The following is a 288358-nucleotide window of genomic DNA, read 5'->3' on the forward strand; positions in this document are numbered from 1 at the left end:
TAAAAATGTTAAGGTTTTGCTTTTATTTGGGCTTGCAATTTGCCTGAAATTTATGTGTGTGTGTGGTGAGATAGAGATCCAATTTGTCATTTTATTTAGATAACCAACTGTTCCAACCATTCTTTCTCTAATCATTTATGATGTTACATCTGCTACTTATTAAGTTCTCATAAGTCTGAGTCTATTTTGGAGTTCTGTGTTCTGTATGTATTGTTTATTTTTCTATTATTAAGTTCAACATTGTTTAAAATAGTATGCTTTTATAATGTCTTGATAGTTTTTAGGGTAAAACTCCACTTTATCCTCAGTCTACAAAATTGTCTTGACTATTTTTGGCACTTAGCTCACTCATATAAACTCAAATTCTTCATTTCTAAGCAAGAATGTTGTTCCTAAATCATGTAATTTTCCATTTTTGTTAGTATATAGAAATGCAATTGAGTTTTGAAATTGACCTTGTATCCTGAGACCTTGACAAATCATTCTTAGTTCTAGTAGTTGTTTTGTAGATTCCTCAGGATTTTTTGTGCAAACGATATGTCATCTGAAAATACAGTTATACTTTTTCCTTTCAGATATTTATTTTTTGTTTTTTCTTAATACACTAGCTAGGACTGCCAATACCATGCTGAATGGAATGAGTAAGGGACTAAGAGGGGACCATCCATTACTTGTTCCTGATCTTAGGAAGAAAGCATTTAATATTTCACCATTATGTTGGGTGTAGGTTTTTAATGGATGACCATTATCAGATTGAGAAAGTTATTTTATATTTCTTGTTTGCTGAGAGTTTTACATTATGAATGGGTATTATTATATCTTGTTAAATGCTTTTTCTGGGTCTATTGAAATGCTTATATTTTATTTCCTTTACTACGCTAATATGAATTATATTGATTATCAAATGTTAAACCAGCCTCTCAATTCTAGTATAAACCACATTTAATTATGATGACTTATTCTTTTTATATATTGGTTAATAGTGTTGAAGACCTTTGCATTCATGTTATCGAGGGATATTGGTTTGTGATTTTCTTGTAATGTCTCCATTAGGTCTTGGTATCAGGCTAATGCTGACCTTACAAAATGAACTGGGAAGTTCTGCCTCCTCCTTCATTTTTTGAAGAGTTTGCATGTAAAATGTTTTATTTCTTCCTTAATTTTGGGTAGAATTCAATATAGAAACCATCTGGATCTTTAGTTTTCTGTGAATCACAGCTATTTTAAAGTTTGTTTCTGATAAAACAGTTGTACTGTCAACTTGGACAAGCTGCAACTACATTTCAAAGAATCTCATTCCCTGTTTAGTTCTGGATTAGTTGGTCAAAATCAAAATACGCATGAGATTTGGAAGGTAGAGTGAAGTAGTAGCTAATATACTCTGATGGCCTTTGTGGTGAGAAGTAGTGAGATACAACTGCAGAGGTGCTGGTGGGTTCCAGTCTGTCCTTGTTCTTACCTGCTCCATGTCCAACTTTTATTTCTAACTGCAGAACCTGTTGACCAATTATGACCCAAGACTCACTACCAAATGAAGTGACAATATCTTTAAACAACTTATCCAGCTTTCTTTTGAAGGCCCACTTCAGCAACTGGATATACCTGGCTTCTCAATTTCCCTGACAACCTCCAATTTGGCCAACTATACCTGCGCTTCAGAAGGGCTGGTTCATGATTTCTCTCTTACCCACCAACTCACCCTTTCAGTTCCTTACTTCTTCAGTTTCTTCCACAATTGTGTCAAATCTTGTTGCTATAAATTCCTTATTTCATAATACTCACACTGGTTCTGCTTCCCTGATTAAGCTTTAATAAAGATAACTTAAAAATTATAAATTTCTATGGGTCTGTTTTAATTATCCTTTTTCCTTTCTGTTTTTACAGTCAGTTGGTTTTATCTCCTGGAATGCCTTGTAATTTTTTGATTGAATGCTGGACACTGTGTATCAAATTATAATAATTTTAGGCTCTGGATGATGTTATCTTCTTCCAAAATGATGGACTTTAACATCTGGCAGTGAGTTAGGGTAAGAACAGATCATCTTAATCTTGTTCAGGATTGAGCAATTTCAGACTTTGTGATGGCTTACTTATTTTGGGTTTATGCTTTTCTTTTAGGGAATAGCCCTTCAAGGACCCCCACTTAAAAAAAAAAAAAAGCTGGTATTTCATGCAGTTCCTCCCCTTTGGCAGGCCATAAACTGTTTTGAATCCCCTACCCTGTGTGAGTGATAATATAGCTGCTCAGTTTTTCAGTCTCTTGGCCACTAGTTATAAATTGTCTTTGGGGAAAAGTGGTGCTGAATGTGTGGTTCACTTTTTTTGTGCTCCTCTTTTTTTAGGATCCTGGTCCCGCAAGGCCTTGCTGCAAAACATTGGAAAAAATTATCTATATTAAACTCAATTATTTCCCTCTCATTCTCATCTAAACAGGATTTCACCACCACCACTGTAGTTAAACTGCTCATATTGCTATATCCAGTTGACAGTTCTTATACCAGTCCTTATCTGGTAACAGCAGTCATTGCTTCCTAGAAACATTTTCTTCACTCTCTAGAGCATCAGTCTCCTTATTTTATTCCTATTTCATTGGCCAACCTTCATTATTTTTTGTTGGGTTCCTATCTTCCTGATCTCTTAACACTGGACAACCTAGGCCCCAATCCTGGGACCTCTACTTTTTTTTTTTTTTTTGAGATGGGGTCTCACTTCGTCGCCAGGCTGGAGTGCAGTGGCATGATCTTGGCTCACTGCAACCTCCGCCTCCCAGGTTCAAGCGATTCTCCTGCCTCAGCCTCCTGAGTAGCTGGGACTACAAGTGCACACCACCATGCCCAGCTAATTTTTGTATTTTTAGTAGAGATAGGGTTTCACCATGTTGGCCAGGATGGTCTCGATCTCTTGACCCCATGATCCACCCACCTTGGCCTCCCAAAGTGCTGGAATTACAGGAGTGAACCACCATGGCCAGCCCTTTACTCTCACTCAGTCTCATAAATTTCCCTGTCATGCATATGCTCAGGCTCCCAGATTTCTATCTCTGGCTTCTCACTTCTGAACTCAACATCTTGATTTGGATGGTTAACAAATATGCACACTGATAAGCATCTCAAACTTAACATGTCCAAAACATAATTTCATACTTTCTACCACAAACTTGTTCTACTGTCTTCTAAGTTAATTGCAATTCCATCCTTCTAGTTACTAGGGCTATAATCCTGAACTCCTCTCCTACTTCAAATCCAATTGTGTGGGCTCTGCCTTCAAAATAGATTTAGAATCCTACCACTTCTCAGCACCTTCACTGTTATCTCCCTGGGCCAAGACACTATTATCTCCTATATGGATTACAGTAATAGTCTCCTAAGTAGTCTAAGGGAGATTCCTTAAAAACCTAAGTCAGATTATATTATTCTCTTAAATCCTTCAAATGGCTTCCAGTCTCAGATTAAAAACTTCAAGTACTTACGATGGTTTATAAGACCATATATAATCTTGCCTCCAAATATTCCTCTGGCCTCATCTCTCATACACTTGTCCTTGTTCACTTGGCTTCAGCCACATTGGCTTTCTTGCTATTTTTAAAAAATGCTTCTGCCCCATGCCTTTGGGTGTGCTGTTCCAAATAGACATACTTGGAATGCTTTTTCCCAGAAATCTTGATGGATCACACTATCATTTCCTTCAGTCACATCAGTGATGCTTTCCTTAACCTATTTAAAACCAAAATCCTCCTCCCTAATATGCTCTTCCCCAACATTCCTTAGGCTTTTTCTTATCCCTACTTTTTCTCCAAGGACTTGTAATTCTCCCTGTAATTATTTTGTTTTTCTGCCTACATCCAATAGCACATAAGCTTTATTATGGTGGAGTTTTGTCAATTTTGTTCACTGCTTTATCCCTCGCACCTAGAATAGCAACTGACACACAGTAGCACTCAATATTTGAATAACTCATCAATTTTCAATGGATTCTGATTAAATTTACAAGTCAATTCTGAACAAGTGGTGACATTTCAAGGTTTAAACTTCAGTGATCAGGTTCTTGTTTTTTTTTTGTTTTTTTTTTTTTTTTTTTTTTTTTGTTTTTTTTTTGTTTTTTTTTATTTTTTTTTTTTTTTTTTTTTTTTTTTTTTTTTTTTTTATTTGTTTTGTTTATTTTTTTTATTTTTTTTCTCTTAGGTGATATTCCTGTCATTGATTTTTTGCTTGCTTTTTGTCCTTCTTCTGGTTATAGCCCCTTCTTTTTTGGGGGGATTGTACATCCTTTATATCTTCCGGCAATGCTGCTAACCATAAAACTTTACTTCACCCTTGCCCAGAGTGGTAAATAGAGACTGAGGACTGATCAATTAAGTACTCCATCTCCATGGAAAAACAGATTAGTTCAAGGGATGAAAAAGGCTCATTTTCTGGGATTTCATATATTAGGTGCTGGGGTAAGAAATTACTTCTTTCCTCTGTGGTTGTTACTCATTCATAGTCATAAGTTTTCTCCATTTTAGTAGGACAGATGAGGTCAATGCACAGAAAAGGAAAGAGGTGACACCCAATGGATTCTGTCTTGTCTAAGGACAGCTAAACTTCTGAACTTCCCAGTAATTTGAGCCAATATATTTTATCTATCTTCCCAACCCTAACCTTCTAGGCAATTTGAGTTTCTTCACTTGTAACTTCACAAGCACTGAATAATATACTGCTCATTTTAATAGTATAACCTTATCTCCCCCTAAACAAAAATCTCTTGCTTGGTTCCTTCTGTGGGGATTCCCTAAAAAAGATTTTTGAAGTGAATCTCCTCAACTTAAAATGAATTCATCTGATGAGGAACTTCTCCAATCCAGTTTCTGAGATTAAGGTCTTCCCTAGCATTTTTCAGATGGTGGGAGTGGTATCAGCAGTACATTCCAATATAGCCAGAGATTTCTCACCCCACTGATAATTCTTTTCACTTCTCACTAAAAGCCTTGAGAATTCTTTTTTTTTTTTTCAACCCGTAGTTCTACTTCAGCCCAGGTGATCTAGGTTTGAAACCTATAGGCCAGTAGTTCTCAAACTTTAGCTTGCCTTGGCGAGGCTGCTGAAAAAGACTGTTGGGGCCAGGTATAGAGGCTTATGCCTGTAATCCCAGCACTTTGGGAGGCTGAGGCAAGAGGACTGCTTGAGCCCAGGAGTTCGAGACCAGTCTAGGTAACATAGGGATACCCTGTCTCTATGAAAAATAAAAAATTAGCTTCCAGTCTCAGATTAAAAACTTCAAGTACTTACGATGGTTTATAGCTAGGACTATGCCTGGTAGTCCCAGCTACTCGGGAGGTTGAGACCTGGGTGGAGGAGGGTGGAGGATCCCTTGAGCCCAGGAGGCCAAGGCTGCAGTGAGCCATGTTCACATCACTGCGCACTACTTCGGCCTGGTAGAGGAAGACTCCGTCTCAAAAACAAACAAACAAAAAACCAAAAAACAGTTGTGCTTCATCCTCAGTTTCTGATTCTGTAGGTTTGGGATGTTGTCTGATAATTTGTATTTCTAACAAATTCTCAGATCATGCTAATACTATTGGTCCCAAGATGCCATTTTGAGAATTACTGATAGATTCATATATTAATAATAGAAAGTGGTTAAGTATATTTTCCTTTAATCCAAGTACTCAAGTAACTGGCAGTCCTGGCATATCTAGCTGCATAAGTCATGCAGCAAATGGATGCATATTTTAGAAGCAGTAGAGTCCCTACCTACATCATGCTGTACCATGGTAATGATGCACTTTATAGAATCCAGAAAGCTTGGGCCTCAAAGATAAGCAGCAGTTGTGTTGGCTTTCCTAAGAATTTAAGCTTGCAAGAGATCTAGATTGTAGGACATTTGCCTCCCTACTTGGAATTTTTGGCTTTCTCTCCCTCTCTCTAGCAAGGGAAGAGAGAAGAGATGTAGGAGATTGGCTACTCTTTTCCTGATCAAATGTAAGGGACTGTCATCCAGCTGCTTGTCTCATATGAAAAAATCTTTTTCCAATTTGATTTCCTGATAAACTAGATTAGGTTTGTCTGGAGGTGTATTTTTCCTCTGCCAGGGAATATGTAGTATGATTGAACAAATGATCTTTTATTTTTTAAGTATTACTCGTGTTACCCAAGGTTTGATATCTATATGACCTCTTTTTTAACTACTAACATAGAATACCTACATTTTAAGTTCTCACAAGTGATTTTACTAATGAACTCTATTTCCATTCAGAAAAAAGACAATTGATAGTGTAAGTTTCTAAATACAGTTTCTGGACCAACAATATCAACATCATCAGAGAACTTGATGGAAATGCAAATTCATGGGACCCACTCCAGACACTCAATACTGACTTAGAAACAGGAGCAACCAAAATTGTGTCCGAACAAGCTTGCCAGGTGATTCAAGTTGAAAACCACTGTTGTAGAGGAATAATTAAGCTAAACACTCCTAGGACAAGAAAGAGGGTGAATATTACACACTGGGATGATATTACTATGATCCCTGTTGGAACGATAGCACAATATTTATGGAAGCGCACCTCAGTATTCTAGCTGAGACAATGAAGAGACAAATGAGGACAATGTACGTTAAGTGTACAGACCAATAGTAAAATCCATGAGAAAAATTATGTTCTGAGAACTGCTCTAAAAATGTTTATTTTGCCCAATGAACTGATATGATTTTTTAATATAACAATGACATTTATAATGATCAATTTTCCTGTTCCTAGCTTGGTTGCTTGGATACTTTGAAAATGTTTTATATTTAAATGAATGTTTCCTCTAGGTGATTTAGCTTAGTTTTCTAGTATAATTATCCTCCTTATTCACAACTTATATAATTATTTTATTAAAAAATATTTATAGTTATACAGTATTTGTGGGTTTTATTAAGAAGTTACAAATTCTTCTTGGGAAAAGGATATATAGATAAGGTTTTTGAGGGAGCAAGTCTAGCATATGGTCAATAAATATCTAAATGAAGTCCTGAATTTAGCTCTCCTGTTGCCTCTCTGACCTTCTTTCCTATTACTCTACTTCTTGCTCACTCCAATATAACCAAATTAACCTTACTGTTTCTCCAACATATGAGAACATCTGCACCTCAAGGCCTTTGCTTTTGTTCCTCTGCATGGAAATGCTGGTCTCCCAGACATCGGCATAATTTTTGCCCAACCTTTCTTGCAATTTTGGCTCAGATATTACATTCTCAGTGAGGCTTTCTCTAATTAATTCTCCCTTCGCTCCTGAATTCTTATCCTGGCCTAGTTTTGGCGCTATCTAGGCTCACTGCAACCTCTGCCTCCCAGGCTCAAGCGATTCTCCTGCCTCAGCCTCTCGAGTAGCTGGGACTACAGGCACGTACCATCACGCCCAGCTAATTTGTGTATTTTTAGTAGAGACGGGGCTTCACCATGTTGGCCATGCTAGTCTCGATCTCTTGATCTTGTGATCTGCTTGCCTCGGCCTCCCAAAGTGTTGGGATTACAGGCGTGAGCCACCGCGCCCAGCCCTAGTTTTTCCCTAGTTGTCTACTATCTTGTAAAGTAACATGTAATGGATTATTTTCAATCTTTCCGCTATTTGAATGTAGTCTCCACAAGGCAGAGATTTTATTTTTGCCTGTTTTTCTTTTGGATGTATGACCATCACCTATAGCAGTGCTTGGCATTTAAGTGCTAACAGGAGCTTGTGAATGAGGAGACAAAGTATGCAAGAATCTGAATGTTTATATTTAATAGCTTTAAAAAGCTTTCTTAAAAATCTAGATGCTAGTCTAGATTTTTTCTTCCACAACACGTACCACAACTATTCAGATTTACGCTTTCCTTCAAAACATTTAATAAACACCTACTACAGGCCAGGCACTGTGCTAAGTGCCGAGAACAAAGATGAATGATATTCTGATGTTTCCAGGAGCTCATAGTAAAATAAAGGAAACGACTTTTTAAAAAAACCACAAATACAAGGTAAGCGTAGGTGTTTGTTCACAGAAAATACTAAAATTTAGGTCCTTTCCCCTCTGGTTTTTCTGCTACTAGTCTCAGTAAAGCAAATACTAGACACTAGAGGGACAGTAAAGCCGAAAGAAAGAATGAAATAGGCAGGCTAAAGCTTCAGACAAAAGAAGAAATCACAGATTATAACACTCTAATGCAGAAGAGCATTATGTAACAAGGTTAGTCTGTGACCTGAAGGCTGACAAATGGCCCACATGACCTCAGGATATTTTGAGAAGGATTATGTAAACTTTAAGCATCCACAATTAGTGATAATCCTGACATTCCAACAAATAAAATTATAATTATGCTCTTAACAATTATTAGCTATTATCAAGTATTGATTAAAACATTTTCTAGCCCACACCACCTTTCTATGGCAAATACATTTTGTATATGACACCTATAAACACCCTGCCACTTTTCCCTATCTTTCCTTCTTTGGTAAGAGCAACTAGGGTTCATAAACAAAGCAGACTCACATGAGTAGCAGGTCAGTGTTCCTGGAGTCCTTTAGGACAGATGTGGCGGCATAGTTAGAGGTTTACTTTGTTCTTTCCAATGATACAAGGAAGTCTTCTGAAATCCACTTCTCAAACCTTTCTCCCTTACTGGACTGAGTAAAAAATTAGGTGTTTATGGTAACCAAATAAATTATTTCAAAATTTTGCTTTAAGGTATTTTAAAAAGAAACAGTAACATTATGTTTTAAAACAAGATGCTTTGGATATATGTAATTGACTTTTATCAAATGAAGCTGAGATTTATTATCTACATGTAATTGAATCCAAAGGCCCATGTCAAAGGTTTACAGATCAGTGTCCCCGTAGGGTCTGCAAAGGTATTTGATGGATTTCACCAAATTTAAATTCAAATTTTGCTAAAATGCTTTAATTTTTAGAAATTGTAAAAATAATGTTTAGATATAGGCAAAATTTGGACAATACTGAGTACTAAAGCACTAACTTGTACTGCGAGGTTATCTCTGTGTGGCGCTTCTCCTACTCTGTGCCTGTATTTTTCACTGTTGAGGAAAGTAATAGCACACTCACATAAACTGGTATACTACTAGAGCATGTGTACAGTATATATTATAAAAGTTTAGGTCAGCTGCATTTGCTTAGCAATGCTGTGGTCACAACCTAAGAATTGTGCAGTAACAAGTGAAGGAGTCAAGCTGCTGTCATAAAACTGCCTTATAGAGGCCCATTTTGGCTACTTTTTCTGGGGGTGGGGAAGTTCTTATCTACGAGTTTATATACATACAATTGTTATGTTTTACATATTTGGTATTCCACACATTTTTCATTGGGAGAAAAGTCTGTTAAAACTGTAGCACTAATAATGTTGCTTATCTTACTAGGGAATAAAAAAGGGAATTAAGCTCTGAGCATTAATTTTTTAAAAATCTATTTTTGAAGAATGCAAAGGAAATTTTTCATGCAGGTATGTTAAATCTTTTATAAACTTATAATGGACTACTGGCTATCATTAGAATTTGCACCAGAGAATCAACTAACTGCTTGAGCATGACTGCATTCCTCTATCTAAAACAAAAACAAAAACAAATTATAGGGCAAAGTGGTATTAAGAAAGAAGCCCTACGAAAGGAAAAATTTAGCAGGTGTGGGGGTGAGGATGTGAGATTAGAGAATGAGGTGGAAAAAAAAAATCAAGAGGCCAGGCGAGGTGGCTGATGCCTGTAATCCCAGCACTTGGGAGGCCGAGGCAGGTGGATCACAAGGTCAGGAGATCGAAACTATCCTGGCTAACATGGTGAAAACCGTCTTTACTAAAAGCACAAAAAATTAGCCGGGCGTGGTGGCGGGTGCCTGTAGTCCCAGCTACTCGGGAGGCTGAGGCAGGAGAATGGTGTGAACCCAGAAGGCAGAGCTTGCAGTGAGCTGGGATCACGCCACTGCACTCCAGCCTGGGGACAGAGCCAGACTCCGTCTCAAAAAAAAAAAAAACCAAAAAAACAAAAAAACAAAAAACAGCCAAGAAATGCCATCTTCAAAGATACTCAAACATTTTAAGCCTAAGTATATAGACTCAAGAAACTTATGCAGTTACATGCAAATAAACTATGCAACTAACTGGTATATGAAAAAAAGTCCTGGATTCAGAGTTGGGAAAAATCACCACCACAGTTTTGGTTAAGAGTTTTGTGTTGTACCAGGCTTTGGATGCTGAACCAATAAAGAATCTGTAAACCTCAGCTTTTTCACCTGTAAATGGAGCACTTTAAGGATCAAATGAGATACGCTATTGAAACAGACCTGTAAGAAAAACTGAGAGTGAGAAAAAGGGGAGAAAGCAAATCTCTTCTTTTCCACTATCACTCTTCCAGACCTACAACCACCAAGTACGTGTTCTATTAGTTATATATTGTTGAGGACAGAATCTACTAATACCCTTCATTTCTTCAAACTTTTCCCCTTTTCCTTCAGCTTTTTAAAAATAAAAATGCAGTTGGTTTATGAGACCCAGACACTTACTGGAATTTAAGGAGGGGCGTGTTGGGATAGCTTGGCTCAAAAGATCTTACTTCTAATAACCTTTAGACAACTTTTAATAATAAAACTTTGAAGTTACAGTAATAAGGTAGAATCCATTATTTATGTTACCTTATTATAGAAATAAATCTCATACCTCTGACTCCTGTATTTTTATTTTAAATTTAGTACTTCTGTAATCTGGTTATTTTATAGGCAAGGAAGAGTAATATAATACTCTCCACATCACTTACCTAAGAGAAAGAGCACTCATCTGTATGGCCATTAATGCCAGAGAACCTTTCCAAAATCAAAGTCAAGAAATGGATTTAGTTATAGAGAGATGAATAAAATATGAAAACAATATTTCACTCTAAACCCAATGCTTTTTGGAGAGTTCTCATATGTACATTCCTGCTGCACATATTCAGATACAGAGACCATGCACATACAGTGTAAACATGGAACATCAAAGACTGCATCAGCCAGCTTTCATCTTTGCAAACAAAGGTTATCATTAGCAAGACAGAGCTAATAAATAGTTAATAATTTTTAGTGGAGTTTGCTGTGTATTCTGCTTATAATGTCAAAGTGAAAGATAATCTACAAAGCTATTTATTATGTCCTATGGGAAATATGTTGGGATTGGAAGTCATGACTGTCTCAGTTTAACCAAGGAAGACTAAGTAGCAATATACTTTTAAGCAAAAGAATAAAGTTAGCCTAATGGATTAGAAAATATCTACCTTACTCTTTTATACGAATACTCTTGTAGGACACATAACAGTAAAACCTACCATTCTAAGCATGAATAGGTAAAATACTGGAAATAGAAACAATAGAATTCAATCCTTGTTGTATTAATTTAGGCTTACTACCAGTCCTCTATCCAAGTTCCAAAATCAAAAGTGCCTCTTTTTTTTTTTCTTTTTTTGGAGACGGAGTCTCACTCAGTTGCCCAGGCTAAAGTGCAGTGGCATGATCTCGGCTCACTGCAACCTCAGTGAATTGCCTGGTTCAAGCAATTCTCCTCTCAGCCTCCTGAGCAGTTGGGATTACAGGCGCGTGTCATCATACCTGGCTAATTTTTTATTTTTAGTAGAAACGGGGTTTCGTCCTGTTGGCCAGGGTGGTCTCAAACTCCTGTCCTCAGGTAATCCTCCCGCCTGGGCCTCCCATCCACACCTGGCTAAAAGTGCCTCTTAGTTATAGATGGGTTAGCAGGTTGAACCTTGGACAAATCTAAACTGGAAAATGATCTAATATTAAAGTAAATTGTATGTTTCAATGGAATATTACCTTTATATGTATCACTAAGCCTATGTTTGCAGATAAGAAAAAGCACAGGTTTATTTTTAAAAAAACAGAATGTTTATGGAAGCGAAATCTGCTACAAAGCAACTACCCTGAAACTCACTGTTATTATTTTTACCCACTTATTATCATAAAAAAACTAGTTCTCAGATTCTGCATACAGACAGCTTTATGTAAAATATATAAACATTTGTCCAAATTGGTACACAGATTGCATAAATATGGCAATTAAGATTGCATTTACAGATGTGCATGTACAACGCTGTGCAAATTATCACAATATTACAGTTTCAGAAATTATTCAAATTGGTATCCAAGTAAAGCAACCAGTGAAAAAATACCCATGCAGAATTTAAATATCTCAGAACAAAATTTAAAATGTCTTCATTAAAAGTTCACACATTTAAAATAGTTTTATTCATTTTATTTGTATATGTCAAAATACATTTTTATTTCCAAAATAGTGGGTTTTGCAACTAGTTTCATGCAGAAACAAGGTCTGCTCAATACTACCAATAAAATCAATATAGCACAGTAGCTGTTCAGTTTTAGATACAAAGAATAAATAACCTAAATACAAAACACTAAAATATTAGAAACATGTATTTAATCATTCTTCACAGGCATCCAAACTTCACAAATATAAACCATAGCATGCCTAACTGTTGTGCAACCAGAACATGTTGCGGTCACTCAAACTGATCAGTTATCTGTATATTTTACCTCCACATAAGACCATGGAAATTCTCAATATTCAGACCCACCATTCATACAGTTCAAATATAACCAAAAATAAAACTCCCACAAGTATCCTTGTACCTTTAAAATCAAGAATCCTGAGCTTGGTAGTAAGAGCATAACCTTATATCTTCATAAAACCAATCAAGAGAGAGAGGACTTAAAATCCTGCTTACCAAAACACCCTTCCCCAACCCCAAAGTAATCTAAAATAGGCAGTAGAACACAATGACCTTTTAAAATGAAGGGGTACAAATTCACATTTAATATAGTATACAATACAATCAATAATACAATCAGCTACTATAAGCTTTACAATGTACAATTTATTCAAATGGCTGAACTGTTCAGTGGTTAAGGAGACAGTTATGTGCCAGAAAGATGTAGTATTTTTTGCATGGTTTAATGAAAATATAAAAGCTATTTGTCCAAATAAAAGCCATCTTCACTATGTACTTGGTTTTGCGCTTTTTTTTTCCTTAAAAAAAAGGCCACTGAAATGTATAAAATGGTCTGAACATGATGGTGGTATCAAAGTCGATGCCTCTTCACATGGCAATAACAGTGCATTTAACATTAACTCACGGGTTAATTCTGCAAATGATTTCATAGCATTACTTTGGCTAGCACAACAGTTTTAGACAGCACTCAGATAAATATAGGTATGTGAAATGTAAAGCAATTATCTTATGCAAGTTTAATTATGGTTGAGTACTATCAAATGAAAACTGAAAATAAAAGCATTTTACAGTAGGAAACTTTTGTAAAGATAGGGCTCCACATAATGTGTAACTTTTAAAGTCTTTATATCACATTGTTAGCAAATTTTGTTTTTTAACACTATCATGGAGTAGCCTACTCTGCATTAGCAGACATTTGAAATAAGAAATAGTCAAGCATGCCATGTGGTGGTCTAAAAATCAAAACAATACACTTATTTGTATATACAGCATCACTCAGTACCTGCTAAAATGAATGTGAAGATTACAGAATCTAACATCTTATACTACAATAAAAACAAAAAAGTGACCAATGAAGCAGAAAATAGGAATTAAAAGATCTAATCTCAAATGACTTTAAAGCATTCATGTAAGAAATAAATGCATATTGCACAAACAGTGAAAGCATATGTTCCACCAAGCAATTCAGTTCCAGGTGGGAGACAACACAGCATTAGCCTAATACATGACAATAATCACAGAAGAGCAAGTGTTCTTATCTGTAAATGAAAAAGCTGTGAAAACATAGAAGACTCTGCCACATGAAGAGTTTAGAAGGAAAAAATACAAACCCAAACTTAGATGAAAAGCCAAAAAAATTTAAATATCGAAAAACTGGAAACTGTGGCACATCAAAAAATGTTGAGTAACTGTCTTCTGTGAGAGCTGAAGGTTTTTGTTGACACAAAAGTATTTATGTACAACTAAGGCTTACTGGTTAAATATCTGAGGCATATCTGGCCTTGAACACTTTCCTTATATGCTGGAGCTGTAAACAAGTTTTCTCAGTCATTAAAAAAAATTCTTCTCAGCAGCTGCATTAACATGAAACAATGGTCTTGATTAAAAAAAAAAAACAAAAACAAAAAAACAACCAACAACAACAAAAACACCCCAGAAAATTAAACAAAATGAAATAAAAATTCTAGATAAGAGGGCATTTGGCAGGATATCCGAAAATGACAGTCTCCAAGGATTCTTCCCAGGCTTCCAGTGACTGCCAATTATGGTCCACTGGGTTACTAATATGTGCAATTCCATTACTTGCTGCTTTTTTTTTTCTTTTTTTATTTGGAAAGTTTGCTTATAACTCTGATCAAGGCCCCATTTTCATCCTTTAGCCTCTGGTTGTCTGCTTTTAGGTCTGGTAACATCTGTAAAGAGAAAAATTGAAGATTTACCTTCAATAAATAGATAAAACATTATTTTTAATAAATGTTATATTTTCACCACAAAACACATGATCAAGCTTTGTCAGTTATATATATTTCTAGTATCTAAAACATGTATCAGGAAGAAGGAAAAAAAAAAAACACACCTGGATTTGTAAAGCTAATTAGTTTCATAAATGCTGGAATGAAAGGTTTATTCTCTCCAAATTTTCCATTGCAATTTACTAAATCACTTGATTTTATGACTCACAAGCACACCACATTCGAGCAGCCAAGACAATGAAGCCGGTTTTTGTTAGGATAGGCTCTTAAAAGAGGTTCCTGTCAGCACCCAAACCAAAGACTTTTGCTTTATATATGTCAGACCTAAAATCATAATACTTAACATTGTTCCACAAGAAAGCCAAACTACCTAGGAAAATATTGAAGAAGTTAGACTTGTTCTAAATTATTAAAATTCCTTAAAGGATTCACCTATTGTACCTCAGTTTAAGACGCCTAATACAATGTCCGATCCCGAACAGATGCTTATTAAATGGTAACAAGTAATTACTATTATTAGAATAGTATATCATGTGTAAGCTAAAGTAGTAAGTCTGCATCTATGATCCAACCATTACAACAATAACCAATTTTGAAGCAAATAGCCTCATATCTTCAAACAATGCATCTCAATTTTCTGCTGTTTTACAGACAAACTGATGAAGGGGATGAAAATATTACAAGTTAACTGAATAGTCTACTAAGGACAATTAAAATTGTATGTTCTTTGCCAGTTTCACTAAGAAATGAAATAGCTCATATTTTTGGTCCTTAAACCATACTTTCCAAAATAGTTCTCTTTCCTTAGTTTTCAAAATGTATTAGATTATCTAACTAGATAAAAGTAGAACTTCTATTTGCAAAACTACCTTAAGCAAAATCTTTAGGAAGATTTAATTTTATGTGGAACTAACGCATTCTTATCTGTGTTCAGAATCTTTAGATATAAAATATAGTAATCTTGAGTTTATTCATTTTAATATTTATAATAGAAAACTGAATGACTATAAACTAATGTGGTTCTGACATCAAATGACATTATTTTGAAAAACAGGTAATGCATGCTTAATCTTCAGCTTCAAAATATATTATATGTAAAATGTTATATACTGTTTATGTTTTCTCTCTAGTAAAGAACTGTAAATAACATATTTTAAGTCCTAAAATATCTGTACAGCTAAAAAATGTGCAAAAGCTTTACAAAAGTACAAATAAGTCTTCAACTTAAATTCCAAAATCATCCCTAATTTTAGTGTAGTTCATCAACTGCAATATATAATTAGTGACAATTTGTAACATTCTAAGCAGCCATGCATAATTAGTTATATGATATGCTCCAGACACAATGGCATTAATTTGTAAAAGTGAGCTCTTACAAAACACGCCTACTAATATAAAAACACCTGCCTGGCTCTACCAAGAAGAAATGATGAAACTAAAAATTATAGGTTCACAGACTGCAGTTGCCTATAGAACCCTGAGCGCTTGGCTACCACTCTTGTCAAGGCCCTATTCTCAGTCAGCAGTCGCTCATTTAACTCTCTCAGAGATTGAATTTGCTTTATTTGGTGCAGGTTCTGCAGGAATCAGAATATAAAGAAATAGGAATAAAAAATAAGAAAATGGAAAAGCGTATAGTAAGAATATAATCACAGGTAATAATTTTTTAAAAATAATACGTCTTAAAAGAATAAGAGATTCAGAAAGGTAAACAATGTATTCCTAAAATTCTATTTCAAACTAAATAATATATAAGCAAACAAAATACAAAAGATTTGTCTCCAATCTTCAAAGCCATTGAATAATAATGGTCTAATAATGAACCAAACAATTTAATACTGAAACATCTAAATCCTGAACTACTAATTCTGTGGGTATAATATACTATGCATTGGTTCATTAATTCACAATGTGATAAAGATATTTTATGAAAGACAATATGGTAAGAGGTAATCAATTAACTATGCTACTTTTCTTGTGAAGACATTCAAAACATAATTATTTCTACAGATAATATGGAGTTTGACAAAATACAGCTCTGACTGTTCACTCCCCTAATGTCCTTTACTTTCAAAGGAGAACATTTTATAGTATCCCCCTCCACTACTTACTCACCAAGAAACATAAAAGTATACAGAAACATGAATAAATAATACATCCTATATCCTATTATTATTATTAAGTTTTTCTATACATGAACAGCAAAAGTGTGACACAAATTGATTATCAAAATAATTTGGGTTTTATTTTTTATTTTATTTTTCTCCTTTTTTCACAGGTGTTAAGATTTGGATTTTAGACTCTCTTCTCGCTCACTAGAACCTGGATTCAGGAAGAAAGAGAAGCACCAGATATAGACAGTTCACAAATTGGGTAATCAGCTTTGAGAACAATTAATGTAAACCCTATCTTTAATAGTATTTTAAACATTAATACATAAACAGCACTATCTCTCATAAATAACATAGTTTACTTACTTTGAGCTCTTCTTCCATTTCAGATATTCTTCTTTCTAGAGCTCTTCGTTCCTAGATCAATTTAAGGTATCAATGTTAGTTATATAATTATTATATTCTTAAGTCTTCTTCTATACTGTGAAATAGTGATACTTCAGAATTAAAGGTCCAATCAGGAGCAGTGTAGAAAAGATGTGATGCCAGTGATATGTAAAGAGCTTTCCAAAATTTGAGAAAAATAAATATGAAGATCTTTTTCCTTAGTGCAAGCTCTTAATTCAAAGCTTTGACTTTCTGGGAGGATGCTATATAACATGTTCAAACTACTTTTTTAGTTCATGTAAAACTTAGAGTGAATCAATACTCAAGACTGAAGACCGTACAGAAAAGAAAAACAAAACTCACACAAAGATGCAATCATATTACAGTGATAGAAGCAGAAAAGCAAGAAGCAAACATGCCTAAAATATGTGTATTTTGCAATTTCAGAGGAATGTAAGAAAAGCTCGTTTCCACCACCCACAACGTGTACTAGCTATTATTTATCCAACTGACTTTATAGCTTTATATTTAGGTTGACATTATGTGTAGCATTAATGCGGTGAATCTAATAGAGAAGCAACTGCAGCATTTATTTTAAACTTCTTTCAAAGAGTGACAGGCAAAGCCAACACACAACACATTACTGCAGTGTACTGTTTTATTCTCCCTTAAATGATAAGCATTCTGGGGTGTTATGCAAAAAGCAAGCAGCAGTAATTGATGAGCTGTAAAACTGGTTAGGTCATACCGCCCAGAAGATACTGACTCTTGCCGGTCACCTTTCAGATACAAACCATTTAAATTTAGTTTAATCACACTGAAACTATTTCCAAGACATTCTTTCCCAGATTAATAACAAATGCTGATATTTAGTCAAGCAGTACATTTACTGTAAATGTTAATGTTTTTAGGGTATGGGATTTTAAAAGTAGATAGAATCCTACTCATCATCTTTTAAGTACCATGCTATTCTAACATCAGCATGCCTAAACATTATATAGACAAAAACATTATTTTCAATACATAGATCTTTCTTCTAGTAAATTAATACAGTCATGACAAATTCATAGAAATCATCACACTTCTCAAAATACTAGCACATAAAGTGTCATATTTGATCTTTACCACTTCGCAAAATATCAGAAATAGAATATTTCTTCTGAGAGGTAATCTCCCTATGAGCCTCAATTTTATTAGGTGTCTTCAAGATTTTAACTTAGTGGTAAAGTAAGACAAGAAAACTACACCCGACTGCCTGATTCTATTAGCTCAATGAAATTGACAACTGTAAATGGTACGAAATTTCTTATATTTGACAAATGTATTAACATTAAAAAATATAATTGGCCAGGCACAATGGCTCAAGCCTGTAATCCCAGCACTTTGGGAGGCCTAGGTGGAAGGATAGCATAAAGCCACGAGTTCAAGACCAGCCTGGGCAAAAAAGTGAGACCTTGTCTCCAAAAAGAAATTAAAAAAATAGCTGGGTGTGGAGGCAGGCACCTGTAGTGCCAGCTATTCTGGAAGCTGATGTGGGAGGATTGCTTGAACCCAGGAATTGGAGGATGCAGTGAGCCATGACTGTGCCACTGTACTCCAGCCTGGGTGACAGAGCTGAACCCAGGAATTGGAGGATGCAGTGAGTCGTGATTGTACCACTGTACTCCAGCCTGGGTGACAGAACAATATCCTATCTCTTTAAAAAACAAACAAACAAAACCACAAGGAAAAAAAAAATATGGTTGAGAGAAAATGCATGTAAACTGTTCAATTTTGTGCCTGCTCGATATAGGGAATGCTGAATAAATGTTAGCAGTTTACTATTAATACCATGATTATAGAGAGTGGATTAGCTACTTTGTAATTTATCTGCATTTGACAAGCAGAAAAAGGAGGTCAGGTGAACCTGTCAGAATATGAATGTGTCTGCATCACGTATATGTTAGAAAAAAAAAAAAAAAAGTATCAAAATATCAGCTATCTCTGCATGACAGATTACGGATAATTTAATATTTTCTTCTTTTGCTAAAGTTTCTGCAATAAACATATTACTTTCATAAGAAAAATTAAATATTTGAAATTGTGATTGTATTTGAAAAACAAATATTACTTTAAGTACAGTTTGTTACTATGCCTTTCATCTCAACCGTTAGTATAACAAAGAACTGATTTTATTATTTCTGCTTATCCTGGAGATAAAATTCAGTAACAGTTAAATATTCTAACAGGAAATAATAATCAATATTAAATTTATTAAAACACTATTTTAGCAATTATTAGTTATGTCCATTTTGAAAACATGGCTCAGAACACTAATTTTTAAAACTTGCAGAAATCATAATAAAATGGTAGCTACTGCAAGGTACAACTAGCAAATGACACAGACATTAAAAGACTATTTTTATATTCTTTATTTTTTTTAACCATTTCTCTTTTTTTTGGGTGAAAAAGGCAAATTGGTTATTTTTAAAACAGAATGGAAGAAAAATGTTTTTATATCAATAGCTCCTGAGAATTTACTCTTTGATCATAGCTACCAGCCTGCCATTTCTTCTGTGGTCGAAACCCTACCAAGTCTAGCTACTGCTCAGCTACACTACAAACAATCTTTGGGCACTTTAACTTTTGGATCATTTATACATTCTCAACTGATCAGGCTAAACTTGTAAATTTATTCCTATGACTACTCCTAGACCTTTGAGCAACAATAACTGAAGAGAAATACAAGTGAATGTATTACAGTCAATAAAAAATTGCAGAAAGACATCAAGTGGCATAAGGATTTTCTTGTAATCAATTTTTTTGTTTAAAATATCCTAAGTTAAATATTTCAACTCGAAATTTAAAAAAATTATTAAATTTACCTTAAAAAGAATTTGAAAATTTGATGTTCCAGATTTAAAAACTTTATTTCAAAAACAGAAGTATTTTAGGTTTATAAATAATTAAAATAAATGTATTTATGATTAAAACATTTTAGGTACATACCATAAGAGATAAACAGCATTTCAAGAATATCAAATTCACTATCAAAATGTGTATAGTACATTTCAGAATCAAGGCAAGATAGTTTTTTTTAATTCATTAAAATAATTATGTGGTAAATTAAATTTTATTTAACAAGGTCATTTCATACCTAGAGACCCTATAGAATTCTATAAAGAAGCTAAGTTGCTGTAAAATACATTAACTCAATAAATATTAATTTAAACTAATTAAAACTGTCACCCATAATAACAAAACAAAAACAAAAAACCTACCATTGTTTACCTAAAACAAGAAAAAAATAATTATTTAATAAGCGGGACACTTACCCTTTTTTCCATTTCCAACAGTGACCTATCAGCAAATCTTTCTTGTCTCTGCAACGAAGTAAGAAATTATGAAAGAGGTAAGTGCAAAAAAGATTGAGGGGTGACCACAGTAATTCTCTGTTAATGGGTATTAAATCACAATATTCAAGTGGAGTAAAACACAGGTTCATGAGTAAAGCAAAGAGAAAACAGGATTTGTATTAAAATAATAAAGAGTGAAACGAATGTTTAGAAATAGAATGGTAACCAGACCTCTCATTTTATGTTCTCTATCACTTTTCCCCAGGAACTTTCATAGTTTAGTTGGGCGTGAGGGTAAGTGAGTGAGTACTGTGGAAGAAAAACAAAAACAAAAAAACTGTAGCTTTCTTTCTGAAGCCGAAATTCTTTCTTTTCCTACACCATCAGGAGTGGCTAATCACAATGGTCAGATTCCAGGACCTTGATTGAAATATATTCATTACCAGGTTGAGTGACTCTGTATCCATGCAGCCAGACCAGTAAACTGGCCTTTTTATCTTCTCCCACAGCTATCTTGGTCTTGGCTCACATTCTAGAGGTTTCTTTTCCAATCATCCATGCTCCACAATTGGTTCACATCCACTTTCACTCACAAGAAATTCTAGCTGTACAGCTTTCTTCTGCTGGTGAGCTCAGGCCTTTCATTTTTTCCACTTCCTGTACTATGTGACCAGCTCAAAGTTGATAAAATCCTGATATTTAAGCTTGGCTTTAAGGGATGGAAAAGCACCTTGGGTTTTAGCCACATGTTGTATCCTGTACTAGAGATTAGAGAGCTCTGGACATTGACCACAGGCCCAGTTTAACAACAACAACAACAACAAAAAAAAAAGTGGCATCTTAGATCTTATTTACATTGATATCTATACAAACATCTCCCTTGGAATTCCTGGTCAATTTGCTGAAAATGAATTCCTCAAAAGCCAACTTGCTGAATAACCTATTTTACTAATTTACCAAAAATAATTTTTGACCACTTTAACAAGAATGCTTTATGAGTGCTAACCATAAAATATGCTTTAAAAACATATTGATTAAACATAATTTCACTGTTCAATGTGGTAATTTAAAAAATATTTCTTTACATAATTTTCTTTAATGCCAACCCTTTCAGTATTCATGTTTTAGTATCTCTAGGACTTGTAACCAAGTCACTTTTTGATTCCTCTTTCACAATTTTAATGGTTATGGTGTGTAACATTTAAAGAACTAGTCATGGCCAGGTTTTCTTACTCTTTCTCTTATTTTAAATGGCTTCAAGCTTTTGTGCGTACTCTTTCTGGAAACATGAAAGTCAATATTCCAATTGCTTCTTGTAAGAAATTCAGTTCAGAATTTCAAATATGAGGCTGGGTATAGTGGCTCACACCTGTAATTCTAACACTTTGTGAAGCTGAGGTGGGCGGATCACTTGAGCCCAGGAGTTCAAGACCAGCCAGGGCAACACAGTGAAACCCTGTTTCCACAAAAAAAAAAAAATAAATAAATAAAGAAATAAAAATTGAAAAATTAAACAGATGTGGTGGCATTGCCTGTAGTCCCAAATACCTGGGAGGATAAGGTGGGATGATTGCTTGAGCCAGGGATATTGAGGCTGCAGAGAGCCCTGATTGTGCTACTGCACTCCAGCTTGAGTGACAAAGCGAGACGCTGTATCCATTAAAAAAAAAAAAAAATTAAATATGAATGAGACTGTTCAGTTAATTCTCATTTATTTTTGGTTCTGAATTTAAACATTTAATTGCTAGAAATATAAAACAAAGGCTGATAACGCCACTTGAGGATTTAAAAATAAATCATAGAAACTCTTTACAAAACCGAAAAATCTTTAAATAATATTCAAAAGCACCTGAAAAAAATCAAATAGCCAAAATAATAACATCACACGTAAATTAACAAAACATGGAAAAATAGCATTTCATTGGAGATTTTTTCATATGGGAACATTTTAGCAATTATATGTGGTTTGCCAATTTCATTGATTAGAAAACATCAACATCAGTTTAGATAGTATTTTTTACTTAGTTAACTTTCTTGTTAAACATTCCAGTTAAAGCTGTTAAAATCACAATGAGTAAATCTGGTGAACTGGTCATTTGGCAAAGTGGTATTCAGCAGACTGGTTCTGGTAGGCTGGCATATTTTTTCCCTTCCTTGGAGATGATACGGGAAGGAGAGTACCTGAGCTAGGGCAAGAGTCAAGGATTCCAGAGTCTCTTGGCTAAATACTATCAAATAGACCTAAACTTCAAGATTAATTTCATGCAACTATCAAAACTGCCACTGCTATTTGTGGCAAATATCTGATGCAAATATTTGTATATTTGTGAAAAGTTACAAAGTCAATCAATGCCAAAAAACAAACAAACAAAAAAAAGGTGGAAAAGTTCACAGTAGATTCAGGATAAATGCCTGAAAGTTGAACCCCAAAAGTTTACTTTAATGCTTATCAGTTTTACTTTTATGAATTATACTGCTCATTATTAACTCAGTATACTGGACATGATACTCAGAGTACCTGCCAAGGCAGAAGCTGTCATACTTTTTAATCCTGCTTCTCTTGCCAGGTAGCAGAAATTGATACCCGATCCACAGGCAACTTTCTGTCCATTGACCTATGAAATGGTCACTAACAAAACAGGCTACTCCATACTGGGTAGTAAGTGGCTAATTCTATCAATTCCCCTCTCTTGCAGGGTTTGACTGAGAGAGAGACAGAATAATTACATGACAATGAAGTAGGCAGCAAAGCAGAACACAGAGAAGGCATTAAGTAGTGGAGACACAGATGAGCTGAGTCACCATGACAGAACACTATAGTAGGAAGCAGTGCATTTATTTAATAAATTTATTTATTTATTTATTTATTTGAGATGGAATCTCACTCTGTCACCCAGGCTGGAGTGCAGTGGCACGATCTTGGCTCACTGCAACCTCCACCTCCCGGGCTCAAGCAATTCTCCTGCTTCAGCTCCCGAGTAGCTGGGACTACAGGCGCCCACCACCACACTCAGCTACTTTTTTTGTACTTTTAGTAGAGATGAGGTTTCACTATGCTGGCCAGACTGGTCTCGAACTCCTGACCTCAGGCGATCCACCTGCCTTGGACTCCCAAAGTGCTGGAATTACAGGCATGAGTCACCGCGCCCGGCTGCAGTGGACATCGTTACTTAGAACTAACATTGTAATGAAATCCCTAGAGCTGAAGCTATGCTCAGAGAGCTCATTATATTTTTATGTATACAGGCTCACTAAGATACTAATGCAACCTGAAGGATGATGACAAGTTCACTGATTAAAAAACACCAACATCAGTTTAGATATTTTTACTTAGTTAACTTTTCTGCTAAACATTACAGCTTACCATGAAGCCTAAATATAAGTCAGTAGTTTTAATGTGTATGACACTGTAAGTTTTTATGACATCTCACTATGAAACGTATTCTTGTTCTGTTTTACTTTTCTGTTTATCTTTACAAAAACCTCCATCAACATGAAGGAATCTGAGGAGTCTTCACAACCTTGTGAGGTTAGCCTGGCCCCTGGAAGTTTAGCACAGTATCTACTGTCCTCAGACAATTGCTTTACAACACAACAATGGTTAAAAGAAGGATCTGGTAACAAGTTTAAGTTCAACAAATAGAATGAACTTTGTTGGTTTTTGTTTTGGTGTTGTTTTATTATAATTAATTTTTAAAAATTAAGAAAAAGATGAGTGTAAAGACTGATCAAAAAGAGTATGTAGTCCCATTCACAGATCTGGACGTGCTGTTTTTAGATCCATGCTTTCAGCGGGATTCTAAGAGTTGTGCTGCAGAAGTACGTTTATGCTAGAAAGTCCCAGGTTAAAATTGAACACGTTTGTTTTCTTAAAAATTACAGGATGCCTTAGAGCCTTTAGCAAATAAATAGACCCTGTAAAGTCTCTAACATGTAAAATATGTAATATTTCCCTAGTTTCTTTGATCACAAAGTTTTTTTTGTTTTCTGAAAGGAGGGAAACGAGGAGAAGATGTACCTATTCCTATTTCCCAGAACTAATGTTCCATGGAAATGTAAAAGTGGCTTGGGAAACAATTGCCAGATCATATGTACAAGGTTGTGAGTTTTGCTTGGCTATCCCAATTTTATTGTTCAAATTTATCTTCTCTAGGCTGCTGCATAGAAGGAACTTACAAAAGGAGTTATGATTAAAATTACCTTCTTCCAGCACTACAATATAAAATAATCTTTACTTGAACAAACAGAAAATATTTGTAGTAAATAAAAATTTTTATAAAAATTTTTATATGGCTATAAGATGATTCTGTATAGATGCTTTTAATGTTTTAATGCCTTGCTACATTTGGTATTCTGGAAATAAACATTTAAAACCTTGACATACCACAACATTGGTATTAAAAAGCTTTTTATATGTTGACTTTTGACTGTAAGACTATTTTTTAAATTTACTTCAGAAAAAGTAAATAATCCAAAAACAGCATTATCTTCTATTATCAATTATCAAACTTCTATTTAGAGTATTAGAAAAAATTTTAATATCATTTTTAGATGGAATAAATCACAACCATTACCTTGAGAGTAACAAAAAGAAAAGGATACAAACCTGGGTGGCCTTTTCCAACTGTAATTTAAGATCTGTTAGTTCCATATTTGTATCATGTAGCTGTGCCTTCAGCTTTTCATTTTCAGCTAGAATTTGTTCATAAAGCTATAAAAATTAGGGTAAAAGAACAAATTACTTTTCTGCTCTCCTATTACTTTAAAATTTCTCATTGATTACTTTGCAATATTAAAACAGCTTAATGTACCATATGAGCTATAAAAGATACATTTAAAAAATCCTTCATGGTTGCAAAGTACAGACTGTTGGTTATGTAAGTGTGTCTGTCCCATATAAAGTCTTAAAATTAGTTCCAGCATTCAAAAATCAAGACTTGACAGAAAAATCGGACTTTTCAGGTTATCTTAAAAAAGATTCAGTCATCTGATAAAGAGGGACCACATACCTGCACAGCAACTGCAGCTAGGGCTAAGGAGTCACTGTGATCTTTATTTGGAGTCCGTGAGATTTTCTGCCCATCACTCTCTCTTGAATTCCCAGAAATGAGATGGAGTACCAGCTGTATTTATCATTATACTTCTATATTGCTTATAGTAAAGTTAAAAGGCAAATGACGTATTTCCTGAAATATTTCAAATCCGGGATAAGATCCAAGACCTTCCCCTTTTCTAATGCTTTTTGTCTTTCTTAACACTGCTTCTTCCTTACCCCTGCTTTACTACTTCCACCATAATTCTGGCTATGATCATCTCTTATCTAAACTATTCTAATTCCCTGATCGCTCTCTAATCTGTTTTGTATATAGGAGCTAAAATTAACTTTTCAAAATGAAAATCTCGTCATTTTCATAGGCCAACCATTCCATTTCCACCCACAAATTAAAAACTCTTGAATGGCTTCCCGATGTTCTTAGCATACACAAAATCTTACAGTGGCCTATAAGGCACTGCATTATCCGGTCTCAGCCTACACAACTGCTGCCTCAAATAAATATTTCTTCCCCCTACTAGCCATAATAAAAATTTAATTATTCCAATGCATCATGTATTCTCCCCCCACCAGGTCTATGTGCGTGTAGTTCCACTCCATTTGGAATAATTTTCTCTCCCATTTTTGCCAGTTAACTATTAGTAATCCTTCCATGTTTGGCTGAAACCACACTTCCTTTGGAAATCAATTTTTTGTTTTTTGAGATAGAGTTTCCCTCTTGTTGCCCAGGCTGGAGTGCAATGGTGTGATCTCAGCTCAATGCAACCTCTGCCTCCTGGGTTCAAGTGATTCTCCTGCCTCAGCCTCCTGAGTAGCTGGGATTATAGACATGCGCCACCACACCCGGGGTAATTTTGTATTTTTAGTAGAGAGGGGGTTTCTCCATGTTGGTCTGGCTGGTCTCGAACTCCCGACTTCAGGTGATCTGCCTGCCTCGCCTCCCAAAGTGCTGGGATTACAGGCATGAGCCACTGTGCCCAGCCAAGGAAATCAATCTACTTTCTTTTGTTATATACTTTTATAAAATTGCTTTTCTACTTCAGGTTAACTGTCTCCGTTATTTATTATACATTCATTAGTATGACTATATAATAAGGTCTCTCTCCCCCACTACATGGAAGATGCCCACGAGAGCAAGATAACATCTTCATCTCCATTTGCCCATTAGTAGAATCTCTCTACTTAGCACAGTTCAATTCTTTATTGAATAAATGATGAATCTTATTCATAATGTAAAATGATTCTCTCCCTCACCCATTCCCCTAACTTGGCTTTTAAAAAAGTATGTAATTCAAACAGCTGCCAGATAACTGGGGACATGTACAAATGCCATAAGCTTTCTCCTTCTCCAACAGACTTTCTGTTTACTATGAAGCACAAAATATGAATATATAAATGAATCCCAGATTATTGAGTTTCTGGGATTTATTTCTTAATTACTTCAATCCTTAATGGCACTTGAGCTGCCCCAAGTTTTTCAGTTACCTATGAAAAACTATCAATATATTCTCTTAGGAAAAGCCATCTTCTGTTTGGCTGCTTCCTAGTAACAAACAAAGAAACAAAGTGTGCATACACTTGTGTGCACCTGTTTACTGAATGCTCCTTTCCAGCTCAATCATAGCAATGACTTGAGACACTTAAATGTAAAATCATCTTGGATGATTTTCTCTTCCCTTTAATAAACAAACAGCTATTTACATTCTACTTACCATCACTTGCCGAAAACTGAAAATGAAAATAAGTTATTTTACTCATTTCATTATGAGTTTTTAAAATAACATTTGAATATGAGTATCTCAACATAAAAGATAACTTATTTTTTATTAAATATAACTAAATAACCCAAGTACCTTTTTAAAGTCAGTTGAGTCATCCTTTTCTAGCCTGCTGCTGTAAGGTTTTCTTTCTTCTAAGTAACTGTATGATCCAGAGCGACCCAGCAAGGAATCATATCGATCACCAGCTGATGTAGAACTGGTTTCATATCTTCAAAAGATTTAAATAAAAAACCTTGTTATAGGCTTTTACAACTTATATTAACATACATCCTAGTACACATATAACTTGACAGTTCAAAAGTGTAGGTCACAGTCTCCCTCTGTTATCTGATTAATTTTTGTGATATATAATAAGTGGGAAGTTATTTTATTTTTTGAGATAGGGTCTCACTCTGCTGCCAGGCTGGAGTGCAGTAGCATGATCTCAGCTCACTGCACTTGACTTCTCGGGCTCAAGTGATTCTTCTACCTCAGCCCCCTGGGTTGCTGGGACTACAGGCACATGCCACCATGCCTAATTCTGTACTTTTGGTACAGATAGGGTTTCAACATGTTGCCCAGGCTGGTCTTGAACTCCTGGGCTCAAGCAATTCACATGCCTCAGCCTCCCAAAGTGTTGGGAGACTACAGGAATGAGCCACTGCACCCAGCTATTTTTTAATACTACTAATTTCCATTAATTGAGGAAGAGAGTCAACATTTCCATGTTTAAAAGCCAAAACTGGTTTCATATGATTAATATTCTAAATTGTACGTTTCCTCCCACATTTTAATATTTTCAAAACCAGAAAATGGCTTACAATTGACGATGCATTCTAGTTTAATTGGTAGCACCTTTCCTTTTTTTAGTAGTAGGTAACACAATGGTGTTCTAAAAATGAGTAATGTCTTAGATTTGATGAAATAAAGTATATCCAAAGTGACAGGTAATGGCTTTGTCCTAAACAGGAAAAACAAAGCTTATTGGTAAAGGAGGATTCTCTTATTATCTGGTTCTGAAATTCAGATTACCTTTTCTGACAGATGCCATTGGCTCTGCATTTCAATTCAATAGAATCATCAGCAGACAGAAATTTATTATTGGTCTTACAGGGCTGTGGTTAACAACGATAAGAGAAATGAAATGGAGATCAAAATCAAGGATAGAGTGGAGGTTCTCTGAAAAAATTGATAATTTTGAATTAGGTGACACTTTTTTTTTGTTTCGTTTTGTTTTTTTAAAGACACAGCGTCTCACTATGTCCAGTGAGGAGTACAGGCTGGAGTGCACTGGCACAATCATAGCTCACTATAACCTTGAACTCCTGGGGGCTCAAGTGATACTTCTGACTCAGCCTCCCCAGTAGTTAGGAATAGAGGAGCATATAGTCATGCCTGGATAATTAAGACAAAAATTTTTTTTTTTTTTTTTTTTTTTTGGTAGAGATGGAGTCTTGATGTTGTCCACTCTGGTCTTCAACTCCTGGACTCAAGCGATGCTCCTGCCTCAGCCTCCCCAAGTGCTAGGATTACAGGCTTGAGCTAGATGACATTTTTTAAAGTGTCTTCATTGGTTCTCTTTTGTCTAAAGCAGGGCTACATAAGAGAAGATTCTGAATACTTAATCAAATATATTTCTGGCCAAGTGTGGGTTTTATCAGTCCCTGATGTTAATAATGAGATAGTTGAACTAACCTAAGAAACTTTGGAATACCTCTGTTGTAGAGATTTGGGAAAAAATCTCACTTGCTTTGACTAGTGATCTAGAAGTAAAGCCTTTAACAAAGAAAGCTAGTAACAATGATAAGGCCATCAAAATTTCTGTAATTTTTTTATCATCAAATAATTCTATAAACTTACAAAATCCATAGATTCCTAGCAAAACATTTTTAACAAAGATAAAAATAAGAAAAAAGTCAATTAAAAAATAAATAAAACATACCTAGAAATGGAATCCGTCTAGAAAGAAAGAGAAAAACATAGGCATACTAAATTTTTATGTTTTCATTAAACTATTAACCTCTGATTAAGTAAATTTAATGTAGTATCAATAGCATTTTCAAACTATTAAAGTAACATCTGTTTTCTACATGTGTTTTAATTTTACTGAGGTTGTTTTAGAAAGAGGTTCTAGAATACAGAGTCACTGTATATTTTCAAAGGCATATCCATCATGCAATTACATGTGGCAATTTATGGGTATCTCCTGTGACTTCCTACAATGACCACTTACAATATTTTTTAATTAAAATAAAAAAAGGGACTAAGAAAGATATCTATTACATATACCCACTGAGCAGGAGGAAGTAATATATTTACATTAAGAAATGTTGAGTTTACTATGATATCTCAAAGCAGTTTACTCATTTTTGTTTCTGAGGCAATGAGAAGCAAACAAATGAACACCTAAGGTACTTTATACATAACAGTATATACATATTTTGTTTAAAATTTACTTTCTGGAAATCTAGCTATATACCTTTAAGGTTAGCAGTTAGGTGATAGGAAATTTAATTTTCTCAAGCAAGTGGTATGCTACACTCAAGTTCCAGAAAGTCTTATTTAAATGGTGAAAAGATTAATAGGGTAAAACACTCTTACTGGGGACCAAAGTAGTCTTTTTCAGTAGTCAAATTTAGCCTTTTCTTCTTCTATTGAAATACTCACTAATTCTATAATTTAACTATACAGAATGGTTTGTTAAACTTCTTAAATATTAGTGATTTCCCATTATATTTATCTTTGGAGATACTGTAAAATTACTAGGTTACTTTTGGAATTGTTAAGCCTATTTTGGACTAAAAATGTTTTACTAAAGTCTATGTAAATTTCCTCTGCAAAACCAATTTCAACTTTGCTCCTTCCATTGTTTTTTAAAGTAATGTTTTATTTTGATTTACTCTTTGGTTTTACAACAACTAACAATTTTAAAGAATAAATTTCAATTTTCAACATATTCCAATTCAGTAAAATGGCTATTCATGAACTAAAATGTCTACATATCAAACAAAAATAATACATCTCACCTTATAGTTTGCACTTACATTCACTGATTTAAATTTTAAAAATAGAAAGTCTAGTCACAGAAATCACTCACATTCCGTTTGTCTTTAAAAATCATGGTGTTATCACTGATTATTATTACTGTTTTTGACATGAGGTGTCACTTTGTTTCCTAGGCTGGAGTGCAGTGATATGATCACAGCTCACTACAGCCTCGACTTCCTGGCCCAAGTGATCCTTCTGCCTCAGCCTCCCAGTTAGCTGGGATTACACGCATGCAACACCACATCTGACTAATTTCTTAAATTTACTGTTGAGATAGGGTCTCCTATGTTGCCCAAGTTGGTCTTCAACTCCTGGGCTCAAGCAACCCTCCCACCTCAGCCTCTCAGAGTGTTGGGATTATAGGCGTGAGCCACCATGCCCGGCCTATCATTTAAAAACTTTTAAGAATTGTGGTAAAAACCACATATTGTAAAATTTACTATGTAAACTGTTTTTTAGAGTATATAGTTCAGTATTTTTAATTATATTCATATTGTTGTGCAAAAGATCTCTAGAATTTTTTCATCTTGTAAAAATAAAACTCTATATCCATAGAACAATTTCCTTTGTCCTCTTCCTAGCTCTCGCAACAATGGTTCTACTTTCTGTTTCTATGATACCCAAATAAAATAAGTGGAATCACATAGTTCTTGTCTTTTTGTAACTTGCTTATTTCATTTTGCATAATGCCCTTGTTCCCCAAATTTTAAGATTAATTTTCCAAAGTAAAAATATGCTTTTAAAGATAAAAAATATTAAAACATATAGAATGATATTGAGAAATATCTTTCTGACTATGGTATTGTAAGTTCATATAATGGTATACAAAGTTCCTGTGTAATTTCTCATCCCTCCATTCTCTAGATAACCACTGTTACCTAACTAACCTTTTCTGGACACATAACATCTATGTGAATATAGAAAATATTGATCTACACACATACATTGCATCTTATTTATTTATCTACATCCATTCTTCCTTTTTCTGATGGTGTAGCAGTTACTAGGTTTAGGTGAGATGACATGTAGCCCATGTTGGTAGCAAAATGGCTGCAACAGTTCAGTGATAGGCCCTGTCTATCCTAAGCCAACTATAATCTCATCCCTATGAGATAAATCAGCCTGAGGATGAAGCTGACACAAAGGACTGCAGAATATAACTGGAGTACATTTTCTTTGTTTAATCCAGTTTGACTTAGGTTTCATATTGTTATTTATATTTGTTATATTTATTTATATGTTATTCGTTACTTATAACTAAAAGAACTCCAACCTATTTGGAGTTACAACAAATAGATTGTTCTATTAAATAGGTTGGAGTTCTTTTAGTTATAAGTAACGAATAACATATAAATATAGATCTATTTAAAGTAAACAAAAAACAAATTGAAAATAAAAAAACTTTTCTTTTTAGAAACAATGTTCCTCTTCATTTTAACGTATCTCACATATAATTTTAACAGTAAAACTAAATACAATATACATCAATATGCTTCAAAATTACAACTTTAAAAGCTAGATAATCTCCCTTCCACTCCAGCTTGGTGGGGGTTGGAGTCCGCATGATAAGGCAATGAGAGGTGTCAGACAGGGAAGGTTTACTAATTTCCTCCCCTCTTGTTTACCTGTCCATTGTTTTTCATGGAAAGATGAGAATTTACAGGGTACTACTGGGAAAGGAAGATGATGGGTAAGTTGATAGAATATAATAAAGAAGGGACATAGGTAAATTGGGGAGTTCTGATAACTGACAAGCAAATAGTTTAGGTAACAGTTAAAGCTTTAGGTCTGCAAATAATGTAACCTCAGAACCAATTCACTCCTCAATGTCTGGCCACCTAAAGATAAAATAAAATTTTGGGGTGGAAATAGGCAAACTTGGCCCTAAAATAATGTTCACAGTTACCTAGCAAAGGCAACCTACTTTTGTTCACTTCCTGTTACTGTAGATCCTTGCTGAGTAAAAAGAAATGTGTTTGCTCTATTAAGGAACTTCAACTCAAAATGAGTAAAATAATATTAATATGACCAGAATGCTATTTCAGGCTAAACAATGCCAGGTTTAGAACTAACTCGTGTTGTTCAGCTCTATCCTCATACGAATAGAAATATTTTAAATATTTTTTAGCTTTCTGCACAGCCAAACAATCAGGAAGCGGGTGGGGGAACTTTCAACCCTTGCTGGCTATGCAGCCTTGTCATTCAAACTTGCTTTAGGTCCTTCATCAGTACTGAGAGGAAAAAAATGTCTTTTAGATTCTAAACATAAAAATCTGTTGGAGACTCTAAATTTCTAAATATATGTAAAAGAAAGTTAAAAGATGCCTATCTTCTCCAGAACATAATTTTGAAATAAAATCTGAGCCTACTACTTTCGGATTTCCACTACTTCTGAGTAGCCTTTAGATATTTTCCTTTGGCCAAGGGTACTATTTCTTTTTTTGCTTTTTCTTTTAACGCCGAAGGTTAAATGACATACAATAAATTACATGCACTTAGAGTGTACAATTTGGTGAGTTTTAGCAGTTCTGTATATCCACAAAACCACCACTAGGATCAAGACCCAGAACATTTTCATCACCTCCAAAACATTATTTTGTGACCCTTCCCAGTCCTTTTAATCCTGATCCCCAGGCAAACACTGATATTGCATACCCGGCATGTAGGTAGAGTATGCAATAACTGTTTTGCATGAATAAATATAATAAAACACAATTTAAAAGGATTATTAAAAAATATGAATACTTCTCAATACAAAAAGTAATGGTATTTACCTGAGTTTCTTTCTTATTGGATCCCTCTTCTGTGTCTGATTGTTGTTCTTGTTCATTTTCATCACTCTAAAAATAGATTGCCAATTTATTGTAGGAAATTTTACTAATAATTTCAAAAATTATTTTTTAAAATAATTTTTGGGAGTCCTCTCTCAGAATATACATTGAGACATTTGTAGATAAAATGAGATGTTTAGGATTTTCTTCTAAATAATATGGGAGTTGGGGGATAGGGTGGGAATTTAACTGAAAAAATGAATACTTGGGGTAGGGCTCCTCACACTATTCTGTTACTTCTATAAAGTATATGTTTAACTTTTCTATATTAAAAATCAAAAGAAAAATAGAAAACTATTTTTTGATTTCCCCATCTGTTCTTCCTTTGTCATTTATGTATGATTTTCCTTCTCTTTTTAAACTTTTTAAAATAGACATATGCACTCTTGATTCATCAAGTTGAATATATATTTTGTCCACAGCATGGACAATGCAGAGATATTAAAACTCTTGAACTCCATTTAATACTTTCCCATATCTTTGTGCTATTGTTTTCATATGCCTTAGCTCTTTATATATTTTAAGCTGCATATGACAATGTTATTTGCGGTACATTTAATTAATTAATTAGTAATTAAGTAAAATGAAAATGGACTAAAACACTGTAATTAAAAAAATGTTCAGAAAAAAGTTGACCTAAATATGTTGTTTATTAAAAAAACACAAATAAATTGAAAATAACGGAAAATATATATTATACAAAGATAATCAAAGAAAGCTTTTCAAAAAAGCAGAATTTAAGGTAAGATATAATATTAAGAGATAAAGAGGAACATACAGTGAGAGATGGGTCAGTTTAACAGGAAGACAGCTGATTCCATGTTTTCAGTGAAAGAATGGATAGAAATTTTCTTTAAAAAGTATTTTTATAACAATAGAAGTAAATGTACTGCTACATACAATAGCACAGATATATCTTATAAACATAACACTGAGTTATAAAATTTATAGTTCTAGTCATATGCTCTTCAAAAACAGGCATAGTTAACTACGGTGTTAGAAATCAAGATACTAGCTAACTTTGAAAATGAGGATAATAGGGATTGAGAGGGAGAACATGGGGGCAATCTACACTGCTGCTTTTATTCATCATTCTGAGTGATGATTACATAGATATGCTCCCATTGTGCTAATTCATTAAGCTATACATGTATGAGTTGTATTTCTGAACATGCCATACTTCAATAAAAGGTTTATTTTTTAGAAAATGGACACAAAATCAATGAATAGCAGTGTCAGGCCTACATTCAAGGATCAGGAAAAAAACACTAATTTTTACAAGACTGTTGTAATTTGATAAACAAAGCACTGTTTCTATTTAGCATGCCTTGAGATGGAAGTAATCTGTAATGTAGATCTTATAATGATATTTATGAAAATGAAATTTAAATAGACTCCTTAGATATTCTTAAAAGATGTTTTTACAAGTAAAGGAGCAGTTTAGCTATTATAAAATAATCAATACACACACTCTGACCTTCAGACATTATTATTTCTATTACATAATTAGGTCAGAACTACTCCTTTTAAGTAGTACCAACAATCTAAGTAGTTAACTATCCTTAAAAATAATTTTTCTCATTTAACAACTCAACTCAGAAAACACTGTGATGATTTAAGGAATATATAATCTAAGGCATATAAGAAATTATTAGTATGTACTTTTGGACACATTAAGAATACCACTGCTGGGTGCGGTGGCTCACGCCTGTAATCCCAGCACTTTGGGAGGCCGAGGTGGGCAGATCACAAGGTCAGGAGATCGAGACCATCCTGGCTAACACAGTGAAATCCCGCCTCTACTAAAAAATACAAAAAATTAGCCAGGTGTGGTGGGGTGCACCTGTAGTCCCAGCTACTTGGGAGGCTGAGGCAGGAGAATGGCGTGAATCCGGGAGGCAGAGCTTGCAGTGAGCCAAGATCGTGCAACTGCACGCCGGCCGGGGTGACAGAGAAAGACTCCGTATCAAAAAAAAAAAAAACAACAAAAACAAAACAAAACAAAACAAAAAAAAACCAGAATACTATCAAAAAATGTATTTTAATAGATTCTCACATCTTGTGTCCAAAATGAAACTCCTGTAGATCTTCTTTTCTCTCTTGGTCGCCGTCGTTCTCTAATTGATTTAGATTGTGATTTATCTTCTCCTTCTTTTTCCTCTTCTCTTTTTTCTCCTTCTGTTAAGGATTGCAATAAACCACAATATAGCAATATATCTTGACAATATTTTGCAAGGTAATTGTAAAAACAATGGGTAAAATGGGCCAGGGGACTATCCAGGGGAAAGGAAGATGATAGGCAGCTGCTACTGCTTAGCTCCAGCCAATTGTTGAGAATACAGATCCAGTGTTGCCAGATCTGTCAACTTTTCAAGAAATGACAAAAATCTTAAGTTTGAAGTGAGTATCTCTAATATTAAATGTTGGTTCAACATTTTTACAAACACGATGCAGGCCTCACATATAGCAGTTTAAAGAACTGAAATATCTCAATGATCAATATAAGAAAATATATAGCTGGAAATTGGGAATAAACTTTATTTTCTGGTGTTTATTCTACATTATTACTGATATTATCATGACTAATACTGTAAGATTTAGGCTTTAAAATATAAAATGCCTATAATTAAAAGTAATTTTATTTAGTACTTATCTCTGGTTTAAAGTAGGAATTACTCAGAATTTAAATAGAAAGTTTATATAAAATAATAGGAAATGGTAATAATGAGTATCAATATGCCAATATATAGTTGAGAGAAATGTATTTTTCAAGAAATAAGCATAAAAAATGTGTTTTAGTGAGATCATTACATGTATTTAGTAATTTCAGTTTACAACAATTTCACAAAAACTATTTAAATGATATGATCTACACAGTAGGCAAGAAATAGCTTGAAGCATCTGAAAAGTACTACAGTAATAAATTGCTTCTAGAAATAGTCACCCACCAGTTCTATATTAACTTTTCTTTGCAGGTGGACATGAAGATTTTTGTGAAATATTAGGTTATAAAAATATTAATATCGGCTGGGCGCGGTGGCTCAAGCCTGTAATCCCAGCACTTTGGGAGGCCGAGACGGGCGGATCACGAGGTCAGGAGATCGAGACCATCCTGGCTAACACGGTGAAACCCCGTCTCTACTAAAAAAATACAAAAAACTAGCCGGGCGAGGTGGCGGGCACCTGTAGTCCCAGCTACTCGGGAGGCTGAGGCAGGAGAATGGCGTAAACCCGGGAGGCGGAGCTTGCAGTGAGCCGAGATCGCGCCACTGCACTACAGCCTGGGTGACAGAGCCAGACTCCGTCTCAAAAAAAAAAAAAAAAAATTAGTATCAACTGCAGGCCATATTATTTTCTATTTCTGTTTTCTACTTTTCTTATTCTCAACCTTCATATTCTTTCTGTTTAGGTTCAATGAATCACAAGTTAGGATGCTGTTCCTTTTCTGTTGAATTACTGTTTAGGAAACCATAATCCAAGGGATTATATGAAGAAAGCAAAGTGTTTTCAAAATTTGCTATTCTTACCTCTTTCATTTTCTTTTGTTATTCCTCTGGAGTAAGAAGTTATGCCTACAAGACTATTTGGCCTGTTTAGTTGACTTGAAGCATAGAGTGAACTGCTCATAGTAGAAAGTGAAGAGGATGGAGTGGCTGAACTTGAAGTTGATACTGGCCTATAACGCTGGTAAGTCTGTGAAACATTAAGATCAAAACCATTTGAAACACTAAACACAATTAAAAACATATAAAATACTTAAAACTTCATTTCAAAGAAAAAGTAGTGTTCTAATCATGCCAAAGTAATTCAAATTTCCAGCTAAAATCCTTTACAGTATTTTGTATATGGTTTGTTGGTATATAAATCTCTTGTATGTTGAGGATCATAAGGACTATTCATACCATTTGACTTAAATGTGTTTTTGATATACTGTTACCTCATCATACGTTCTGGAGTATTTTTGTTTATATTCGTCTTCTCTAGATGTTTCTGACTCCTTCTTTTCTTCTTGTTTCTCTTTATCTTGTTTTTCTTTTTCCTCTTTTTCTTTTTCTTCATTTTCTTGTTCTCTGGTTCGGGTAGAACGACTTCTTCCTATGGTTTTCTCAGCTTCTTGAAGATCAGTTAATGTCACTCCCTGCACACACAAAAAGATCAATATAATTATGAGATGCATTAAAGCTTGTTCAAAGGGATATTTTAGAAATACATATATCACATACAAATGCATTAAAAGTCAAATATGCATGTTTAGAATTGGTTTGCAAATGGAAACAGCAAGTTACATTCATTCTATGAAGAATCACCATTAGCAAGCACAATGATAGGTACTGGATAGTCTATGCATATAAATGTTCCCCACAAGCTCAAAGTAGGGAAGAATAGCCAATATATATACTGTTTGCATATTATATTATAAATATTTATGTTTGTATATGTCTCTCTGTGTGTGTATATATATGTGTATATATATCTATATATACATGCACGACAATTGCTAAGGCTTAAAAGAGATTTCAATAAATTTTTCAAGATTTGACCTTGAAGAACAGGTTAGATTTCAAGAAGTGAAAAGTATAGGCAGAAAAAGTATATTAAGGCCCTAGCAAATAGTTCAGCTTGAAAGCTAAGTAATGGTAAGGACAGACAGCTGAATCTGGACTGTGGACCTTCCTAACTGTGGAAAAGTAGAAAGACACAAAAGTATGCATCATATATAGCATAATTAGAATGGCAAAATGGAGGTAAGGAGATCACCAGCCTGAATGACATTTTTTTAATACTTGCACATTAGCTGTTTAATACACCTAATATAAGACCCTATTCTCTGCCCACAACTTCCAAATATTCATAGAACTTTTAAATAGTTATTAGACATCATATATGATTATTCTAACCAAATACTCTGTGCCACACACTGTATTAGGAATAAGGATAAAATACTCAAAAAGACACAATGGCATACGCTAATTAGATGAAATATAATAGTAACAGTGTAACCATACAAAAGGCTATGAGTAACCTTTACCTTTTGAGGATTTACTCACACTATATACTGACATCAATATTTTCACAACAAAGTGAAAAAGAGAAAGGTAACTTGTTTTACGTGTGTGTCTGTATATATGTTTTATATGCTACTTATGTAGTTTTATATATTAATTACATTAACTATACCTGTGTTGATCTTCTAGATTGTCTTGCTTGTCTAGATCTTGCTTTTCTTTGGGATTCAGACTCTTCATCCCTAACAGGAGTGAGGTATGATCTACAGTAATAGATTAAAAAAACCATTAGTTGTAAATGCAATAACTGTGAATGTAAATATCTATCAATGTATATGAATAAAACATACAGGTTTAGTATTTTAATAAGTTTTACGGAAAAGTCTTCAGAAAATGGTCTTTGAAATTCAATAATGCAATCCGATAATTTCTTTTTAGATTGGAACTAGTTATAGTTTAATAATAATAATTATTATTATTTTTTTTGAGACAGAGTCTCGCTCTGTCGCCCAGGCTGGAGTGCAGTGGCCAGATCTCAGCTCACTGCAAGCTCCGCCTCCCGGGTTTACGCCATTCTCCTGCCTCAGCCTCCCGAGTAGCTGGGACTACAGGCGCCCGCCACCTCGCCCGGCTAGTTTTTTGTATTTTTTAGTAGAGACGGGGTTTCATGGGGTTAGCCAGGATGGTCTCGATCTCCTGACCTCGTGATCCGCCCATCTCGGCCTCCCAAAGTGCTGGGATTACAGGCTTGAGCCACCGCGCCTGGCCAATAATTATATTTTAATATCACATTTTAACTTCCTAACTACATTTAAAAAAAAATGTAATTTAATTTTAAGATGAAACTACATTTTTAAAAAGGATTTAGAGAACTGAAGATTAAAAATTTTAGCTCTACTGAAAGAAATAGAAAGATTTCATTTAGCCCAATTAACCAGAATGGATAAGGAGTAAATTTTTTGTCTGTTTTTAACCGAGGAAGATCCTCTTCTCCAGCCCTGAAAACATCCCCCAAAAGTGGTAATCTAAGCATCTTATTTAATGACCTACTAAAAGGGGCTTTAATTTCTTCTCTACCTACAGTATTTTCAAACATTGGAAGACAGGTATCAAATTCCTTTCTAAATCTTTTTTTTTTTTTTTTTGAGACAAAAGTTTCAGTCTGTCGCCCAGGCTGGAGTGCAGAGGCGTTCAAGTGATTCTCTCACCTCACCCTCCCCAGTAGCTGGGACGACCTGCGCATACCACCACGCCTGACTAATTTTTTTATTTTTAGTGAAGACGGGGTTTCAACCATGTTGGCCAGGTTGGTCTCGAACTCCTGACCTCAAGTGATCTGCCTGCCTTGGCCTCCCAGAGTGTTGGGCTTAAAGGCGTGAGCCACCGCACCCAGTCTCCCTGCATTCTTGTCAGTGTGCTTTTACTAATGACACTTACGTCAGACAACATGTTATTGTTCATACTTTGCTCTAAAAAATTCAAGTGTTTTTTATATATAAACAGCTTTTAAATCAGCATGTTACTCTTGAGTAACTGATTTTCTGATATAAAGAACAGGTCTTGGCATTTATCGCCACTAAATTTCTTCTAATAAATTTAAGCCTATGTTTCCTCTTGTCTCCTATGTTTCCTCTTGTCACGGGGTATGCACCTTTTCAAAAGCATGTAATCTGTGTCAAAAGTTAAACAAGGCTGGGTGTCATGGGTCATGCCTGTAATCCTAGCACATTGGAAGGCTGAAGAAGGCTGATTGCTTGAGCCCACGAATTGGAGCCCGGCCTGGGAAACATGAGGAAACCTGTCGCTACAAAAAAATAGAAAAATTAGCCAGGCATGTGGCACATGTCAGTACTCCCAGTTACTCTGGATGCTGAGATGAAAGGATCACCTGATCCTGGAGATCAAGGTTGCAGTCAGCTGAGATTGCACCACCACACAGCCTGGGTGACAGAGTTGAGACTCCATCTCAAAAAAAAAAAAAGTTAAATAATTAAAGTCAAACAAGCAAGGATATGACAGAGCCCTGCAACACAACATAAAGCCTTTCCTCTGATAATCAATATTTCTTGGGAAGTCCAATCATTAACGCTTCATCCAATTACACCACCTAGCTCACACTTCTCAGAGAACACTTACAGAAGTAGAGTACAGTTGACTGCTGAACGCCACAGGTTTGAACTGTGCAGGTACACTTATATGAAAGTTACACCAAGTGTGCCTGTCTCTTCTGCCTCCTCCTACCCCCTCCACCACCTCTGAGACAGCAAGACTAATCCCTCCTCTTCCTCCTCAATGTGAGGATGAAGAGAATTCTGACCTTTGTGATGATCCACTTCCACTTAATTAGTAAATACATTTTTCTTCCTTATGAGTATCTTAATAACATTCTTTTCTCTAGCTTACTTTATAGTAAGAATAGAATATATATGTAACAAACAATATATGTGCTAATCAACCGCTTATGCTATTGGTAAGGCTTGCAGTCAATGGTAGGCTATTAATTTAGATTTGGGGGATTCAAAAGTTACATGCAAATTTTTGACTGCACAGGGAGTCAGCACTCCTAACTCTTACAATGTTCAAGGGTCAACTGCATCTCTATCTTCTATGCTGTTTAAATTTATGAAGTTTATTCCACGTATTCCCCTCTTAAAACCCCAGGCAATGATCTACTGAGTTTTCTTTATTCAAATGCTGCCCTTTTTTTTTTTTTTTTTGAGAGGGAGTCTCACTCTGTGGCCCAGGCTGGAGTGCTGGGGCATGATATCGGCTCACTGCAAGCTCCGCCTTCCAGGTTCACGCCATTCTCCTGCCGCAGCCTCCCGGGTAGCTGGGACTACAGGCGCCCGCCACCACGCCCAGCTAATTTTTTTTGTATTTTCAGTAGAGAAGGGGTTTCACCCTGTTAGCCAGGATGGTGTCGATCTCCTGACCTTGTGATCCGCCCACCTCGGCCTCCCAAAGTGCTGGGATTACAGGCGTGAGTCACCGCGCCAGCTCAAATGCTACTTTTAAAAAAGGCTCTTTCTTGGCCGGGCTCGGTGGCTCACGCCTGTAATTCCAGTACTTTGGGAGGCCGAGGCAGGCAGATCACCTGAGGTCAGGAGTTCGAGACCAGCCTGACCAACATGGAGAAACCCCATCTCTACTAAAAATACAAAAGTAGCCGGGCTTGGTGGTGCATGCCTGTAATCCCAGCTACTCAGGAGGCTGAGGCAGGAGGACTGCTTGAACCCGGGAGGTGGAGGTTGTGGTAAGCTGAGATTGTGCCATTGCATTCCAGCCTGGGCAACTAGAGAAAAACTGTGTCTCAAAAAAAGATTCTTTCTTTTGTTAGCTTTAGCATTCTTCTCAATGTGTAATTCATGTTTTTTAGCCTAACACTATTCATACAATCATAATAATAAACCTCTGAATTTACTGTGGGTTTTATGCCTTTTCTCTGTGTCCTTTAAAGCTCTCAGTTCAGCAAGTATAGCACATCTTCAAACATCCTTAGAATCATCTACCATTTTTTCAAAACTCTTTTGAGAACCCTCATTCCTTTTATATATATAAGGAAATCATATTTCTTTCTACAACCCTGAAATTTTTGGAAACTGCTTCTCTAAAACTAGAATATATGATATTATTCTTAGCATTCACCTCCTTAGATAATTAACCCTAAGATGACCAGGTAATTTCTCACGCAAGATCTTAGTTGCCTCAATTTCATCAATTAACTCTTACTTATTGCTTAAAATTAGTTCCAAGAACTGGTTCTTCTTGCTGTTTCTACATAATTACATTTGTAGCTAAGTCAAGAAATTCACAAGATGGAGTTTTACTTGAATGGGACATCCAATAAACTTATATTAAGATGAAAATTCCATCACTATTATACTTTGACTTTAATTTTATTTAGATATGCGATACTATGTTTTTATAACTATTATAGTGAGTTTCCTGGGACAAGTAATTCAAAAGGAGTAAGAGAATAACTAATAATCTTGTTATTAAAATTTAAGAACATTAATTCTGGGATATAAGAGGGGCTTGGGCTTGTTACAAAAAACGGTTGTATAAATTAGGGAAATGCTACATATTCTAACCTTCTCTAAGAAAACCACAATAACATATTAAAAGGTCTGTGATATAATGAGAAATGTAACCTGTATTAACTTGGCTTAACTCAGTATTTCCCAAGACCATTTAAATAGAGAATCCTCCACCCCGACCCATTTTGTGGCATATCCAGTAAATATAAAAAAGTGCTCCTAAGAACATCAGCCTGGAAAATGTCCAATGGCTATTTTTTCCATTCATGCATTTAATTTAAGTATGTACCTACTGGCCCTATGCAATTTATTACTTTTCAGACTTCTACCAAATGAAGAGAAGAAAAAAGGAGATTAAACTTAAATGTGATAGTTAATCTGGTTAAACAAAGTTTATAGCAGACTGTGTATAGTAGCTCATGCCTGTATTCCAGCACATTAGGAGGTCAAGGTGGGAAGACTGCTTGAGGCCAGGAGTTTGAGACCAACCTAGGTAACACAGTGAGACTCCATCTCTACAAAAATTTAAAAAATTAGCTGGGTGTGATGGCACACCTGTAGTCCCAGCTACTCAGGAGGCTGAGGTGAGAGGATCCCTTGAACCCAGGAGGTCATGGCTGCAGAAACTATCATCACACAACCACACACAGCCTGGGTGACCGAGATCCTGTCTTGGAAAAAAAAAAAAAGTTCACAGCAAGACAGATAGGGTGCATGTTATCACTTTAGTATTTCATGAGCTGCTCTAAAACTAAACATGAACGTGAACTACTGTCAGATTTGATTACAGTCAAATGTTTCATATTTAGTTTATAACAGAGAAATTTGCATTGATACTTGGCTCTTTTTTATTACCGTGGCAAATAGTACTATCAACCATTACACTCTCTCCCAATGAACCTGGATTCCTCTTCAATAGTTTCAAATTGCCACAAAAGTCAATAAATCTATCATACCTGGTTTCACATATGAAGGTTAGGGGGATTAAAGTTACTAATTGAAAGACTTATAAAATCTGCACCTGCAGATAATTTTAATTTTCCATGTGACATTCATCCCAAATTAGCATAAAAATATAGCTTATCAATTTGTAATATAAACACATTTCCTTTATTTGATAATTACCATCTAATATTCAGTTCCTTTCTCCTCCTTTGGGGTACCTATCTAGAGCAGACCTCTAAGAATACGACATAGAGAAGAAAAATAATTTATATATTTTCTGTACTTTTAATTGCAAAGAGCTGATCATTAAAAGATGGTAGAATATACCCACCAAACCCCACTGTTGCCTTTATCATTGCTATATCACACTGACCTTACCTACTGCATCTCTTTCTTAGAACTATACAGGGTATATAATTTTATTCCTTAGATGCTTACCATTTTCTGAGCAACCCAAATAGTATACCTGTGTTGACTTTTTTGTTGTTGTTTTAGCCACAGTATATTCTCAAATTATCATATATACATTTTTAAGGCAAATTTTAAATCATATACATTTCAGAACCATTGATGAAATTTAAATAAAAGACAAACAGAAGAGGCCAACAATGTATTCAAGATTGCAAACAATTATTTCACATGGAACAAAACACAAACACTGATATCACTGCAAACATCACTGAAACAAGGTAAGACAAAAAATCTCTATAATATAGACCACAAAAAATGTCACCAGACACATTTTTTTCTTACGCAATTAGAGTATGTTGTTTAAAAATATATCCAAGTGTTTAATTTTCAATCTTCAATGTCTTCCATTAAAACTAATTAGGACTAATTCTAAAAGTCAAAACTCAATTCTCTTCAGCAGAATAAACAATCTGTGGGTTAAGAATCATAATTTGTTCTGAAACAACTGATTCTGGGGAGACATTTATTAGGTTTTGTCACTGGAGACATTTTCAAAAGCACTGAATGCTAGAGACAGAAAAGATTCTAGAAGTTAAAAATATAAATCAAACACCTCATTTAACAGAAGAGATTCTGACTCAAAGATAATTCTAACCTTAAGAATCAAGGCAGAGTAAGGAGTTAAGAAACCAAGAACTTCTGATCCTTCTTCCTTTCAACAACCCCTCCCAACCCCACCAACAAAAAAAGTAAACCCCTCAAACTTAAATGATGGATACTAATTTCTGTTGGCTCTTTGGTCTTACTGAGAGCACTACAACAACCTAAAACTGACTTAAGTTTATAGGAAAAAAGGGAAGAATAATTAAAATATAATATGTGACCTATACTGGTACTCAAATCACAAACCACCATTTGCAGTGGCATTATAAAAGTACCACTAAATTTCATCATAGAAGTACAAACAAAACCTAAATATAGACAAAAACTAAACATGCAATGATAGAAGAAAAAGTTAACACTAACTTACTACTTTTCACATATTCAAACACAAATATTACTGTGAGGCCATTACTACTACAGGCCAGGCACTTCACTTGGCAACAGAGAAAAAAAAACTCTGTATGTAACTACTACGTGACAGAAATAAATCAAAGTTTATCTGGTCAGCATTTTAGTAAAAAAAAATTAGTTACATAATTTAATTTTGCAAGAATAAAATATAAAAATAAGGCTGACATTTGGTTTCCTAAGGTTTTCTTTTTTTTTTTTTCCAAGAGGAAAAAACAGCTAGGGACTATGCATAATATAGCAGAAAGAACTGAACTACTTTTTCTGCAATCTTGGGGCAAGCCTCAGCCCTCACACCAATAAACCATACAAAAGTAAAATAGTCACATATTATCTCTGGGTCTGTTTCCTTCGGTAAAGCAAGGAAATCCCAAAAGATAGTTAGTAAGCTCCTTTGTACATCTATGATTCCATGCCAATAGGCGGCAACAGAAAGAAGTGAGCAATGTTTTAAAAATATTTAAGCACACAAAATAAATTCAAACACTTTGAAAAAAATCTAAATAATAAGTGCTTTCTATGTATCAGAGACAAAACTAAATGAATGTATTCAACACACTTAAAATTATCTGGCTTACATTTATGCACAGAAGTCTTTCCTTACCAAGAGAATCTTCATATAAAATTCTCAAAATCAACAGGAACTAAACAGTTCAACATTCTTCAAATTTCTTAATGGAGGAAACAATGAAAAGAATGATAAAACCTGTTTTTGTCATGTTGCATTTAATTTTCCGTGTGTTGTGTGTTCAGTTCATCAAAAAATTTTTTTGAAATAAAACCACCTTAGAAACTAAAATGTTTAGGTAGGAAAACAACTGTCTTGTTCACTGACTTTAAACAAAAAAATATTACTTCTGTCAGAGATGGATCACAAAGCCTAAATACAAATAATTGCTAGCTGTATTTAGTTCTGAGCTGACAGGGTATTTCATTTATTACTCTACTGGAGAGATGGTCGTCAACCTCACAAGATCTTTTTCAAAACAAAAAAACAACTTTGATCACTGGGCAAGATATATCAGCAGTACTGTTATGACCTTTACACACCTGCGTCTCTCCCTGACCTCTGTTGTGGAGGAGACAGTGCCAGCAGTAGTTGTAGTCAGGGTTGTGGTAGAAGCTGCAGCATTTACAACAGTTGGAGCAACAGGAATGGTCACTGCCGTAGGAACACTGTCCTTTTCTTTTTCAGTACTATCCTCAGCCCACAAACGATTTGAGGTACTATAGCATCATAAGCAGCAACACAAAAAAGAGAAAAGGAAAACAGCTAAACAACGAAAGCACTTTCTAGCAGCTGAAAACACATGACTATAGGGATGGATTTTTTTAAAAACATAAGGTAAGACATCCTTAAATTATGAACCAAAAAGCTCTCCCAGAGTTGTCAAAGAGAGAAATTTACATTTTAAGCAGTCTAATTCAAGGAAAGTTCATTGTTCAGGAACTTAAATTTTCCCCCAGACATGCATAATTGCCTCATGTTGAACCAATTTTTGTTTGCGAATAAATTTAACAAGATAAATGAGAAAATCCAGAGCCCCACAATCTTCTAAACAAAAACGCATGCACATACATAAGCACACAGTAGACCTGAGCACAAAATGTATCTGTGACTTACCTGCTTTGTGTGCCTGCTGAGGAAGAACCCGTTGTAATCTTTGTAGTAGTGCTTGTGCTGGAAAGCAGGCTTTTCTGAAGCCCAGCTGCAGAGGTAACTGTTGGTGTTGATGTGGTGCTTGGAACACTAGAACTAATCAAATCATCTTGTCTTCTACCAAAGGAGCAACTAAACAAAAGAGTCATATCTATATAGGATGTGTTTGTATGTGTATTCTAGAGTTAATGTCTATACATTATACAAATTACAAGGCTAGAAAAAAATTTAAAACTGTGTTCCTAAATACACCACCAGCTCCAGCACCAAGAGTTGCATCTACGACTTGCTAGAGTTTAGACAACTTCACTAATTTGGTAGTGTATCATTTTAGTGCCTCCTCCCAACTTTCTCAGCAAGACAATGATCTGCTATTTCACATTTTTGAAACTATTCCACACCATATGGTCATGCCAGGCTGAGCCTGAAAAACACACTTTGGTTTTGTACTACCCACGGAAAACAAGACGTTGACATTTTTTGAAGAAAATTATTTCAGCAATGGGTCAGATACCTCGGAAGTAACCAATGCCTACATGAAACTTGTTCACATCTTACTCTTCTTTTTGGTTGCTTTTAGTAAAGAAATTGTTTATAGGGCTTTTTTTCCTCTTCAACATGATACTACCAACATTCCAATTGAAAGCATTTCTATAGCTCTGAGTTCTAGGGCAAGGCAAATCTTTCCAGATCAACAATGACAACCAGATCAATTAAGACACTGGCCTGTTTAAATTGTTCTAGTCAAGGAGTTCCTTCTAAAGGAGTTCCTTTTAAATATGTAACAATCTAAAAAACATTTCATAATATTTGAAGCTTAATTATATACTAGAAAGGCATAAGAACAAATTATCACCCATCTTTAAATATATATCCTGTGTTTAGAGTAAGTTTTAAACAACAAAAACTCATAATATTTAATAAAAACACGTATTTGTTTAAAATGATGTTAAACTGAGGGCTCCAAACAAATTGCCTCATATTTTTATAAATGAATACATAAAAACCACTTAAGAATAATATTATTACCTTTTATGATAAGTTGATCCTTCATTAATTGAGCTATTTTTTTTAAGATCATCTTCCCATTTTCTCCTTGTATATGAACTACTTGTTCGCAAACTTGAAGAATCTCTGTTAAAAGAACACCCTTCAGATTCTGGTAGATAATTTTAAAATGGGATTAAAAAGGCTGTACACCAGTAAATATTAATATAAGCTGAAACTAGCAAAAACCTTTGGGAGGACACTTGGGAATATTTATCAAGAAGATAAAATAATTTCAGTACTAAGATTATACCCTAAGGTATAATTTTTCCCCTAAGTATAGGGGGAAAATTCAGATATTTACAGAAATATACTTTTTGATCACAAAATATAAAGTAGGGGAGATGCTTACTTTAACCGCAGAAGATCTACTTTATAGTATACTACGTGCCAATAAAAAACAATGCTTATTAAAAATATATATTAACATACAAGACTGCTTATGAGATCTTAGGGGAAAAAAATCAAAAGCTGGATATGATAACATGATTACAAGTATATTAAAAAGTTCTTGGCCAGTCACGGTGGCTCACGCCTGTAACCCAGCACTTTGAGAGGCCGAGGTGGGTGGATCACGAGGTCAGGAGTTCAAGACCAGCCTGGCCAAGATGGTGAAACCCCGTCTCTACGAAAAATACAAAAATTAGCCGGTCGTTGTGGCAGGTGCCTGTAACCCCAGCTACTCGAGAGACTGAGGCAGAGAACTGCTTGAATCCGAGAGGTGGAGGTTGCAGTGAACCGAGATTGCGCCACTGCACTCCAGCATGAGTGAGAGTGAGACTCTGTCCCCCCCCAAAAAAAAAAAATTCAAATTCTATAAGCTGAAAAATAGGAAGAAACAAACTAAAATATTTAAATAAAAATATTTAAAACAAACTAAAATGATTAAGTCAGGGCTTTCCTTCCCTTCTTCTTTCCCCTTTCCTAAATGTTCCAAATATTTCGAGAACTTAGTTTGCGACCTATCTCCTCCCACTTTCCCCTCACTCTGTTCCAGCCACAACTTCTTTGCTATTTCATGAACATACTAAGTCTGCACCTCCTCAGGACTATGTAGTTGGTATTTTCTCCTTCAGGAATACCCTCCATCTCTTCCCACAATACATATCCACATATAATTACAATGCTCATGTATTAACTCTCATGCTAGATAATAAAGATTTTATAGTGAATGCATAAAGCAAATAAAAATGAACTCACCTGTTTTCTTTCTCTTCAATGTCAGATGTACTGGCTAGTCGTCTTGGTATTGTAGGTGCAACATATGCAAGCCTAGTTCCTTTACTATCTTTCTCCTACACAACAGAGAAACAAGTAAAAATTAATTTGTGTACTGACTAGAGACAATGCTAAAAGTATTAAGAAAAGGTTATTCAATAATGTATAATTACATACCTATCATAGTTTACAGTATTTCAACAATTCCTAAACTCTAAAATTAATGTCAATCAGTAATTAGTCTGTTCAAAGTAGTTTTCTTTCTCTTTCAGTCTAGAATCAGATAACATTTTAACTAAGAAAGGAAAAAAATTCCTCCACATTTTAATGACTTTTTCTAAAACTTCTATAGCAGATTAAAGTAATACTGTGTCATAAGCTGAAATTCTTCCACAGAAATAAAGTTTCAAATATGGTTCACTGAGAGGCCTCAAGCATTTATATTATACAAGCTATTCAGAACCTTGATAATCAGTGCTCTCAAATACATCAAAATAGTCAAAACAAATACTATTTACATTATATTTATCCAAATATGGCTAAGAGTGTGTAGTGACAATGACACTCTGATACATTCCTAGTAAGCTGGCATAAAATACCTGGAAACCAATTGCACAACAAATTGATAAAAAGCAAAAATATTAGAATTACTTGAGGAGCAATTTCATCTGAATTTCTGATACAAGGAAACACTTTTAAGTAGAGAAAGAAAACTGTATGGGCAAAAAATAGTCCAAGCGCTGACTATGCTGTAGAAATAAACACTAGTATTGAATAAACTGTGGTACACCCTAAATAATGCAATATTAATACCGCCTCTCAAAATAGAGTTATTAAATTTACTCACTAAGACAAAGTTGCTTGTAATATGGTAGATGAAAAATCTGGGTTTTTTTTTCAGATACTGAATGTAACTTATGAGTATACTAACATTCTAGAATAAATGTATTCCTATGTTTTTTAAATTTCAGAAAGCTTCTTGAATCATAATAAACAAAATAAGCCTGCTCCTTAACACAGTTCTATTATAAATTCTCAAGTAAGATAATAGATTCCTTTAACTGAGTATAGTCCCATAATTTATGTTTTAGGCAAATACATCTGATCTTTCCAGTACTTATAATTCTGTATAAATTACATTTGTCTTATGTAATTCATTAAGGTTAATTAACTTGATACCTAGATCTAAAGATAACTAGCAGACAATCTACCAGATTTAATGTTCCTGGAAAAGAAATCATGAGTTTTCACATAAACCAGACTGTGAAATAGATTACCTTTTCTTTATTATCCAAAGAGGAGGAAAGTCTTGGACTTGAAGCTGAACGTGTAACACCTGCAGTATCTTTTTCTTTCTGACCCTCTTTAGATGCTGTGATTTCAGCAAGTGCACCATAGCTGCCCGTCTTTCTAAGTCCTAACCTCCAAGTTGCAGGAGACTCATCTTTTCTCTCTTCTTCTTTGGGAGAAATTTTTGTAGCTGTGGTTGGAAACTGTGTTTATTTTATTTTTTAAGGAAAAGAAAAAAGAATTTTTAAAGTTGATCAGTCCTTAAATTGGAAACAATAAGTTTACAGATAATATATTTAAAATTATGGTTTACAGTTTCAGGATAAAACACTTTCACTAAATAGGTTAATGTCTTAGTAAAAAATGTAAATATCTAAAAATTTTAAAGAAATAGACTACCTTTCCAGGGGTTAGACTTAAGAAAACACACTACACACTTTATATCACACAGAAAAATTATGATGCAAATACAGAAAACAGAAATGAGCACACCGTAAGGACTTAAAACCATGCATCTTTGGAACCAATTTATATTAAACTTGTTATGTTGTAACCTAATATAAATTCTTGCACATAGAAATGCCTCACCATAGATTTTTCACCCTTATTGGGCACAAGAACAATGCCAGTTTTGCGCAAGCCCTGCCTCCATGATGCAGGATCTACTGATTCCACCACAGGCATGATAGGAGCAATGAAATCATACTAAAGCCAATTAAAATAAGACAGGTAAAGAGATAAAGATTGAAAGCATGAAAACAGAAAAGGGAAGTTACGAGCAAAAAGTATTTTCTTCATTTTAATAGTTTTATAATAAATTAAACCCCAATAATTGGGTAATGATCCAATCTTTAAAAGTTACTGGGAACAAGTTCTAGCTTTAGCATGAGATAATCTGAAAAAATCTAATAAACTTCTAAAGCAATTAAAGACATATAGAATAGATAATATAGCATGTGAGTGAACAAACTACTGCACATGAATTTTGTTTTTAATCCATGTATACACTCTGGTTAAAAAATTTTATGTCCAACACAATCAACAAAAACTAGTAACTGATATTTTCTAATTATAATACTCTGTTTAACATCACAGCCTTAAATTTACTGATTTCCCCACCAAACATTAAATATTTCAACTATAGTAAAAACTAATTTTATGTACAAATATTTATGTTATTTTTAGGGCTTTCCAACAACTCTAAAAATGCAACCTCTGTTATCTTTAGATCACTTTATCAACTTCACTTCTAGAATTTCTATACTCAACCACAGTTAACTATACAGATTGGTGAATACAGCAACTAACTAGTTGCCACAAGCATAGGGTATTAATAGTTTTTAAAAAATCCTTTCTTTCATATCTATTGTCAACATTTGCTATAATCAGCAGGTTAATAGAGCTTGTTAAAGCTCCCATGATGATGCTTGAGGGCCACTTCATGGACAAAACTGTTATAAAGATATACCTCTGGTACTTCCAGTAACGAACTGCTATCAACAGGGCCTAAGCATTCCTCAGTTCCTAAAATGTGCACCGAAGTGCTCCAGGGTGTCACAACGAAGTCACGGGGGCTCTGTAGAATATTTTAAAGTTTTGAGAGAAGCAGTGACATCTCATAGACACTGCACAACCTGCCATTTTGATCACATTTGCATCGAACTACCTAATGAGACAAAACAGGTAATTCCTTTTGCCAGTGGCACTGCGAAAAAAGCCTACCAAACACTAGGGGCTCCAATGACGAAGAAAGTTTGTGAACTCTAATATTCTGTGCAATATGATAGGTACTGAGACAGCTACTTATTGACTGGTGAGTTTATAGGGCTAGACTGTAAATGCCAAGCTTTGTGGATCACAGATAATATTAATACACAAAGGAATGAGTGTGGCTGTACCCAATAAAACTTTAGGGACAGTGAAATTTTTCTGATATTTTTCTCCAACCAGTTTGCTATACAAAAACAGGTAGTGGGCTAGGTTTGGCCCACCGGCCAGTTTGCCAACACCCACAGTAGGTCTCCCACCTCCTCAAAAAACAGAAACAAAAACAAACAAACAAAAAACCTGGAAACAAACTTTTTCCCCCATGATAAAACAGCCAGAGATCAGATAACATTTATTGTTATAACTGAAGCTAACATTTAACAAATATTTACTAGTGCGTGACCCTCAGCTAAGTGTTTCACTTGGGTTATCCTGTTTCAACCTTATAATTACCCAATGAAATACTACCATTACTGTTATTCTAGAGTTGAGAAAAATGAGGCAGTACTATCTATCAATTTTGAAATCAGCATTTGTTACACATTAATCATTGATATACCTCCACTCTGCCCAACATGAATTTGGATTTAAGTACCGCTTTATATGTCTAAAGGCACCTTTTGATTTTACTTGGTATATAAATAAACCCTTCCTGAAATACTTAACTATTCCTCCTCCTCCATGAAACTCTCTTCTTTAGCTTTTTTAACTGGATGCTATCTTGACCTTCTTTTCTTTTGACTCTGACCATTCTTTTCTTGACTGACTGACTGTGTGTGTGTGTGTGTGTGTATGTGTATACAACACTCCTTATACAGGCTGTGTGTGTGTGTGTGTGTACAACTTTCCTTGTGCTAGCCCTTCCAGAGTCTGCTCTTGGATCTCTCATATTCTGTTTCTACTTTCTTCTCCTGGGGGATTGGAGGAGGGTCTTTACTTCCTCAGGCTAAATATTAATTGTAGTCAGCTTATTCTCAAATGTATTATTCTCCAGTCCAGTCTCCTAAATTTCCAGTCCTAATTTTACCTGTAGAGTGGATGATCTAGAACTGTAACTGAAAACTTGAAACTCAATATGACTAAAATAAAACACCTTTACTTCCAAACCATCTCTTCTTCAGTTCCCTAATTCTGTTACTGGCACTAAGGTTAGCTCTTCGATCTCCTATGTTTCAAACTTCACAATTATGTTAGACCTTCTCTGTCATTTTCCTCCATCCATAAATTAGAGGTCAAGTCTCTAAATCTCCTCTCCTTTATAAGCCCAGAGCCACTTCCCTAGTTCATATTCTTATCATTGTGGGCAACTTCAATGACCTTCTAATAAACCTTTTCTCAATCAGTCTCTCATCTTCAAATCTGTACACTGCTGTCAGAATAATATTCTATAAAGAATAATTCTCTCAAGGCATTGTTCAAACATCTTCCATGACTCTCTACTACTTATCAAATAAATTATAAAAGTGTTATCCTAGAAGAGAAGACATCCTGCAACATGGCTCTACTTTTCCTGTTTACTTTGTATATATGCACCCTATAAATTAATCAAATGGAACAATTCATTTTTCCTGCCAAATTATTCCACATTATCCCCACTTGTCCATATTGTTTTTCTTCCCTCCCTTTCAACAAGTTATGCAAGCCCTTCTTCTCTCAGGTGGAGTACTACCTACTTTAAGATTTATCTAAAATGTCCTGATTCTATTATCTTAAGTCAAATATAATTTCTTCTCCTTTTAAATCATGCTACATCTGTACATTTTGATTGGAATACTTTATGTACCCACAGCACATAGCAGTCTTTTGTTAAATTATTAGCTATTACATTGAATTCAATTAACTAGAACACTTAATTCCATAAAAATTCTGAATTTTTAACATCAAGTAAAGAAAACGCCATTTATATTTTATTGGAACGTACACCCATATAGAAGAATAGATAATCTGCTTTAGAGATCCCAACAATATTTATTTTGACTAGAAAGGCTTATACAGACTTATTGTTAGTTAACAATTTTAAGCACAAAATCAAACTGATGGTTTTATAGATAACATCTCCACAAATCATCAGCTTGATATTGCTACAGAAACAGTTCTTTAATTTCAGCTGAAGGGTTAAGGAATTAAGGAAAGATCATTTAAAGTAAACACCTCTATCTTTCACCATAGTTACCCCAAGTTATTAAAATAAGTGAAATGTAAAACTGTTTTGTGTGCTTCCATTTTTGTGATCTATCTTGCTGTGAACACGTGCACACGCACATAGTTTATGTACCAGGGAAGGAAGCTGGAGAACTTAATATAACTTTGTCTAAATATCAGAAGTGGAGTCATGACTGGGAACCTAAAAACAGATAACTGCAAAACCTTTTAAGATGCAATTAGAAATTAACAATCTGTTTAAGGAAATTTGTATGTTAGGTCACTAAAGTTACAGATAAACCTGAAAAAATTTTAAAAAACACTAATATGCTAAATTAAAGTAGATACAGGAGTATAAGAATCACTGAATATAACAGGTTTTAAAAGTCATACAATATTGATAAGAAGACTCCCTCTTCATCAAAAAAAATATTTCAGGCCAGGCGTGGTGGCTCATACCTGTAATCCTACCACTTTGGGAGGCCAAGGCGGGTGGATCACTTGAGGTCAGGAGTTTGAGACCAACCTGGCCAACATGATGAAACCCCGTCTCTTACTAAAAATACAAAACTTGGCTGGGTGTGGTGGCAAGTGTCTGTAATTCAGCTACTCGGGAGGCTGAGGCAGAAGAATTGCTTGAATCTGGGAGGTGCAGGTTGCAGTGAACCAAGATTGCACTCCAGCCTGGGTGACAAGAGCAAAATTCTGTCTCCAAAAAAAAAAAAAAATCAAAATTTTTACACATGATTGTTTTGAATAAAATTTGGTCACAAAATTTTAAGAACAAAGAAGCAATATAATCTTCAAAGTAAGTTATTGTGCTTGAAACTGAGAATAAAATAGTTTCTAAATACGCAAATTTAGAAGCAGATGTTATTACATTAATTACAGAACCAAGAGTGATTTTGAATAAGAACTTTTACAGCAAAGAGATTACTGGCCCACTATACTAACAGAGGTTATAAAGTATTTCTTTTCAGTTAGGCCATTAGGTATAAACTGAGAACTAAATTGCCATAAATATTGGCTATATGTGAGAACAAGAAAATTGAACACAGGAAGTTTACTGTAATCATTTGACTGTAGTAGGAAAGGGATTACTTAGCCAAATACCCAAAAGATAGAGAGCCAGTGCTGGGTGCAGTGGCTCATGCCTATAATCCCAGCACTTCGGGAGGCTGAGGTGGGCGGATCACAAGGTCAGGAGTTCGAGACTAGCCTGGCCAACATGGTTAAAACCCATCTCTACTAAAAATTTAACTAGCCAGGCATGGTGGAGGCACCTGTAATCCCTGCTACTCAGTAGGCTGAGGCAGGAGAATCACTTGAACCCGGGAGGCAGATGTTGCAATGAGCCAAGATTGTGCCACTGCACTCCAGCCTGGGTGACAGAGCAAGACTCCGTCTCAAAAAAAAAAAAAAAAAAAAAGGAAAGAAAGATAGCTAGTTTCTTGCCTAGGCATTCCAGGGAGATGGAACTTCTGGGAACTTCTGATAACCTTATAGTCGAAACAGATCAAAAGATGCAGGCATGAATTTAGTATTCACTGAAGAAGAATATGGGGGCTCTAGAAGTAAAATAAACTTTAATTAAAGCAGTTTATAGTGACGCTAGTTACAGCATGATTAACAGTCTTCAAAATTTTGCAAACTGCTTTTAGATAATTTCTTATTAAAGCATACATAATTATGATCATATGAACATGAGTTCTAACTGAATTCAAGAAGCACTCAGTTTTGAAATATATAAGGTAAGATAACTCCTTCAGTTTCTCGATATTCAAACTACATATCAATGAAACCAACACATTTCTACCACTCATTATTTACATTACTGCCCTCCTTGGGAAGGATTTTAGAGAAGGATTATTACTTACAGTAGGGATTTTTTTTTTTTATTCTGTAGTTTATGATTTCAAAAAGACCTTGACCACCTAAAGCCAAATCCCAATACTGACAACACAACAGAAATGCTGTGAGGATTTAAAAAACAATCAGTCCTTAAACTCATGCAAATAATGTCAAATGAGCAACAAAATAAGAAGTTCAAAGGCAAGTAAACACAATGTACAATCCAAGTGGAGCCCTGATTTTAAAAAACAAACAGAAAGACTCAAAGGACAATTGGGAAAATCTGGGTATGTATATTAGTTATTAACAACATAAATAATATTATACCAAAGTTAAATTTCCTAAGTGTGATTATTTTGAGAATGAAGAATATTAGTCTTGTATTTAGGAGATACATACTGACATATTTAGGCATGAAGTGTTATGATGACTGCAATCAATTTTTCAAGGGTTTGGTTAAAAAAAAGGTGTGTGTGGATAAAGAGGGAAATGAGTATGCTCATTAAAGATAAAAAAGGACTGGTGAAGAGAAATCTTTGAAGAGAGACTAGTAAGTCAAACATAAACAAAAACTCTGAATCGTTAATTTGGGTTAAAAGAAGGATAGGTTCCAGAGAAGCAGGAAAAGGTAAAGTCTTAAAAAGATCAACACACTAACTGGAAAACACTGCTTTGGTGGAGAGAAGAGACGAGAGAGATGGAGAACAGACAAAGAGAACAGAAAGAGAGAAGAGAAATAAATGAAACTAACATTTTGAAAACACACTGAGTTTACTGGCCAGGCTGTCTCAACCAATCCTTACAATATTAACTGTATTTCTCTTCATTTTGTTTTGTTATACAAAAGGAAGATAGTAAGTAACTTGCTCAAGGTCATAACAACTAATAAGGTAGAGTCAGGAGCTCATCTCTGGTTTATCCGACCTCAGGGATCATGCTCCCACTGGCATACCAGTTGCCTGCCTAGTGCTTTGTACTATGAGTTTAAAAAATTTAGATTCTCGTTCTCTCATTGACTTGTGGTAATAGTTTTTGTAACTTACTTACCCATGTGTGAAATTATCAACATGCACACCTCTACTTAACAGAGATAAAGGATATAAAACCTGAGCTTCTCAAAATAAAAGTTCAATAGAAAAAAAAAAACTAATACAATCATTGATTTTAATATTACAAAAATTTTTAACTTTCTGCCATTTATTAACTATCAACTGTATGTAATATTTGTTAACTACCAACTGTAATATCAACAGTAATATCAATTGCAAAAATGATAAAAAAAATCATTCAGAAGAAATCTCATTCAACTTAGAAACATAAATACATATTTACATTCTGAAATCTTACATATTTTTGGAAGAAACTATAAAAATTCAGAATTACTTTAATGAGTTAGTCCAAGTGGTACATAAATAGAATACATGTATTTTCAGCAAATACAATTTTGGCTTACCTTTTTAATAGGTGATGTAGGTGTTGCTTGACCTGATGACACAGTAGGTGTTGTAACAGCTACAGGAGCTGCTTGTGTAGTAGAAGTGTTGGCATTAGTTACAGAAGCCAGGGGTTTTGTCTTATCTATTAAAGACAAACAATTAAGAGTCAAGATTCCATAGAAATTTGGTCTCAATGGTTGGGAAAAAATCATTTTATATTCCATTTTTGTTTAAGGTTTTGTTAACTAAAAGTCTTTCCCCACTGTGATTCCTTTTTGCAAGTCAGTTTTTCAGGGAGCTTCTAGCATTGTCTCAATATATATGCTGAAATAAATAGTTAAGATAATATGAAAGATATACAACAAAGCTTCTGACAATAAAAAGCACAAATAGAATCTGACTTCTATGCTTTTAAAATGAAGAAAATAAAAACAAATTTAATTAAGATTTAAAAATTTGAATGCATGAATGCAATTAAAAACTTAACAATAACTATGCAATTTTCTAATGGATAAACAACTACTATTACTGATCTAAAACTGATGGTTCCTCTTTAATCAAGGAAATCTAAAAGTGCTTTTGTCAATAATTACCTTACATTCCTGTCAAACACTATGATTAAATGTCCCAAAGAGCATGTCTTCCCACTCCTAAAAAGTCTAAAGTTAAATGGGCACAGTATCATCTTGGAAAATAATCCACCTAACTGTGTAGAGAATCAATCAACAAATAATAAGTGTCCCCATTCTTCAAGTAGTGTCCTAGGTACTAGGGATATATCAGCCAATGAAAAGACAAAATACCTTCACTTACAGTCTAGTAGGAGATATAAATAATAAATAAGATAAAACCCATGTACCACCATCCAAGTTATTTATTTACTTTGAGACAGGGTCTTGCTCTATTGCCCAGGTTGGGGTGCAGTGGTGTGATCTCGGCTCACTGAAGCCTGTTACTCAGGCTCAAACGATCTTCCCACCACAGTCTCTTGAGTAGCTGGGACTACAGGTATGCGCTACCACACCTACTAATTTTTGTATTTTTTGTAGAGACAGGGCTTCCCCATGTTGCCCAGGCTGGTCTTGAACTCGTGAGCTTAAGCAATCCTCCAGACCTGGACTCCCAAACTGCTGAGATTACTAGCATGAGCTACAGCACCCAGCCCCACCATCCAACTTATTTTGTAAATGTTATTAATATCGTTGTAGTCTTTCTATCCATTTGATTTCAACAAAGAATGACAAAGTCCTAGAAGAAAGAACCCTAAAAGCAAAAAATGTACTTCTCTTTCTCATTTTCTCAACTACCTTTCACAACATTTGTAAATTGTTTGAAAGGTATAACTAAAACTTAGGTTGCACTCTCATTTTTATCTGTTTTATGAGAAGAGAAAGAACACTGAAGAAAAATTGTTTGGGTAAATAATTTATTTTACAAAATTCAGCAAAATAGTTATTTTATGTCAAATAGTTTCCCAAGGAAATAACCTTACAAAAAGTAAAAAAAAAGAAATGGTTTACAAATTGTCAAATTAAGCTGTAGCTCTACAGGGAAATGGCTGCTTTCTCAAGCTTTCCAAATAAAGCATGATAAAGCCTAGTTGATATTAAAAGAGCGAGAGGAAAGGAACCACACAGCGTTTACGTGGATTAATTCTTGAGACAGAGTCAAATTTTCCTGGCACCACTGACCACTAGCAACAGGAAGAACAAAATTATCATAGTACAATGCTTCAGAGGAACATTTAAAGTTAGCTCAGTGGGAAACTGAGTAGAGAGCAACTAGTACATTTCAATTCTAAACCGAGAACAAATACAATGCAATTTGATGGTAATTAGTTATATTTAATAGAATACTAGAGTTTTAAGAACCATCCAGGTCTTATAGCCTGATTTTTCTCATTTTATAAACAAGGATATTCAACCAAAAGATAGCAGAAGATTTGCTGGTTACTGGTAAAACTGGCCTAAGGTCTCTTGTTTTAAATAGTCCCTTAGTGTCTAATATTGAACAGTGACTTGTATACAAACAAGGGCTAATGAAGAAAAAATTTAGTGAACAAAAACCTAGAAATCTTTGAAAGAGATGCCTGGACTTCTATTTTTTGAATTACACTACATCAGTAGTAAAAGGCTTAAAATATAAGTTAGGAGGTCTGGGTGCAAGTCTTGGCTCTCTTGTGTACATAGTTTAATTTGTAATGATATACTTGACTACAGACTGAGAGCTAAGTAATGTCTCCCAGGGAGGAGATTAACTGCATAAAAATAACTTTAGGCTATAGGTTGAGCGCCGTGGCTTATGCCTGTAATCCCAGCACTTTGGGAGGCTAAGGTGGGAGAACTGCTTGAGGACAGGAGTTCAAGACTAGCCTCAGCAAAATAGTTAACCCTACAAAAAATAAAAATAAAATTAGGTGTGTGGTAACATGTGCCTGTGGTCCCAGCTACTGGAGAAGCTGAGGAAGGAGGATCACTTGAACCCAGGAGTTTGAGAATAAGGTAAATGTTCATCATAATGGAAACAGATATATTTAATAGAATACTATACAATAGCTAAAAAAAAAAAATGCAGATAAAGCTATAGAAATAGATTTATGAACAAATATAAAAAAATGTAACTTTTGGTGAAAAAACCCAAGAAGTATAACAATTCCTACCATATGAAAAAAACACAAAACAATATTACAATTGTTATATATTACATATGAATGCACATATGTAAGAATATAAAAATGAACTAGAAGATTACAGAACAAAACTCATGATAGTGATTGCCTTTGGGAAGGAAGGAAAGGGAAGCAGACTACGGTGGGTGACTAAAAAAGACATCTATAATGTTTTAACTTTATTTAAAAAATTGAAGTAAATATGATTAAATGTCACAGTAGTTAAAGTCTTAAGTCTAGGTTGTTGGAATATGAATGTTTATTATATTATACTTTTCTGTATCTTTAAAATTTCTCAAAACAAAGCAAATTCCCCCACATCCTCACAGCAAAGAGTTTTTACTCCATTCCTACTTTACTATTTCTTAGGGAAAATTTGGGATGCTGTTGGGACTGGCATCCTGGACGTTTGGACCTCAGAAGTAACAGGAGCATTTTTGAATTGCTGAGAACCCACATTCACAACCTATCTGTGCCTAAGGGACTCTTAGAAGCCTCTCCAACTTCTTTAAATATAGGTCGGCAAAACACAGAGGTGAACAACAGCCTCCAGATAATTAAAGAATAATAAATTCACAACTATATGTAGGTTCCTAGCATTCACTGAAAGATAATTTAGTAGCTTGCCAGGTATCTAAACAAGTAGCAAATCAGTCTGAAAAATTTAAAAATTAAGTCTGATCTTGTCTTATTTTACACTGCCACAAAATTCAACGAAAATGCATTTATCTTTTAATTTTACCTGTTTCAGCTTCTGATTCCGAGTCATCTTCCTCATCTTCTTCACTAGAGCAGCTAGACTCATCTTTCTTTCCTTCTTCTTCTTCATCAACCTTTTCTTGTTCCAGAGATTCAATACGGGATGCATTTTTCTCTGGTTCAATAATCAATGTCTCTTTGCTGTTAAACAGTGTTCAAATGATTAGAAACAAAAAAGGTTAAAATACATTCATTCTTCCCAGATCCACAATAAACATGCCTGTGGCCATTATGCCATCTCATTCACAAAAGTAACAAACGTACTTGAACATTTTACTCACTTTTTAAAGGTCTTCTGTGACTGATTATTGTCCATATTTGCTGTTGATTCAATTAACGGAGATTTCTTGTCCCGTTTTTCACTATGGAGCTTTGTACAAAGTTATGCAAAGGAAAATAAGAAAACTATTAAAATAATATTACTAAGATGCAGAGTTTAAAATAATAACAAAGTAGTTTTTCAGACATTAAATAAGACAAAACAAAGAAATAAATAAATTAAGTTTTACCTGAAAAGGAAAGAGCTTGAATAAAAAATGAAATAGACTAGACAATTTAAAAGTTCCATACAGGGCTAAGGTGGATTTTTTAAATCCCTCCAACTTTACTGAAAAAGTTCAGATCCACTAACCACTCAGGCTGGCTGAGGATATTTTACTCAAAACCCTGTTTCTGGCTGGGCGCAGTGGCTCACGCCTGTAATCCTAGCACTTTGGGAGGCCAAGGTGGGTGGATTGCCTGAGCTCAGGAGTTCAAGACCAGCCTGGGCAACACGGTGAAGCCCCATCTCTATTAAAACACAAAAAATTAGCCGGGCATGCTGGCGTACTATGTAGTCTGAGCTACTCAGGAAGCTGAGGCAGGAGGATTGCTTGAACCCAGGAGGCAGACATTCTAGTGAGTTGAGATCACGCCACTGCACTCTAGCCTGGGACAGAGCGAGACTCCATCTCCAAAACAAAAAAAACAAAACTGTTTCAGGTGACATAACTCCTTGCTATTGGACCTGCTATTGGATATATGAGATTTTATAGACTCCATCTTTTAAGTAAAACCCTCTAATGAAATTGTAAAAACATGTTATTCTTGAGGACATATATAAGTATTCCTTTTGAGAAGGGGAGGAAATAGAAATGGGGATAAGCAACATAAAAAGTTAAATATCACTACCATTTATTCTCTTTCACTATCATTTAGTGAAACTTAAGGATATCTTAAAACCAAAAAGTACAAAACATCACATGAAAACTTTTGTAATTGTCTCAAATTCAAAGTTACTAAGATAATTATGTAATACAGACAATTATTAGACAGTCATCAAACATACCAGATTTTGTTTCTTTTGCAACTCTTCTAAATATCCTAAAATGTCTTCATCTGCTACATCAAAGGCTGTCTGGCCCTAGGTAGGAAACAAGGGGTGGGCAGTGATGGTCAAAAGTCAATAAATCATAAAATGTCTTCAGTAATTCTGTATAATTTTATATAAAGAAGTTGGATAACATTTTTTACAGTGGTTATAAATGATACAACAACTACTGTAAAAATATACAACTCTAAGGCAATGTACATGAAATTTATGTGAGACAGAAGCTGTGAATATCTCCCCTTATTTTTTTGGTAACAGCTTTATCGAGATATAATTCATATACCAAACAAATCACTCATTTAAAGTGTATGATTCAATGGTTTTATGGATATTCAGAGTTGTACAACTATCAAAATAATCAATTTCAAACATTTTTATCACCCTAAGAAGTAGGAACATACCCTTTAGTAATCACTGTCTGCATCCAGCCCAAGGCAACCACTAATCTACTTTCTCTCTCTATAGATCTGCCTATGCTAGACATTTCATGTAAGTGGAATCATACAATATATGGTTCTTTGTGACTGGCTTCTTTCACTCTACATGTTTTCAAGGTTCATCCATGTTATAGCATGTGTCACTTCTTTCTTTTGATGAATAATATTCCATTGCATGACATATACGGTCTGCTAATCTAGTCATCAGGTGGACATCTGGTTTTTTTTTTTTTTTTTTTTTTTTTGCCTATGATGAATAATGCTGCTATGAGCATTCATGTACAACTTTTTGTGTGGACATCTGTTTTCATTTTCTTCAACATCCAGTTAAGGGCGAAATTACTGGGTAATTTAACCTTTTGAGGCCTTTTTCTTTTTGATGACATCCTACAACTTAAATTCTTGGTAGAGTAATAAAATTAAAAAATACATATATTTAAGCTGTTTAACATTCAGCCAGCCACAGGTATGGCTTAATTTTAAAAATTAGTCCAGATGAACATATGTCAATCTATTTTAATTCACTGTGAAAGAGAAAATTTCAAAGAGCTGCTGACTAAACATAGTAAGAATATTTCCTGCTGCCTGCATTAGTCCTTATAATAGCCCTACTGGACAAGTTTCCAGGACGCTTACAAGTTCATTATTTAGAATACAGTCTTCTTTATGTTATCCAGTACATGATCCTTTCACAGAAAAAAAATGTTTTTAGCAACAAAAAATCTAATTCTGAAAGTTCAAATTTCTTAACAGTATTCCTATATCCACAACGACATAAGAATGGATAAGAAATAATGGCTTCTAAAATCACATTAATTTTTCCGTTTAGAAACCAACAACAACCCTTGTTTCTGTACCAACATCAGGATGTTAACATCTATTCAGAAAGGAGCTAATTTCCAAACACTATAAAACAAACTAAGTTAGCCAATATCTGAGCTAGTTTTCCCATCGTCTGTTAATAAAATAAAAAGCTATTGTCTATGAAAGGTATTTTTTTTTTTGAGATAGGATCTCGCTCTGTTGCCAAGATTGGAGGACACTGGCATGACCGTGGCTCACTGCAGCCTCAGTCTCCTGGAGCTCAGGTGATCCTCCCACTTCAGCCTCCCGAGTAGCTGGGACCACAGATGCACACCTCCATGCCTGACTAGTTTTTGTATTTTTTTGTAGAGATGTAGTTTCACCATGTTGCCCAGGCTGGTTTTGAACTCGAGGGCTCAGGCCGACATCCACTTCCCAAAGTGCTGGGATTATAGGTAAGAGCCACTGTGCTCAGCCCTATGAAGTATATCTTAAAAGTATATAAAATACTGCTTTTTCAAAATAGGTGAGTATGTATATAAATTTACAAGATTCAAAAATACTTATCATACTTGCCTTTTCTTGCTAGAAAGTCTTTCCAGTAGGAATTTAAGAGACAATCTATCCTTTCCCACTCAGTCCAAGATAAAAAGTTTTAGTTTTAATAAACTTTCCTCCCATTTCAATCTTGGGAAATAGAAGCCAAGATTTAAATTCCTGAAGAATAAATAGTTCTGAAATCAAATAACTGGCTCAAAACTTAAGGTGCCCTTTAAATTAGAAATACATGTTAATTCTAGTTTTGCTATATCATATGCTTTATATAATCAGTTCTAAAATGTTAATAATGCTATACATTTAATGTAAACCGTGTTTAAGATTATGTTATGTGGAAATAATTCACTGACTTATTTTTAAATATCATATTAAGCGTTACCAACCCTTCTCATGAATGAACTATCCCACCTTGAAATGTCTGAACTGTAATTAAATTTTTGTAGCAGTTAAATGCAATGGGGTCACTTTAATAACCAAGGAACTCTCCTCTTTAAGAGTAAGAAATTGGATCACGCTACTAACCTTTATTTTCACTCTCTCCCTTGATAAATGAGTCTACTTTGCAAACAGCAGCTGATACAGAATAAAAACTAGAGTAAAACGTGGGCTATAAGAATTTCTACTTTCAAAAAAAGCACCCTCATCAACTTAACTCAGCAACTTAAACATGCTCTTTAAACAATCTGTAGCACAGTTATAAAGCTAACACTCGTGAAGTTATAAACATTATTTGGTTCTTAACTACTATAAGGCTGTGCTTCACTGATAGAGTATAAACACATTATAGTATATAAGCAGTGCCACTCAAAGCAACCAGGCAACAAATGAGGACACAATGCTGAGCTATGAGAACGTAAGAACTCTATCAAGAGAACTATCTTAAAAATAACTGCTTAAAAAAAATGAGTCCAATACATCTATTAAGAGTCACAAACACACTGGAGACATTGTAAGTCTAACTTCACAGTTTCTTCATTTTTCTTTACTCACTTATTCTAACCAAATTGTTTTTTTAGGTACAACCTCTTCATCTTCACAACAATGAATAATGTAGCTGGGACAAGTATTAGAATGATTCTCACTGTACAGATGAAGAAACTCAGTCTGAGTGCATGGTATTTGCCCAAGGTCATACAGATCATTAAGAGAAAGTGGGAATACAATTTAGGTCTCTACTACTCTAGTGTGTCATTTTGCCTTTATCAAAAATAAAAATAAATGCAGATGGAATTAGGGTAAAAACATCCTTGTGTCCATTAATAGCAGAAATAGCTTTGTCATTCATTTAAATCTTTATAATGACAGTTATATTAATCTAAAAACTTGTTTGCTAGCCATTGTATTCAGTAAGAGAATTCCAACCAGAAAAGCATTCTAGTCAATAAAGAACAATATTTAGATACATTCTAGTAAAGCAATTATTTTAATAAACTAAGAAAGCAAATAACCTTTATATTTAAGGTCTGTATCACATAATCTATAATAATGAATTAAAATGACAGTAAATATGTATTACAGTTTGCAAATAATTTAAAGAAATGAGACTGAAATCTCTAAATATTTTTAGGAAGGGTTTCAGATTTTCTATATGATTTGCTACACTTACTATATTATACATCATTTTCCCAAATAGTGTTTTCTATTACTGAAGAATTCATCTAAACTCTGGTAGTACCTTAGGTGCACATCTTTAATATCATTTTTTAAAACAATTTAGTAATAACCTTCAATCTGTAAGTACTAAGGAAGGTATCAAATGACAATATAAATTCATATAGGCAGGCTTACATAATTAAGACAAAGTAATTTATTTTGATTGAACATGATGTATGACATTTTAAAATGTAGACAATAAAAACAGTCTAATTCATACATGCAAAGTTATGATTAAACTTTTAAAAATCAAAGTCGTAAAATAGAACTTCTCAAATGAAAAAAAAAAGCCTTGTGTTTGGATATATTTATGGCACAAACTCCTTTAGAATGCCATAGACATTATGTAGCTCCTCATTATAAAAAGCAGTCTTTAAAGTCTTGACTTTTAAAAGAAAAATAATATTTTTATTAAAATTTATATTTTTACAGCTTAATAGTATCTTGAAAAATAAAAGATGAGGAAACTAAAACGAAAAGAAGTTATAGAGGAGCTTAGCAGAATAAAAAGAAAAAACAATTATCAGGGCTTTAGGAAAATTACTTGACTTTTCTGATCATGTTCCTGAATCCAAAAAACCCTTAATTTCACAGGGTTGTTAAAAGAATTGCATATGTGTAAAAAAGGCTGAAAATCTTTAAATTTTATGTAAATATGAGGCACAATTGTGTCTTTGTTTGTTTGTTTTTTTTTTAGCAGGGTCTCCTTCTGTTGCCCACTGCTGTGCAGTGGCACAATTATGGACTCACTGCAGCCCTGAACTTCTGTACTCAAGCGATCCTTCTACCTCAGCCTCCCACATAGCTGGGATTACAGGCGCACACCACAAGGCCTGGCTCACAATTCTTTTAAGATCACATAAAGATCTACTGAAATATCAAATGACAGATGAGAGTAAATAAAATTTAGAGTGACAGAGGAGCTGCTATTAATTTTTTTAAAAAGGATACAAGGCACAATAATTTTATATGCACTCCTTCTCTGATAGCAAAATTATGATCTGTATGGCACAGGAAATAGATAATTGTTGGCCAGATGCAAATAAAATAATTTTTCTCATACATACTCTATATTGTCTATGTTTCACTAGAATACTGATTCAGTAGGGGAAACACACCATGTTTAAACTTGTAAGTGAAATGATCCTTTTTGGAAACCATTTCAATTAATAAGCTTCTCTCATCTAGTTCTTATCCGGAGGCTACTGTTACTAAATGAACCAATTATCAGCACTCCCCATATGAATGGACATGTGGTAAAAAGTCACTGTTTGGGAGAGAAGAATGCAGACCAGAGTTCAGAGGCTAACAGGTATCCGCTAATCTTTTCAGAAAAAAATTCTGAAGGGGAATTTCTACATGAAAAGAGAGGTAACATGACTTGCAAAGCTAAAATTAGCTGGCCTTTTACTTAAATAGTATCAATATTTATTTGTCTTCTAATGCTGATTACAAAACAATAGAGAAAGTAAACTATTGAAAGTTTTAACTAAAAATTCAACCCAAAGATTTTTGTATTTGTATATAAGTATAAACCAATCATTCTCCCAAATTTTTTTACTTTCCTTAAGACTTCTACCAATTCCTATGATTTTCATGCCTGCACATTTCTTATATAAAATATATATTTAAATCAGTTAATGAAAGTAAGTTATTTAGAACTCTACTCCAAAAACAGCAAAAGAATTAGATGGTCCTATTTTGAATAAAGATGAGATCATTTTATGACTCTCTGCTACATAACCTATGATATTTTCCTACGAAATGCAATATATAAGGAACATTCTATGGAAAGGTAATTAAACTCACTAGAGGAGACATGTTTTGAGTTCTCCATGATACTTATTATCTACCAACACAGAGTGGGAAGTGACTAGCAGGAATACTGGTGACTAGTTATTGACTGATAGTATCTACAAAGGAGTGGAGAAGTCTAGTTTAACAAGAAACTTGATAACCTGAATCTTTTCATGATTTCGTGAAAAACACTTGTATGACATTATCTCCCTCCCTCCTTCTACCTAATTGTGGTATTAAGTATATAATTTACCTCACTCAACAGAACTACTTTCTCATCTACAAAACTAGAAGACTAGATGATGTTGCATCTCAATGATCCCCTTCAGCATAAAACTTTATAGTGTTTACTGTCATTACCTGCTGTAAGACCTCATTATTCATGTCACTTAGAGAACTCTATAAGCAAGCTAAAAGACCATCAGCTAAAGAATTAGAACCACACTTCTACATGTGTTCCAACTCAAAGGGGAGGCAGAAAACATTCACATAAGAATGCAACATTTTCTAAGCTTCTGAACTCCTAAGAACATAGTATCAATGCAAGTATCCAAATCTACTCTACATGTATGGCAATCTGACTACTGAAAGAGTAATACTTCTTTCTTTGCAGCACAAGGCCAGAACTACCTCATATGGTAGCTGAAAAGACTTAAACCATTAATTAGTAAGTCAGTTGGCTAAAAAAAGTTTTATGCAGTTGATAAAAATATAATTATATAAGGTAATCCTTATAACCTTTTGAGATTATATTTCTAAATATAGTTTATAAAACTGTATTTCTAAAAGTTAAAATATTAAAATACTTTTAAAAGGCCTACCACTTTGTTGACCATCTCCATATCACATAGATTGTCCACTAAAATTCGACATGCTTCTTCTTTACCCCAATGAGCTGCAGCATGAAGAGGTGTCCAGCCATCATAGTCTTTAATATTAACATCATAGCCTGCCTGTATTAAAAGTCTAAAGAAATTACAGTGAATTAGACAATCATTAAAATCTAGAAATAAATGATCATGATCAAAAGCTTTCTACCATACAATTTAACTACAATTTTCAATTAATTTCTTTTCAGAATTCACATCCTTCCCCCTCAATGAATTAACTATGGCAAATACAAAGTATTTCTCAGAAAAAACTCGGAAAAAGAGGATCTTGAGTCATTGCCATAATAATGCAGTTTTAATTAATTCCTAATGACTCTAAGTCTTATGGTTTGGTGTGACACTGATTAATTCTTGTTAATATGACTTGTAAGTTAAATTTTCACAGAAAAGCCCATAATTTTTCAATGTAAAATCAAAAACTGATTAATCACTTTGTATGTAAAACTGATTTATTGTGGGAACTATCATCTTCAGGTTTCCAAATAATGTATAATCTCGGGCTAAATGTGTTCTAAGAATATACTGGAATCAAAGAAACTTGTTTTGTAATGTTTCTGTTGCCTTGAAATTCAGGAGCTGAAAATTTTCAAAGGAAAATGACAATCTTTTAAGAACAAAACAAAGCAAAAAACATATTCCAAGGAGTTGGATCTATTATTCTGAGCAGTAGAAAGCAGATACTCCAATCATCAACAAGCTAAAACAGAAACACATTTTAATACAATGCAAAGAGTTGCATAAATTATGTTAGTATGCCCTTCTAACTACATATTGACAGCAACCTTTATTTTATTTAGACATTAAGCTCACAGAGAGCAAAGATGGGTCTATAAACTGCACATAGCATAGCCCCACACAAACAGGCAAACGAACACTAAATACAATTCATGAAATCTAGTTAACCTTTACCTTACTTTCCAAGATGTTGAGCTTGAGAAGGACTTTCTTTTTACCTACAGGAGGTGGTAGTGACAGCTAATGTATAATCCCCTTTCATTTATTTAAGAACAAATCTGGTATTTCCTAACAATATCTAATACAGGTGTTTCTAACCCTGCTTCCATAACGGAACCATCTTAAGGGCTTGTTTTTTAAAAATAGATTCCCCAGCTCACCCCAGTACTACTCAATTAATCAGCATATGGAGAGATGGGCCCTGCTAATCTATATTCTTAATAAGTTCCCCATATGAATCTCTTATCATTGCCTGTCACTTGCCTGCAGACCAACATTTAAGAGCCATGATCTAAAGAAAAGCTGAAAGATCTAAGTCCAAAGAAATATCTCTACTGACATATATTACCAGAAACCTTATTAATAGAGGCAGAAACAATACTGGAATATAAGAGAAAAATGCTGCTCCTCATTAGGAAATATGAACTATAATAATGTTAAATATGCTAAGCAACATTTTTAAGTACTTAGAAGTCTGTGTGGCGAGAAAAAAGAGGTAGATAAATTTTTTCAACATGAAAAAAAAGACAGTATCTATATTCAAGGAGCTTTTAATGGACGCGAAACAACAACCAACTGTCATGGATAGGTTCTGTGAATAGACATGCAATGGGAGTACAAAACTGAAAAGCATCAAAATCAAATTGAAAGGAGTTGTGTGTGTTTGGGAGGGAGAGAAAATGTGAAGAAGGTCGCATTTGAAACAGATCTTTTCTACTGATTTTTATTTGGTATTTGTTTTAATTAACTTTCATAAGTAATATGTTCACAAAGTTTTAAAAAAAGAAGAATAAAAGGATACATAGGGACATCACTCTCTCACTGCTGACCTTTAGCCGACTAGTTTGCCCTTCCTCAAAATAACCATACTATTAATTTTTATTGGATCCTTACAGAATGATTTCATGCATATATAAGCAAATACAATTTTAATTTTTTTTTACAATAAATACAAATGATACATACTTGGATCCTTGATTTTGACATTTCGTAATATATCCTAGTGTTCTTTCTATAACAATATGTAAGGAGATTTCTCATTCTTGTTTTAATGCAGAATATGCCAGTGAAAGCATATACCATAATTTATTAAACCATTCTCTTATTCCTATTATAAACAATGCTGCTAGCAGATTTTCTTACTTCCTATGTGAGTGGCAATATCTGTAAAAAACAAATTCCTAGAGGTAGAATCAGGGAACTAAAGAACAACTGTTACTTTGATTGAATTTGCTCAATTGTCATTTCTACTAGTGAGAGTGCCTTTTCCTACACCCTGCCAACAGGATGTCAAATGTTTTGATCTTTGCCACTGACAGATGTGAAAGTGTAACTCACTGTAGCTTTATTTGCACTTAATTATGAATGAAGTTGATCATTTTTTTTCATATGCTTAAAGGCCTTTAACTGATTCAAAGGATTGAGCAGAATTTGCCTCCAAGTTGAAGAGATGGTGAATAAAAGCATCTAGACAGAAACAAGGGAAGGCTTTAAAGACATCATGAAAGAACTTCAATAGATATATATAACTGGCACAATTCATACTTTGGGGCAATGATGGTAGCTTAGCTTAAAAGGGAAGACGGTGGCCAGATAATGAAGAATCTACACGCTAAGTTGAGGAGTTTAAAATTTATCCTGATCCCCACTAAGAACTAATAAAGGATTTGGGGACCTTGGATAACCTAACTACAAAGATCATTTGCAAGCCGTCCAGAAACCTATTTTGCAATATAACCCAGTACTCATATATACGTCTACAGAAACAATTGCTTTAAGAAACAATTCTTACCTTTATGTAATCCTCTTTAATACTTTCTATTCTCAAAAAAAAAAAATGCTGTTGGCAACTCGAAAGTTTTCGATTACAGAGAAACAGGTGGACAAGAAAACTAATTAAAAGGCAACAATGCCATAGTATTCTTAGGAAAAAGGCCTAAATTATTGAAGTTGAATAGAGATTGAAAAGAGGAGGCTGGGCAGTGATGGCTCACGTCTGTAATCCCAACACTTTGAGAGGCTGAGGCAGGCAGATCACTTGAGCCCAGGAGTTCAAGACCAGCCTGGGCAACATGGTGGAACCTTGTCTCTACAAAAAATATGAAAACTAAGTGGGCATAGTGGCACATGCTTGTAGTCCCAGCTACGAGAGAGGCTGAGGTGGGAAAACTGCCTGAGCCTGTCACCCAAGAGGAGGAAACTTGGGAAAGGTGACTCATATATTCTTTACTGCTTTTAGTAATGAGTGGGACTAAGAAAGACTGATATTAGAAGTTCAAGTGAATTAGAATCAATATATTAATAAAAGGTGCTGTAGATTTTGCTAAGAGCTGGTCTTCCTTTCACATAAATATAAGAATAATTTCATATATTGAATAATACACTGAATAATTTTCTTCATATAGCTGCCAACATTTGTACGGCAGAAGTAAAAATATTATTGCGACATGAAGCTTTGTTCCAAGCAAATTTGCTAAACAATATACAGCCTTATAGAATCAAAGTTGCTTATGGCTTAGTATTTTATAGTGTGCTAATAGTACTAAGTTCCAGTGTTCATGTAGTAAAAAAGGAAACTGTATTTAAGATAAATTACATGTAAATAAATATTCTGCAGGAATGAAGCTTTCAAAATTGATGGCATGTTCACAGGACATTGTTCTTAGACTCATGAACCAGTTATCAATCTGGAACCTCAAAATGACTCTCTGTAGTGATTTACTAGGCCAAAAGGTAACAGATAATAGTTGAGTGATGCTTAAATTCAACTTACTGGAAAATCACAACTGATAAAAAAAATAGTAATAATCAAAACTAGAGAGTTGAAAGAATTTTAGAACAAAAGCAATCATATTCAAAGTAGTTGTTCTTTTTCTTCCTGAAAACAGGCATTAAAGAACTCTTTTATATTGCTTCAAAATAACATTTGCAGGTATTTTAAGAAAAGGACCAATGAATAAAGAAGACAAACTAAAGTAGAAAAACAACTCTGTAAAAAACAGTACTTACTTTAAAACTTCCGTATAGCCTTTAGCAGCTGCAACGTGGAGTGCTGTACCTCCAGATTTTGCATGCCGGACATCATTTATATGACCACTATTTAGCCACTGCCTGGCATCTCTAAGCATGATCCGTTCTTCTTCCTTTCGAGCTGCTTCTATATCAACCCCTGATAAAATGAAAATAATTGCTTTTATTTTTGCTTAATAAAAACTGTTCCATGTTGGGAAATAAAATTGTCCAAAACATGTCAAGTTTAAATAAAATTAAAAGTGAAAGTATATATGTATTTTTAAAATTGGCTGCTTATAACAAGTTGGTTAAACTAAAAAATGTGGGATATTGTAGACATTTTATTAACTTTCTCTACTTATTATTATTATTATTTTTTTGCTCCACAATACTATTTTGATCTATTTTTCCTTTCTGATTATTCTTGTTTTTTAAAATTTGAACATTTCCTAAGATACAAGCATCCTTTGGGCTAAAATTCTTTTTTAACAATTATAATGAATAAGTTTCAAATTTCTATCTACTGTTTTGATCTGTTCTATGAAATCTAGCCTAGCAGGTACAAATGTTTACTGAATGCTTCAACTTGGAGGTCCTGTCTTCATCTAAAATATATTGTACTTTAAAATAGATTATTTCTCTAGCAAACTCCTTTCATTTCCTTTTCCAACATAGTACATTCTTCATACCATTAAAATTATTTTCCAAATTTTAGTAAGTTATATAAATGTTCATTCATTTAAAAGCACTTACTCTAAGCACTACCCTAGGTTGAGGTGATAAAAGTGGAAAGAGGCCAGACAAGGTGGCTCACACCTATAATCCCAGCTACTTGGGAGGCTGAGGTGGAAGGATTGCTTGATCCAGGAGGTCAAGGCACAGTGAGCCATGATCATGCCACTGCACTCCAGCCTGGGTGAGAGCAACACCCTGTCTCAAAAAACAAACAAAAAAAGGGAAGAATACAAAAATGAATAGGACCCTCTAATTCCTACCTTCAAAGAGCTCAACACCTTGGAAAAAAAATTAAAGATACTCTTGAAATTCTTGAATGATTTCATGTGGTCTTATGGCTTCGACTACTTGCTATTTAATAAACAGCCCACACCACAATGCATTTACAATCTGCCTTACTCCACAAGTCTATGAGTCTTTTTATCTTTCATCCCCACTGTCTGGTAGAGTACCTGATACAAAGTAAAGGGAGATCAGAGCCAGGAGCGTTGGCTCACACTTGTAATCCCAGCACTTTGAAAGGGTGAGATGGGCAGATCATTTGAGGCCAGCAGTTCAAGACCAGCCTGGCCAACATGGTGAAATCCCGTCTCTACCAAAAATACAAAAAAAAAAAAAAAAAAAAAAAGCCCAGGAGATGGAGGAAGCAGTGAGCCAAGATCATGCCACTGTACTCCAGCCTGGGCAACAGAGTGAGACTTTGCTTGAAAGAAAAAGCAAATTAAAAAAAAAAAAAAAAAAGCAAAGTACAGGGAGATTACTAAATGTTCACTAAATGAACAATGAATGAACAAATATAAAACAAGAACACACACACACATTTCCTCAGCTAAGATTCTCCTATAATCCACATCCATGTACACAACTGTTTGGTCAAGATTTTTCATTCATCCATCCACTCATTTAATACATACTGAGCACCTACTATTTTGCCAGGTACATCATTAGATGCTACCGGTATAGACGTGAACTTATTATATGGCAGAAGATGATTCATTTGTGAAGAAAAATAAAGCCAGAAAAGGAAACAGCAACGGTAATGAGAAGGGGTGTTATTTTATATAGGTTGGTAAAAAATAGCTTCTTTGATGACTTTACAACAAGAAATAAAGTGAGTGACAGCCATATGACTGGGAGAACATTCCAGGCAGAGGGAAGTATCAGTAGGCTCTAAAGTGGGAGCCTCCTAGGAATGTTCTGTTTAGAAGGACAGGGTCTCTACAGAGTAGTAAGGACAGTGAGCGTGGTGCCATGATCTAACTTAATTTAAAAGGATCACTTAGGATGAAAAGTTGAGTAGATATTGAGATACTCACTTGGAGGCTACTGCAATAATCTAGGCAATTAATGATGTTAACTTGAACAAGGGTGGTAGTAGCGAAGATAGTAAAGTGGTTGAATTCTGGGTTTTTCAAGGCATACTAAGAGAATTTGAATTAGTTTGGATACAGAAGAAAAAGAGAGGTTGAGAATCAATCAGAGGTTTTCAGTCTGAGTAACTGAAAAAATTAAAGCTTCAATTTCAGAAATGTGAAGTTTAAGATGCCTAACAAATATCTCATCAGAGACATCAAGTAATCAGTTGGATATCTAAGCCTGTAGCATAGTGAACTAGGGAAACAATAAAATATTATGCCATGGGCATCTCAAATGCAATGCTAAAATCTTAACCTAATTTTTCTCCAACTGTTCTATTTGCTGCCTGTCTTGTTTTCCTATACTAAGTGCTCTCACTTACCTAGCAACATGAAAGTCATCTGAATTTCTCCCTTTACCTTACTCTCACCCCATCTGTGATTGTTAATTGTGTCAAGAGATGCCTAGATGGCTGGTGAAGCACTGTCTCTGGGTGCATTTGAGGGTGTTTCCAGAGAGGACTGACATGGGAGTCAGTGGCCTGGGAGAGGAAGACCCATCCTCAATGTGCACAGAAACAATCCAATCAGCTGGGAGAAATGGGCTGAAAAAGGAGGATTTGCTCTCTCTGCTTGCTCTCTTCTCTCCCTTCAGGAGGAGGATACCTTTTTCTCTCCTGCTTTTGGATATCAGACTACAGGTTCTTCAACTTTTGGACTCTGGGACTTGCACCAGTGGCTCCTTGCGGGGGTTGTCAGGCCTGACAGGGACTGCCGTGTCAGTTTCCCAGCTTCTAGGGCTTTGAACTTGGACTGAAGACACACTACTAGCTTTGAGCCAGCCACATTATCAGCTTCTCTGGTTCTTCATTTTGCAGGTGACCTATTGTGGGACTTTGCAGTGATTCTGTGTCAGTTGCTCCTAATAAATCCCCTTCCATACATCCTACAGACTTGTCTCTATGGAGGAGCCTGACTAATACACCATCCTATTAGTTACCAGATTTTGAGTTGCCACTTCTAGACTGTCTTTTAAATGGCCCCTATCACTATCCTAGTTCATAGCTTATGTCTCACACTTTGACTACTACTACTGGCCCTTAACTCATTCAGTCTTTAGTCCCTTCTAATTCATCCCCCAATCTACTGCTGAATCGGAAAAAATAAAATATGATGTCATTTCTCTATATAAAATTTGTCAGTGGCTGCTTCTGTAAGACAAAGCTCAAGCTCTTTAGTATAGAAGACAAAGCCTTTTATGACTTGGTCTCAGTGCATTTTTAACTTCATCTATAGTCTTTCTCTCTTACTATCATCTAGTGTTCTAACCATTTAGACCTCCACATAGGTCCCCAAGTACATCATGGTCCGTGTTGTCGTGACAGCTACCTCTACCTGAACTGTATCTTTATTCTGCCTGCTTATTAGCACATTACCATTTTTTTTCAAGACAACTAAATTGCTCATTACTCAACTGAAGCTCAGCTTTTAAAAAGCAGACAATAATTCAGAAATATTTTTAAAACTCCAAGATAACACAAGTATAGGAAAAGTCATCTTCAAACTAGAGATTATAATATCTCATTACTGCATTTGAAAGAAACTTGCAGTAAGATTTTCCAAACAGACCTTATGAAAACAATAAATTGTATAAACTATGTATGTAATGAACAGAACCTATTATAATTTTTATAAAAACCAAATGCCACCATTTCTATAGTAAAGCAGTTTTACATATATCAAAAATTTCCTACCAAAAGATAATCAGTCCATTTAAGATATGCCTAACGTTAATAACCTTTCTATTAAGTGATTTATCTCAGATTTACTTTTTTAATGTGTTATTCTCTTACTGGCTTTTAAAACAGGTAGCATTTTATTATTTTTATCCCTCCTTTCATTATAGTTTTAAACATCCTGATCTTTATTGTCTTTTACTATTCTGTTTCCTTTGAACTTCAAGTTAAAAAAAAAAAACTACTTCTTTTCTATTTATCTAATTTCATGCTATCTTTATCTAATGACAAAACAATTACCTTCTTTAGCTTCCAAATCATGCTCGTAACTGATTCATATATAAAAACAATCCAAGTGTAAAGTTAACGTGAAGGGCAATTCCTTATGCTTAAGAAAATTAAATTAGAAAAGAAAAACCTTTCTTTTATTCTTAAATTTTGCAATACTACTGATTAGAGTATGTAGACCCTGCTTAGCTCATCAAAAACTTGAAGAAGAAACAAAAAACAATCTAATTGTACTATGTATTAGGAGACTTGCTTTCTAATTTCAGTGCTTTGACTAACTAGCTAGTGATCCTGAGAAAGCCATAGCTTCTTTGGATATTAGTAAGATAGGTTAAGAAAACAGATACTGAACCGAGACTGGCTGGATTTGAATCTCTGATCCACCACTTACTAGCTGTACTACCTTAGGCAAGACAATCTATGCTATGCTCTGGTTTCATCTGTAAGATGAGAATGATGACAATATCTATCCCATAGGGTTGTTCTGAAAACTAAATTAATTAATACATGTAAAGTGTTTAGATCAGGAATAAGAACTAAGGTGTTAATTATCATTATCAGTTTGAAAAGTCTATGATTCTGCTTCTCTCTTCTTGATTTCTGTTTTAAAAGAAAAAAAATCTTATAATGCATTTAACCAGTCCTAACCCACCTACTATATAACTGCAACGTTTTTAAACAATGAAAACAGTATATAATAAAACTAAGTTGGGTATAACAAAGTGATCAGACTAACATTTGTCACTATGATTTAAGAGCAGTAAATATTAAATTAAAATACAGCCAAATATCTTAGATTAAAATAAATAAAAATAGATTGGAATTTAGTCAGCTAACAGATTCAAAAATTAATGTGTCCCTAGCTAAATAAAGAAAATAATTACAGCTACTGTTCAATGATTACTACTTTCAAAGGCAATTTACTTAAGCATAACTAGCTACTGACCAAATGTACTAGAATAAGAAAAGCCAAAAGAATGATTAAAAAACTTAAAAATATTGAATAACAATTTTCATCCCTGGATAATTTGAGAAATGTTACCACTACTAATGATACGGTTTGGCTGTGTTCCCACCCAAATCTCATCTCGAATTGTAGTTCCCATAAGCCCTACGTGTGGTGGGAAGGACCCAGTGGGAGGTAACTAAATAATGGGGATGGTTACCCCCATGCTAGTGGTCTTGTGATAGTGAGTGAGTTCTCACGAGATCTCATGGTTTAAGGGGCTTTTTCCTCTGTTTGGCACTTCTCTCTCCAGCCGCCTTGTGAAGAAGGACATGTTTGCTTCTCCTTCCACTATGATTGTGCTTCCCCTTTCACTATGATTGTGAGTTTCCTGAGGACCCCCAGCCATGTGCAACTGTGAGTCAGATGTCTTTCCTTTATAAATTACCCACTCTCAGGTACTTTTTCATAGCAGCATGAGAATGGACTAATACAGTAATTTGGTACTGGGTAGTGGGGCACTGTTGTAAAGATACCCAAAAAAATGTGGAAGCAATTTTGAAACTGGGTAAACAGGCAGAGGCTGGAACAGTTTAGAGGGCTCAGAGGAAGACAGGAAGATGTAGGAAAGTCTGAAACTGCCTAGAGACTTATTGAATGGCTTTGACAAAAATGCGGATAGTGATATGGACAATGAAGTCCAGGCTGAAGTGGTCTCAGATGGAGATGAGAAACTTGTTGGGAACTGAGGCAAAGGTCACTCTTGTTATGCTTTGGCATAAAGACTAGTGGCATTCTGCTTCTGCCCTAGAGATCTGTGGAACTCTGAACTTGAGGGAGGTAATTTACGGTATCTGATGAAAGAAATTTCTAAGCAGCAAAGTGTTCAAAAGGAAGCAGAGCACAAAAGCATGAAAAACTTTGCAGCCTGATAACGTGACAGAAAAGAAAACCCAATTTTCTGGGAAGAAATTCAAGTTGGCTGCAGAAATTTGCATAAGTAACAAGGAACCAAATGTTAATTGCCAAGACAAAGGGGAAAAGGTCCCCAGGGCATGTCAGAGACTTTCTCAGCAGTCCTTCCCATCACAGGCCTGGAGGCCTGGGAGGGAAAAATGGTTTCCTGGGCTGGGTCCAAGGCCCTCTTGCTATGTGCAGCCTTGGGACTTGGTGCCCTGTGTCCCAGCTACTCCAGCCCTGGCTAAAAGGGGCCAATGTACAGTTCAGGCCATTGCTTCAGAGGATGCAAGCCCCAAGCCTTTGTGGCTTCCATGTGGTATTGGGACTGTGGGTGTGCAGAAGTCAAGAATTGAGGTTTGGGAACCTCTGCCTAGATTTCAGAAGATGTATGGAAAGGCCTGGATGTCCAGGCAGAAGTCTGATGAAAAGGCGGAGCCCTCATGGAGAACTTCTGCTAAGGCAGTGTGGAAGGGAAACGTGAGGTCAGAGCCCCCACACAGAGTCCCCATGGGGGTACTGCCTAGTGCAGCTGTGAGAAGAGGGCCACCATCCTCCAGACCCCAGAATGATAGATTCACTGACAGCTTGCACTGTGTGCCTAGAAAAGCCACAGACACTCCACACTGGCCCATGAAAGGAGCCAGGAGTGGGGCTGTACCCTGCAAAGCTATAGGGGCAGAGCTGTCCAAGACTGTGGGAGCCCACCACTTGTATCAGCATGACCTGGATGTGAGACATGAAGTCAAAGGAGATTATTTTGGAACTTTAATGTTTAATAACAGCCCTATTGGATTTCGGATTTGCATGGGGCCTATAGCCCCTTTGTTTTGGCCAATTTATCCCATTTGGAACAGGTATATTTACCCAATGCCTGTACCCGCCACTGTATCTAGGAAGTAACTAACTTGCTTTTGATTTTACAGGCTCACAGGCAGAAGGGACTTGCCTTGTCCTGGATGAGACTTTGGATTGGACTTTTGGGTTAATATTGGAATGAGTTAAGACTATGGGGGACTGTTGGGAAGGCATGATTGTGTTTTGAAATGTGAGGACGTGAGATTTGGAAGGGGCCAGGAGTGGAATGATATGACTTGGCTGTGTTCCCAACTAAATCTCATCTTGAATTGTAGTTCCCACAATCCCCACAAGTCGTGGGACGGACTCCATGTGAGGTAACTGAATCATGGGGGCAGTTACCCCCAGTGCTGCTGTTCTTGTGATAGTGAGCGAGTTCCCACAAGATCTGATAGTTTTATAAGGGATTTTGCTTGGCACTTCTCTCTCCTGCCATCATGTGAAGAAGGATGTGTTTGCTTTCCCATCTGTCAAGACTGCATGATTGTAAGTTTCCTGATGTGTTTGCTTTCTCTTCTGTCATGACTGCATGATTATAAGTTTCCTGAGGCCTCCCCAGCCCTGTGGAACTATAAGTCAATTAAATCTCTTTCCTTTACAAATTATCCAGTCTTGGGTATTTCTTCATAGCATCATGAAAATGGACTAATACAACTAGAGATATATTTAGGGTGCTTTTTTATAATTATTAAAATCTGTTAAGAGATGCCCCTATACTTCTGTTTCTTTGGAATTAAGATATGCTATATAAATTTATGCATTCCCATTACATGTATCAAATGAACATCATGAAGCATTTTCTAGGAGATATTTTAAATAAAATGCAGTATGGTACAGTGGTACAGAATGTGGGCTCAAGATATCTGTCATACTGTTTAGGACAAACACTTCCTACCTGTATGATCTTGGGTAAATCACTAAGCCTCAATTTTCTCATCTGGAAATGGGGTAACAGTAGTATAAACCTCACAGAACTGCTATGAGTATGAAATGAAGAAATGCATGTGAAGCTCTTTGCTCAATGCCTGGCATATAATAAGCATTTAATAACAGTTAGCTACTCTCATTACTACTATTATTAGTGTTAGCACTTAGCTTTTCATCTCCAGGGTCATCTCATCTACTAGTTCTCAAAACTCCCCCTTCTTACGGTTCTCCTAGATTTACTTTTCATATCTTCACATATCCTAAGTTCTAACAATGCACCAACCACTGTCATCTAGATGTCCTTTGGTACTACAAACCCAATATATCCTCAGTCTGTTTCTGTCTCATCTCACACTTTCCCACGTGAACTCATCTAATCATCACTTCTTCAACTGGAAACTTCAGTGAGTTCGTCTTAATTCTTTCTTCATATCTGCATTCAATTCTTCACCAAACTGTTCTAATTTTACTTCAACATTTCTTCAAGACAGCCTTGTTCTTCATTTAAAATGTAACAGGTTTTGGCTCCTTTCATCTTTCACCTGGACTAATTTGAGAATCTTCTTCAAGGAATGCATGTCACCATATATCCTACATTCTACTTCATCCTCCAAGTTGCCATCAGTTTTATACTAAAAACCAAATCCAATCAGATTAATTTATTGCTTGGAGATCTTTGTTGCATCTACGTAATGCCTACAAAATAGATATCCTTCACTATCTGGCTCTGACCTATCTTTTCAGGCCTCATCTCCTACAAATCTCACCCTGACTTTGCATCTCAATTCCAGTCCCAATGAATGTGTCTTCCAGTCCACATATGCTATGGATGTCTCCAATTCCTGTTTTTTTTGTTTCTTGTTTTTCAAAAAACACATTGTCCAGGCTGGAGTGCAGTGATGTGATCGTAGCTCACAGTAACCTTGTACTACTGGCCTCAAGCAAGCCTCTCACCTCAGCCCCCAAAAGCAATGGAATTATAGGCATGAGTCACTATGCTTGGCCTTCTAATTCCTTTTCTTTGCACATTTTGATACCCCATCTTTTGTGTCTACCAGTTCCCTTATTGCCAAGCAAACTCCCTCTAAATATCGTAACTCTGAAACCTTTCCTCACTACAGCTTTTTCTATTCTCTCACAACATTATGTTCCTATATATTTTAATACATAGCACACTGTATTGTGAAGCTCTCTTCGTTTGACACTTCTGTTAGACTGTGAAACCCTTAAGAAGGATTGTCTTGTTTTTTTTTATTGTTAACACCCAGCACATAGAACATTTGCTGGCACATTAATCAATACTAAATGAATCACTTAAACTAAAATCAGCCCTGCTTACAGTCATGCTAACAATTTCCCTTATATAGAAGGAAACCAAATGCAAGAAATTTTCAGTACAACTCCATGCCTTTTCTAGTTCATAACAATTGCTAATATCAGATAAAAAATGGGAGCCCTTAACGTTTACTTTAAATAATTACCATTGTTTGACAGGAAACTGTTATCTGAGCTATCTAAGCACTCATCACAGCAAAATGGGCAGTAAATTCTTCTTGCTAGGTTGTGATGCTTTATACCTATTCTTTAGTTTATTCTACTCTAGAATATCCCATGACTCTAAAACACTTGTCTATCTAGAACATGGCTATTGAAAGCTCTAGTGTGTGCTTATTCAGGCTCCAGTTTATAACCACTTTTCTATTGCACTTCTTGTTTTTCTTAGGCTCTAGTTATCTTCAATCACTTTTTATAACACCTCAATTCTATTTTAGGTATTTATTTTCTCAGTTTTCGTGCTTAAGATATTTTATTTTGGCCGGGCGCGGTGGCTCAAACCTGTAATCCCAGCACTTTGGGAGGCCGAGACGGGCGGATCACGAGGTCAGGAGATCGAGACTATCCTGGCTAACACGGTGAAACCCCGTCTCTACTAAAAAATTACAAAAAAACTAGCTGGGTGAGATGGCAGGCGCCTGTAGTCCCAGCTACTTGGGAGGCTGAGGCAGGAGAATGGCGTGAACCCGGGAGGCGGAGCTTGCAGTGAACTGAGATCCGGCCACTGCACTCCAGCCTGGGCAACAGAGCGAGATTCCATCTCAAAAAAAAATTTAAAAAAAGATATATTTTTTTAAAACAAACCCACAGTTGGCTAGATGCAGTTGCTCATGCCTGTAATATCAGAACTTTGGGAGGCCAAGGAAGGTGGATTGCTTGAGTTCAGGAGTTCAAGACCAGTCTGACCAACACAGTGAAACCCTGTCTCTATTAAAAATACAAATATTAGCCAGGTGAGGTGGCATGTGCCTACAGTCCCAGCTCCTCAAGAGGCTGAGGTGGGAGGATCGCTTGGGTCTGGGAGGTTGAGGCTGTAGTGAGCCATGATTGTGTCACTGCACTCCAGTCTGTCTCAAAACAAACAAAACAAACCTGCAGTCATTAGGAGTTTTCCTAATCCCAAGGAATAAAAATCTCCTTTCATGGAATTTATTTACCTCCTATTCCTTTCAAATCCTTAGTTTCTTTTTCTGATGAAGCACATTTCAGCAGGAGTCAGCCCTCTACATCAATATTTCATACCATTCCTCTATCATTTGAGCTCAGTAAAACACAGCTCTAATAATGCCTGTTTGATCACTGCCTAAAGATAATAGAATATAACAAAAATCACATGTGGCATTTTGTGTGTGTGTGTGTGTCCTGCCCAAAGGTACTGAAGAAGTAATCACACATATACACATTAATTTTTAATTAGAGTAAAATAAACATAAAAATAATATTTACCATCTCAACCTTTTTTTTTGTTTTCAGAAAGGGTCTCACTCTGTCACCCAGGTTTAAGCACAGTGATGTGATCAGATCACTGCAGCCTCGAACTCCCGGGCTAAAGCGATCCTCCCCACTTAGCTGGGATTACAGGTCTTAACTATTTTTAAGTTTACAGTTCTTAAGTACATTCACACTGTTGTGTAACACATACACAGAGCTCTTTTCATCTTGCAAAAGAACAACTCTGCCCATTAAACAACAACTCCCTTTTCTCCCCTTCTTCCAGCTCCTGACAGCCATCATTCTATTTTCTCTATGAATCTGACTATTCTAGGTACCTCATATATGTAGAATCATTTGTTTTTCTATTTTTGTTTTGGTCACTGGCTTATGTCACTTACCATAAAGTCCTTCATGTTGTAGCGTATGTTGGATTTCCTTCCTTAAGGCTGAATAATATTTCACTGTATGTATATTCCACATTTTATTTATTCATCCATCAATGGACACAGGGTTTGCTTTCATCTTTTGGCTAATATGAATAATTTGTACACCCATGTTTGTACAAATTATTCAAAGAGTTGAGTTGTTTTAAATTGTTTTGGGTAGGCTGGGAGTGCTGGCTTATGCCTATAATCCCAGCACTTTGGGAGGCCCAGGTGGAGGATCACCTGAGGACAGGAGGTAGAGACCAGCCTGGCTAACATGGTGAAACCTCATCTCTACTAAAAATACAAAAATATTAGCCAGGCACGGTGGCAGGTGCCTGTAATCCCAGCTACTCGGGAGGCTGAGGCAAGGAGAATCGCCTGAATCCGAGAGGCAGAGGTTGCAGTGAACCCAGATTGCGCCACTGCACTCCAGCCTGGGTGACAGAGCAACACTCTGTCTCAAAAAAGAAAAAAAAAATCTTTTGGGTAAATTTCTAGAAGAGGAGTTGCTGGATCTGGATCTTTTTTTTTTTTTGTTTAGACAGAGTCTCACTCTGTCACCAAGGCTGGAGTACAGTGGTGCAATCTTGGCTCACTGCAACCTCTGCCTCCCGGTTCAAGCAATTCTCCTGCCTCAGCCTCCTGAGTAGCTGAGATTACAGGTGCACACCACCACACCCAGCTATTTTTTGTATTTTTAGTATAGACAGGGTTGCACCATCTTGGTCAGGCTGGTCTCAAACTCCTGACCTCGTGATCCGCCCGCCTCGGCCTCCCAAAGTGCTGGGATTACAGGAATGAGCCATTGCACCCGGCCTGGATCATGTTTTATATATACATACATATATATACACATACACAGCTTTATTAAGATATAATTCACAGCATCTACATAGCATTTAAAGTGTAGAATTAAATGGTTTTTTTAGTAAATGTGAGGAGTGGTGTAACCATCATGACACTCAACTTTAGAATACTCATCACTCTTAAGACTGATGAAACTCTGTGCCCACTAGCAATCACTCCTATCTATAAATGAACATCTCCCAAATTTACATATCCATTTTGTAACTCCAGACTCACATATTCAACAGTTTGGATATCTAACATGCAAAATAAATTTAACATGCCTGAAAATGAAGCCCTAATATTTCCCTATAAAACCTACTCTTCTTATAATCTTCACATCTCAAATAGGAACTTCATCCATCCATTTGTTCAAACCAAAAATCTTAGTCTTCTTTTTTTCACACCTTCTAGCTAATGACTCAATAATTCTTTTGGCCAAACCTTCAAAATATACCCATAATCCAACCTCTTCTCATCACTTCATCTACTACCAGTCAAAAATAAATCACCTTGTTTCGTCTGGATTATGGCAATTATTTCCTAACCCTTCTCCTACTTCTGTCCTTGTCTCCCTACAATCTATTTTCAACACAAGAGCCAGAGAGATCCTTTCTAAAACTCTATCAAATCATGTCAGTCCTCTGCCTCAATCCCTCCATTGGCTTCCTATTTCCCTCAGGTTAAAAGCCAAAGTCTTCCCAATGACTCACAAAGCCTTATGTGATATGACCTCCTGCTACTTCTGTGACCTCACCTCCTACCTGCCTCTTCCTCTGCTCTGCCTCTCCAGTCATGCTAGTTTACATGCTGCTTCTCTGCATATACAAGACACCCTCCCATTTGTATTCATTGCTCCCCTTGTCTGGAAGGCTCTTTGCCCAGATCAACATGACTCATTCCCTCATTGTATTCACATCTCAGCTTAAATGACCCCTTATCAGTGAGCCTTCCTGACCACACTATTTAACTTTGCAATGTGCCACTTACCCTGTGCACTTTCTATCCCCTTTGCCTGCATTATTTTGCTTCAAAACTTTTACTTCCACATAATTTTATGCCTGATCCTGTTGTTTCTGACATTTAACTTTAAAAATACTTAAAAGATAGAGTTGAGAATATTCTAGAAAACAGAATCATACTGTACTACTGTTTTGCAAGCTGAGTTCATTCTTTTCATTCAATTATGATTGTCCTTCAACGTCAATAAATATTTTTGCTGGAAAAGTACCATATTCTTTCTAAAACATTTTTTCCATTTAGGTTGCTTTTTATTTTACCTTGCCGATTAACTTCATTTTGAAGTAGCTCTTCCATTGCCTCCTCCTCCGCAATATCTAAAGGTGTGTCACCTTCACTGTTGACAGCCCCTACATGTGCTCCCTGACCAATCAAAAACCTGTAAAACCAAAGAGAAAATAGTTAAGCAAAAGATATTATCATTGAAATAAAACTAAATGCATAACCAGTGAGGAAAGTTCCTATATAAATCAGCAATAAAAGACAGTATACACATTATTTAAATTTTAAAAAACTATCAGGCCATGCGCAGTGGTTCACGCCTCTAATCTCAGCACTTTGGGAGTCCAAGACTGGCAGATCACAAGGTCAGGAGATCAAGACCATCCTAACATGGTGAAACCCTGTCACTACTAAAAATACAAAAAATTAGCTGGGCGTGGTGGTGGGCGCCTGTAGTCCCAGCTACTCAGGAGGCTGAGGCAGAAGAATGGCGAGAACCCAGGAGGTGGAGCTTGCAGTGAGCTGAGATCATGCCACTGCACTCCAGCCTGGGCAACAAAGCGAGACACTGTTTCAAAAAAAAAAAAACAACAAAAAAAAAACTAGAGCATGTTTCTTTTTTATATTTATATTTCCTAATTTTTCTATAATGTACACGTTGCTTTACCAATCCAAAAATGTTAATTTTTAATAATAATTAGGAAGTATTTCATAAAAATGTGAATTTTTAATAATAATTAGAAAGTCTCATAGGATCCACCTCCACTGAGACTTTTCATTATCTCCATATGGACTGGTTTCCTTAAATATTTTGATAAGTGCATTCCAATATAATTGGCTTCTGCGTACTCTGTATTTTATTTTAAGCATCCAAAACACAATTCTAAGAAAGTATCTATAGGCTTCATCAAACCTGACAAAGGGATTCATATACAAAAAGGTTATTAATCTCTTTAATCATGTCAACAGCACATCTCCCAGAGTTATCTACTGAATGATGTAACTAACCATCTATTACCTAAGTCAATTTATTTTATTTTATTTTTTTGAGACGGAGTCTCGCTCTGTCGCCCAGGCTGGAGTGCAGTGGCACGATCTCGGCTCACTGCAAGCTCCGTCTCCGGGGTTCACGCCATTCTCTTGCCTCAGCCTCCCGAGTAGCTGGGACTACAGGCGCCTGCCACCACGTTCGGCTAATTTTTTTTTTTTTTTGTATTTTTAGTAGACACGGAGTTTCACCGTGTTAGCCAGGATGGTCTTGATCTCCCGACCTCGTGATCTGCCCGCCTTGGCCTCCCAAAGTGCCGGGATTACAGGTGTGAGCCACCGTGCCTGGCCTACCCAAGTCAATTTCTAACTTAAAAAATTTCTGAATGGCTCTACCATGCTAGGAGAAAAGATAACGTACGGCCCTCATTGATCTGGCCTTGTCTTCTTTTTCAACCTCCTTCTTCTTCCTGCCTGTATCACAGTTTAGGTGCCAACAATAGAGAACTACTTGTAGTTCTAGATTAAACCATTTTCTTTGGGTATCCCTGGTTATATTTTTCCTTATATAAAGAATGGGTCTTTTTCTTTATGTTCCTAACCAATTTAGCTCCTTCATATTTAGACTACATAAAAATATTCTAATTATAAAAGTTTAAACAAAAAGTACATGTCCACAGAGGCAAAAAAGAACTTCTTTATACCTCTCCTACTATTATGTTCCCTCCCCCAGAGATAAACACTATCAACAGTAGGGCAAAAATCTTCCCAATACCTCTGCCATAAATTTATATGTGTGTAAACATATACACACTATCACTTTTGGGGTTCTTTTTGTAAAGCACAAATTAATGAGATTATTCTAAATGAAGTATAATGTAACTCTTCCCTTCTAACACCTGAAAAATATTCCACAGTATGTCTGGTTCATACTTTCATTTAATACTATTCTCTTAACAGATGTGCCCTTAAATAGTTGAAATTAACAATTTTTAAAAAATTTTCCCAACATCATGAAAATAAAACATTTTGTCACTGCTTTAATTTATATTTCCTGATTACACATGAGACTGAAAATATTTAGATATATTTACTGGCATTTGTATTTCCCCTTTGGTGAACTGCTTATTTACATTCTTTGCTGGTATTTCAAATGTATTCATTAATTCAACCAATATTTATGGAGTGTCTAGTATGACTCTGGCACTATGTTACATACCAGGAATATAAAGGTAAAGAAAAAGAAACACAGAACTTCCCTTCAAAAAGTTTATAGTCTAGTAAGACAGTCACATTAAATACACAAATAAATGTAAAGCTGTGGTAGGTCCTATAACAGAATTAGATGGTGTCTAGGATTAACAGGAAAGATGGATTTAGTGAAGTCAGAAAAAGGATTCTCTGATGATTATGTAGGCACTAACAAAAGAGAACAGAAGAGCAATGTGCTGTAGGTGAGAAAGAACAAAATAACGTCCTGTGATAGGAAGAATGTATAGCTGGATGGAGGCCCAGTTCATTTTCCTTAGAATAAATGAAATAATTGATCAATCTCTATATCTTTTACACACACACACACACACACCCTCCCTCTAACAGTGGTTACCTCTAAGAGATAGAAGAAGAGAGATTTGTATTGGTTGTTTTGTGTGTTAACCAAGTTTGCTGTAATAAGTTTGTTCTGGACATGTGTATCTGATCACAAAAATGGCTACTGTACCATTTTGTAGTTTCATGTTTTACATTTAAAAATATGTTGTAAAAGTTCTATGATCTTTATGGAAATTCTACAAACAGAAGTTAGACTTGAGGTATTTTTTTCTGTTTTTGTAGTTTTGAAAATGTATATAAAACTAAAAAGAGTATTTCCTCATATACTACAAATAAATAAATGAGTCTAAAGCAGAAAGGTAAGATATAGCGGAGTCTTGCTGTGCTATGCTCCGAGAGAATACGTAATTATTCTCCTAGGCAAAATTCCAAACAATTAGGAATATTTACATAAAAATACATCTATTCTGCTTGGGTATCAGAAATCATTCAAAGGATACAAAGATTGAGAATAAAAGGAGTATCTCAGAATAGCTACAGAGCTTGAAGTACAGGAAGCAGAGTTTCAAGGAAATACTAGGTCAAAGCCAAATACAGATAATACAGAATTTATATAAACAGGAAGGATGTTAAGAGAAACTAACAGAGTAAAGTACCAAAACTGCTGGCAGGAAGCAGGGTTCGAAGCAATCCTTGAGCCAAAAGATTAGGTATGTGTGTATGTACCTATGTATGTATGTATTTATGCATGCATACACACAATTCACAAACTTCTCCTGCACTCCAGAACTATTACTTGCAAATGTAAATGTTACAAAGGCACATTTGAAAAAATAATAATAAATAATAATAAACAAAACCTCACGGATTGATTAATCCTATGGTGGATTAATTCTTATCTACCATAAATAACCTCCAAAAGCAATTCAAAGGTTGGATGAGTGAAAAAAGCAGAAACTTTTATGCTCTGCAGACTTCGGATTCAGTTCCCACCTCTGCCTGTTGACACCTGTATGACATTCAAAGATATAGTTGAGAATAATACATTATAGTTATGTATTATTTAGTTATAAGTTATATATATATACCTTAAACAACTAAAATCTAATTTACAAAATTACTTTACAGGGCAATGTGAAGTTTAAATGAGTTAAAAATAAAATTAAAGTACTATCTGTTGTCATATGTAAAATTATCACATTTAGAAAGCAATGTTTCACTTTGGTAGGCCAAGGTGGGCAGATCACCTGAGGTCAGAAGTTTGAGACCAGCCTGGTCAACATAGCAAAACCCCAACTCTACTAAAAAAATACAAAAAAATTAGCTGGGCATGGTGGCGCACACCTGTAATCCCACCTACTTGGAGGCTGAGACAGGAGAATCGCTTGAACCCAGAAGGCAGAGGTTGTAGTGAGCCGAGATTGTGCCACTGCATTCCAGCCTGGGTGACAGGGCTAGACTCTGTTTCAAAGGGTGGGGGGGGGGGGGGAACAAAAAAGAAAGCAATGTTTAAGATAATGTGAAGACTAAAAAATACAAAAAAAACTAGCCGGGTGAGGTGGCGGGCGCCTGTAGTCCCAGCTACTCGGGAGGCTGAGGCAGGAGAATGGCATAAACCCGGGAGGCGGAGCTTGCAGTGAGCTGAGATCCGGCCACTGCACTCCAGCCTGGGAGACAGAGCGAAACTCCGCCTCAAAAAAAAAAAAAAAAAAAAAAAAAAAAAAAGATAATGTGAAGAAAACTACAGGTATCTGGAATATGAGAATTTCACTTTGAGAGACCCTGAAGATACTGAAAACAGACATCTAGATTTCCTTCAGAACAAAAGCTGGGGTATTAGAAGCTACTTGTGTGGCTGTTAATTAGGAAAAATATGCCATACTTATTCTAAGATTCCTTGGAAAGAAAAAAAAAACAGATTTCACATAGGTATTCCAAACTGAAAGTCAGAAGATTGAGCTACTTTTCAAATGAATAACCCTATTGAGTGCTTCAAGGTAACGAAAATCAGGCCTATATTTTCTTAACAATAGTTAATAATTTCCTTAAGCAATTCAAAGGTAGTCAACGTAAGAGATGCCACCTAGTACAGGATGAAATTCTTTTTTATCTTTATTTTTGAAGAGACAGTCTCATTCTGTTGCCCAGGCTAGAGTGCAGTAGTGCAATCATAGTTCATTGTAACCCTGAACTCTTAGGCTCAAGCCATCCTAACTGCTTCAGCCTCTCTAGTTGCTAGGAATACACAAACATACTACCACATCCAGCTAAACTAAAAAAAAAAAAAAAATTTTAGGGATGGGGTCTCCCCATGTTGCCCAGGCTGGACCCAAACTCCTGGCATTATGCAATCCTCCTACCTTGGCCTCTCAAAGTGCTGGGATTACAGGTGTGAGCCACCGGGCCCAACCATGAAATTCTTAACAAATTGTAGAAATGAAAAATGGTAATCTGACAGATTTAACGGAGATGTATAATAATCTAGAAACTCAGATTTGGTCATTTTAGATAGATAAATGAGTAAGCTTCCAAATCAAGACATGATCCAAAAGAATTTTTACAAAATTATTTATGTGCTAACTGGAAAATCTAACAAAAGGTGTAAAGTTAACAAAGCTATTGGTTGCAATGTCAATATGGTATATTAGATAAACAGGTGAGATTCTGTGTTAACTGACTTTGGAAGACAAATTTTGATAGTCTCCACTCTCTTCTGAGTTTTGTCAAAAACCAAACCACAGAAGCAAACATTTAAGAAAAGGAAATAGCTCATTTAAAAATTCTGATCTCTTAAGAAAAAATTTAAGAAAAACTTTGTCTTTAAATTAGAAGGTAATGAGAACTTAGTGAAGAGAGACAAAGAAAGCAACTTTATCAGCAAGAGCTAAATATATTTAGTGTACAAATTTAATGTGTATTTTCTTTTTTTTTTTTTTTTTTTTTTTTGAGACGGAGGCTCGCTCTGTTGCCCAGGCTGGAGTGCAGTGGCCGGATCTCAGCTCACTGCAAGCTCCGCCTCCCGGGTTCACGCCATTCTCCTGCCTCAGCCTCCCGAGTAGCTGGGACTACAGGCGCCCGCCACCTCGCTCGGCTAGTTTTTTTATGTATTTTTAGTAGAGACGGGGTTTCACCGTGTTCGCCAGGATGGTCTCGATCTCCTGACCTTGTGATCCGCCCGTCTCGGCCTCCCAAAGTGCTGGGATTACAGGCTTGAGCCACCGCACCCGGCCTTAATGTGTATTTTCTTATTCAGTTGATATGGCTTGGCTCTATGTCTCCACCCAAATCTGATACTGAATTGCAATTCTCAGTGTTGCAGGTGAGACCTGGTGGGAGGTGACTGGATCATGAGGGGTGGTTTCTAATGTTTTAGCACCATCCTCTTAGTGCTGTCTTGTGATAAGAGTTCTCACGAGATACGGCTGTTTCAAAGTGTGTAGCACCTCCCTCTTTGCTCTCTTTCTCTCTCTTGCTGGCCATATGAAGATGTGCTCACCTCCCCTTTGCCTTGTGCCATAGTTCTAAGTTTCCTGAGGCTTCCCCTGCCATGCTTCCTGTACAGCCTGTGGAACTGTGAGTCAATTATGCCTCTTTTCTTCATAAACTACCCAGTCTCAGGTAGTTCTTCATAGCAGTGTGAGACTGAACTAATACATTACTGTAGAAAAAGTAGTATCAAAAAGTTATCTTAACCAATATAGAAAGTTTTAAAAATCAGAAAGTCAGCAAAATAGCATTGTAATAGTTACGCTTCTTGAAAATCTGAATTACTCAAAGCCATTCTAGGAGAAATTATGAAAACTAAGCTATCTGAACTATTCAAAGATTAAGCAGAACATTACACTACTAACTTCAGAAATAAATGCTATTTTCATTAGCAAGTCTCTGAGCAACAAAATGCACAGTAGTAAATAATCTTATGAGTCATTAGTGGAAATGGACATTCCCATTTTCTCTTGGAAGTTCTATATCCCAGTGAAAGATACTGTGTAACATTATGAATCCAAACAAAAGTTCTGACCTCAGACCTTTGAAAGTTTTCTTAAAAATGACAGTTCTTTTCTATCAGTACTTAACAAAAGTGATATGTGGTCTCCATGATTTCTGATGAGCAATCTGCTGTCATTCAAACTGTTTAGCCCCCCTCAAGTATAGTTTCTAATTTCTTTCAAGATCTTTTAATCTTTAATTTTCAAAAGTCTGCATATGGCATGTCTTAGTATGGACTGCTTTGGTTTACCCTGTTATGAGTTTGCTAGGTTTCTTAAATCTGCAGGTTTACATCTTTTGCCAAATTTGGGAAAAGTTTTCAGTGATCATTTCTTTGAATACTTTTCCAGCCACGCCCTCTTTCTCCACTTCTTCAGAGGGATCTGATGGCACAGATGTTTGCTCTTTTGTTACAGTCCCTGAGGCTCTGTTCACTTTTAGCCTATTTTCTCTCTGCTGTTCAGATTTGGCAATTTCTATTGTTCTATCAGTTTACTGATTCATTCTTCTATTTCCTCCATTCTGCTATTGAGCCTATCATCCATTGAAGTTTTTAATTTAGTTACTGGATTTTTCAGCTCTAAAATTTCTATATGGTTCTTCATATCTTCTATTTATTTCTTTGCATACTATTTATTTGCTAAGACTTTCTATTTTTTCATTTGCTTCAGGCATGCTCATTCATAATTGCTTGTTGAAGCATTTTAAGATAGCTGGCTTTATAATCTTTGCCAGATAATTTTAGTATCTGTTATCCTGGTGTTCATCTCTATTAATTGTCTTTTTTCACTCAATTTGAGGTCTTCTGGGTTCCTGGTATGACAATTTTTTCTTTTTCTTTTTTTTTAATTTATTTTTTTTGAGACAGGGTCTCACTCTGTTGCCCAGGTTGGAGTGCAGTGGCTTAATCACAGCTCACTACAGCCATGACCTCCCCAGCTCAAGTGATCCTCCTACCTGAGCCTTCCGAGCAGCTGGCATTACAGGCATGTGCCATCAGGCCTGGTTAATTTTTTTTTTTTTTTTTTTTTGGTAGAGATGAGGTTTCGCGATGTTGCGCAGGCTGGTCTCAAACTCCTAGACTCAGGCAATCCACCCACCTTTGCCTCCCAAAGTGCAAGGATTACAGTTGTGAGCTACCACACTCAGCCAGGGAATTTTCAATTAAAATCTGCGCACTTTGGGTATTATAAGACTCTAGATCTTATTTAAATTTTCTGTATTGGTTGGCTTTGTTTGATCTTGCTCCAGCAGATGAAGGTGGGGAGGTGTCATCTCATTTCAGCAAGGTGGGGGTAGATGTTCAGGTTCCCCACTTGTCTTCCATTTACACTACAGATGGGGCAGCTTCTTGATTCCCCTGGGTTGGGTGGGAGTCCTGACTCTCCACTATACCTCCACTGACATGTCTCTGGCTGAGAAGCTACTGCTCCCATGTAGCCTCTACTAATACCCCTGGGTGCTGGAGGTGGGGGTGCGTGGGTAGAGAAAAGCCTTTTTACTGCTTAGAAGTGGTGAAAGTATTCATTCTCCAATAGGACTCCTCTGATGCCACTTAGCAGGGAAGGACAGAAGCTCCTCTTTACTCCCAAATAAAAGTAGAAGTTTTGGCTTCCCACATGGTCTCCAGTTACACTACAAGTTGGGGAAGGGCTAGTTAACCATTCTATGGGAATTAAAGTCCCAACTCTGTACCTGGCCTAATCTGACACAATTCCAGTGGAGATGTTAGGGTGCCTCATTGCAGCTTGGTGAGGATGGAAATCTAGGATCCCTACTTGGCCTTTGCTGGTATGAGTGTGACCAGTGTTTTTTTCTGTGGTGCTTGGCTGAAGTAGAATGGTTATTCTCAAAAAGTTTTCTGTCTTGCTAGGGTGTCCCTCTACCAGTATTTAAAAGATTGGACTTTTGCTGCCACTTTTTTGTCTGTGGCCATTGCACTTCTGGGTTATCAGCTTCTTCAGCTCTAATTATGGAATATATGAGGCTAAAAAAAAAGGCAGGGAACTACTGCTGTGTCATTATTTGGGTCCTGAGATCCCTAGCTCCTCTGCCTTATTCTCTCCACCTTTCAGAGTCTTCTTGTGTCTTACATATAAGATTCAGAGTTTTTAGTTGTACTCAGCATGCAGTATAATTAATTTTACCAATAACAAAGACGAGGCTAACACTTAGGAGAGAAATTAATCTATTTGTGAAATGTGGCACCTAGATTGTCATTTATAAAAGACAAATTCACAATTAGGGGAAGTGTTTACATTTTCTTCATAAAGTAACTCTTAAACATAGGAAATGCTCAAGACAGAAACTCTCTCTCATTTTTTTCCCCAGAGAATTGATTCTAAACCTCTTCAATCATACATTAACTCTTTAAAACCACGTATTTATTAAAAACACTTACATGCCTTAAACATAGGAAATGCTCAAGACAGAACCTCTCTCTCAATTTTTCCCCAGAGAATTGATTCTAAACCTCTTTAATTATATATTAACTCTTTGAAACCACATATTTGTTTATTAAAAACCCTTACGTGCCCTAGCATCTTACTTTATACTGCAACTTCCAATTCTCGGAGGCAAAAGTACTACTTACTGTTTAACAATTCTAAGATGCGCATTTCCTACACATTTTAATGTCACTGAAATCTTCTACAATCAATGAATCTTAAAATCAGTGACTCTGTATAAACTGATGTTGGCCAGATGGCAGATTTGACTGGGTTGTCATTATCATCCACATGTGGCACCAGTCACAGCTATTTATATTGTTTTCACTGCAGTTGAGTTATGTGTGTTGTTGGAACCATATTTGTTGACCTTAACTATTATATAAAATTTCTTCTGGATGTTGTCTGAAAACTTTTTGTTGACAACTTTATGGTAAGATCAAGAAAGTGCCAACATCAAAGCTTGCAGAATGCCTATCAATGACGCAGAAGAAAATCCCAAGCAAGTAATGTTATATAACAATACTCTAAGTAGCACAGAGAATGATGCTGTGTGTGGGTGGCAGAAGAGGGGGCTGGGGGAAATTATGGGATACAAATAAATACTGAACCATACTTTTATTTAATTTTTAAAATCGGTATTTATGATGTTACAATGATGGCACCTTAGATCTGATGAAATCCAGTATGAGCATTATAAATATATCCAAAATATTTCTGGCTTCCTACTGTACTTTTTCCATTGATAGCTTAAATTAGACCAATCTAAATTAACATTCTACTACACTGTCTGCCTCTTCTTCAGCTTCCCCTAATTCTGCTCTTTAGATCCCTTAATAAGTTTAATGGCATCATTTTCCCAATGACAAAGGCTAGAAAGAGAGAAAGAATAGTGTAGTGTCTGAAGTGCACATTTGAAAAGTTAAGACTGTGTAGGTTCAAACTCTAGCTCTGCCACATATTTTGTGTGACTTCTCTCTATGACTCAGTCTCTTCATCTATAATTTTTTTTTTCTTTCCTTTTTTTTTTTTAGAGACGGGGTCTCATCCTGTGGCTCAGGCTGAAGTGAACAGATGCAATCACAGTTTACTGCAGCCTCAAACTCCTGGGCTCAAACAATCCTCCCACCTCGGTCTCCCAAGAAACTAGGCCTACTGACATGCACCGCCAGGCCCAGATAATTTTTTTGTTGTTGGCAGAGATGGGGTAGCTATATTGCCGAGGCTGGTCTATAACTCTTGGCCTTAAGCAATCCTCCCACCTAGGCATCTCAAGGTGTTGGGATTATAGGTGTTGGCCATTGTGCCCAGCCAAATAACAATTATTATTTTGAGATGGAGTCTTGCACTGTTGCCCAGGATGGAGTGCAGTGGCGCCATCTCAGCTCACTGCAAGCTCCGCCTCCCGGGTTCACGCCATTCTCCTGCTTCAGCCTCCCCAGTAGCTGGGACTGTAGGCGCCTGCCACCACACCAGCTAATTTTTTGTATTTTCAGTAGAGACGGGGTTTCACCATGTTAGCAAGGATGGTCTCAATATCCTGACCTCGTGATCTGCCCGTCTCAGGCTCCCAAAGTGCTGGGATTACAGGCATGAGCCACTGCGCCTGGCCCCCAAATAACAATTATTAATACAGGTCTATTATCTCTCACCTAAACCCAAATTTCAAAATTGTTCATATTTTTTTCACCCTAAGAAGTCTGAGAAAAACAAAGAAAATTCCATGTTTTTGTTATTGTGAATAGTGCTGCGATGAACATACATGTGCATGTATCTTTATGGCAGAAATTTATTTTCCTTTGGGTATATAACCAATAATGGGATTGCTGGGTCAAATGTTAATTGTTTTAGGTTTACAGAAATCACCAAGCTGCTTTCTACAATGGCTGATCTAATTTACGTTTCCACCAGCAGAAGTAAAAATTTTTCATATTTTAGAAAGATAATATTACAGATTATATAACACTCCCACCAGGTCTGGGGCAGCACTCCATAACAAAACACAAAAATATTTCTGCAAAAAAAGCCCCACATTCACAGTAAAGTGAGATAAAGACTACAAAGAGCCTCCCATCAGTGCAGGTCATGATCTGTTGCCAAATGTGCCTACAACAAACTTAAAATTTATGTTTTCATTTTTTGCAGTTATGGTGGTTTATGCATAAGGGCCTGTAGTTAGTAGTACATTTTTTATGTGACTGTTAGGATGACTGAAATTACGTTATTTAAAGGACTTAGAACAGTAAAAAAAAAAACACACACACACACACACACACACACACACACACACACACAGTATGCACTTGGTAAATGTTAGTTATTATCATCATTAGCACCACTTTTGATTTTTCTTTCTACTTTAGTATTTAGATCCAGTAAATCACACCAAGACTTATCAATTCTATTCTCCAAATTTCTTTCAGATTTGCTCTACTTCCAATCTCACTGCCACTGCCCTAGTTTTCTTGCCCAACCTCTCTAATTTGTCAAGAATCTTCCAAAAAACCAGTCTGAAAGGTCATCACTTCCCTAAAACTGCATCACCATCAAAGGAAAAACTCAGCATGGCATACAAATCCTTTACATTGTAACCCCAGCTCACTTTCCCAGTCTTATCTGCTACCCTCTCCATATTCCACTAATGCCTTCTCTCCAAGAAATTATGGCTCCAATGAGGCCCTTTTGTTTAATGCAATCAGAACCACTATTTGCTTGGTTAACCAAAAAGGCTGATTGAAATAGGTAATCATAGAATATAACACATATGCATAAATAATGCATTTATTTAATCACAGAAGACATAAATGTATATTTATTTATCCATCCTTTAGTGAAGACTAGTCTATTTCTTTGGATGATGTCTTCATGACTATAAATCCATGCTGTCTTTCTTGCATAAATGATACCCGTAATGTGTTATCTAAGACTTCAAACTGTCTTTACAGTGCACCAAAAACTTGAAGTCAACAACAAAGCAATTTGAGTACACAATCTTTTTAGGTTTTTTGTTTGTTTTTGTTTTTTTTGAGACGGAGTCTTGCTCTGTCGCCCAGGCTGGAGTGCAGTGGCTGGATCTCAGCTCACTGCAAGCTCCGCCTCCCGGGTTTATGCCATTCTCCTGTCTCAGCCTCCCGAGTAGCTGGGACTACAGGCGCCCGCCACCTTGCCCGGCTAGTTTTTTGTATTTTTTTAGTAGAGACGGGGTTTCACCGTGTTAGCCAGGATGGTCTCGATCTCCTGACCTCGTGATCCGCCCGTCTTGGCCTCCCAAAGTGCTGGAATTACAGGCTTGAGCCACCGCGCCCGGCCGGTTTTTTCTTTCAGTCTTTCAGTTGTCTCACCCGCATCTAATTAAACAGCAACCATCATTTTAGGGCACTGCCATTGAGTCTTTGCAAAATATTCAACTTTGTTATCTCAGCAACAATATTCTGGTTTTGCATATGACAGGCATTAACAGGTAGAAAACACAAATAACTTTTGGTAAGTTTGCAATTCAACTCTTGGAAACAGAACTGTGAGCTTAGTAGAAGTGGCCTATTAGTTGCACTGTTTAGGCATATGGATATCAGTCAATAATTTTAACAAAGAAATGGTAAGTATAAATACAGTGGTAGCCAGTTAAAAGAACTTTATTGTATATTATTTCTCATTCGTGAATGACATGACTTTCCTCAGGCAGCTCCCAACTCACAGAGGCAAAAATTACACTCATCATTTAAAATAAACGACTGTTACCTCCTCTAGAATCTTTCTTTAATTGGCCTAGACAGAATTAAGCACTTCTTCCTCAGAGTTCCTTGTACACTGGTCCATTTAGTCTATCAAGTATTAGAGTTAATTCACTTCACGTGTATCTATCTATAAGCCTGAAGATGAGGATCTATGTTGCAGCCATCTTCAAATCTCACAGTGCCCAATGCTACTATCAGTTATGATATAATGGAAAAAATATCATCAGAATTTAAGTCTCAAGAATGAGAGTCCAGTTCTGATTGTGAAATAGGAATAACAGTGAACATTCCCATAAATTTCCATGAAAACCCGAATAAGAATGTATATGGGAACATCTATAGCTTTTAGCAAATGTATCTCATTATTATTACACAAGAATATAAATACCCCAAATAAAATGTTAATGTTTTCCTAAGATCTTAATTTCTCCAAGACTTCTAATCAAAATACATGATATGCTTTGTACTAATAAAGTATTCTTCACAAGAAATACATAATAAAATTGAAATTCATGGATTTGCCAACTTTCCTATGGCCCACATAACAACATACGAATGAAAATATGACAAATTACTACTTCATTCTCCTCTGCTCCTCTCTTCCTGATAAGCTTGCCCTAAAACCAAGAGACAAAATGATAGTTTCCTTTGTTAAATAATCCGGGAAACCCAAGAGCTTACCTATTTTTCACTGAAAAGTGGTAACCATAAATTACATTATAAACAATAAGAACTAATTCAGCTAATATTTACTGAATAGAAATACTTGCCACATATTGTGCCAAGTGTCTTATACCCATGATCTCATTTAATCTTCACAATAATCTTATACATTAGGTACAGGTATTAATATTTCCATTTTATGAATGAAGAAACGGAGGCTTAGGGAAGCTGGTAACTCACTCGAAGTGACAAGAATTACTTAACAGAATTAAGATTTAAACAGAGTTGCCTAACTCCCGAGCCTGAGCCTGAGCTCTTAACTCCTGTACTATAATATTTATTGCTGGGGGGACGTAAGGTCTATTTTCTTAGATTTGGTAAGAATTTCTGAAATTCTTGAAATTTCTGTTTTCAAAGCATGAAAAATAACAACATTATTGAATTCTAGACAGAGAAACCAGCATATGCAAAGGCCATGAGGCAAGATGCCTAGTCTGTTTAAAGGCTCAGCCAAGGGACCAGCATAGGTTTAGGACAGTGCCTAGAAAAGAGTGGAAAATGGAGTCAGAGAGGTGACAAGCCACCAAAGCATACCTCTGTAGGCCACCGGAACTCTGGCTTCTACCCTGAATGCAGCATAAATCCACTGATAGGCTTTCAATAAAACTGTCATGTTACCCTATGCAAAATAATTTAAAACGATCATATGGCTACTGTGAAAAAAATAGATATGGGAAAGATGACAGTTATGCCTACAAGGAGGCAACTGCAACAATTCCAGTGAAAAACAACAGCGGGAGGCCAAGGCGGGCACATCACAAGGTCAGGAGATTGAGACCATCCTGGCTAACACAATGAAATCCCGCCTCTATTAAAAATACAAAAAAAATTGGCTGGGCGTGGTGGCGCATGCCTGTCGTCCCAGCTACTCAGGAGGCGGAAGCAAGAGCATAGCATGAACCCGGGAGGTGGAGCTTGCAGTGAGCTGAGATTGCACCACTACACTTTAGCCTGGGGGACAGGGCGAGACTCTGTCTCGAAAAAAAGAAAAACAGCAGTGCCCAGGATCAATGGAGATGGAAAAAGGTGATGAGAAATAGATTAACTGGATATATTTTAAAGCTGAGCCAAGAGAAATCTTAGGATTCCGTTTAATGTTTATAAAATAAAGGCTATAACGAAGAAGAAAAGCCAAGCCACACAGTAAGTCGCCACACATATTTCTTTTTTTTTTTTTTTGAGACGGAGTCTTGCTCCTCGCCCACAGCTGGAGTGCAATGGCGTAATCTCCACTCACTGCGAGCTCTGCCTCCCGGGTTCACGCCATTCTTCTGCCTCAGCCTCCTGAGTAGCTGGGACTACAGGCGCCAGCCATCAAGTCTGGCTAATTTTTTGTATTTTTAGTAGAGACAGGGTTTCACCATGTTAGCCAGGATGGTCTCGATCTCCTGACCTCGTGATCCACCCGCCTCGGCCTCCCAAAGTGCTGGGATTACAGGCATGAGCCACCGCGCCCGGCCACACATATTTCAAAGTTATATCTTTAAATAGCTAATTCTTTAATGATCGAGTGAGAAAGCTAATGAAAGTTTTTCCATGCTGAAAATGTCACTGGGCCAGGCCGCGTGGCGGATTCCTATAACCCCAACACTTAAGGAGGCCGAAGCACAAGAATCACTTGAGGTCAGGAGTTTAAGACCAACCTGGAAAACACAGCAAGACTCTGTCTCTACAAAAATAAAAAAATAAAACTAAAAAAAGTAGCTAGGAGCGGTGGTACAAGTCTATAGTCCTAGCTACTCCTGCTGAGGCAGGAGGACTGCTTAAGCCCAGGAAGTCCAGGCTGCCATGTGTTACAATCATCACTGTACTCTAGCCTAGGCGACAGAACAAGATCCTGTCTCAAACGAGCAAAATCCTATGAGCATTTTATAATAAGATATGAAATCTTCAATAGCAGTGTCTTTAAAGTTACTCTAAACAAGAAGAAAAATGTATTAAGTGCACCAATTAATAATCTTTTCCATGTACTGTGAAGCCATATAATGCTAGGCTAATACAGGGCTAATTTCCCTCTTATATTGGAAAATTGAACACTAAAGCTATTCAGGATAAAAACATGCCTTAAATATTTGTTGTAAAAGCCTAAAAAACAAATGTGGTGACAAAACTAAGTAACAGAAAAGATTATATCCAAATAATTACACTGGCAAGCAAAATGTTAACCATTACATTTTCTTATTCATATACAAAATATTTTACAGATAAACATAAAAATTCCTAAACTTGCAAGAATACAAAAAAAGGGACAACTCTAAGACTAAAATTATAGTCATTCAATTAACCAACATTCATTGGTCAATTAAGAGGGACATGCTGAATAAATGATAAACTATAATGAATACTACACAGTGGAGTACTACAACTGAAAAGAACAATGACGAGTATCACTATACTCCACTAGATAGTGATCTCCAGAATAGACTGTTAAGTGAAAAAAGCAAAGTGGAGAAATATGTGTGTGATATTCTATCATTTATTTAAAAAGATGGGGGGTTAATATTTCAATTAAAATAATACTTTTATTAACAAACTAGAAGATAGTTTTTTAAATTTTTTTTATAGGGTATGGGAAGAAATAGGGTGGTAGAGCAGGTATTGCCATTGGAACTAGTATTTTACGTAAATTATAAAACAAAATTAAAATTAAAAAAGTAAACTCTCAAGTGAATTCAACACATAGTAACCTGATGGTATATTCCAAGTTGAATATACTAAGGACAAAAAGAAATGCCAACAAAACAAAACCCTCAAAAACAAAACTTCAAATGATTCAGTAACCATACTGGTGGTGGTGGTGGTATTATTATACTCAGTGTAATGTATGTGTCATACATGATGAAGCAAATTAGTAATTATGTTTTACTTTAATCCTGTGCTTCCCAGCAATGAATGAGAGGAAAGATGGTGACACAGGATAGAAGAGGTTAAAGAAAAAACACTTTGGTGCTGATTTCGACCTGGAAACAATGACCGACCCAACAGCAATGAGTACTCTCAGTAGCCATCCCAAGGAACAAGGTTTCTTGGAGAAATGAGGACTCTAGGCCTTGGGCAGGAATGTAAAAGATTAGTCTGAAAAATCTTGCAATACCAGAGAGTAAGGAAACTTATAAAGACCACTTTATTTGGTCATGTCCCAAGGTCTTAGGAAGCCAACTTGAAGAGCCTCTCAATGAACAAAGATGGTTCAGTTTGCCAACTGATAAGGATAATAGCTGCAATGGACTGAAACACATCAATATGTTCAAATGAGAGTCGCTTCCAAGATGTCCAAATAGAACAGTTCTGGTCTGCAGCTCCCAGCAAGATTGACGCAGAAGACGGGTGATTCCTGCATTTCCAACTGAGGTACCTGGTTCATCTCACTGGGACTGGTTAGACAGTGAGTGCAGCCTGCAGAGGGTGAGCTGAAGTAGGCCAGGGCGTTGCCTCACCCGAGAAGCACAAAGGGTTGTGGAATTTCCCTTTCCTAGCCAAGGGAAGCTGTGCGTGACTGTACCTGGAGAAGCAGTATACTCCTGCCCAAATACTGCACTTTTCCCACGGTCTTCACAACTGGCAGACCAAAAGATCCCCTCCCATGCCTGGCTTGGCATGTCTCACGCCCTTGCTCGCTGCTAGCGCAGCAGTCTGAGATCGACCCGCAATGCAGGAGCTTGGCAGGGGGACGTGCGTCCGCCATTGCTGAGGCTTGAGTAGGTGGTTCTAGGCTCATAGTGTAAACAAAATGGCAGGGAAGCTAGAACTGGGCAGAGCACAGCAAGGCCTACTGACTCTCTAGAATCCACTCTGGGGGCAGGGCATATTGGAACAAAAGGCAGCAGACAGCTTCTCCAGACTTAACTATCCCGGCCTGACAGCTCTGAAGAGAGCAGTGGTTCTCCCACCATCGCATTCAATCTCCGATAACGGACAGACTGCCTCCTCAACAGGGTCCCTGACCTCTGTGTAGCATGGCTGGGAGAAACCTCCCAGTAGACGCCAACAGACACCTCATACAGATGGGTGCCCCTCTGGGATGAAGCTTCCAGAGGAAGGATCAGGCAGCAATATGTGCTGTTCTGCAGTCTCCATTGGTGATGCCCAGGCAAACAGGGTCTGAAGTGGACCTCCAGCAAACTCCAACAGACCTGAATCTGAGGGGTCTGTCTGTTAGAAGGAAAACTAACAAACAAAGAAATAGCATCAACATCAACAAAAAGGACATCCATACCAAAACCCCATCCACAGGTCACCAACATCAAAGACCAAAGGTAGATCAAACCACAAAGATGGGGAAAAACCAGAGCAGAAAGGCTGAAAATTCCAAGAACCAGAGCACCTCTACTCCTCCAAAGGAACACAACTCCTTGCCAGCAAGGGAACAAAACTGGGCGGAGAATGAGTTTGACAAGTTGACAGAAGTCAGCTTCAGAAGGTCGGTAATAACAAACTTCTCCAAGCTAAAGGAGCACGTTCAAACCCATAGCAAGAAAGCTAAAAACCTTGAAAAAAGGTTAGACAAATGACTAGCTAGAATAACCAGTGTAGAGAAGAGCTAAATGACCTGATGAAGTACGAGAACTTCACAAAGCATACACAAGCTTCAATAGCCGATTCGATCAAGTGGAAGAAAGGGTATCAGTGATTGAAAATCAAATTAATGAAATAAACGGAGAAGAGAAGTTTAGAGAAAAAAGAGTAAAAAGAAACGAACAAAGCCCCCAAGAAACATGGGACTATGTGAAAAGACCAAACGTACATTTGATTGGTATACCTGAAAGTGACGGGGAGAATGGAAACAAGCTGGAAAACACTCTTCAGGATATTATCTAGGAGACCTTCCCCAATCTAGCAAGGCAGGACAACATTCAAATTCAGGAAGTACAGAGACCACCACCAATATACTCCTCGAGAAGAGTAACTCCAAGACACACAATTGTCAGATTCACCAAGGTTGAAATGAAGGAAAAAATGTTAAGGGCAGCCAGAGAGAAAGGTTGGGTTACACACAAAGGGAGGCCCATCAGACTAACAGCAGATCTCTTGGCAGAAACCCTACAAGCCAGAAAGGAGTGGGGGCCAATATTCAACATTCTTAAAGAAAAGAATTTTCAACCCAGAATTTCATATCCAGCCAAACTAAGCTTCATGAACAAAGGAGAAATAAAATCCTTTACAGACAAGCAAAAGCACCTGCCTTACAAGAGCTCCTGAAGGAAGCACTAAACATGGAAAGGAACAATTGGTACCAGCCACTGCAAAAACATGCCAAACTATAAAGACCATCGACACTATGAAGAAATTGCATCAATTAATGGGCAAAATTACCAGCTGGCATCATGACAGGATCAAATTCACATCTAACAATATTAACCTTAAATGTAAATGGACCAATCAGTGTGCTGTATTCAGGAGACCCATCTCACGTGAAAAGACACACAAAGGCTAAAAATAAAGGGATAGAGGAAGATCTACCAAGCAAATTGAAAGCCAAAAAAAAAAAAAAAAAGCAGGGTTTACAATCCTGGTCTCTGATAAAACAGACTTCAAAACCATCAAAGATCAAAAGAGACAAAGAAGGCCATTACATAATGGTAAAGGGATCAATTCAACAAGAGCTAACTATTCTAAATATATATGCATCCAGGAGCACTCAGATACATAAAGCAAGTTCTTAGAGACATACAGAGAGACTTCGACTCACACACAGTAATAGTGGGAGACTTTTAACACCTTGATGTCAATATTAAACGGATCAACGAGACAGAAAATTAACAAGGATATCCAGGACTTGAACTCAGCTCTGGATCAAGCACACCTAATAGACATCTACGGAACTCTCCACCGCAAATCAACAGAATATACATTCTTCTCAGCACCACAAGGCCCTTATTCTAAAACTGACCACATAATTGGAAGTAAAACACTTCTCAGCAAATGTGAAAGAACAGAAATCACAATAAACTGTCTCTCAGACCACAGTGCAATCAAATTAGAACTTGGGATTAAGAAACTCACTCAAAACCACACAACTGCATGGAAACTGAACAGCCTGCTCCTGAATGACTAAAGGGTAAATAACAAAATGAAGGTAGAAATAAAGATGTTCTTTGAAACCAATGAGACACAATGCACCCGAATCTCTGGGACACATTTAAAGCAGTATATAGAGGGAAATTTATAGCACTAAATGCCCACAAGAAAAGCAGGAGCGATCTAAAATTGACAGCCTAACATCACAATTAAAACAACTAGAGAAACAAGAGCAAACAAATTCAAAAGCTAGCAGAAGACAAGAAATAGCTAAGATCAGAGTAGAACTGAAGGAGACAGAGACAGAAAAAAAAGCCTTCAAAAAAAATCAATGGCTTTTTGAAAAGATCAACAAAATAGATAGACCACTAGCAAGACTAATAAAGAAAAGAGAGAAGCATCCAAAAGACACAATAAAAAATGATGAAGTGGTCATCATCACTGATCCCACAGAAATACAAACTACCATCAGAGAATGCAATAAACACTTCTATACAAATAAACTAGAAAATCCATAAGAAATGGATAAATTCCTGGACACATACACCCTCCCAAGATTAAACCAGGAAGAAGTTGAATCTCTGAAAAGACCAATAACAGGTTCTGAAATTGAGGCAATAATAGCCTACGAACCAAAAAAAGTCCAGGACCAGATGGATTCATAGCCAAATTCTACCAGAGGTACAAAGAGGAGCTGGTACCATTCCTTCTGAAACTATTCTGATCAACAGAAAAAGACGCAATCCTCCCTAACTCATTTTATGAGGCCAGCATCATCCTGATACCAAAGCCTGGCAGACACACAACAAAAAAAGAGAATTTTAGGCCAACATCCCTGATGAACATCGATGTGAAAACCCTCAGTGAAATACTGGCAAACCGAATCCAGCAGCACATCAAAAAGCTTATAAACCACAATCTAGTCGGCTTCATCCCTGGGATGCAAGGCTGGTTCAATATATGCAAATCAATAAATGTAATCCATCACATAAAGAGAACCAACGACAAAAACCACATGATTATCTCAATAGATGTAGAAAAGGCCTTTGATAAAATTTAACAGGCTTTCATGCTAAAAACTCTCAATAAACTAGGTATTGATGGAGCATATCTCAAAATAATAAGAGCTATTTATGACAAACCCACAGCCAATATTATATTGAATGGGCAAAAACTGGAAGCATTCCCTTTGAAAACCTGCACAAGACAAGGATGCCCTCTCTCACCACTCCTTTTCAACATAGTATTGGAAGTTCTGGCCAGGGCAATCAGGCAAGAGAAAGCAATAAAGCGTATTCAAATAGGAAGAGATGAAGTCATATTGTCTCTGTTTACAGACGACAAGATTGTATATTTAGAAAACCCCATCGTCTTAGCCCAAAATCTCCTTAAGCTGATAAGAAACTTCAGCAAAGTCTCAGGATACAAAACCAATGTGCAAAAATCACAAGCATTCCTATACACCAATAACAGACAAACAGAGAGCCAAATCATGAGTGAACTCCCATTCACAATTGCTACTAAGAGAATAAAATACCTAGGAATACAATTTATAACTTATAAGGGATGTGAAGGACCTCTTCAAGGAGAACTACCAACCACTGCTCCAGGAAATAAGAGAGAACACAAACAAATGGAAAAACATTCCATGCTCATGGATAAAAAGAATCAATATCATGAAAATGGCCTTACTACACAAAGTAATTTATAGATTCAATGCTATCCCCATCAAGCTACCACTGACTTTCTTCACAGAATTGGAAAAAACTACTTTAAACTTCATATGGAACCAAAAAAGAGCCGGCATAGCCAAGACAATCCTGGGCAAGAAGAACAAAGCTGCAGGTATCACACTACCTGACTTCAAACTTTACTGGAAGGCTACAGTAACCAAAACAGCATGATACTGGTACCAAAACAGATATACAGACCAAGGGAATAGAATGGAGGCCTCAGAAATAATACCACACATCTATCAACATCTGATCTTTGACAAACCTGACACATACAAGCAATGGATTCCCTATTTAATAAATGGTGTTGGGAAAACTGGCCAGCCATATGCAGAAAACTGAAACTGGACCCCTTCTTTACACCTTATACAAAAATCAACTCAAGATGGATCAAAGACTTAAACGTAGGACCTAAAATCATTAAAATTCTAGGAAAAAAACTGGGCAATACCATTCAGGACATAGGCATAAAGAATTCATGGGCAAAGAATTCATGTCTAAAACACCAAAAGCAATGGCAACAAAAGCCAAAATTGACAAATGGTATCTAATTAAACTAAAGATACTGTGCACAGCAAAAGAAACTATCATCAGAGTGAACAGGCAACTTACGGAACGGGAGAAAATTTTTGCAATCTATCCATCTGACAAAGGGCTAATATCCAGAATCTACAAAGAACTTAAACAAATTTACAAGAAAAAAGCAAACAACTCCATCAAAAAATGGACAAAGGATATGAACAGGCATTTCTCAAAAAAAGACATTTACGCAGCCAACAGACATATGAAAAAATGCTCATCATCACTGGTCATCAGAGAAATACAAATCAAAACCACAATGAGATACCATCTCACAACAGAATGGCGATCATTAAAAAGTCAGGAAACAACAGATGCTGGAGAGATTGTGGAAAAATAGGAATGCCTTTACACTCTTGGTGGGAGTGTAAATTAGTTCAACTACTGTGGAAGACAGTGTGGTGATTCCTCAAGGGTCTAGAACCAGAAATACCATTTGACCTAGCAATCTCATTACTGGGCATACACCCAAAGGATTATAAATCATCCTAGGATAAAGACACAGGCACACGTATGTTCACTGTAGCACTATTCAATAGAAAAGACTTGCAACCAACCCAAATGCCAATCAATGATAGACTGGATTAAGAAAATGTGGCATATATACACCATGGAATATTGTGCAGCCATAAAAAAGGATGAGTTCATGTCCCTTCAGGGACCTGGATGAAGCTGGAAACCATCATTCTCAACAAGCTATCACAAGATCAGAAAACCAAACACCACATGTTCTCACTCGTAAGTGGGAGTTGAACAATAAGAACACATGTACACAGGGATGGGAACATCACACACCAGGGCCTGCAGGGGGTGGGGGGCTAGGGGAGGGATAACATTAGGAGAAATACCTAATGTAGGTGATGGGTTGATGGATGCGGCACATCATCATGGCACATATATTTCTGTGTAACAAAATTGCACGTTCTGCACATGTAACCCAGAACTTAAAGTATCATACAAATAAAATAAAATAGAAAATGCATGAGCTCCTAATATTACTTAAACTAGAAAAAAAAAATTAGTCCCTACTGAAGGTAGATAGCAAGGAAATTCATTATTTAAAAAGCCAGTATATAAGGAGAAATAATAAAGAATATATTCTATCTCCCCTATAAAAATTGTACTGAAGTAATATGGTTTGGCTGTGTCCTCACCCAAATCTCATCTTGAATTGTAGTTTCCATAAGCCCCATGTGTTGTAGGAGGAATCCAGAGGCAGGTAAGTGAATCATAGGGGCGGTTACCCCTATGCTTCTGTTCTTGTGACAGTGAGTGAGTTCTCATGAGATGTGATGATTTTATAAGGGGCTTTTCCTCCTCTGCTTGGCATTGTCCCTTCCTGCCGCCATGTGAAGAAGAATGTGTTTGCTTCCCCTTCCACCGTGATTGTTAAGTTTCCTGAGGCTTCCCCAGCCCTGTGAAACTGTGAGTCAATTAAACCTTGTTCCTTTATAAATTACCCAGTCTTGGGCAGTTTTTTACAACAGCATGAGAATGAACTAATACAAAGGGCAACCAAATAGCAGAGATGAGAAAGTTTCTTTTACAAAAATATTCCAACTAATAAATAAAAAAGAATGACAATTAAAATGTTACCATTGTATAGTTCCTATGTTTTCATCTAATTATTTCTTCAAAGAACTTGGTTTTCAATGCTTTGCACATAGTAATTCAATTATAATTTATGCCATAGATGTATAACTAATTGATAATTCAAGATTGGAACAATAAGTTGCATACATGGGTTCTTGGGCCCTAAAATCATTTGCCTTTTCTAGTATGTCCAAAGTCATACTGTTCCATTTTATTTCTAATCCATAGCCAATGACATTAACACTCTAATTTTTAAGGAAGAGTATGCCTTGATGTGATAGTGGAAAGTTTATACTACTCATATTAGTTTGCTAGGACTACCATAATAAAATGCCACACACTGAGTGGCTTAAACAATAGAAATATTATTTTCTCACAGTTCTGGGGCCTAGAAGTCCAAGATCAATGTGTCAGCAGCTTTGGTTTCCTCACAGGCCTCTCTCCTGGCTTGAGATGGCTGCCTTCTTGTTTGTTCACATGGTTTCTTTCCTCTCTATGAGAGGGACCCTGGTGTCTCTTTTTGTGTCCAAATGTCTTCCTCTTATAAGAAAACCAGCCAGACTGGATCAGAAACAATTCCGTCGGCTTCATTTTAGCTTAATCATCCCTTTAAAGGCCCCTTCTCTAAATAGAATCACATTCTGAAGTACTGGAGGTTAGGATTTCAACTAAGAATTTTGGGTGACACTATTCCGCCCATAATACTGATGCAGCACCCCAAAGGAAAAGAATGATGTTAATGCATCCATTTTAGTATCTGACATGATATATACAGTAGGTGCTTAAATATTTACTGACTGCATAATTTTAAAAACATGTTAAAGTAATAATATTCTTAAGAATGAAAAACTCAAGACAGTATTTATTAAAACAATGCATATGCTGAACATAAAATCAGGCTCCACAAACTCACTTCATTTACTTGTCTCCATTCTACTCTGAATAAAGGGCATTATTAAATAATCTGTATTTTTAGTTTTCCCTAGGACTTCTACCTTGTTAAGAATAAGCAAAAGTTAAGGGTAATTATTTTGGTGAAAATGTGAGATAATTGAGCCACAATATGAACAGCCATCATTCATCTGGTCTATTCACTTGGTTTCAATTACGCTACAGGCCAAATGTAAAATTGTTAAATGCCTAGAAATGAAACTGTAATCTGACATTCTTTGTTCTACTATTTCCAACAGAGGTTAAAAATTTAGAACTCAATGTATCCTAATCATCCTCAAATCCTCAGAGTAAATGAATCTAGGCTTAACTGCACATATCAATAGGGATGATTTACTACTATTCTGTGCATAAATGCAGTTAGTGAAGAAGCATATAAACAAACAACTGATGTGTTAGAGATGATGATGATGAATTTGCCAAGAACATCAGACACACTTCCTGGAGGAAATGACCCTTATACAAACTGCATCTTTAGAGTTTGGTAGAAGCTGCTCAAGTAATGCAACAGCAGGCAAATAAACTATTATGAAGAAAGACACACTGAGGTAAACCAGTAGGGAATGTTGGGGAACTAAAAGTAGTCCAGTATTGACAGAGTGAAAAATGTGAAGTGGAATGCAGTATGAGAAAAAAGGCTCAGGAAGAACCTAGATCTTTCCAATTTTACAAATAATCTTAAATTATTGAGACTAAGTAGATTGGTCAAGGACACAAAGCTAGTGAATGGGAGAACTAGGATTTGCAACAAATTTAACTCCAAAATACTTCAGTTAGCACAGTGACCATATGCCCCAGTTTCCTATCCCCTGGTTTGTAACTATTGTCTACATTATTATTATTATTATAAGTGCTTTCTTTCATTCCTATAAAACATTCTGATCTGTAGACTATCTTCACCCTATCGATTAGGCCATCAGAATATTATTTTTCTATACCCAAGAAAACTAGGGTTTCAATAATTTCACTTAATCATTAGTGAAATTAACTGCTGAAAGAGGTGTTTTTAATGTATTTATTTCTTTTTTTTTTTTTTGAAACAGGGTATTACTCTTGTCACCCAGGCTTAAGTGCAATGGTGCTATTTTAACTTACTGCAACCTCTGCCTCCCAGGCTCAAGCAATTCTCCTGCCTTAGCCTCAAGAGTATTTGGGACTACAGGTGCACATCATTGTGCCTGGCTAATTTTTCTGTATGTTTTGCAGACCTGGGGTTTTGTCATGTTGCCCAGGCTGGTCTCGAACTCCTGAGCTCAAGCGAAGCCTCCCAAAGTGCTGGGATTACAGGCATGAGCCACCATGCCCAGCCTGCTAAAAGAGATTATGCCGATAAAAATAATTGAGCATTTGGAAGGATTTTGGGCTATCATCACCTTAACAAATCATCCAGTATATGCTAGAGTTAAACTGCCCTTTATAAAAAGTCATTATTGTAAAAAAGATCTCATGTGGCAGAAAGAATAAAAAGGAAAACTTATTCTTCTAATTTTAATCTGGTTCCAGGAAACTCCATAGTCTATAGCACAGTCATAAATTCAAACTAAAGTAATTAGACTAGCAACTATAGTCAACCTTGGCCCCAAAAGGTCACTTTTGTTTGTACAAGTCCTGTAAAGCATATATTCCATATCCCACTCTCCAAAAAATGAAAAGTAATAGTCACCCTACTGATAATATTAGCAACTGCAACAAACTGCTTACCCTTCTCCTCATGCTTCTTATATACTAGCAGGTAAAAGCTGAATATGCCAAGATATGTACTTTTCCTAGCTACAACATGGACAAATGACCAGGACCAGGCTAAAAGAAGTCTCATTATGGGATGTCTTCAGCAACTGGAGGGTTCCCTTGGAAAGGTTTTCCTCTTTGATGTACACAGAATATGGAGAGAATATTTTCTACTCGAAATCCATTTTTTATTTGCTTTTGGATGTGGATATGTAAAACACAATTCTAGAGTTGTTGCAATCATCTTGTAACCATGAGGGGAGAAGGCTAAGAATAAGATCCATTTTTGGGAAATGCAGAAGAAAAAACTGAAAGATCCCAGGTCCTTGCTGACATCACTGAGCTGCTTAATAAATCTAAATGTCCTTCCTCTAAATGATATTTTATCCTGTATAACAAGTGCCATTATTCTTTAGGTCATTTTAAATTGGGTATTCTATTACTTGCAGCTAAAAGCATTCCAACTTACACAATAGGTCTGTGACCTAATCAAGTCTATGCAAAGAAATTATTCAAGACAATTAACATTGTCTTTTCAAACTCAGAAACATTAATACAAAAAGGAAACATAAGAATTAAACATCTGAAGAAAGAGGTTGAGTTTTCATTTTCCCAGTGTAGATACAAAAGGTAATGGTCAAAAGTTAACATGTACTATTTCCTATGAGCCAGGTCCTATGTTTGATGAATTACTTCAGTTAATCCTCACAACAAACCTAGGAAATATTACTTTTTAGAGGAGAAAACTAAAGCCTAGAAAAATTAAACAGCTTGCCAACTCCTTGATAGTGATTCAGGAGGCATACATATTCCATATCAATTAACTCCAGAGCCTAATCATTAAGTATAAAGATAAATACATAATTAACCGGTTTATTTTTTTTTTCTATGAAGAGATTTAAGTCTATTGAACAGGAAAAGTCCAAAAAGGAAGTAAAGAACTTGAGAATCATGATTGTTAAGTGTGAACAACCACTGCTGTTTTGCAATGGGAAAAAGACTTCCTCAGTTTATATACAAAAAAATTACGGCTCAGAAAGAGGAAACAAATTATGGAAAGATGTCGTATAGTAAGTGGCAGAGTCAGTAATAAAATTCAGGTAATTCAGACCTTACCGTTCCCAGGCCCACTTTTCATTTCACCATCCAGTTTCTGCCTTGAAATTTAGATATTGTATTTCCAGTACAAACGGGGAAAAAAAGTAAAATGTATAGAGATAAAACTATGAAGGCTTATTAAGATATTTACAGAGTAGAATTCTCATGTTTAATATTTATTCATTGATAAGCTTTGATATGAGCAGAGAGACAACACAACTGTTTACTGTGTGGATAGATAGTAACAAGAAAAATAATTTAATGAAAAAATTATTTTTCAAGATATCTACACTTCCATTGTTAAATGCTTAAAACAATCAGATGTTTTTAATATGTACCCACACATTAAAGGTAGTAGAGAATACAATGACTATTTCTCACAGAATTTTCTAAAACATGTATTTTTTAAAAAAGACAATCTTCAGAAAAACTAAGTAAACAGGCTCACTGGAGAACTATGTATCATATTCTCCCTATAGCAAGTAACCCAGTTGCCAATTTTAGGATTATAAAGGAATGGGTTCGACTGCTAAGTATTAACCCTGAATCATTTGACAATGCTCCAGCCGTACTCAAAAGAAAAAAGATGGAGACAGAGAACGTGTACAATTACTAACATTAATACAAAGTACCAAAGGCCAAAGAGGGTGGGAAGACAGAAAGAAGATCTGATTCTGAGAATATATGGATTCCCAATAACCACTTATTTTCTTTCTTGGAAGAATAATTTTCATGAATTCAAGTATTATAAGAGTTCACTCATTTATCTTTATCATTTCAATAAACACTCAGGTCTCTCAAATAGTATTAGAATAAAATTAAAACACAGAACTGGCTTACTCTGCAATATCAAGATATCCACAGGAAGCTGCTGCATGTAGTGGTATCCAGCCTTCATTATCAGGTTGATTAATATTTGCTCCATTTTCTACCAGAAACTTCACCATATCAACATTGTCATCAATGCAAGCCTAAAAACAAAACAGAAAACAAGATTGGAAAAAATACGAATTAACCCTCCAAATAATATATCAATAGAATAAAATTCCTACTTTGTAGCTTTTATAATACAAATATTCTCTGTAAATAAATCTCCTGTTATTTTGACTATACTCTATCAAACACACCAATGACACTAAATTGTAAGAGTCCTTGCTTAGGTACACATACAACAGACTAGACTCTTTATGGCAACCCAATTCGGATAACAAGTACCTATTAAAATGAAGACATTATAATTAAGTATAATAATAGTCTCTACAGCAGTGGTTCCCAAAAATGTTGTCTGCTGGGGGAAGGGGGAGTAGATTCTTTTAGGAAGTTGATTCGGGCAAAACTGTTTTCAAGATAAAACTAAGATGTCATTTCCCTTTTTTACTTTGTTGACATGTACACTTGATGGTATAAAAGTACTAGCTGTAAAACTGCATGTGCTTTAGCACAAATAATGGAAGTGGCCAAAAAAAAAAACCAAAAAACAAAAAAACCCACCTCTATTAATAGTCACTGTATCGAACACTTGGTACTCATAATTAAAAAAAAAAATTGCCAAGCACAGTGGCTCATGCCTGTAATCCCATCTACTTGGGAGGCTGAGGCAGGTGGATCGCTTGAGCTTGAGTTCAAGGCTGCAATGAGCTATGATCACACCACTGCACTCCAACCTGGGCTGCAATGAGCTATGATCACACCACTGCACTCCAACCTGGGCAACAGAGACCCTGTCTCCAAAAAAAGTGGTGGTTGGGGGGCAGCAATTTTTACTCATACACGTCTTTGACAAAGCAGTACGTGTTAAACCTTGGCCCTTGTACACAGGTCTTTTTTATATTCTCTATGGGAAGTATATGTTAAAGCACCTCTTCCAAGTATGATGGTTGTCTTGATGAAAAGCACTTGTGAGATTGAGATGTAAGCTGACTTAGCCACTTTTCAATGTAACATTATGTCTACTTAAAATGACAAACTACAGTTAGTCTAACTTTGATTTTTGAGAGATCTTTTCTTGCAAATGAACAAAATGAGTCTTGTCACTTCAAGAAAAGCAATTAACAGTATATTTGTTGCCAATAATAAACTCAAACTTTCAAGAAAAAATGAATTATTTTAATTAAAAAACGTTATTTGGTAACGCGGGTAAATCGCTGTTATTTTTAAATAAATAGTGTTTTAAATCCTCAGTTTTAAACTCTAAGACTGTAAATATTAATACATACAACCAAGAAAAAATGAATTAGTTACTTTAAAAATGTCATTTGGTAACAGGGGTAAATCATTGTTATTTTTAAATGAATCCCTGGTTTTAAACTGTAAGACTGTAAATATTCACCTACAGAAACAAAAGCTCACTGGAATCTTCAATAATTCTTAAGAGTATAAAGAAGTCCTAAAATAAAAAAATTTTGAGAACTACAGTCTTAAAGTAAATAAGGGAACTTTTATCAAATGCTTGCTTTGTGCCAGGCAGTATGAGAGGTGCTTTATCTATGATTTACACACATTATTCTCACAAAAACCCACTCCAAGGTACTCATTGTTCTCCACAACTGTTTCTAAAATCACTCTGTTCCAGCCACAATAGGGACCTTACTATTCCTTGACCAGGTGGTACCTCAGAGCCTTTGTTCTTGCAGTTCTCACTGTCAGGAATGCTCTGCCCCCAGATCTAAGCATGCTGATTCCTTTTCATCAAACAAATCTCAATGCAGATGTTTCTTCTTCAGGAAGGCCCTCCTGGACATCCTTTTAAAGTAATTCCTAGTACTCTATCACATTATCAATAATATCAATAGCCACAATTTTCTTATTTATATCTGTCCTCTACCTCTACTAGAATCTAAACTCCATAATTTTCAGATTAGGGATATATCTGTATGTGAATATAAGTACTTTATACCTGTCCTATGAGATAGGTTGTATTCATAAACATACTCCATTTACCATGGGGAGGCTTTCTGGAATTGGCACTATTCATGAACATCATCCTATTGTCTCTCCTGAGATGCAATCCCCATGTATTACCAGGACTTCTGCCCAAGAATGTAAGGTCTGTGCCATGTATTTGACTTGGGGGATTAGGAAGATGGGATGAAATCCACTCAAGGAGCCTTTAACGTGAAAAGTTTTTTTCCCTCCTAATTTACACAAAGCCACTATCTGCCCAGAGGGCAAGTGGCCTTTTTTTCCCTAATTTGGTTAAAATTGAGTAAATGAACTAAATAGTTGCTATTTCCTATCTATGATAAACAACTAATACTAGGAGTATGGGGGCTGATGATTATCATCTCTGTACTCTAAAAGTATCTCTAATAAATTGATCAGTAGACAAATTAATTTACACTGTCATCTTTGGTTTATTGCCAAAAGATCTTTGCTGGAAAATTCATGTGCTACCCATTTAAATGTATAAAAAGCCCAAGTTTATTAAAAATCCGGAAGGATATTTTAAGTAGCTGTTGAAAGTAATAAAAATTGATGTGTCATTTAAAAAGTGGTTCTAACACATAGACCATTACTTTATCTACCCATCCCCTTAAAAGAGGCTTAAACACCAGCACAGTACTTAACCACCAAAGGAAGTTCCTGTTTGTTTATATTTGGGGAAAAAAACTGTTTTCTAGGACTGAAAACACATCAACAACAACAAAAAAGGATATTAATGTCAGACTGTAACTAATGGAGAAAACAAAAGAGCTTCTTAAGTGCCACTTCAACCTAAGAAAGAGCAGTTTGGGGCTGGCTGATGAGATATAATGGATCAGCATTATACACAAGCAATGAATAAATAAGATATGATTGTATCCACATTTCATAAATGAAGTCTTTGCTTGACTCTCACCTTTTTGGTACTGCCTTACTTGGACAGCACACAAAATTACAACCCCTTCCCCACCATTTTATATCCTGAGTATCTACTTTATTTTTCTCCATACCATTTATTGCAACAAACTATATATATTTTGCTTATTTATTTACCATCTGTTTACCCCACTCCCAGCATGAGAGTTTACTGAGAGCAGGAATTCTGCTGCATCCTCAATACCATGAGTTCTTGGGCTCAATAAACAAATTAATGAATGTAGGAGGAAGCTAAGAATCAAAGAGATTAAGTAGCTTGAATAAGTCACACAGACAGGAAACGATAGGGCTGGGAATCTCACAGAGATGCTCAGGTTCCAGAAACTAAGATTTTCCCACACTTAACACACTGCTTTCCACAGATGTTCCTAGTTTATCAACACATTTCTCACCTGCAACAGGATATCATGCAGTCTATGGGCTTACTAAGTATTACTTGTATAAATGAAATAAATTTTCCTTAACTACCACAGAAACAGAAGAAATGCTTCTAGCAGCATTTCCCTAAGGAAGAAAATGACAAAGTTTCTATCAAGAAAAGCACTATGCAATATACCTAAAAAGTTTTAAAGTGGGAGGCTGAGGCAGGTGGATCACGAGGTCAGGAGATCAACACCATCCTGGGAAACACGGTGAAACCCTGTCTCTGCTAAAAATACAAAAAATTAGCCAGGCATGCTGGCACACGCCTGTAGTCCCAGCTACTCGGGAGACTGAGACAGAACTGCTTGACCCTGGGAGGCAGAGGTTGCAGTGAGCCGAGATCGCATCACTGTACTCCAGCCTGGGCGACAGAGCAAGACTCCACCTCAGAAAAAAAAAAGTGTAAAAGCATTGAGAGGGAATCACAGCTTTTGGTTTTAGGTTCTAGTTCTGGCTGTGCCACAAATTTTGTGGCTGTGAACAAGTAATTTACTCTTTTTGGGCGTTGGTGTCTTCATATTTCAAGTAGAGGGAAGACGTGTGTGGGGGGGTATTTATCATAAAAATTCCCTAATATATTTAAAATTATTATGTGTCTATGATTCTTCCCTCTAGAACAAGTTATAAGCAAGCTTATGGCAGTTTTCCAAAGTGCCTAGAACATACCTTACAGATAAGAGATGATAAAATACATAGGCAACATTGATACAGATATTGCTCAAGAAAAGAACTATTTTTCATAGGGCAGTGGTTAAAAGAAAGAGGTTTGAGAATCACAGCTATTTAATGACAAAGAAACATATAAAGTATATTGTATTAGAAAGTAGTTTACAGAATGCTGAGATAAGAGAGTGACTTACTGTGACTTGCATAATCATTCACTTTCCTTGAGAAATCATACTGATTAAATTATTTCTCTTTTGAGACAGTCTTGCTCTGTCACCCAGGCTGCAGTAGCGTGATCCACCGCAACCTCCGCCTCCTGGGTTCAACCGATCCTCTTGCATCAGCTTCCCGGGCAGCTGGAACTACAGGTGTGTGCTACCATGCCCGGCTAATTCTTGTATTTTTGGTAGAAATGGGGTTTCACCATGCTGGCCTGGCTGGTCTCAAACTCCTGACCTCAAGTGATCCACCACACCCGGCTGATACTGATGAAATTCTAATCACCTTTTTTTTCTCAACCTCTTTTTAAATCCCATAGGCTCCAAAACTGTATCCTGATTTTTATCCTCAGTATAAAAATATAAAACCCTACTTGATAATTATATGTAATACAAATATGATTGTTTTTCTAAAATGAAAAATATCAACAAGCAAGTAAGAAATGATCTTTATAAAAGAATATGGGGAAATGCCCTCAATATATTAAGAGGGTTTTTTTTTTTTTTTTTTTTTTTTAAGTCTACAACACTTGGTATTTCCAATAGTCTCCCATCCAAGTACTAACCAGATCCAACCCTGCTTAGCTTCCTAGATGAGATGAGATCGGGTGTTTTCAAGGTGGTATAGCAAATATTTTTAAAAAGGATGCAAATATGGAAATAGAAAAGGATAAAAGAATATAGGAGAAAACACATGATGTATTTTTTTTAATGCCTAATGTGATTTAAAGTTTTATATTAATCCATTCTCATGCTGCTAATAAAGACATACCACAGACTGAGTAACTTATAAAGGAAAGAGGTTTGACTCACAGTTCCACATAGCTGGGGTAGCCTCAGGAAACTTACCATCATGGCGGAAGGAGAAGCAAACACCTCCTTCTTCACATGGCGGCGGCAAGGAGAAGCGCCAAGCAAAAGGGGAAAAGTCCCTTATAAAACCATCAGATCTTGTGAGAACTCACTCACTATCGTGAGAACAGCAGCATGGGGGTAACTGCCCCCATGATTCATTCAATTACCTCCCACTGGGTCCCTCCCACAGCACATGGGGATTATGGGAACTACAATTCAAGATGACATTTGGGTGGGAACACAGTCAAAACATATCAACTTTACCAAAAAAAATCATACAAGACTAAAAGAATATATTCTGAAGGTTAAAAATAATGGTTGTGAGACCCACTTTTATTTTCTTCCTTAATTTTTCCTACGTTTTCAAAATGTCTACAATGAATAGACGGTGTTTCATGAAAAAAATTCAAGAAGTTATTTCTTAAATAAAAAGTACTAAATGGTAATGTGGAAAAACAACCAAGGCTGAGTGTGGCAGCTCACGCCTATAATCCCAACACTTTGGGAGGCTGAGGCAGGTGGATCACTTGAGGTCAGGAGTTCAAGACCAGCCTGGCCAACAAGGCAGAATTCTGTCTCTACTAAAAATACAAAAATTAGCCAGGCACAGTTGCACATGCTACTTGAGAGGCTGAAGCATGAGAATCGCTTGAACCTGGGAGGCGGAGGTTGCAGTGAGCCAAGATCACGGTACTGAGCTCCAAGCCTGAGCGACAGAGCAAGACTCTGTCTCAAAAAAAAAGAAAAACGACGAAATTGCTGGTGGAAGTATGAAATTCACACAACCACTTCAGAAAACTATCTAATAGCATCTACTAAAGTTATGTGGAATGAATAAATATACAGGGTTGGGTGTATGTGTATGAAGGGAGATACTATTCACGTAACAGAATCCTATAAATTGATTTAAAAAAGAACATTGAACAAAAAGAACAAAATACTGTTATCTTCAACAACATGAAAGAAATTCATAAATACATAAATGAGTAAAGAAGGCAGGTACTGAAAGGAGCTGGGCACATTCCTCAGCCCCGGGCTCAAAACTCCCTGAGCCTAGCACAAACACATCCCATCCTCCCATCCCACCACCATATATCTCTCAAACCCCCTGAGCCCAGTACAAACACCACCTGGAAAGTCTCCGATAAGGAGACAGCCGTTCAAGGTTACTGAAAGCGCAGGAGCCAAAAGAATTTCTTTGTTCCCCTACAACTTTCGGGCTATAAAAAGCAAACGCTCGCATTGTTCGGGGCCCTCTTGTATACTGTGTAAAGGAGGGACCAAGTTCGAACTTGTAGTAAAGATCCTTGCCGCTTGGCTTTGACTCTGGACTCTGGTGGTCTTCTTTGGGGAACAAACAGTCTGGGCATAACAGTACAAAAGGATACATACTGCAGGTTTCCAGATAAAATAAGATCTGGTGATAAGACTTAGAACCAGGGTTAAATCTGTGAGAGAATGACAGGAGGGACATAAGGGGGCTTTCTGTACAGTTGGAAATGTCCCTATCTTTGTTGGGGTGATTTTTACATAGGGATATACATATGTGAAATTTCATTGAATTGTATACTTAAGAGTTGTATACTTTACCAATGTAAACTATACCTCAAGTTAAAAAGTTAAAAAAAAAAAAAACAGGCTACCATTTGAGACTACTATGTATCACTTAAAATATGTATTCCCTTAACTTCTATGCCTTGCCTCCTCAAGCTCCACATATCAAATGCAATCCTTCTTTTAACTGATAACCTCTAAATACTCTGAAAACATTTTTTTCCCTAAGAATTCTAGCATATTCTCTTTTTACGGCTAAATATCACTAATTTCCTTTAGCTACTCTTCATATTATATATACTAAAAAGTATACATGCCAAGACCATAGTAAAAGATCACATTAAAATATAGTTGGATAGTCCATAAATAACAATGATCACATAAGGGCTAAAATAGCAGTGGATAGAAAGTACCAAAATATCACTGAGGACATAAAGAGATCTTTTTGTGACTAAGAGGGTCCATATGGGTCCCTACATATTTGAGCATAGTTTTGAAGATTACATAAAAGTTCAATTACCAAATTAACTGGCAGGAACCTCACTGAGCAAAGACACTGCTGATTTTAAAAGTTATGGAATAAACAAACAGTATGTTCACTGGTGGTAGACAGTATTTGTAAGTTATAAAACAGGATAAGGCTAAGTGGTAAAAAATTTGAATACAATGCAAAGACTGTAGTTGTACTGCAGATTATTTTCAACCTCTTTTTACTTCAACACACGAACAGAATCTGCTACGTTCCCACCAGTAACAGTGGCTCAAGTAAGCAGTAGAAGAAAGTAGAAAAAAACACTTTAGAATTTCAAGATGATTCTTGAAAAAGCTATTTAGAATTTTTAATAAGGGGGTGACATGATCAGATCAGTATTTCAGAAAGATCATAGAGGCAATAAGAGGAAAGAGCCTAAACAAGCACAGATATCGGCACACCTAGTTTCACTGTGCCTCGTGGGTACTGAATTTTTTTGTTTGTTTACAATTTGAAGGTTTGTGGCAACCCGGTGTCAGCCAAGTGTATTGGTGCCACTTTTCTAAACACGTACTTACCTCATGTCCGTGTCACATTTTGGTAATTCTCACAATATTTTAAATTTTTCATTATTACTAGATCTGTTATGGTGATTTGTGATCAGTGATCTGTGATATTACTATTTCAATTGTTTTGGGGTGCCATGAACCATATTCCTAGAAGATGGTGAACTTAATTGATAAATGTTATATATATATATGCTCTGATCATTTCACAAACCGGCAGTTCCCCATCTCTCTCCCTTTCCTGAGGTCTCCCTATTCCCTTAGAAATAACAATATTAAAATTAGACCAATGAATAACCCTACAATCACCTCTAAGTACTCAAGTGACAGGAAGAGTCATGTGTCTCTCATGTTAAATCAAAAGCTGGAAATGATTGAGCTTGGTGAGAATGGTACATTGACAGCTGAGGTAGGCCAAAAGCTAGGCCTCTTGTGCCAAACAGCCAAGTTGTTAATGCAAAGGAAAAGTTCTTGAAGGAAATTAAAAGTGCTACTCCAGTGAACACACAAATGGTAAGAAAGCAAAGCAGCCTTACTGCGGACATGGAGAAAGTTTTTGTGACCTGGATAGGTCAAACTAGCTGCAACATTCCCTTAAGCCAAAGTCTAATCCAGAGTAAGGTCCCAACTCTCTTCAATTCTATGAAGCCTAAGAGAGGTGAGGAAGCTGCAGAAGAAAAAAGTCTGAAGCCAACAGAAGTCAATTCATGAGGTTTAAGGTAAGAAGCAATCTCCATATTATACAACTGCAAGGTGAAGCAGTAAGTGCTGATGGAGAAGCTGCATCTGGAAGATGCAGCTAAAATCACTGATGAAGGTGGCTACAATTAAAAAATAAGAGTTTCACTGTAGACAAAGCAGCTTCTACTGGAAGAAGATGACATGTAGCACTTTTATACCTTGAGAGGAGAAATCAATGCCTGGCTTCAAAGTTTCCACGTACAGGTTGAATCTCTTTTCAGGGGCTAATGCAGCTGGTGATCTTAAGTTTGAAGCCAGTGCTCATTACCCATTCCAAAAATCCTAGATCCCTTAAGAATTACACTAAATCTACTCTGCCAGTGCTCTATAAATGGAACAACAAAGCCTGGATGGCAGCACATCTGTTTACAGCATGTGTTTACAGCACATTGTTTACAGCATGGTTTACTAAATATTTTAACCCCACTATTAAGACCTATTACTCAGAAAAAAAAGATTCCTTTCAAAATATCACTGCTCACAACAATGAACCTGGTCATCCAACGGATCTGATGGGAGATGTACCGGATTAATGTTGTTTTCATGCCTGCTAACAAAACATCCATTCTGCAGCTCAAGGAGTAATTTCGACTTTTATGTCTTATTTAAAAAATACATTTTGTAATGCTATAGTTGCCACAGATAGTGATTCCTCTGATGGATCTGGCAAAGTAAATTGAAAGCCTTTTGGAAAGATTTCACTATTCTACATGCTATTAAGAACATTGGTGATTCATGGAAGGAGGTCAAAATATCAACATTAATGGGAGTTCGAAAGTTGATTCCCACCCTCATGGATGACTTTGAGGCATTCAAGACTTCAGTGAAGGAAGTAACTGCAGATGTGGTATAAATGGCAAGAGAACAAGAATTAGAAGTGGAGCCTGAGGATGTGACTGAATTGCTACAATCTCATGATAAAGCTTGAATAGATAAGGAGTTATTCTCTTCAACAAGCAAAGCAAGTGGTTTCTTGAGAGAGAATCTACTCCTGGTGAAGACACTGTGAACACTATTGAAATAGCAATAAAAGGTTTAGAAAATGACATAAACTTGGTTGATACAGTGGCAAGGTTTGAGAGGATCGACTCCAATTCTGAAAGAAGTTCTACTGGGGGTAAAAATGCTATCAAACAGCATCACATACTACAGAGAAATCTTTCATGAGAGGAAGAGTCAGTTGATGAGGCAAACTTACCTTATTTTATGAAACTGTCACAGCCACCCCAACCTTCAGCAACCACCACCCTGATTAATCAGCAGCCAACATCAAGTCAAGACCCTCCACCAGGCCGGGTGCAGTGGCTCACGCCTGAAATCCTAGCACTTTGGGAGGCTGAGGTGGGCAGATCACGAGATCAGGAGTTCGGGACCAGCCTGACCAACATGGTGAAACCCCGTCTCTACTAAAAATACAAAAATTAGTTGGGTGTGAAGGCGTGCGCCTGTAATCCCAGCTACTCGGGAGGTGGAGGCAGGAGAATTGCTTGAATCTGGGAGGCAAAGTTTACACTGAGCGGAGATCGTGCCACTGCACTCCAGCCTCAAGTGACAGATCAAGACTCCGTCAAAAACAAACAAAACCACCCTCCACCAGCAAAAAGACTATGACTGGCTGAAGGTTCACATAATCACCAGCTTTTTTTTTTTTTTTTTTTTTTTTTTTAGCAATAAAGCATTTTTAAATTAAGGTATGTACTACAGCATTATGATTTTGCAAGATATAATGCTACACTACATTTAATAGACTATGGTATAGCGTAAACACAACTTTCATATGTGCTGAGAAACCAAAAAAATTTGTGTGACTCACTTTTTTGTGGTAGTCTGGAACCCAACCCACAATATCTCCAAGGTATGCCTGTACTCATATGAAACTGAGGAAGCTTAGGAGAAAATGAGAAAGGTTTAATAAAATATATGAAGAGTTAAGATGCAGGAAGAAGCCATTCATGAAGACAACCATCACAGATTCAAGGAGCAGATTGGGAAAAGAAAGATGACAACTTTGTTTGTTTTGGATACACTGAATTTATAGGTGTCTGTATACGTATCTAACCATACAGATCTGGAGCTGTGAAAATAAATGTGGGAGGAAAATGTCAATTTGGGAATTATCTGCATTGAGGTAATAAAACAATGGGACTTGAAATCATTCAGGGAAAGAGTGTAGAGAAGTGATTTTGAAAACAGGAAAGGGTTAAGATTAAATTATGATTAGGATATTCTGCTTGGAAAACAGACATTTGTGATACCTTAGTCAGTAAACAGCTAAAAATAGAAAGTTCAAGACACCACTTAGTACAGAAGACAAATACAAAAATAGATGATTAAGACAATTACAGACATGTCCACTGTTTTTTATGAGAGCTGAGAAAAGAGAACTAAGAAAGAATGGTGGTTGTCAGGGAATATTTCCTAGAGGTGACTCATATACTTGAGTTTAGTGTAAGAACAAGTGAAAAACAGGTCTGGTATATACAGACGCAAAGCCAAATACTGTGAGGTAAACAAGATCCAGAAGAGGGTCTTATTTGCCATCTTTTGCATAATCCTTTGACACTGAAGATAAAAGACTTTCACGACAAATTGTGAATTTTTAAAGTTTCTCCATTTGAAGAAGGTGATTACACTGGCTCTTTGAAAGACATTAACACACAGAAATAGCTATTCTCCAATAAATGAAACACTGCTAATTTTGATTTTAAATGTATATACTTATAAGTCGACATAAGAAACACCAACAAAATACCAATACCAAAAGCAATTAATGTTAAATCTGCTTGTTCTTTTGTTTATATGATTTTGAAATATTTTAATATAAATTCAATGCTAAAAGCACTGCCACAAAATATACATCATACATCAATCTCAAGTTAGTGGTGTAAATTGTTCAAACTGTTGTCCAAAACATTTACAAAGTCCATACAAGAAACTGGCAAAGCACGCCCATAAAAATATTGTTGTCAAGAGAATCAAAAGCTAACACATGTAGCACATTAAGAAACACATGACTTGCTGACTTAAATTTCTGACTAAATTTGGTCAGTTTATTGAACCATATAAGGAAAGAAGCAGAACGGCTCAAATACACTTTCAAAATCTTATCTGACATGGTTTACCTTCAAGTTTTTCTTGAATGTACATGCAGAAGAATTAGCAATAATAAATGGCTGTATAAAGACACTTCTGTCATTTAATTCTAGGTACAGGCAGCTTTGTCAACCTGAGTTGTAAACTAATTCAAGTCCATAAAACTTTTGTTTTTATTGTTCCACACGTGTTCATAAGGAAAAAATTGAGAAGCCTGCTAACAAAGAGTTAACAAGGTGTTTATACAATGCTCAAAGCAGACAGAGTCCATGACTTAAAGACAGATCTTGAGACATGTGTAGCTTGAAAAAAACATTAAATTTCATTCCTAAAATAGATCAAGACAAGTATGTTTAAGCAAACATAATTAAATTGAGTAAACTTGCCATCACAAAACAAGTAGCATTTGAAATAAGTTCTAACATTGTTATATTCTTCTTCTTGAAAGTATTTTTGTTAAAAGTACAAACTCTAGAGCCAGACTGTCTGGAATTAATCAAGTTCTGCCATTTACTGGTTGGGTGTTCTTGGGTAAACTCCCTAACTTGTGCGTAACAGTCTCCTCCTGAAAATGAGGATAATAATAGAACCCGCTACCTCAAAAGTTTACTATGAGAAACATATGAATATATACAGCGCACAAAGTAGTACCCGTCAAAAAGTTAACCACTATTGTTTATATAAATAGTCCATGCTAATTCTTCCCCATTTCGATTATTTTCTCCTTTTTTATATTACTATTCTAGAATACATTTTCATCCCACTATAAATTATGAAACAATTAAATGGCAAAGAATTGTCAAATATTACTTTTAGTGCCACTTTTGGTAAAAGTCCCACTTGCCAAAAGTTTCTAAAAGGATAGTTAAGTTTTAAAAGATGCCCTAAGAAAATCTTAGGGATTACAAACATCCTTCAAACAAACTTTATGCAAACTCATTCATATGATTCAGAAGAGCAAAGCAAAAGAAAAGAGTTCTATAAATGTAATTACAACAATTTAGGTGAAAATGAAATTATAGTAAATTGCCCGAAATGCTTGCAAATTTGTGCCTAATCATTAGCAACAGCTAATTATTGATAGGTAATAGGCAAATTAGTTTGAATTACTTTGAATACGGAAGTTCTCTTGGTCAATTTCTTCTTCACAGAAACAATTCCCTTTTTTTGTTTGTTTTTTGTTAGAGATAGTGTCTCACTATGTTGCCCAGGCTGGTCTAGAACTCCTGGCCTCAAGCAATCCTCTTGCTTCGGCCTCCCAAAGTGCTGCCATTACAGGTGTGAGCCACCACATTCAGCCAAACAGAAACAATTCTTTATGACTCTTAGGACAAATTCAACTAGTACAAGCAGAAATCTGTGTATATACTAGAAAATGTTTCATGCCCCAAGCATTCAGGGCGACATAAATGTCAATATGTTTAAAGAGGAACTGAATTGGATACTGTCCAAGCAATGTTTTTGTTCTATTTTCTAGAAAAATGAAGCAGGACATTTCAAAGAAGGAATTATGGATGTGGTTTACATAAGAAAGACAAAGAAAAACTCCAAGCAGTACTCCTATACTAAATAATAATAATTAAAAAAACCCTGGCTCTTGCATTAAAATACTGGCAAATGAAAAATCAAGTACAATTTTAGGAGGCCATCTATATTTAGTTATGAAAACAAAGAGTCCAGCATTGCATTTAAATTGACCTTAATCTTTCTACTATCTCAGGTGTGAAAATCTAGATGTAAAAACAGAAATCTGTACACATAATAAGTTAAATATTCAAATGAGATTCAAATGACAAGATGACTGGAACAAGAAATCCAAAACATACACAATGGCTATACCATAGAGAACTCTTCATTTGGACAAACAAAAGTTGAGGCCTATGTATAGTATCCTAGAGTAATTATAAAAGAATAATGTCTGACAAGAGAGATCACAGTATATACTTGTTGACTGAATGAACTAGACATAGCAAATACAGGATATAAAAAAATCTGACAAAAACAATTCAAGACAAAAAACCCACAAAAATTTCTAAAGAAAAAGTAATTTAATTACTGTATAAACATTCATTCAACAAACACTATATATTGGAATGAGAATGCCAAAAACTAGAAACCATAAATATCCAAAGATTGAAATATGCTCTTTATCTATTCTTGTTACATAGCTCTGTTATTTCCTTTACTGATAAAAATCTATAAAGTAGTACATTGAACCTAGATTTTTAGAAGCCAACACTTTTATTTGCGGACTTAGTAAGGGAATAGCATTTCTTCTGAAGTTTAGTCATTACGGATACAAAATAAATTGAACTTCAGGGTCATTCTTTCATCAATAATTTTTACTGATTGCCTGCCACATATAACGTAATGCAGTGAGTAATTCATTTTGGTAGATACAAAGACCAACACTAGAGGGCGTATTTTCCTTGCTTCCTTTGTGCACAATGCCTAGCATACAGCAAATACATAATACATATGTAGTGAATCAAAATACTAACTTCTTAAATGAGTAGGCATTTATGACCTACTGTGTGTATGTATACATAAAACTGTATTAAGTACCGTGTAAGATATGCTGACTTTATTAGTATTTTATGTATTTCCAGTCTTCTCCTGGCTAGATTATAGTTCCTTAAGATAGAAACTGCCTTACACATTCCATAATTCCTTACAGTGCTATTTCAATAAATTTTTGTTGATGAGCTAAAATGTACAATCTTGTCCACAGGATGCCCAACTAGGAAAAAAAGATAAGCAAGTAAGTAGAAAAATGCTATGAAATTTAACAGTGATAGAGTAAAATAAAGGAAAACTCAATATGTGAATGGAAATAAGTTAAAGAAAACTTTTTGGAGAAAATAAATGTTACGCAGGTCTCATTACTGTCTGAGCTCTGGAGATAAGGTGGAAGGCAGATACAGAGAAAGGTTTCCTTGCTGAATTCTATCGTTTATCAGATGTGGTTCACAAACTGAGCTAGAGGGGTTTAATCAATAAATACACTCAATAAATATACTAATGCAAAAAATTTAGTTTCAGGGAAACAAATAAAAGCTTCTACTTACTATTTACTTAAAAAACAAGTTACAGAAGAATATTCATAATATGATACAATTCTTGCTGTTGAAATGTCTAATGAAAAGTCTGGAAGAATACATACCAAAGCATTAATTAACACTTTAATTTAACACTTTAAGCCTTAAAGTTACTGAGTTATTTCCCAAAAGCATCTCTATAGTAAGGACATAAAATTGTTGCTGTCTTCCAAAACAAAACATTAACACAGTTAATACACAGTTGTTAACTGTTTCTGGATGAATCAGTGTTCAGCAAAACAAGTGGGCCATAAAGAGAAGAGACTAATAATTCAACAATTATTTACTGAGTGTCCGCTATAGCCAGACACTATGCTGGCTGGTAGGAATACAATGGTTAAGTATACAGACCAGATATCTGAATTCATACAGCTTAGAGTCCAGTAGAAAGACACGTAACTAAACACACAACAACAAAAAAAGCTATGACAAACGCTACGAATTTAACTAAAGTACTTAACCAATATTTAGGGGAGAGGAGAAATCAAAATCTCTGAAGGTGGTGCCCAGAAATTTCCTCTTCAAAGAAGTTGCCCATCTAACTTGTAAAATACATTAGGTTGTGAACTACTGATACCCACAGTAACCAAAACTAGAGGAATAAATAACATGGCACAAGCAGCATACATAAAATGTGATCAGAGAAGCTATGTCAGAACCCAGAGGGCATGAGTATTTAACAAAGGGGAAACAACAGAGGGTTGAGAAGCAGTAGCTTGAAAAGGCAGGAGGGAAAGAAAGAAAGTAAATGTAGTTACATAGAAGCAAGGGGAAAATGGAAAATAGAATTATAAGGAGTTAAGTACTTCCTAGTAAAAATGGCAGAGTGAAGCCACATTTTACAGAATCTATCTCCTAAATAAACGCTAACCCTTACTTACATAACACTTTGATATGTGCCAGGGAACGGTTCCAGGTAGTTTACATATACTAATTCATTTAATCCTCACAACAACCCAGTATGTAAGAACTATTACGACCATTTAACAGATGATAACTGGCAAAATTCAGGTTTTAATCCAGCAGTCTGGTTTCAGCATCTGTGCCCCTAACCAATAGGCTACACACAACTAAACAGCAGCAGCAAAAGGTAAAATAACACCGCAAAACAATTTGGTCCTATCTATCAAAATTTCAAATGCACATATTCCTTGACACTGCAATTTCATTCTAGGAATTTATTCTGTAGATACAATCACACATGTGCAAAATGCCATGTACAGAATTATTTGCTAAGTTCTGGTAAGCGTAAAACTGGAAAGAATTTAAATGTCCATCAATAAAGAACTAGTTTATGGACTAACATGAAACATATTCCTGGATATTTTGCAAAGTGAAAAGAACAAATGTAAAACATGAGTCGTCTCTGATCATACTGTTGTTATATTTTGTGTGTGTATTTGTTCACATATTAAAAAGATGCAGAATAAACACTATGGCAACTGTGACAGAACATGTCCAGTTCAATCGAAGGCCCTATAAGGTAGTAGGAAATAGAGCCCTAGTAAATGAATGTCACAGCAAGGAATGGCCTACATCGTAATATGTAGAAGAGGAAGCTGATGGGCTCTCCCTTTGCTTCTTTCTCCACCAGCCTAGTGATAGAAAAGACAACAAAAGCGAGCCACAACGACCACCAACACATGAGGTAGGGAGACACTGACTAGGAAATAGTATCTCCCACATCCCTGTATCTTTATCTGGTTTACAACATTTGTACTGTTTGCTTGCTATTTTGATACAATTCTGTACTGGGTCTAAACTTTTCTTGCCAATCCTTAACTACAAATCAGCCCTCTGTAGTCTAACCTAATTCAGCAACTATGAACAACACATACTACAGGAAGAAAAAATAAAAAAGAAATGGGGGTTGGGGGTTAATGTGTCTTGGTCTGTTTGTGCTGCTATTATTTTTAAAATATCATAAACTGGGTGACTTATAAGCAGCAAACATTTATTTCATAATTTTGGAGTCAGAAGTCCAAGATCAAGGCACTGGCAGATTCCATGTCCAGTGAAGGTCTGCTTGCTGACTCATACATGTATACTCATGTGGTGGAAGGGCAAGCAGCTCCCTTGGGCTTCTTTTATAAGAGCACTAATTTCAATTTAAAAGGGTTCTGCCCTCATGACAACCATCTGCCAAAGGTCCCATCTTCTAATACCATCACCTTGGGGTAAGGATTCCAAGATATGAATTTTTAGGCATGACAGAAATATTCAGACCATAGCAGTGTATCAGCATGTAAAACTTCAGATAGAGACAGCAGTGTGAAAGAGGACATAACTTGACAAACCAAAGGAAATGCCCTACGTTTTGAGGCTGCTTAACAACACTGAAAAAATAAGAGATCATAGGTGGATGATAAATCTTATTTAACAATAAAATCCAGTCAAAAGAACAAAATAAACTCAGAATTCAAAACAGGACGGTTGAAAAACTCATACAAAGTAAATTAGACAGGATTTAAATATCATACATTCTAATAAGGTAGAAATAGTAACATGGCTAACAAAATGAGATGAAGACTAAAACGGATGAGTGCTGACTTCCTCATCTTCCCCAGTAAGCAACCAATTCAGTATGTCTAAAATTGAAATATAGTTAAAAATTATCGTACACAAAAATATCCACTGAAATGTTTTCAGACCTATCTTCTAAATCTTAAAGAAATCTTTAAGAAAATACTCTCTCTAGTTGTAAAGAAAAATTTATCTAAAATTTAATCATTACTTCAGTCTTTTAACATTTTTTAAATAAAATAAGCATATGTAATATGCATCCTTTTTAACAAAAGTATATCAAAGGATTTGTATAAAGAGATTCTGAAAAGATGCTTTCTAATTAAATTATGGTTAGTTATGGACAATCAACATTCATTGAACAACTTACTTTTTAGCATAAAGTACGGAGGCCTAGCTCAAAACTTTTTTAAAAGAGAGCCAAACCTTGCCTGCAATAAACTCATAGGCCATCAGACATAAGCCAACACATAAATTTCTAATATTAACTCTCTAATCTCAAATTCTCCTTACTCCAGTATACATGGATAACTTCGGAAACCTCAAGAATACATACATACACACACACACACACACACTCTCTCTCTCTCTCTCTCTCTCTCTCTCTCTCTCTCTCTCTCTAATTGAGAAAAAGGGGAAAGGTCTTGGAAGAGAAGGGAAATTTTTCTTGACATGCCATGACATGGAAAGAAAAAAAAAGTTGGAGGGCAGGGGGGGAACTACATTCCTGGATCCTTTTCAGAAAGGAAAGAGCAAAGATATGTCTAAGACAGACTGAGAACCTAGTAATTGTTCAGCTTTATTCAGATATGTTTTTAAAAAAATAAAAAATGAAGTTAAGAATATATAATTCTGGGTCCTGGGGATGATGAAGGATTGAAAAATGTTATTTGATTATCTTAACTAAGTAATATTTTCCACTTTAGACAACCAAGTTACTCTGCATTTCTAGGACCACTGATGAGGGGAGTTGAGGAAACAGGAGTTAATACTTCAAAGTCACAAAACAAGAGGGGCACTGAACATTTAGATGGAGGGCAGTGGGGAAAGAAGCAAAGATAAAATTGATTCAAGTATCTTGTTGAATAGTGAGAAACGGAGATAACAAGCAGCTCTTAACAAGGCATAATAGGAACCAACTGCTAAGTACATAGCAATATACACTGAAGAACGTAAAATACCACAAATACTACATTACTTTAGTTTGCTTATAGTAGGTAGCCTCTAAGGTAGCAATGATCACTAACTACTTCATGGTAGTGACACACTTGTGTAACTGCTTTCCCTAGACTGGGTGACTTGTTTCTTACAAACTTAATGAGACAGAAGTAATAAGATGTCACTTCTGAGATTAGGTTATAAAAACACCATGGCTTCCATCCTGGCATGCACCCTCCTCTCTTGCTCTCTCCTGGATCACCCACAACCTGGGATAAGCCAAATGCCGTGCTGGAAGGCAGCCGTGTTGAGGACACATGTGGCAAGGAAGCAAGGCCTGCCAATAACATAAGTGAACTTAGAAGCAGATCCCTACCCTACCCTACCCAAGCCTTCAGATGAGATGGCAGTCCCAGCCAATAGCTTGAGGAAAATCTCATGAGAAACCTTTAGTCAGAAGCACCCAGCTAAGTCATATCCATTCCTGAGCCACAGAAAGTGTGAGCTAATGTTTGGTATTTTAAGTTTGGGGGTAATTTATTACACAGTGATAACTAACGGCCACACTGTTGGATTCTGATGAATGTATATTCATACCAGTCTTCACTGCTTAAGCTTACATGTGTCGAAACATTATGTTCCCTTCTGCAACTTATAATATCTGTCTTTTCTCCTGAATTTTCACCCTTCTTAAATGTCATCAAGAGTTACCTAGACTTAGTAGACTTAGTCCTATCTCTCCACTTCCACAGATTCAAAGCTCTAATAACACTAGACTACCTTCCACTTCTTAAACATGCCCAAACAATCTGAAATTATAACTTGAGAACCAATAAATAATAATTGTCTGATGTGGCAGTACTCACGATTAACAAGTAAAAACCATACAAAACAACAGTCTAACCAGAGTTATTCTAATAAATAATAAAATTATGATTCCTTTAATATTTACTTTTGAGGAGACAGGGCAAATAGTAATAATTTTTTTTAAAAAAGAAATGTCAGCTTTAATACATTTGCATTGAGGGAAAGAATATAAATTTTCTATTGCATAATTCATTCAATCGTTTTCTTCGATGCTAGTACTTTTACATTTAAAGATAAAGTTTTAACACCCCTTCAAAGCAGATCACTATCCTGTCAAAAGGGGAAGTAATAGGGCAGAAATAAGAACACCTACATTTTCAATCTGCCTCCTGAAACAACTGTCAGTATGGAGCCCTTATGAGAGTAAAGTTATTTAAAAAAAAAATTATCACAGTATTTCCCAAACTGTTTCCATGAAACTACTGAACTGAAAATGTTAATAAATGCTCTTTGAGGTCAGGCACAATGGCTCACCTCTATAATCCCAGTACTTTGGAAGGCCAAAGTGGGCGGATCACTTGAGGTCAAGAGTTCAAGACCAGTCTGGCCAACATGGTGAAACTCCATCTCTACTACAAATACAAAAATTAGCTGGGGGTGGTGGCGAACGCCTGTAATCCCAGCTATTCAGGAGGCTGAGGCAGGAGAACTGCTTGAACCCAGGAGGTGGAGGTTGCCATGAGCTGAGATTGTGCCATTGTACTCCCAGCCTGGGCGACAAGAGCAAGACTCTGTCTCAAAAAAAAAAAAAAAAAAAAAAAAAAAGTAATTAATTGCAGTAGTTTAGGACTTTATAACTTCACTGGAGGAAGACAAAGGGTACCCTGAGTAATGGATGACACATTGTTAGACTCTACAGATTTCTCCTCAATTTAGTCTTCTTTTACACTTTAAGCCTTTAAATTTCTAATGTCTTCTCCAGCCTATGTTAATGTAGCTAAGGTTAAATAACTCCCTCCCACCATTTTCTGTGATATTATGAACATAACTGTCCTAACATACTTTAAAAATCGTATAATTATCTACTCGTATGTACTATTTTTACATTCATCCCTTTTCTCCCCCTTCTGCCTCCACTACACTATGGGCTCTCAAAAGCCAGAAAGCATCTTAGTTGTTACTATATGTACAGTATCTAGAACACACTAGACAGTAATCAAATGCTGAAGGAAAGAAACCTACAAGTATGATTGAGCTTCATTAGTAGGACTAGGAAATAGTTTGCCAATACTTTGTCGCCTGTAAATCACTGTTCAGAGAAATGTTTCTGTATCATAGCTGACTTACTACAGGAGAATAGATACATTGTAAAAACCTTTTCCAATTTTCTGTTGTTAAACGGGTAAATAACACTTTCCTTTTTCCTACATGAAAAATGTGTAACTGATACTAAAAATTTTCTACAAACCATTAAACCATCTTGGAGTTAAATGTATAAGTAAGTGATACTCATGACCACTCAGAAAAATCATATTCTTCAAGGCAAAAAGATAACTGTACTTAGAGCTAAATAAGAATATACCAGAGTAGAAATAAGTTATCCTAGCATCCCTTTGTCACTTATCGCTGCTCCTTAATGTTCGCATCATTATCACCTGTGACCTCTATTCAGGTAGCAGGAGTTCTATGGCAGGAAGATTCCAAAGAAGTAATAATTTTGCTTTCACCTTCCCTAGTATATGCCATCAATCAAACCTACACTTCCTCGTTACACCATATGAAGATCTAACCCCTTAAAGTGACATAAAATAATGAGAGACTGCTTTTAAGTTTCCTTTAAGAAATTACATAACCAATAGCATATAATGTTCTGTTAAAATAATATTAGCACTGTACCATAAAACTACTGCCACAAAAGGAATTCCTCCCTCTAGGAAGACACACTACTAATGCACAGAAGGTTCTTAGTAATTTAACTACTGTGGTAATAAAGATAGGCAAAAAGACAGAACTGAAGCCAAGAGTAAAAGCCAGCTAGTTGATTTTTTTCTTTTCTTTCTTTTTTGGAGTGGTGCCTTGCATTTCACCGGAAACCTAAAAACTAAGTCTTGACCATATAAGGCTTTGGGATTCCCATGGCTGGAAAGATCAAGGAAAAAGTCAAATCTAATAATCTTAAAATACATGCAGACAGGTATCATCCGAGGATTCATATTTTTAAATTCTAGTTTCACTTAAACATAGATCCGAAAAATGTTCCTATAAAATATGATCAAATTCACAAAAAGGAGTATATATAAATCGTTGATATTGCCTTAAAAAAAAAGTCTTTTAATGGAAATCTTTCTAAAGTCTATCACACACTCCTTTGTCATTTTAAACAAATACAAAAATATGATTTAACTTTTTTCTATTAACTCATTATTGCATCAGTTATTACACTCTCCTGTTACACAACAATGTCCTTATAGCCAATAGTTTATGTAGCTAAAATACCTAATACGCTTTCTGGGAATTATGTTTGCTTTTAACAGGTTGTCTGTCTTTCATTTTGCTTTCAGCTGTCTCCTCTTAAAACTATCTGACAACCTTTTATCTTCCATATTAATTTGCAACTCTTAATTTGCCAAAAAAAATTTTAAAGAGCCTAAAATAAGAGTACAAAAAAATCATGTGAGAACTTCTCCTTAGTAAAATAAAAGTCCTTATGCTTAACGTGTGTGGATTCCGCAACCTGTGTGTCAGTTCTATGAGTAATGATTATTTCCCAGATATTTTTAAGTCATAAAGTTTCCAATATGGGGGGGAAAGTTTATTAGAGAAATTATGCCCTGTAATATGTAGAGGGCTAGCCTATAAGCAAGTAATGTCAAAACTGACTACTGCTGAAAAAAAGAAAGCTAATATCATTGGCAATGTTTTCTTCACATGGAGATAATTAAAAAGAGCAATCACATGAAGCAACTACTGCAGATAATTTCAGGGCTCCTGGAACAAAAACAGAAAAACAAAAAAAAACAAAAAAACAGGAGCAACTCTAAGAAAATGTAGAAAGATTATATGCTAATACTTTATCTTTGCATTATTTACATTTTATTTACAACTCTGACTGCTCATGACTTCAAAATTAAAATAAACTAGGAAACCACTGTACGATGTAATTTTTAAGTACTACAGAACCAAAAAAGGGGAAGGAAATAGAAGCAGCTCAGCTTACAAAACTTAGCAATGTATAAAGCTCAATGGAATAGTTATGTCTGATCCAAATGGAACACTATTTTCTGATACAGCTATTTCATGTTAAGAGAACAGACTGTATACATAAGACATAAAGGTACACCCCAAACCTCTATTTTGTTACAGTAATAAACTTCCTCTTCCAGAAAACCACAGTTTGACTTTAATGCCCTTCACCAGAACTGCTACACTGTTCAGATTTTGTCAACAATTACTATCATCTGTAAGGTACTATATGCTGGGAATACAAAAAAATCAATCATGACTAATACAGACCCTTATATTAAATATATGATTTTAACAGACTCAATGTGAAAACAAAATAATACAGTAAATGCTGTATTTTGTAGGAGCTCAGAGATTAGCGAGTAGTCTAAGTAGGAAAAAGGTTTCTAGGAGAAACCTGATCTATGTCGTTAAGGATAAAGAAATGGTGAAGGTTAAAACAATTTTTTTTTTAAAAGAGTAGTAGTATATCAAATAGAGAGCATTTAATATTGCTGAAGGGTCATAAAGTACTAGAAAGCATTGTAGGTGATTAGAGAGAATTAAGGAGAGATAAGAAAGAGGGGTTGTGACTGGCCTTATAAACCATGCTAGGAGGACCGAAATGTATTCTGGTACAACAGAATTGTTCAAATATGAGTAACATAAGACCTTTCTAAAATGAAAAAAAATTCCCAGACATCCCTAATATTGACTAGAATTATTTTTGTTACAAAGTTATTGAAATAGCTAATAACATAAACCTAGACCTTTATATATGTTTCAGTGCACATCTAAACCAAAATAAATTTTATTTATTTATTTTTTATTTTTGAGACAGGGTCTCACTTTCGTCACTCAGGCTGGAGTGCAGTGGCTTGAACATAGCTCACTGCAGCCTCAACTTCCCGGGCTCAGGTGATTCTTCCACCTCAGCCTCCCAAGCATCTGCGACCACAGACGTGCCACCTTGCCCAGTTGAGTTTTGTATTTTTTTGTAGAGACAGGTGTTCGCCACATTGTCCAGGCTGGTCTCAAACTCCTGGACTTAAGCGATGCTCCTGTCTCAGCCCTCCAAAGTGCTGAGATTAAGGCATAAGCCACTGAGGCCAGCCCAAAATAAATTTATACATTTTCTTGCCATTTTCTCTTTAGTTCGTAAAGGGGTGAGTGATGCCATTTCACCGGGAATTGGCTCCCACTTATTGCAAAGATGATTTAAATCCATCTTGATCTTTCCTCATTTCCCTATGACAATAAACCTATTCTATTTGGCACCAACTCACAGGATAAATGCAACTGTATGCAACTGAAATTAAGAAGTAGTATATCAATTCTAAAATAGCAATTCATCTTGTTCATCTATCTAGCTATCCATGCTCATATAGTTTAGATTACCCTCATAGCAAAAATTCAAAAATTAAAACATTCTTGTTGAGGTAGAGATTAAGAAGTTTCAAGAAGGCTTCCTAAAGACTTCCCAAGAACGATCCAGCAACCCCGTTGCTGGGTCTATACCCCAAAGAAAACAAATTGTTCTATCAAAAAGACACACGTACTTGCATGCCTATTGCTGCACTATGCACAACTGCAAAGACATGGAATCAACCTAGGTACCCGTTAATGATGGACTGGGTAAAGAAAACGTGGTATTAAACATAAACACCATGGAATTCCAGAGAGCCATAAAAAAATAACGAAATCATGTCTTCTGCAGTAACATGGATGCAGGATGCTGGTGAAGGCCATTATCCTAATTGAATTAACACAGGAACAGAAAACCAAATACCGTAAGTTCTAAATTATAAGTGTGACCTAAATATTGGGTACTGTATTCATGGACATAGGATGGCAACAATAGACAGTAGGGAGTCAGGGAGGGAACAAGGGAGAGTGGGAAGAATTGAAAAACTGTTGGGTACTTTGCTCAGTAGCTGGGTAATAGATACATCACATAATATACCCAGGTAACAAACCTGCATGTGTACCCTCTAAATCTAAAATAAAAGCTGAAAAAGAGAAAAAAGAAAATCAGGTTACCAAAAAGTAAAACAAAGCAAAAGAAAAAAAAAACAAGCCTCCTAAGTTCCAGGTTTATGTGATCAAGTGGAGGATGATGCCAATACTTCCAAATGTTTCACTGTGAAGACCTCAGAACTCTGAAATTCGGCAGAGAAGAACATGGTCCCATATCCTGCATCTCCTCCACCCTTTCTAAACTGAATCTTCTTTTGTCCTCACTGTGAATTCCTGATTCTTGACTCATTCCAACTCTTCCAGTCCACCACCATTCACAGGCTTTACTTGCCTCCTCTCTACTTTAACTACAGATTCACTGCACCTCAGGATTCTTGGTAACCCTTGCCAGTCTCTAGGACTGAATAACACCATTAATTTGCTCTCTCTTCTCCCACACAGATGCTGTCAAACAATGCCAGAAGAATTTATAAAGTATGTGGATTTGGTCCTCAATGAATTCACACTAAACTCAGTGTAATACTCTACCAGCAGGTATTTTTTAAATGTCTACTGCCAGAATTCCTAACACATTCTATTTATCACCTCAAATCTCTGACAGTTGCCTTAAGATCTCATCGATATCAAATCCCACTGATCCATAATCCCACTTCTAATAAATATCCAATAGCTGGCCGGGCGCAGTGACTCATGCCTGTCATCCTAGCACTCTGGGAGGCTGAGATGGGTGGACTGCCTGAGCTCAGGAGTTCAAGACTAGACTGGGCAACATGGTGAAACCCTGTCTCTATTAAAATACAAAAAAAAAAAAAAATTAGCCAGACATGGCAGTGTGCACCTATAGTCCCAGCTACTCGGGAGGCTGAGGCAGGAGAATTGCTTGAACCCGGGAGGGGGAGGTTGCAGTGTGCCGAGATGGTGCCACGGCACTCCAGCCTGGAGACTGAGTGAGACTCCATCTCAAAAAACAAATAAATATCCAATAGCTATACCCTTACACTGTCAAGAAAATAGAAATGGTCAATGGCTATTATCTAAAGATTTCATTCTTTCCACATAAGTTTTTACAGTTTCACACTCCTCATCTTCCTTCCCTTTGGTGTGAAGGAAGAAACAGTCTACCACTCAAAAACTGAACTTCTAATGATGTCTTATACAAGTGCCTTCTACTTTTCCATCTTCACGTTGCAATATTTTGTCCTGTACTTTAGCCAAACAAAACTAATCACTAGTCCAATTCTTAACCTGGTATTTCTTCTATTGCTACTCCCTTCTCCTATAATGCCTTTCCGACATCTCTGCCTATACCAACTCACACCCTCCCTCAACTAAAACAAATCTTTTCCATCCCTCTATATCCTAAGAGTTACTTAAATAAAAACATTTTTTAAATTTCCTTATGCTACCTTCCATATATATACTATTCCTCTTTTCTTTCATATTTTATTGTATGAAAATGTTCAAACATACAGAAAAGTTGAAAGAATTTTATGGTAAACACCTATATAATCACCATCTAGATTCTACTATTAACATGCTACTACTTGCTCAGCACACTTACCTATCCACAGTCATTTCTTTACACATTAACACAGTTACATTGAAAGTACCAAAGAAGTAAAACTGTATACTTCTCCCTAAATAATTCAGCATGTTTGTCATTAAGTAGAGTTCAATATATTTCATTTTCTTTTGATGCAAAATTTAGATACAATGAAATGCAGAGATCTTAAATATATATATTCACTGTGTCTTACCAATGCATAGACCAGTCCACACAAGCTAACCTGTATCGAGATTTAGAACACACCATTACTACAGAAAATTTTCGCATGTCCCTTTCTGGTCTATCTCTCCCATTTCAGAGTCAACTACAGTTCTGGGGTTTTTTTTCCACCACAATAAATAAGACGAGTGGCCATTCTAAAACTTCATGTAAATGGAATCTTCGAATGTATCTTTATTTTGTGAAAGGCTTCTTTTAGCAAAATTTTTATGAGATTCATTCATGTTGTTGTGGTTATCAAATAGTTCATTCCCTTTTATTGCTGCATAAATATTCCCTTGTATATCTATACCATAGATCATCCACTCCACCACTGATAAATACCTGGGCTATTTCCAGTTTTTGACTACTAAGAATGAAGTTGCTATGACTTCATTATTAGACTTATTCATATGAATAAGTCTTCTTAGAACATATGTTTTCTTTTTCTCTTGGGTAAACATAAGGAGTGGAATTTCTCAGTAAGTATACGCTGACTTTTATAAGAAAATGCCAAACATCTTTACAAAGCAATTGTACCAATTTACATCACCAACAATGAGAGTTCCAATTGTGCCACATCATCGCAGGCATTTCATGATGCTCACGTGAAAGGTTTTTTCATTTTGGCCTTTCTGATTGGTGTAACATCTCCCCTTTTTTGAATATAATAGGCATTGTGTTGTACCATTCATGTTATTTTGCATATTATTCATGTATTTGTCTTGTCTCTATTAAACTATATGCTTCCTGAAGTTATGAATTGTGTATCAACTATCCTTTCCCTCCTGCAATATTTATAGCAGAGTGCTTTGCACCTGCTAGAACAATAAATATAACTTTCATTCAATTGTTCAATAAAACTTCTTTGCCTTTCCTGTTTGGATAAGCCAGGGCAAAAAAATTCAAAACGCAGATCTGTGAAATAAGGTAACAGATAATGAAGAGTTAGCAATAGCCCTCCAATTTTATCCTAGTCTTCTGCTAAATTACAAAACATTCTTAAAACCATTTATTATGCTGTCTATCCTATAATGATGTCATATCTAGACACATGCATATAGAAACATACAGAGGCAGAAAATAAGCTCCATGTAAACTCCACCAGTGCAGGGATTTTTGTCTGCTTTGTGAATTCATTGATGGATTCCAGGGTCCACCACATAATAGGCACACAAAATTTGTTGAATAAACACACACAAAATACACATTTCCATAAATGTGCCTTTGAAACAAATGGCAGGGAATTTAAATCATGAACAAAGCTTTTTAAGGCTATAGCTTTAACATCCTTAAACCTAATACTCATGAACATATCCCTTCGGATATACATTTCAGTTTCTGTCCAGGATTTTAAAGTATTTCCCAAGGTGTATCTTCACACCATCGGAATGGTAATTCTCTGTAATGTAATTACCTGACTTTGGGATGTATACACAATGAATTTTAAGAGAAGGAGAAGGCTCCTAAATAGTCACCCCAGATGTACCAAAATCAACGCAGCAATCAATGACATGTCATAAACCATAGTACAGAAGGATTGTCTATCTATTAAAAATCTCAGTTTAACTATTCATCTGGGTATCTATGCACCAAATAAATCAGGAGAATTTCAAGTGTCCATTCTCTTCAAGGCCCTAAGATGAAGTCCTTGAAACAGGTTACTATAAAGAGAACCCTTCACACCATTAAACATTTCCTGAATATCTAGCAATCAGTGTTCTAGGTACTATGTTAGGTGCTAAGGCTATAAAGATGAAATCAAGAAACCTATATTTTGGTGGAAGGAACAGTTAAGCAAATAAACAATTACAGAGCCATTACAGAAATATGTAAGAATATAAGAACACACAATAGAGGGCTCTAGATCAGGAACCAATTAGGATAAGCTTTTTGGCAGAAGTAACTGTTTGAGATGCCTGATCACATGAGCCAGCAAAGTAAGGGTCAATTCCAAAGGAAAATTTTGGTAGTAATCAAGCTCAAACACCAGTTTTCTCCAGACCAGCCGATCCCTTTCAGGAGGGCTCCTTTGACTACTGAAGGGCAGCTGAAGGACATTTGGGTTATTGACATGACAGCTGAAGGGCATCTGAGTTGTTTTCAGTTCTTGGTTATTATAAATAAAGCCACTATAAAAATGTACATACAAGTTTTTGTGTGAACATGTTTTCATTTCTCCGGAGGTAAAAAAATAAGCTTACTTCAACTTAACTTGGTCCTTGTTTGTGAAGGGTGTCATTACAAAAAAAAAAAAAAAAGTATGTGACAAGTACATAGCTTCCCTAAAGGTAAATATTATCATGCAATAATCATTAACAGTTACTAACTGAATATGTACCCCAAAAAGATGATAATGAAGAAGGAAGCAAAAGCAAAGCAAAACTTAGATTAAGATCCAAAGAGAAGTTACTCAATATTTTAACTTAATTGCTCAACAATTATTTACTGAGAACTCATTATGTGCCAGGCACTAGGATAATACTTGGGTTCACTGCTAGACAAGTAAACAAACAAATAAATACACAATTACACCCTACAAGAAGGGGCATGAAAGAATAGGGTGCTAATAGGAAAAGACAGGTTTCTGGAGAATAAGACATGGAGTCAGGGGAAACTTTCCCTGTTTCCCTGTTACAAAACTTAAAGAATGAATAGGAGTTAAGAGAAGGTGAGGATAAGGGGTGGAAAGACTGTTTAGGCAAAGGGAAAATACAAGGGCTGGAGATATGAATGGGCTCAGGATATTTAAGGGTCTGAAGGGAAGTGTAGCTAGAAAAAAGACGAACAAGAGAAGAGACTACAAAAGTCAGCAGATCCTGATAAGTCTTGTTAAAGATTTGAGATCTTATTCCCTAACAACTTGGTTCAACTTAAGAGCGTCAACTACTTCACCTATCTCCAAATATTTTAAGAGAAATGTAGAATTTCAAAGCAGATCTCAGTATCAAATGTGTAAGCGTTTCTAACAAACAACACCATTTCCTCTAAGCCTCAAGTGTTACTAATAATATCAGTACCGATGCTTAACCTGAAAATATGACATTTCTTCTTAAGCCCTTTCATCAGTACTGCATTTTATATATTATTTTATACATTCAGTATTTCATCTAATCCTCACAATAAATTGGTCCAATTTTTTCTAGCAATTTTATGCTAGAGTCTTGAAATCTTTGATACCTCAAATTGAAAAAAAGTGATATTTTTATTTTAAAATTAAATGACATTCAGTTCAACATTCATTCATTTACCTGCTAGACAAGTTACCAGTTTTCAAAGAGATTTTTAAAATGGATATTGGCCTTTCAAAGTTAAAAAAAAATTTTTTTTTAATTTTAATTTTTACAGGTACATAGTAGGTATATATATTTAACTTACTCCTTTTTAAAAACAATTTCTTGCCTGCGTGCTGTTTACCTCATGAAGTCATTTGTAACTAATTCTACTGTAAATAACAATCAAGGAGAAACCTAAATTTGTATATTACAGGTTAAACATCACTAATCTGAGTCCCCAAAATGCTCCCAAATCCAAAAATTTTTGAGCACCAACATGATGTCACAAGTGGAAAATTCCACACCTGACCTTATAGTGACAGATCAAAATTAAAATGTAGGTACACAACATATAATTTATACGTATCCCCCTCTCTTTAGATGTAATATCATTCCCGTGCATGTCTCAACTCCCCCTTGCAGGCATAACCACAAAAGGTTAAAAAAAAAAAATCACATGTGTACGTGTAAGAAAATGACTGCTTATCGGTAGCATACATATTCAGTCAAGAGTAATGGTGATGCCAAACAACCACACAGTGTCCATATGAGTGACTGAAATAGCGACACCTTTGCTTTCTGATGGTTCAATGTACACAAACTTTGTTTCATGCACAAAATTATTAAAAACATCACATAGGCCAGGAGTGGTGGCTCACGTCTGTAATCCCAACATTTTGGGAGGCCGAGGCGGGTGGATCATGAGGTCAGGAGTTTGAGACCAGCCTGGCCAACATTGTGAAACCCCATCTCCACTAAAAATACAAAAATTAGCCAGGCGTGGTGGCATGTGCCTGTAAATAATCCCAGCTACTCGAGATACTGAGGCAGGAGAACTGCTTGAACCCTGGAGGCAGAGGTTGCAGTGAACTGAGATCACGCCACCGCACTCCAGCCTGGGCGACAGAGCAAGACTCCGTCTCAAAAAAAAAAAAAAAATCATATAAAATTACCTTCAGCCTATGTGTATAAGGTACACATGAAGCATAAATTCATCTCCTATTTAGACCTGAACCCATCCCCAAGATACCTCATTAAATACATGCAAATATTCCAAAATTAGAAAAAAGGTGAAATCTGAAACTCTTCTGGTCCCAAGTATCTTGGATGAGGGACACTCATTCTGTATTCTATATAGCACAATCTGGATCTTGATACTGTAAGTCCATGTCTTGCTTTCTAGTTTCATGCATAAATGCTCTTTTATCTATTTTTATTATTACAATTAATTCTTTGAGAAAATAAAGGTAAATATAAATACAATCATGAATTCACAGCTCTTCAAAAAAAGAAATAAATGTAAAACCACATCATACAACTATTACTATCTAGCTGATCCATTTTTCCCCTCTACTCAATAACTCTTCCTCTCTCTCCCAACACATTAGATATTTTCCTTGAAAATCTGCCTATTTACATCATCTACAATCAAGAAAGTTGACTTTTACGTGAAAGTGTATCCTTTTTTCACCTGAGGTCAGGAGTTCGAGACCAGCCTGGCAAACACGGTGAAACCTTGTCTCTACTAAAAATATGAAAATTAGCCAGGTATGGTGATGGGCACCTGTAATCCCAGCTACTGGGGAGGGTGAAGCAGGAGAATCACTTGAACCCAGGAGGTGGAGGTTGCGGTGAGCCGAGATCGCACCACTGTACTCCAGCCTGGGCGACAGAGTAAGACTCTGTCTCAAAAAAAAAAAAAGGAGTGTATCCCTTTTTTCTCCCAATTCTGCTTGACTGGAATAAAATGATGGCACTTATATATGGTGCTTAATTAAACAGAAAAAAATGATCTAAATGACTAAAGTCATTTCAGATCCATTCATTTTGTATCCCCAAACAGACTGGAAACTCAAAGGCAGCTACTTTCTGTATGTGCCTCACTACCTAACAAAAAACTTTGAATGGAGTGGTTACTCAAATATTAGCTCCCTTTTCCCCACAGTGGGAAAGGCCGTGCTAGGTACTTTCACATATCCCTCTCATTTCATCCTTATGACGAAAACCCTGCTGCAGAATATTATCATCATTTAACAAGCTCTGAAGAGGAAAAGACTCAGATAAAGTAGCTCATTCCAGTGGCACAAGTTCTTCCCTCTACATCTTACATGCTATTTCTTTTATACCTTTAACACCTTACAATATAATGTTTTATTAAGCAATTGGCTGCTTAATATACATGAAAGTATCCGTAGTTTTCACTTGCTCCATATTCAACTCTGAAAGGCAACAGTACTAGGTGACTGGTGCTTACAAGGGCCAAAAGGTGATCTATTCTCAGTGAAGATGTGTGTGGTGTAGAAGTAAAGTGGAGACCAAGCGGGGAAAAGAACTGTTGTTCAATTATTGAAAACACACTGAAGCATCTTCACTCGGAAGAGAATACCAAAACCACACAAAGGTAAATTCAAATATAAATACAAAAACATCTCTAAAACATAAAATAGTGAAATTCATGTCTGAAAATCTATTTTAACACTTTATATCATAATTCAATTCATACATGGCTTAATCTTTCTTCCAGCTGCTATGTTACTAAAACACCTTCCTTCACTAATTCTATTCATGTTTTACTATAGCTATTATTTTCCTGCTTAGTATACCTAACAGCCTTCAAACAACTTTGTAAAGTCTATTCTGCAAAATTCTGTGTAAACATTCTAACAATATAAAATTGAAAAGTCCATTAAACCTAAAAATAGCACTACTAGAGCTTAACAACAAATTACTTAATTTAGAGCTTGAACCACATAAAAAAAAGCTGTTCAAATATCCTATTTTAGAATGTTTTGTTTTGCCCCCCTCCCCCTCTTCTTTTTTTGAAGGAGAGGCATCCAAATCTGCTTCCCTGTCATTTCTGGCAATCATTTTACATTCTTATGCCATTCATATTTCACAAAAGAGTAAACAAACTCAAAGGGGTTAATAAAAAAGGGGAACTAGTAAGTGGCACAGGAGGATTTAAACCTAAGACACAGAACCAGTGTTCTTTTCAGTTGCCTTCCTGCTGAAGGCAGGAGGCTGCAGATACTTTCAAATTTAAGGCTACTTATATATAGCTTTAAATTTGAGTCATTTATTTGGTATCATAACTATCTTTCCAATTAGGCATATTTTTATCTGTACATTTGATAGTCATTGCTTCACTCTTAACCTATGTATGTATTTTTAATTATGATTTTGAATCAAGCATCTTCTGTAGAAGAAATCACTGAATTGTGGAACAAACTTACACATATTTTAAAAATTTACATAATCCACCTGTAAGACATCAAATTATCCATGTTTGTAATAAACTGAAAGAAGTAATTGATTGTGTACAGTGCAGGTGAGGACAGAGTAAAACAGACTCACATTTTTAGTAGTCAAATTGGTGTGAAACATTGAGAACAAATTGGTAATGCTTATAATAAGTGGTTTAATACATTCCTTCATTTTCACCCAGAAGAGTCAGTTTGGAGATGCTCAGCTAAGGAAATCATCCTACTTTAACTGGAAAAAATCTTATGCATCAAAATGTTCATCACAATATTAGCACCAGAGCAAGCATACAATAAATATTTACTATTTGAATGAATAAGCAAATGAATGAATGAGTGAACTATGAATAATAAAAACCTAGAAACAGAATTGGAATGGCTAATAAAATTATAAACATCCAAATTAATACTAATGATAAAAACTTAAAAAATCAGCTATATGGTAAGTGGGATTAAAAAAACTGTATAGTACAATCACAAGAATTTTTTAACCCACAAATATACAAAATACATTTAGAATACACATAAAGTATATAAAAATACACACAAACACATAAAAATCAGGCAAAAGGAGTATACCAACATATTAACATAGGGTAAAGGGTTGATGGTAATTTTTCTCTCTTATTTCTTATTTTCTAAATTTTCTATAGGGCAGACATATTACCATTAGTATTTTTTAAAAAGCTAAAACACATCAATATTTAGCCAATATCAGTAGGAAAAAAAGTGGCTTGCTTTAAATTGCTTATTGTATACAGAGTGGTTATTTATTTATTTATTTATTTATGTATTTATTTTTGAGACAGAGTCCCACTCTGTCATCCAGGCTGGAGTGCAGTGGAGCAATCTCAGCTCACTGCAACCTCTGACTCCCAGGTTCAAGTGATTCTCCTGCTTCAGCTTCCCAAGTAGCTGGGACTACATGTGTACACCACCAGGCCCAGGTAATTTTTCTGTATTTTTAGTAGAGACAAGATTTCGCCATGTTGACCAGGCTGGTCTCGAACTCCTGCCCTCAGGTGATTTGCCCGCCTCAGCCTCCCAAAGTGCTAGGATTACAGGTGTGAGCCACCGTATCCAGCCTACAAACTGCCTATTGTACTGATTCTACATAAATTATCTCAGTAAGTCTCTTTACATCCATGCATAAATTTTTAATGTATTTCATTAATATATAAATAGAAATTATAATAACTCTATCTCCCCTCACTCAAACGGTCTCTTAGGTATATCAGTATATACGAGAGAGGCAGGTGGGAAAGGTACAGCTGTCATCTACAAGAAAGTCCCTGTGAAAAAGATTGTAAGAAAATTAAAATGTCTTTTGATATATTTTCCAATCACTCTAAGAACAGGCAGGCCCTGTCCTTCTTTTAGCACTACGAAAACTCATCTGCTCATGATTTTAATTTACAATAAACATATTTTAGCTTTCAAAGACAACTAGAAAGATAAAATGGAACTCTGGAACTTCTGTAAAAAATCGGGGGGAAAAAATTTCTGAGTGTCCAAAGAGATTTAGCCTCTACCAATAAAAACATCATCAAGGTTAAAAAAAATAGAAAAGTGAAACAAAATAAAAATTAAAGATCACGTGGTATATTTTCTTGGGAGGGAATGAAAATTAAGAAATTGATAAACAGAGCAAGTGCCTACAAAGATGAAAGTTCACTCTACTATTGCTACTTTTGGGCTTAACCTAACTTTATTACTGTTTATAAAAATAAATCTGTTCAGGCATGGTGGTTCATGCCTGCAATCCCAGTGCTTTGGGAGGCCAAGGCAGGAGGATCACTTGAGGCCAGCAGTTCAAGACCTGCCTGGGCAACAGAGCAAGACTCTATCTCTACAAAAAATTTAAAAATTAGCCGGGTATGGTAGTGTGAGCCAGTAGTCCTAGCTACTCGGAAGGCTTGAGGCAGGAGGGTTGATTGAGCTGAGGAGATCAAGATTATATTGAATTATGATCCTTCTGCTGTACTCCACGCTGGGAGACAAAGCAAGACCTAGCCTCTATATATTAATCTATGTATCTTTCTTACTTTAAAAATTGGAAGATTGTTATACTGTATTCTGTGGTATATAATAGTGGTTCATAGTACTTTTAATGGAGTGACCTCCATTATCAGCCTAAGGAACAATATGACGGCTTGCTACATACACTACATTTCTGAAGAATAGATTTCTTCGTAAGAATAGGTATCTGGGGTTGAAAACATTTAGTTAAGATGATCTTTTAACTAACAATTGATCTTTCCCATATAAAGCTTTCTTTAAACAATGCTAACTCTTACAGTCTCTTGCACAGTAATTAAAGAGTGGAATCTTTTCTGAAAATTCACTTCTATTTAAAACAGGGTGAGGATCCAAAGCATTGTATTTGATTATTTCAGATATTCAAAGAACACACTGTTTGTAGTAGTGGAAGCATCTATGATAACTACCATACCTAAACTAGATTCTAGCTTTACTTTTATTCCAAAATAGGAAGAAGGCAGTTAATAATAGAAGACCCAAATGCCTTTGAATTTTTTGCTGAAACTAGGAACTGCTTTTCTTGTAGTCTTTTCATTTTTTTAGCTCCCTGTCATCCACAATCCTTTAAAACACAGAAGTTCTAAACTTGGAATCAGATTATCCAATAAAAACAAACAAGATTTCAGTAATGGAAGAAATGACTTAATATGAAAGCAGAAGCTAGGAGAAAAGCAGGTATATAATCTCATATACTTAAACTGAAAATGAAACAGAAACATTTAATAAGGCTTTTACACAATGTCTTCTGATACAGGAACATTTTAAAGAAGTTAATGGAAATACAAAATACTAACAGAAGACCTGTGACCAGCTAGTTTGGTGTTAGATTTCAGTCATTATATGTTAACACTGTTCAGATAAAGGTATTCAAAATCAAAGGCTGATTAAATAACCATATGCCAACAGGATCCACAATTTCTTGTTATATACCACCCATGATTATAAACAGTGAGCCCTGGAACAACAGAACACATTAGCTGGCAAGAATAAGACCCTGGTGTACCCTGGATGCATCCAGGAAGTTTCTGGAACACCCCATTGGGGTAGCTTTAGGAGATAACTGACCTACCAGATTTGTTCTGGTCTATCAACTGACCTATAATTAAGACCCAGGGATTCCTAAGGATACCATGAGGATGGAACCTGGTGATTCAAGTAGTCCAGAGGCACTATGGCATAGTGTTTGTGAGAACAGTGTTCAATCAAACTTCTCAGGTTCAACTCCCAGCTCTGTAATATAAGCTTTGTTGTGTGACCTTGCAGTCACATCTGTACCTCATTTTCTTCACTGGTCTAATGGAATAATAAAATGAATAATACCTCATATGATTAATGTGATAATGTAGCTGCCTAAGTCATGTCTGTTATATCCTTAAACACTATTATATAAGTGTTTACTATTTACTATTCCAACCAAATAGGTCCCTCCGAAGTCTCAAAGATATTAATTCCCAAATAGGTCCTTCTGAAGACTCAGATATTAATTCCCACAACTCTTACTAGAATCTGTTGCAGTATGAACTTAAAAGCTCTGCACCCCAGCTGGGCACTGTGGCTCATACCTGTAATTCCAGCACTTTGGGAGGCCAAGGTGAGCGGATCTCAAGGTCAAGAGATGGAGACCATTGTGACAAACATAGTGAAACCCCATCTCTACTAAAAATACAAAAATTAGCTGGGTGTGGTGGTGTGCACTTGTAGTCCCAGCTACTCAGGAGACTGAGGCAGGAGAATCGTTGAATCCAGGAGGTGGAGGTTGCAGTGAGCTGAGATCGCGCCACTGTACTCCAGCCTGGCAACAGAGCTCCGCCTTAAAAAAAAAAAAAATTCTGCATCCCAACTACAGCCTCTGCTTAATGTCATACTGGTTTGTTGTTGTTGTTGTTGTTGATGATGTTTTCAGACAGTCTCACTCTGTCGCCCAGGCATCATATCTGGCTAATTTTTGCATTTTTGTAGAGACAGAGTTTCACCATGTTGGCCAGGCTAGTCTTTAACTCCTGATCTCAGGTGATCTGCCCGCCTCGGCCTCCCAAAGTGCTGGGATTACAGGCCTGAGCCACCCTGCCCAGCCTGTCATATTATTTCTATAATTGAAAAAGGGGAGGAATCATTCTGTAAACTGACAACAAATAATATTCATCATTTGGATGGGGATAAAGAAAGCAGTTTACTGGATAAGAAAAGAGCCAATCTGAATTAGTCTAAAAGACCTAATTCGAACATCATGGGATGGGATAACTACAACATCTAATTAAAATGAACCTTAAGACCAGGCACAGTGGCTCATGTCTATAATCCCAGCACTTTAGGAGGATGAGGCAGGAGGATCACCTGAGGTCAGGACTTCGAAACCAGCCTGGTCAACATGGAGAAACCTTGTCTCCACTAAAAACACAAAAATTAGCTGGGTGTGGTGCCAGGTGCCTGTAATCCCAGCTACACAGGAGGCTGAGGTACAAGAAGCGCTTGAACCTGGGAGGCAGAGGTTGCAGTTAGCCGAGATGGCGCCACTGCCTGGGCAACGGAGCAAGACCCTGTCAAATAAATAAATAAATAAATAAATAAAACCTTAAATAGTATACTTCAACGTATAATCCCCATGACTTTATTCTTAAAAAAAAACTTTTCCAATCTTATAAGAGCTATATAAAATTAAAATGTTTTAAATCTAGTTTATTCTACTATGATTTCACTCCTTAGTTAATGCACTATTAGAACATACATGTATATATGTATAGAAACACACACAAACACATCCAATTTCAAAGGCTAGTCATAACACAAAGATGAATGCTAACAGTCAAATCATTCAGTAATTTATTAGTTCAGTGTTAAGTATATGTAGCTATTAAAATAGAGAATATAACTAGTGGCTAAAAAAGTTAGTATAGTATTACTAATTTGAAAAGGGAAAGTAGAAAGAAAAAAGCCCTAACTTCTTAATTTCTAACACAAATCCCTTGAAACTTAAGCAAAGAATTCTGAAGATTAATATAAATTACTGACCAAAAAAAACCCCGTAACTTTTTCAGTAAATAGAAAACTTACAGCATCAAATAAAATGAAGAGAGACTGGAAGGGATATTTTTATCTCTAAGGTGAACTACTGAAATGGCTTGCTAGCAGTCATGTCCTAACCTATTTACCCCTACTACCAAATTAATCTTCCTGCAGTAGCCCTTAGTTCATTTAATCTACTGTTAGAAATTCACAATTTATGAATTTTAAGTCTACACTTCCAGGCTTGCTACAATTCATCTGCTCACTTTTTCACACACCTTTTTTCCATTTCCTAAAACCAACAACCCTCCAGGCCCAACACCCTGAGATTCCATTTCTATCACTTGGCTTCAGCTCCTTCCTCAGCCTCTCTCCTCTTCAGTGCATTTTATCCTAAGCGAACTAACACAGGAATAGCAAACCAAATACTGCATGTTCTCACGAGTGAAAGCTAAACAACAAAAACACATGGACACAAAGAGGTCAACAACAGACACTGGGGCCTACCTGAGGGTGGAGGGTGGAAGAAGGGATAATATCAGAAAAAATACTTATCAAGTACTCGCTTATTACCTGGGTGACAAATAATCTGTACACCAAACCCCCATGACTGGCAGTTTAGCTATATAACAAACCTGCACATGTACCCTGAAACCTGAAATAGGAGGTTTTTTTAAAGACTATTAAAAATTCTAGCAAAATCTGTTTTACCTTGTTTGATGGAGCATCTCTCAAACATATCATAATTTCTTTTTACTTAGCATGCCTTTTAACATCTTGTAAAGCACCAGCTTTTGACTGAAAAGCCATCTGAGAAAGAGCTCTGGCCTCTACTCCTGTATTAGCCTCTGGAACTGGCCTCCAGGCACAACTCTCCCCTCCACCTCCCATTCCCCCCACCCAATCTGTTCTACAGCCAGCAGCCATCTCTTAAAAATGCAAATCTGATTAGCACTAAAACAATTAAAACACTTCAATGCATTTCTAGGGGTCTAGTGTGAAAATGAGCTTATCAAGGTCTCCTGGATCCTGCTAGATCTGACCTCAGCCTATCACTATACTGTTTGCTATCATTCTTCTCACCCACTATGCTCCAGTCACACTGGCCTTCTAGTTCCTCTGCTAAGCATGCTTTCTCCAAAGCGCTTTGCTCTGACCAGAATCTATTTCTTCACCTTCCACCAAGATTCTACCTCTCCACCCTCGACCATCAACTCTTTACCAAGTTACAACTATGGGTCTTTCAGTTCTCACTTCAATCATGACTTTCACAGAGACTCCACCCAAACTCTCAAAACCTTCTGTTCCTGCAAAACACTTTATACTTTTCCTTCAAAATACTTAATACAACTTGCATTGATATATTTAATGAGAAGAGGGTCTTTTTTGCTAATGTCTGTATTCCCTAGCTCCCAGTATTATGACTGGCACACACAAGGCAGGCAAACATTTTTTTAATTAATGAAACATTGCTGGGCATGGTGGCTCACACTGGTAATCCCTGCACTTTGGAAGGCCGAGGCAGGAGGATCGCTTGAGCACAGGAGTTCAAGACTAGCCTGGGCAACACAGCGAGACCCCCAACTACAAAAAAATAAAAAACAATTAGCTGGACATGATGGCATGCACCTGTTGTCCCAACTACTCAGGTGGTTGAGGTGGGAGGATTGCCTGAGCTCAGGAGGTCAAGGCTGCAGTGAGCTGTGATTGTGCCATTGCACTCTAGCTTGGGTGACAGAGGAAGGCCTGATCTTTAAAAAAATAAATAAATAAAAATTAATAAATAAAATTAATAAATCTCTGATAATATAATCATCACCTAATCATAACAAGAGAATCCCTATCAACTATAAACATTTTTATAACTAATCGCTTTAACAAAAACTTTCAGCAATCTCCTGTGGAACTTCAGCTTTAAAATGTGTATTAATCCAGAGTACATGTTTCCACTGCTACTGCATATGTACAACCAAGCAAGAGATAAACAAATTTTAAATATATTTGAATACATTTGAAATCTCACATACTTCTTATACTAGCAGGGTATGAGAATTCTAGTTTCTCCACATCCCTTCCCAGCATTTGATATTATCAGTCTTTTTTAATTTTAGCCATTCCAGTGGATATGTACTGGTATCTATTATGCTCTTAATTTGCATTTCTCTGGTGAATGAGATTGAATAACTTTTTGTATGTTAATTACCATTTGAATATTTTCTTTTGTGATGCATCTGTGTATTTTTCTTATTTGTTTAAAACACACATGTGCACACGCGTGTGCACACACACACATCTTTTCCTTTATGGGTAATAATCTTTTTGTGTCCTGTTTAAAGATCTTTTCCCCACCTGAAGGTTATAAAGATATTCTCATAGTTACCTTCTAGAGTATCTACTACTTTTGTATTTCACATTTAGATCTACAATCCATCTGGAATTTATTTTTGTGTATGGTATAATGTATGGGGTGTGGGGGGGGGGATCAAGATGAACTTTTTCCCCATATAGATAGGTTGACAAGACTCTCTCTTCTTCACTTTTCTGAAATGCCACCTTTATCATAAATCAGGTGTCCATATCTGTCTGGACGTTTTTCCAGACTCTATTCTGATCCATTAGTCTGTTGTCTAATTTTGCACTAACACCACATTGTCTTAATTACTGTGGCTTCATAAGTCTTACTGTCCATCAGAGTCAGTCAGTCCTCTGACTTTCTTGTTCCTGAAGACTGACTTGGCTGTGCCTGGTCCTTTTCATTTTTATATCAACTTGCCATTTTTCACACATGCATACACAAACACACAATGCACACATATCTGGGATTTTGTTTGGACTTGTATTGAATCTGACTGGTTTGGGAAGAACATCTTTACAATACTCACAGTCTTCCAAACCATGTACATGGTATATCCCCTCAATTATTTAGCTCAGTGTTTCTCTTAGCCCCTTATAGAAGTCTACAAGGTTAATACTCTCATTCTCTTACAAGCATATGGTGGAGTTTTCCAGGAGCCATGCATGTGACATCACAATAGGCTAGATGCAGAAGAGGATATGAGAATCCAGTTGTCTTAATTAAGACTTTTTAAAAAATGCCCAAAATTGTAAAACGATGCCACTCTTTTTGTTTTGTAAAATACATCTATTTTTCATAAGCATAATATTTACGTTGGAATGTAATGGATTATTTTAAAATAAATATTTAAAAGTTTTCTCAGCTTTATTTTCGAATTTAGTAAATACAGACAGCCAACATAAACAAAAACCTCTTCGGGTTGCTCAATTTTTTTTTAGTATTAAAATAGTAACAGACAAAAAATTAAATATACTATTTTATTGCAGTAATGTGCATTCACATGAAGTTGTAAGAAATAATACCAAGATATCCCCTTTGTCTAGTTTCTAATGGTAAAACTTTGCAAAACTATAATATAATTAGAATATTTACAGTGGTATAATATACCTATATTCATGTTTACCCAGTTTTATTTATTTGTATAGTGTGTCCTCGATTTTTAATATTATAAAGGGGGTCCTAAAACCAAAAGTCTGATAACTGCTGATTTAAAATTTCTTTAACATTTGTTCGCACTTTTTTATTTGTACAGACTCTACATTTACACAATTGATACTGGCATGTTTCTGAACTCGCTTATTATTTCCAGCTTTATGTCCCCATCATCTCCTCAAAATACATGATTACAGTCAGGTAGGTATGTTTTTTTAGAGGGGTTCAGTCCCATCAGCCACCACTGACAACCTTGTATGATACATGAACAACTTGAAATGAATCATTTGGTCCCTTTCCTGGAAATCTGGAATTAGAACTCAGAAGGAGATAAATCTCTCTAGATAACTAGATCAGAATGTAAACTCGGGAAGTGACCTTATTTTCTGCCTTCTAAACTGGGAAAACAAAAAATCTAGTTTGCTATAAAAAAGAATAATCTGGATTTGTTAGAAACAATAACGAGAAATTTAGAGAACTTCTTGAGTTGCATATAGTAACTGATGCTAATTCATTCCAGAAGCCCAGGTTCTACGAGATACTATAATATAAATTATTTAGGCCAGTTACAATGGGTTTTCCTTACTTATAACCAAGACTCTTAACTAATATGTGCACAAAGTCCTTCTACCAATTTCCTACTAGAGGTTGGTCTAACATTGTGGGTAAGTATGCGGCTTTGAAAATTGATTCCTTTTTGTTTTTCAAGGGGCTCATAAGAAAATAATTGAGTTGATGGAGTTCTGGAAATCTTAGGGCATTTTAAGACTCCAAGAACCATACTGTGAAGTACGTGTGCTTGCTTATGTGTGACAATATATGCATGTTTATGTACAAATTTGTTAACAATTCTAGTTTGGAACACAAGTTTGTTTTTCTCTGTAGAACTAACTTTGTTATATGAAGCCATTCCCTTGGCAGGTCACTGGTAAGATCTGCTGAACAGCAAACAAATCTAAAAACCTAGACACATTCTACAGATGTGATCTTACAATGCAGAAAAACAGATTTTTTTTTTTTAAAATCTAGGCTTAACACTATTTTTGCTTTACATTACATTGGTATATTTTTAAATTATTATACTGTTGTCAGACACCAAGTTTGCTGTTAAACTTCCAATGACTTATTTCTCATATGTCTGTCAAAAATGATCTCTACCAACCTACACTCATCAATTTTTTAATGTGGAATTTTAAATTAATACTCATTATCTTTTCATCTTATTATTTAAAACCCACTACTTCATGCTTTTTGAAGTTCTCTCTCAGCTCCTACAGCTTTATCTGCTTAAATGTTACACAGGATAGGGTCAAGATTAAGAACACAAGGACCACTATGTTAGTCTTCCCTTTGGGTTGACATTGAGTGATCAATCAGCAGGCTGACATGTATACAGTAGTTCACCCAGCTGTTAGTCAGCCTAATCCTGATAATATTCATGCCAAATTTTTGTCATGTTAACCATAAAGATATAACAAGAGCCTTTCCATGTGTTTTACAAAAAGAATCAAGCTATACTGTTTGCAACATTTTCCCCCAGTTATATTTATAAACCTTGACCAAAAAGGAAGTAAAGATAGGTCAATATAACTTGTTTTCAGAAAACTCAAACTGGCGTCTAGTTTTCAACACAGTCTCTTCCAGAACTATCTGTTTAATAGTGGATATTAGAATTTTGCCAGTGTAGAGTAGAAGACCATTTTAAACAAATGTACCTATAAACAACAAATGTATATGTAAATTAAATGCCATTCCATCAGTTGCCTTCCATCTTCCTATTCTTGTTCTGGTTTGTAAATTTTAAAAGTCCTCTTTTCACTGCCTTCAAAAATACTTTCACAAAATTCATGTAACTATGGGCTTCAACACTCCTGATTCTAAGAGACTTGGGGCTGTTTTTTCAATTCATTCTTAGAACGGATATTCATCGACAAATGCTTTATACATTCATAAAGAATGGGGCAAAAGAACATACTGTATAAAACTGCTTTTCTAATTCTTTCTTCTACATTATCTCCTATTGGAATTGTTTAAAATTCTAAAATCCAAATTTTATCTTTTAAAACCCTTTGTCCTTCAAAAATGACTTGCCTTTTCGGTAATTATATTTAGCTTTTCTCTGAACCTTCTGTAGTCCACTTGCAAAAAGCTACAAAATACATCTAACCATATCCAGAATTCCATTATTTGCTTAAAATACTCTCCCAAGGTGTTCATCACATCATCAAGCAGTCATTCCTCATGAAATAAAAGGTTCAGAGAAAAGGTGAGTATAATACAGAAATAAATACTAAACCATCAACACCAGCTTCCTTGAGTGGCCAAAGACTAGCAAAGTAAAATTCATTAATTATATCAACGTTTCTATATTTAATCCATTAAAACATTACTGGGAATAGCCATTTAGGCATTTTTCTCCAATTGAGATTTTTTTTTTTTCTGCTTGTTGTAAAAGATCCAAAAGTGACATAATTCAAAATCTGTATTTCCCTCCCAGAGACAACCACTGTTAACAGTTGAGGTAATTTACCAGATTTTTTCCCTATGCAAATAACCCCCCAAAGGGCTCATACCATACATACAGTCTTGTAATTAACATTTTTACATTTGAGGGTTTTTAAAGCGAGAAAAACTTATATAGTACTCCCACATATAAAGACTGGCTGTAAATGTCAAGAATGGGTTGAAAAGGCAAAAAGATGCCATGTTATGTAGAGTTAAGAGTTTAATATGTAACAATGATTTCCTATTTCATATAAGCTGAAACAAATCTGCTAATGCTTACTCAAAGTCAAAATAACCCAAACAACCTTTCTGTACAACTATTACTTTCCTCATTAACTACAACTTTTAAAAATATTAAAATTTGCAAAAAATCCTCGAATACTCAAAGCAAGTCATGTAATATTTTGAGCAAAAAAGAAAAAATATTAAATCTATTAGGCATAAAAAAGTGTATAAAGGTATAAGTTTCTTAGTTATAACTAATATTTTCACCTTTATTTTCCCTGAAAAATACCACTTAGTAAATTTAGAAACTGAGGGAAGTTAGAGATCGTTAAAATTCTTTCACTATACAATTATTAGAAAAATCCAACATGCTCTGAGAAAATGTATTCTCACCTATTTTAACCTGTGACTTTATTTTCATAGCATACTATTTCAGTTAATAAAAGACTTGTAGATTGTTACTACTACCACTCCTTTATTCCTTTCCAACAGTTCTGTGATCCACTCCTCCCCATACACTTCCGTCACATACATAATATCATAAAAGTAAATCTGGCTTTACTTAGAAGTTCTTTACTAATTCTTCTGAACTGAAAAGTACGGAAAAACAAAATTTTGCATATATTTTTAGGCAGTTCACTGAAACCTTAAAAAAATAATAATAATAATCACGAATCTGTATCCTGTGTGTTTTCTGTATGTTCATAAATTGTTTTCTACTTGGTCTTCATATTTCCAGGGAATCAGAGGGACGTAAGAGAACAGACTAAATTCAAGGAAAAAAAACACACTCCAAGCATGATCTCCAAGTATTACTTATAGTTAGGCCACCTCTCCTCCGTGTGTGCACAACATCCTGTATAAATAGTCTTTAGCGTACATTTTACACTTGATTTTCGTTTCTTGTTTACTTGACTGTCTCCCCCAGTATCATTCTGCAATATCAATATTCTGCTGCTGACCTATACAGTAAGCACACAGTATTACTGCATGCTGTGAAAAGCACCTTTATCACCTAGTTGTCCAACCAGAAAACAGGTGCATGCACATCTTTAATCCCTCAAGCCAATCCACCTCCAATTCCTACCAATTCTATTTCTTAAATTTTTTTAAGTCCATCTACTATTTTCCAACCCTACTGCCACTAAGCTAACGCATCTCATAGTCATCTCTCTCAGACTACTCAACTTCCTCAACTGTCTCTCTATTTCCAGCTTTGTCCTCTCTTTTCAGTGCCTTGTCCACACTGCAGCCAAAAGTGATTTTTCTTAAAAAAGAAAAATTGGTTGTCCATTTAATCTGATTAAAATCCTTCAACTGGCCAAGCACAGTGGCTCACGCCTATAATCCCAGCACTTTGGGAGGCCGAGGCGGGCAGATTACTTGAGGTCAGGAGTTCGAAACCAGTCTGGCCAACATGGCAAAACCCCGTCTCTACTAAAAATACAAAAATTAGCGAGGCGTGATGGCATGTGCCTGTAATCCCAGCTACTCAGGAGGCTGAGGTGGGAGAATCACTTGAACCCAGGAGGCAGAGGTGGCAGTGAGCTGAGATCAAGCCACTGCACTCCAGACAGAGCAAGACTTTATCTCAAAAAAAAAAAAAAAAAAAAAGACAAAGAAAAAAAAGCCTTCAACACTTCTGTTCCTTTCCAGGTCTTCACACATGCTATTTTCCCTCTCTCTGAAATAGTTTCCCATAATCTTCCCTCCCTAACAACCTTGGCTAACATTTACTCATCACTGAGCAGCTCACACATCAACTTTATCCAGAAAGTCTTCTCGGCAGGGCGCGGTGGCTCCCTGTAATCCCAGCACTTTGGGAGGCCGAGGCGGGCGGATCACGAGGTCAGGAGTTCGAGACCAGCCTTGTCAACATAATGAAACCCCGCCTCTACTAAAAATACAAAAATTAGCCGGGCATGGTGGTGCATGCCTGTAATCTCAGCTACTCAAGAGGCCGAGGCAAGAGAATCACTTGAACCCGGGAGGTAGAAGTTGCAGTGAGCCGAAATCCCACCACTGTACTCCAGCCTGGGCAAGAGAGTGAGACTTGTCTCAAAAAAGAAAAAAGTCTTCTCCCCTCCCCTAATCTAGGTGAAATGTGCCTTCATAAGCTTCCATACTGTAGTATTACCATTACATATCATTACATATACTGATGTAAATTTATAATTGCCTGTGTATTTATCTATACATTCCAGTAAATTTATAATTGCCTGTGTATTTATCTATACACTCCAGTAGACTACAAGCTGTGTTAGGGCAAGGGCAATGTCTGGCTGTTCTGTTCACCATCATAATTATAGTGACTAATACCAAGCCTAGGCTGAGGCTGGGGAACTCACAGAAGATAATTACTCTAGCTCTGTCAGTGCCTCAATTTTTAGTAGTAAACACTGATAAACGTATACGTTCACTTTTTTTTAATGTCTGAGATATCATTCACATCCCATAAAATAACCCATTTAAAGTGTACAAACAAACAGATTCACAGAGTTGTGCAACCATCAGCACAATTTTAGAACATTTTTGTCATCCTAAAAAGTTGTACCACTAGCAGTTACTCACCAACTCCCCTCAACACCTCTAGTTTCTGGCGACCCTTTGTCTGCCTTCTTGCTTCATACACAGATTTGCCTATTCTGGACATTTCATATAAATGGAATCATACACTATGTGGTCTTTTGTGACTGGCTTCTTTCACTTAGCATAATGTTTAAGATTCATCTTTGTAGCAATTATCAGCACCCCTTTTTTGCTACTGAATAATATTCCACTGATTCCAGGGACAAAACATATCACTTTATTCATCAGCTGATAAGACATTTGTGTTTTCATCTTTGGCTATCATCAATAATGCTGCCATGAACATTACCATACACATTTCTGTGTGGACACATGTTCAATTCTATTGAGTATACACCTAAGAGTAGAACTGCTGGGTCATATGGTAACTCTGTTTAACCTTTTGAGAAAATGCCAAACTGTTTTCAAAGTGGCTGTACAATCTTACTATTACCACCAGCAGTGCATGAGGGTTCCAATTTCTCCATATCTGCTGTCATTTAAATATCCCTCCCAAAACATATGCTGAAACTTGATCCCTAATGTGGCACTGTTGAGAGCTGGGGACTTTGGGAGGTGACTGCACCAGGAGGGCTCTTCTCTCATAAATGGATTAATCCATTCATGGATTAAAGGGTTAATGAATTAATGGGACTCTCTACAGAGTCCCGAACAGGCAAGAAGGTTCTCACCAGAGTTGACCCTACAACCTTGGACTTCTTAGCCTCCATAACTGTAATAACTAAATCTTTTTAAATAATCCAGTTTCTGATATTCCGTTATAAGCAACAGAAAACAGGACTAATACAACATTCTAGTCACTACTTGTTATCTCTTTTTTATTACAGCCTTCCTAGTAGGTGTGAACTAGTATCTCATTGTGGTTTTGATTTGCATTTCCCAAATGGCTAATTTCATTTTACTGTGGACTCTATGAGAGTACTGTTGGTATTATGTTTTGCTCAAAAATGTGTCTCCTCAGCACTTAATAGTGTCTGGCACAGAAGAGATCTTTAATATATGTTAAATGAATATATAAAAGATTTTTTTTTAGGTGTGTACATGGTAGAGGAGATAGACTGTATGTGAGGAGAAAACAGAAAATGACCCTGAGATCCTAGCTTAGTAAATGGAAGACTGATACAAAACATACGATACGGATCATATAAAAAGGAGGACAGGTCATATAAAAAGAAAGCTGAAACCACAGAAATAACACTAAAAACAAAAACAGACATATGAGAACCTTGGCAACATTCATCTTCAAGAAAGAAACTGACAAAAAGGTACACTCAACAGGGGCATTCAGAAGACAAACCAGTAGTGAATAGCGTCATAAAAGGCTCAAGACATCTGCTGATAAGTTACCTATAACTTACAGAGCTTTCTCAGGGATGTCTTCCATGACACTCTGGGTTAAGCCCGCCTAATAAAGCCTTTAATTTCACCTTGTGTCTCGTCTCTACCACTTATTTACATTGTAATCATTGGCTCATGCTGCCACCTCAACCCGATTGTATACTACATGTAGCCAGGGACCATTGTTTTTAGAGATTAGTACGGTGCTGGACATATGATAAATGCTGATCTCTATGTTTCTTGCATGAATGAGTTATTCACTAATTTAAATGAATAACAGCATCATATAAATGAATACAGATATTGTTTAATATTTTAATAACTTCAAAATTTTCAAACATTAGAACTAAACCTTACATAAAGAAAAAAGAAGAACACTTTTTACCTTGTCTTCCCCAATTGCTTCCCTGAGTGAAATACGACTAATTTTATTCTCACAAACACACACACACAGAGTAATAAAGCAATAAAATAATTTTCCTCAGCTGGGCATGGTAGCTCATGGCTGCAATCCCAGCACTTTGGGATGCCAAGGCAAAAGGATTGCTTGAGCCCAGGAGTTTGAAACCAGCCTGGGCAACACAGTAAGACCTCATCTCTATGAATAATAATGATTTTAAAAGTTAGCCAGGTGCGGTGGGCACATGCCTGTAGTCTCAGCTACTCAAGAGGCTGAGGTGGGAGAATCACTTAAGGCCGGCCAGTCGAAGCTGCAGTGAGCTGTGTTCACACCACTGCACTCCCAGCCTGGGTAACAGAGCAAGACCCCATCTCAAAACAAAAAAATAACAATAAATAAAACAAAAATGTACCTATGGGTGACATACAGGGGATAACATTATCGCATGAATTTAACAGGTGTGTCAACATGAGTACTTTCAAGGTTAGTTTTCCATTTTCAATATACTAGAAACTTTATTAAAAGTGTCTTTTGCAGACTTGGAACTAACCCAAATCCCCATCAATGACAGACTGGATAAAGAAAATGTAGCACATACACACCAAGGAATACAGCCATAAAAAAGAATGAGTTCATGTCCTTTGCAGGGACATGGATGAAGCTGGAAGCGATCATTCTCAGCAAACTAATACAGTAACAGAAAACCAAACACCTCATGTTCTCACTCATAAGTGGCAGCTGAACAATGAGAACACATGGACACAGGGAGGACCATCACACACCAGGTCCTGTCAGGGGCTCGGGGGCAAGGGGAGGGAGAACATTAGGACAAATAACTAATGCATGAGGGGCTTAAAACCTAGATACGAGTCAATAAGTGCAGCAAACCACCATAGCACATGTATACCCATGTAACAAACCTGCACGTTCTGCACATGTATATAAAGTAAAATTTTTTTACAAAAGTATTTTGTATAAGCAATCATTAAAATGGCACATTATTTTGAGCAAAACATAAGATTGCAGGTAAGATTTCTAAGAAACAATCCTAAGGAATACAATGTGATGAGTGAGTAAAGATGTACATGGTATAGGCTGGGTGTGATGGCTCATGCCTATATTCCTAGTACTTTGGGAGCCTGAGGCGGGTGAATCACCTGAGGTCAGGAGTTCAAGAACAGTCTGGCCAACATGGTGAAACCCCGTCTTTGCTAAAATACAAACATTAGCCGGGCATGATGGCAGGTGTCTGTAATTCCAGCTACTCGGCAGGCTGAGATGGGACAATCGCTTGAACCCAGGAGACAGTGGTTGCAGTCAGCCGAGATTGTGCTGTGCCACTGCACTCCTGTCTGAGCTACGGAGGGAGACTTCGTCTCAAAAAAAAAAAAAAAAAAAAAAAAAAAAGATGTACATAATATTCACCATATCATAAAAAGTAGAAAATACACTAAATGTTCACCATGAAAAGACTAGGAAAATAAATTCCAAGATGCATATACACATGCACAGCACAATGGAATACTACATACTCATTAAAAGGGAAAATGTATATGACACATTCGTTAATGCATTAATGAAATTCATTAACACAGAAATGTTTCTTGAAATACACAATGTTTCAAAACCGGTTATAAACCAGAAAACCAGGTATGATCCCATTTATAGAAAATTACATACTTGTACAGAGATATTTAAAAGGATGTTAAACTTTTAAATGGAGCAAACTCCAGTCCCGAAATTTTGGATAACATTTAATTTTTTACATTTGTCATTAGTGTTTTAATTAAATAATTATTCTTAAACTTTTACAACTATTTTTATTTGGGATAATTTCACACACAACAGTAAACATACAAAAGTAAGCCATGTTTAAAAATAAAAAGGAGAGCTGGGCACGGTGGCTCACGCCTGTAATCCCAGCACTTTGGGAGGCTGAGGTGAGTGGACCGCCTGAGGTCAGGAGTTTGAGACGAGCCTGGCCAACATGGTGAAACCCTATCTCTACTAAAAATAAAAAAAATTAGTCGGGTGTGGTGGTGGACGCCTCTAATCCCAGCTACTGGAGAGGCTGAGGCAGGAGAATCACTTGAACCTGGGAGGCGGCGTTTGCAGTGAGCCGAGATTGCGCCATTGCACTCCAGCCTGGGAGACAGAGCGAGACTCCGTCTTAAAATATAAAATTAAATTAAATTTTAAAAAAGGAGATGGGGACGACCCATATAAAAGCAAGACACTGGAGACTTAATAATTACTTATTAAATTTTCATGTATATCAAAAAATAATTGAAAACACTGAGAAGATCAAAAATATAAAGGCATTTTAGCTGTAAAAAATGATGGTTCAAAGAGTTAAATAGCAATAGGCATTTTAAAAGAAAAAATCTTGAATATGCTACAAAGTTCTTAAGTAGATTGTATGTACTTGGAAGGAATACAGAAATTGCTGAATATGTCATCTGTTCAAACCTTTTAAGAAAAACTGTAGAAATTACAGTATCTTTAAGAAAAACAATAGCTCTTAATGAAATAGTGTCATGATCTAGAGACAGCAGCATCACAATCTTTTTTTAAAATGTAAGACCTGGTCTCACTCTGTGGTTCAGGCCAGAATGCAGTGGCATGATCACAGCTCACTGCAGCCCCAACCTCCTGTGCTCAAGCAATCCTCCTGCCTCAGCCTCCCGAGTAGCTGGGACCACGGACCCGTGTCACCATGCTCAGCTAATTTTTAAATTTTTTGTAGAAACAAGGTCTCACTTTGTTGCCCAAGCCAGTTTTGAACTCCTGGCTCAAGCGATCCTCCCACCTCAGCCTCCCGAAGTGCTGCGATTACAGGCATGAGCTACTGTGCCAGGCAGCACCAAAATCTTTTGCAGAAAACACAAACATGTACAAAAAAGACTATGTTCATAACCTATAACATTGACTTGTTTCATCAAACTCTAGAACACAAATGAACAGTACTTTAGGTTTAGAAATTCTGAAGCATACTCAAATCCAGACAATGTAAAAAGAGTTAACCTAAATCCAAGGTGACCTATTTATGATCATATTCCACTTAAGAATAAGCTTTTTAAAAAATATCATGTAATCACGGATATTTATTAACCATGATTACTATATGACCTACCTTTATTCACCAGATACATCTTTGAATGATACCATTTTCAAAATTTAAAAACTCTCCTGAAAGAAAAAAACTCTCAACACTGAGGATATTTTTTAAAAATGTTCTGGAGCTGAAACTCCAATAGAAAAGTTCTGTAAGTGTTCCATGTAAGAGTATAAATATTCAAATAAGTTTATAACCATCTAAAACAATTTTGAAAGCTAAAAACATATAATTTGGGATGTTTATTACAAGTAAAGGTAACTGAGTGTTTACGTGTACGTGTATGTGTGTGTGCAGCAGTCCATGAAAATATACTTTCCCACATGGTTATTAATCTTTAAGAGGGTGCCAAGTACATCTCACAAAATGTATTCTCCTTTGCACTATGCAGTACTCAAGAAAATGACATGAACTTTGTACAGTCTTATGATTTTATTGTTAGCGGTCATGTTAAACTAAGAAAATAGTAATTTCAGCTCAAATGTGAGTTAAATCATCAAGTTAAAGTGAAGCTTTTTATTAAGTGAAGCTCTCTCTGCAGAATATCTCACTCAATACACATAACATTTAAATAGACTACTAAAAAGGTGACAGCTGAGGAATGCTTTCACTTCTTTCCATGGTTTCTACTGAATGCCATTTCAGAAATGCCTATATAACACATGACAATCTGGAATGTCTCCACCCATGAAAGAGCATTTGAGTTGGGCAGCAAGCACACTTAGGGGAGTAACACAGAACTCAAGCATGTCTTTTTATGGTTAGCCAGCATAACAATGAAAAGATAAACAACCAAAACACTAATAAGGTCAGAAAATACTGACATAGAGGGAGCCATAGTAAAAATGTTATTTGGAAAAAAAAGTATGAGTAAAATAACTAGAAAATATGTATTATTTCTAATGTTACCATGCTAAAGATTTCCTTTTTCTTTCTTTTCTTATTTCTTTATTGGTAGAGACAGGGTCTCCCTATATTGCCCAGGCTGGTCTTGAACTTCCGGGATCAAGTCTCTCGCCTTGGCTTCTCAAAGTGCTGGGATTACAGGTGTGAGCCACTGCATCCAACCTAGAGATTACTTTTCTAAATGAACACTCAAGGATTTGTTTAAAGAATTTTTAAACTAAGTTACATAAACTGAAGCTTCTATTGATAATCAGTAATAGATTCCATTTCAAAAATAAATCTAACTTCCCGATAATTTTTGTCTTTAAGACAGAATCTCGCTCTGTCGCCCAGGCTGGAATGAAGTGGCACGATCTCAGTTCACTCCAATCTCTGCCTCTTGGGTTCAGGCGATTCTCGTGCCTCAGCCTCCCGAGTAGCTAGGATTATTAGGCATGTGCCCCCACGCCTGGCTAATTTTTTTTTTCTTTGTATTTTTAGTAGAGACAGGGTTTTGCCACGTGAGGCTGATCTCAAATTCCTGAGCTCAGGTGATCCGCCTGCCTCAGCCTCCCAAAGTGCTAGGACTACAGGCGTGAGCCACCATACCCAACCACCTAATAAATGTTTTGATTGTAATAATGGCTACTTTTACATTGTAAGTATTATAAAAGTAAGTGGTTGATGTAAGTTTTTTATTAGGACATTTTAAAAGTTTGTCAGTGTGTTATATTTACCCAAATTATTATTTTGTATTCTATGAATTCTGCTCTTCAAAATATTAGTTTACATTGTATCCAATTTTAAAAAATCATTAAATACTTATTGTGTACCTACTAAAACAACATGCAGATACAAAAGGAGATTTAAAGAAAAAAGAATCAAAGTCCCTACCTTAAGGGTACCTAAGGGACTTCTTTTTTCCCCCCTAGTATCCCTGATACGAAGTTTCCTACAATCTGTCTCCAAAAAGAGTCAAATAGGTACATGTATGTATGTATAAAAAATTTACTGTAAATGATTTAAAAAAACTAAAACAGGCTGAGTGCAGTGGTTCATGCCTGTAATCCCAGTACTTTGGGAGGCTGAGGTGGGAGCATCACTTGGGCCCAGAAGTTTGAGACTAGCCTGGGCAACACAGGGAGACCCTGTCTCCAAGAAAAAAAAATTAGCTGGAAGTGGTGGCACATGCCTGTATTCCCAGCTGATCGGGAGGCTGAGGTGGGAGGATCACTTGAGCCCAAAAAGGCTACAGTGAACTATGTTCATGCCACTGCACTCCAGCCGTGGTGACAGTCTATCACGCTGTCTCAAAACACACATATATACATCACTCACACACACACACACACTCTCTACAACTGAAACAATATAAATTGCTATTAGGTTAAAGAAAAATAAAGGTAATTAAAAATTAAATTATATGTCCTGAAAAAAGGAGTGTTTCTTGTTGCTGCTGATGTATTCTGCACATAATAAGTCAAAAATAATCTTGGCACTTCCTAAAATTTAGGACAATTTTGAATTCTGAGATTAATTTAGATACAGTACTACTGCAGTTCAATTACCATAGAAAGGTCTTAAAAGTATAGGCTAGCTAAAACAAAAGTGGATGAAGAAAAAAATTACATGTGTGTTTCACTTGATTTTTCAGTTAATTTACAGAGAAACCTCCAACTACTAACCACCACCATAACGACGAAAAGATTTAAGAATATCTTCTTCTTCAGACTTTAAAGAAGATACCTGGCATAGGGTAAAGTTTGAGCTCTGGAATCAAACAGACCTGCAGAAGAATTCCAGCTGTGCCATTTATTTTCTTGTTAACCTTGAGCAAGTGAAAAAGCATGTTGTGAAAATTAAACTACTGTTTGGTAAAGCACTGCTCTTCAATAAAACACTGATTAAGTCATGGCTACTACATATTCTGACTCCAACTGACTACATATCTAAACTTATAATTGTTGGAGGTCTTCAATCTTTCAAAGAGGTATACCAAAATACCAATACCTCATCATCTTTTCAACCTTATTGTGGAGCTCCACAAACTTTCAAAAGAAGGGTGGAGTAAAAGATGGCAATTTTTTGCAGGCAGAGGCAATGAAAATAGCAACTCCATATAGTGTCAAGAAGTAACATGTTACGGTGGTAACAAAACAATGTTTTATGCCTCCCCCTATTAAAAGGTTTTTAAATAGTTTTCTTTCAAAAATCATCTAATAAGATTTTTAAAGTACTTTTCTTACGTGAACTGTAATTTTTAAATGTGGTAATAACAAATGGATGATGAAAAACATTTCCTCTATTCCATCCAGTGTTTCGACCTGGCTATACTAGAAAATGCTCAGTCACAGCTTGCAATCATACTGTAGCTGAGGCACATGAAAGATGGTCTTGGTTATGACACCTCAAAGTCAGACCACAAAAGTGTTGCCAGGAAGCATAGAGGCAGCAACTACAGAAAATGCATTATAACAGCAGCAGTGAGGGAACTGGTGCCCTACCAGCACACCCCATATATGGCTAGGGTTGCCCACTTATCTGTAGGAAGTGAGGGGCCAGTTTGGGGTTGGGAGGGTTTTGTTTGTTTGTTTAGGTAGGTTTTTAAAAATGGATTTAGGATGATTTCAATAAAAACTTTTGAAAGGCATGAGCATAAGTGTTACAGCTTTTCTAAAGAGAAAACTATGCAGAGAAATATTTTACACTGCACATTCTTTTAGACACAAATTTTAATGCTCAAGTTATCCGATAGGTTCTTTCAAGATCTTAACATTCTCCATCAAAAAAAGGGTAAATAGTTACGAACTATAAACTCTTAATTCGGATTTTTCAAAATAATCAATTAAATTATTTGTTAACAAGCAATTCAAAATTAATTGCTTCCAGTGTCTTTTACACTTCACATCTTAAGACTACAGTATTCCTTTTACTGACGAGAGAATCACATATTTTACAAAGGTGCTTAAAATGGCTCCCTTAGAAGTAGATCAAATTTGTACTTTAAGAGCAAAAGGATTTCATATTAAATCTATCTGTAAGTCTGTAGTGGAAAGTAAAAGAAAAACTATTTTAAAATTGTAACAGTATAGAACACGGAACATCCTACTTTGTATTCCTCTAGAAGTGGTACCCAACCTTGGCATCAGGAACCAGTTGCGTGAATGACAATTTTTCCACAGATGGGGGTTGGAGAGTGGGGCCAGATGAAACTGTTCTACCTCAGATCATCTTCAGGCATTAGATGCTCATAAAGAGCACACAACCTAGATACCTCAAAAGCACAGTTCACAATAGGGTCCGCGCTCCTATGAGAATCTAATGCCGCTGCTGATCTGACAAGAGGTGGACTGCAGGCAGTAATGCTAGCTCTCCAGTGTGTCGCTCACCTCCTGCTGTGTGGCCTGGTTCTTTACAAGTCATGGACCGACCTGTCCACGGCCCAGCCATTTGTGAACCTCTGCTCTAGAGGATCTAGCTCAGACTCTTAGAAAGTGAGTAATTAATTAATGACTCAACTGGATATATTTTTCTACCACTTAACCAAGATCTAGACTGCTTTAGAATTTAAAAGAAAGGAGGTCAATATTAAGAATTTTTTAGGCCGGCCACGGTGGCTCACACCTGTAATCCACTTTGGAAGGCCAAGGCGGGCAGATCACTTGAGGTTGGGAGTTCAAAACCAGCGCAGCCAACATGGTGAAGCCTCATCTCTACTAAAAATACAAAAAAAATTAGTCAAGCGTGGTGCCACGCACCTGTAATCCCAGCTACTCAGGAGGCTGTGGCAGGAGAATCGCTTGAACCTGGGAGGCGAAGTTTGCAGTGAGCCAAGACTACATCACTGCACTTCAGCCTAGATGACAGAATGAGACTCCATTTCCAAAAAAAAAAAAAAAAAAAAAAATTTTCAAAGTAAATACATTGAAATCCACAACAAAGTTTTTAATCTGTTTCATAAACACACAAATTCCATTATGTGCAAGAACAATATGCTAAGTATCTGATGCGAAGGTTTCAAAAATGTATTTCACAACATACAAATAACTCTAAAACTTAACTATTGATGATTTGAAGTAAAAAGATAAAATTCAATAAACCTTTAGTGAGCACCCACTATGTGCTAGGCTCTGGAAATACAAAAATGTGGACGATTAGGTCCTCAGAAGCTGTAAGGGACGACAAACACAAACACTATTCAGTAAAAAGTGTTTTTATTGCAGGAGAGGCAAAATATAAGGTACAGTGAACACCCCAGAGAAGAGAATGAGAATCTTGAACAATGACTAGAATTTTAACTGGCAAACGAGGGAGACAGCATAAAAAGCATGGCTAAAGGCATGGAAATAAAACATGTAAAGATCTGGTTAAAATGTCAGCAAGTTAACCCATTTCTATAAAGGATACAACACAATGGAGATATATCAACCATAAGCTAAAGGATAAAATGTATTATATCCAAATTCAGAGAGAGGAGTGACATCATCAGAGTGATACTGTTCAAAGATTAATATGATAGCAATATGCATGCTAGATTAAATCAGGGAGTGAACAGAGGCAGGAAAAACAATTAAGCTATTACTATACTCTAGGGATAAAAATAAGGTCAGGTGCGGTGGCTCACGCCTGTAATCCCAGCAGTTTGGGAGGCGGAGGTGGGTGGATCACCTGAGGTCAGGAGTTCAAGACCAGTCTGACCAACATGGAGAAACCGCATCTCTACTAAAAATACAAAATTAGCTGAGCGTGGTGGCACACTCCTGTAATCCCAGCTACTTGGGAAGCTGAGGCAGGAGAATCGCTTGAATCCAGGAGGTGGAGGTTTCAGTGAGCCAAAATAGCATCACTGCACTCCAGTCTGGGCAACAAGAGTGAAACTCTGTCTCAAAAAAAAAAAAAATAAAATAATAAAGGTATGAACCAGGTTGCCAGTAAAGAATGGCAAGGAAAAGAACTGATGCCAAGGTAATTGTAAAGAAAAGACTGAGCTAGAAGATAGACTGGATTATACATAGACAAGGGGAATGAGTAAACAATAACTAAAATGTTTAACTTGATCTAAAGATCACTGACAAAAACAGGGACATCAATGAGAAGAGTAGGCTTGATGAGGAAAGATAGACCTGTTGTAGGCTGAATTTAAAGAAATTCCTGACAATGATGTAAAACAGTCTTATAACCAAATTAATAGTACTTTAAAATAATTAGTTAAAAAGGATGCTGGTAAAGTCTAAAGAAGTACCTCTAATGTTAAGGGATAAACGTAAAATTATAATACTGAATTGCAACTATGAAAATCTATGTTTGAACAGCAAGAAATCCTTTGAAGAAATCACAAAGGTTAACGTGAATACAGTAGTTGCCATTCTATGGCAAAGGGGGTGAACTTGTATTTACTATATTACTACTTAAAAGACATTATTAAACATAAAATTGCAATACATTTAATAATATTTCATTTTAAATCAATACATAATCCAAAAAAATGGAAATGAGGCTTGGAGCTTTGCAGAAATGACGGAACTGTAAACTGACTTGGAAGTCACTGGCGCAGAGGAAAAAGAAAAGATTTTAAGGTTAAAATCAACAGGCTAAACTCAAAACTGCTAGAGAAAAATCTCAGCCCTGTATTTTATGCACACCAGTATCAGTAAGAATCAGCAATAAGGCATTCTATATATAACCTTATTAATCTCCTTAAATCTTCATAAAGTATGCCAAAATAGAGATATAATCACATACTGTAAAACTCTACCAGGTAGCTATGAAATCAGAAGCTGATTATTGCCCCATTGGTAATAATGAAATTCTACTCTAGACCTCGGTACTAGAAAACCGGAAATTTATATCTATGGTTAACTCTGTGCTGTTTTGTAGCTTTGGGGGTCAGGTCCCGGGTGGAGTGGGTGGGGAAGAAAGGCTATTCTGGAGACTAAGATAGGAAATTTGACAAGAAACACTGCTTTTTCTTCTATATAGAGAACATATTTCTATACAAAAAGAACAGCTGAAGACTGGATATCTTTTATAACTTCTAATGAGGGAGCACATTCAACAAATTAATAAACTTTTCAATATAAGCTGTTTATATTTAAAATAAAAGCAAAATACTAGATTTTGTATTTTGTAAAAGTATATTTGTGGGTTGTGACGTTCCTAAAACTTTTCTCTAGGCAATGAAATTTAGAACACTTGATCAAAACCAAAAAGTAAATAAATATTCAAAAAAGAATAAACGATAATTAACCCAGTAAAACATTTTAGGTATTCTATGATCTTTTGAGGTTAAATTTTTAAAAAACTATTCAAGGACTATTAAATCAGTGATTTTAGTACTTCGAATTAAGTATGGAAAACAAGCTAAGTTTAGAGATTTTTCTTAAAAGTTTAAAATTTTCTTGTGTGTGTGTTTATTTACTGTCTTTCACTAGCTGTTGTCCTAAATTTGCCCAAAGTGAACTCCCTATTTTCATAGTAACAATGGGAAAAAAGTACAAGAGTTGATAAATAAGAAATGAGAGTGAAGAAAACATAACAAAAATTTTAATGCTTGATATTTTAAAGATTTTGGCTTCATTGATTTAAGGAATTTGCAGATAAGGAAAAATGTTATGGAAAAGGGGAGGCGGTTGGAAATTATCGGGTCAAACACTCATAGTGACAAAAAGTGACAGAAAGGTATTATGCAAATGGTGTAAATTTAGAAACTTCTGTTTAAGTGTTTGTCAACTAAAACAAAATACCCAATAAAGATACAGCTACACAACACCAAACTGACCACTGAATTCAGTTAATCAGGAAGACATTGGTAAGTCTGACAATTCTTGCAACATGTGAATATTGAGAGGAGGAAAAAAGATCTTAAGAAGACAGTTAAATGTATTTTCTCTTCCTCCCTAAACCACTATTACAACAATGTAAATATCAAAAATTTTCGTCTTCCTCCAGGCCAATACAATTGGGTTCCTCCACAACAATAGTAACTTTAAATTTCTATTTGACGATTTGAATAAAACATATTGATGTGAACAATTATCCAATTATCCTGACCTCCTACAGTAATAATCAAAATCTATTTCACACTAAAACACTAAAACGTGTAAAGTACACTTGAAAGAAATTTGAAGATTCATCTTACATAATTACATTATCATTTTTAATGCCAAAAGTTTCTTTCATTCTCAACACCATGGTTTTAAAATCTTAAGAGTTATGATATGCCTTAAATAAACTTCACCCAAATAAAAAGTTTGCTATGCATTAGAGAATCTAAATTAATGAAATAGAGAAAACGCTAGATACCCTGTTATATTTTTACTGGGTGCCACATTTTTAATTCCATATTTGTCCTGCAATTTGTCAATAATTTCAATGTATCCAGTCAACTTTGTAAACAAAGGCTATACTCCAAGTCTGATACGAGAATTCCATTACATAAAATTTAAAATGGTCATCACTCCCTTAAACAGTAAGCAATACAAGGAAAAATGTCACTACACACCTCTTTTAAAAAGGCATCAAGTTAATATTCATGAAATATAATAAAGCCTTGAGTTTTCAACCTCCCAAACAAGTTTTTACTACAGCATTACTCGAAATAAGGCTATGCATCTTCCACATACAACCAAGACAACTTTGAGATAGCTTACAAGTCTTTTCATTGTAAGGGAAAGCTATTGCTGCAAAGTCATTTTCTATTATAGTTATTCCAAGTTGCCCGCCAAGAAAATCGAAAAAGCCTATGTCTTGTCACCTATTACCATCACTTAAAAATTGCTTTTTATGCAGAACTCTACATGGTTGTGTTGCTTTTGGCCTGTTAAAGGCAAGGCAACATTATCTCTGGATTGCCAATAGTTTCTCCTTATTTGGCTAACATTGAGAGATCCCAATCAGACTACTATAAAACTTTAACATGCACAAAGCATCCATTTTGAGAAAAGTTTGTGACCAGTCTTTTTTTCTTCCCACCCCCAAAAGAAAAATCAGAGCTTGGTAACCGGCTTTGAAAAGAGTGTCCCCTATTTATTCTTCTCTTTCTAACACCAGTGCACACCCCAGGACCTGGGGCTCAAGGATCTCTGACATTGCGGCAAACTTCGAGTATCAGACTCAACACGTTCCGGTCCGGAGGTGGGCAAACCCTTTAGAGGGCTTCCTTACTCTACCCATTTCCATCCCCTTCCTTTCAGCCGGTGCAGATCAGCTAATTACACCCTGTTTTCCCCTCCCCAGTGACCAAGAGTAATAAATGAGAAAACAGGAAATCGTTCGCTCAGGGCACTCGGCTTAGGGCTCTAGATTACTATTATCATCATCATTTGTAATCAAGTCCTCAAAAGTGCAACAAATCCAATGCCTACCTACAAGTCAAAGATGTTCATCTGCCTAAGCGTCCCTAATGCCTCTTGTTAGTTTTCTTCCTTCAGCATCCACCCCTCCGAATTTATCACTGACACGGGGGCCCAGGCACAACCCCACTACACCCCTCCTTGTCTCGACCCCAAATCCCAGACTCATCGCACCAATGGCCCTGGGGCCCCAAGACGACCACAGTTCCTTTTCCCCTGTGCCCCGGAAATCACCCGGTTCCCAACTCCACCAGCAACTGTTCTGAAGGGGGCCTCAAGCCCAGCGCCCTCCCCTCCACCAGCTCTCCCTCCCGCCCTCTCGGGAAACCGCCCCCTCACCCCGCAGCAGGGAGTCTCCCGCCGCCCCCAGCCTCAAGAGGTGGAGAACTGAGGGCAGGCCCCGGCGGGAGGCCGACGAGGACCCTCAGGGTCAGGAGAGCCGGCGACTGGGCGCACAGACCTGGTGCAGGGCAGTGAGTCCGTCCACATTGGCGTAATTGATGTCGGCGCCGCGGTGCAGCAGCTTGAGGACCTCGTCCGTGTCCCCGCTGGAGCAAGCAGCCAGGAAGACGGCGCCATCGTCGAACTTCACCTTGGTCTTCTGGCGCTTCACCACCGGAGGCTCGAGGTCCGTCTCGGAGCCGATCCAGCGCTTCAGCTGCTCGTTCCGCTTCTGCTTCGCGTCCGCCATCTTCATCCCCTCTCCTGCCGCCGGGTCTTCTTATCGCGAGGGGTGGAAGGGGGAGGCGGAGAGGGAAGAGAGGGGAGGCAGGGGGTGTGTGAATGTTTCTATGAGTGAGGGCCAGAGGAAGGCTGGGAACCGGGAGGAGACGCTCGAGACTTCCAGTATCCCACAGAGCACTGGGGCGGCGCGCCCGGCCGAGCGGACCTCCTTTCCTACAACAGAAGCCCTCCCGCCCCCAGCACGGCCACCCGTCACCGGCGGCCAATCTAACGTAACTTCGCGAGATCCGGACTGGGAGGTGCCCTTCGACCAGTGCGCATGCGCCCTGGGCCTGCGCCCGCCCCAGGAAAGGCGCTCCCGTGAACTGCGGCGGGGGTGGCTGGGCCACCGGAGGGAAGCGGGTGTGGCCCAGGCAGCGGGGGCTGGGACAGACCTGGAAAGGAGGAAGCGGGGAAGAAGGTTGTTCTGCCGGGCTGGGGGCTCCCGGTAATCCGGAGGCCAGCAGTGGAACTGTAAGGGTCTACAGGGCAGATCTGCCTCCCGGCCTGTTTCAGCTACGCCGAGTCGTTGGCTCAAGGCGGAGGATTTTCCTATTGGCTGCGTTATTTGAATGGAATGGAGGATAGGTCGTGAAGTAGGTGCTGGTGGTTGCTCTAAGGAACTCAGATGAACTTGGGCATGTCAGAATTAATAACCTTTTAAAAGTGAGGTCTGTGTAGCCGAGGGTTTTAATGGTAAGTTCTTGAGGTGACCACCTATTGGCCAGGGTTGACCTGCGGTAATTGCGGTGGCTTCCTGCCAACCCCCACTTTAGAAATGTTTTTCCTCTTCTCTTTACTTTTGTTTTGCTTTCTCTCACGCTTGAGTTCTCTTCCTTCAGTGCTTTAAGCCTGTTTCGTAGGACCCATGATGAGCTTAGCTCAGCCTGATTACTGGTCCTTACCTTTTAAGGGATTTCTGGTTACAGCTCCATCTCTTTCTAAGGAGGGTTAGAGACCTAGCTGCGTCTAGTATTTAAACGGAATGTTAATGAAGGCTATTAATTCAACCACTATTTTTTGAATACCTACTATGAGCCAGTAACTGTACTAGGCACTGAATATACAATGAAAAATACGACATTTATTTGAACCACCTCTTGAGTTCACTTGCCCAAACAAGACTGTAATTTATCATCTTCATAAAAAAAGACTTTAACTTTGCCTTGTATGACCACACGCACACACACATAGGATTTGTAATACTGATGTCTTATGAGCCATCTATCTACAATCTCCACCAATTGATTTTACTGAACACTATATCGTTATTATCCACTACTATTTTTAGAGCATTTAGAAAAGTCAAAATAAAAACCACAAAACCTTACCATGGAAGATTAGGGGTCGTCTAGATAGAGTCCCTCAAGAACTAGATAATTTACTTAATTTTACCCAGAAGTAGGATTAGAATTCACTCAGCAAATACTATGCACCTGTTCTGGGTAAGGCATTGTTTTGGGTGCTGGAGATAGAGCAGTGAACAAATAAGCTTTTCTTACTGTCAGCATAATGCCTTTTCCAGTAGACTACACAGCCTATCATATTGAGAAAATTATTGAGTAAAATATAATTAAGAAACTACTCTGCCTGTGAGACAATTTTCTGAACCACAATTAATAGGATAGTAATAGAATCCAGGTTAGGGTAAAAATATTTCCTCTGAAAACATTGTAGAAATAGAAAATGAATGTAATATTCATAAGATGTACCATTGTATGTTCATAACATACATTAATGATAACATCAGACCTTTGAATATTCATGGTGTTAGGTGCTGAAAAACATTGTTAGCAGTGAAATGCAAAATCCCTATCCACAGAATACAGCTCAGAATAAAAGAAAGGAACTTGAGGATTTCCTTATCAGCTCCTCTCTCTACCTAGGCAAACTGACAGCATATACTGTTTTCCAAGAATGTTATGGCATATTTGGTAGCTCTTAAAAGTGCCCTTGAAATATAGATGGGTATCTCAAGTTTTCATTCAGGCAAAAGGAGTTTAGTGGGAAGTATGCTATTCCTGATTCAAGCACTTATTTCAGGATGCAAAATTAATAATAGTTTATTAATAAAACATAATTAAGTTCATTCAGTTCCCAGAAGCTGTCAGGGAAAAACCAACCAACCAACCAACACCAAGACTGTTATCATGTGCAAATTTCACTGAATTTAGTTTTTCTTCTTTCGTGACTCTAAGGTTCAAGATACTCTATGTTAATATTGAAAGTGCTCTTCAACTGCCACCTACTTTGTCTTTAGGGAGGTTTTTTTTTTTTAATTGTTGTTAGTGAATTAATGGTACTGAAGACCTTGGGTTAATTCCAGAACAAGCAAAATTTTTTATTGACACACACAGTCCCGGCACAGTGACTCACACCTGTAATCCTACCACTTTGGGAGGCTGAGGAGAACTCTGTCCAGGAGTTCGAGGCTGCAGTGAGCTATCTGCACTACAGCCTGAGCGACAGAGCTAGAACCTATCTTTACAAAAAAAAAAAAAAAAAAAAAAAAAAAAAAACACAGACACAAATTATCCCTAATTTAAATCTGAGATACTAATTTACGTTTATACACTTGAGAATAGAACAGTCAACAAAGACCTTGTTTCTAAATCTTCTGTATTCTACACCTGGGCCAAACTCTCTTCCATTGCATAATAATTTCTTTCCGATGTTTTATTTAAGAACCTGAAGAAAAGGCTGGGCAGGGTGACTCATGCCTGTAATCCCAGCACTTTGGGAAGCTGAGGTGGGCGGATCACCTGAGGTCACTAGTTCGAGACCAGCCTGGCCAACATGGCAAAACCCCTGTCTCTACTAAAAATAAAAATATTAGCTGAGTGTGGTGGCATGCACCTGTAATCCCAGCTACTCGGGAGGCTGAACCCGAGAATACAGGAGAATTACTTGAACCAGAAGGCAGAGGTTGCAGTGAGCCAAGATCACACCACTGCATTCCAGCCTGGGTGACAGAGCAAGACTCTGTCTCAAAAGTAGAAAAAAAAAATTTTTTTGGAGAAAAGTTTACAATCTGTTCACATCATAATTTATTTAGTCCTACACAGGGAGTTGACCAGAACCAACACGGAACCACCCTAACTTGCTTCAGACTCCATTGCTAGATCAATCCTGATTTCTAGATCATAGCATCTAATCCTTTGCCTTGCCTCTGGATTACAAGGTGAGTTTCTAATTTACTTTAGGGTAAATTTTCTGCCACATCCGACTTCATTTCAAGAAACTAAGCCTATCACAGTACAAGTAATAGCTGATATGCTCATGAAACTTCTTTGGTCTCCCAAAACTGGGAATCAGATGAGTGTCTGGCAACAATCTAAAGTGCAGTTATGCTGCTAAAGAAATAACTCATCTTCATTGCACATGACTCCCAACCTGTATCACGTGTCAGAATGTCACATGTCCCTTTCATAGGAATTAATTTAATATTTCCCAAACTTTATCAATTTTGTTGCCAAATTTAAGAACCACAAATACTGGTATTTCCTTAATGTTTTCTTTAACCTTTTTAAGACAAATTTATTTTAAAGCAACATTTTGTTGCTTTGGTAAGTGAAAAACATTTTCACTTGACATAAGACTGTTAAAGCAAATACAATGAAAACAAAACATTAGTTAGGTTGTCTGTCAAGGGCCTGAGCCCAAGCCATGCTCTCAGTTTGTTAAAAAAGGGATATTGGTAAGGGTTGGACATACGAGCATCAATCTAAGATTTTTCAATTTAGCATAATCAGAAAGATTAAAAGATAGTGAAAAAAGAATATTTTGCTAAGTGCTTCACTGTTGTTTTAATGTTACATCTACCTGTTATAACATTACCTCATGTACCACCAGTCTACGTGTCCTACACTTTAGGAAGCTGGCTGACTTTAATTAGTGTGTGTAATAATAATTATGACTAATTAAGTGAAGGTTACAGGATAGGCCTTAGTGGCACACCCAACTCAAGGTGTCAAGGCAAGGAATTGGCAGGAAGGCCAATTTGTATGAAATATCTGTACTGAAGGAATTTCAAAAATAAGAGTCATTCTCCATGGCACTGAAATTACAAGAATAAATTACAAGATGAAGTTTTCTTCAATATCTGGAAGGCAAGTTTAAGTGCATGAGTTCTGTCTTGGATCACTAGTATTTAGTTGAGGGATCCATTCAATTGTCCTTCAAATCAAATCCCAGGAAAAGCTTTAAAATTCCTTTACAGACCAGAGTGCAAAAACAAAGTAAGGTATTCATGAGAACCAAAACATGCTGACCATGCTTAATTTTGGCAGGTGGGAATATCAGCTTCATGTGGTTGTCTTAAAGATTAAATGAATAATGTATGTGAGAGAGAAAAAAATTTGAGATTTTGTTTGTGTTCTTGTATTTGCCTTTTCCTTCCCTTATTTAAACTGATAGCAACTCTGCTTCCTTGCCTCAGGGCAGGTTTATGGCAAGGAAGAAAGCAGAAGTTGCTTTCAAAACATTTTCCCTCCTAACTTGAAATGTCCACCCACCAATTTCTATTTAATAAGAGTTTAGGGCTAGTGATCTGATTGGAATTAGTATATGAGGGTGCTAGAAACTTAATGAAGTTCTATTTGCATAGCACTATAAATCAATAAAAATAGCAGTTTTCTAAATTTGCCTTTATTTTCACTTTACAAAAATTTTGACCATAATTCCATGGAATGTTATTTTTACTTAGGGTGGAACCAAGCAGAGGGGTTCACACAAGCCATCCTTGGGTGTTTCCATGGGAAAGAAGGATTTCACTGAGAATAATAAGTGACACCAAGGCTCAAAAGAATGAGAGAGAAGTCTGTGGTCTCTTGAACAGTAAGGATTTGCTCACAGATCTCTGGAAGTAGCCAGAATGTGACAGGATCTCAAAATGAATGGCTGCTTCATGGAGGCTGGTACGTAAGCCTGGGACTCCCACTAGCCAAACATAGCTGTACCACAAACATGGCTGAAATGTAGCAGTTTGGTGGATCTGAGGTCAGTCAGTAAAAATGTATTGATTGGCACCTGTTCTTTGTCAATCATTATTCTGGGTTCTGGGGACACAGGAGTGAATGAAACAAATGAAGTACCTGCCATCAATGAGCTTACGTTCTAGTGAGGAGGGACAGAAAATGAATACATTTTAATTCAGATACCGCTAAATGTAGTGAAGAAAAAAATTGGGCTAAAGAGAGCAAAAAACAATTTCTGAAGTTACTCGCAGTAAAGAGTGGGAGAAGAAAAGATACTGATTTAACCGGGAAAGATCTGAGCTGAGGGTGTATCCAGGTTTTCTGGAACCTGATATTGTTACAGTTTAGAGATTCTTCTTTAAGAAAAAGGATTTAAAATTACAAATAATTAAGTTCAGGGCCTTGGAAGGGGTCCACTCAAGTGAACAGAAAATTATGTGCTCCTTATAAAATATATGATTTAAAACTACAACAGTGGCTGGGCGTGGTGGCTCATGCCTGTAATCCCAGCATTTTCCCAGCACTTTGGGAGCTGAGGCAGGTGGATCACGAGGTCAAGAGATCGAGACCATCCTGGCCAACATGGTGAAACCCCGTCTCTACTAAAAATACAAAAATTAACTGGGCATGGTGGTGTGTGCCTGGTGTCCCAGCTACTTGGGAGGCTGAGGCAGGAGAATCACTTGAACCTGGGAGGCGGAGGTTGCGGTGAACTGAGATTGTGCCACTGCACTCCATCCTGGCGACAGAGTGAGACTGTCTCAAAAGAAAAAAAAAAAAAACTGTAACAGCAATTGAGTGTATAAACACTCAATTTGTTTCCTCAGATCTATAACCAAGGATTCTAGAACATGTGTGTCAAAACCCAACTCTCAGTTTTATTAGGTATCACTTAACATCAGTTTAAATCATTCATTTATTCACCATTCATTAAGCCAGTATTTCTGAGTACCCTATTGGTACTCTGTATGTACCAAGCCCTGTGTTAGTGCTAAAACTATAACAATGTAAACACTCATTCCCTGCAATCAACAATGTATACTGACCAAAGATTCAATTCCATGATCAAGCATAGCACCATTAATAGTAGAGCCACCTCCATTATGTGCCTAAGCATTACGTAAATTTTAGCCTGAGTTTAACCAGGCCTTTCAGATCAACTGTCACTTTACTAGAAACATGGAAGTAACATATTAAATGATACCACACATACTTAATCAGAAAAACCTGAAATGTAGGTTAATCTCTAGGGCACTGGCCTGGTCTCTTTTAAAGTCAGTGTTGTAAAAAACTTAAATAAAAATGTTCTAGATTAAAAGATACTGAAAACCATAATGACCAATTAAGCTTGTAAATTTTGATTAGGTTCCAGTTTGGAAAAAAGTTATATATAATTGATTATTGGAAAACTTGAATATGGATTGTGTTTTAGATGATATTGAGGAATTTTTGTTATTTCTGTTCTAAGATGTAATAATAATGTGATTTTGTAGGAATGTATCCTTAATTTAAGGAGATGAGTATGTTAAATATGATGTTGACAACTTCCTTTCAAATGATTTCATGAAATAAAAAATAAATACAAATGCATGTAAGTAGATAATGCAAGTTTGGTAAGATTTTAATTTCTGAATTTAGGTCACAGGTATCCAAGTATCTTTTACTATTTTTTCAACTTTGCTGTTTGATATTTCTTACAATAAAATATTGAGGGAGATAAAGAATGGATTATGGGAGACCGTGTTGTGATTCTCTAATAATTAGAGTCAATGCCATTACTCCAGAGATATTTGGACATGTGGGTGAGGTGTTTTTGATTATCAAAATGATTGTGGAACACTACTGTGGTTTAGTGAGGAAGAGAGTAATAACTAAATAATTTGCAATGTGTGGGAATTTTCCAAACAATAACTAAGTACCCTTCCCAAAATGCTAATAACCCCTGTTGAGAAATACTAAAATTAAACCCATAAATAGCTCATACAAAAAATATTTCCTTGACCTTATATACAACTCTAATGTTTGTTCTCCAGTTCACAAAACAAAGTACTCCTGATAAAAAGTCATCTATATTCATGGTTTACATGTCCATGTTTTCTTTCTTTCTTTCTTTCTTTTTTTTTTATTATACTTTAAGTTCTAGGGTACATGTGCACAACCTGCAGGTTTGTTACATAGGTATACATGTGCCATGTTGGCTTACTGCACCCATCAACTCGTCATTTACATTAGGTATTTCTCCTAATGCCATCCCTCCCCCAGTCCTCCAACCTGCAATAGGCCCCCCGTGACGTTCCCTGCCCTGTGTCCAAGTTTCCTTACTGTTCAGTTCCCACCTATGAGTGAGCTCATGTGGTGTTTGGTTTTCTGTCCTTGTGATAGTTTGCTAAGAATGATGGTTTCCAGCTTCATCCATGTCCCTGCATCCTTTTTTATAGCTGCATAGTATTCCATGGTGTATATGTGCCACATTTTCTTAATCCAGTCTATCGTTGATGGACATTTGGGTTGGTTCCAACTCTTTGCTATTGTGAATAGGGCTGCAATAAACATACGTGTGCATGTGTCTTTATAGTAGCATAATTTATAATCCTTTGGTTATATACCCAGTAATGAGATCTCTGGGTTAAATGGTATTTCTAGTTGTAAATCCTTGAGGAATCACCACACTGTCTTCCACAATAGTTGAACTAATTTACACTCCCACCAACCGTGTAAAAGTGTTCCTATTTCTCCACATCCTCTCCAGCATCTGTTGTTTCCTGACTTTCTTTTTTTTTTTTTTTTTTTTTTTGAGATGGATTCTTGCTCTGTCACCCAGGCTGGGGTACAGTGGCACCATCTCTGCTCACTGCAAACTCCACCTACTAGGTTCATGCCATTCTCCTGCCTCAGCCTCCTGAGTAGCTGGGACTACAGGCACCCGCCACCACACCCGGCTAATTTTTTTTTTTTTTTTTTGGTATTTTTAGTAGAGACGGGGTTTCACCGTGTTAACCAGGATGGTCTTGATTTCCTGACCTCGTGATTCCCCCGCCTCGGCCTCCCAAAGTGCTGGGATTACAGGCGTGAGCCACTGTGCCTGGCCTGTTTCCTGACCTTTTAATGATTGCCATTCTAACTGGCGTGAGATGGTATCTCATTGTGGTTTTGATTTGCATTTCTCTGATGACCAGTGTTGGTGAGCATTTTTTCATGTGTCTCTCGGCTGCATGAATGTCTTCTTTTGAGAAGTGTCTGTTCATATCTTTTGCCCACTTTTCGATGGGGTTGTTTGGTTTTTTTCTTGTAAATTTGTTTAAGTTTTTGTAGATTCTGGATATTAGTCCTTTGTCAGATGGGTAGATTGCAAAAATTTTCTCCCGTTCTGCAGGTTGCCTGTTCATTCTGATGGCAGTTTCTTTTGCTGAGCAGAAGCTCTTTAGTTTAATTAGATCCCATTTGTCTATTTTTGCTTCTGTTGCCATTGCTTTGGCTATTTTAGTCCTGAAGTCCTTGCCCATGCCTGTGTCCTGCATGGTATTGCCTAGGTTTTCTTCTAGGGTTTTTATGGTTTTAGGTCTAACATTTAAGTCTTTACTCCATCTTGAATTGATTTTTGTATAAGTTGTAAGGAAGGGATCCAGTTTCAGCTTTCTACATATATCCATGTTTTCTGTTCATTCCTCAGTCCACTCAAGTTTGGTTCAACAACCACCTTCCTTTAAACTAGTTTTATCAGGATTAGCACTGATGTCTTTGCTGAATCCAAAGGGTGCTTTACATTATTTGACCATGGTGAATATTTCCTCCCTCTGGAAATTTTCCCTTGTCTTCCATGATACTACTTTCTTCTGGGTTTTCCTAACTCTCTAATTGCTTTTCAGACTCCTATTATAAGCCCCCTTTTTCTTTGCCTACATCTTATTTCACAGGTTTCATCTTTAGCTCTCTTTTCTATTTAATTTTTCTCAGATCCCCACCTCAAGGCAAAATATTGCACCTAAGGCCCATACCTATTTACACAACTGCCTACTGACATGAAATCTTCAAGCCTAACACACATGAAATGGAACTTAATATCCCCTCACATACACTTCCTTCTCTTATAGGCTTTATTTCAATTAATGACTAGGATCTACTTAATGCTTTAGGAACCTATCCAAGAGACATGGATTCCAAATGGCAAGGGAGGGGAGTGGTAGGGAAACAGATGGCTTCCAGGAGGAGGTGACACTTAAGCTAGGTGACTAATCAAGGGAGAATTGAATGAGGTATTTGGAAGTGATGCAATGTGAGTTAGGGAGGACACTCTATGTGCAGGAATAGAAGCAAAAGCACAAAGGAAAATAATGCTACACTTTTTTTCTGAAAGTGGAGAGTAACTCAGAATTGATGAAGTATACTTTTTTTTGGGGGGGGGGCAGGAAGAATGGGCAAGAGATATGGTTGGTAAGGTAGGCAGAAAATAGATCATGAAGAATCTTTTATGCCATTCTAAGGAATCTGGATCTTATCCTATCAGGTCAGAGTTCACAAGTTGATTGTTCACAGACTACACAAGTGGCTTGTTTGGCTTATGCCGTGCTTTAAAACTTGATGAATTATTTGTTGACATTTAAAAGCTAAACGATTTCACATAAAATCTGGATTTCCAGTCTCTTTTGAAGACCTGGAAGTTCTGGCCACATTTTCTCACATTTGACAGGCTCTAATGTCACCACTCTGCAATAGTCCCCATCTAATCTGCTTTGTTCAGTTGTCACTTGGTGCTACCTGTCTGGCCCCTGAGAGCTTTGGCAGTTGCTACTTCTGCTTCAGATGATGAGAAATTATTGAAGCAAGAGAGTAATACCAGATATTTGGGTCAGAAAGATCATTCTGGAAGAAAAATAGAGGACAGGTGCTGGGGCATAGGGAAGAGTGCCCTAAAGAAATGAATGCAAATTCTAGAGTAACAGTGCATGTGTTTACAGAGGGAGAACAAACATCACTTTGCCCCAGACACCATTTATCCTCCTAAACCACTGTATAGCTCAGAGGAGACAAGACTCATGCAGTACTGAGGTGACAGCTGAAGATGGCCTCAGAGCAGTGACAGTACAGATGGAGAAGAGGGGCCAGGAATCAATAAAGCTTAATTATTGATTGTATGTGGCATGTAAAAACTGGAAGGAATATAAAATAATTTCCAAGTGAATGATAGAGAACAAGGTGCTAAAAATTCTCACTTATCACACTAATAAAAGACTTCTGTATTAATTGAACAAATTTGCTTTCATAATGATTACCTTACTAGATCTATTTTCACATATGCCTAGTAACTATAAATTAGTCAATTATACATCATTTCTAAGTAAAACTCCAGGAAAGGTAATTAAATGCAAAATGAATGGAAATTTTAAGAACTTAACGATCACTAGGAACAACTAAAGGTTTTCTGAGAAATGAGCCATGCTAAATTAGGCTCGCTCATCATTTTGTTGCTTGTGTGTTTGTTTTGTTAAGAATGCTGGGGTAAGTCAGTATCACGTAGCGATAGAGTCTGAGAGAGTAGGCGCAATTAATAAAACTTCTCTAAGCTGCTTTGTCTTGATAGGTACATGGTAGTCATTGCATTTCTTAACCTGAACACATTATTTCTCATACTGTATCAGCTTTCCATTTTTCTTTTTTCTTTCTTTCTTTCTTTTTTTTTTTTTTTTTTTTTTTTTTTTTTTTGAGACGGAGTTTTGCTCTTGTTGCCCAGGCTGGAGTGCAATGGCGCGATCTTGGCTCACCGCAATCTCCGCCTCCCGGGTTCAAGCGATTCTCCTGCCTCGGCCTCCCGGGATTACAGGCATGCACCTGTAATTTTGTATTCTTAGTAGAGATGGGGTTTCACCATGTTGGTCAGGCTGGTCTCAAACTCCTGACCTCGTGATCTGCCCGCCTTGGCCTCCTAAAGTGCTGGAATTACAGGCGTGAGCCACCGCGCCCGGCCAGCTTTCCATTTTTCGAAATGATTCTCCACATTATCCTAGTTTATCTTTTTCAATTTTACTTTCCATTTTTAATTTTTTCATTTGGTTTTCAGTCACTAATTGAGTGACAGTGTTTTCTTCTACCTGTTGAACTTTAGATATTTCTAGTTTTGCCAAACTATATGACTTTTATTTAAATCCTCAATATTATTACACCTACTGTATATATCTTTACCTCTCTGACTCATAATCTCATTTCTCATACACACATGTGTACACACACAATATATGTGTATATATATTCTATAATATACTATATGTAAATTAATTATTTTACTTGCTTTCATTTTTCATTATTTTCAAATTCATCCTTTTGAGTTTTATCCATGTCTTATTTTTATTATTATAGATAAAATTCTATATGACATTCTTTTCATATCTTTTATACCCTATTATATAGTTACTCCAGTAACTACATAATATACATATAATATATACATATAATGTACATAATAGACATATAAAAATAAAGAAGCTTGTATATGTTTCATTCATACCTATGGTGGTAAAAGAAGATATGAAAAACATACTGAGAGGAATAAGGGTTAGATTTGCCACATGCATATAGATTTGTAAGACATGAACAAGTTGAAATTATAAATGAGAATGACTTTATTTTTAATTACATCCAAGTAGGCAAACAGCCAAGATCTTTCTGTCTGAGAAAGTAATTAATTTTCACTTTTCTTTAGAATAGGTTAAAGACAAATTTTAGAGTAGATAAGAAAGCTGTTTCTCTGTTCATTTTCATAAAAATCACTGCAATATTCTAATCTCCCAGGAATAGGAAATGTTTATATGGCATCAGATTAGTTGAGATCTGAAGTGAAAGCTTGAAAACCTGTTTCAGTGACATTGTTCTTATACTTTTATAGCATTCTTGTGTTTTTTACTGTGACACTCTGTCTGGTTCCCTTTATCTCCAGATTCCTATTACAGGTCAACCCTGTTTACTTCATCTCTAGAGGTAAAAGTTGACATAGTGTGTTTTTCTCAATTGTAAAGGTTTCTGGTATGCTATTGACTTAATTCTGAAAGTAAGACAAATATAAGAAGAAAAAAGGAAAGAACTAATTTTGGCACTGTGAAGCTGTTTTAGATATTGATCATGGTGATGTTTATATGAGAGTATACATTTGTCAAAGCTCACAGAACTATACATGAAAAAAGCTGAAGCTTACTGTGGGTAAATTATATTTCACTAAAAAGAGAGAGAGAACCTAAGACTGTCAGTCACAGCCAGGAAAAACTCCTATGCCATATTCAAATATCACATTCATATTCAGATGAAAATTTTTCTGTTAATACAGTAAATATTACTGATGTGACCTATATAAATCCATTTTAGCTTATCTACTTTCATCTTCAAAACTTTGAATGAAAATAGCTTCTCAAAAGCCATTCACACGCTAATCATTGGTTTTTCAGAAGTTTACATTTAAATATAAGTTAACAGTACTAAATTGGTTAATTAAGTGTGGTTGATGGCCAGCCTCCAGGATGGCCCACAGTGCATCTTGCCTCGGGGTGTTCACACCCCTGTGTAGATCACTTCCACAGTGAAAGGGGCTGATATATGTAAGGAACAGGATATTGAGGAAATGGCAGTGTGACTTCTCATCCTAGGCCATAAAAGCATTATTAAAAGTTTCTGCTTTGCTCTCTCAGGGTAACATACTCATTGCGGAGGAAGCCAATTGCCTTGCTGAAAGGATACTCAAGCAGCCCTATGGAGATGTCCACAGAGCAAGGAACTGTTCCCTGTGAGGAAGCCATCTTAGAAGGGCATCCTCAAGCCTGAGTAAAGCCGTCTCGTGACTGATGTCTTTTTTTGAGACGGAGTCTCACTCTGTACCCAGGCGGGAGTGCCGTAGCAGGATCTCGGCTCACTGCAACCTCCGCCTCCCAGGTTCAAGCGATTCTCCTGCCTCAGCCTCCCAAGCAGCTGGGATTGGCTAATTTTTGTATTTTTTTAGTAGAGACGGGGCTTCACCATGTTAGGCTGGTCTCGAGCTCCTGACCTCCGGTGGTCTTTCCGCCTCTGCCTCCCAAAGTGCTGGGATTACAGGCGTGAGCCACCGCTGCCAGCAGATTGATGTATTAAATGCGACCTATGATAGACCTAGAGCCATGCCACCCTCAGATTCGTGACCCATAGACACTGTGAAATAATAAATGCTCATTGTTGTTTTAAGCTGCTAAGTTTGGGGAATATTTTTGTTATATTGCAATAGACAATAAATACACTAATATTTTATTTTTCTGAAATATATTCAAACTCATATACTCTAGGACCAGCTACACTGACACAGAATACCATTTGCTGGAATTTTAAGCTCAATGATATTAATTAATAAAGTGAAGATATTGAAATATGTAGACAACACATTGATTCTAACTTCTAATACAAACAAGATGCTGAAGGCTGAAGAAGTGATAGTTTTTTTTTTGTTTGTTTTGTTTGTTTTTTTGGTCAGAGCCTGTTTATTTCAAGGAACTGAAACCTAATCAGAGTAGTTTAAGTAAAAACAGGATATAGTCCCAGCTACTCGGGAGCCTGAGGCAGGAGAATGGTGTAAAACCGGGAAGCGGAGCTTGCAGTGAGCTGAGATCCAGCCACTGCACTCCAGCCTGGGCGACAGAGCGAGACTCCGTCTCAAAAAAAAAAAAAAAAAAAAAAAAAAAAAAAAAAAAAAAAAAAAACAGGATATATTGCAAGGATAAAACCTCGCGGAAGAGAAAAAGCTGAGTTCTTGGAAATTGGAAAGTTGTCAGGTGGTACTTCCTTACTTCTTCCTCCCTCCTTTGCTCCCGTTTTCCCTCTCATTATTTTCTCTCTTCTGTTTCCATGCTTGTTTCTCTACCTCCTTCTCCTTGCATCTCTTCTCTCTTTCTGTCTCTCATTCTCTCCATGTCTGTTCCTCTCCTCCCTGCTTTAATTTTCTCTACTCCTCTTTTCTTGTTCTCTATTTATCCCTCCTTTCCTCCTTCCCTCCGTCCTCCTTCCTCTCTGCAGCATTCCAACTTTCCTTCCCCTCTCTTCATCCCTCATCCCCTTGTCTCCTCTTCCCTCTTTTTTGCCTTTCCTTCTTTCTTCCCTTCTTTTCCTCTCTCCTTCCCTCTGCCTTTTTTTAGACGTCTCCCTTTCTTTTTATATTTCTCCATAATCTCTTATCATTCTTACTATTTGCGGTTTTTTTTTACTCTTCTCTTCTGAAGGATGCCTGCTTTTCCCCCCTAACTTCTGTCTTGGGCTGTTATCAACTCTGATCCCAGTTCTAGGTGGCCTTTACAGGTTCAGGCCTACTAAGTTTATAGGAGAAATTGCAAAGTGGCTATCCATAGCTGAATTTGGCTTACAAATGTGTTTTGCTTGATCCAGTCTCTGATTCTCCTCGGTTTAATTGTTGGTCATAAATTCAAAATATAAAAGAAGTATAGGTTGGGCTCAAACAAAACACTTTTCTACACTTCAATAGTCCAGAGCATATCTTTGCATATTACAGATTAGTCTCAAAGTGGATATTCATTGTAATGAATTATGAAGAAAATATAAAAGTTTATTCAGATATTTCAGAAGTCAGAAGCATTCTTTGTAAATATTTTCATAAAATATTTTTAAAGATGCTTAAAATATAAGCTCTAGACGTAGAAAATTCGGATATGAGGACAATCACATTTCAGGGAATTTTAATGAAAAGTTAATTATATTAAATAAAAATAAAGTTGAATTGTTAACTTCTTTTTTTTTTTTTTGAGGCAGAGTCTTGTTCTATGTCCCAGATTGGAGTGTAATGGCGCAATCTCAGCTCACTGCAACCTCTGCCTCCTGGGTTCAAGCAATTCTCCTGCCTCAGCCTCCCAAGCAGCTGGGAGTACAGGTGCCCACCACCATGCCAGACTAATTTTTGTATTTTTTTTTTTTTAAGTAGAGATGGGGTTTTGCCACGTTGGCGGGGCTGGTCTTGAACTCCTGACCTTAAGTGATCCGCCTGCCTTGGCCTCCCAAAGTGCTGGGATTACAGGCATGAGCCACTGCGTCCGGCTGAATTGTTAACTTTCTTTCATTGTTTTAGAAGAAACATAACATAAATATAAGATGCCCGAACATAAATATAAGATGCCCTAGCTTTTAATGCAATAGAGTCCAACAGCTCCTAAGACACTAACTCCTTTAAAATTAGAGTTTTAAATGATACAAAAAGTATTAGAGATCAGCATTGACATCACCCTATACTAACAAGCATGAAACTGTTTCAATAAGTAGCTAAAAGACAAACTTCCTTCTGTCCATGGGCATAAATTAGGGAGTTCTTTATTGTAGGGGGGTGGGGGAGGGTCTCACTCTGTTGCCCAGGCTGGAGTGCAGTGGCACAATCTCTGCTGACTGTAACCTCAGTCTCCTGAACTCAAGTTATCCTCCCAACTCACTCCCTCCCCTACCAAGTAGCTGGGACTACAGGCGTGCACCACCACACCTGGCTATAAATTAGCAAATTCTTGTATTCCTAACTAGTTACTTGTAAGAATGAATTGTGTGGATTTGTTTTCATTCTCCAGCTAGTTCTAATATCCTTTAAGGCAGACTCAAATTTTTTCTGTCCTTCTATATTGTGAAGCATCATATTTTTCACATTGTGCATGCTCAACAAATGCTTGTGATTGACTGATACTATAGTTTGCAAGTGGGACCCTATCAAACATAATTATTTCCAAATGTGCTGCATACATGTCAATTGCAACCATTTCTTTGAGCAAGAATCATAAATTAAGCTCCTGCAAATATCCAACTGAGTACTTTTTAATACTTTTTTTAAAAATTAGAAAGCTAATTCATTATCTTTGAAAAATTATCAGGAAATAAAAAATATAAAGAAGAAGATAATGTCACTTGTAATATCATTACCTGGAAATTTACTAATTTTTTGGTACACAGAGTATCTTCTATATTTTTTTCTTTGAAAACACTTGTAAATGCATGCAGTTAATTTTTTTAATTTTTCATCTTGGATATAGTTGACAAATAGAAATTGTACATATTGAAGGCTTATAATTTGTTGTTTTGTTATATGTATTCATTGTGAAAATACCATCGCAATCAAATTAGTTAACATAACCATCACCTCACGTAGTTACCTTTTTTTGTGTGTGGTGAGAGCACTACCCTCTCAGTACATTTCAGGCAAACAATATGGATTTGTTAACTGTAGTTACCATGCTGTACATTAGATCTTCAGAATTTATTCATCTTGTATAACTGAAACTTTGTATTCTTTGACCAGTGTCTCTCTATTTTCCTCACCTTCCATACTGTGGCAACCACTGTTCTACTCTCTGCTTCTGTAAGTTTCACTATTTTAGATTCCACATATAAGTAAGATCATGCAGTATTTGTCTTTCTGTGTTAGCTTATGTCATTCAGCATAATGTTCTCCATGTTCATCCATGTTGTCCCAAATGAGAGGATTTCCTTCCTTTCTAAGGCTTAGTAATATTCCATTCTATACAGTTCACATTTTCCTTATTCATTCATCTTTGTTTAGACACTTAGGTTGTTTCCATCTTAGGTATTGAGAATAATGCTACAAGGAGTATACAAGTGCAAATATCTCTTTGAGTTGCTGATCTTTTTTTATTTTGGATATGCTGTGGTTTGAAATGTCCCCCAAAATTCATGTGTTGAAATGTAATCCCCATTATTGTGGTATTAAGAAGTGTGACCTTTGGGAGGTGATTAATTCATGAGGGCTTTGACCTAGTGAATGGGATTGGCACCCTTACAAAAGGGTTGGAGTACTCTCTTGCCCCTCTGTCCCTTCTGCTATTTGAGGGCACAGCAAACCTCCTTGCTGGAGGATGTAGCAACAAGGCGCCATCCTGGAAGCAGAGATCAATACTCACCAAACACCAATCTTGCCAGTGTCTTGATCTTAGATTTCCCAGCTTCCAGAACTATGAGAAATAAATTTCTACTGTTAATAAAACACTCAGCCTGTGGTATTTTCTTATTCAAATGGATTAAGACAGAATGTATACCCAGAAGTAAGACTGTGGGATCATACAGTAGTCATATTTTTAAATTTTTGAGGACCCTCCATTCTATTTTCCATAATGGCTGTACCAATTTCTATTCTCATCAACTGTGTACAAAGGTTCCCTTTTCTCCACATCCTCATCAACACTTGTTATCTTTTGTCTTTTTTATAGTAGCTGCCCTAACAGGTATGTGGTGTTATCTCACTGTGGTTTTGATTTGCATTTCTCTGATGATTGGTGATGTTGAACATTTTTTCATATGCTTGTTGGACGTATGTGTATCTTCTTTTGAGAAATGTGTATTCAGGTCTTAGTTCATTTTTCAATCACAGTACTTGTTTTTTCGATATTGAGTTTTTTTAGTTCCTTATGTATTTTGCTTTTAACAATTTTTTTTTTTTAATTAAAAAAATTTAAATAGAGACAGGGTCTCACTTTGTTGTCCAGATTTGTCTCAAACTCCTGGGCTCAAGTGATCTTCCCACCTCAGCCTTTCAAAGTCCTAGGATTACAGGTCTGAGCCACTGTGTCCAGCTGAGTTCCTTATATATTTTGGTTATTGTACCCTTATCAGATATTTAGTTTGCAAATATTTTATTATTGTTAGTGAAAATGGAATTATTTTCTTAATTTCCTTTTAGATAGTTCATTATTTGTGTATAAAAATGCCAGTAATTTTTGTATGTTAATTTTATATCCCACAACTTATTTAAATTTGTTCTAACAGTTTTTTGGTTAGGCTTTAACATTTTCTACATATATGATACTGTCATCTGCAAACAGTGATAATTTTTCATCTGCCTTTCTTATTTGTATGTATTTTCTTTTTCTTTCTCCCTTCCTTTCTCTGCCTTTCTTTCTTCCTTTTCTTTTTTTTTTCTTTTGTCTAATTGCCCTGGCTATGACTAGTATATGTTGACTAAAATTAGTAAGAATGGGCATTCTTTCCTTGTACTGGATCTTAGAGGGAAAACTTCCAGTTTTTCCCCATTGATTATGATGTTTGCTGTGGGCTTTTCATATATGATCTTTATTGTGTTGAGATAAGTACCTTCTATACCTATTTTATTGAGAGTTTATTTTTTATTATGAATGGACGTTGAAATTTGTCACATGCTTTTTCTATATTTATTAAGATGATCATGTGGTTTTTATGTTTCCTTCTGCTAATGTGGTGTACCATACTGATTGTTATTTGCAAACCAAACATCTGAACCATCCTTGCATCTCAGGGAGAAATCCCACTTGATCATGGTGTATAATCCTTTCAATTGCTGTGGAATTTGGTTTGCTAGTATTTTATTGAGGATTTTTGCATCTGTGTTCATTGGGGATATTGACCTATTGTTTTCTCTTCTTGGAGTCTTTGTCTGATATCATGGTCATCCTGGTTTTGGTAGCACGGTGATGCTGGTATGACAATTCCTGTTTTCTTTTGGTTACTATTTGCATGAGATATCCTTCTGCATCCCTTCACCTTCAGCCCGTGTGTCCTTAAATCTAAAGTGAATCTTTTGCAGACATCATATAGTTAGGTATTGTTTTTATTTTTGTTTTTAAATTCATCTAACCACTCCATGTCATTTGTTTGGGGAGTTTAGCCCATTGGCCTTTAAAGTAATTTTTGATAGGTAAGAATTTACTCTTACCATTTTGTTAATTGTTTTCTGCCTGTTTTGTAGTTACCTTGTTCCTCTCTTCTCCTGTTGTCTTTCTTCTCTTGTGGTTTGGTAACGTTTTTGTGGTGGTATGCTTTGATTCTTTTCTCCTTTTTATTTATCTGCTGTAGGTTTTTTCATGGTTACTATGGAGTTTACATTAAACCTTTTCTAGTTATAGAAATATGTTTTAGGCTGATAACCACTTAACTTCAATCACATACATACATACTGCATATTTTATTTCCCCTTCACACACTCTATGTAACTGATGTCAGATTTTGCCTCTTTCTATATTGTGTTTTCATTGCAAATTTCTGTGGTTATAGTTATTCTGACTAGTTTTGTATTCTAATTTACATATAAGTGTTAACAGTAATTTTATTGCCACAGTTACGGTATTATAATATTGTATGTTTGTGTTATGTTTACCTTTATAGTGAGATTTATACTTTCATATGCTTTCATGCTGTTGTTTAATGTCTTTTTATTTCAATTTGAAGAACTTCCCTTAGCACTTTCTGTAAGGCAGGTCTAGTGGTGACAAATTCCCTTAGTTTTTATTTGTCTGGGAAAGTCTTTATCTTTCTTTCATTATTAAAAAACAATTTTGGCAGATAAAATCTTCTTGGTTGTCAGGGTTTTTGTTTGTTTGTTTGTTTGTTTCAGCACTTTTAACATATAATCCCACTCTTTCCCGATCTGTAATGCTTCTGCTGAGAACTTTGCTGATCTGTAATGTTTCTACTGAGAAGTCTTATTTGGGTTCTTTTCTGTTTGACTAGTCACTTTTCTCTTGCTGCTTTAAGAATTCTTTTTCGTTTTTGTCTTTGGCCTTTGACAATTTAGTTATAATGTCTCATTGTAGACCTCATTGGCTTCAATCCATTTGGGGATCTTTGGACTTCATGAATCAGGATGTTCATTCCACTCTCTAGGTTTGGGAAGTTTTTAGCCATTATTTCTTTAAATAGGCTTTCTCTCTCTTTGTCTTTCTCTTCTCCTTCTGATAAGGCCATAATGTATATATTGGTTCACTTGATGGTGTCCGCTATTAGTTCTACACTTTTTTCATTTTTTTTCGTTTTGTTTCTCTAACTAGATATGTTCAAATTAGTCTTTGAGTTCATGGACTTTTTCTTCTACATTACTAAATCTGTTGTTAAACTTTTTATTGAACTTTCATTCTTTTTGCTCCAGGATTTCTATTAGGTTCTTGTATATAGTTTCTATTTTCTTTGTTGCGCTTCTTATTTTTTTTCATATATTGTTTTCCCAATTCATTTAGTTGTTTATGTTATTTTGTAGCTCATTGAGCTTCTTTAAGAAAATTATTTTGAATTCTTTGTCAAACAGTTAATAAGTCTCCATTTCTTTAGGGTCAGTTACTAGAGCTTATTAGTTTGCTTTGCTGGTATCATGTTTGCTTGATTCTTCATGGTCTGTGTAGCCTTGAGTTGGTGCCTGTGAATTTGAAGGAGTAAACACCTTTTCCAGTCTTTACAGGCAGACCTCCTTCTGCTGTGGCCTTGAAGTGATGGGACTGTCTCCTGGGATCATGGTTTACCGAGGGTGGAGTTGTGTCATGTCATTGCTGCTGAGTCTGCAGTGAGGTCTGCCATTGGTGAGCCTGATACTGGGAACGTAGGCAGGTGTGAATCTTGACTGGATGGGACTGCCTCTGTAACCATGGTCAAGCAGGGCTGGAGCCAGGTCAGGAGGCCACTTCTGGTCTGCAGGTGGACCCACAGATGGCAAGACTCTACCAGGGTTACAGATGGTTGTGGCTCCTGCTAGATTCTTGGGTGAGCTCCTGTTGGGTTCTGGATGGGTTGCTGAGTGGGCAGGACTGCTCTGGGACTGCAGTACAGCAGAGTTGGAGCTAGGTTACAGGGCTCCTTCACAGTCTAGTTAGGTCCGTGCTTGGCTGGCCTTTTACCAGGGGCACAGATGAGTGTGGCTCCTCCCTTGATGGTCCCTTGGTGGAAGGGGCTAGTGGCAGGACTGTGAAAAAGTGGGGCTGGAGCCAAGTCCACAGGGATACAGGGCTGCTGCTTGTCTGCAGCCAGGACCATGGTCACTGAGTCTGCCACTGGGGTGTGAGCCTGTTTTCTCAAAACAACCCTCTTGGTCTTGGGTTCCACCAATACTTTGCAACCTTCTGCTAGGATCTCAGAGTTCTCCTAAAGGCACTTTTGTCCATGGATGACTGCCAAATTATTATTTCTCTTGGTGTTGAGGGTGGGCATAAGCTGGGATCTCCTATTCTGTCATCTTGCTCTTTATCTCTTGGCATACATTTTTAAAATACAAAAATGGGATCACTTTATACATACAGTTTTATAACTGTCTTTTCCATTTAGCCATATATTAGGGACACCTTTCCATGTCAATGAATATTGGTCTACAGTATATAAATATCATTCCATGTACTGTACTTTAATCAATCATTTTTTGTTGATTTTAAGGCATTTACATGTTTTGTATTGTAAACAATGCATAGTTGAACATCATTGATTTACCTTTCTTTAGAAAAAAATTTCCAAAACAGAATTGCATAACAGAAGTTCAAGCTCCACGCATGAGGTCAATAAATACTTGTTGAATAATCATCAACTATGTGACTAATAATGGGGACACAACTATTGTTTAACTCATTTAGAATGGTTAATCTTTTAGACATATGAAGGTATATTATAAAAGTGTGTATATACACTTTTGCATATAGTAGCTGGGTCTACAGGTGCACACCACTGTACCTGGCTAATTTTTCTGTTTTTTGTAGAGACAAAGTTTCGCCGTGTACCCAGCTGGTCTCAAACTCTTGAGCTTAAATGATTTGCTTGCCTCGGCCACCCCAACTGCTGGAATTACAGGCGTTAGTCACTATACCTGGTCTGTAAAAGTATATTTTTGAAGCCTTTATAATAGCTTCACTGACAAATATTTTGAGATGCTTATTCAGAGGGAATATTTGTGGTCTAAAGTTTTGGAGAGACCCAATACACTGTTAACTTGTAATCCCAGCACTTTGGGAGGCCTAGGCAGGCAGATCACTTGAGCTCAGTTCAAGACCAGCCTGGGCAACATGGTGAAACCCTGTCTCTACCAAAAATACAAAAACTTAGCTGGGCATGGTGGCACACATCTGTGGTCCTAGTTACTTAGCAGATTGAAGAGGGAAGATTGCTTGAGTTCAGGGTGCAGAGGTTGCAGTGAGCCGAGATTCTGCCATTGCATTCCTGCCTGGGTGACAGAGTGAGACCCCGTTTCAAAACAAACCAGCCAACAAACAAACAAACAAACAAACAAAATATATATATATACACACACACACACACACTTAACTATCAAATATTGATAGCAATATTTACTGTGGGGAAATAACAAACCACAGTTGTTCTTGCGGTTGATATTAGCAGCAGTGTCATACATTAATAGTGTCCCTTACCAATGACTTAAACATTTTAAAAACAGAGATAATAATCTCAGAGTTGTTGAGAGGGTTAAGTGAGATAATCCAAGGTGCTTGTCAATGGTAAGCAGGTAACAAATACCTGTCCTACTTCCTAGCATTCCTAATGATGCCCTACTCCTAGCAGGTGCTCATTAATGCTGTGAAGATACTGGAGTTTTCAATCGTGACATATTAACAATGACCATTAGACTTTATTTCATATTCAGATAGAGTTTTGTATACTTTTGAGTGTATTCAAATGACTACATAAAGCTACACTAATTTTATTGCTTGTTAAAAGGAAGATAATCATTGAAAAGTATGAATTACAGTTTTTTTTAAAAAAGTAAGGATAGTTTTCTTTCTTTCCTTCCTTCCTTCCTTCCTCCCTCCTTTTTTTTTTTTTTTTTTTTTTTTTTTTTTTTTTTGAGATGGAATCTCACTCTGTCACCCAGGCTGGAGTGCAGTGGTGCAATCTCAGCTCACTACAAGCTCCACCTCCCAGGTTCACACCATTCTCCTGCCTCAGCCTCCCGTGTAGTTGGGACTACAGGCGCCCGCCACCACGTCTGGCTAATTTCTTGTGAGTCGAGGTTTCACCATGTTAGCCAGGATGGTCTCCATCTTCTGACCTCATGATCCTCCCACCTCAGCCTCCCAAAGTGCTGGGATTACAGGTGTGAGCCTGGCCGATAGTTGCATTTCTTTTAAATTCATCTAATAACTATAAATAATCTAAAATTCTATAAATTAGTTGGGGAATACATTTTGTCATATAAGTAACACTGTTTTTTTGTTTGTTTGTTTTGTTTTGTTTTGTTTTGTTTTGAGACAGAGTCTCACTCTGTCGCCCAGCCTGGAGGTGCAGTGCAAGCTCCGCCTCCCAGGTTCAAGTGATTCTCCTGCCTCAACCGCCCGAGTAGCTGGGACTACAGGCACGTGCCACCATGCCCAGCTAAGTTTTTGTATTTTTAGTAGAGATGGGGTTTCACCGCGTTAGCCAGGATGGTCTCAATCTCCTGACCTCTTGATCTGCCCGCCTGGGCCTCCCAAAGTGCTGGGATTATAGGCGTGAGCTACTGTGCCCAGCCTAACACTGTTTTGTTTTTGTTTTTGTTTTTAACTTACCAGTTGCAAGTAAGTTATCATGTGCAACTAAAACTTTTTGAGATATCTGCACAACCTGCACAAATAATTTAAAATCCTCTTTTGGCCAGGTGTGATGGCTCACACTTGTAATCTCAGCATTTTGGGAGGCTGACGTAGGAAGATTGCTTGAGCTCAGGAGTTCAAGACCAGCCTGGGCAGCATAGTGAGACCCCTATCTTTACAAAAAAAAAAAAATTCTTTTAATTAGGGGAGTATGTTAGCACATGTCTGTAGTCCGAGCTACTTGGGAGGCTGAGGTGGGAGGATCCCTTGATCCTGTGAGTTTGAGGTTACAGTGAGCCCAGATTACACCACTGAACTCCAGACTAGGTGACAGAGTTAAGACCCTGTCTAAGAAAACAAAACAAAACAGAAAAGTCAAACCCCTTTTCCCTCTGAAATCTCATTCTCTTAGAGAATCTTTTACTCGCAATTAAAGGTAAAATTTATCAACCCAGATTCTTTAAAGTATAGGTCGACTTAATGTGATTTTCTCACTGTGTATGTTTTTATATAAGCTGGATAAAAGAAAAATGGGAAAAAACTATCTTTTCCTTGAGACCATTTAAATTTTAATTTTAAACCTCACATGGAAAGCAGTGTTCAGTTTGAAGTGAAACATTGTATAGCAATATATTAGAGATCCTGGGGCAAGTTCAATCTAATTCAACTAATAAATATTGAGCACATGTTACGAGTTCAACACTGTTGGGAATACAAAAACAAATTTAATCTGGATGTTAATGCTGGGAGAGAATTTAGGAATAATTTAATACTAACCCTTCAATAGACAGAGGAGGAAATTAAAGGTCCTGAGAGATGAAGTGGCTTTCTCACAGTGAGTAGATAAGTAGTAGAGCCAAGATTAGAACACTTCCAATTTGGTATTCCTTGCATTGCCTCACACTCACTGCTCCAAGGTTTTACAAAAGATACAGTTTTTACATTGACTAGAACTCATGTAGCTGGGCTATCCCAACAAAGCAGGTCGGGAAAATTTCCGTGATAGTCAGCATCTCAAAATAGCAGCTAGTCACTGCAGCTTTGTTCCCAACTCTGGAAGAATGAAAGAAATTCTAATTATACAACTGGCACTGGACAAATAGTCCCTCTCACCAAACATTTGAGAGCTAACTATGTGCCTGGTTCTGTGTTATACCTTAGGAATATAAAGTAGACCCCAAACAATCCTTGTCTTTAAAAAACTAATAGTGTAGTGAAGGAAATAAACCTATGAAGAGATAACACTAGTAATATTACATAGCCAAAACCAATGCCTAGGAAAATGCATTCCAATTTTTTTTTCTTTTTTTCATCATTATTTGTTAAAATTTTGTTATAGTGAGAGTGTTTTGGCCAGGACACAAATACCCAGATCTTTCTTCAACACCCCTCCAAGAAGTGCCCGTGGCAGAAATTTGCAAAAGAAACAATGGCAAAGCAAAGCAAAGTTAGCCCTTGACTCCAAACCTCAATGCAGAGAAATAGGATAGTTTTAGGGGAGCAGTCATTACGTTGGTCTAGTTGGGTTTAAATGACCTGGCCAAAGCACCATGTTACATTCAAACCCAGATTTTAGATCTTATTCTGGTTGCATGGAACAAAAATGTGTGTGTGAGAGAGGGTGGACCAGCTGATTCAGCCTCTGCCATTGTGGGTCAGCCCCACTCTTAGTGCTCTGATGGCCTGAAAGAGAGAATCACAGAGAGCCCCTGCTGCTGATATTTTACACTGGGAAATCCCACCACTAGCAAATGTGGCCTCATCAGTGACTTTAAAAGCAATAAGCACCTCCTCTTTACTTTGACAGTTTGGTGCCCTTCCAGAAGACATTTCCTCCTTAGAGTATTCTGTTTTGTTTTGTTTCCTTTTTTTAGTGCCAGATAATCTCCTTGAAAACTTCACTTAAATTTTATTAAAAAAACATTCTTTTCTTTTTTTTTTTTTTTTTTTTTTTTTTCGAGACAGAGTCTCTCTCTGTTGCCCAGACTGGAGTGCAGTGGCACAATCTCTGCTTACTGCAACCTCTGCCTCCCAGGTTCAAGCGATTCTCCTGCCTCAGCCTCCCAAGTAGCTGGATTACATGTGTGCACCACCACTCCCAGCTAATTTTTGTATTTTTAGTAGAGAAGGGGTTTCACCATGTTGGCCAGGCTGGTCCCGAACTCCTGACCTCAACTGATACACCTGCCTCGGCCTCCCAAAGTGTTGGGGTTACAGGCGTGAGCCACTGCCCCAGCCCAAACCATTAAATTTGGATCAGTCCTTTTCATTATATCATATCATCTATTATACCCAGACTAAACATTAGTGGCCACCCTGTGAGGTGCAGATAAAAACAATGTATACTCTCAGTTTCCTTTCCTTGAGTTAATAGAAAAGTTGAAAATTTTAACAGAGGAGCTGATCGTTCACATAGAGCTTTAAGTGTTTTTAGATGGGCCATGAGAAGTAAAGCAAACATTTTGAATTATTACAGCTCTACAATTCTAGTGTGAAATGATTTTTATTTTTTAAACTTGTTTGCCCAGTTAACTTTGGCATTACACAAGAAATGGACAATCTAACAGAATCTGATGATTATCTCATGAGGAAATACAGCTACCTACATTAGAAAGCAACAACATGGCAACTTTCTTCTTAAGAGCTTTTCTCTTTTAATCTTACCTCTCCATAAATACGATCTGAGTAATCTATAACTCTAGATACTTGCTTTTTAAAGCTTATTGCTTTTAATGACATTGGGCTCATAAATTTTTGCATGTTAAACCTCAATGGTTCCCCCAAAACACATTTTTGTTCTCCCATAATAACATGCATTTAATGAGCTTGTTTATCAGATACCAATCTGCAGGAAAATTAATCATTTTATTTATGTACTCAATTCAATCCAACATACATCGATTGCATGCCTACTATGTGCCAGGCCCTATGCCAGGTGCTGGGAGTAAAAAGATGTATAAGACAGAGTTCTTGCTTTCCAAGAATTCAGTGTGTAAGTATAAATAGACTAGATATCTATAATAAAAGATTGAAAAATGCTATAAGAGCAGTAGGAGTATAGTACTGAAGGAGACAGAACATAGAGGCATAATTATTCCTGGGTAAAAGGGAGAACGGGGTTGGAAAAGAGAAACTACTGGGATTGGTGCCATTACCATATGGCTGCACCCATGATGATTTTGAGATTCTGATTTGATGTGCTGGTCTAGCTGCTGCTTCTCTCCCCTTCACTAACGATTCCAAAATTCATAATTCTTCATATAGCTCAGTACTTTTTTTTGTATTTCTTCCTGTGCCCCTTGTCCTCTTCCTCTTTAGCAAACCACCTTTCTTCCTTGTTCATAGAGCAAATTGTTTCTTTCGTATGAACAACCTCAATTTCCTGCTCTCCTTCCCCATTCCATCCCCCCACCCCCAGTGTTTTCTATGAAGATATTCTGGCCACAAGTTTAAAGTTTAGACACATCTTCCAGTGCTTCCAGTGCTCTGGATTACATGAATTCTTGCTCCTTGGAAGAATTTACTGCATCAATGATTTTCTCCTTTTTTGTATTTTCATCCTTTCCCTTTGGCTTCTTCTTTGCATTCAGATGTCCTCAAATGTCTCCCATCTTTAAAAAGTAACACAAAACCTCCACCTCATTTTTTACTTTATTTTTTTAAATTTATTTATTTTCAGATGGAGTTTTGCTCTTGTTGCCCAGGCTGGAGTGCAATGGTGCAATCTCAGCTCACTGCACCCTCCACCTCCCATGTTCAAGTGAGGCTCTTGCCTCAGCCTTCCAAGTAGCTGGGATCACAGGCATGCGCCACCACATCTGGCTAATTTTGTGTTTTTAGTAGAGATGGGGTTTCACCATGTTGGCCAGACTGGTCTTGAACTCCTGACCTCAGGTGATCCACCCACCTCAGCCTCCCAAAGTGCTGGGATTACAGCCATGAGGCACTGTACCCAGCCCGCCCGCCCTCCCTCCCTCCCTCCCTTCCTTCCTTCCTTCCTTCCTTCCTTCCTTCCTTCCTTCCTTCCTTCCTTCCTTCCTTCTTTCCTTCCTTCCTTCCTTCCTCTCTGTCTCTCTTTCATTTTTTTTTTTTTTTTTGTCTTGCTCTTGTCCCCCAGGCTGGAGTGCAATGGCGCAATCTCAGCTCACTGCAACCTCTGCCTCCTGGGTTCAAGTTATTCTCCTGCCTCAGCTCCCGAGTAGCTGGGATTACAGGTGCCTGACACCACGCCTGGCTAATTTTTGTATTTTTAGTAGAGGCAGGGTTTCACCATGTTGGCCAGGCTTGTCTTGAACTCCTGACCTTAGGTGATCTGCCCGCCTTGGCCTCCCAAAGTGCTGGGATTACAGGCATGAGCCACCGTGCCCAGCCATTTCTTACTTTAATAACCCTGTCTTTCTACTCTCTATCAAGCTCCCTGACAGAAGAATTTACCATTTATTTCAATGCTGACTACTATTTGGATACTTCTTCCATACTTCACTAAAACTTCTTTGACAAACTTCATCAATGCTTTCTTGTCAAATTCAATGTTGTCTCTTCATTACTACTCTTACTTATCCTCTCTGTATCATTTTATATGGTTAAATATGCCTTTCTTCTTGAAAGTATCTTTTACTCTAGCTTTCAATATACTGCTCTTTCTAGATTTACCTTTTACTTTTCTATTATGTCCTTTGTTGTTTTCTTTTGACTTCCATTTACATCTCAAGGAGTGATTATTGGCTCAAATAGTGAAGATAGATAGTCTTTTAATACTCCCCAAAACACATGGACTACACATGGGAGCAGTGTCACCAAAGAGAGAGGAAATGATGCTAGGTCAATTCATCCATCTTATATCTCTACATCTATTTAATTTTTTAATTTTTTCTTTTGTCTGCTTAGCACCATAGGGTGGTATTAAGCTCACTCCATCACTCCAGAATTGGGCAGATGATTTCAGTCTGTCCAATCAGAGTTTTCTACTTCCTAGTTATAGTAATTGGACTAAGGATGAGCAACAAGACTATTTTCTGAGTCTTTTATTACAACTACAGTGAAAGAAAATGGCACAGTTCTGCTGTACCTGAAGTTTGGGTAATGTATATGTAGTGTTGCCAGGTGTCACTGTAAGGAATAAGCCTGCCTGACTGAAGAGCAGAGTCAGAAAATGGAGATAAACTAAATTCTTACAATATCATTTGAGTACCTGGAAAGATCCAGCTGTCCTAGGAGCCAGTTATTAAATTGGTCTTTTCAGTCACTTAAGATCACAAATGGTTATCATTATTATGATGATGATTATCATCATTATTGCTTAAACTTGAGTGTCTGTTTACAAACTTGGAATCACAAAGGAAAAAAAAGGTCCTATCTAATAAGGTTTTCCTGACTTCTAGGCCCTTGCTACTCAGTGTGGTCCCAGAACCAGCAAGATTGTATTGCATGGGGGTGCATTAGAATGCAGAGTCCCAGATTCTACCCAGACCTAATGAATCAGAATAAGCATTTTAATAAGATTCTCTACGTGATTCACTTGTACAATGCAGTTTGAGGACTACTGTTCTTGGATCTAACAGTTTTTCTCTCTCCCTTTTTGTTTTTGGTTCTCTATGACCGTCATGTTCACCTGGGCAGGGAGAATGTATCCCAGAGATAGCAGAAGAGAATCTTCCTGACCAGTTGACGATCACTGCTTCACATGTCCTGCTTCACGTTTTGCATCCACTTCTGTGGTTTTTGCTACCACCTATAGAAGATTGACTTCCAAATGATGCCTACCAGAAATGTGAACCTGGATGTTCCACAGTGTCTGAAATGCAATTTCTAAATCTCAGTTCTCTCACCCTCCCTCCCTTTCTTCCTAAATTGTATTCTTAGTAAATGACACCTATTTCTCTGGTTTTAATTTCCTTACCTCTCTTTTCCCCTCCACTGCAATAAGCTCTCTGGCACTGAAACTTGAACTGATGTGATCACCAATGAGCTCCCTATTGACAAGTCAATCGTATCTTACTAAACCTCTCTGGGTATTGACGATTCTATGCTTCTTGAAGCTGTTTCCTTCCTGGTCTTTCTTGTTATGATCCACTTTTGGTTTTCTTGCTCTGTTTCTGACATGACCTTTTCATTTTCCTTTGTTTATTTTTCTTATATGGCCTGCCCCTTCACATTGGTTTGCCTAGAACTGTGATCTCAGCTCTTTCTTATTCTACAGTCTCTGGGCAATTTCGTCTAATCTGTGGTTTTTATAACATATTTAGCAAATGTTTCTTGAGCATCTACCAAATATCAGTGCCTAGAACTAAACCTGCGATATACTGGTGGTGTCTTTTTGAATAAATGCATGCATGAATGAATATTCCAGGCGTTATTTGTGGTAGATGCTGGAGATACATATGTCAATAAGATTGGGTTTCTTCCTACCCTCGAGCCAGCCACAGTGGCTTCACATCTGTTACTCCGAATTATGTGGAGTCACATCTGTTACTACAAATTATGGCTTACTCCTGAGCTCCAGACCCACATATTCAAATACTTTTTTGTATTCTCGTCATCTTGTCCTCCATGTACCTCAAGTGTAACATGTTCAGTGTTGTACTTCCTTACCTTATATTTGTTCATGTTATTTTACCTGACTCGGCGAATAACAGCATCATCTGTCTGATGGCCCAAGCCAGAAATCTGAGGTTCTAACTAATCACCAGCAGCTATCTGTACAATCCTCTTAATGTCTGTCATTCTTTTTTCTCCACCCTCTTTGCTATTGTTTTAGGACCTTTATGCATTATCTCTTGCTTGAATTATTACAATTGCCAGCCTGGAAGTAACGACTTTAAATTCTTTCAGCTAATTCTTTGGGTATCAAGATTTATATCTTAATAACACATTTATTTGCTACTTCCTGATTTTTTTCTGACTTAAGCTTTATTTATTGATTTGCCACTTTTAAAGATAAAAATTCAGCCCTGTTTTTATCTTCCCCATATTTACTATACACAGATTCCTTCTGAGCACTCAGTCTAGCAATATGCTTTTATTTTTATTAGATCAATGGTCAGTGTCTATACTATTATGAGAATGAAAATGCTAATAACCAACTGAGATGTACTTAGTACCTAACATTGTATTTCCTTTTCTACACATTTTTTTCCCTGAAGATAATTTTTATGGTTGTTTTGATTCCTTAACTGTCTACTAAATTGGACAGTATGAAATTAATAGTTTTATAGGACAAAATTATTGAATATTGGCATTATGTGGTTCAAACTGGCATATTCTTTTTATTAACGCCTAATTCTCTCCTAGTTACCCACATATCTCAATACTTTTAGATGAAGTGTTCTATCACTTTCAATTTATTGATACCTTCTGATGAATCAAGTGTTTTTTTCATTTTCATCTTCCTGGAGCCTTCTGACTTGCTCGAATCTGAACTGGTTGCCAGCAGGGACACAGCTGTCATCCTAGGGTTCTTTCTTGTGTGTTAGCATCCTAGAGATCTGTTCCTTATATCCTATGGCTTTTTATTTTTCAGTTTATTCCCTCATTTTGAAGGATCAAATTTTCTCATAGCTTCCTGAGAAAGAGTGAACTAAAGGTAAAGTTTTGAGACCTTGCCTATTTAAAACATCTTTATTCATCCGTCACAATTTGTGGCATGGTGTATCATTCTATGTTAAAAGTAATTTTCTTTAGAATTTTGAAGGCACTGCCACAATGTCTTTTAGCTTTCAGTTTGCTAAGAGGTCCAAAGCCATTCTGTTTCTTGATTCTTTGTTTCTGATCAGATATTTTCCTCCGGAATCTTTTCTTTTTCTTAGTATTCTAAAATGTGATGATGTTATGTCATGGTGGATGTCCAATAAGTGTCCCGTTGGACTGGGTACTCCGTGAATACTTTCAATCTCACTGGCCTGGCTTGGGTCACATGCCTACTCCCAAACAGATTGTGGTAAACAGGAGAATGCTGTACTCTGGCCAGTTCTAGGTAATTTGTCCATCCCTGGAACTGATAATTGGGTGGAGGTACATGGACTGACAATACAAGAAGGGAAATTCAGGGTGCTGTTATGAAAAGAAACACAAAAGATTGAGGAGACAAACCTAGAGGCATCCACTGTATAATGTAAACAAACTCTCTGTGTATGTGTAGCTTGATGGAAACCTGATTTATAATCAGGATGCTGAGTTTTGAATGACTGAATTTGCTATTGTCCAAATGATCTAAATGACATTCAGTGATTCACAGTCACCATTCCAAGCATGCAATTTATAATAAAGAGAGAAGTAGTATCTTATATTTTATGGAAAGCTTGATTAACTTTTATTCATTTTTAAGAAAATATGTGAAAATGTCTGGTTAAATGGATTCTATAGATGCAACCATAAATATATTTATTTCTCAAAAGCCTGAAAATATGTGCCCATTTATGTAGTGCTAGTTGATGAAGTAGCCAGGAGCCAAATCATTTGTGTGAAAGAAATGGGACCATGTTCCCAGAATAGACCAGTAGCAGGTCGAGGCAGGAGAATATCTTGAACCCAGAAGGTAGAGGTTGCAATAAGTTGAGATCATGCCATTGCACTCCAGCCTGGGTGACAGAGGGAGACTCTGTCTCCAAAAAAAAAAAAAAAAAAAAAAAAAAAAAAAAAAAAAAAAAATCAATGTATGCCTTTTTATATAGTTTTGGTTTGAATCAAGTAAGTATTTTACATATTAAATAAGAAAAGATTAATTTCAAACCAAGAGTCTCTAAAACTGAAAAGATAAACAAATAAGTCTTGCTATATGTCAAATTGCAAACATAACCACACACACAGAAAAAAAAAATTTCCAGTAGATGTAATACTCTGTGCATCCTACTGAGATATAATGAAATATAATCTTAGGAGTAAAGGCCAAGTGTGGTGGCTTACACCTGTAATCCCAGCACTTTGGGAGGCCAGGGTGGGCGGATCACCTGAGGTCGGGAGTTCAAGACCAGTCTGACCAACATGGGGAAACCCCATCTCTACTAAAAATACAAAATTAGCCTGGCATGGTGGCGCATGCCTGTAATCCCAGCTACTCCGGAGGCTGAGGTAGGAGACTCTCTTGAACCCGGGAGGTGGAGGTTGCGGTGAGTTGAGATCTTGCCATTGCACTCCAGCCTGGGCAACAAGAGCGAAACTCCGTCTCAAAACAAACAAAAAAGAAACAAAGAAAAAAAACCTTAAGCATCTCTCTGATTTTTATTGTTAGTATAATATTACTATTATAATTTTTAAACCATTATTGCATATTTTTGGGAAAAATACATAAATATTTAAGGAGACAAGATTTTCAGTGTAAGAAAAGGATAACATATAAGTATGAAATCGAAGAACTTACAAAAAAAATCATGTAATGTTGAGTTTGAATTGGAAATATCTCTGAAGGAACTAGGTTCCCTTAAAGAAATGGCTAATTCAAAGTCTGAGGCAGTTAGGTAAAAATAGAGCCTGCAGTGTCTTGTGCCAGAGAGCAAGGAAGTCCTCAAACAAAGGAACTGGCTTGAAGCAGCTTCCATTGACCAAATTTGGAACAAATTAAGCATCTCTAAATGATTATAAAACATTGAATAAATAAAAATCCATGAGTTCTGAGGAGAGAGAGAGAGAGAGAGAGAGTCATTTGCTACAAGTGGAGGAGACATTTATATCAGCATCTTATTCTGAAAATAGGCAAGAAATTATTTACCATGTCATTTTTTTAAAGAACTGTTGAAACCAGTTAATGTGTGAAACCTCTTTTTTACAAAAGAATGTCAGCTTTTTAATATTGAAGAAATAATAGAATTAGAAAAATCATCATTTTGGAACCTCTAATGAAATATTGATTCAGGCAAAAAAGCCAAAATCATTAGGTGAGAAGCTGATGGGGAAGAAGATACTCACATAGTGTGTCCAAGTATCAGCTCGCATTACCTGTTAATTGCAAAGGGGAAAAAACTTTGCCTTTAGAGTGGAGATACTGATCACTTAACAAAGTGATCAAACCTAGTGTTACTGACAGACAAGTTGAAACAATGTGACTCCCAGTGTGATCATGCGATCATAGCATCCGTGTGAAGTATCTGTGAAGTATCCCCAACATGCTTACTCTAAATCTAATCAAGCTCTTAGACCCAATTCCCAGTTTACAGGAAAAAGAAGGATAAAAAAGGAACCAGCTAAATGACACCAGGAGGAAACTTCAAATTCCCAAAAAGCAGTTTTTTGTTTGTTTGTTTGTAGCTAGCAAAGAGTTTAATCAATGAAGCCTGAAGGATCTTTTAGCTTTGAAGGTAGACACACAGGTGTTGCTTCCCTCAGCTTTTACTGTGATCCTTATTCTTTCATAAAGATAATATGCTGCTGCTGCTGTTGCCGCTGCTGCTACTGCTGGTCTGGGCATTATGTCCAACTGTAAAGGAGTATTCTTATACAGAAAAACAATTCCAATTTCAACATAAAAAAGCAATGTAAACTTGAGAAACATTGAGCTGTACCTAGAACTGATGTCCTTCTTTTCTAAATAGAAGAAGAAATTGTTCTTGTCTAAATACGGGCATTTTGATTGCTTGATTCCACTGATCCCTATTAGCTGCTTGCTACATTAAATTCTCATTGGATGTGCACTTGCCTTCTTTGTCATGAAAGTAATTTAATCTCTAACATTGATTTTTAAAATGTTCTTTGGACTTCTAACTGGATCACTTCTCATTGATGCTGTTACATTGCTATGGCATTTTGAACTTAGTAAATGACATTAAAAATCACCTTTCTTAAATTGCATTTAAGCTTAGGCGAAATAGCAAAGAAGCATATGCTTTCTTCCTTTCCTACAAAATGAAGAGAGCTTAAATTAAGGGTTCTCTTTGGTTTGGAGGAGAGAAAGTCAGGGAGATGGTAGAGCAGCTGCGTCTTGTTTTTGAGAAAAGAGAAAATTCAGGCTCATACTTTTACAGCTGCCAGGCAGCAAAGCTTCTGTGCAAAACTGCCCTGTTTTTGCCACTGGCAACTCCACCCTTGTTTTTCCCAGAAACACCCTCCAGTTTCCCTTTCTTTAAACTATCATTTTCCTCTCCCACTAGTTAGCAGGATAATTGCTATTAAATGATAACTAAGTAGATTTTCTTATACAGTTTGAAGAAACCAATTAATTTTATAGTCTTGCTACATTCATGTTAAATCTTAGGTAGCATTTCTATCTTTTATATATGGGTACAAGAACTAGGCTAAAGGTAGAGAAACATGTTTACTGCATATGTGAATAGATCGCCTTATAGTCTTAACAAGAACTCACCATTTTAGTCTAAGCTAGTAGTTCTCAGTGTGTAGTTCCTGGATTTACAGCATCAGCATCATCTGGGGACTAGTTAAACGTGCAAATTTTTGGGCATCAACCAACTTTCTGAATCAGAAACTAGGGTTGGAGACCAGAAATTTGTTTTGAAAACCCTCTAGGTGATTTCTTTTGCACGCTAACATTTTGGAACTACCTCTATGCCATGAGATTCCCTATATTCCTTTATTAAGTCAGCAAGCATGTTTAAGTGTGTTCTTCGTACTATGATCCGTAAAGAAATAATATAAAAAATCTCTATCCTTAGAGTAGTACTATGGTATGTAGGGAGAACAGAGTTCACACAACAAGCCATAACAGGCACTTCTGATAATCTGCTTTCTCTACTTCTGGGTTTTCCTAGGTAAGGGTCTGTACATAAGAGTGGATGAACCATACTAACCAATGGTGAGGAGGCAAAATTAACATATGTATTTGTAGAAAAGAACAGCTCCGGATGTGGTTGAAGACACCAAGCTTCAGACCCTGAAAATATAAAAATAAGATTTTTTTTTCTATTTTATATTGAGAAAGAATGGCTAATCAAGAGCATTGAAAAATGGTGGGAGAGGTGATAGGCGAGCTGGGATAATCTAGCTTGAAAGGAAAATTAAACTATACACTGTCTACATAAACAGCATTATCTTAGCCTGTTGACTCAGCTGGTTAGAATTCTAAGTCACAGATTGAATTCCCTACTGAGAATGGATGAATATTTTCATTCTCTGACTACAATCTACATCCCGCCTCACAATCCAAGATATCAAATACAGATGGAATGAGGGATGGGTGAAGGATTGTGGATCATTACACATTCATCCCTCTTCAGGGGTGAAAGCTACTGAAGGTGGGTGGCAGCACCATCTTTGTAGGTGGTAGTAGATAATAAATGGTAAATTTCTCAAATTCTTTCCCAAAGCTTTCATTGGTATGAAGATTTTTTTTTCCATTTTTAAGGTAAATTTGCCTTTTTAAAGAAAGAACATAATTTCTCAAGGAAAATTTGTAAAGTATAATTTGTATGACTATGATAATTTTTATGTTATATAACTAGTAAAATGTTTCATTTGGCAAAAATATATCAGCATATAAGCATGTAGCTCTCCTATGCACATTAAATAAATCTTGACGATATTAAAAAATTAGAGGTTAATCTCTTGCATCCTTATAAGGAGACAAAAATTAAATGCCTCACTCTTAAATATAGTAGGTGGAATCCACTAACATTAGCTATGGATGCCTCAAAGTTTCCATGCAAGATCTTGTTTCTAACTAAGCCGTAGGGAATTTCCTCAAGGTAGAACTTGAGCATAATATCTGTTCTCAGCAGATTGTTTTATAAAGTTTTCGAGTGTGAAGTTATCATAAAAGATGAACATAGAGTGGAATACTCATATGCCCAGTTTTTCCCTATGTGTAATGTTTGAATAAATAGGAAAAGTTTATAGTGGATGTAATGATAGTACTGAATGCCAGTGAAAAAAGAGAAAGTTTTCTTTGTATTTCCCCATCTTTTAACACCAGGAAACCTTCCTACATGTTTCAAGGGAAAACCCAAAAGATTGCTTTTTTAAAAATATCACTTTTAAATTATAAAAAAAGGTAGGATATCTATACACACATAAATGCATTCATAAATTAATATCCGGGTACCTCGATCTTGGGCTGTATTCATGGAAATATGCCATGCTTTGTATATGAGCATAATGTCATTTGTCACCTATCATTAAGTCTGTTTTTCTAATACAGGGATGAATAACTGTATGGAAATTTGAACTTACAAAAATATATTTTTAAAAAGCAGTTGATAATACATTGATTATTTAAACTTGATTTTCTAGTATAAAAACAACCAATAAAAAGCATTTTGTTTTCTTTTTGTTTAAGGGGTCATACAGCACTTCAAATGTTCATTTTAAAAGCATTAAAGAGAATACTTTGGTTAAAATATCAATATACTCCATAATAGTAGGGGAAAATAAAATTTTAATTAAAGAATTCACCAGATAATTAAATTATACTTTCTATGAAAACCAGGGATTAAAACCTGAAATGTCTTTAGGAGTCAGGCAGGTAATATAAATGATGAAGCAGGCTGTGCATTGCATGGAGACAATTCTTGAACCGAAGAGTTTACATTTAGCCTAGAGGAGGTAGCAGGACTCAGCTCAGGACTCCATATAGTGATACAAGTATAACATTTTTAGATCTTTTGATTGTCAAAAGAAACTCCAAATCTAGACTTTTTCTTTTTTTTCTTTTGAGACAGTCTCGCTCTATCTCCCAGGTTGGAATGCAGTGATGCGATCTCTGCTGACTGCAACCTCCGCCTCCCAGGTTCAAGCAATTCTTCTGCCTCAGCCACCCCAGTAGCTGGGACTACAGGTGCCCACCAGTACACCCGACTCATTTTTGTATTTTTAGTAGAGACAGGGTTTCACCATATTGGCCAGGCTGGTCTCAAACTCCTGACTTCAACTGATCTGCCTGCCTGAGCCTCCCAAAGTGTTGGGATTACAGGCATGACCCACCACGCCTGGCCCAAATCTAGATCTTTTAAAAATACAACCTTTAAATCATTTAATTCTGGGAATTAAGTAATTTTTTAAAAACGTTGTGTTTTTCAAACAAAATATACCTGCTGGATATGATTTGCTCTGTGATCTATCAGTTTGTGACCCTTCATTTTAACCCCAAATTGCAGTATTCTCATCTGTCTTTCTCTGGCATATAAAATGCTGAATGCCAGGTGTAGATAATCTCATGCTATTGTAAAATGTAAGTGAGGAAATAACCAGGCTTGGTGTTACATGTGTCAGGAGGATTGCTTGAGCCCAGGAATTCAAGGTCAGCCTGGGCAACGTAATGAGACCCCTTTTCTATAAAAAGAAGAGAGGAAAAGACTGACTATCATTGAATATTTGTTAAATATTTATTTGGAAAATTAATACAATATGCATTTTGGGGGAGGTGAAGGCCTCCCCAGTATCAGCATGCACACCCATTGGCACGTGAACTTGTTTCCACAGAATGAGTAAAATAGGAATGTTAATTTTATTGACCCAACACCACTGACTCATTGGAAAAAAAAAAGCCAGAGAGAGAGACCTCTTTCTCTCTCTCTGTCACACACACACACACGCACAGTGTGTAACATCAGTAGGAGTCATTGTACAATAGCATATCTGAAAGGCCAAGGTCCGTATCTTTACAGATTAAGCTCTAATATATCTTCAACTTCATACTGGGTGTCTAGTAAAGTATGTGTAAACATTAAATAGAGTTTCCAGGACTTATTAGAGCATACTGTTTGAAAGTGACAGAGGTCTTGTCTTTGTAATTCTTATTGTCATTGAACTTCTAACACATGCAGACACAATATGGATCATTAACAGAAATGGTCAGTTCTTGCTATGAATGAATGAGCTTGTTTTTATGAATTAAAGAGATGTATGTTGAGAAAAAGATAAGGAATAGTGGGGTTTTATTGTATTGATAGTTTAGAATTATCATCTCAGGTGCATATTAAATGTGTTAGAGGGTGTGCATTTTTAAAGTAAGCATTTAAATTTTAAGTATAACATACATATGGAAAAGTGCCTACGTCATTAAACAGATTAATACAGTTTTACAAGGTAAACACATTTTGTGTTTACTTTAGTGAAAGTAAACACAAAATAATACACAAGGCTGTGTATTATTTTCAAAGAACCAAGCTTGAAATCTTTTGAAATGACTTCATAATGCATTTTGCATATTTGGTTATTTCTGAAATATACCTCTCAAAACAACATTACCTCTAACTTCTGCAGTTTTATTTCTTCCCCCACCCCACCCTTTTTTTTGTTTCTGATGACCCTTTGGTTAAACTTTGGATCATTTATTTCTGTAAACCATTCATCACCTAGAGTCTTTTCATTACACAACACCAAGGCTGTATCTTGAGCAAATTCCCCTTCCTAACTTCCTTCCTTCCTTCCTTTCTTCTTTCCTTCCTTCCTTCCTTCCTTCCTTCCTTCCTTCCTTCCTTCCTTCCTTCCTTCCTTCCTTCCTTCCTTCCTTCCTTCCTCCCTTCCTCCCTTCCTCCCTTCCTCCCTCCCTGCCTCCCTGCCTCCCTCCCTGCCTCCCTTCCCTTCCTCCTTTCCTCCCTTCCTCCCTTCCTCCCTTCCTCCCTTTCTCTCTCCTTCCTTCCTTCCTTTCTTTCTTTCTCTCTCTCTCTCTCTCTTTCTTTCTTTCTTTCTTTTTCTTTCTTTCTTTTCTCTCTCTCTCTTTCTTTCTCTTTTTTGAGACAGGGTTTTGCTCTGTTACTCAGGCTGGACTGCAGTGATGTGATCATACATCACAGCACCCTGAATCTCCTGGGCTCAAGCGATCCTCCCACCTTAGCCCCTCAGGTAGCTGGGACTATAGTTGTGCACCACCATGCCCAGCTAATTTAATTTTTTTTTTTTTTTTTGTAGAGACAGAAGTCTCCCTACATTACCAAGACTGATCTCAAATTCCTGGCCTCAAGCAATCCTCCTGCCTTGGCTTCCCAAAATGCTGGGGTTACAGGTGTGAGCCACCCTACCTGGCCCATTAGTATTGCTTCTGAGTTATTCACTGGAGTTACAAGATAAACATTCTCTAATATGATACTTAGTTTTTGAAAAGAAGGACACAAATATTACTTAGGCACTTCAGTCACAGTATCTAAAAATGTATAAATAATGCCATTACCTTTTAAAAATGATTAAATTTCTGTATTTTATTTATTTGTATTTATTTATTTATTCATTTTGAGATGGAGTTTCTCTCTTGTTGCCCAGGCTAGACTGCAATGGCACAATCTTGGCTCACTGCAACCTTTGCCTCCTGAGTTCAAGTGATTCTCCTGCCTCGGCCTCCCGAGTAGTTAAGACTACAGGTGTGCGCCACTCACCACTATGCCCAGCTAATTTTTTTGTACCTTTAGTAGAGACAGGGTTTCACCATTTGGCCAGGCTAGTCTCAAACTCCTGATCTCAGGTGATCTGCCCTCCTCGGCTTCCCAAAGTGCTGGGATTATAGGCGTGAGCCACCACACCCAGCCTAAATTTATGTATTTTCAAATTAACTTTCTTGCAAAGAAGAGGAAGAAGGCAGCACATTCAGAAAAATGTATTATTAAAATTAGAGCCTATCATTAGATTCATCTGAGCAATTTTACTATAAAGCATATACCTATAAACATATTATGTAATGTCTCCTGTTTGAATAGTTAAAGCAGGTCACATATCACAATCAAAACAATGATAAACATATGTTGTAACCTAGTAACATGATTTAAAATTTCACTATCTTACATAATCAAAGTATCATTTAAGTAGGTGAGCCAGAATGATTACATGTACCTAAGACTATTAATCAAAAAATTCAGAAGAAAGTTTATTGTCTGCTTATGGTAAGAATGCTATTGTGTCTGCCTAGAGTTTCTGATTGACTACTTACATGAAGTTAGACTGTGATGGTAGTGTTTTAAATTGACACCCAAGGATTCTCTGGACCTTCTTCAGATTGATTGTGCAAAGTAGGCTATCGATAATTATAATTGAGGGAGACAACCCAAATTTGGACTGTTTTCTTTGATCTTCACAGATAATAATATACATATTACAGAACCACAGGCCATTGCATCAGTAAATTTCTAATGAAAGTGTATCCGCTGGACGCGGTGGCTCAGACTGGGTGCCGTGGCTCACACCTGTAATCTCAGCACTTTGGGAGGCCGAGGTGGGTGGATCACCTGAGATCAGGGGTTCGAGACTAGCCTGGCCAACATGGTGAAAGCCCGTCTCTACCAAATATACAAAAATTAGCATGGTGGCTGGTGCCTGTAATTCCAGCTACTTGCGAGGCTGAGGCAAGAGAATCACTTGAACTGGGCAGGCAGAGGTTGTAGTTAGCTGAGATCATGCCATTGAGCTCCAGCCTGGGTGACAAGAGTGAGACTCTGTCTCAAAAAAAAAAAAAAGAAAAAAGAAAAAGTGTATCATGTGTTCTCAGTAAAAGAGTCCAGTAAAGTAGAATTTTCTCTGCTTTATTCAAATTTATTTATACACTTTATTCTAATTTATCTATATAATTTATTTTTATTCTTTTTTTTTTTTGAGACAGGGTCTCACTCTGTCACCCAAGGCTGGAGTACAGTGGCACGATCTTGGCTCACTGCAACCTCTGCCTCCTCGGCTCAAGCGATCCTCCCACCCCAGTCTCCTGAGCAGCTGGGACCACAGGCGTGCACCACCACACCAGGCTGATTTAATTTATTCTAATTTGAGAAATTCTGAATTTATTTCTAATTCAGAAATAATTTATTTCTAATTCAGATCTACTGTACTGTAAGTACCTAGACAAAATTCTTCATGGAATGCTCCTAGAGCAAGGCACTGATAATGATGTTTTGTGTGTGGTTATATGACTAGTAGAGAGTTAAAAGTATTTGTGTGTATAAACACTGGATGATTTGGTCCACTCAATAGACACTGTGTTAGGTACTAAGGATTCAAAGGTGAATTTTCACCTTGAGAAACTCAGTAAGTCAGTGGGACAGACACATAAACCCATAATTGCCATATGATATTGCAAATGTAAAGTAGGAAGCAGGCACAGAATGCTATAGAAACACAGAACTATGTGCACTATGGTTTTCATGAGTGTGCATCTCCAAGTAGGGAATCCAGTTTGGGGAAAATTTAAATATAAAAGATAATGAGGGCCTGAATCAGGGCAACAGTCTGAGGGAGTCAAGCAATACATAGGAGGTTTAAGAGGCAGGATTTAATGATTGATTAGATGAAAGGAGAAATATAGATAGAAAGAGAACGAGATGATGAACAGAGAAAGAGGTGATGAACAGGCTTAGATGAAGGTGCTGTTAATTGAGATTGGCAAGACAGGAGAAAAACCAGGTTTGGAGGAAATATGGAACTGATTGGGGCAAGGAGTTGAAGTTAGGGTACTTGTGGCATATCTTTGTAGATATGTCAAACACACAGTTTAATATAAGAGTCTGAAGCTTGATTAATGATGAAGTGCTAGTACTAGAGGAGATATTGAAGACCCAGGATAGTAAAAGAATAATAAACTGGTCTCCTTGGTGACACTCTGAACCTTATCATTATCCTGATCATTCATCTAGCATCTTAAAAAATACCTTACATCCCCTAATTCCTCTCTGAATGCTACTACATCCTTGACTTCACTAAAACCAACCATGTGCTTATTCAAGGAAGCATTTGAGAGCTTAATATCAAATCAGCCTTGAGGCTGTTGCCACTTTAACATTATCTGAGATCTTGACCCTTTTCTTAGTGTTAGCAACATTTCTTAATCCTGTTGGCTTTTGACTGTATCATACTTCCCAATCCATACTCGAAGTTGTTCAGCATTGCCTTACTCCCATAAATGCTCCCAGGGACTGGAACCATATCTAGACCTCATGTCTGGTTCCTTGCTGCAAGACTGCCTGACTCAGGATGGCACCCTCGTGCCTGGGCCTGCTACTTCTTTGTAGTGAACTTCTATTGTTTATGGATCCCAACGTTCACTCACACTCCTTCTAGGAAAGAACTTCAACAGATTTCCAAGTGGTGAATTTCTCCCTTCTCCCATGGCGCAGTTGGTTACTGTAAAGCTGACCCCAAGCCATTCTCCAAGAGTCTGCAGACAATTAGTACTTTACATTACCTTAACTCCAGCGATTCCCCTCCCCTAATTCGTGTGTGTGGATGATTTCTCCCTTTTTCTGCTGGATGTGGTGCTGGTGATCTGAGAATGAAGTCATTCAAAGGAAAAAATAAAGAGACTATGTCCTGATAATAATAACTAGACCCTCCTTTGAGCTGTTTCTAACCCCAGATCTCAACCTGGGCTACTCAGTTATGTTATTTTTAGCATAAAAGAATTTGTGTTGGATTTTGTTACCCTTCAACTGAAAAAAAAATCAATTTTCTTTCTTTCTCTTTTCTTTCCTTCCTTCCTTCCTTCCTTCTTTCCTTCCTTCCTTCTTTCTCTTTCTTTCTCTCTCTCTCTCCCTTCTTTCCTTCCTTCCTTCCTTCCTTCCTTCCTTCCTTCCTTCCTTCCTTCCTTCCTTCCTCCCTCCATCCCTCCCTTTCTCCCTTTCTCTTTTCTCTCTGTCTCTCTCTCTCTCTCTCTCTCTCTTTCTTTCTTTCTCCCTCCTCCTTCTCTCTCTCTCTCTGTTGTTTTTTTTTTTTATATACAAGGTCTTGCTCTGTCATCCAGGCTGGAGTGCAATGGCACAATCACAGCTCACTGCAGCCTTGATCTCCTGGGCTCAAGTGATCTGCCCACCTCAGTCTCCTAAGTATCTGGGACTACAGGTATCAGCCACCACCCCCAGCTAATTGAAAAAAAAAATTTTTTTTTGTAGTTACAGGGTCTCCCTATGTTGTCCAGACTGGTCTCGAGCTCCTGGGCTCAAGCAATCCTCTGGCCTCGGCCTCCCAAAGCATGGAGATTACAGGCGTGAGCCACCATGCCTGCTCTGTTTTGGTTTTTAAAAGAAATGTGTTGGCTCACATGATTGACAAATAGAGTAGTAAATCCCCAGATACGGTGGCAGCCAGTGTGGAAAGACTGTTCTCTCTAGAGAAGCTGGAGGTAGGAAAAGGAGGGCTGGGTTGGGGGGTTGGAGATGGCAACAGCAGGGTCCTGAATGCCTGGACTGGCTGAGAGGGGCTAGGCTGTTTGCTCACAGGATCTTAAATCAGAAGTAACTACTAGAAGCAACATTGCGGGAACTGCCACACTCAGGTCTGGTCCCTGCTGAGTCACTAGGGTGAAGAAAGGGAGTCTGGATTCAAAGCCAAGTAAAATGGAGAAGGGGCACTTGAAGAGAGGAGAGGTTCCAATTAAGTCGTGTTGAGCAATACTTGGAAATATTCCACCAGCTTAGAGTAGGGAATCTTCTTATTTCATTATTGTGGCTGTGGACAGAAGAGCACTAAATCACTTAACGGAAAGACAGAAGGGCAGATTCTTGGACTTTTAGTCATCTCATCTTTAGGATTTGATTTGTATCCTGCTTGACACGGCTTACCTCTATATCCAGTCATCACCAGGCTTTTCTTTCTGCTTAGATCCATTCATTTAATCAACAAATATTTGTTGTCTATTAAGCATTGTGTTAGATGCTGGAGATGTAGCAGTGAACAAAACAAAACTGCTGCCCTCATAGAGCTTATATTCTATATATTCAGAGACAGAGATAAATGAACAAATAGAAATAACAATGGGAATAATGATAAATGCTATGAAGACAAATAGAGCAAGATCTGAATTAGGTCATGCAGAAACCTGTGGGACAAGCTTTGCAGGCAGAGGGAATAGCATGTGCCACAGGAGCATGCTGGATCTGTTTGATACAGCAAGGAGGGCAGTGCATGAAAGGGGAACTGGCAGTAGAGGAAGTCACAGGGATAGACAGAGGCTTGAGAATGTAGGAGCTTATGGGCCATAACAAAGACTCTGGATTTAGATGGTACTTGCTACTCTGATCCAGTTCTAAAATGCCAGCTCTTTCTGTTCAAGGTTCAGAGGGTTAAGAAAGAATGAATCAGAGATAGGACTTTGAGAGCTCAGGGAGTGGGTTAAACAGATGAGATAACAATGCTAAGGCTCTGGCCAAACTCACATCCCACAGTGCAACCACACCCTGCTTAGATTTCATTTCTATCTTTAAACTGGAGTTTAAGCAGAATGGGAGTGGAGGGTCAAACTGCCTCCTTGTGAGAATTCCCTTCTGATCTCTTTCCACTGTGTGCCTGGGCAGGGAAAATGGAAGATCGGCACAATTGAGTGTGAGATCAGAAGAGAATTATGCAACTGATACTCTAGTTAAAAGGAATTCTAGCATTCACCACTACTCCAAAATTATCAGTGGCTATTTCTGCCAACGCAAAGGTTGACACTGCAATGCTATACTGATTTACTCTTCATTTTAACAGAAAGCATAGTTCTATAACTTAAAGATACAAAGTCAAACAGAAGACCCTACATATTGTGATCTCTTAACTTGTCCTGATAAGTCAAACTTTTGGAAAGTATTGAATAATTTACCCTGCTTAGAAAAATATTCACTACTTGCTTTAAATGGTAGGCTTAAGAATGATTTTTCTTTCTTTGTTGAATGGTAATTCATTGTATGGCAGAAAAAAGAAACTTTGTTAAAATGAAAAAGACATTTGTAAATATTTTGTATCAAAAACATATATATTAGAAATGGATGCAAGTGAATGACTATACTCAGGTTTGGGGTTGGCAGAACAGAAGAATGGAATAGAATAGAATAGAATAGAATAGAATAGAATAGAATAGAATAGAATAGAATAGACAGACTCAAGTATTTTGAGAACTTAGATATTCTTTTAAATTATCCTGACTTTTTTAACATGAGAAAATTAAGTTTGAAGAAGTTTGGCCTAAGTTGGAAGCTTGTCTTTCAAACTTTGCATGAAAATTTAGGTAATCTGTTCTATCTGTTTTAACTTTTAGTTATCCCTGCTGTCAAAGGTAGTCATTTTATTGTGATTATATTTTTGTAGATGCACAAAAATCTGAAGGATGGTATCTCCCATGGGGTTGGTTATAGTATTTGGGGAGAATTAGCTAGTCATTTATTTCATAAATACAGGTCTATATCTATGTCTACATTTACATCTTACCTATATTTTAACTGTAATTAACATAAACAAATGTATTTAATATGAGACCTAGCACACACACATACACTGAAAACAAAAGGTGCTTTCTTTTATTATTTGTTTTTCAATTCTATTTTATTCTTTTCTGTTTAATTAAAACTTCTGATCCTAATCCACTGAAATGATTTTATAACCCACTTTTGGGTCGCAACTCACAATTAGAAAAGAAGGTATGATTTTGAAAAAAAGTTATTTTGGATTGAGAACTAAAGTTTAAGCTATTAGCTAATGATGAAATCCATAATGGCTGTAAAGGGAAGGTGGGGATTATTTTGGGATCATAGTCCTAGGCTTTGATGGTTGCTATCATAGAATGAATTTATTCTCTACTCCTGGACCTGATGGCCAATGGCCATAAATTTGACCATAAATCTGTCTTTATTCTTGGTGTCATTGATTAGCTTAACTGGCCTCGCAGTACTAGCAAAAATAGGTCACAAGTTCTTGAACCACTCACTCTATACTATGAGCCATAGATATTTGCTTATAGCTTTATACTTTTGGTTTAATTAGGCAGAGACAGAGAGGGAAAGTTGAGAGCAAAGTTCATTACTGAATTTATACATGAGACTCAATCATCAATCCAAAGTTCACTTAGAACTTTCAATGAAACTGTGAAGGTTTTAATCCTGTCCAATGCATTGAAGTCCACATAAATCCCATATAAGTTAATTATTTTGAATAGATATGTAGCTTAAATATCTCAGAACACATACCATCTTTTTTTTTACTCTGTATCCCTTAGGCAACAGCAATGTGTTGAAACTCTTTGTAGGGTATAGCTTTTGTTCTTGCCAACTGAATATCCATGAAGTCTATCCATGAAGTGACTCATATTTCCTCTTGACTACCATCTACTCCTTCCCCCTCTCAGTCTTGCAGTGTAAGTCATGAGGATAGGGACCAATTCTCAGAACCATTTGCTGTATCTTTGCAATACACCCACTCCCACCCCCTGCAGCCTCCCTCCCTGACACCAACTGTCATTGCACTTGAATCCTAAGGCATCCTCAACCTCACTCCAGTCTTCAGGGCCAATATTGAAGAAAGGCAAGAGTCGTCTAAAGAATTCTATGGTGCAGCATCATGATTTTTGTTCCTAAGTTGGTTTCTGATTTTGTGCCTCAGTTCTGATGATGGGTTATCCACCCTGATAGCTGAATCCTGTCACTATATGTAAACTTGTCTATTCTCTGAAAACCTAACACTTTGCCTTTCTCTTATTTGATACTAGAGATTTAGATTATGACTGTATCAGTTGTCTGACTTCACTGGTACTACTGACCTGATTTACTGTCTCTCTTTGTTTTTCTGAAAACTCTTGGGAAACTGGACTACAGTCACTAGGCATCTCATAAGTAAGAGTGTTCCAGGCTAGGTGCAGTGGCTCATGCCTGTAATCCCAGCACTTTGGGAAGCCAAGGTGGGAGGATTGCTTGAGGCCAGGAGTTTGAGACCAGCCTAGGCAATAGCAAGACCCCATCTGTGACTTATTTCCTTGTAAAGAGCACCTGAGGAACTACTCTCCTATGCTACCCCAAATTTTTTGTTGCAATGTTCCAGATACTGACTATTGCCAACTCACTGGGACATCTCCCAGCATCTGTAGCTGAGTTGAATCTGAATGTCTGCCTCACTTCCATAGGTGAGTCTCTTACTAGAGGCTAACCCCTGCTCCCTCTTTTTTTTCCTGCTGTTTACTGGAACTTAGCTGGAAGAGTCTCAAGGCATGTAAAACTAACTTTTTATTGTCTTTCCCAATGTCTAACAGGGCATCTTGTTCAGAAAATAGTTGAATAAGCATGGCCATTTGAAAATTAGTATCAGATTTCACTTTGTTTGAGAGCTCAGATTGATTTACAAAAGAAAACTTGTACCTTAATATCTGTTTTAAATGAGAAAAACTTGAGAATAATGAGTCTGCATCTTCAAAATTTATTAAGAAATAAAATGTCAAAAGTTCAAGTTCAGAATGATGTATATTTAAATGCAGCATCCAACCTGTTTCATTTTGGTGCTAACAACTTTTGAGTATGTTCCATGAAACCTCAAACAGCTTTTCAATTGTGTTTTTAATTTTGTTATTAAACTGTTTCATAGAGATTACAAAGAAAGAAGGAAAGACAGAAAGAGATAAAGAAAAGGAAGGAAAGAAAGAAGAAAGAAGGAAGGAAGAATTAATGAAAGCAAAAAAGAAACACAGAGAAAAAGAAAAACAGAAAGAAAAAAAAAGAGAAGAAACCAACTGGGTTCCTTTATAGTCCCCTGATGGGTCTATATCAGTCTCTGGGATCCTAACTCTACTGTAAACACAATATTGGGAATTTATTTTGAAAGGACTAGAAATTGGGTTTAACTTACTTTATTATGTGTCAAGTTTCAGTTGCCAGAAACATTCTGTCTATGGAGAAAGAAAATAGATTGTTTTGCTTCCTAAGGAAATGCATTGAATTTGAAGTATGATGACTGAAAGTACGTTATGTTGGAAAGTTAAATGCAAGTTAACCAAATGCACATGGGATTGAAAATTTCTCTAAAGGTTCTTTGTGGATTTGGGTATACAACATTGGCACCCCCCACCTCTTTTTTTTTTTCTTTTATCTTCTTTTTCTCTCTTTCTTTCTTTCTTTCTTTCTTTCTTTCTTTCTTTCTTTCTTTCTTTCTTTCTTTCTTTCTTTCTTTCTTTCTTTTTCTTTTCTTTCTTTTTTCTTCAAATAAGCTTATCAGCCTTGCATAGGGATGTTTTCTGTGTCTGGGTCCTAAAGTAGCAAATAGATTTAGCTGTGAGGGAGTCAATGCAGAAGGAAAACAGTAAGATAGAAAGCAGAACAAAATACTGTTATAATTGCTTTAAATGCAGCATCACGAGCTATTTGCATTTTTGCCAATTTACTTAATTAAGCAACAGAATATGAAAAGTAGCTTTCAAGGGCCTCTCTGTCTCAGCCCAAAGGCAGACATGCGAACAAATAATTAGGATATAATGTAATGGCAAATCATAGTGGAATGAGAGACAAATTGTCTCCTGGATAAGTGAGTCATGAAGGCTTCAACAGTATAAGTGATGTTTGAACTGTGTCTCAAAGGGTGATAAGAATGTGCTGGATGGAGGGGAAAAGAAAAGCATTGTAGGGCAGTGAATAGCTAGAGCAAAGGCACTGATCTGTGAAAGTACAGGACATGTTGAGGGAAACAGTGAATGACCTGGTGTGGTTCTAGAAGTACACTATGTTGGGAAACATATACTATGTTAGGAAAAGGGTTCTTGGCATGACGTGGCTAGAAAAGTAGATTAGAATCAAGTGATGAAGAACCTTCTATGTAGATCATATGATTTTGGACTTGATCTCAGGGTCCTCTGAAGTTTTCTTTTAATTCAACATAAGTTTAATATTAAGAATACACATGATTTTTTTTTTGTCATAGTGAAACAGGCCATTTGGAGAAGGGACATGTGGGAGTAATTCATTTCTTTGCTGAACGCGGCCATTATTTATACTTTTTCTGAGGTTTCTAACATGATAATATTTCCTTACATTTATCTACCACCATTCCAATATTGTTCCATTGCCCACTAGTTGTGATCTCCACACATTCATCAATCAAAGATTCATAAAGGTATCAGATCACCACAGTATTCCTTTGGCATGTCTGACACAACTTAATTTTAATGACAACTTCTTGTCCATAGTTTTTTCTCTCCAGGAGGATGAGCTTTGCTCATGTTGGCTACTTACCAGGCTCAGAGCTGCCTTGAAACAGAATTTGCAGCCTCCCTCATGTGCTTGTGGTATCATTAAAGGTTTTTAAGCAGAGGAAACCGCCACTTTCTGGGTCATTGCCATTTCTCCCTCATGCTCTGTAACCCCACCTCAGCAGTATACTACGTGATCTTTTTATTTCCCCCTACTATTCCTCCCAAACTCTCACAGCTTCCTTAATACCCAGTCAATTGCCAACATCCTCTTTCTTCAAGCAACTGGTGATTATCTTTGCTTCCCAGAATGTATTTGATCCTTAGAACATCCATAGTTTTAAAAAATCTTACTAACCAGACAGTTAACATCCTTTTCATGGTCATCCATGGTTTGGTGGTCTTGGACATATGACCTCCATGTCAATTCAAGCAAGATCTGCACCCCTATTAGAGATTAGAATAACTTTTAATAAATATTTATTGAATACCCATTATGTGAGGGATGTCATAGGCATTGAAAGACAATGATGAATAAAACAAATGAGACATCTGCCCTCAGGAGTTTATAGCCTGTAACAGGTGTGGGCAAACTACACCGCATGGGTCAAATCTGGCCCACCATCTATTTTTGACTATAAAGTTTTATTGAAACACAGCCATATTCCTTCTTTTGTGTATTACCTATGTCTGCTTTTATGCTACAAAGTGAGAGTTATATAGTTGCAGCAGAGACTATGTGACCTGAAAAGCCTAAAACGTTTACTATTTCACCCTTTGCAGAGAGAATTTGCTAATCCTTGGCCTAAACCATGCTTCTTGAACAATCTGTAATGAAAGATTAGTTAAAAATTTAAAAAATATATTGTAGACATGTTTTCTAGCTTTTAATAAAAGTGAGTTTTTAGAAAAACAAACAAAAAAATCAAACATACAAAATACAAGCTCGGAATACTATGTGAAATTGTTATATAAGTTTCTAAATACTTAATCTTAGTTTCTGTATTTATCTCCTGAATGATGAGTAATAAATAGTTTGCAGACAAGCACCCATGAGCTTTGAGACCACACTTTGAGTAGTGCTAGCTTAGAAGTGAAGACAGAAATCAAGCAAATAATAACACTAATAATTATCCTAGATCAAATTTTACTAATAGCTATGACTAAAAATCATAAAGTGATATGAGGCTTAATTTTAGGGGAGACCAAGATAGGGTTTTCTGAAGGGATGAACTTTTTACTGAGATTATACAGTGAATGTGAATTAACCAGAGACAGAGTGTGTGTCTTTGCTGGAGTCTGATGATGTTAAAAAAACATCTATGGCAATGGAAATACATGTGTAAAAGCCCTAGGTGGGAACGAGCAGGAGAATAGGGTCTAGAGGCAGAGAACCGAAGGCTATTTCATGCCGACTTCCTGGAACTAAAAAGAAAGGAGAACCCTAACTTTCCATGCCTAAGTAACAAAAGGACCAGAGGCTACTCCCTTTGCAAACCCGCTATCTTTTCTGCGCGGCAGATGGGAAATTGGCTGTCGGCAACAAACCATACTGATTATGGGTCCAGTCTTCATTTGCAACTTTGTAACTTCACTCCAACCTCTGAATGGTTGCTGTCCACAACTAATCAGACTGATTGCGGGTGCAGTCTTCGTGTGCATAGAGGTACTTTGTAACTTCACTCTAGCCTCTGATTGGTTGCAGAAAGCAACGTTTGCACAGGAGTGTGAACTTTATAATTTCACTTCAGCCTCTGATTGGCTGCTTTCTGCAACCAATCAGACTGATTGCAGGCTACCACTTCATTTACATGAGGTGAGTATGAAGTGGCCAATGGGAAACTTCTAGTGGGTATTTGGACCCAAGAAGATTCTGTATCCAAGCCCTTGAGCAGCTGTTTGGGCTGCTGCCACACTGTGGAGTGTACTTTCATTTTCAATACATCCCTGCTTTCGTTCTTTTGTTGCTTCATTCTTTCTTTGCTTTGCTGGACGTTTTGTCCAATTCTTTGTTCAAAACGCCAAGAACTTGGAAAACTTGCGGTCAAGACCCTCTACCGGTGACAGGCAGAAACTTACTATGTGTCTGTAACTGTGTTAAACACTTTATATATATTTCTCCTGTAATACCTTCTTCAATCTCTAAGGTCGTTATCATCATCTCACTCATGCTTTTCATCATAAATTAAGCAATTCGTTAACATGCCCTTTTTATCATCTGTTTTATAGATGAGAAACCTGAGGAGTAGAGCTGTGAAATAACATTCAATATCACTTAGGTGGCTAGTGAGGCATAGAGTTGGAATTGGTTTCCAGGGGTATTTGATATCACAGTCTGTGCTTTTATCTATTGTGCTATGCAAGTATCATTTTTAATCATAATAACCCATGATTTCAACCCTGGAGGCATTTGCGTCTAGTTTCCAGCAATCCTAAAGAACTATCTTAATTTTACTGTCTTCCTTGGCAAAGCAAGAACATATAATTAGCTTTATCAAATTTCCAACAATTTCCACATAAGTGAAGAACCAGGCTAGTCAATGAAGACTAGAATTAGGTACCACAGCCTTTGGTAGTACCTAGTAGGAGAGGTATATGGCTTGTATCAGAATTAGGTTTGTCTGTGAGTAATAGAAACCCTAAATAACACTTGCTTCAAGACTCAAACTTTTTTCTCTATTATGGAAAACTCCCAGACAGCTTATCCAGAACTGTATTCCAGGAAGTCACCAAGACCCGTATCTTGTGTTCTGACATCTGTAGCAAGCCATCTCATACTCCAAGATGACTGTTTGGACACTGTATTCATTTCTCAGGGCTGCTGTAATAAAGTACTACAGACCAGGTGCAGTGGCTCACACCTGGAATCACATCACAGCACTTTGAGAGGCCAAGGGGGGAGGATCACTTGAACCTAGGAATTTGCGACCAGCCTGGGCAACCTAAGATGACCCCTATCTCTACAAAAAAATATTTTTAGGCCAGGAGTGGCGGCTCATGCTTGTAATCCCAGCACTTTGGGACACCGTGATGGGAGGATTGCTTGAGGTCAGGAATTTGAGACCTGCCTGGTCAACACAGTGAGACCCCATCTCTATTTAAAAATATATATATAGATATAATTACAAACATATAATATATTTATATATAGGATTATATATAATATATAGTGTTATGTATTAAATATGATATATAATATATACTATATAATGTACAGTATGATCTGTATTATATATATGTTAAATATGTATATCTTTAATTAGCCAGGCGTGGTAGTGCACACCTGTAGTCCCACCTACTCAGGAGGCTGAGGTGGGAGGATCACTTGAGCCTGGGAGATTGAGGCTGCAGTGAGCTATGATCATGCCACTGTACTCCAGCCTGGGTGACAGAGTGAGACTCTGACTATAAATAAATAAATAAAGTGCTACAAACTAGGTGGTTTAAAATAACAGAAATTTATTATCGTAGCTCTGGAGGCTGAAAGTTCAATGGTAAGGCCTTGGCATCACCAAGGTTTCTCTGAAGAATGTGGGCGATCCACTTCTTTGCCTCTTCTAGCTTATGATCTTTGCTGGCATTCCTTGACTTCCTTGACTGGCAGATCCATCGCTTTTATTTCTGCCTCTGTCATCACATGACTATGTTCTGTCTGTGTGTCTCTACATCATCTGTCCTCTGTCTCTGTGTCTTCACATGGCATTCTCCCTGTCTGTGTGTTTCAAATTACCTCTTCTTATATTTCTTCTTCTGGAAATATAATGACCTCTTCTTAACTTGGTTAAACCTATAAAGACCTGTTTTCAAATAAGGTCACATTCACGAGTACTGGGGATTACGATTTCAGCGTTTTTTTAGGGGGAAGGAGGAGGTCGTAACAATTTAACCCATAACAGGTTCCAAAATCATGTTTACATTCCAACTTTCATAAATAGGAGATCATGCCTGTTTCTCTTAAGAATACTTTCTATTATATATGATGTACAGAAAAATTCTGCTTACACTGGTCCTGCATAGTTGCAAATGAGTTTGTCAGATTTGTGCCCAACTAAATCAGAGGTTCTGGTACTAAGGAAGAAGGAATGCATCCATATGCGATGACAGCAAGCAGTGCCTACCATATGGTCTATAACTACTCTTCACACCTGCTACACTTAGTCATTTCTTGATCTATTGGATTGCCATGTTTGACACTCCTACCAAAACCTTCTTCATAACACACATCACCTGTTTTAGGCTGGAACAGAGATATAGGAATTCCTGGAAGTTTTTAACAAGCCACTACCATGGTGTAGTGGGGAAATATAATTGGAATCGGATTGTAGTTGTATAACTTACTGATGTGATCTTGAGCTATTCAGTAAGTTCTAAGTCTCAATTTCCTCATCTGTGGATTGGGGATAATCATTTCTGCCTCATATAATTGCTGTATTGCTTCAGTGGGATAGTATTTGAAAGTTCCTGGCACAAATAAGATACGTTATAACTGTTAGCTATGAATCTAGACAGGAGAAGCAGGAGGAAAAGAAAAAAGGAAGGAGGTGGGGGAGAAAAATGGCTTTCTAGATATAACAGTCTCATTTAAAGAGAAGCTTGAGAAAAATGGGTATTTCCTTCAGTGTCCTTTTAAGCAAATCATGGTTCTTTTGAGACAACAATGATCTACCTACTTTCAGCAGTTCTTTTGATATGATATGTAACCACTTCACACTATAGTGAATTATTATTTGAGGAGTAGCCTTATCAGAAAGAAATATCACTAAACAGATAATATCACAAGTCCCTAAGAAGTGACAGCTATTGTGATTGCAGTAACTTAGAGGAGTCCAAATGATTTTTTGGGCATTATATAGGTAAAACATAGAACATTTCTGGCAGACATTTTTAATTTTACTTTTAAGTTTCAGGGTAAATGTGCAGGGTATGAAGTTTTGTTACATAGGTAAATGTGTGCCATGGTAGTTTGCTGCACCTGTCAACCCATCACCTAGGTATTAAGCCCAGCATGCATTAGCTCTTTTTCCTTATGCTCTCTGTCCCTTTCCCCACCCTCCCCCAACAGGCCCCAGTGTGTGTTGTTCCCCTCCCTGTGTGCATGTGCTCTCATTGTTAAGCTCCTACTTGTAAGTGAGAACAAGCGGTGTTTGGTTTTCTGTTCCTGTGTTAGTTCGATGAGGATGATTGTTTGCAGCTTCATCTGTGTCCCTGCAAAGGACATGATCTCATTCCTTTTTATGGCTGCATAGTATTCCATGGTGTATATATACCACATTTTCTTTATCCAGTCTATCATTGATGGGCATTTGGGTTGATTCTGCATCTTTGCTATTGTGAATAGTGCTGCAGTGAACATATGTGTGCATTTATCTTTATAATAGAATGATTTATATTCCTTTGGGTACATACTCAGTAATGAGATTGATGGGTTAAATGGTATTTCCAGTTCTAAATCTTTGAGGAATTGCCACACTGTCTTTCACAATGGTTGAACTAATTTACATTCCCACCAACAGTGTAAAAACATTCCTAGTCTTTCACAGGCTCGCATTTGTTGAGTATTTGTTGTTTCTTGACTTTTTAATAATTGCCATTCTGGCTTGTGTGAGATGGTATCTCATTGTGGTTTTGATTTTCATTTCTCTAATAATCAGGGATGTTGAGCTTTTTTTCACTTTTCTTGGCCACATGTATGTCTTCTTTTGAAAATTGTCTGTTCATGTCATTTGCCTACTTTTTAATGGGGTTGTTTTCTTCTTGTAAATTTGCTTAAGTTCCTTGTAGATTCTGGATATTAGACCTTTGTCTGACAGACACTGTAGCAAATAGCATTAGCTATTTGTCCCACAATATACATTCCCTCTCCCTTTCTGTGTAGTCAGTCAAATTTTTAGCTGGGACACATGGCCACCTACTAAATGACATTTTTCAGCCTTCCTTACAGGTAGATGTGGCTATATGATCAAACATTTGCAAATGGATATGAACATAAGTAACATATGCAAATTCTGGTCTTTTTTTTTTTTGAGATGGGGTCTTGCTCTGTCTCCTAGGCTGGAGTGCAATGGTGCCATCTCAGCTTGCTGCAACCTCCACCACGCTGGTTCAAGTGATTCTCCTGCTTCAGCCTCCTGAGTAGCTGGGATTACAGGTGCGTGCCACCATGCCTGGTTAATATTTCTATTTTTAGTAGAGATAGGGTTTCACCATGCTGGTCAGGCTATCTTGAACTCCTGATCCCAGGTGATCCACCCACCTTAGCCTCCCAAAGTGCTAGCATTATAGGCGTGAGCCACCACACTTGGCCCTGGTCATGTCTTTAAAAGGGAGAGATATGTCCTTCCGTTTATATTTTCTCTTTCCTGTTACCTGGGATGTGGATGTGTTGCTGAACATTTTTTGACATGGGCAACTGCTTAGGACAGCAAAACAACAAGATGACAGAAGCCTAGGTCCCAATATCAAGGAGCTGCTCTTCCAGCCAAGTTTTGCTTAAACTTGGATTGTTACATGAAAATAAACTATTTTGCTTAAATCACTGTTATTTTGGGGTTTTGGTATAGCAAATGAACCTGTATCCTAAAAATGACAGGTTTTGGTAGCCTAAAGTGGGCACTGGCTGAGTGGCCAGGCAGTGGGTACAAGAACACAGTTAATGTCATCTAGAAGGCTGTCCACATTTATTATACAGTGGAAAAATATTTGGAAAACTGCCATCCACAATAACTTGGAAAGCAGACCAAATGCTTGTGGAAGCCATAGCTTTAAAAGAAAAGGTTAAAAAAAATTCAAGGTGTTGGAATGTATTGGCTGCTTCTTTACTTCTTTCAGTAAAGTTTTCAAAACAGATATGGATTGAGTCCAGTTGCAAACAAAGATGAAAGAGAATACAACTTTCCTAAGAGAAGACTAATCATTGAGAAATTTAGGGCCCCCAGAAGGTTGAAAGAACCAATTGCTTCTGCAGTACAAATGAAAGTAATGACAAGCAGTGGCTATGAGGAGTAGATGTGGCAGGAAGATAGTTTCAGTTCCTCTTTACTGCCAGCTCCCTCCCCAGCAAGTCCAAATAAACATAATAATATTTTCAAATAGATTCTCATAAGTGTTCAATAAGGCATCTTTTACAATTTTTAATTTTTCTACTGGAAATAACAATTTCAGTAAAAGGAATGTCCTTACTATTCAAATAGAGCCTTAAGTAAATTTAGCCAGCCCAAAGATCTTCAAACTAAAATATGCACATTCTTGGGTTACAAGAAGAATTCCCAGGGGAGCACTTGGACACATATAACTTTAACTTTCATGTTTATTTTTTTGCAAAATTGAACTACCTGAGAATTTCCCCATGGTCAAGAGCCACTGTACTTATTTATTGTCTTTCCTTTCACAATTGCCCTTGTCCCACTTAACTTCAAAAGGTCTACTACTTCTCTCCCATCTCCAATCTTGTAATACTGTAAATGTACAATACTTTATATTTGCAATGATTTATGGCTAATACATATAATAACCAGATGATTTTTAATGAAACACTTAGACCATTGAGATCATAGGGAAAAACTTATTTACATAATTTCAATTTATATACATAGTTTTATTGCAAAGAAATGTGATGAAGGTGATCAATCTGAGGGTGTAAGCACAAAAATATATTATATTAATGTACAATTCTGTGAGGGAGTGAAAAGGAAACATGAATTCAAGGAACAAACGGAACTATTAAAGAGAAACTTATTGACATTTAGAAAAATGAATGATGGTAGTGTTAACTCACCATATTATTTACATTTTTTAAGTAATATAACATTTTATTTTTAAAATGTCAATATATACAATATGTTGGATTTGCCTCTTTTGCTACTAGTGGTTAGACTTATGAGAACAGTTTTATATTTAGATTTTAAAATGTTTGAGGGACTTCATAGTATCTAAGTGTTCTTCAATTGTATATTCCAAGCAAAAATGTTTTAAGACCACATGTCTTTTTCTTTCTTTCCTTCCTTCCTTCCTTCCTTCCTTCCTTCCTTCCTTCCTTCCTTCCTTCCTTCCTTCCTCCCTCCCTCCCTCCCTCCCTCCCTCCCTCCCTCCTTTCCTTGCCTCCTTCCTTCCTTCCTTCACTCCTTCCTTTCTTCCTTCCTTCCCTCCTTTCTTTCCTTCTTTCTTTCTCTTTTGTTTGGAGATGGAGTCTCGCTCTGTTGCCCAGGCTGGAGTGCAGTGGCGCAATCTCGGCTCACTGCAAGCTCCACCTCCTGAGTTCGAGCGATTATCCTGCCTCAGCCTCCCCAGTAGCTGGAACTACAGGTGCATGCCACCACATAGGGCCAATTTCTATTCCCTATGACACCTAAATTACTCCCCATAAGCCCCTTGTAGATGTGAAATTATAGCCCCTCTGTTTGCTCCTGAGCAAATAATCCTTTGTTTAGAATGGCTGATGAGCCCTGGATGGTTGTATATTGTCTAGGGAGCCAAATGAGGTCAGCAGAAGTTTTGTCTGCATGAAGTATAGAGGAGGTTAAGCTTCAGACTTGGGTATAATAGATGGTCCTTTCAGTTTAAGTATAAACAGTAACAGTAGGTTATTTGAGGTGAAGAAACATACATGGAAATGGTAACAATGTGCTCCTTTCTTCTTTTTATGAGGCTTTCCTTTTCTTTCAGAAAAGTTGAAAATATAACTTTCTTAGTCCTTCCATATTTGATACTGTCACTTGGAGATAATCTTGCTGAAACAGTGTTACTCTACATGTTTTCCTTGTATCCAAAGCAAATACCAGTTTCCAGACCTTTGTATTTTTCAAATAGGACTGTTAGAGTTCTCAATTATGAACTACATTCATTCTGCTATAGCTAGAAGGCTTGGCAAGCGTTTTATAATGGAACATTGTATACCTTATTAGGTTTGTTACTTTTTTTTTTTTTAACAATGGAGATTTGGAAGAACAAGTCAATGGAATGTTTTATAAACACTTTAGCTTGATTTTCTAATAAGGAAAAAAATTGTTAGACTTGTATTAGCACACTGATCAATTCTTAAATTATATGAAAATAAGGATAGTCATATTAATAAAACTTTAATTTCTCTTTAGCAGAAGAAATTTCCTCTCCACTATAGTTTGTACTTATTGTTCCTATTAAAGCCAACTACGAAAGACTAACAAAGTATGTTATAATTTGCCTTCTAACTGGAATATATTGATTTTTTATGTTTTACCAATTTTTTCCCATTGAAATAAGAGAAATAAGTCTTTCATGTACTCGTGAAGTTGAATATTCAGTAGGGACTCTTATCCAGCCATATTTCTCTTGGAACTGCTCATTCTACAGCAGGAATGTCTCCCTCTCCTATTTCTATGAAAATATCCACTTCCAAAGTACTAAATTGATTGGACCTAGGATTGGAGCTCTCCTCCCCTTCTCAACCTAAGCCAAACCAATCTGACTCTCTTTCAGGAATTTAGCAGCAGGGCTGAGAGACTGGAATTTGTTCTCTACCTGTGACTGAGGCTTTTGCTTATTTTCTTGAAGCTGAGGACATAGCCTGCCTTTGCAAAAGAAAAGATGTCTGATCCCTAACATTAATCAAACCAGGAGCAAGACTACAAATGGTGGCTCTCATAACTGCATTTAAATATCTGAAAGGCCACAAATTAAGAAAACAAACTACAAAATAAGTTTGTTTGTTTGTTTGTTTGAGACAGGGTCTCACTCACTCTGTTGCCCAGGCTGGAGTACAGTGGCATGATCTTGGTTCACTGCAACCTCTGCCTCCTGGGTTCAAGTGATTCTCGTGCTTCAAGCCTCCTGAGTAGCTGGGACTACAGGCACCTGCTACCATGCCCAGCTAATTTTTGTATTTTTTGTGGAGATAGGGTTTTACCACGTTGATCAGGCTGGTCTTGAACTCCTTACTTCAGGTGATCCACCCCCCACTTGGCCTTCCAAAGTGCTCGAATTACAGGTGTGAACCACCACACCCAACTCAAAATAAGGTCTTTTCTATCTTTATATCTTCACAAATAGATTTTATAACTATGTGGGAGATGAGGTTTGAACATTTGAAACTCTGTGATCCCTTGGAATTTTACAATGGAAAGTGACTTTTGGGGGAGAGATGCCACGTGGTCTTTTCCCTTTTCCATCAAGTACCAGTAAGGGCCACACATTGCATGTATATGGACACCTCAGGATCCTATCCAAGCACCACCCACAATCCTCCTGTACAGCTGCCCCTTGACTATGCTTTGGGACCAGAGGGGCACACTGACGGAACAGACAGACCCAGGGAAGAGGCTAGTGCAGGCCTTGGGAATAAACTCAGGTATTTTCTTCCCGAAAATTCTGGGGCCTCAAGTGCCCACATCATGTTGTAGAAGGGACTATGTAGGCTCTGGAAGGACACAATTTCATAAACGCATGGACTCCTTGACTCATTGGGAAGGGCACAGGTAGGGACAGGAAAGAGTGGGGCCCTCTTAAGGCCCTCTTTCATAGCTCTGCTGTTTTTCTGCTCATTTTCTGTAAAGCCACCATGGCGTTCTTATACAACATTTCTCCATTTATCTTAAGCTAGTTCGACGTGGTTTACATTAGTTGTAATAAAGGAAACCTAGCAAAATCAGGATGCCCAACTAGGAGACTTTGAATTGCTGATCCAATTAAAATTTTATTACCCGAATTTATGTATTTATGATACTTTTAGTGTACAAAGTGATTTCACATTCACTTTATAATTCCCACAGTACCTTATGAGGTAAGAATCTCTTCCCCTTTTGCAGATATAGAAACAGAAGCTCAACTAACTTGTTCAACCTGCCAAACAAGATTCCTTATGGATCTATTTCTTTCCAGACATTGATGTGCTTAAAGAAAGTAATCAGTTGGTGCTAACAGTAAAGCAAAGTGCATGTTAATAGGAAAGTATCTCTTCTCACAAAAACTATTAAGAAAAGAGAAAAAATAGGTAAAAATATTATTTTTGAAAAATAGACAAAAACATCATGCAAATGGTAGTCAGGTGTGGTGGCCCAAGTCTACAATTCCAGCACTTTGGGAGGCCAAAATGGGCAGTTCCCTTGAACCCAGGAGTTGGAGACTAGTCTGGACAACATAATGAAATCCCGTCTTTACAAAAAATACAAAAATTAGACAGGCATAGTGGTGCACACCTGTATTCCCAGCTACTCTAGAAGCTGAGGTGGGAGTATCAACTAAGCCCCGAGAGGTTACAGCTGCAATGAGCTGTGATTGCGCCACTGCACTCCAGCCTAGGTGACAGAGCAAGACCCTGTCTCAAAAAAATGTAAATGGTAAGAATCAGAGACTTCAGTTGGTAGTGTCCTTTCATTTGGTGGCCTGCACCAAATGCTGAGCCAAAAGTATACTTTCTAAGTGTGGGTGTCCAAGGTGTAAAGCCAAGAAGGACTTTTTCCAGAGTCAATGGGAATTTAGGATGGGGAGGGGAAGCAGGTATTAAATCTCCAACTGAGGTATGCAGGGATTCTACAGGTAGCTGGTTCTATCTCTGGTTACAGAATGAAAACGTAGGTGTGGAATGTGGGAAGGGCACTCTTCTCTGGTTTTGGCAATCTGCCTCCCTGAAAATGGAGTTGGGGCAGATGCACAGAGAATAAGTCTACTGGTAGTTAATAGGCCCTTTGAGCAGCCCAAAGAATGGTGGTTGTTGTATGTATGTATGTGTGTGTGTGTATGTGTGCCCTTCAAACCAACTAATATGCTGCAATAATTATGGTGTATTTGTTCATTTTCACACTGCTATAAAGATACTATCTGAGACTGGGTAATTTATAAACAAAAGAGGTTAAATTGACTCATAGTTCCACATGGCTGGGGAGACCTCAGGAAACTTACAATAATGGCACAAGGTAAAGGGGAAACAAGTACCTTCATCACAAGGTGAGAGGAGAGAAAGAGAGAGCTCAAGGGAAACTGCCACTTTTAAACCATCAGCTCTCGTGAGAACTCCCTCACAAGAACAGTATGAGGGAAACCACCTCCATGATCCAATCACCTCCCACCAGGTCTCTTCTTCAACACATGGGGATTACAATTCAAATTTGAAATGAGATTTGGGTGGGGACACAGAGCCAAACCATATAATTCCATCCCTCTCAACTCCCAAATCTCATGTCCTTTTCACATTTCAAAACCAATCATGTGGCTGGGTGCAGCGGCTCAAGCCTGTAATCCCAGCACTTTGGGAGGCCAAGGCGGGCAGATCATGAGGTCAGGAGATTGAGACCATCCTGGCAAACACAGTGAAACCCCGTCGCTACTAAAAAATACAAAAAAAATTAGCCGGGTGTGGTGGCAGGTGCCTGTAGTCCCAGCTACTTGGGAGGCTGAGGCAGGAGAATGGTGTGAACCTGGGAGGCAGAGCTTGCAGTGAGCCGAGATCACACCACTGCACTCCAGCCTGGGTGACAGAGTGAGACTCCGTCTCAAACAAACAAAACAAACAAACAAACAACAACAACAAAACCAATCATGCAATCATACATGACTTTGGAAAAGTCATAACTCATTTCAGCATTAACTTAAAAGTCCAAATCCAAAGTCTCATCTGAGACAAGGCAAGTCTCTTCTGCCTATGAGCCTGTAAACTCAAAAGCAAGTTAGTTACTTCCAAGATACAGTGGGGATACAGGCATTGGGTAAATGTTCCCATTCCAAATAAGGAGAAATTTGCCAAAACAAGGGGGCCACAGGCCCTATGCAAGTCCAAAACCCAGCAGGGAAGTCATTAAATCTTAAAGCTCTAAAATGATCTCCTTTGACTCCATGTCTCACATCCGGGGCATGCTGATGCTAGGGGTGGGCTCCGAGGGCCTTGTGCAGCTCTGCCTCTGTGGCTCTGCAGGGTACAGCCCCTGTGGCTGCTTTCACAGGCTGGCATTGAGTGCCTGCAACTTTTCCGAGCACACAGTACAGGCTGTCAGTGGATATTCTGGGGTCTGGAGGCTGGTGGCCCGCTTCTCATAGCTCCACTAGACAGTGCCCCAGTGGGGACTCTGTGTGAGGGCTCCAACCCCACATTTCCCTTCTGCACTGCCCTAGCAGAGCTTCTCCATGAGGGGTCCACCCTTGCTGCGGACTTCTGCCTGAACATCCAGGAGTTTTTATATCTCCTCTGAAATCTAGGCAGAGGCTCCCAAAGCTCACCTTTTGCACACCTGCAGGCCTTTTGCACACCTGAAGGCCCAACACCATGTGTAAGCCACAGAGACATAGAGCCTCATTGTCTTGGCTATTAACATTCAGTTCCTTGTTACTTATGTAAATTTCTGCAGCTGGCTTGAATTCCTCCTCAGAAAATGGGTTTTTCTATTATACCACATGAACAGGCTTCAAATTTTCCAAACCTCTATGCTCTGCTTTCCTTTTAAACATAAGTTTCAATTTCAAACTATCTCTTCATGAGCACATGTAACTGTACACTTTCAGGAAAAACCAGGTGACATCTTGAATGGTTTGCTGTTTAGAAATTTCTTCTGCCACACCCTAAAATCATCTATCTCAAGTTCAAAGTTCCACAGATCTCTAGGGCAGGGGCAAAATGCCTTGTCTCTTCACTAAAGCATAGCAACTGTGACCTTTGCTCCAGTTCCCAATAAGTTCCTCATCTCCATCTGAGACCATCTCAGCATGGACTTCATTGCCCATATTAGCAGTTTGGTCAAAACCATTCAACAAATATCTAGGAAGTTCCAAACTTTCCCACAATTTCCTGTCTTCTTTGGAGTCCTCCAAACTGTTCCAACCTCTGCCCGTTACCCAGTTCCAAAGTTGCTTCCACATTTTTAGGTGTCTTTATAGTAGTACCCCACTTCTGGTACCAATTCTCTTTTAGGCCATTTTCACCCTGCTATAAAGAACTATCTGAGACTGGGTAATTTATGAAAAAAAGAGGTTTAATTGAGTCACAGTTCTACATGGCTAGGGAGGCCTCGGGACATTTACAATCATGGCAGAAAGCAAAGGAGAAGCAAGCACCTTCTTCACAAATTGGCAGGGGAGAGACACACTTTTAAACCACCAAATCTCATGAGAACTCACTTGCTATCATGAGAACAGCATGGGGGAACTGCCCCCATGATCCAATCATCTCCCACCAGGCCCTTCCCTTGACATGTGAGGATTACAATTTGAGATGATATTTGGGTAGGGCCACAGAGCCAAACCATATCAGAAGGCCATCAGTGGAGGGCTTTTATGCACAAACACTTGGTAACAAGAACTATCAAAAAAACTGCAAAAATCACGATCTTGCGCAAAGGTCACTGCAACTGTACACACACAAAATATTTCTGTCAGGACATCTGCCCAGTCACTGTCTATCCAACTTTGAACTGGCATCATCCTTGTTAATCTTTGTAACCAAGGATAATTATCCCAAAACAATTATGTAATCTTCTTAATTTTTTAAAGAAAACTTTGTCTTCTTTTATCCTCTGAATATGCACATTAGTTTACTATCCATTGTATTCCCATTGCAATGCCTTTTCCCAAATAAACATCATTTTCTTTTAGAGTCTCTCTCTCTCTCTGTTTATGATTTAGGTTCACAAGGGTTTGCAAATGGAAATTTTCTAATTTTATCATTTCATTTGCATTTATTAGCTGGTATATTTGATGACTAGAGTGACCTTTCTCATATATCAAGGATACTTGGTTACCCTGAAATACAGTTTATACAAGAAAGGAAGGACAAGTGCTTAATTCTTTTTATTTTACTATTAATTTACAGAGTAATGATTTAGTGCTCCAGCAACTTTCTGTGATATTTAATGAGTTTTGTTTGGAGCTCCATCTGCCATGCTTTTTAAACTGATTAACTAATTATTAATTCTTCTATGTTCGTGTGTTTTACTAAATTGCATCTTTATATTTTTGATACTTAAATTGTCTCATCTTTGGTTAGTGGGAACTTCTTCAAGCAAGCTCTGTGTCCCTGGGACATGGTCTGATTATCCTTTGGTAATGTTTTTGCTTTCTGGCATATCATGATATCGCATATCCATACTGTACTTTTCCTGCCTCAGATGTGGGACCAACCACTTTTGGAAGGTGTTCTAGTTCTTTTTGGTGGAAAATAATAATAGCCTAGAGGCCAAGTACTAGGATGATATTGCTTCTAAGACTTTTTTTATGAAGAGAAATAGGAAAAATGTATTTTTACAGTTAAAAAATTATTACATGAAATTTTCACATAATTTTACATAGTCAATTTTACTTTCTATAGAAAGACTGCTTTTGAACTTCTCATCTAGTGGTGGCAAGCATTAAAAAATTTATTTTATCAGAATAATAATAAAATTGTCATAACTGATTTCATTTAAAGCAAAATATGGTACATGTCTCCTGCACTTAGTAATATGAGTGCACAAATATCTCTTTATTAAAAAATACAAAATACGTTATTTCTAGGGATAGAGAAAGACAGTAGTCAGCTATTACATATATTCCCAACTGAAGCTGATAACTGATGAATATAGTGATTTTTCTCAAACGTCAACTAGCCCTTTATTTCATTATGTTCAACTGACTTCTTGGAAGTTAATGGGGAAGAGTGTTGTTTTCCCATCATAGTTCTTTAATTGTGATAAAGCACATTTTCAGAATTGAAAAGGCCACCTCCCATATCCTCTTCACTCATACACCCATTCTGTCCATGGCAAATTTTTTGTTTTCTTTAGAAATTACAGCGATTGCAAATTCTGCTGTGGATAATAAAGAAGCCACACCAGCAATATCAGTCAGAGCTGTTCTTACAATCATAATTGGCTTAATTATTCTTTTTTATTTATTTATTTTGAGATGAGCCTCACTCTGTCGCCCAGGCTAGAGTGCAGTGGTGCAATCTTGGTTCACTACAACCTCAACCTCCTAGAGCTCAAGTGATTCTTTTGCCTCAGTCTCCAAAGTAGCTGGGATTACAGGCTCCCACGACCACACCCGGATATCAACGATGCTTTTTTTTTTTTTTTTTTTTTTTTTTAACCATATTCATAGAATCTTCAACCATAGCATTACAATGGACTTCTGAGAAACTTTGCACATTTTCTTAACTATTAATTACATTTCAACCCTTGCATTCTTAGCAACATTCACTGTAAAAATTATGCATCTCTATTAATTATTTATATATGAATTTTAAAATTTTCATCAGTTGGAATTAGCGAATCCTGATCTGGAATGCACCAAAACAAAACTCTCAGTTCTCAGGAACTGCACACAGCCAAACCCAGCGTCCAGCCAGATCAGGCCAGCCTCTCTGTTCTACCAGGTGTGAAGCAGGAGGAGTTAGCTGCATTTAAAAAGATTCGTCCTTCCTTCTATTCTGCTCTTTAAGAGTGGTTTTCACAGCATTTGGGAATCTGTAACTCTGTCTTTAAAAAAATTATTCTATGTTACTTGTCCCACCAAACTTCAGTGCAGTTACTCCACCTGAAAGTTTGCCAGACATTCAAGGATGTCTTTGGTTTTATTTTTACTAGTACTAATATCTAACTTTTTAATTCTGACATGTCCTACAATGTAAGTTGCAGATTTTACCAGTGTGTCACTTTGACATTGTCTTCTATGCAGGCTGTGAGGACATCTTCCAGTTTAACAGGTTGTTTTCAGAATTTCTCACCCATGTCCCATTCCATGCAGGGTTCTTTCCTTTTGGGGAAGCCTATTTTAGCAATTTCAATATTCCATGGATCTCAGTACACTTCAGAATTTCAATTTATCTTCTCCACATTCACTACATATCTGCTGGGCTTGTGTGGCTCTCTGGTGTGAGGTGTTTGGGCTAAATTACTTATATTTTGGATTCTTGAGAAAGACTTGTTACATATGCAGCATGCAGGCTTCCCCACCCATCCCCGCCTCCTCCAATACATTACTTGATCTCAATGATTTCGAGATTCTGTGAGGTTTTCTTTTTCTTTTTTTCATTTTCATATATTTGGTAGAATTCACTAGTAAAGCTGAGGCTTTCTTTGTGGGAAGGTTTATTGAAATGAATTTAATTTCTTCAATAGATATAAGATTATTCAGATTTATTATTCCATCTTGTGTTGGTATTGTTAAGATGTATTTTAAAAGAGATTTGTTCATCTCATTTATTCAATTTATTGGCATAAAATTGCTCATAACATTTCTTATTATTCTTTTAATATCTGTAGAATTTGTAGTGATATACTTGTTTTATTTTCTAATATTTATAATTTGTGTCATTTTTCTGTAATTCCTGATGTGCCTAACTTTGAGTTTATCAATTTGTCAGTCTTTACAAATAATTCATTTCAGGCTTTATTAATTTTCTTTATTGTTTTCTATTTCATTGATCTAATCTCTTTATTATTTTCTTCTTTTACTTTTTTGGCTTTTCTTTTGCACTTCTTTTCATAGTTTCCTAAGGTGATTTTAAACTTTATTTTTTAATATAAGAATTTAAAGCTGTAAATTTTCCTCTAAGTATAAATTCTGATATATTTTCCTTGATATTCAGCTTAAAATTCTACTTTTGAGATGTATTATAATTGTCATTATTTTTGAGATGTTTTCTAATTTCCCTTGTGATTTCTCCTTTGACACATAAGTTATTTAAATGTATGCTATTTAATTTCTAAATATTGTAGGTATTTTAAATATTTTATTGTTGCTGATTTATCAAGTAATTTATCATTTGATAATTTGATAATTAATGTGATAAATTACTTGATAAATTATTGATACTTGATAAGTAATTTATCATTTGATTACTTCCATTATGATCAGAGAACAAAGTCAGGTCAGGATTTCAATCCTTTACGTTTATTTGATATTTATTAATACTTGTTTTAGAGTCCACAATATGTTCTATCTTTGTCAATATTCCATGTGCACTTGAAAAGATCATGTTTTCTGCTCTTTCCGGGTGTAGGGTTCTATAAATATCTTCACATCATGTAGGTTGGTACTGTTTTTCAATTCTGCATTTTTGCTGAGTTCATGTAATTGTTATATCAATTGCTGAGAGAGGAGTGTTAAAATCTCCAATTATTGTTTGTTTACATTTCCACTCAATTTTGTCAATTTTTGTATCATGAATTTTGAAACTTTGTTATTAGGTCCACGTACATTTATGATTATAATGTATTACTGATAAATTGAGCTTTTAATAACTATGATCTCTATTTCTGGTAATGGTCTTTATCTTGAAGTCTATTCAAACAGATATTAATATGTCCTTTTAGTCTTATTATGCTTACTAGATACATGGTATATCTTTTCCTATCCAGTTCCTTTCATCCTGTGTATATAGATTTCAGGTTGTCTTTTGTAGGCAGCATATAGTTGGATGTTGCTTTTTACTTTATTCTAACAATCTCTTCCTTCTTGTATAATCTTCATTTTGATTTCTTCTTGTCTTAATTTGCACGTAGGAATGTCAGTATAGATGCTTCTTGACTTATGATGGGGTTACATCTCAATAAACTTGTCATAAGTTGAAAATGCATTTAATACACCTGACCTGCTGAACATAATAGCTTTGCCTAGCCTACCTTAAAGATGCTCAGAGCACTTAATTAGCCTACATTTGGGCAAAAATCACCTATCACGAAGCCTGTTTTATAATGTGTTGAATAATTCATGTATTCTATTGAATACTGTAATGAAAATGAAAAATAGAATGGTGCGGTACTTGAAATATGGTTTCTATGGAATAAATATTACTTTCACACCATCATAAGGTCAAAAAAATTGTAAGTCAAACAGTGCAAGAAGGGGACTATCTGTATTATATTGAATACTAGCAGTGACAGCACTGTTCCTTGTCTTGTTCTGTATCCTAAAAAACATATATAAATTTTCACCATTAATTGAAATGTTTGTTTTAGTTATTTTGTAGATAGCCTTTGTGTCTCTGTCAAAGTAATGAGGTTCTATTCCTGGTGTTCTTAGACTTTTCTGCATATGCGTTCAATTTATCAAATGCTTTACACACTTTTAATTTTTATTTTTAATTTTCATAAATTTAAGGAGTACAAGTGCAATTTTGTTACATGGACAAATAGTGAAGTGGTGAAGTCTGAGCTTTTAGTGTATCCATAAACCGAATAATGTATATAGTACTCATTAAGTAATTTCTCATCATCCACCTCCCTCCCAGCACCCTACACTCTTGAGCCTCCAATATCTATCTATCATTCCACACTTTATGTCCATGTGTACACATTATTTAGCTTCCACTTAATATGTGGTACTCTGTTTCTGAGTTGTTTCACTTAAAATAATGGCCTCCAGTTCCATTCATGTTTATTGCAAAAGACATGATTTTATTTTTTTTTAAATGGTTGAATAACATTGCATAGTGTATATGTATACACCATATTTTCTTTTTCCAATCCTCCACTGTGAACATTTTGGTTGATACTGTACCTTTGTTTCCATATCTTTGAGATGATCATATGGATTTTGTCCTTAATTCTATAAGTGATGGATTACATTTATTGATTTGTATATATTGAACCATCTTTGCATCCCTACTTGATTATGGTGTATTATCTTATTGAGGCAGGGTCTTGGTCTGTCACACAGGTTGGAATGCAGTGGCACAATCTTGGCTCACTGCAACCTCCATCTTCTAGGCTTAAATGATCTTCCCACCTCCACCTCCCGAGTAGCTGGGACTATAGGCATGCACCGCCACACCTGGCTAATTTTTCTATTTTTTGTAGAGATGGGGTTTCACTATGTGGCCCAGACTGGTATCAAACTCCTGGACTCAAGTGATTCCCTGCCTTGGCCTCCCAAAGTGCTGGGATTACAGGAGTGAGCCACCACACTTGGCCATATAATCTTTTTAATGTGGTGTCAGATTCAGTTTACTAGTACTTTGTTGAGGATTTGTGCTTCTGTGTTTATCAGGGATATTGGTCTGTAGGTTTCCTTTTTTTATTGTGTCTTTGTCTGATTTTGGTATCAGGGTGATACTGGTTTTGTAGAATCTGTTAGGATAAATTTCTTCCTTCTTGATTTTTTGAAATAGTTACAGAAGGACTAGTCCTAGTTCTTCTTTGTACATTTGGTATAATTTGGCTGTGAATCTGGTCCTGAGCTTTTCGTTGTCATTGTTATAAGACTCTTTATTTGTTTATTTACTTACTTACTTTGAGACAGGGTCTCTGTCTGTTGCCCAGGCTAGAGTGCGGTGGCACAACCATGGCTCATTGCAGCCTTGACCTCCTGGGCTCAAGCCATCCTCCCTTCCTCAGCCCCCAAGTAGCTCAGACTATAGGGGTATGTCAGCATGCCTGGCTAATTTTTGTATTTTTTGTGGAGACGGGGTTTCACCACGCTGTCCAGTCTAGTCTTGAATGTCTGAGTTAAAGCAATCTGCCCACCTGGGCCTCCAAAGCTCTGGGATTATAGGTGTAAGCCACTGTCCTTGGTCGGGAGACTTTTTAAAATTGCAGATTCAATCTCACTACTCATTATTGGTCTGTTTAGATTTCATATTTCTTCCTAGTTCAATCTTGGGAGGTTGTACATTTCTATACATTTATCCATTTGCTCTAAGTTTTCTAGTTTGTGAGCATATAGTTGTTCATAATAGTCTCTGATGATCTTTTGTATTTCTGTGGTATCAATTATGATGTCTCATTTTCCATTTCTGATTGTTTTTATTTGAATCTTCTCTCTTTTTGCTCAGTCTAGCTAGCAATTATCAATTTTGTTTCTCTTTTCAAAAACCAACTTTTCATTCTGTTGATACTTTGTTTTTGTTTTTGGTTTTGGGGTCTCTATTTGATTTAGTTTTGCTCTGATCTTTATTTTTTTCTTCTGCTAGCTTTGGGTTTGGTTTGTTCTTGTTTTCTACTTCCCTGAGGTGAGACATTAGGTTGTTAATTTGTGATCTTGCTAATTTTTTGATGTAGTCATTTAATGCTATAAACTTCTCTCTTAGCACTGCTTTTACTGTATCCCAGAGGTTTTGCCATGCTGTGTTTCTATTTTCATTCATTTCAACAAATTTTTAAATTTCTGTTTTAATTTCATCAATTACCCATAAGTGTTTAGGGGCATGCTGTCTAATTTCCACGTTTTTGTATAGTTTCTGAGGTTCTCGTTGGTATTGATTTTTAGGTTTATTTCACTGTGATCTGAGAAGATACTTGATGTGATTTTGATTTTCAAAAAATTTTCAACACTTGTTTTGTGGCCTAACGTATGATCTGTTCTGGCAAATATTCTATGTGTTGATGAGTAGAAAGTATATTCTGCAGTTGTTGGTAGAAAGTTTCATATGTGTCTGCTAAGTTCATTTAGGGTAAAATCCAATTAAGTGTAATGTTTCTTTGTTGATTTTCTGTCTCAATGATCCATCTGGTGCTGTGAGTTGGATGGTGAGATTTCCCCCTATTATTGTATTCCTGTCTGTTTCTTTCTTTATGTCTAGTAATATTTGTTTTATGAATCTGGGTGCTCCACTGGTTGGGTACATATATATTTAGGGTTGTTATAGCCTCTTGTTGAATTGACCCTTTTGTCATTACATAAAATACTTTTTTGTCTGTTTTTTACTGTTTTTGATATAAGTCTGTTTTGTTGTTGTCATTGTTAATGTAACTATAGTTATTCCTGCTTGCTTTTGGTTTCTGTTGCATGGAATATCTTTTTCCAACCCTTTAATCCAGTCTAAATGTGTTTACTAATAAGGCGAGTTTCTTGTAAGCAGCATATAATTGGATCATGTTTCTTGTTTATCCATTCTGCCAGTGTGTGTCATTTAAGTGGAATATTTAATCCATTTATGTTCAAGGTTAATATTGTTATGTGAAGTTCTGTTTTTGACATATTGTTAATTGTTATCTACTTGTTTTATAAATCACTTGTTTCTATCTTTTTCTCTGTCTTTCTGGTTTGGTGGAATTCTGCTTTGTTGACATTGGATTCATATCTATTTCTCCACTGTGTAATTGTTTTTTATGACAGTGAGTTTTATACTTTTGTGTGTTTTTGTGATGGTGAATATAGACCTTTTTTTTCCATGTTTAGGATTCTTTCAAGAATTTCTTGTAGGGCTGGTTTAATGGTGACAAATTTCTTCATCATTTGCTTGTCTGGGAAAGACTTTATTTCTCCTTCATTTAATCTTGCTGGATACAAAATTTGTGATTGGCAGATTTTTTCTTTCAGCAATTTGAAAATCCCTTCTCATTCTCTTCTGGCTTGTAAGATTTCTGCTGAGAAGTCCATTGTTATTCCGATGGGTTCCTTTTATAGGTGATTACACTTTTCTCCTGTTGATTTTAGAATTCTTTTTTTTTCATCTTGACTTTTGATAGATTGATGACTTTATGGTGTTGTGAAGTCCATTTTGTAATGTATTTGCCTGGGGATTTTTGGGTCTCCTATACCTGGATGTCTAAATCACTTGATAGACTAGGGATGTTTTCATCAATTATTTCCTTAAATAGGTTTTCTAAAGTTTTTGCTTTTTCTTTCCCCTTGGGAATACCAATAATTCATAAGTTCTGCTGTTTTATGTAGTCCTATTCATCTTGAAGGCTTTGTTCATTTTTTAAAATTCTTTTTTCTTTATTTTTTTTCTGACTGGATTATTTCAAAACATCTGTCATCAAGTTATTAGATTCCTTCTTCTGCCTGGTCTAGTCTATTCTTGAAGTTTTCAAAGGTATTTTGTAATACCTTATATGATTTCTTTTTTATTTCTAGAACTTCTCTTCAGTTTCTTTTTAAAGATAATATATATCATTGATAAATCCTTGGTTTATATCCTGAATTGATTTGCTGATGTCTTTCTATTGGTTTTCAAGCTTTTAAAGAATCACTGTTTTGAGTTTTAATCTGGCAGTTTGAGGATTTATTTTTTGTTAGGATCCATTGCTAGAGAATTACTGTGTTCCTTGGTTTGGAGGGGGGCGGTGTCATAATTCCTTGCTTTTTTGTGCTTTCCATATTATTATTCTGCTTTCAGCATGACTGAAGAAATAGTAGCTTCTTGTTTTTGAATTTACTTTCCTTGGGGCAAGACTTTTTTTTTTTTTGTCTTAAGTGTATGAGTATAAAGTAAGTTCGCTAGGACCATTTGACTTTGCCTCTGGGTGCGCTCAATGTGAAGACTCTGTATGACTTTCTTGGTTATAAATAGTCTTGGTGTTTTCTCAAACATCAGTTGTTAGTAGTGGTGTACTGGATGAATGAGCAGGCTCATGACCTCCTGAGTGGACAGGGTTTAAGGGCAATGGTGGTAGCATAGATTGCAAGAGCATCATTTTGTTCTTGGGCATTGTGTACATGTATCAGCAGATATTGTAATAAGCTATGTTGGCCAACCTCCTGGACAGTAGATGATGCTTTCAGGTAAGAGCCTGCTGCAGTGGTGGCAATAGGGTTTATTCTTGACTTCTATTAACATGCGTAGTTCTCAGGTGTCTCAGGTGATATGTTGGGCTGTGGGATGCTCAATAGTCTGGGTGCTGTGCTCCGTCTTGGGAGATTGGGCAAAGCTAGGTGGAAGTGGAACAGGGCCTGAACTTCGACTCCCCAGTATTGGGCATAAGCACTAGCCCTGACAGGGTTAGGGGGTAGTCCGCAGTGGTCTGGAGAAATGCTTGGGTGAGGAGCATAGTTGCTGTTGCTGTGCTGAGTCTCAGTACAGGGAAGAAAGAGTGGTCCTAGTGCCATAGCCTAACAAGTGAAGTGGGACCTTCTCTCCTCTTATGCCCCAGAACCAGCAAGGCAACTTCCTCATCCCCACTGTGGCAGCCAGTTGGGACACTTAGTCACTGAGGTTTGCTTCCAGTCAGTGAAGCTTCCCTAGGCCATAAAACTCACAGCTCAGTCAAAACCATGTTGACCAAGTAACTCTCCTCCTGCTTCCTGCCTGTGAAGGATAGGAGCCTGGTTCCAGTGCCAGCAGCTGGTGCACATACTACACTAATTTCTCAGTTTTGGCTGTGGGAGCCCGTTCCTTGCTAAAGCCCCAGATCTCCAATCCCCAGCTCGAGTCTCTAATGCTGAGATGGCTACCACTGCTTCTAACTTGCAGGATCCTGCACAACTTGTTAGGAGCTAAGATCAAGAATGGGATCCTTCCATTGGTGTCTAGGTCTGGGAACGTGTGTGGGACACTTCCTGGAGACATTCCTTCTCACAGTCTCCTAGCTGCTCCCAAGTTAGATCTAGGGCTTGGGAGCATCCAGGTGCTCTCCTGTGACCTGGATTGTACAATTCCTCACTAAGAAGATGGGTCATGGAGAGACACTCACTCATCCTCTCCTGTATTAGGGATTCACCTATGGTTTTCAGCTGAATTCAGCCATGTGGGCTGCCTGCCTACCTTCTCTTTCCCAGTATCTTTCACTTTTCTGTTGAACTCTCATGTTCTTTCTTGGATAAAATTTCAAAGTGTGAATCTCTATACACTATTTATTTTCCTCCCTCCCTCCCCCCTGCCCCTCCCCTCCCCCCCTCCCTCCCTTCCTTCCTTCCGCTTTTCTGTTGAACTGTCATGTTCTTTCTTGGATAAAACATCAAAGCATGAATCTCTCTATACACTATCTTGCTTCTTCCAAGTGGGTGAAGTGTGCTGGAAAAGCCTCTATTCTGCCATCTTGGGAAAGAATGCAAAACAACCAAACAAAACAAACAAACAAACAAAAAAACCCTTTTTTAAAAAAAGTCTACTAATTTTTAAAAACGAATCTACAAAAATTATAAATTTTTTCAGCATTCTTTTCCAGCCTGCCTGTTCTTGTAGTTTTTTATCCTCACTCTTAACTGAGCTCCTGTGCTGCTTTGATGTTATTATCTTCCTGTTGATTCCAGGCTGGCTTTGTTTCACTGTTGCAAAGAGACGAGCAATGACATCCTAGGGTAGTATTGTGAAAACAAGTGGGCATCATTACCAAGTTACTTGCCGGCCTCCCCCTCTTATTGACTCTCAGTCTTCTACATTAGGTTTCCATTTTACTCTCACAATCCTTCCCCCAGTTATACCAGGCTCTGACCTCAACTTCTCTCCCTAAAAGCTTCTCAACCTTTTGGTGCAAAGTTCTGGGATTCCTTAATTTCTATGTCATTTCTGTGATATTGTGTCCAGAATTGGTGGGTTCTTGGTCTTGCTGACTTCAAGAATGAAGCCACGGACTCTCCTGGTGAATGTTACAGTTATTAAAGATGGCGTGTCCAGAGTTCGTTCCTTCTGATGTTCGGACGTGTCTGGAGTTTCTTTCTTCTGGTGGGTTCGTGGTCTCGCTGACTTCAAGGGTGAAGCTGCAGACCTTTGCCGTAAGTGTTACAGTTCATAAAAGTGGCACGTCTGGAGTTGTCCGTTCCTCCCAGTGGGTTTGTGGTCTCGCTGACTTTAGGAGTGAAGCTGCAGACCTTCATGGTGAGTGCTACAGTTCTTAAAGGTGGCGTGTCTGGAGTTGTTCGTTCCTCCCGGTGGGTTTGTGGTCTTGCTGACTTCAGGAGTGAAGCTGCAGACCTTCGCGGTGAATGTTACACTTCATAAAGGTGGCACATCCGCAGCTGTTTTCTCCTCGGGCCGGGAGTTGTTCCTCCCTCCCGGTGGGTTTGTGGTCTCGCTGGCTTCAGGAATGAAGCTGCAGACCTTTGTGGTGTGTGTTCCAGCTCTTAAAGGTGGCACATCTGGAGTTGTTGGTCCCTCCCGGTGGGTTCGTGGTCTCACTGACTTCAGGAGCGAAGCTGCAGACCTTTGTGGTGACTGTTACAGTTCAGAAAGGTGGCAGGTCCAGAGTTGTTCATTCCTCCCATCCGGAGTTGTTTGTCCCTCCCGGTGGGTTAGTGGTCTCCCTGGCTTCAGGAGTGAAGCTGCATACATTTGCGGTGAGTGTTACAGCTCATTAAAGTGGCATGGACCCAAAGAGTGAGCAGCAGCAAGATTTATTGCAAACAATGAAAGAACAAAGCTTCCACAGCTTAAAGGGGAGGAGCAGGTTGCCAGTGCTGGCTCACATGGCCGGCTTTTATTCCCTTGTCTGGCCCCACCCACATCATGCTGATTGGTCCATTTTACAGAGCGCTGATTGGTGTGTTTACAATCCTTTAGACAGAAATTTCTGTAAGTCCCACCCATCCCAGAAGCCCAGCCCTCTTCACCTGTCACTGGCACTTGCCAGGGGACTTTGTAGCACCTAGCTCCAGCACTCCAGCAGCCCAGAGGGCCTAGGCCAGGTGTACCGAATGTGTCTGCCGAGCCCACGCCCACCCCAAACCTGCCCGGTCTTGCGAGCCCGGCGCGCAGCCCCTCACTCCACACCTCCCTGCCAGCAGAGGGAGCTGGCTCCCTCATGGGCTAGGGCCCTCATAGTGCAGCGGCAGGCTGGGCTTCTCCAGTGTGGCCAGAGTGGAGGACCAGGCCGAGGAGGCGTGGAGAGCGAGCGAGGGCTGCTAGCACGTTGTCACCTCTCAACATCTTCAGAGTTTGGTTTTAGGGGTGGTAGCTTTGTTAACTTGCCATCTTTTCTGGAAAAAATAATAGATTATTTATAAAATAGAAATTTTATTTATCTAGTACTATAAGATTTTCTAATAGTTATCAGTGCTATCTTTTTATTTTTTATTTATTTTTTTGCTTTTTTCTGGGTACATGGTAGGATTGTATTTCCCTATACTTTTGCTGAAAATCAGTGTAGCCATGTGAGTTGCTTTGCACGATGAACAGCGAGCAGAAGTCTATGTGTCACTTCCTCTGGAAGGCCATAGAGCCAGTGCATAATCTATCATTTTCTCTTTTACTGTCAGCCATGTGATTAAACATGCTCTAACTGAAAGACTGGCAAATTTCTGTAAAGAACCAGAAAATAAATATTTTAGGCTTTTGTATGCCCTATGGTCTCAGTTGCAACTACTCAGCTCTGCCATTGCAGTGCAAAAATAGCCATAGGCAATACATTAATAAATGAGCATGGCCATGCTCCAGTAATACTTCATTTGAGACACTGAAATTTGAATTTCATATAATTTTCACATACCACAAAATATTATTGTTGTTTTAAAGTGGTTTTAGCTCTTGGATCATACAAAATAGGGCAGCAGGCCAGATTTGGTCCACAGGCCATAGTGTGTCAGCCGCTTTCTAGATAGACAGTACTTGAAAACTTTGATTCCCAGAGGGAGGGTAACACAGAGCAAAGCCCCTGCTTACCCACAAAGTATATTCGGTGTGTGGAATAAAAGGGAAACTTGTTATTTTAAGTCACTAAGTAAAAAAAAATACAACAAAACCTAACTCAATCTAATACACTAATATTTTTTTAAATGATAATACAGCAATGAATAACTAGAAAACAAAGGTTAAGGGAAAGGAAAAGAGAAAGAGATGCTGAAAAAAAGCCAAGGGGAGTTTGAACTGAAAGTTAACTCATTAAAATTTTGACAGATCATCCTTTCTTTTCATCTGAACTCTGTATCTGTAAATCCTGATCGTCTGCGCATTTGCACATTTAATAATGTATCTTTTACTCTTTCTGGGATGCTGAAATGTTGATCGCTTCAATTAATTTAAAAAAAATAAAGTCATGGAAGTATTTTAAAGGAGATCTGAAAACTGCGTCAGAAAGTCAGGAAGGCCAAAATAAGGAGCTCTGTTAAGAGACATTCCATCAACAAAAATATCTCTTCTCTTCTCTGCCATGGCAACTCCAAAATAGTAAAGAATATGTAATATACAGTATCCTTATTTGAACCAGGATGCTGAGAATCGTGCAGGCAACAAATGTCTATTTTGGTGGCAAGAAGGAGCGTATTATGAAAAGAGATTGTTCTGATTCTTTAGCTTTTGTTGAGATTTCCAATTGTGAATAGCAGAATTCCAGAGGCACTCAATGTATCCACTTTCCAACTTATAATTGTATACTCACCTTGTGTATCTTTGTAATCGTTGGAGTCCTGATTCTAGCATGGTTGGTTGTGTTAAATAATCTTTTTCTTTGGATGTGCCGGAGTAGGACAGAGAGGAAGATATTTGTGGTGATACAGGTTGCACTTGTCAGAGCCTCCTGCCCTAGAACTGTTGGTGGGGAAACAGTCCTTATTTGATCATTTTTGGGGAAGGAAATTAAAATAAGTTGTGTGCAGAGGCTCTAACTCCCTCAGGGCAGCTGAGTGGGAGAGAGAGAGTCTCTTTGGAAAATCCACAGTTTATTCTTCCAAAACAATGTAGCCTCTAAGAATTCAGAAACATTTTGGAGAAAGTACAGAAATGAAAAGCATTATTGTGTGAAGTTCAAACTCTCAAGAAAAAAAAAGGTGTTTTATAAAAAGTTCAGACTTTACTTTTTGCCTTGGAAATCCTGTGGACTACAATGATAGGATTTGTTTAAAATGTTGCACTTAAATATTTAAATGTAGCAGGCCCTATGTGTTTGATTTCTTTGTTTAACTGATGCATAGTTTCCCAACTATGTAGTGACTGGTGTAAAGTGTGAGGCTGTTCTATATTTATGTGGTTCAACTTTCCAGAATATTTGGATACTGGCCTTAAATATGTACAGTATTATTCCCTTGCAGCAGTTTTGTCAATGCCCAAATATATTAATGTTATATCCCCAAAGTCCTCTCTTCTGACAGATGGCTAACAAGGAGAAAAGTAAATTAAATTTATTAAGTCATTTATGAAAAATATAGGGGCTTCCGAGAATTACAAAGCAAAGTTTCCATTCACTATGTAGAAAGTCAGATGCCTGGTAAATCTTTTATCTATTTGTGGTTTAAACAACTTTGCCTTCAGCATATGGATTTTGTGTGCAATGTCAGTATGTAATCTGAAGGAATTACAATAATTTAATTGCATGAAACACAGAACGGGGCAGTAAGAATTTTAAAAATAATGATTTAGCTGATTTTCTATCAGAAGCATTGAGAAAAAATTTCTGAAGGAGAAAAAAGTGAAATGTTAGTCTCCGGTAACATTGTCTAACAAAGGTTTGGTTGTCTAACAAAGGTTTGGTTTTACTGATGCCCTGTGGCACCGATACATTGTTCTAAAGTGTAGAGAGGTGAATGTGGATGCCACGGTCTGGTCCTGACCTTGCTAAATACATGGGATCTCTCCCTGAGGCAGACCTTCATTGGAGTGAGGTCAACAATAAGAATCTGGCTTTGAAAAAATCATGAATTGACAAACAAGCAGAGAATCTGAAAGGTTACAGTTTCTACCAGTGAAACTTTAATAATCCCCAGGAAGACTGTACACATTTTAGAATAAGTAGTTTTCACTCCTAGGAATTGGACCCCAGGGCAAAGGTGAATGAATGGATATAAAATTAGCTTGAGAAACAAAAGAAGTCTAAGGAGAGTTTATATTATAAAGTGCATACTGGATTCTATAACATACAGTGATCAAAGTAAACATGATTTTAAATGATACAGATGTCCCAAGATATAAAGCATTCTGTGGTTCTAAGAGTTCTTAGGAGGCTGCACAAACTCTTATAGTTTAGATAACATGATATGATGTTTCTGTGTATTCTATAGGAAATCATTAATCTAAACAATTCTGTACAGCTTCCTAAAATACTTTATCAACCCTAGAAGAATATCTTTCTTAAAATACTATGTTTTTCTGTGATTATTGCTCTTAGTCTAATTTTAGGAAAAACAAATATTATAGGCTAAATTGTGTCCCTCCCAAATTCAAATGTTGAAGCCTTAAGCCCTAGTACCTTAGAATTTTACTGTAGTTGAAGATAAGGCCTTTGAAGAATTGATTAAGTTAAAATAAAACTTCTAGGATGGGTCCTAATTCAATCTGACTGGTGTCCTTATAAGAAGAGGAAATTTGGAACACAAGGAAACACTAGGAATGTGTGTGCACAGAGAAAAAAACCATGTGAGGAAATGGGAGAAGGCGGCCATCTTCAAGTCAAGGAGGGAGGCCTCGGAAGAAACCAAACCTGCTGACACCTTAATCTTGGACTTCTTGACTCCAGAACTCTGCAAAAATAAATTGTTGTTTAAGCCACCCAGCCTGTAGTATTTTGTTATAGAAGCTCTACCAAACTAATACAAGACACAATGATGCTTTACCTTTTCCCAAAGCCAGGAGATCTCTATTGGGAAGAAAATGAACTGTCATAGGGGAAATCAATGAAATTTTTAGTTAGGCTTTTTGCTTTGTTTTACCTGGATACAAACCTTAGTGTGGTTTTCATTGAGAATGTTAGGATGAAGAGGTCAGGAAGCCAGATTTTTCAGACCACTGATATAGAAAAAACATTCACTGCTTTACCACAATCCCAAGAGAAACCAGTCAATACTTTTGATCTTGAATATATGAGTCTTTCTGATAATCTAGTATCAAAAAATGTCCATCTATCCTATACTAGCTTTAATATTAAGAAGATATCTTGATGAAAAAAATAGGAGGAAATTGGCTTTTACTTAACTGCAAAACATTAAAAATATTTGCTTACTTTGGCCTCATGGAGGGGTAACCGTTATTTGCATTTTAAAGGTATAGAAAGGAAAATATGCAGATGTTTAAGTTTTCTTTGGTTACATAGGTCAAAATCTTTAGCAAGATGAAGACTTTTTCTTTTTTTTTAATATTTATTTTTGTGGATATATGGCAGGAGGAAGCCCAATTACGGCAGCATTCTGGAGAGGGTAATCTCATCTTACTACACATACGATAGAATCAGAATGTGGGGTATGTCTAGAGCAGGCTCAGGCGATTAGGATGGCCTTGCTAAAGGCTGTGGGGGAAGACTGGATTATCAAAAGCCAGAAAATTACCTATAGTTGGAATTACATTCAAATACACACACCAAATTCATGTTCCTAATCCACACGTCAGAAGTCTAGAAGTCAATGGGGTCGTCCTTCAATAAGACAAGATGACACATCAGGCAAGCAGTGAAACCCAGGAGTTAGGTGGAAAGAACAATGTCCCAAAGTAATCACAGTTCACAAAGGCAGGAATTGAAGAGCTAAGTTATAACACAATCAGTTCAGAAATGTGTATATGTAAGAAACATAAACTTGTATATGACATTCCTATTATTGAAATTAATGTCCATTTTGAGCACCTGTTACACTGAGCGACTGAAATGTGCTCTTAGTCAATTCAGGATTTCACCATCCCTTTTTCCAAGCTTATGGCCAATTTCAAGCACCTTTTATATACTATCAAGAGAGTGGCATGAAGGAGATCTGAGGTTTTTACATCTGGCCTCAGTTGTTTTGACCAATTCATCCAGGAGTGTGCTGAGATGGACATTATCTATCTGGTTCTTGTTTATCAATCCTTGCAGGTTGCTGCTGAACTATCTCTTGGTCTTCGGAGGAGAAATATTTTGTTCCTAGTCTGCCCCATTAAGGGCTATAGGGTCTCTATGAGCTGTCTTAACTTCTCTTTACATATATGTACCCTGCAGCCAATATGACTCCACAGATCCTGCACTTCACTGAGCCCCGGAAGCTTAGACCTTATTTTCATGATTATTATCCAAGAAAGGAAACTCCATCACCTCATTCTCAATTTCTCCCACTCTCCTTCCGTTTATTTTGAGTAATGTCAAGGTATACGACTCTTCTAGAGGTCCAGAGTCCAAGTCCTTTTCTTGCATTTTCTGAGTCTTTTTCTCCCAGCCATTACTATTCTCAGATATGATTTCCAGTGAGAGCCATAAACACTGCCCAGCTAATAATAGGAGCTCGTAAAGTTATTGTTTTATTTTTATTTAGTGCTTTTCAATTTATTTATTTATTCATTTTTCAATTTTTTAAAATGTTTTTTCTATTATTATTATTATTATTATACTTTAAGTTCTAGGGTACATGTGCACAACGTGCATGTTTGTTACAACATGTGCCATGTTGGTGTGCTGCACCCATTAACTCGTCATTTACATTAGGCATATCGCCTAATGCTATCCTTCCCCCCTCCCCCCACCCCATGACAGGCCCCGGCGTGTGATGTTCCCCATCCTGTGTCCAAGTGTTCTCATTGTTCAGTTCCCACCTATGAGTGAGAACATGTGATGTTTGGTTTTCTGTCCTTGTGACAGTTTGCTCAGAATGATGGTTTCCAGCTTCATCCATGTCCCTACAAAGGACATGAACTCATCATTTTTTATGGCTGCATATGTTCTATACTGTATATGTGCCACATTCTCTTAATCCAGTCTATCACTGATGGACATTTGGGTTGGTTCCAAGTCTTTGCTATTGTGAATAGTGCCACAATAAAACATACGTGTGCATATGTCTTTATAGCAGCATGATTTATTATCCTTTGGGTATATACCCAGTGATGGGACGGCTGGGTCAAATGATATTTCCAGTTCTAGATCCTTGAGGAATCACCACGCTGTCTTCCACAACGGTTGACCTAGTTTACAGTCCCACTAACAGTGTAAAAGTGTTCCTATTTTTCCACATTCTCTTCAGCACCTGTTGTTTCCTGACTTTTTAATGATTGCTATTCTAACTGGTGTGAGATGGTATCTCACTTTGGTTTTGATTTGCATTTCTCTGATGGTGATTGATGATGAGCATTTTTTCATGTGTCTGTTGGCTGCGTGAATGTCTTCTTTTGAGAAGTGTCTGTTCATATCCTTTGCCCACTTTTTGATGGGGTTGTTTGTTTTTTTCTCGTAAATTTGTTTAAGTTCTTTGTAGATTCTGGATATTAGCCCTTTGTCAGATATGTAGATTGCAAAAATTTTCTCCCATTCTGTAGGTTGCCTGTTCACTCTGATGGTAGTTTCTTTTGCAGTGCAAAAGCTCTTTTGTTTAATTAGATCCTATTTCTCAATTTTGCCTATTGTTGCCATTGCTTTTGGTGTTTTACACATGAAGTCCTTGCCCATGCCTATATCCTGAATGGTATTGCCTAGGTTTTCTTCTAGGGTTTTTATGGTTTTAGGTCTGACATTTAAGTCTTTAATCCATCTTGAATTAATTTTCGTATAAGGTGTAAGGAAGAGATCCAGTTTCATCTTTCTACATATGGCTGGCCAGTTTTCCCAGCACCATTTATTAAATAGGGAATCCTTTCCCCATTTCTTGTTTTTGTCAGGTTTGTCAAAGATCAGATGGTTGTAGATGTGTGGTATTATTTCTGAGGGCTCTGTTCTGTTCCGTTGGTCTATATATCTGTTTTGGTACTAGTACCATGCTATTTTGGTTACTGTAGCCTTGTAGTATAGTTTGAAGTCAGGTAGCATGATGCCTTCAGCTTTGTTCTTTTGACTTAGGATTGTCTTGGCAATGCGAGCTCTTTTTTGGTTCCATATGAACTTTAAAGTAGTTTGTTCCAATTCTGTGAAGAAACTCATTGGTAGCTTGATGGGGATGGCATTGAATCTATAAACTACCTTGGGCAGTATGGCCATTTTCACGATATTGATTCTTCCTATCCATGAGCATGGAATGTTCTTCCATTTGTTTGTGTCCTCTTTTATTTCACTGAGCAGTGGTTTGTAGTTCTCCTTGAAGAGGTCCTTCACATCCCTTGTAAGTTGGATTCCTAGGTATTTTATTTTCTTTGAAGCAATTGTGAATGGGAGTTCATTCATGATTTGGCTCTCTGTTTGTCTGTTATTGGTGTATAGGAATGCTTGTTATTTTTGCACATTGATTTTGTATCCTGAGACTTTGCTGAAGTTTCTTATCAGCTTAAGGAGATTTTGGGCTGAGACATTGGGGTTTTCTAAATATACAATCATGTCATTTGCAAATGGGAACAATTTGACTTCTTCTTTTCCTAATTGAATACCCTGTATTTCTTCTCCTGCCTGATTGCCCTGGCCAGAACTTCCAACACTATGTTGACTAGGAGTGGTGAGAGAGGGCATCCCTGTCTCGTGCCAGTTTTCAAAGGGAATTTTTCCAGTTTTTGCCCATTCAGTATGATATTGGCTGTGGTTTTGTCATAAATAGCTCTTATTATTTTAAGATATGTCCCGTCAATATGTCATTTATTGAGAGTTTTTAGCATGAAGGGCTGTTGAATTTTTTGAAGGCCTTCTCTGTATCTATTGAGATAATCATGTGGTTTTGTCTTTGGTTCTGTTTATGTGATGGATTACGTTTATTGATTTGCATATGTTTAACCAACCTTGCATCCCAGGGATGAAGCCAACTTGATCATGGTGGATAAGCTTTCTGATGTGCTGCTGCATTCAGTTTGCCAGTATTTTATTGAGTTAGGGAGGATTCCCTCTTTTTCTATTGATTGGAATAGTTTCAGAAGGAATGGTGCCACCTCCTCTTTGTACCTCCAGTAGTATTCAGCTGTGAATCCGTCTGGTCCTGGACTTTTTTTTGGTTGGTAGGCTCTTAATTATTGCCTCAATTTCAGAGCCTGTTATTGATCTATTCATGGATTCAACTTCTTCCTGGTTTAGTCTTGGGAGGGTGCATGTGTCCAGGAATTTATCCATTTCTTCTAGATTTTCTAGTTTATTTGCATAGAGGAATTTATAGTATTCTCTGATGGTAGTTTGTATCTCTGTGGGATCAGTGGTGATTAAAGATATTGTTAGTAGCATTTATTAATGACTTGAGTTATTTTCCTCCACCCCAGCTTTATTAAGGTATGATTGTCAGATAAAAATTGTATTGTATAATGTTATAAAATGACTACTACAATCAAATTAATCCATATATGTATTACCTTACATAGTTACCTTTCCACCCTGTGCATAACACTTAATATCTATATACTCTAAGCAAATTTCAATTATATAAAACATTATTATTAACTATAGTCACTATGCTGTACATTAGGTCTCCAGACCCTATTCATTTTATGACTGCCTCATCTACTCTCTGTTTCTGTGAGTTCAACTTTTTTTCAGATTCCATATATAAATGAGCTCATACAGTATTTGTAGTTCTGTGTCTGGCTTATTTCATTTAGCAAAATGTCCATAATTTCGTCCAGGTTCACTCATGTTGTTGTAAATGGCAGAATTTTCTTCTTTTTAAAAGCTGAAAAATATTCTCCCTATTATATGCATGTATACAATATATATGATGCAATATTTTATTTATTTATTTATTTATTTATTTATTTTATTTATTTTTTGAGACGGAGTCTCGCTCTGCTGCCCAGGCTGGAGTGCAGTGGTGCGATCTCAGCTCACTGCAAGCTCCGCCTCCCGGGTTCACGCCATTCTCCTGCCTCAGCCTCCCGAGTAGCTGGGACTACAGGCGCCCGCCGCTACGCCTGGCTAATTTTTTTGTATTTTTAGTAGAGACGGGGTTTCACTGTGTTAGCCAGGATGGTCTCGATCTCCTGACCTTGTGATCCACCCGCCTCGGCCTCCCAAAGTGCTGGGATTACAGGCGTGAGCCACCGCGCCTGGCCATATTTTCTTTATTATTAGTCATCCATTGGTGGGCACTTGGGTTGTTTCCATATCTTGGCTATTGTGAATAATGCTGCAATGAATGAACATCGGAGTGCAGATACCTCTTTGAGATGATTTTACTTTCTTTGAATATGTACCAGGAAGTGGGATGGCTGGATCTTATGGTAGTTCTATTTTTAATTTCTTGAGGACCTCTGCATGTTTCCATCAATGGCTGTACCAATTTATATTCTCACCAATAGTGTACATGTCCTCTTTGTCCATATCACCTCTATCACTTATCTTTTGTTTTTATGATTACCATGAAGGTGTGAGGTGTTGTCTCATTGTAGTATTGATTTGCATTTTACTGATGATTGGTGATGCTGGGTACTGTTTTTGTGACAGTATCATACTTTTATGATTATTATAACTTTAAGATATAATTTGAAATCAGAAATATGATGCCTCCAGCTGTGTTTTCTTGCTCAAGATTTTTTTAGCTAGTCAGAATCTTTTGTGGTTTCATACAAATTGTAGGATTATATTTTCTATTTCTGTGGAGAATGCTATTTGAATTTTGATAGGAATTACAGTGAATCTGTAGATTGCTTTGGGTTGTATGAACATTTTGACAATATTAATTCTTCCAATTCAAGAACATGGGCTATCTTTCCATTTATTTGTGTCTTTTCACATTTCTTTCCTGTTTTATAGGTGCTGGTGTACAGATTTTTCATATCCTTGGTTAAATTTATCCTAAGTATTTTATTCTTTTTGATGTTCTGGTGAATGAGATTGTTTTCTTAATTTCTTTTTTGGATAGTTTGTTGTTAATGTGTAGAAATGCTACTGATTTTTGTATGCTGATTTTGTATCTTGCAACTTTACTGAATTTGTTTATTAGTTCTAACAGTTTTCTGGTGGAGTCTTTACGTTTTTCTGTTAGAACTAATAAACAATTTCAGTAAAGTTGTAGGACGTCATCTGTAAACAGGGACCATTTTATTTCTTCCTTTCTCCTTTGGATGGCTTTTATTTCTTGCCCAATTGCTCTGCCTAGGACTTGCAGCACTATGTAGTGGAAGTGGTGAGAGTGAGTATCCTGCTCTTGTTCCTAACATTAAAGGGAAGCTTTTAGTTTTTCACTGTTGAGCATTTTGTTAATTGTGAACTTTTCACATATGGCCTTTGTTATCTTGTGGTACATTTCTTTTATTGTCTCTTAGTCCTTTTGAGCTGCTATCACAAAATACGAACTGGGTAACTTATCAACAATGAACATTTAGTTTTCACAGCTATGCAGGTTGGAAAGTTCAAGATAAAGGCACTGGCATATTTGGTATACCGTGAGGATTTGCTTTCTGGCTCATAGGTGGCACCTTCTCACTCTATCTCCACATAGTGGAAAGGGTGAGTATCTCTCTGGGTCTCTTTTATAAGGGCACTAATGAAGGCTCTGTCCTAGTGATTTAACTACCTCCCAAAGGCCCCACATCCTAACACCATCACCTTGAGGGTTAGGATTTCAATAAATGAATTTGGGGGAAACATAGTTACTCATACTATAGCATACACTTAATTTATTGAGGGTTTTATCATGAAAGAATTTTGTCAAATGCTTTTTATGCATCTATTGAGATGATCATGTGATTTTTATCCTTCATTTCATTAATGTGAGTTATCACATCTATTGATTTGTGTGTGTTGAATCATCCTTGCATCTGAGGGATAAATCCAACTTGGTCATGGTGTATTGTCTTTTCAATGTGCTATTGAATTTGGTTTGTTAGTATGTTGTTGAAGATTTTTGCACCTGTGTTTATCAGGGATATTGGTCTATAATTTTCTTTTCCTGTAGTGACCTTATCTGTCTTTAGTATCAGGGTAATGCTGGCCTTATAAAATGAGTTTGGAAGTGTGCCCTTTTCTTTAATTTTTTGAAGAGTTTAAGAAGGATTGTTATTAGTTCTTTAAATATTTGGTAGAATTAAACTATGAAGCCAGCTTTTCTTTGATGGGAGACTTTTTATTGCTAATTCAATTTTCTTACTAATTATTTTTCTGTTCATATTTTCTATTTCTTCATAATTCAGTCTTGGTCAGTTTTATGTGTCCAGAAACATATCAATTTCTTCTAGGTTATTCAGTTTGTTGGCATTTTCATTCATAGTGTTTTCTTATGGTTCTTTGTATTTCTGTGTTTCTGTGGTATCAGTTGTAATGTCTCCTCCTTCACTTCTGATTTTATGTATTTGAGTCTCTTATTTCTTGTTATCTTAGTCAGTCTAGATAATTTTGATTTTATCTTTTCAAAAAACCAACTTAGTTTTGTTCACCTTTTCTATTTTTTTTTTAAGTTTCTATGTCATTTATTTATGTTCTAAACTTTGTTATTCATTTCCTTTTGCTAACTTTGTTCTTCTTTTTCTAGTATATTGTGGAGTAAAATTGGTTTTTTTTTTTGAGGTCTTTCTTTTTTCTTAATATTGGACATTATCACTATAAAAGTACCTATTAGAACTGCTTTTGCTGCCTTCCATAAATTTTGTATTTTGTGTTTCCATTTTTATTTGTATCAAAATATTTTTATTTACCTTTTAATTTCTTCTTTGATCCATTGGTTGTTCAAGAGCACATTGTTTAATTTCCACATAAAGGTACTGAGTATTCCTAATCCAAAAACCCAAAATATGAAGTGCTCAAAAATCTGAAACTTTTTGACCACCAACTTGAGGCTCAAAGGAAATACTCATTGGAGAATTTTGTGTTCAGCTTTCAGATTAGGGATGTTTAGTTGGTAAATATAATGCAAATATCATGAAATTTGAAAAAATCTGAAATCTGAAACACTTTTAGTCTCAAGCATTTTTGGATAAAGGGTACTCAACCTCTGGATTTTCTAACTTTCCTCCTGTTATTGAGTTCTAGTTTCATACCATTGTTTTCAGAAAATATACTGATATGATTTCAATATTTTTAAGTGCATTAAGACCTGTTTTATGGCCTAATACAGAATTTAACCTAAAGAATATTTTGTTTGTACTTGAGAAGAATGTGTATTATGACACTGTTAGAATATTCTGTATACATCTTTTAGGTTCATTTAGTCTTGAGTATAGTTTAAGTCTAATGTTTCCTTATTAATTTTTAGTCTCCATAATCCATCTATTGTTGAAATGTGGATATTGAAGTCCCCTATTACTGTTGTATTGCTGTTGATTTCTCCCTTCAGATCTGTTAATATTTGCTTTATATATTTAGAGGCTCTGTAGTCAGGTGCTTATATATTTACAATTGTTATATCCTTTCATGAATTGATCTTTTTATTATTATATAATGACCTTCTTTTTTTGCTTTTTACAATTTTGATTTTGTCTGATGTAAGAATAGCTACCCCTGCACTTTTTTGCTTTCCATTTGCATGAAATATCTTCTTTCATTCCTTCCTTTTCAGCTTATGTGTATTCTTAAAGGTAAAGTGAGTTTCTTGTAGGCAGCGTATAAGTGGATCTTTTTTTAAAATCCACTCATTCACTTCATCTTTTGAAGAACTTAATCAATTTATATTTAAAGTAATTATTGATACATAAAGCCTTACTTTTAACATTTTGCTAATTATTTCCTGGCTGTTTTGGAGTTTCTTTGTTCCTTCCTTCCTCTCTTCCTGTCTTTCTTTGTGATTTGATGTTTGTTTGTTTGTTTGTTTTTGTAGCAGCATGTTTTGATTCCTTTCTTTTTATCTTTTGTGTATTTACTATAGGTTTCTGCTTTATGGTTACCACAAGGCTTACATAAAACATCTTATAGTTAAAAAAGTTTATTTTAAGCTAGCAGTTTAACTTTGACTGCATACATAAACTCTACACTGCAGCTTTCTCCCCTCATTTTATGTTTTTGATGTCACAATTTATATTTTTAATATTTTCTATTAATTACAAAATATTATAGTTACATTTTAATACTTTTGTCTTTTAAGCATATTAGAGTTACAAGTCATTTATATATTACCATTACAGTATTAAAGAGTATTCTGAATTTGACTATACATTTACCTTTGCCAGTGAATTGTATACTTTCATAAATTTACATGTTACTAATTAGCATCTTTTCATTTCAGCTTGAAGAACTTCCTTTAGCATTTTTTCTGTAATGCAAATCTAATGGTGATAAACTCCCTCAGCTTTTGCCTTCCTGGAAAAGTCTTTACCTTTCCCTTATTTTTGAAGGACAGCTTTGCCAGGTAAAGTATTTTTGGTTGGCTATTTATTTTTATTTTCAGCACTTTGAATACACTGTTTAACTTTCTTCCGGCTTGCAAGGTTTCAGCTGAGAAATCCACCAACAGTCTTGTGGGTGTTCTCTTGTATGTGATGATTCAGGTTGTTTTTGTTTTTTTTTCCTGGCTTTCATAATTTTCTATTTGGCTGATTTTTGACAGTTTGATTATAATGTGTCTTGGTGAAGTCCTCTTTTGGTTGAACTTATTTGGGAACTTTTCAGCTTCATGTACCTGCATGTCTACTTCTCTCCTTTTCTCTCTCTGTTCTCCTTCTTATACTCCTGTAATGTACATAATAGTTCTCTCAATTATGTCCCACAAAATCCCATAGGCTTTTGCTATACCTTTTTTTCCCCCCTTTTTTCTACTTTGACTGTATAATTTCAACTGACCTGTCTGAGTTCATAGATTATTTCTTCTGCTTAATAACACCCATTGTTCATTCATTCAATTGCATTTTTCATTCAATTTATTGTGTAATTCAGTTTCAGCTTTCTATTGGTTCTTTTTCTGTGTGTGATTTATATCTCTTTGTTGAATTTACTGTTTTGCTCAGGTATTATTTTTCTGACATTGTTGACTTGCCTACCTGTGCTCTCTAGGAGCTCACTGAGCTTCCTTAAGACAATTGTTTTGACTTTTTTCCAGGCAATTTTTAGATTTCCATTTCCTCAGTGTCAATTGTTAGAGCTTTATCAATTTCATTTGATGGTGTCATACTTGCCTGATTCTTAATGATTCATGTAGTCTTGCATTAATCTTTATGCATTTGAAGGAACAAATACCCCTTCCTGTTTTTACAGATTAGTTTCAGTAATTAAAGACTTTCTCCTCCCTGGTCCTCAGACTGATGGGATTGCCTCCAGGATTTCAGTTGATTGTGGCTGGAGCCAAGTTATATGGCTGTAGCAGGTCTAGAGTTGGGTCCATTGTTGGTATGCCTGTTACTAGATGTGTGAGCAGGGTGATTCCTGCCAAATGGCCAAGGGACAGAACTATCTCTGGTACCATCATTGAGCTAGAGCCAACTGGATTATGAGGCTACTTTGGGTCTTCAGTTCAGTCTGTAGGCAATGAGCCAGTTACCAGTGATATGGATGTATGTGGCTTTCACTGGGTCCTTGTGCAGATGTTTGGGTAGGCAGGACTGCTTATGTGACTATAGTAAAGTGGGACTGGAGCCATGTTACAGGACTACTTCAAGGCCTGCAGTCAAGACTGAGGTCAATGGGACTGCCACTGGGAGATGAGATGGGCATGTCTCCTGCTGGTTCTGCAATTGGGCAGAACTGCCCCAGGACCATAGCAGAGTGGGGCTGAAACTGAGTATCAGCATTATTTCAGGGCTCACACCTGGTACTGAGGTAATTGTACCTCCTGCCAGGGCATTGATGAGCGTTGCTGGGTTCCTGGGTGAGCAGAACTGAGAGGAGGGCTGGAGCCAGGTCGCAGAGCTGCTTCAGTATCTCCAGTCAGGTCCATGGCTCATGAGTTTTTTATGTGGCTCCTTCTTGGTCTCTACGTAAGCAGGAATGATTCTTGACTGGTGGTAGGTCACAGCTGAGTAAAGGCTGCAGGGCCATTTTGGGATATGCAGTTGAGTACACAGTTGGTGGGCCTATTACTGGGGACATGGAGAGACATAGCTCTTCCTCTTTCCCTTGGCAGATGGTGCTGGTTGCAGGAGCATATCCAAGTAGTGCTAGGGCTGAGGTCAAAGGGGAATGGGGGCTATTTCTGAGTTTGTAGCTAGGACCATGCCCAGTGAGCCTAACTTGGGCATGAGTCTGCATTCTCAAAACAGCCTTCCTTGGTCTTGAGCTCTACCAGGGCTATGCAGTCTCCTACTTGGGTTCCAAAGCTCCCACAAAGGCACTTTTGAACATGAATGGCTGCCAAATTATTGCTACTGTGGCAGTGGGGCAGGGGGGAGGCGGATATCAGTGGGGACCTCTTATTCCACCATCTTGCTGACATTCTTTCCTGAGCTCCTTTTTAAAATTTGCTTTTGAAGTTCTAAATCCCGGGTCTTAGAAACTCAAAAGTCAAAACTATTGACATTTTTGCTCTCTGTCCTAAATTGCCTAAAGTGTTGCCTAAATGGGAGAATGAGTCATATGCGAACAGGAAGTATGGCAAAATAAAATTAAACCAAACAACCAATCCCCCCCACAAAGCAACTCTCTCAAACACATAAAATTGGTGTTTATAACAAAACTAGACAAATGAATAGAATTGGAACTTAACTACTAACTCAAGTCCATGAGCCAAAAGTCTGGTTGCCAAAGCCAAGAAAATGATCCAAAACTTAGACAGGTTGTTTTATAGCTATGTATCTATTTTTTAAAATTCATGAGCTTAGAAAGGTTTAAATAGTCATGAATTGAAAATGAAGTATAGTCATCACTGACAATGAGAGATCAGAAACAGGTCTAGAATAATTTTAAAGGCGCATTAAAGGTAATGGCTTCAAAGACAATAAATTCTTGCCTCTGGTTTATATTCAGGCTCTGTAGTCATATATAAGAGACAAGTTTTTAGCAGTTAAAGGTAGGGAATGGAGAGAAGTTCTGGCTGCTAAGTTGATACACAACTGTAAAGTGGGACCTGCCGGATCCAGATTTGACATATAGCAATACTTGAAAGAGATTCATTATTTTAAACTCAGATCTTTATAAGAAAAATATAATGGATTAAAAACAGATGAAACTACATTGAAGAACAGATTATGTACAGTTTATATAGGCTAAGAGTGGTATAGTACAGTGATTGTGAACATGGACCCTGAAGTCCTAGAGCTTGAACTACAAACTTGATTTTATCACTTACTAATCTTTTCACCTTAAGGAAATTGTTTTGCCTCTTTGAATTTCTGTTTCTTTATCTGCAAAAAATGGGAATAATAATAGTAGCCACCCAATAGGGTTATTTTCTGGATTCAAAGTTTGAATGAATGAATTTACTTGAAATATTTTGATAAGTCCTCAATAAAATTTACTTACAGTAATATTATTATCATCATTATTATGTGATATTCTATGTATTCACAGGATTAACTTCCAACTCTTCCTACTAGAATACTGGCAAAATCCTTACGGAGGTGTCACTAAGTGAAATGTATTGATTTTTGCCTCTGTTCCGGCTGGAACCATGGAAGGTGTCGAGGAGAAGAATAAGGTTCCTGCTGTGCCAGAAACCTTTAAGAAAAAGTGTAGGAATTTTGCAGAGCTGAAGATCAAGCACCTGAGAAAGAAGTTTGCCCAAAACATGCTTTGAAAGGCAAAGAGGAAGCTTATCTATGAAAAAGCGAAGCATTATCATAAGGAATACAGGCAGATGTACAGAATTGAAATTTGAATGGCTCAGATGGCAAGAAAAGCTGGCAGCTTCTATGTATCTGCAGAACCCAAACTGGCATTTGTATTCAGGGTCAGAGGTATCAATAGTGTGAGCCCAAATGTCTGAAAGGTGTTGCAGCTTCTTCGCCTTCATCAAATCTTCAGTGAAACCTTTGTGAAGATCAACAAAGCTTCAGTTAACATGCTGAGGACTGTAGAGTCATATATTGCATGGGGTTACCCAAATCCGAAGTCAGTACATGAACTAATCTATAAGAACGATTATGGCAAAATCAATAAGAAGTAAATTGCTTTGACAGATAACACTTTGATTGCTGGATCTCTTGGTAAATATGGCATCATTTGCATGGTGGATCTGATTCATGAGATCTGTACTGTTGGAAAATGCTTCAAAGAAGCAAATAACTTAGTGTGGCCCTTGAAATTATCCTCTCCACAATGTGGAATGAAGAAAAAGACCATCCATTTTGTAAAAGGACGAGATACTAGCAACAGGGAGGACCAGATCAACAGGTTTATTGGAATGAACTATGGTGTCTTCCATGATTATCTTTCTAATCTGGTCAGTTAATAAACAGTACATGCTCTCAGATTAAAAAAAAGAAGTGTATGATTTTTTTCTTTTTCCTTTTTAAATGTATTCCCCTGATTATTTGGCATTTGCTGACTCTCCTCTGTGTTCTGTGCGAATTCACCTTCCATTCTTGTTTGTGTCTGAGTAGTTACTTTGCATTGTCAGGAATATCTCCACCTCCTTCCCACCCACAGAGGATTATCAATATTTCCATCAGAACTTGCTTAGATTCCATCCTTTCGATTGTAGTCAGCATCAATTGTATGTTTGCAGTTTTCTTCCCATTTAGGATTGTCAGAATTTGTGCAGTTGCTGAAACTTAGAGAGTTGGAGTTTACTCATTCACCAGTATTTACTGAACTCCTCATAGGTGCCAGGTAATGTGCCAGGTGCTGAAGTACAGAGTTCCTGCTCTTATGGAGCTTTCAGAGTAGACAGGCTCTGTAAAATGCCTGTTACTGTTGTCCTCTCCCCAGGGATGGCTGAGGTGCATTTCTCCTTGCCAAGCCTCTTGTTCTGCAAGTTCTCTGACATGTTAATGATGTGGGAGAAAGTTTCATACTCTGTTTTAGCATAGACGTGAGAGCAAAGAGATGCCCATTATCTCCTTTACTGCACAGAACTCATTCATTCCATAATTCTTCTTGTTGTGTTGCAACATTGCCTCTTTGGCTCCAGTGGCACTTGTGAAGGATGAAGCCTTCTCATTTTTGCCATTTCTTGCACATTTTGTGTGTGTGTGTGTGTGTGTGTGTGTGTGAAAGAGAGAGAGAGAGAGACACAGAGAGAGAGAGAGAGATGCACTAGGAGACTCGGCTTCTCTAAGAGAATTTATATTGTATAATACAATGAATTATATTGAAATATATGGACTTGATATTGAAATATATGGACTTCGTATACTAGAGAGTTTATTTGTGAACCAGATAAACTGGGGTTACAACCCTGAGTCTTCAGCTTGTTAGCCATGTGTGTTTAGGCAGTATTATTCCATAAAGTTCTCAGACTACTATTTTCTCCTCTACAAAAGGGACAAATAGCTCTTACTTTGGATGACTGCTATAAGAAATGAGACAATGAAGGCCGGGCGCGGTGGCTCACGCCTGTAATCCCAGCACTTTGGAAGGCCGAGGCGGGCGGATCACAAGGTCAGGAGATCGAGACCATGGTGAAACCCCGTCTCTACTAAAAATAGAAAAAAATTAGCCGGGCGCAGTGGCGGGCACCTGTAGTCCCAGCTACTCGGGAGGCTGAGGCTGGAGAGTGGCGTGAACCCGGGAGGCGGAGCTTGCAGTGAGCCGAGATTGCGCCACTGCACTCCAGCCTGGGTGACAGAGAGAGACTCTGTCTCAAAAAAAAAAAAAAAAAAGAAATGAGACAATGATTTAAAGTCCCTGGTGTAGTGCCTCAAATTTAGCACTGAAAAAAATGAAAGCTTGTATATTGCTTTATGCAATTGTTCCTATTATTTGTGTTCTGATGCTATAAAAGTCTATCAATATTTATTGATTATATGCCATACAATTTCTGGGCATGATTCAGAGATTAAGAGAAAATATCCAAACGGCATTATCTTTTGGGGCAGGGAAATCCACGGAAAAAAAGAAAATAAAATATGAAGAAGGTAAGAGAGTAAGAAAGATCATAGTCAGGAAATTCAACAGCCCTTCATGCTAAAATCTCTCAATAAATTCGGTATTGATGGAACGTATCTCAAAATAATAAGAGCTATTTATGACAAACCCACAGCCAATATCATACTGAATGGGCAAAAACTGGAAAAATTCCCTTTGAAAACTGGCACAAGACAGGGATGCCCTCTCTCACCACTCCTATTCAACATAGTGTTGGAAGTTCTGGCTAGGGCAATCAGGCAAGAGAAAGAAATCAAGGGTATTCAGTTAGGAAAAGAAGAAGTCAAATTGTCCCTCTTTGCAGATGACATGATTGTATATTTAGAAAATCCCATTGTCTCAGCCCAAAATCTCCTTAAGCTGATAAGAAACTTCAGCAAAGTCTCAGGATACAAAATTAATGTGCAAAAATCACAAGCATTCTTATACACCAGTAACAGACAAACAGAGAGCCAAATCATGAATGAACTCCCATTCACAATTGCTTCAAAGAGAATAAAATACCTAGGAATCCAACTTACAAGGGATGTAAAGGATTTCTTCAAGGAGAACTACAAACCACTGCTCAGTGAAATAAAAGAGGACACAAACAAATGGAAGAACATACCATGCTCATGGATAGGAAGAATCAATATCGTGAAAATGGCCATACTGCCCAAGGTAATTTATAGATTCAATGCCATCCCCATCAAGCTACCAATGAGTTTCTTCACAGAATTGGAACAAACTACTTTAAAGTTCATATGGAACCAAAAAAGAGCTCGCATTGCCAAGACAATCCTAAGTCAAAAGAACAAAGCTGGAGGCATCACGCTACCTGACTTCAAACTATACTACAAGGCTACAGTAACCAAAATAGCATGGTACTAGTACCAAAACAGATATATAGACCAACGGAACAGAACAGAGCCCTCAGAAATAATACCACACATCTACAACCATCTGATCTTTGACAAACCTGACAAAAACAAGAAATGGGGAAAGGATTCCCTATTTAATAAATGGTGCTGGGAAAATTGGCTAGCCATAAGTAGAAAGCTGAAACTGGATCCTTTCCTTACTCCGTATACGAAAATTAATTCAAGATGGATTAGAGACTTAAACGATAGACCTAATACCATAAAAACCCTAGAAGAAAACCTAGGTAATACCATTCAGGACATAGGCATGGGCAAGGACTTCATGTGTAAAACACCAAAAGCAACGGCAACAAAAGCCAAAATTGACAAATGGGATCTAATTAAACTAAAGAGCTTCGGCACAGCAAAAGAAACTACCATCAGAGTGAACAGGCAACCTACAGGATGGGAGAAAATTTTTGCAATCTACATATCTGACAAAGGGCTAATATCCAGAACCTACAAAGAACTCAAACAAATTTATGAGAAAAAAACAAACAACCCCATCAAAAAGTGGGCAAAGGATATGAACAGACACTTCTCAAAAGAAGACATGCATACAGCCAACAGACACATGAAAAAATGCTCATCATCACTGGCCATCAAAGAAATGCAAATCAAAACCACAACGAGATACCATCTCACACCAGTTAGAATGGCAATCATTAAAAAATCAGGAAACAACAGGTGCTGGAGAGGATGTGGAGAAATAGGAACACTTTTACACTGTTGGTGGGATTGTAAACTGGTTCAACCATTATGGAAAACAGTATGACGATTCCTCAAGGATCTAGAACTAGAAGTACCATATGACCCAGCCATCCCATTACTGGGTATATACCCAAAGGATTATAAATCATGCTGCTATAAAGACACATGCACACATATGTTTATTGCGGCACTATTCACAATAGCAAAGACTTGGAATCAACCCAAATGTCCATCACTGACAGACTGGATTAAGAAAATGTGGCACATATACACCATGGAATACTATGCAGCCATAAAAAAGGATGAGTTTGTATCCTTTGTAGGGACATGGAAACAGCTGGAAACCATCATTCTCAGCAAACTATCGCAAGAACAGAAAACCAAACACCGCATGTTCTCACTCATAGGTGGGAACTGAACAATGAGATCACTTGGACTCGGGAAGGGGAACATCATACACCGGGGCCTATCATGGGGAGGGGAGAGGGGGGAGGGGGGAGGGATTGCATTGGGAGTTATACCTGATGTAAATGACGAATTGATGGGTGCTGAGGAGTTGATGGGTGCAGCACGCCAACATGGCACAAGTATACATATGTAACAAACCTGCACGTTATGCACATGTACCCTAGAACTTAAAGTATAATAATAAAAAATTAAAAATTAAAAAAGAAAGAAAGAAAGAAAGATCATAGTCAGGGATTTTTTTTTTTTTTGGTTATAAGACATAAAAGTCCAATCAATCTAGCTTAAACCAAGGTGAGTTTATTAAACAGATTCTCAGCTATTAAAAAGGATTTAGGGTCAAAAATTGTGTATGTACTTCATGAAAAAATGGAAAGTTGTCAACAATTAGGGAGTATTTGTTCTCTCTTATGTTCTAGTTCTTGTTTTTGCTTTTACTTGTCACATGGCCTCATGTTTCTGATTGTTTCTGAATGTTTGTTACTTTGTTTTCTTCTGTCTGAAGTCTGGTTCTTTCTGCTTCCTCATCAGCATGATTACCCCCAAATGGCCACCCTAGTTCCTGACATGTCAGTATCTTTTTAGCTTTTGCTGACTCTCAGTACTGCGATTCTTAGTTCACGTTCTCAAGTGAGTGGATCTGATGGGACCAGCAAAAGGGGCAGAGGTCCACCTGCCATCCAATCAGCTCATAGCCAAGGAGGAAGGAGGTGATGTGATATAAACAACTGCGACGGTAGAGTGAAGAGGCAGCTCTCAGACAAGAGGGCATGAGCTGGGCAGGCACCCTAAAATTTGTTGATGACAAATAAGCCAAATACCTAGGATGGCTTTAATTCAGAGCGTGGCTGCTGAGGAACAGTTTGGAAACATATCTTATGGCAAAGATCATGTGTGTGTTTGTGTGTGCATGTGTGCGTGGGTAACGGGAGTGGAGAATCGGGCGAGAGAGAACAGAATGTACGTTATAGAAACCAAGCCTAAACAGGAAGGAAACTAACCTTCCAGATACCAAAACTGGATCTAAGAACAGTAGCTTCTCCTAGGGCTGGAGGGTGGAAATCGTTTGGACTATCCAGAAAACTGGATCCTGGAGGACAGAATCTAAAAGAAAAGCCTTCTGATTTAAGGTGTGTGTGTGTGTGTGAGACAGAGCTCTTAGTTACAATTTCTTGGTGCAGCTTTAGCTTGCACGTGTACCTAGAGTGGGCTTCCTGTACCTTCAAGAGGCCCAGATCATTCTAGCCCTTCAAACTTTTATGTAAACAATAAAATGAGAGTAAACAATAAAAAAGAGAAAGTTAATAGAAATAAATGACAGACAGAAGAGAGATATTAACTGTTTGGTACATTACACTTAGACGAAATTAAGAGCTGGGAAACTACTTCAGATACATTAACCTTTCAAAAACTTCCATCCAGAAGTTCCCATCCAATATGGTCAGTTAGCTGTGTCATTGGATTGTGTGTTTGTGTTGGCCAGAAATGGAAAGCGGAGAAAGAGTTACTACCAGAAAAGAATTGGAAGAGAAATGTTTGGGTCCAGGGATTCTTTTTTTTTTTCCTGAAAAAAACCTATTTTTTCTTTTTTACTCTTGGTTGGGTGGTAACAAAGACTGCACTCAAGCTCTAACAATAAATGAGTTGTGTCAAATGTAGCACATGTTTCCAAGCAGAATTTAAAAATATGTAGAGTTGTAAGAAAGTGTTAGCGATTATTTCTGGGGAATATGATTGAAGTAACTTGAGGAAGGAGTAGGAAGAGGGATGCTACTTTTTATTTTATACTGCTTTGTAGTACCTGACTAAAAAAAATTAAAAAGTGTATGTTAACTTTATAAGAAAACATAAATATCGTCTAAGTTAAAAATTCACAAAAATACATAAATACTAATAATACCTAATCTTCCTGGCTTGGGGAGTTAGGTTTTTGTGTAAATATTTTAAAAAAATATCTGAAGCTGACCATTTTCAATAGCAATATTGTAACTACTTTAAGTGAAAATCTCTCTAAGGTCCATACTACTCCCCTGCCTTCTTAAAAAGAAAATGTATCGATGATTCAGGAATATGATGATCAAAGTGTAGAGAAACTCAGAAAAAAGGCTACAAACTTCAGTATCTTGAATTTTATGTAAATATCTAATCTAAAAATAGTAAAACAGCATAATGCACAATTAAGATGTAAGTTATTCTTTTAAGAGTACAGTGTGCATGGTTCCAGGATTCTGGAATAAGGATATGGAAACAATGAAAAAATAAAAGTTAAGTAATAATGACCCCATCAAAGCCAACTGTTCTTAAGTATTTTAATATTGAATTGAGAAAAGGATAATACTATTTTATTGCTATTATAATCATGGCACTATTTTTTAAAATGACTGGAAACCAAATCAAATCCAATATGTTGCCTAGCAACTATGAGACACAAATACTTTACTTTGTTTCTTAAGCTAACTGACATTAAAACACTACCAAAGATTCCTAAAAATACCTGCCTTAGAGTTCAGTTCTCAGCTAATCTCTTTAGTTCTCAGACATGTTTTTTTCCCCCTTTAGAACATCTGATACTTAAATTCCTAATATTCACTTTAGCAAGTATATCAGTAATTTATCAGCTTTTTCTTCTTTTTAAATCTTTAGACTGTGCCTGCTATTTAAGTTACTTGTAATATTAACACTTTAGAATGAGAAATCAAATGCCATAAACATAAATAACTTAGCAAGATTTTTCTCTTGGCTTAGAACATAATTGTAAGAGAGATGGCGTATAGCTGAAAAGTTTTGGTGCTCAGCTGTGTGCTGAAGAAAGTATTTCCAAGTCTTTTACAAGTGAATTCCCACTGACTGGGCCCTCATCCTACAGAAACATGGTTTGTGGGGGAGGAGGAGGGAGTCTGTTTATAGCTCCATCACTCATGCTGTGTCATCAGAGCTGGATTATAAAAAGTTATGTCTTCTAGATCAGAGCCTTGCCTAAATAGGAAGTCTAGAAATCACCTAAACAAAGAGATGGCTATGTAACTCCCTGAAGGGGAGTTAGTTTATACTCCTGCTATGAGAAATATCAGCATGCCACTGTTTTTTTGGAAATGCATTTTAAAAAACATGCAATATTTTAACAATAATGAATTATGTTTAGTCTCATTTACGTGGAGAAAAATGAAGGCAAATCAGGTGGAGAAGATGTAATATGAATAGAGATATAAGTACTACTTGTTTAAATTCAGAGAAATAATAATTATGATGCTCGCAAGTATTTACTGAGCATTTCTTATGGGCTAAACACTAGGTAACTGCCTCACATTTAATCCTTATAACAACATATGAACTGGTAGCTAGTGCTGCTCATCTTAAATATGAAGAATTAATGGAGAGAAAGTTTAGGTATCTTTCTTGCTCAAGGTACACAAGGAAAGTGGCAGAGCTAGTTTGTTCTTGACCAGGCAAGTGCAGTTAAGTACCCCTGTATTGTTCAGTATTAGCTAAAACCGGCCTGTATTAAAAATTTTTATTCTGTTTTGAAGTTCTGTTAAGATTATCAGATAATCAAAAGATTAACAAACTTACTGGCAACTAGACCATTTGTTTTTGCTTAATTTAATCAAGTTTTAAAAATTCATAATCAATGTATCTTATAATAGTTTCATCTTATGCATGTGGGCTTTATACCAAATCATCTTATTTTCCTCCTGTGCTTTATATAATTTTATTCTCCTAGAGCTCAGTTCAGAGCATAAGTATAAATGCTCAAAAAAAAAAAAAATGTGCTGGATGAGTGAATGCAGTTTCTATGTAGATCTTAGTTGTGATTTATTTCAGTAGTTGAGTCTTTCAGTATATATTGACTTTGTCAAGGTCTGGATGAGGTAGCCACACTAAGAGTGACATGAATCACAGTAATAGTTTATGCATCTATAGTGCTTCAAAGGTGTCAGACTCTAAGTGCTTCACATACATTAGTTCATCTAATCCTCTCAATAACCTTAATGAGATAGGTGCTAGTATCTCAATTTTATAGATGAGAAACCTGAGGCAGAGAGAGGTTAAGGAATTGGCCACGGTCATATAGATTGTAAATTGTACAGCCAGTATTTGAACTGAGGTTCTCATGGCTCCAGAGACTTACCATCTATAGCTTACAGCTTTGATAGGGTCAAAAAGAGAATTGAATTGTACCCATTTGTCTGGGAAGCATCAAGTTGTCTTTCCCTTCCCTTTCCCTTCATCTAACCTCATATCCCATTCCCTGCCTCACCCCAATCCCTTCTCTCACTTCCAAAGTGAAGTACACTTAGAGTGATTGTCTTAGTACACTTAGTTTGGGCTGCTGGAACAAATTATTAGGTTGGTGCGAAAGTAATTGTGCTTTTTTCAATTATTAGTTGGTACAAAAGTAGTTGTGCAATAACTTTTACACCAACCTAAATACTATAGACTATATAAACAACAGAAATTTATTTCTCATCATTCTGGAGCTGGAAGTCAGAGATCAGGGTGCCAGCATGGCTGGGTTCTGGTGAGAACCAGCTTGCTGGTTCCAGACTGTTGTATCCTCAAATAGCAGAAAGAGGGCAAAAGAGCTCCCCAGAGTCTTTTCATAAGGGCACTAATCCTATTCATGAGGGCTCTACCCTCATGACTCAATTACCTCTCAAAGGCCTCACCTCCTAATACCATCACACAGGGAATTAGGACCTTAACATATGAATTTTGGGGGAACATAAACATTTACTCCATTGCAACAACCAAATTATTTGTTAAATAGACAGATAACTTTGGAGAGTACAAGGCAATGTCAATTGGATGGAACACCAGAACAACAAGCATAAACCCAGACTGCCCTGGAAACTGGAATTTAGGATCATGATATATATGCTTTGGATTTGTTTTGTCCTTTTCTTTAGCGTGTGTAGCTGTATGGAGTAAGCACACTGAAATGGATGAACCAAATTTGATTTTATCAGCCCCTATGCAAGGATATTAAGCTGTGTCCAATATTTACAATAAAAAAGCTGTAATGTATAACCTTATGCTTTCATATTCCACATATATGTGTGGCAGATCTGTCGGATAACCTTTGCTAGGTAAAAAGTATGCATATTTATAGCTTTGGTAGATGTTGCTAAATCACACTCCAAAAGGATTTTACCAGTACCTACTCCCGTCAACATGAGTGAGAGTGCCCATTCCCAGTAGACTTGCCAACAGAGTATGCAATAAAAGTTTTAGATCTTTATCTTCCTGATAGGTGAAAAATGATATTTCAATGTGAAGTTTATTTGCATTTCTCATTTTAATTTCCTTTTCTATAAATTATCTATTTGTACTCTTTTCTACTTTTTTTTTTCTGTTCAGTGGATGGCTTTACTATTTATTTATTTGAGCCCTTAATATCCCTTTTGTGATACCTCAAAGTCTTGGGTTGAGGTGATCCTCCTACCCCAGCCTCCTGGGTAGCTGGGACTACAGGCATGTGCAACCACACCCAGCTAATTTTTTGTATTTTTTATAGAGACAGGGCTTCACCATGTTGCCCAGGCTGGTCTTGAACTCCTGGGCTCAGGCGATCTGCCTGCCTCATCCTCCGAAAGCGCTGGGATTACAGGTGTGAGCAACTGTTTCTGGCCATTTTTAGTTTCTTACGGTAATGTTCACTTGTTCTGTTAGGCTTCCGTATTTTGAGTCATGTGTACAAACTATCTTACACTGTCAGATTACATTTTTTAAAAACCCACGATGGTTTCTTCTGTAACTTTATAAATCCATTTTCCTCTCAAAATTTCTAATGCCATTTTATTATAGACTAAATACTGTTAGGTATTTACATCTAATTCTCGGCTTCCATAGTGTTCCACTGATTTCTCTGTTTAGTCAAGTGCAGGTACAGATTGTTTCAATTATTATAGCTTTATTATATATTTTAAATACCTAGTAAGTCTAGTCCCTCACTTTATACGTCTTTTCCAGAATTATCCTCTTTTGTATGTTCATTTTATATACAAAATTTGGAATAAGCTTGCTTAGTTGAAAAAAATTCTCTAGTTATTTTAATAATATGTTAATTGTATAAATTATGGTGGAGAAAATTGGTATTCTTATTAACTGTACCTTCCTATCCAAGAATATGGTATGCCTTTCCACCTGTCTAACTCTTCTTTGGTTCCCTTTCTCAGTGTTTTAAAAATGTCTTCCACAGAAAGATAAATACTACATGTTCTCCCTTATAAATAGGAGCTAAATAATGTGTACACATGCAAGTAGTGTGTGGAATGCTAGATGGTGGAGACTCTGAGGTGGGATAAGAGTGGTGTGGATGATGAGAAATGGGTAAAATGTGTGTTACTCCAGTGATGGATATGCTAAAAGCCCTGACTTCAACACTGTGCAGTTTATCAATGTAATGAAATTACACTTTCACTCCATACATTTATATAAATAAAAATAAATCTTTTAAAAATAAATCTTCACATAAATTTTGCAAATTTTGTTACATTTATTCCTTGGAATTTTTGTCAGACTTTTTTTCATTATATTTCCTAATGTGTGGATACATAAAAATGTTTTTTTAAATTGGCTTATAAATACACACACACATATATCCCAAACCCCAAACCATACACAAAATAAATAAGTTCTCTCTCTCCATAAAACCTAAAACTGTTGAGGTTTTATATCCTATCTATCTATCTATCTATCTATCTATCTATCTATCTATCTATCTATCTGTCTGTCTATGTTTGTACATAGCATACAGACCACCTGTTATTCTTTGGAGTTGAATATTCTGATAAACAAGAATATATAAAAAGCAAAAATATGAAAATCGTTACACATATATTAGTTTTTGTATATTTCTTTAAGCTATCCCAGGGCCTTCCGCCCACTTACAGTTAGGCTGTGAACTGCTTCCGATTCATTAGGAAAAATGCTCTTTCAGCCAGCTGGTAAAGTCAAGAGCATGCCAATTTAAATTTATTTTCTTCCCTTTTGTCTCTATCTCCTCTTCCTCAGGAGTATCAAGTTATGTCAGTGACATCAGCTGGTACATTCTAACTTCTTTCAGAAAAGAAAGAAAAAAAACTGAAAAATGCACTGTTCAAACTCCTTTGGTTCCTTGGTCGCATAGGAAAATTTGGGGAATCATTTCTCTCTGTGATACAATCTTGTTGGATGCAGACCATGTTTACTCAACTTAAGAAAGGGGACACGTCTTCCCTTTTTAACAAATGTGTTTTATCTCACAGGATTCCATAGTCATTATAGTGAAAGAGAAACAGAACCTTGTGTTTAGACCACATGACTCCCTTCTCTTACCCACAGTTATTCTGCTTACTGACACCATTTTGCTATTCTCTTCGGTTGTCTCTTCTGGGCTCATGCTGCTGAGTGAAGATTTTTTCTTTTGCCTTTCTTGGTGACTGTACTAACATTGCTACCAGAGGAGAGGTGTTGACACATAACTGACATCCCCAAGGCCCAGCTTGCAGGAGACTGTGACTCTCACACCTATCTTTCTTTCTTTCTTTCTTTTTTGACTGAGGCTGGTCTTGTTTGATTTCTACCCCAAATGTGATTTTTAGAACATTTGAGGAAAATCTTTTCAGAAAATGAAACAAAATGAAAAAAAAAAAAAAAAAAGATTCTCCCCTCACCACCCAAAATCTTTGTTATGATTTTGTTCCTGAAGATAATTTTAGAAAATCATTTCTGTATCATGGGAACACACATTTGCCTCTGGTTCTTGACAGCTCCAACTGTTCAAGATGGGGACTTCTCTAAACAAATGGCTTAATGTGAAGATGATTTTGAATGTTTGGAAATTCCATGCTCGATGTGTGGAGGAGAAAGTGTCACTGTGTTAGGAGGTGAATATTTCCATTTGGACTGAATGCACACCAATGTCTTGCAAAGGAAATATTAACTGTACAATAGTTAGAAATTCAATTAGGATGTGAATTTTCTAGCCAAATAGTGCCATAAGGCAGCTCTGGAAGTCAGACAGACCTGGTTGGAAACTCTGGCTTCACAACATAGAAGGGTTATGAGCTTAGGTATAATCCTTAATCTCTCTAGACTTCATCTTCTTTAATCATTAATGGTGTGTGTGTGTGTGTGTGTGTGTGTGTAAATGCTAACTTTAATTTGGTTGAATTAGCTAAGATATATAGAAACACCTAACCAAGAAGTCAAAAAATAGTAGACATTATTTTAAGTTTTAAAAATGGCCATGGTAAGAATGTAACATAAACATTAAAAAATCTGAAGGCTGGGTGCGGTGGCTCATGCCTGTAATCCCAGCACTTTGGGAGGCCAAGGTGCCCACTTTGGGGGCAGATCATGAGGACAAGACATTGAGACCATCCTGGCCAACATGGTGAAAGTCCATCTCTACTAAAAATACAAAAATTAGCTGGGCGTGGTGGCACGCGCCTGCAGCCCCAGCTACTCGGGAGGCTGAGGCAGGAGAATCACTTGAACCCAGGAGGCAGAGGTTGCAGTGGGCCGAGATCATGCCACTGCTCTCCAGCCTGGTGACAGAGCGAGATTCCGTCTCAAAAACAAAAAAACAAACAAACAAAAATCTGGAATATGTTAAGTACCACCACAAAGTCAGAACTCAATGGACATTTAATTCAGCTCAATGTAGCTCAATGTAGCTGAATTAAATGTCCACTGTTAGTATAATATATTGCCAAGGCTCAGCTTTTAGGAGACTACTGCTCTCACATCTATCTTTCTTTCTTTCTTTTTTTTTTTTTTCTGGCTAAGGCTGGCCCTGTTTGATTCAACAGTGAGCTGTTAGTATTTTGAAGACAAAATGGTGTGGGGGTCATCTCCTTGGGAGCAACTGGGAACCACAGGGGAAGAATTCCAAACAATGGTAGGCTTCCTAAAACTACTGCTGCCATAAACCAAACATTCTTACATTTATAGCATGGCAAGGTAAGTTGGCTGGACTTTTTTCAATGGGAATTCACTAAGTGTACAAAAATCCCTAGAAAATGTGTGAATTCAGTCCCCATCCCCAAGAAAATTATTGTCTCATTGAGTTACTCAGTGAGGGAACTCAAGATATCAATAAATAAAGCAAAGAAACCCAGCCTTGTACTGAACTGAATTATGTACTGAATTTCAAAATGTGCTTCCAATGTAAAGGGTGCCAAAGCCAAATAGAGAGTCCCTGTTCAGATATTGTGAAGCTCTATGGTTGAGTGGGAACAGCTTTTCTCCAATAGCGTGGTTGTAGAAGGGACTATCAATCATTGTTTCCTGACTTGTTCTTTGTACACTTCGCAAGCTTGTCCCCATCCAGGGATAGACAAGGGACCTGGGTTATACTAGCAGATTACCTTACTGTGCACAGGGATTGGTCATAAAATGAAAGAAAGACTCAAGTTAGGCCAAACAGCATCCTTTCCTGGGTATTGTTGAGCTGGAACCAGGGAATTTTTTTTTTTCTCTTGGTGGTGGTGAAGCTAGTAAGATGTGAGTCTGGGGATGATGATAGACATAGTTTCAGCTTTATGAACAAATCTGTAAGAATGATGTCAATGGACAGAGAGAAGCAGAGATGGCAGGGAGAGAACAGAGAGAGAGAGAGAAGTGAGGCCATGGTTCCAGTTATTGCTGACATTGAGTTTTGAGTTGGGTTCCTGTCATTCTCAGTCAGAGTTCAAAGTTAAATGGTTTCATCCTGTAGGGCGTTGCTTACTTCATTTTCCTATTTTGGTCATCAGGATTATGACCGCAAGTCCCATGGAATCTGAGTCATGCTGCTCATGTAACAATCTCCAAAGGAATCCCTCTACATCAGACCACGAAAGGATTAGTTGAAAAGAATCAAAATAAGGATACTCATTAAATTTATATAATTGACTATATAATCTTCTCCTTTTTTATATTTAGAAATATAGTCCTAGTTTCAACACGTACTGGATTTATGACTTGGGGTAAGTGTCCTAATTTTTCTACACTTCTTTGCATAGCTGTAAAATGGGTATAATGAATCCATATGCCTTACCTAAGAATAGTGTAGTATAGGATAATGGTTGAGAACATAGTCTCTGGGAGAAAGACTTCCTAGAGTCAAGCCCTACTTCTACCATTTACTTGTTTTTGGTTTGTTGTGAATTTGAGCAAGATATTTTATCTTTAGATTCCTTAGTTTCCTTATTTGTAAAATGGTGATATTGTGAACTACATGTTTATGTCTTCCCAAATTTTAAAATCCTAACCCCCAGTGGGATGGTATTAGGAGGTGGGACCTTTGGGAGTTAATTAGGTTTAGATGAGGTCATGAGAATGGCGCCTCAGTAATAGGATTAGTATCCTTATAAGAAAAAGAGACTAAAGTTCACTCTTTAGGCCACATGAGGATACATGGAGAACACGGCTGTCTACAAACTGAGAAGGGTGCCCTCATTAGACACTGAGTTGGCTGATGCCTTCACAGTCTCCAAAACTGTGAGCAACAAATGTTTGATGTTAAAGCCAGCCAGCTTGTGGCATTCTGTTATAGCTACCTGTACTAAGATAAACAATAACAATATTTACCTTATAAAGTTGTTTACACATTTAGTGAGTTAATATATTTAAAGCTGTTCACATAACAAGTACTATATATATATATAATGTTAATGATTATTATAATTACATTATTCAATTGTAACAGAGATTAAATAGAAGCCTTATCACAATGCCTTCTTCACTGTAAGCACTCTGTCCAGTTCTACACTGGTAGTTAGCATATCACTCCGATTAATTTCAATAAGGTAACACTTTTGCTGTGTTATACTTGTACTAAAACACCTTCAGTAGCTGTCTATCACCTGTAGATAATCATACTCCTTAGGCCATCTCTATCCTAATCATTCTAATCTATTTTCCAGGATTGCCTCACATGACCACTTCACTTAGTTAAACAATTTTCTCATCATTATCTGTCAAGAACTGTGAACAGTCTGAGATTTTACCTCATTTATAAGCTAAAACATTAACCTCTACAGTTTCAAGTTGCTGGCATTAGACACAGAATTCTTGAGTCATTACTCATGGTGCAGCAATCAGTATGAACTTCATTCTTGCACTGGTTACCTTTGCTTTCTGAGTCCTATGGCGGGGGATACCAAGGGGCCCAAGTGGTTGCATGCAGTGGGTTTGTGTGATAGCTGGGGACCTACAAGCTTAGAGTATCTGACATTCTTTGCTAGTAAACCAAAATACAATAGTGGTAGTTTCATAATGCTTAGTCACAATGTGGAATCTGAAACCATATTTGTTACTATGATGGATTAAAATCCATTGGTCTATATTGAATTTTGAATGAACCTTTTACCCATGTATGGTCTTGTAACCAAATGCACTGGTCATCTAGAAAATATTGGTTCCCCACGTTATGTAGAACTTCCAAATGTTGACACATTTCAATATATAATACAAAAAATCATATTTGTTAAGATTTATAATATTCTAATTTTTCTAATATCCGAATTCATATGGATATTATCCTTTTCTAACATTCTCTGAAAAAATGGCTACTTCTACTTACAATTCAAACAGCTACACAATTGCTTTTCTTTGAGACAAGGACTGTTTCAGTATATCAGAAGAGCTTTATGTGTGCTTTCTATTTCATCTCACAGAATATTTAAAAGGTGTGTAATCAAGAGTCAATATTGTGAAAAATCGATATATTTTACTACTTCATCAAAGATATTCTTTAGTGAACCTGGTATCTTAGAATTTAAACTGGGAGTGTATGGTGGTGATGAATAAAATGAAATTCTAGTATAGAATTCTAGTATAGTTTGCTTCCACTGCTCTATTCACACTAAGTTGTCAGCAGTTTTATCACCCATTGTTTTTTGTACCATTAGTGCAAAAGTCAACACAGTAAAAAAGCCAGATAATATCTTAGTATTGTTATGAAAATAATTTTGGTCTTGTGAACTCCTGAAAGGGTCTCAAAAATTCTTAGATGTCCTTGGATCACACTTTGAGAACTGCTGGATTAAGGAGACCTGTTAGGAGGCTGTTATAAGAGGACGTTGATAAGGACCTGAACATATAATGGAGAGCATGAAAGAAAAGGAATTTGATAAATTGAGTACTGTCTTAGTCCATTTGGGCTGCTATAACAAAATACCATAAGCTAGATAGCTTACAAACAGCAGAAATGTATGCCTTACAGTTGTGGAGGCTGGGAAGTCCACGATCAAGACATGGGTCTATTCAGCGTCTGGTGAGGACAGGTTTCCTGGTGCATAGAAGGCCCCTTCATGCTACATCCTCACATGGTAGAAGGGCAAGGCAGCTCTTTGGAGTCTCTTCCATAAAGGCACGAATCCCATTAATGAGATTCACTCTCATGACTTAATCACCTTCCAGAAGGCCTCACTCTTTTTGGATTAATTAATCAGTATTAATTAACAAAATATTAATGACATCCCCTTCCTCATCCCTGTGGATCAAGGCAAGAAGGGCCATTCGCCGACACAGATACCAGGAGCTGCAAACCTGCAGCAGTTTTGAGCAGAAGACCTCACTTTCTAATACCATTATCTTGGGGTTAAGATTTCAACACAATAATTTTGGGATGACACGACCATTCAGACTAGAAAACACATTGTTTCTAAGTTATGTGAGGAAAGTTCAGGTACAGATGTCTAGCAGCCATTTATTCAGCCATAAAATATGAGACTGAATATAGAAAATGACAACTTAATGATCTGCATTGGGGAGGCATCCACACAGAGGTGACAGATTGAAGACATGGGAGTGTGCACAGCATAATGGTCTAGGTCATGGTCTGTCTTGGTTTAAACTCTAGTTCTGCTACCTTCTTAACCAATTTGTGACTCGGTGTCCTCATCTGGAAAATGGGTAAAATAATGGTATCTACCTCAAATAGTTGTTACAAGGATTAAATGAGTTAATATTTGTAATGTGGTTATAACAGATCTTGGCACATAATAATCTATATATCTATCTAGATCTAAACGTAACTTTACTATATAAATGAAATACAAAAATGGGAATAAATGGAGATTTCTCTGGGAAAATACTGAGGGAGAAGAGAAGAGGGCTAAGAATTGGGGCAACCAATGTTTAAGAGAAAAGCAAAAGAAAAGGAGCCAGTGAAGGAGACAGAGTGATGAGGGAGGCAGGGAAAAACTCCAGAGTGGTGTCCTGGCAGCCTAGGAGAAGTTTGTCACATTGCAGACTTCAAGCAGGAATGTAAACTTTGAGATGGCGGGTGCTGCATTTGCTTTGTTCTCTTCTGCATCCTCTGGACTTAGCACAGTGCCTGATATATAGCAGGTGCCCAGTAAATATTTGGCAAATGAAAATGCCAAAGAGAAGTTGGAAAGATAAGGGCTTGAATATGTTTATTTATATTTAACAAAAATAGGTCAGTTGGGGACTTAGACCTCCCTATATAGTGCCATACTAACGTCAAAACTTGATGTTAAAATATTCTGAGACAGAGTTTCACTTTTGTTGCCCAGGCTGGAGTGCAATGGCGTGATCTCGGCTTACAGCAACCTCTGCCTCCCGGGTTCAAGCGATTCTCCTGCCTTAGCCTCCCAAGTAGCTGGGATTACAGGCATGCGCTACCATGCCTAGCTAATTTTGTATTTATTTATTTATTTTTATTTATTTTTTTGGAGAGATTGAGTTTCTCCATGTTGGTCACGCTGGTCTTGAACTCCTGACCTCGGGTGATCCGCTCTCCTCAGCCTCCCAAAGTGCTGAGATTACAGGCATGAGCCACTGTACCCGGCCCTAAAATATTCGTAATTTATGATTTAACCCTTATAGCTATTGCCTGTTATTACCATGGTTTCATTATAATTTTGTGCAACTGGCCCCAAAGTCTCTTTTTAAAATAACTGCATTCTGCCTATGATCATAGGCATATTTTTAGCCTTTTGCTAAATGCCAAAATTAGTCATTAGATAGAAGAACTGGTCATCAACCAGGCCACTGGATGACTCAAGACTCCGTCATTTGACCTCATATTGAAAATATGAAGACCAAACAGAATGTGACAAGCAGCACTGCAGCAGTGTTTTCTGCTTTCCATTATTACTGTACAGGAAAACAATCAGATTTAAAATACTGATTTTTCTTTTATTTGAGTATGTGGCAGGCAGTACATTGCTCTTTACTGCGAGGGAACTGGTTGTAAAAATCTTCACACGAGGAGGTAGACTGAATCCCCCCACTGTGTTTCTGGGCTCCTTAGACTAATGGATTCAATTGAATTGGTCTCAGATTAAATTTCTCTAAATATTACATTATTTTTTCTATTTCCTTGCTCAAAAAGTTTCTATGGAATACATATTCAAGCCTCTTTAATCTGGCCAAACTCCTTTTTTTCTGAATTCCCTCTGTGTAAACTCTGCATTACAGTCACACTAGTCTACTTTCTTTTCTCAAACACTCGGTTCTCCACTTGTGTATCTTTTGCTAGATTTACTCCTAGATATCATATAGTATTGAAATATTTTCTCTGTTATATTATCCAATGGATTATGACTGGTGCTTAGGAATATGCTCCCAATTTTTGTATGCAGCTCTTTTACCCATGAATCTGTGGATTATTTCTAAATTCTAAAGGCTGAATATAGAAGCTATTGAATTTTCTGTGTAAACAAATGATATTTTTCACAAATAATGATAGTTAGGTCTCTTCTTTTCCAATTTATTATACCAAAAAATTTTATTGGCTTGCATTTACTAGAACCTACACTAAAATATTCAATAGAAGTAGCAGTAGCTGGCAACCTTGTCTTTTTCCCGACATGTAAAGGAATGCTTCTCAAATTTCATCATTAAGCTACGCGGTTAATAATGATATGTATGTGAGTCAGCATGTTACATGGTTAAGAGCTACAACTCTGGACCAATCTGGCTGGGTTTAAATTCCAGCTCTGCTACTTAGCTGTGGTGTTACGTTGGATAAATTAACTCTGGCTTGGTTTCCTTATGTGTAATATAGGAAATGACAGCATCTAAATCATAGAATTACTGTAAAGATTCAATGAGATAATACTTATAAGGTGCTTAAAACTATCTGGCACATAAATTCTCGGGGTCAGCCATATAGAATTATGAGTTTAAAAAATATGCAGTTCATTTCTAGTCAGTATCGTACTGGAGGTTCTAGTCAGGAAAATTAAGCAAGAAAAAGAAATAAAAGGTACACAGATCAGAAAGGAAGAGGTAAAACTATATGCACAGATGACATGATATTGTATACAGAAATCACAAAAAATCCACAAAAACTATCAGAGCTAATAAGCGCATTCAGCAAATTTACAGAGTACAAGATTAATATACAAAAATCAATTGTATTTCTACACACCAGCAATAAACATTCAAAAAGGAAGTTAGCAAAGTAATTCCATTGATAGTAACATCAAGAAGAATATTATACTTAGGAATAAAGGGAACAAAAGAAGTGCAAGACTTATAAACTAAAAATGATAAAGCATTTTTAAAGAAATTAAGGAATAGCTAAGTAAATGGAAAGGTATCTCTTGCTTGTGGCTTGGAAGACTTAATGTTAAGGTAGACATACTCCCCAAACTGATCTATAGCAAGAAAATCACTATCAAAATTCTATCTGCTTTTTTAAAAAGAAATCAACAAACTGATTCTAAAATTTGTATGTAAATGCAAGGGTCTCAGGGTAGCCAAATCAGTCTTAAAAAAGAACAAAGTTGGAGGACTCACACTTTCCTTCTTTTTAAAAATTTACCTCAAGAAGGTAGACACACACTTTCTGATTTCAAAAATTACTACAACGCTATAGTAATCAAGGCTTTGTGGCACTGGTGTAAGGAAAGACATATGATCAATGGAATAGAATATAGAATCCAGAAATAAATCCTTACATTTAAGATCAGTTGATTTTTGATAGGAGTGCCAAGATAACTTGATTAAGAATATTCTTTTCAATAAATGCTGCTGTGACAACTGGATATCCACATGTAAAAGACTGACACTGGAATTGACTCACAACCTATACAAATATTAACTCACAAATGAGTCAACAACCTAAATATAAGAGCTAAAACCTTCAAACTCTAGGGAAAAAACCGTAAGAGTAAATCTTTGTGAACTTGGATGAGGCAATGATTTCTTAGATATGACACCAAAAGCATACTAGCACCAAAAGAAAAGGAATTGGACTGCATCAAATTAAAAACTTTTGAGCTTCAGAGGACATTATCAAGAAACTGATAAGACAAACCACAGAGTAGGAGAAAATATTTGCAAATCATATATTTGATAATCCAGAATACATGAAGAACCATTGTAAATCGACAATAAAAAGAAATAATCCAATTTTAAAATGGGCAAGGGATTTGAATAGACGTTTCTCTAAAGAAGACATACCAAGGGCCAATAAGCACATGAAAAGATGCTCAACATCATTCCCCAGTGAGAGAAATGCAAATCAAAACCACAATGAGATATCACTTCACATTCATTAGTATGGCTCTAGTAAAAAAGATAGGCAATAACAAATGTTGATGAGCATGTATAGAAATTGGAAACCTCATTCATTTCCAGTGGGAAGATAAAATGCTATAGTCCCCTTGTAAATGAGTTTAGCAGTTTTTAAAACAAATGCTTATAGAGTTTCCGTATGATCCAACAATTTCACTCCTAGATATCTATCCAAGAAAATTAAAATTATTTCCTATGCAAAAACTTGTACATTAATGTTCATAGCAGCATTATTCATAATAGCCGCCAAGTGAGAACAGCTCAAATATTCATTGATTGATAAATGAATAAACAAAATGTAGTGTATCCCTACAATGGAATATCACTCAACAACAAAAAGAAATGAAGGACTGATGGTTGCTACAACGTGGATGAACCTTGTAAATGTGATTCTAAATGAAAGAAGCCAGTCACAAAAGGTCGTGTATAATTTCACTTATATAAATGTCCAGAACAGGCAAATCCATGAAGACAGAAAGTAGATCAATGGTTTCTAGGGGCTGGGAGTAGGGACTGGGAGGGATATAGGATTTCCATAGGGCTAATGGATATGGGATTTCCTATTGGGGTGACAAAAACGTTCTGGAACTTGTAATGGTTGTACAATTTTGTTACTACACTAAAAACCACTGAATGGTACACTTAAGGGTGAATGTTGTGATGTGTGAATTACATCTCCCCCAAAATGTTAAAACATTGGTCAATGTAGCTTTCTATTATATCCTATTTTATTATGATATTTACATGTATGTTTATGAGTGAGATTGTTCTTTACTTTTCTATTCTTATATATTTAGTTTTGTTATCTGGACCCAAGGAATCTGACTTCTCTCTTACTGTTATTTCTCAACTGTCCAGGTCTAATTCCACCTTTGAACTAATTCCTATGCCCTCTTGCCTATATAAGTATATAACTTCAACAAATTCTGCATCTCTTTCCTCTGTCATCATTTTCCCCCTCTCTATTTGGTAATCCCAGTGAGCCTTCAAAAATAGTATAATATCTCTTATTGTGAAGGAAATCTTCCTTCGACCCCACATTCTCCTCCATCTACTGCCACATTTCTCTATGATAGCAAAACTTATTGAAAAATTTATAGTCAGCAGCTCACATTTTTTTTCTCTCCATTCTCTCTTGCATCCACCTTAATCAGGCTTTTTTCTTCATCTACCTGTTAAAGCTACCAGTTACTTCCATGCAATGAAATTCTAATGATCAATTCTCTGTTATCATCTGACTTGAACTTGCAGAAGCATTTGCCACAACTGTAACTCTCTTCTTGAAGTATTTT

At 36.8% G+C, this 288358-nt stretch overlaps 1 protein-coding gene, 1 long non-coding RNA gene and 2 pseudogenes across 15 annotated transcripts; 2 read left to right on the forward strand and 2 right to left on the reverse strand.

The window, feature by feature from the left end:
* Positions 1-12223: 12223 nt before the first annotated feature.
* Positions 12224-174806, reverse strand: PPP1R12A (protein phosphatase 1 regulatory subunit 12A). Of its 10 annotated transcripts, none has more exons than XM_050749238.1 (26): positions 173962-174806; positions 112852-112982; positions 84918-85036; positions 71790-71949; positions 67758-67902; positions 61646-61720; positions 60600-60688; positions 60302-60459; positions 56909-57033; positions 50284-50400; positions 49683-49898; positions 48388-48482; positions 47170-47274; positions 46105-46236; positions 45531-45707; positions 38189-38279; positions 36948-37148; positions 36538-36703; positions 35067-35188; positions 32954-33019; positions 29074-29090; positions 27225-27360; positions 24925-25029; positions 20298-20345; positions 16963-17013; positions 12224-14425 (listed from the first exon to the last, which is right to left on the reverse strand). In XM_050749238.1, the coding sequence occupies exons 1-26, from the start codon at positions 174196-174198 to the stop codon at positions 14339-14341; spliced, it is 3171 nt and encodes a 1056-aa protein (XP_050605195.1). In that variant the 5' UTR covers positions 174199-174806; the 3' UTR covers positions 12224-14338. The 10 variants fall into 10 exon arrangements, with proteins under 10 accessions (XP_050605195.1, XP_050605194.1, XP_050605197.1 ...); XM_050749237.1 differs by having other exon boundaries at positions 46105-46272; XM_050749240.1 differs by lacking the exon at positions 50284-50400.
* Positions 174548-229412, forward strand: LOC126931246 (uncharacterized). Of its 5 annotated transcripts, none has more exons than XR_007717795.1 (4): positions 174548-174920; positions 177280-177405; positions 178930-179140; positions 186871-187529. It is a non-coding gene; the product is annotated as an uncharacterized LOC126931246 (long non-coding RNA). The 5 variants fall into 5 exon arrangements; XR_007717799.1 differs by lacking the exon at positions 186871-187529 and adding an exon at positions 229321-229412 and having other exon boundaries at positions 174711-174920; XR_007717797.1 differs by lacking the exon at positions 186871-187529 and adding an exon at positions 221677-222251 and having other exon boundaries at positions 174711-174920.
* On the reverse strand, positions 222717-223395 carry LOC126931243 (small nuclear ribonucleoprotein G-like; annotated as a pseudogene).
* A 36781-nt stretch (positions 229413-266193) lies between the features above and the next one.
* On the forward strand, positions 266194-266830 carry LOC126931638 (60S ribosomal protein L7-like; annotated as a pseudogene).
* Positions 266831-288358: the final 21528 nt, after the last annotated feature.

This window comes from Macaca thibetana, chromosome 11 (genome assembly GCF_024542745.1).
Source record: "Macaca thibetana thibetana isolate TM-01 chromosome 11, ASM2454274v1, whole genome shotgun sequence".
NCBI lineage: Eukaryota > Metazoa > Chordata > Mammalia > Primates > Cercopithecidae > Macaca > Macaca thibetana.

Bases quoted from the DNA above. Each gene is read 5' to 3' on its own strand.
- PPP1R12A (XM_050749237.1), bottom strand. From the start codon at position 174,198: ATGAAGATGGCGGACGCGAAGCAGAAGCGGAACGAGCAGCTGAAGCGC. The intron at 48,483-49,682 runs GTAATCTATTTC...TCTGTTGTGTAG, and splicing joins CTTTGGATAATAAAGAAAAG to GAGAAAGATAGTAAAGGAAC. The intron at 35,189-36,537 runs GTAAGAATAGCA...AATCCTTAACAG, and splicing joins AACAAAAGAAAATGAAAGAG to AAGGAGAAAAAAGAGAAGAG.